Raw genomic sequence first — 278,413 nt, forward strand, 5'->3', positions numbered from 1 at the left:
CACGCACGCACGCACGCACGCACGCACACACACACACACACACACACACACACACACACACACACACACACACACACACACACACACACACACACACACACACACACACACACACACACACACACACACACACACACACACACACACACACACACACAGCTGTATTGGGGTGTGTGGCGCCCCAGGGGACCCGGTTTGTTGAATCTCTCTCTCTCTCTCCACACATCATATGGGGGTTGGATGGTGTCCGCCTATGGCATTGTTTATTTATGAGCGCTTTACATTAAGCGAGAGAGACAGAGAGACGGAGAGAGAGAGAGACAGTGTGAGTGTGTGTGTTATCACTGCACTACTAATAATAGGCGGGCCGTCTCCCTCTTACCCCTCTCGTGTTTCTTACAAGGTCAGAGTCTGTTCATATGAGATTAATCAGTGCAAAAATGTCAAGTCAAAGCGCTCTGCATAATAATTCTTCACATTTTGGGATTTTGAAGAAAAAAATACTTTCTGAATTGATCCAAACTGGACAACCAGACACACACAATGAAAACAATGTGCGCTGTGTTCGTGTTAGGCAGTAAACACTGCCTAACGATCCCCCTCAGTAATTCTTTCCGCGCAGATAGTCGCCAAAAGAGTGGAAAATAGTTAAATTTGAGCAGATAAGATCCATGCAGTTAAAAGGGGTACATGCAGACCTGCCAAATGTTGAAATTATACCACAATAGTGTAACGCTTAGTTCACATGCTTTCGCACTACTTCGCTTAGTTTGCACACGGTCATTATCCCCGCCATATCATCAATTTATTCAACATATAAATAGGCTATGAAGAAAACAATACAATCATGTATTCTTGAGAAGAATTCCATTAAGGTCTTCTACTCTACCCCTCCCTACCACTGCTACCAGACACCAATTTTGTATTTTTTTAGGGGGTAAGATAGTCAACATTAGAACACGGCTCTCTTGAATACTCGATTCTGATTGGTCAATCAACAAGATTCACCGGTCATTATTTCTCGACAACCGACCGCTGCTCTGCCACACCTGGATTAATCAGTTGATAAGAGCCTTTTGTCAGCAACACTACTAATTAGGCCAACCAGTTGCAGCTGTGGTGTCTTGTGTGCCAATTACGAATGAAACCGCTTTGTCGTTGAAAACGCTATTAAAAAATCTATTTGAATAATTATTTTTGTCAGATTATTGAATGATTTAGTTGTAGGCCGTGTTCTAAGCGGGATAATGTATAGTGAGCCGGTGATTACTGGAAATAATGACCTTCAGGTGAATGATTAAGCCCTCCGCTGCGCGTCGGGCTCAATCATTCACCTGTCGGTCATTATTTCGCCAGTAATCACCGGCTCACAATACATTATCCCTTACGTATATCCCACATAGAAGTGGTACACATGATCTGAAAGCTGGGAACCTCAAAGGTTTATTTGAGGTGCAGCTCAGAACTGTGTGTCAAGGTTTTCTAGTCATAAATCTGCAATAAACATTGTGTTGTGATAGGCATATATTCAAATGCTGAATTGAGTATATAAGGGCTTAGAACAGTATGCTGGAAATATGATGGCCATGCCTATGCAATAAATTCCCTGAATGCCTGAGGTCTCTAGTTTGTGGTTGTAGAGTTCATGAGGCTGTGATTATCCTAGGTCACAATAGGTCATTTTTATACAGTGAGGTCAAGTTTCAACTACAATTAAATGGCTACTGTGGGGACTAACATTATCACACATGAATACAATTGGGCTAATTGAATCCATAAGACTTTTAGCTTTCCAGTCATACCCAATTTATGCAATTCGAAGATTGTTTAGGGGCCCCAGTACGGGGAAACATATTTATACAGCAAAAAACTGCATGTTTATTATTATTAATAATAATAATAATAATAATAATAATAATAATAATAATAATAATAATAATAATAAATGCATGGAATTACCATAAAGTGGGCTTGTCTGTAAAGGGAGACTTGTGGGTAGGTGGTGGTACCCCTAGAACTCATTCTCATTCAAAAATCTTGAGGTGAGATGTCAAGAGACCCCTTTGGACATGGACATGCCCGTTTTTCCCTGGCCAAAATTTAGCTCAACTTTGGAGCATTATTTACCTCCCTTCCCGACAAGCTAGCATGTGATGCCTTAGGTCTTCTAGTTTCATATGATATCAGTATCTTTGCTCTAGCTTCAAAAATGAGCCCACGACAGACGACACCCTCTGAAAGACAGTAATATCAGACGTGGACAATAAGGGCACTTGGTCATCAAAGAGCAAATGGGCAGGTGCTTGAGTACCCCAGTGACCCCCCCCCCCCCCCCACACCCGCCTCCTGCACGTCCCTCGCTCTTAGCTACGTTCGTTAGCTACCAGGGGCGGTTTTAGCATCAGCCCACCCAAAGGTCATGGACCACTCAACCCCTAGGGGGGTCCGGGGGCATGCCCCCCGGAAGAAAATTTTGTACAGTTTCAAGTAAAAATGGATCAAACTGGCGCACTTTGAGATCAAAATGAAGAGACTAGATCTATGAAGAACTACACACATCAATATCTTCTCTACCGTTCTGTGGTTTTACAGCGATGAAAAAATAATTGTTTCCCTATATATACTATATATATTCTGCATACAGGTTACTATATGGTAGAATTATGCTTGCATAAATAATACCAAAATCACTTCAGGGGAGTTTCAAGTAAAGTAACATTTTGCTTTGTAGGCAAAACAAAAGTAAAATTACATCAAAAGGGAACTTCCTAACTTATTGGCTGGAATAATATTCCGACAAGATAATAATATACTGTAAGCACTAAAGCAGGAGTTTGCAGTCAACTAGTTGAAATTAATATGTGGCAGTATTTGTGGGGGTCAAAATCTATGTAGGGTGTACCACCACAAATATCAGTGTATGGGAAACACTGACTATTAAATTGTGTGACTAGAAAGACACCAATAAATCTGAGAAAATGTACTTTAATTTTGAACAACAGCACTACAACGGTGGCATTACAAATGGTATTATGAAATTATTGTGGGAAAAAACAAGAATGCCACTTTTTTCATGAACTTTAAGCAGAAAATTAAAAACATAGTTTTAAAGCAAAAATAAATAATAACTAAAGATCATTTTAACATTGGCTCCACCATGGATTTGGAGAGAAAAAAAAAAAAAAAAAAAATTGCCTCTATTTTTTTGGGTGGGCTGAGACTATTTTTGGGTGGGCCCACCCAAAAAAGGCCTAGAACCGCCCCTGTTAGCTACTATTTTCACCAGGCTCAAACACCACTGCATTCAGCCAATTCTGTTCACCAGTTGGAGTCACGCTATAGTGACTCCAACTGGTATATAAATATAAATATATAAATATCATGCACAACTACTAACGTCATCTATATGCTGAAATGTCCATGTGGAAAAGCATATGTGGGTAAAACAACACGACCACTGAAAACACGCATAGCAGAGCATCGTAGCACAATAATAAACTGCAATGAAAAAAGCCCAGTGGCAGTACATTTTAAAAATGCACACCACAACGTTGCTTCACTCAGATATTTAGGCATAGAACAAGTCAATGTTCCAAGACGTGGGGTCACATCAACAACCTCTTATTAAAGAGAGAGCTGTGGTGGATCCACTTTCTGAACACCTGTCTTAGTATACTAAAAAGTATTGACTAACTGAATCACTTTGAAATTTGAACTTGTGTCTTCTGATATATATACATATACATTTTTTGATATACTGTATGTATACCTTTTCGTTATATTTAGAAGTTTTGTTCTTAGAGATAGCACTTCCTCTTTAAAAGTGAGCCTGGGTCTACCTCCAAGCCAGTAGGCGGAGGTATGTACCCATGTACCTGTACCTATTCTGAAATGTATGTGCTTCACATGACACTGACGAAGATCCGTATCGGATCAAAACTGTCTCTATCCATTAAATGTTGTCCACGGGAGCTTAAAGAAACTCTGTGTCGCGAGCCTTTTTCTAGTTTAATTTTCTGTGTTACAGTTTAGCTCAGCACCAAGAAGTGGATGTGCGTAAGTTCCTTATCACTGGATAGATAACATGCCAGACAATCAACAGTGTTGTTGAGATGATAGGAAATTAGGATTTTTAACTGTGATTGTTTTACTTTTAGAAATAAAATATGCTTGGATAAGAGTCGTTGAATATTGGTAGGTCTACCCTCTGTATTTTCTTTGTTGTTGTTTTTTTCTCTGTCTGTTTTTTCTGTTTGTATTGTTTTGTTATGTATGGAAATTGAAAAATTGCCATTCTTGGTTCAATAAAAACATCTTTAAAAAAAAAAAGAATATTGGTAGGTCTGTCATGCAACATAGAAGAACTAAAATATATCACATTTTATAAAATTGCCCTGGAAATGATCCAAAATGCCCCAAAACACGATTTCACAAATGCATAAAATATATATATATATAGGCCTATATTTTCCCCTACGCTGGTTCTTATCAATGTAAGTTATTTGGCGTAGAATCAGATGACGTACACATAAATAAATAAATATATATTAGAATGTTTTCATAGAACACCAACAGTTATACAGGTAGGAAAAGTGACTGGCGGGGGGCTTCAGGGAAAGAGGTTATGGTCTGGGGGTTTGGGTGGGGCTAAGGTAAGACGTTCTGACTCAGGTAAAGCCTAATTTATATTTATTGGAAAGTGTCGCTCATGGTGCTGCATTCTCCTCGCTAACAACAGTCACGTGACACACACAAGAGAGGGAATATGCTGTATTTATTTTTATTTATTTATTTTGGGGGGGGATATGCTGTATGCTGGTTTGTTTATGTCTAGCCTGACATCGCCAGACCAATTCCCAACTGACAAAGCAAATTAAACATGAGCTCACAGATTCGTCAGGTTCCCAGGTAGTAATACAATCTCTACAGTGAAACCACGTCGGACATAAACAGGCAGAGTGCAACATAATGGAAACGGTTAACAAACTAGTAAACCGCGCTAGCTTCAATATTGCTGTCCCTGCAAGATGTAACGTTTGGCTGCAGGATAATGACACACAACCACAGTCTCACAACTCATCTCCTCTCTCTCTGGGAAGTTGGTCACGTTGTTCTTTGTGATTTTCACGAAGTCATACATCCAGAACATGCCAATAAAAATAGCGGGACAGCCTATTGCTCTAAAGACCATCTGGGAGCGGGACCTGGGCCTCTCTTTTAGTGAACAGGAGTGGGAGGGGATTTGTGGAAATTCAAAGAAAATGTCAAGAGATCTTAGAATTAGACTTATCCAATTCAAGATTCTCAACCGATTTTACTGGATACCTTGTCGTCTTCACAGACTAGGCCTTAAGGACTCTGCGGAGTGTTGGAGGTGTCCGGTCCCAGACTCAGAGGGCACTTTATTTCACGTGTTATGGGAGTGCCCAGTGATCCAAGATTTCTGGAGGCGGGTCCATGAATGCATCATGGAAATTTCTGGGGACAGTTTTGAGTTTGAGCCGAGGCTATACTGGGTGATCCTCTACAAGTTGCCCATTGTAGTGCGCCCGACTTGATTTTGACATGCATTATGGTGGGCAGGCAGGTTCTGATGAGGGGGTGGAAGACACCAGGGAGCCCATCTTTTCAAGACTGGTTCACGGAAGTCAGCAAAGTGGCCTCTCATGAACAAATTATCTACAGAAAAATTGACAGGCTTGATAAATATTTAGAAAATGGGGGAAGTATATTATGCAAATAAAATGGTAAAAAGTTTGCACACTGCAAAGGGCTCCAGTTAGGTTTTTTATTGCAACACCGTGTGGTAACGTTTCGGGCAGCACCCTGCCCTTCTTCAGACAGTTAGACAAAGGAGAAACGCCATCTTAAATACCCACCTGATTCAGTCACATGACCTGGTCAGGTGGGACACCTGGGACACCTCAATCAAGTGAACATCAAAAAATATATAAAGTTAAAAATATATACAAATTAATCTACACATAGAGGGCCCCAAATGACACAGACAGAGAACAAAAAAAAGCAGTTAGGATAAAAGTCATGTTGAAATTGATCCTGTACATTAACACACATATTTCACACAAGTGGGCCAGTGTGAACTGGCCTACACTAGACTGCCAGACATAGCAGGTGTGTGGTGAGAGAGGGGGAGAGAAAGAGATACACATGTAATAATAATAAAAAACCTAACTGGAGCCCTTTGCAGTGTGCAAACTTTTTACCATTTTATTTGCATTCATCACTGTAAGTTCTGCACCTGCCCTACTAAGCTGGGATGTGCGTGTCTCCCTTCTACCTTTGGAAGTATATTATGCACCTGGGTCTGGGTAATAGGGACTGACCAATGCTGGGATTAGTTAGCACAACAGATATACTACTTGGAGTACATTAGATGACATGGCATAATATTACGATGAATAGAGGACCCTTCATGGCATTTATTTTATTTTATTTTTATTTATTTTTCCTTGTCCTAGAATTAATATTTGTATTTTATTTTTATTTCTCGTGTAGTTTTTTCTTTCTTTCCTTCTGTCCATGTAAAGAGTTTTGTTGTGTTTGTTACTTAAGTGTTTGTCTGTATTATGTAAAAAAAAACTGAAAACTTGAATAAAATACAAGTCAAAACAGGGACACGTTTTCATATTCATTTCAATACAGCGAAAACCAAAACAAGGAAGTCAACCGCGCGTGCCTTCTATGTAGCCAATCACACTTGTGCGACACTACTGTATGTGACGTAGTCAGCAACATTACAAATTTCACTTGGTAGGACTTCTCGGCGACACTTAAAAGCGTGGACAAATACATCATTTCTGTCGGCGACAGTTTCAAAAGTGTTGAGAGATGAAGTATAAATTGGGTTTAAGCAGGGAGAGATGAGGAGACCAAGGTTTCGGGCCAGGGTTGAATCCAGGACGATCTGCTGTCACCATTTCCATCCACGCATCACTAGCCATCACTAGCCCACTTGACAAGCCGGCTGTATTCGGAACCGCCTACCACATACTACTGACAAAACGCAGTACTGCATACTGCTTTTCAAAGTAGTATGTAGTATGAAACTGTTAAATTGACTTAATTTGCAGTATGCTAGGCCGGGCGTAGCTGGTTTCCGGGTTTGGAAAGCGAAAGTAAACAATAGCTGGCTAATGCATGGCTAATGGCAAACCACCACTACTCACCTACCAGCGCTTTGCATTGTGGGACACAGTAGGTGATTTAGTCTGGTCAGATGCACACTCGAGATTTTTTCAGAATCAGTATGACATTCAGGTATTTTTACTGCAGATTTTGCTTTTGTTTGCATACTACTGCATACTACATGCTACATTTTGGCCAAATCAATACATGCTGCTTGTATAGGCCATTTCCAATACAGCCCATGACTCTGACCACCCCACCCCTGGAGCTAGGCCCTCACCCTACTTATCCCCAGAGACAGTTACATCACTTCCTATAGAGACAGTTGCATCACTTCCTGTGTGCTACTGGATAATGTGTTGCAGTCACCAGCACCAGCTAAGCAGGTTAGCGACCCACCCTGCTGCTTGACTTGTAAACAACACAGTGCTGTCATCAACTGGCAAGCCCTCAGCCATGAGACAACAGTTTCCCATCCAGCAAGCCCTCAGCCATGAGACAACAAGCTGAGACTAACAATGGGACAAATCAATAGGGACAACAACGCGGGATAAACACAACCAAAATACCTGTAACTTGGAAAGAAACCCATCACCATTTCCTCTAAATGCATGCATGTGAATCCCAATTTATAGAAATAATGGAGCTGATATCAAGTCATACGTAACTTCTTTTTACAGTCCCCTAATTACTAACTATTTCCCCAGAAAATATATGGCAAATTATAGTATATTATTGGGTAATGATCACTGTTAAATAGGTAAATACAGATAAACTACAGCTGAAATGCTAATAAAAACCTCCACTAACTCAGTTTGGTTTAGTGCATGGAAAAGGGAATAAGCAGTTACAAGGGATATGATCAGAGCCTGGGAATACCATAGCTAGCTACTTATTTACCAGTGGTAATTACCAAATAATATTTTATAATTCACCATATATTTAAATACTTATATTTAAACCCTTCCTTTTACAGTCCCCCAGACTGTAAAAGGAAGGGTTAGCCAAGTCATATAACAGGTAAAGGAAGGGTTAGCCAAGTCATATAACAGGTAAAGGAAGGGTTAGCCAAGTCATATAACAGGTAAAGGAAGGGTTAGCCAAGTCATATAACAGGTAAAGGAAGGGTTAGCCAAGTCATATAACAGGTTAAGGAAGCAGCCAGAACAGAAACAAGTCCTTGACACACATTTACCTTAAGACATACAAGGTTTCAAACTGTTCAAACACACAAAACCCGCCCCATATAGACAGTGACACACACACACACACACACACACACACACACACACACACACACACACACACACACACACACACGGCAGTCTGGCCTGTTTCTGCATGCAGCAGGCGGACCCTCCTCTCCTGCAGGCCTCCATAACAAAAGCACCGGACCCCCCCACCCCACTCTCTGCAGCAACTCCCCAGGTCTCTCGCCCTTTCTCTCTCTCTCTCTGTCTCCGTCTGTCTCTGCCAGCATTCTGGGTGTTCCCATCACACACACACACACACTTTCAGATGCACGATACAAAACAGCCATACGTACCACATCCTCTCCTTGTTCTAGTCCATCTCCTTCTCTTCTTCTCTTCCTGAGTGTGGAGTGTCAGATGTTGGAGGATGCAGAGAGAGAGAGAGAGAGAGAGAGAGAGAGAGAGAGAGAGAGATGAAGGGAGGTGCCTGGGATGTTATGGCAATCCCCCTGCAGAGAGAGAGATGCTAACAGGAAGGAGGCTAAAGCTAAGCTGCTAGCCACCAGCTCACTTAAGGGGATGGACAGATCAGAAGGATGATGATGCGGCACCTTTCAGTGGAGAGTGTGAGAGAGGATGGGAGGAGAGAGGGCCCTGTTGCCTTAGCGACTAATGATGTGATGGAGCGGGTGGAGCCGAGCTCTGATTGGCTGGCAGGGTGTGGTGGGGGTGGATGACAGAGCAAAAGAAAAAAGGGTGGGGAGGAGGAACCACTGCTGGGAGAGAAGAGAGGAGCGCCGCCATGTGGAGGCCCCTGGGAATGCCGGAGGAGCAGATTGACACTGCTGCTAGTGCTGGCTGTCTCTGGTCTGGTGTCTCTCTCCTGCAGTAAAAGCTCATTCTGCTCTTTCAGAACTAAACTACGGCACCATCTTCTGGAAAACTGTAGCAAGTTGACAACATGGACTAATCTCGTCATGTTGTAGTATGTGTTGTTGTTGTTTTATGTGTTTGTATTCATGAGAAACAGTGTATTGATGCAAGACAGAGCAAAGCAAAGTGAAATAAAATAAAATAAAATAAAATAAAATAAAATAAAATAAAATAAAATAAAATAAAATAAAATAAAATCCTAAAGGAATTCATCCCGTATCAGAAACATGCAGTTTGGTTTGGTCACGGTCATGTGGAGACATGCAGTTATCAGGAACATTTCTGATTCATACTCAAGGGTGAAATATTTTGTCTGAAAATTTCATAATTTGTGTGAACAAATCTTTTAACACGTTTGCGTGATAGTCGATTTAGATTGATAAAAAAGAGACCAAATAGCCTAGTTCATTTTTGTTTATTGCATTGATTTATTAAGTTGAATTACAGCCTTATAGTTGTTTAGTTGAATAGAGATGACAATGGGATTTAATATGAACAGTGCTGGGCAGTAGCTTGCTACAAGTAGCGAAGCTACATAGCTTAACTACATTTCTCAGTAGCTTGGTGGTAGCTTCACTACTTTTGAACCAAGTAGCTTTTTCAGTAGCTAAGCTATTTATAGACCCAAGTAGCTTGTAGCTTCCCGCAAAAGATACAAGCTACTCGCCAGAGAAAATCCATGAGCAAAGCACGCAGTGGAGATTTCTGCTGCGGTTTGGATTAAACAGGGGGAGACATTGCATATGTCAAGTGTCCCTGTGTAGCCAATAAAACACTCTTGCTTTTTAGCATCCTAGCCTCTCTTGCAGCAAGACCCGGCACTACTCTGCCTCTGATTGGGTTGGGTTTAGACAATGAAGACTGACGATTGGTTAAGGGTGTCATATTGTTTACTGGTACAATAATAAACCTAGGAGGCTATCTGGAGACATGACACGGGATGTTCATTCAGTTTACAGTGTAACTCTGTTTATTGGTCCCCCGTGCAACAACACATATACGATGTTTCCTAGCTGACGTATTTGTGAACCCATCACTACATCCCCCTTTCTAAATAATGTTGCTTCTTGTAAACAAAGAGTTATCATTTCAACAACTATAGGGGAACTCTTTTTTTTAGCATGGCTGTACCTTCAACAGTTCAGGCATTCAAATATTGTTTCAGTTATCAACCAAGCATGACATTACTATCAACAAAATAATAACGCTTACAGTATGGCTTTCACTTGCTTATTAGCTTATCCGTAAAACCATTTGCATGAAACATTTTCACAACTTAGCTTCTGTAAACACTGCATCATAGTCAACATCAACACAATCTTTTTTTACAACATTTTTCTCTTTTCTGTTTTTTTTTCTTTGTCTTTTTTTTCTATAGCAGCACCATAGTCTCTCTTTTTTTTGAGAGAGAGTGTGGTATAGGTGGATAAGGGATGGGGTGGACTACCCAAAACATTCATCTGAGTGAGAGGAGTATTCTCCCCCGATGTCATTCACTCAGTGTCTGTGTTCATCTCACAAAGTCCTTAGGGTACACTGGAGTACCCCTGGTTCATGCAGGATAACATCTCTCACACACTGGAGTCTGTTGGCTGGAGTCGTGCTGGACCTCAGGTGTGACAGGTCTACTCACTGCAGCGGGAATGGTGTACAGTTCTGCAGCGATGTCTCAGGGTCTGGGACGTTGGTGGGTGTCTCAGTGGATGTCTCAGGCGCCACAGAGGTTGGTGAGAGGTGGAAACGGTTCCGCCGCAGGGTGCCTCTGGGCGTCTTGATGACATAGGACCTTGGTGTCCCTGCAGTAGACACGACTGTGCCTCTCTGATGCATGTCTTTGACCCACACATGATCGCCGGGTTGCAGGCGTGGCAGGTCATGTGCTCTGTGTCGACGGTTGTAGTTCCGCTGTTGCTTTTGTCTGTACCTTTGCTCTGACCTTTCCAGGCTCTCCGTGTCTGTGCATGCTGGTTTGAGCTGGGAGTGGATGACAGGAACCGTGGTGCGGATCTTTCTCCCCATGAGTAGCTCAGTGGGACTGTGTCCATTAGCCAGAGGAGCAGAGCGGTAGGCCATGAGGGCTAGATAAGGATCACTGGATTTCTTGAGGAGACTCTTGATTGTCCTTACAGCCCGCTCCGCCTCCCCGTTGCTCTGCGGAAAGTGTGGACTTGAAGTCACATGGCTAAAGTCCCAATCATGTGCAAACTCTGTGAAGGATTCAGACGCAAACTGTGGCCCGTTGTCGGATCTGACCACTTCTGGTATCCCGTGACGAGCAAAGATAGACTTGAAGTGCTCAATCACAGCTTCTGATCAGAGCCAGATTAACACCCCCAGGGGCCCCGGGGCACTGAAGCTCCCAGGGGCCCCCCTACCCATCGTCCGGATGTTTGGATGTTTTTTCGCCATATTTAGAGGAATATCTCATTTTAAATTAACATTAGTATTATACTGTTATGTCATTATTCCGTTTCTGAGATTCAGTTTCTCACTCACTCATAGGCGATTCTAGGCTTTGCAAAGAGGTAGCACCAGCAGGATAGAGATAATAGTCTGACTGGGGGGTTTCTCGGGGGGGCTGTGCCCCCCCTGGACAAAGAAATTTTGTACATTTTAAAGTAAAATGCATGAATCTGATGCACTCTGAGAGCAAAAGGAAGAGGCTAATCTTCACATTAATATCCTCTTCACTGTGCTGTGGCTTTACAATGATGAAAAAATAATTGACATTACATTTCCAATACAAAACAGCAGAGGGTGCCGCAGCACCACAAGCACCTCCACTTCCCGTGCCCCTGGTCACCACTTGCCCACAGGCATCCAATGAGACTAAATCATCAGACTTAATCTTCTTGGAAACACATTTTATTTTGTCCTGATTGGTCTTAGATTTGTGTCATAGTTCTGTGGAGCCCAACATGAGCCCTCCAAAAAAAAAAAAAAAAAAAAAAAGGGCCCCTTCACCCCGAGGGCCCCGGGGCACCTGCCCCGGTTGCCCTATGGTTAATCCGGCCTTGCTTCTGATGATGTCGAGGTCAGTTTGGCGACTTCAAAGTATCTGGAGTAATAGTCCACGATGACTAAACACTGTTTGTTGTCTATCTGAAACAGATCTGCTCCTACTGTAGACCACGCCCTTGATGGAAACTCAGTGGGTAGCATCGTTTCTCTGAAGTTTGTTCTCTCTCTTGCACATGTGTCACAGTTCTCTATCATTTTTGTCAGCTGTTTGTTGAGGCCAGGCCACCACACTGATTGTTTTGCTCTCTCCCTGCACTTGGTTATGCCAAGATGACCCTTGTGCAGCTTGTTCAGTATGTCAGCTCTGGGTGATGCTGGAATGACGAGTCTGTAGCCGAAGAGCAGCAAGCCATCATGAACTGTGAGATCCCTTGAGAATGGCAGATAGGGCTGGAACGCTCTTCCAATTGAGAACTTGTCTCGCCATCCTTCTGCATAGTACTGCTTCAGCTATCGCAGTATGTCGTCATTGTCCTGATGTGTTTGTATTTCCCTGAGCCTCTTCTCCGTAGCTGGCAGGCTTGCTATGACAGAGTCAGCATACAGGTTGATCTCCTCCTCTGACAACCCCTCTGCTGTGCTGGTCACAGGTGCTCTGGACAGCACATCCGCCGTCGCAATGTCCTTGCCGGGCACATGAGATATTGTATAGCAGAATCTCATTAGACACATGCGTAGTTCGTTGGATGCGCGGTGGGAGTTAATCGAGGTGCCTTGAACCCAGCAGTGGAACTAGAGGTTTATGGTCTGTCTCAATACGGAAGCTTTTCCCGATGAGGAACTCTGCAAACCTCTCATGTGGAGGCCAGTGCCTCCTTCTCAATCTGGGCGTATCGCTGTTCAGTGTTGCTGAGCGCCCTTGACGCATACGCCACTGGTCTCCACTCTGCATTTTCTTGCCGCTGGAGGAGAACAGCGGCCAACCCATATGAGGACGCATCGGTAGACACTAGCGTCTCAACGTTTGGATCGTATAGAGCCAACCCTGGATGTGTAGTCAGTTCCCGTTTAATTTTGTCGAAGGCTCGCTGTTGTTCCAATGCCCAGGTCCATCTACTTTTTCAGTAGATCTCTGAGTGGGCGTGTCTTTGTGGGTATGTGAGGAAGGAATTTCCTGAGGTGATTTGTCATCCCCAGAAAGCTTCTCACTTCACTGACGTTATCGGGCTCTTTCATGGCTCTCACAGCGATTACCTTGTCAGGGTCTGGGCTGACCCCTGACGCCTCAATGATCTGCCCCAGGAATTTCATCCTGCTTTTTGAGAACTTGCACTTGTCATTGAGGGTCACTCCTGCCTCCTGCAGGCATGTCAGTGCTCTCCGCAGCCTCTCGTCGTGCTCCGTCTGTGTGGCTCCCCAGATGAGCACGTCGTCCATCTGACACAGAACACCTTCTAAGTCCTCCAGCTTCTGCTGCATGCGTTTCTGAAAATGTTCTGGTGCCGATGAGATGCCGAAGCACAGACGGTTGTAGCAATACCGCCCAAACGGAGTGATGAATGTTGTTAGCAGAGAAGACTCCTTGGCGAGTGGTATCTGCCAGAATCCAGCATTGGCGTCTAGCTTTGAAAACACTTTGGCTCCAGCGAGCTGTCCTAGTGTGTTTTCGACTGTGGGGAGTGGATGTGTTTCTCTCTTTACTGATTTATTCAGCTCAGTGAGGTCAGTGCATATTCTCACCCCCTTGCCTGTGCGCTTGGGCACCACCACCATGGGCGCACGCCACTCTGTGGGCTCCTCCACCTTCGAAATAACACCTTGCTGCTCCATGCGGTTCAGCTCCTCTTTAATCCTTGGTAGGAGTGGGAGGGAGACACGCCTGGGCGTTGTTATGGAAAATGGCATAGCTTCCGGCTTCAGTACAATGGTGTACTCACCCTCCATTTTTCCTAGTCCAGAGAACAGCTTTGGAAACTCCTGTTTTATCGCCTCTTTGCAGTCCAGGCTGACATCATCTAGCCTGGCGATCAGCTGCAATGCTGTGGCAGCCGGTCGGCTTAGCAGCGGTGTGCTCAGGCCCTCTACGTCTACGACATAGATGTTCTCTTTCATAGATTTGTCTCTCTTGCTCAGAGTGGCCGTGAACTTGCCTTTGACACTGAGACGGACCTCTTCCAGGCCCCTTCAGGATCTTTGTAGCCTTCTCCAGTCTGCTGAACTGGTTCTGTGCGTACAGCGCTTCCGGGACTGCCGACACCAGCTCAGTGGCCTTGTGGTCTGAGTGTCCGCCCTGAGACTGGGAGGTTGTGAGTTCGATCCCCGGCCGAGTCATACCAAAGACTATAAAAATGGGACCCATTGCCTCCCTGCTTGGCACTCAGCATCAAAGGGTTGGAATTGGGGGGTTAGATCACCATATGATTCCCGAGCGCGGCGCTGCTGCCGCTCACCGCTCCCCCAGGGGATGGGTCAAACGCGGAGAACAAATTTCACACATTGTGTGACAATCAGTGGTACTTTACCTTTACCTTTACACATCTGCTTCTGTGTCAATTTTGAACACTGTTTTGAACACATATACGATGGTTCCTACGATGGTACATGTATGTGAACCCATCACTCCAAAGGGTAGGGCAAAATATGTCATGTGCTGGCAAAGTTACATCAGCAACGAACTTTGAAAGATGGCAGAGCCAGAGGGAGCCACTGGCAGTGATGAAGAAGATGTTCAGGTTTTATTGTCTGTTTTTGAATATTGTGCCAGTGAGAGTTTCAGTGTGTTTTATAATATAATAAACAATCAAAATGAGATTTTTTTTGCCTGCCTATTTGTTTGGTGTAAAATTGTTCTTTGACATGAAGTTGATTAAATGTGAGAAAAAAAGTAGCTTTAATGTAGCAAGCTGCTTTTGCCATGTTGCTCGTAGCTTAGCTTGCTACATTTCTCTGGGGATAGCTTCAATGTAGTTTAGCTATAGCCTATTTAATCGAGAGTAGCCTAGAGTTAACTGATAGCTTAGCTTACTACATTTTCCAGAAATTCCAAGTAGCTTGCCCATCACTGAATATGAAGTCATTATGATTTCATTCAAAACCCACACCCAAACTGCACAGCACCTATCCAGTTATCCATTCACGCATGTAGTCTCACAGATTCTTCATTTTAGCGCTGGAGAAAGTAGGCTACTTTTGCATGTCGCAGGTGGGTGTGCGCTGTTCTCTCATGTGAAATCACGCCAAACTCCAATCAAAAATCTGACTTTTCAATGTTGTATGAGGTGTGGTTTGTCTGTGTGACATACAACAAGACATATCACCCTTTCATAATCAACAGGATTCGCTGTGAAATTCGGCATAAACATAATCGAAACCAGCTCCAATTTCACTAAAATCTGTTTATCAGGCTGTCATCTCTCCTTCCACCAACACACACGCCACGGTGAGTAGCAGCAGCGAGCAGAGCAGCATGGATTTTATTTATTTATTTTTATGTCAAATTAAATAAGAGATGCTTGGCGTGTTATAGGCCTATATTATATGCCGAGTTAACCGCTAGAATCATGACAAGTCGAAAAATATCTTCTGTTTCTGTTTGTTGATGAGCAAGGCCGCATTCAACTGGCAGATTTTTTTAAATAGATGTCGGCGCGACAACGTAAAAGTATTGACAGCACCTTCTGAAAGAGAGAGTTTTCCCCCCTTAATGATAGCCTATAGAAAATGCACTTAGTTTACCTGTGTGCAGGTGTGTCCTCTCTGTAGAAGTGTTTTGAGGACTGAAGTTTCTTTCTGGAAAATGCTATTAAAAATCCCCCCAAACATTTCCTCACTCACGAATGTTCTTCCTACTCGGCCCTTTGTGTTGCAGTTGAATTCATCACCACCAGATGGAGCGTGTCACCTTCCCAGAATGCAGTATGGTCCAAACCACATCCATGGTCCAAACAGGCAAGCCAGAGACATAAACTGTTTTACAACACAAAATACAAATATTACAGCAAACTAAACCCACAGCAAAATATAATAGTATAGAGATTAGCCTACTGTACTATAGGAGATTACAAATACAACTACAATGTGAGCTCACTAACTACTGAGATATATTGTAAGTAGACAGTAGGTCTATGGGATTAATATAATAGGAAATATCACAGTATTATGTAGAAGAGACCGTCTGGCTTGAGAGACTAACAGGAAGTGTAAATACGAGGGATCAGCCGAGCAGCATTTTGGAAAACAAACACTGGGTGGGTGGCAATGGAACCCTATGGAGCCCAAGTGGCTCGAGCCTTGATTGTCTGACTCTAGCCAGCTGTTTACATTTTAAAAAATGCGACAGTTCACACAACTTTAACACGATATGCATATATAGGCTATTATACATCAAACTCTTGAGCTACTTCTGCTCTCACTCAGAATGTCAAAATATAAGCGATGTGATGTATAGTTTTTGAGATATTAACGTTTGTTTGACACAACTCATACTATTAACTGCCGCGGGGTTCCGCATTTCTGGGTGGCAAGTGACGTCACGCTGATGATCCCTCGTTGCATGTCGTGTTAAAGTTGTGTGAACTGTCGCAGTTTTTAAAATGTCAACAGAGTTAACTGGCTAGACTAGAGTCAGAAACACAAGCCTCGCGCCACTTGGGCTCGATCCATGCCGTTGCCACCCAGTGACGCGCCACGACAGACAGATGTGAACAGGTGGAGTGGAGTGGTCTCTGGAGCTCGGTTGGGTGTCTCCTCTGGGTCGCAGGTTTGAATCCCAGCACAGTTCCCCTGATGTCCTCCCTGTTTAGCCCCATTTGTTCCCTCATCCATCACCTCTGGCTCTGGGACTCGGTCACACAAGTTTACTCTCCATGATGTGAGGTACAAAATATTTTCTTTCCCGTTTCCAACATTTTATTGCAGATTTGAAGATAGCCTAAATATTCCTCTTACATCAATAGTTTGTCCAGGGGTCAATGGATTTTGTGTCAATATGTTCTAAATGAGAGAGAAAACACCTTTAAGTCATCCTATGAGGGGTACTGAAAATCCCATAATGGTCCTACCTGTACCAAAACAGACACTAAAGGTGAATAGGCTAAACATTTTTAATTGATATCACCATGAAACTTCCCCAGTTGATTACTTACATTAAGCCATTTGTTTTTTGTATTACACGTTTTCTGAAATTGTATGTTTAATTGTGCAAATGAGGCATTATCTACTTAAATATGCACTAATTTGCATACATTTCCAGAACAGAAATCTGAATCTTTGATAAAGCCAGGTTCAAAATTCTTGCTTAATTTTGTTGACATTAGAGCCAAAGGTTTTTACCTTAAATTTTGGATATCTCTTTATCACTCCATAAATACTCAAAAATCCATTTCCTCATGTTTGTTTGTTTTTTTGAATAGGTTATATAAATCAGGCTATGAATGATATGAATAAACTTGTTACAACCTTCAGAAGCTAGGAATAAAACTGAAAGTGGAGATTTCTGTTCTGGAAAGATGCAGATTACTGCATATTTAAGTAGAGAATGCCTCATTTGCACACAATTTCAGAAAACTTGCAATACAAAACATAATTGTCTTAATGTAAGACAATGTAATGCAAAGTCAAATAAGAATGTGTTTGACTGGTCCAGGACAGAATAAAACATATTTTCAGATTTGAGGCGGAGACAAAATCTCATCAAATGGGCATCTCGTGAACTAAATTAGAAATCACTGATGTGAAAAAATGGTGATTCATCAAACTTCTGTACCTTTGGAGCGTCTACTTTGTTAGCACATATTTTGCTACATATTTTGCTATTTTGCTGGGCCCTGTGCTTTTTGTTGTTTATATAAATGATTTACCATGTGTGATACAATCTGATGTATACCTCTTTGCTGACGATACGAAAATATTCCGAATCATAGCTGGGGACTCAGATATAGACCATCTTCAAGCAGATCTACACAGCATGAGTAAATGGTGTGACACCTGGTTACTAAAATTGAATCCAGACAAATGCAAACAGTTACATATTGGGAAATCAAGTGCAGAGGTTTCAAACTACACTGTTGGGGATCTGGGGATCCAACAAGTGGAGGAGGAGAGGGATATAGGAGTTGTAGTTGACAGCTCACTTGAATTTCAAACACATATATTGGAGAAAATAAAAAAAGCTAACTCTATGTTGGCGATCATTAAAATAACCTTTTTGCATTTAAGTAAGGATTTATTTTTACCCCTGTATAAATCTTTGGTGAGATCTCAGCTGGAATATGCAAGTTCTGTGTGGTCTCCTTATAAAGTGAAATACATAGAAAAAATCGAGAAGGTACAGCGAAGAGCAACCAAATTGATTCCAGGGCTGGATGAGAAATCATACGAAGAGAGGTTAAGATACTTACAATTACCAACTCTAGTATACAGGAGACATAGAGGCGACATGATCGAGGTATACAAACTTGTTCATAAAATATATGATTTCACAGCCGAGCCTATTATCCATTTTTGGAAAAATAAATATGTGTTAAGAGGGAATTCCCTGAAGCTATTTCCAACAAACTGTCGCTCTGAAAGGAGGAAAAACTTTTTTACAGTTCGTGCTGTAAGAGAATGGAATGAACTTCCAGACGAGGTGGTGCAGGCCCCTTCAGTTAACACGTTCAAAAACAGATTAGATAAACATTGGTTAACAAAGGATTTCTTGTATAACTATAGGGCAGGCTGTTGATTCTATTATGAGACCACGTATTTGGCTCTGGTACTTTGTTTTAATGTATGTTATATGTTGTTGTGTTGTATTGTTTTTTAAATGTATATTACAACGTGACTTCTTTTTATTTTTGTACTGAGTGTGAGTCTGGTGTAGAGGACTATAGTCCTGTACCAGAAATTTTCAATAAACTTCAATAAACTTTTTAATGCTGAATTTGAGGTTGAAAAATGCTCCAATTATTAATTGGCAAGAGAAAATAATCTACATTTTAATAGACTGATGTTCATATAATGCTCCAAGAAAGACAGGACTGGAAAATCAATGTTGGTCCTTCTACCGGCTGTGTGTGTGTGTATTAGAGGAATATGACACAGGGTTCCCACACCTTCTTAAACATCAAATTAAAAGATGTTTGAAGGACTTTCCAGGCCCAATTCCTCAAATTCAAGGACCCAACATGGTTTGAGACACGCATCAAGATTAATTATAACGAGAACTAGCAGATTTACAGAAGCTCAGACAAGTATTAAAAATAGAGGCTTGAATCTGTCGGCACTTCTCAACTGTGCCGTTACACCTGTAAGTAAAAAGAAAAAAAATCTAAATGACAAATTTCTATTCTCATGTAAGTTTCACATGTAAGGTTCACTTCGAAAAATTTCAATGCCTTGATTTTTTCCCCTCAAATTCACAAACTTTCAAAGATTTCAAGGACCCTTGGAAACCCTGAGGATGAGAAATTACTTCACACCAGTGTTTTGGAAAAAAAGAAACTTTATTTGGAAACATTATGGAGAAGAAAACAAAACAGAAAAAAAATGTTTTAGAGTTTTTCATTTCTCAAAATCATTTTATTTACTATAATACACAGCGAGCGAATGACCAGTTGGTTTGTACAGCGGAGCGATCTGATGTACAAAATGATAGAAACAGCTGACTGAGTGTTTGATGGAAAACTACAGAAGAACACCTTAACCACTTATCTAGCAGCTGTGACCCCCCCCCCCCCCCCAGGGTTTACAGAAGAGGATGCGATTGGCTCCGTTCCATTCCATCCATTCGCTCCCTTTTAATGTGCCCTTGTCCTCTTTCACGCCAGTCCAGAATGTAGAACGGGCATCTGGTTCCGTTCCATTCCACATACTCACCGCCTTCCATGTGCCCTTGTCCTAAAACCATAACAGTGTAGAACGGCCTTTCGGCTCCCTCCTATTTAATTCTCAATCTAAAAAATGGCTCCGTTCCATTCCAGATAGTCACCCCCTTCCATGTGCCCATGTCCTAAAATGGGAACAGCATAGAAAGAACAGGTCTTTTGGCTCCGTTCCATTCTGCATATTTAGCCCCTTCCCTCTTATTCAAATCTCAATCTAAAAATTTGTCCAGCTCCACTCCATTCCAGATGTTCATCCCCTTCAAAGTGTCCTTGTCCTCTAACGCCACGTCTAGATTTGTGATAATCTAAGGCTTTCTGGCTCCGTTCCATTTCCCTTTGATCCAACTTTGTCCTCTCACTCGAATCTATTATAAAACTGGATTGGGCTGTCGGCTCCATTGCATTCCTGATTTCCGTCTCCTTCACAGTTTTCTCGTCTTCCTCTCACAGTTTTCTTGTCTTCCTCTCACCCCCCCCCCCCCCCCCAAAAAAAGAAAATTAAAGAAAAAAATATAGATCCACGGTAAGGAGAGGCACATTTCTGGAATGGAACACTCTCATATTGGGGATGTTTCTAATGCGCTCTCTATCTACTGTAGCACCCACTCCAGGCACACTTTGACTTTCTGGAACTTTCCCTCAGGGCTAGGAAAGGGTTCACTTTCTCCGTCCACTGGCTGGTAAAACGCAAACAACCGACCACGTTCAACACTTTACCAGCCCACCAGGTTTTTAAGGTCAGAACAGCTTCAAATGTTGATTTCATCATGGAGTTTAGTCAAGAAGATAAAAACTAAATCTGGGACAGTAAGGGTTGAAGAAAGTCGTTCCATTGACCTTTTATTTATTTGTATTAATCGAGGAAAAGTACCGGAACTTCAAAGTAATACTTTGAATACTAGTAATACACTATGTATTTGTGCTTTCCATAGGTTGATGCATTGCAACATACCCATTGAGGACATACAGTAGATTAAAACATTTACAGTATTTACACTGTTTCCCCATAACGAGTTAAGTGTCTTTGTTTTCCCAAGATGTAAATTTATTGATGTCGTGAACGATATTGAAAATAAATTGAATTGTGTGTTGTTTTTTTACACAATATTGCAATTGTCATTTATACTGTGATTGGTATATTTGCAAGTTCTTTCTTGTAATAAATATTTTGGAAATTATGATTTTTTTTTTAAGAAAGGCGATTTTGTTGTCAATGTGCAGGATAAGCTTGAATAAAAGGCTTTGATCCATGGACCAGAGATCACCTGTGCTCTAAAACTCCTTGTTGATGAATCCAGTTCTCTGAAAACGTTAGTTGAAGCTTCTGTGATTTGGAACTGGCAGAAGTTCATATTGTGATTGCGATTGATTTTCAATTAATTGTTAAGCTCTATTATGGATGGATGTCCTCAATGGGTTTCTGTAGGGATAGTGTTGTTGCTTCTTGTGTGAACTCAGACAAAACAGCTGCAGATTGGACAACTTTCAGCACAAAGGAAGCAGCCAGGGATTTGTTTTTCCAGACGGGCCCAGACCAAATCAAACTCTCCACTCTGTTACCCAACACCCCCCCCCCCCCCCCCCCCATCAGAAAAGTAAATTGGTTTCAGTTACACCATCAGAACTACAAAGAAATATGGGTATAGCTTTATGACAGGATTATACAGTCCAGTACCCCGTGGTATTTCGCTAAATCAGCAACTTCAGCTGCTGATAGATTTATATATATATACTTATATACTTCTTTCCTCTATTTAGGGAAACTATTCGACATATAACCAAAAATATGATATTAAGAAGTTGACATCTTGAATGACAGAAAGAAAACAGATGGAGAAACCCCTCCCCCTCCCTCCCGACGTTTTTCTTTGCAAATGTTCCCCTTAACCAAAGTTAGATAAAACAATACCAATCTGAAACGAGGTCGCCCTCGAGCTCGTTAAGTATTTCAAAGTCTTTTGTGTTTTTTTCTTTACAGTTCATTAAGTTCACTAAGTGGCAAAACAGAGACATGCAAATTTTTAGTTCCAACAAACAAATGGAACAGGAAAGAAATAAGAAAAAAGAAACAAAACAAAAAACAATGGGAAGTGTTTTCCGACCACGGCGTCCTCGGACTGAGATGAAAACAAATCCAGAATACGTTGTGACGTAGTGGTTTTACTCCGTCGATTTCCGTACGGCGTCAGTTTTTGCGTTAAAAGTCCAGAGAGAGAGAGACAGACAGTTGGTCCTGGTCGTAATGTCAGATCCGGTCTTGTGGTCGAGTGTTATGGCGGCGGCCATCTTTTTATTTCCTTTTCTCTCTCGAATCGACCACTTCCTCTAAAGAGAAGGTAGGACCAGGGTGTGTAGAGACCACAGATCAGTTCACACATATTACAATCTCACACACACACACACACACACACACACACACCCATGTACACACACATTAACACACACACCCCTGGGAAAAATGTAACCCAAAAGAAAGAAAAAACTAAATATATAAAAAATTAAGTAAGCAAACAGAAAGGAACACAGAAATGAGTTGGCATGTGGGAGGAGCTTAAAGACGGGTCGTGCATGTGCTGTCCTTTAGAATCAGAGGTCAAAGTTCATTTTGACGGGGCAGGTGGGGGGAGAGATGCGGGAGGGGTCAACAGTCATTTCTTATTTAAGACAAGAACGCCCCGCCCCCAAGCCAATGCACTACTATAAATATATTTTCCTTATATTTTTGCAGTCAGGTGTCGAGTCAGCAGATCCGTGACATCAGGAGGTCCAGGCGTCTGGCCCTGCTCACCTCCCAGTGATATCACAGACAGGTCTATCTGGCCCCTCCCACCTCAGTGATGTCACAGATGGCCAGGGGTCAAAGGGCACCGGAGGAGGAAGTGGTTTCCTGTGCTGAAGCGTCAGACAGACAGTCAGTCAGTCAGTCAGTCAGTCAGTCAGTGAGCGAGTCAGTCACACAGTCAATCTGTCAGTCTGTAAACTAATCTGTCTGTCAAACAACTAGTAAGTAGTGAAGCACGGACATATCGGTTGCATAACGGAAACAGACGATTTTTGCATTGTTGACTACAATCGGCACATCGGCTGATAACATTAACTCCACCGATGGCAGTAGCCGATACTCATTGATATAAATTATATTCCATCACTAATCTGTTGTATGTTCTTTAAATCCATGTTCATTTGCTTTCTATTTCTTTAGTTCAATTTCAAAATGGGCATTTTTGGTGATGTGAAAGTTTTTACAATAAAACCTGATCCTTAAATCAATATTCATTGCAAAGTATAATGAAGGGCAGAAATATGGATTATTTTGGCAGGGCATACAGGCTCAATACAGAACATCAATATGAAATATCAGCAGGCTATCGGTATTGTGGCGTTTGAAAAATCGGCTATTGGTACGGTCCAAAATGTCCGGTGCATATATAATATCGGTGCATCCATACTATTAAGTCAGTGGGCTAACTCAGCTAACCTGTCAGTCAGTCAGCCAAGCAGTTGGGGAGGGTTATCTTCCGAGTGAGTTGCAGTCGTGTGGACTCTACTGTGAAACCTTCCTTCTCTCCTGGCCTGGAGGGCGGGGCCTGAGGCGGTGGGTGGGGCCTAAGGCTAGGGGGCAGGGTCTGAGGCTGGGCCTAAGGCTGGGGGGTGGGGCATATGGCTGGGGGATTGGGGGGTGCTCTGGCTGGACTCCAGTGTGCTATTCCATCAGGACAGGAGGGGAGTCCACAGAGCCCGAGAGAGAGACCATGTTGTGTTTAGTGTGTTTGTGTTATGTGCCAGGCCAGATCAGTTGATCCCAGAGAGTCATCTGATCCAAACAGCCGTAACTGAGGCCTCGTCACCAATCGGATCCGCTAAGTCAAATCCAAAACTGGTTGTGAAAGACGACGTCTGATTGTAATTCTCTAATCCGGGATTCATTTTGCACCCATTGATCTCAAACTGACCGACAGGGGATTCTGAGGGGGGAATTCTTTGAAGGAAGGGAGGGAGGGCTGGCGGTGAGAGAGGCCATCCGTCCACACGCCACAGCGGCCAGCAAATCCCCACAAAACTCACCAGCCGAGTTCACTTAAAAAAAAAATCAGCCGACTACCAGCCGTTGTTTTGTAGAATAGAATGAGACCTCCAAGCGATGGTCGGGTTGCTTACTGAAAGTGGCCATTAGCGAAGACAAAAGATTTCACCAGCGCCTGACAACCCCCCCTCTCTATATGAGGGGGTCGGGCTGGAGGGTGTGTTGGATTTGCTGGGGTTGCAGAGGCGGGGGCAGCTGTAGGGGGAGCAGGGCTTCCACCATATTGTGGCAGTGGTGGGGGGGCGGGGTGCCCTCGCTGCTCGTGCTCTCCGCCAGCTCTCCCCCATAGAAGAAGTAGCTGCTCTGCTGGATGAAGGTCTCCATCACCGCCTGGTTGAGCTTGGTGGTGGACAGAGTGTCCTTGTTCTCAAAGTCAGGTCTCATCAGCGTGGGCCAGAAGCAGATAGACAGGTTGTCTGCTGTCATCAGGGTGCTCTTACACTGCTGGCTCACCCTAAGGACCAAAACGGTCAGGAACACGGTCAGATACGGTTCAATTCATTCACCAAACACTGTTAGACTACTGCCTTAAGCTGCGTTCACACCGACCTATTAAAGTTTTTCGCTGGCATTGAGTTTACATACAAAGTCAATGCAAACAAGCGATTGAGCGTATATTCGCCCAGGAGAAAAATCGCTGGGCGTCCGAGCGACAGAGACAGAGCGATAGGGAGAAAATTTGCTCGTCGCCCGAGACAAAATATCCCAACTCGAGCGAAATTACGCTGGCATCAGTCACTCGCTGTTCAACGCTGATTGGCTGCCGTGTGAAAGTGAGTCAAGGATCACACTGGCTTGGAACAACCGCTGGTTTATTGTGTGGCAACAATCCGCATTGACAGCTGATTGACAGGCTGACAGCTGACATGAAGTGAAGTCTGTACTACTGGTATAGAGCTCGCGTTAGGAGCACGCTGATAGGCTTAGGCTTAGCTTATAAACAACTACGGTGGCTCGTAGTGGACAAATATCATGACATTGCATAACGTTATAGCCCCCAGATGTCCGTCAATTCTTGTGCCTGTTGACGAGCGATTTAAACAGAGCGACAGAGCGATTCCAAAGGGTTGAATCGAGCGACAGAGAGAAAAATAAATATCTCGTGTGAACACAGCTTTAGACTGCTCAGCTGACAAGAAGAGATCTCAACAGTCATGTGACATCACCTCGGGTTCCGGTAGATAGAGTATTTCCCCCTTCATTTTTCTCAATCATGCTTAAAAATTCCTGATCTAAAGTTTTAATTCTGGACCCAAGCCAACCGGCCTGAGAGAGACTCATGACCATAAAACATTTGATTCAGAGTTGACATCGAGAAAAGGGGGGCGGGGCATGAGAGTGCTGGGTACAAGTGTGTACATATTAAGAGTGAAGAAACTACTCATCCCATACTCCATTCCGGCATTTAAGGCCAATCAGATTAGCGGATGATTGAGCGACAGAGGTTTCAACCAATGGAAGAGTACTCTGAACAGTAGTGGGTGGGACCAGCGGTCTGAACGGCCACCATTAAGAGTATTAGCTCAATGGCTAACGTTATCATAAATGGTAGACGCATTTCGGTGCATATTAGTGAACGAACCGGGTAATGGATTTCAAACCGATATATAACGTTGAAAGCAGCGTGACTCATAATGGTTAACGTAATATCGTTTCAGTCACTCAGTGGCAGTTTTAGCCCTTTTATTCAGCAAGCTGTGAGCTATGTCTGTATAGCCTAGCCAGAGACAGAACAGTCAGAGAGAGAAATGAGTGCAAGCCACCAATCACAGACGACCATACAGCGAGCTCCACCAATCAAAGACGTTGATATTACATTGTCAAATTGTGGGGGGAGTGTAGTACTTCTCCATGAAATCAAATTAAACATGATTTAAAATAAACAAGGATGATATCTTAGATTTGTGGCTTCTACAGGAACAAGGAACATACATGTATACCATTGTTTCACAATGAGCTCACCCGTGGTAAGTCTACATTGTGTGGTTACCACATTATGGCTAATAATCAAAATCTCATAGAGGAATATGAATGGGGAAGTACTCTTCCGGAACCAAGGTGTCATGTGACTGTTGAGCTCTATCATAAGTGAGTGTCTTTGAAGATCAGAAAGACACTAGAAGACATGAAATATGGACAGACATTACAAACTAATTAAATTAGTTTGTAATTAGGGGTGGGACAAAATATCGATACTCACGGTATCGCGATATTTCCACTTGCGATACGTTATCGATACACTGGCACCAAGTATCGATATGTTTATTTATAAAAAAAAAAAAAAAAAAAAAAATTTTTTTTTTTAATAAACAGGCTAAAATATTATGCTGTGTGTGGTAGTTCAAACATAGTTTCAAGTTGACGTTTATTTATGTTTGTAGTTGAAACAAAAACATAAATACTGTAGGCTACATGAATGGAAATGTTTGATCATTAATATCTACTTTTAGAAATTATATAGGTAGGTAGGTTACATAGGTTTTCTTGTTTTAATAATAATAATAAAAAGACTTAATGTGTAACTTTTCCTCCGTGGTATCGAAAATGGTATGAGTGAGTGAGTGAACTCTGAGAGAGTTCATGTCAATTCTGCTAATAAATACATAATACCTGCTTCTTGCCTTTTAGGGGTATTTTTTTCTCTTCAGTTACACAGGTATCGTGATGTATCGTCTTCCAATATATCGAGTATCGCAGAATCGCTGTATCGTGATAATATCGTTATCGAGGGCCAAGTATCGTGACGATATCGTATCGTGAGCTACTCAGCGATTCCCACCCCTATTTGTAATGGGACATTACAAACAGGGACATTACAAACTAATTAAATTAGTTTGTAATGTCTGTCCATATTTCATGTGATGTTAAAGTCACGATGAAGCACCATTTCGGCGGTGTCTTGCTTCGAGTATTTGACACATTTTTGGTTGAAACGGGATGCTTTCAGCATCATCTTGACTCCACAAATGACACACAGTTCTAAGAGTGAGTAAAGTTAGCATAGTTTGGGGGGAAAGAGCTTAGGTCGCTTTCACATATAAGCTGGTGGACTCGGTGCGATTCGGGGGGGTGAAGTTGCAACATTGTTGTGATTTTAATTTGGTCTGGTTCGCTTTCACACATGCAATTTGTCAAGCGCACCAAACTTTCTGAACAATGTCACGTGGTCGAAACAGTCACTCGTCTATTGGACAGAATAGAGAAGGGAAATCTCTCCTCTCCAGCAGGCTTCTTGCCTGGCTGAGGGCTGACTGAACAACACAAGTGAATCCGCAAAACACAAACCATGGAGCAACACCACCTGCGATATTGGGATTTCTGATTTTACTTTAATGTTACTATCAAATTATTATTATTACAAGAATGTGCCCAATATGAGCAGCAGATAAGGCAGCAAGCTGTTGAACATTTCATTCTGCAGATGAGAGTAGCCTATGTACCGAAGGAGATAGGCAAGCCGGCCAGCTGTTGAGAAATGTGATGTTGTTATGACGACGTATGTCACGACGTGGCACGCAGGTACTGTACACGTGTGCACGCCGCAGTGTTTGTTTTGCTCCCTTCTACCGTCTTCTACTCATGATGCACTGCATGAGTACATGAGATGCACTGGCGCTCTTGACTGCAATGACTGTCCCGGTCATTGCTCCACCCCCTCTGCTGATCTGAGGAGAGTTGTAGACTAGCACATGCTTCCTCCCATACATGTGCAGTCACCAGCCGGGAATTTAACCCGGGTCTCCGCGGTGGTAGGAGAGTGCTTGTTGTGTGTATGGAGCAGCATGTACTCTATCTGATTTGTATCCTTGGTTCAGTGTGTGTGTGTCTCACCTGTTGAGGTGTGTGATGATGTATTTGAAGACCAGGTAGTTGACTGGAGGAAACTTATTGACGATCTCCCTCAGCACCTGCACACGCTCCATGTAGTCCACAATTTCTATGCACACACACACACACACACACACACACACACACACACACACACACACACACACACACACACGGAGAGCACACGGAGAGAACACAGAAGGGTTGTTACACACAAACGCTCACTGTGGAAAACAAAAGCAACTCCACACTGACACACACACACACACACACACACACGGCCTACATCAGCTCTTGCTGAGCACTGAAAACAAAGGGCCGATGTGAAACAGAGGTTAGACTCTGTTTCTTTGGTTTTTAAGAGATTCCTGACTTTCTGTCTGGAATTCAATGATATTCCCTAAATTCCAGGACCAGTGGGACACCTGTTATATATTTAGACACACAAACATAAACCTACATATTCACACTCCCTACACACTCATACATGCTATAAATCATGTTAATGAGGTGGCACCAAGAGGTTTTAACCCTGTAACGGCTGTAAGAGGTCAGAGGGTGTAATCCATACTGTCAACCTACCCCCCACCCCAACATATCACATACAATGGTCTGGGTGAATGCCCCCCCCAACACAGATACACACATATCATATAACACACATACCATGGTCTGGGTGAATGCTCCATTCTGATTGGTTGCAGGGTGTTCCATACTGTCACCCCCCCCCTCCCAGCCACATCACATAACAATACCATGGCCTGGGTGAATGCTCCATTCTGATTGGCTGCCGAGTGTTCCGTACTGAACCCCCCATCACGTAACACATTTCCCATGGTTTGGGTGAATGCTCCATTCTGATTGGCTGCAGGGTGTACCATACTGTCACCCCCCCACATCACATAACACATATACTGTACCATGGCTTGGGTGAATGCTCCATTCTTATTGGCAGTCTGCACCACAGGAGGGCGCTGTAACACACAAGCTGCAAGAAGTTGACTGCCCCTCTGAACTTACTGATACTTTGTATCACATAAGATCAGCTCACATCAACTGGCTGCTTCAGGCTGTGGCGGACAAGAAGTTACACATGACATGGCCTTTCTCAGCTTGTCTACAGCGTACACAATGACTTTGAAGTTAGCATAACCCTTACATATCATGGAGAAACCTTTTATCACCAGACCAATCTAACGCTGTAATCCTGGTTTATTATTATTTATCAGTCTGATGGGAAAACATCTTGTACCCATAATGCCACAGGGTCAAACGCAGCAGTGACACAGTTTCTACACCAAAACCTGATAAGCAGAGGTGCAGGTATGAATCGACGTCTGAAAAGGTCAGTGAGGGCGCTAACGTGCAAAATGGCAGCAGCAGAATGAAATGAAAAGTCACAGAAAATCTGGGGGGGGGGGGGGGGGTGGTTTACTGGGATTATCTGACCACACATTGAACATGCATCTGCATCTCTAAAATCTGTATAATCCCAGTAGAGACAGGACTCTAGTGTGCAAAGGTCACACCCTCTTTCGGGTTCGGCATACGTACCGAATACCAAGGGATTTCATCCGACATTCATTTGTCCATCTACATTTTGTAAAATGCTTTACAAAATAGTTTTACTTGTTCAAACCAAGTGATTCAGCTATATTTAGAATCAGGAGAGACCAGCATGGTTGGGACATCATTGACCGATCAGATTTCTGCACTTCACATAATAATCTCTGGAGCATTTTGGGTTTATTAACAGTCTGTTCTGCTCCTCTCCATCTGATTGGTCCAACCTGTATGTTTTAAGCAGCCACTATCCACTTTTACACAGAGATCCCGCAATATTTCCGTTACGAAGCCTTGCAACGCTTTGCCATAAAAAAATATTTTACACAGCGCAAGGAAGCATTCCGGCACGTTCTATCGTTGCCATGGAGATGTGAACTAGCCTACCTGCTATCGAGAGAAATAAATAATGAGGATGGTCAGAGCCAGAGGGGATATCCTGTTGCCTTACAGAGGGATTTATCAGATGCACACAAAAAAGAAGATAGAAAAAAGAAAAAAAACGTGGGCAAGCTGCTCCGGGATAGAGAGGTCTGACAGATCAGCATATGTCCGAGGAGACGAGCAGCTTTCAATATTCGTCTGACGGAGCTGGTTTCCCCTCAATCCTGTAATTTCTTTTATCAATGAGCTGAGATTTCCATCTTCTTGGGACATAGGATTGTTTTGAGGAGAGACTGACAAGAACAGAGGGAATATCCTCAGACCGACTCGCCACAGACAGATGCACGCTAAAAAGAAAAAAATTGGGAAAATGCTGTGGGTGTATTGCGAGAAAAACAGCGATAGAGACGTCCTCTGACAGGTGGTTATATCCATTAATTTTGCCTACTGATGTCAACATCGTTTGAGCATAAATAGCTTAAAGTCCCTGGAAACCAAAATCCACAAAAACCGAACTATTAAATTTAGGGTCTTATGTGAGTAATTGTGCGCCTCAGAAAGTGGTTTACATTACTTTCAACCCTAACCCCAAAAATCTACACTTTTCTACAAGGTCTGGATTTCCATTTCCTCATTGAAGAGAGCGGAGCGCGCAGTGTTAAAATGCAGGAGCTTATCGAATCACACACACGCATGCACGCGCGCACACACACACTGACACACACAGTAGCGCTGTGCACTCGCAGCAGCGGCAGAGATGTCTTCCTCTCGCCGAGCAAGCACGGAGAGTCTCCGTTTCCCTCTCTCTCTCTCTCTCTCTCTCTCTCTCGGAGACCTGCTGTAGACGGGACACGCCCACACAGTCCGCGGGAGAAAATACTCTAAAATCAAATTGATTCTCATGACTTTTGCCATGACTGTCAAACCTAAATGTATATACTTTGCGACGTTCATCATCGTTCAAATTTGGCTGGTGGCTTGGGTGCCTGTGATGTGATGAACTCAAAATGCTAAATAATAAAACAATATTTCTGGTTTCCAGGGACTTTAACCTACTTACTCATAAACTGTAGGCGCATTCCTCCTGGCGCCCCTGTTGCAGTCATGGGTCGTATAGGCTACTTTTTAACTTTTACTTATGCCTTTCCCCTTTTTATTGCTGTGTGAGGTGGTTTCCCCTGTAATTTTCTAAATGAAGGAGCTGAGCTTCGATCCGTCTCCCCGCGCTTACCCTTTTAGATACTGTAGATAGAGGTTGATTCGGCGCTATGACTACCTCTGCTGGTGGAACGAAAGGCGGAACAAAATGATCCACCACTCCGTATTTGTGACTTTTACACAGGAGGCGAGACGTAATAACGCCGCAACGAACACGGCTTTCACAAACTGTGTAAAAAGGGCTACAGTCTGCTCCCTCCTCCCTGCCACACAGGAAGTCATGCCTTTTATGGAAATGCAGACAATTTGACATTTTCCTTCACAGCACACACACACACACACACACACACACACACACACACACACACACAGTGAATGTATGACAGTGAGCAGGTATCGTGGGACTGCAGAAAGCATCTTAAGACTGTATGATGTGCAGAGCTGTGTGTGTGTGTGTGTGTGTGTGTGTGTGTGTGTGTGTGTGTGTGTGTGTGTGTGTGTGTGTGTGTGTGTGTGTGTGTGTGTGTGTGTGTGTGTGTGTGTGCATGCGTCTGTATGTGTGTATAACATATTTAAAGTTGCTGCATTGAAAAGAAAATGGCAGTTACAACAGGCAAGAGGTTAACAAGACTAGGGGGGAACTAGGGTGTGTGATGTGTTTGTATTCTCTATTATGTGTGTTTGTGCTATTATTTTATACTGTTATACTTCTTTGCACAGCCCAAGACAGCTTTATTCTCAGATTTTTCTCAAAAGTGACACAATCTACGTTTTTACTCTGAAGTTTTTACTCTAAAGTAGATGTAGACCGATTAATCATGTATTTACACATTTTCGTTCTCTCAGATAAATGCTGTAAGCGCATTTTCTTACAAGGTTTAGTTTGTTTGTACTGTACCTGTGGACATTTAATTTATTTAGTTGACTCAGAAAAACAGTCACAACTGAGCGCAATTTAATCCATGAGGTTAAAACGTCCGAAAAAATATTCTGTTTGAAACCGTTAATTCAATATCCACATCGTGTGGGACACTTGTGCTGTTTATTATGAACATTGCACATCAGAAAACATAACAACTCATCCCAGCACCGTGTATTCAGGCTCAATATAGTCCATTTAAGCCTTTGCCTTCAACAAAGTTGAGTGGAAATATCTTGCGCAGTCATTCATTGCCATGAGCTGTGCAAACGTGTTAGCAGTGCTAGCTAGCATCAGGCCCTGCTGTGCTTGCGGGTTAACGTCCACATGCCTGATCATGTGGTTACGTAGTATTGCTATTGTTGCTTCGGTCGAGTGGTTAGATGTCAGTTTTATCTGACAGCCTACAAACCTTATTTTCATTTACTGGGTCAAAATACTGCCAAACTGCGCTGGTTTTACAAGATGTCATCTTCCACTCCTTTGACTACTGACATTACAGCCAATGGCATTAGAGGAGGGGGCAGTGGCTGGTGGCTGCATAAAGATGCAACAGTTCCCAGCATTAGACATTATTAATTCAATTAAAAGTTTAACCGACTAGTATTTTGGTGTTGACTAGTGAGAGCAGTGGACGTTTTAAACGTTTAATTGACTTGTCGCGCACATGATGGCACATCGCTACAATAAAGGATAACTTACCTTAACTTAATTTAAATAAATGTGTGTTTAAGTTTGGCAATTTTGTGTCTCAATTATTATTAAATTGTTGTATTTTATCAGATTAAAAAATATATATATTGGCATTTTGTGTCGCCCTGCTCTCAAAAAGAGCATCGGCCATTTAAAAACCCATATCAGTCAACGGCTACTCTGAAGGCAAACCCGCCCAACTTCCTGTCATGTTGCTTGACGCTGCTATAGCAGGCAGCAGTAAAGCTACTCGGTCCCACATGTCATTTTGCTGTCATGTTCACCGTGTGGTGTAACCTTTCTGTGTGTGTGTGTGTGTGTGTGTGTGTGTGCGCCTTACTTGCTGCCTCCACCAGCTCGGGATGCAGGCTGTAGGGGATGAGCGGGTCCGGCAGGTCAGCGAAGAACGCCTTCAGAGCTCCGGCCACCGCGTTCACTGCTACATCCATCACCACAAAGTCTATATTGTGATCTACAGAGAGACAGAGAGACACACACACACACACACACACACACACACACACACACACACACACACACACACACACACAGACAGAGAGAGGGAACGAGACACAGAGAGAGAGACTGAATTTTGAAGCTCTTTAATGAAGGCAGCGAATCAGAAAGTACACACAGTCTGGTCTCAGAGGACGCACCCGTTATTCTACTTATTTCCAATGGTTTAGTTATGACAGGTTGTTCATCGCCTCTAGTGCTGAAACATCATGACCTGGTTAGTGGTTACTCAAGATAATCCACAGACATTGTTCTGAGCAGTTTCATGTAAGAGCTATTTTCTTTCAACCGAACTACACCTGCTAGCTGCTAGCTAGCTAGCTGAAAGCAAATAGTTCCTACATGAAACTGCTCACAAGGTCTGTGGCCGATACAGTATCTCCAAAACTTCAAATCTCCAAGAAAACTAAAACCAGGTCATGTGACCCGGATGGGCGTGGTTTTGCAGGACAGAGGAGCACAGTATGACTTGCTGGGTGGGGTTTGAGGGAAATCCCTCCCTCTGCTTTTGATGTCCCCTCCTCTGCTCATTTGTTTTGATCTCCAGTGGGGATAGGTTTTATCCTTGCTTCTGGTCAGACTGAATTAAATAAACTCATTGTGGTCTCTAAAATCTAAATAGGCTACAATGTGACAACAGACATTACTGCAAACTACAAGAAAACTGTCGTCTCCGCTCTTTGCATTGTGTTGCATAGTTGATTTCTCTACTATTGACAAAATGTGATATTGTAAGTCACTTTGGATGAAAGCGTCTGACGTAATGACGTAATGTAATGTTTGGTGCGTTCGAGACGCGGACCGTGCTGCTAAGCACCGGCACGCGGAGAGTAGCCAAGCCAGAGCGCGCACAGCAACCAGCACACCTGCCTCTGTTTCAGCTGCCGTTTCAGCTGTTTTTTGTTTTTGCTCCAAGTGAAATGTTTTATGGTCACTCACGATTCAGTAGGTCACAGGTTGGTTTGGTTCCAGCCTTAAAACTCATTATATCAGGATTTTTCAAAATGTCTATGAAGAAAATGAATGGGGAACTCTCTTCCGGGGCAAGAGATGTCACGTGACTGTTCAGGTCTATAGACCAAATCACCATGACATCGCATTAACAACAAAGGTCCCTTCCGGCTATAGGCTGCCTGATTAATTTTCATGAATCCCAGTGGCCAGCCGATCAGACTGCGGTTGCACTAGTCAGCTTTCAGGTGATTCTCTTAGTGAGACTCCCCCTGTATAAATAAAAGTATTAAAAAAAGTTTCAAAAACATCCCCCCCATGTATCTATTTTTATCGCACCCTACGTAGCAGCGCATGCTCCGTGACCGTCTCAGCCCGTGCAAGGTGGAGGAGGTGGTCGGGCTGAGGCAGGGGCTCATTGAGGTTATGGTTAGGGTTAGTTTACAGTCAAAGCTGTTATCAAGTCATGACAAAGTGAAGAGACGACGAGCCAATGCGAGCTGACGAGAACGTGCTGCAGGCACACAACAATCTGTGTGACGCACCTAAGCCATCAAACACAGTGTTTTTAGGGAGTCCCCTGCAATGACTGATGACTGATGCATCATGGGGAAGGAGGAGGAAGAAACTGAAGAGGACAATGAGAGAAGAAATAGATGATAGAGAGAGAAAGAGAGACCTAAGGTAAAGTGACAGCAGCTGTCATACTGGTTAAGAGGCTGCCAACTAGGGGTGTCAAAAATAATCGATTATAAGATGCATCGCGATGCGGACGTGCACGATTCTGCATCGATTCACAAATGTCAAAAATCGATTATTACATTATTTACATTTTCTGGGAAACGGAAGGTCAATTACATTATTTACATTTTCTGGGGGGGAAAAAGGTCAAATCGCGATGCCTATAAAGGACTATATGTATTTTTTCACCCCGAATCTAACGCTGCCACCCACGACAAGAGAGAGACTGCAGACAGAGTAGCGTTAGTGTCGTCGGCTAGCAGCTAGCTTTAGCACTTTCCTTATTAACTCATTGAGTGCCAATGACGTCTAAAGACGTCAATTCAAATAGTAACGTAGAGTGCCAATGACGTCTAAAGACGTCAATTGCGTTTTTTGACAGTGGGACGTGGATCAAAGCCTGATGCATCTCCTGTAAAAGTATGGGGGATTTTGAAGGTGTAGAAGCTATTTTACGGACCCGGATTAGAGAAAGATGAGAAAAAAAGAGTAGAAGAAGCTGTGTGGGGAAACGGAAATGCTGTAACGTTAGCTGTGCCTGTGAACAGCAGCCCACAATTGAGCCCCTCCGTCTCCGCTGCGATAGCCCCTCCACATGATTAGTTACCAGAAAAGGAGCACGACACCAGCGTCTTTCTGAAAAGCCAAATCATTCTCAGCTGGAAGCGCTGGGAGCCGGCGCACAAAAACGGCGGAACGATGTGAAAATAGAGCTGGGTGTAGCGCACTTTGAAACGTGCAGAGCAAACGTGCAGCAGAGAGCCACCAGAGACACTCCCACGGAGGAGTTTGCAGTTGAGGGGGGTGGGGCACGTAGGGCACCATACAACACCGACCCAGACAGCAGGCTCGATGGACAGATTGGCAAACAAGCTAGAATACCTTATGCCCACCAACTGTAAATCAAGACCAGCAAGTAGGTGTAGGGTCTGCGCATGCAGGGGCCAGCGCTGCTGGTTGCAGCTAAAAAATATAATTTTGTCATCAAAATTCCTTTGTTTTCGCTGTTTTATTGAAGGAAATTATTTTTGAGGTGTCACTACATCAGAAAATATTAGCTTCAGAGTCAGTGATGTGCTTGAAATGCTTCATTTCACAAAAGGCTCATTATCTCAGCTTCTAGTTTGAAATGTCTGTTTTTGGTGAAATCAACCTATCTTCTCCGGCTGATAACTAAAGAACGGAAAATGATATCAATAAACTTTTTTTTTGCTGATGATACAAGAGAGTCTCATCGTTCTTTGGGGTGTTCGGTGTTTACATAGTAATATCACACAATATTCTGTGGGTCTTGAGAAATCACTGAAAACGCTCTGAAAGGGCTGGCACTGGGAGCATCCGTTTTCCAAAAGTGGCTGGCACTCAATGAGTTAAGTGTTGAACCCTCCGGTGGAATGGTCACATCATCAAGGTTCTGCTTCTGGCACCATGCATGTTTATATGATGGATGCCGTCAGGTGATGTGTTTTGACTCGTTCTTTATTGCAACTTAACGTGAGTAAAGCTTAACGTCAGTTAAGCTTGTGCTTCTTCTTCTGCACTCTCCGCTTTTAACTCATTGAGTGCCAGCCACTTTTGGAGAACGGACGCTCCCAGTGCCAGAGTTTCAGAGCGTTTTCAGTGATTTCTCGAGGCCCACAGAATATTGTGTGATATTGCTATGTAAACACCGAACACGGCCAAAGAACGATGAGAGTCTATTGTATCATCAGCAAAAAAAAGTTTATTGATATCATTTTCCGTTCTTTAGTTATCAGCCGGAGAAGATAGGTTGATTTCAGCAAAAACAGACGTTTCAGACTAGAAGCTGAGATAATCAGCCTTTTGTGAAATGAAACATTTCAAGCACATCACTGACTCTGAAGCTAATATTTTCTGATGTAGTGACACCTCAAAAATAATTTCCTTCAATAAAAGAGCAAAAACAAAGGAATTTTGTTTGGCAAAATAATATTTTTTAGCTGCAACCAGCAGCGCTGGCCCCTGCTGCGCAGACCCTACACTTTCTTGCTGGTCTTGATTTACTGCTGGTGGGCATCAGATATTCTAGCTTGTGTTTGCCAACCAATCTGTCCATCGAGCCTGCTGTCTGGGTCTGTCTGGGTCGGTGTTGTATGCTGCAAACCCCTCCTCCGTGGGTGTGTCTCTGGTGGCTCTCTGCTGCGGTTTGCTCTGCACTGAAAACCCAGCTTTTTCACAGCGTTCCGCGTGTATTTGTCACCGGCTCCCAGCGCTTCCAACTGAGAATAATAACAACTCCACAACTAATCATGTGGAGGGGCTATCGCAGCGGACACGGAGGGGCTCAATTGTGGCAGCAGATTGGCTGCTGCAGGCACAGCTAACGTTATGCTTCATGCATATCGATGCATACCGATGCGGTTTCCGTGTCCCCACGGCTGCTTCTCTGTTTTTTTCCTCACCTTTCTCCAATCTGGAGAGCACTGTCGCCACCTAATGGGTCCGTAAAATAGCTTTTACACATTCAACATCCACCATACTTTCACAGGAGATGCATCTGGCTTTGATCCACATCCCACCGTCAAAAAACGCATTTGACGCCGATCGACGTCATTGGCACTCAATGAGTTAATGTCGCTTTCCTGCATTCTTGGAACCCTGGCTGCCACCTGGTGGCTAACTCTTGTAACAGAGGGCAGCATTTGTATGAATAAAATATAATGGAAGTACATGCATTTATTTTAATTATGGATCATAATACAATGCAATTCCAAATGCACTTTTATTTTAAAAGTAGCCACACAGTGAGAAAAAACAAAGTGAGAAAAAATAAATCTTGTATTGGGGGAAAAAAGTGATGCATCAATTTAAGATGCATCGAGATGCATCGATAATCGTTTTATAATCGAATCGTAGCCCTCTGAATCGTAATCGAATCGAATCGTGAGGCTAGTGAAGATTCACAGCCCTACTGCCAACTAACACACACACACTGAGTTCACCAGATAGAGAGATCAAGAGGAGAGGAGAGAAGATAGGAGCAAAGAGGAGAGATCATGCAGATCTCCATGGATGAGGATCCAAGGGGGAGGTGCCTATGGCTCTGCAGCCGGGGGGGGGGTTGAGAAAAGAAGAGAGGAGGATAGAAGAGAAGAGAGGAGCAGAGAGGAGAGGAGCAGAGAGAAGGGTGAGGAGGAGAGAGGAGCAGAGAGGAGAATGGTGACAAGGAGAGAAGAGAAGAGAGGAGGAGAGAGGAGCAGAGAGGTGTTAGTCTCTCAGGGGAAACAGAGCGACCTATAATTGAGTTTGTGGAGGAGATGAGGAGCTGCTGTGTGACCTGTCTGACCTGAGTGCTCTCTTTATGATCACGAAAATACTTAATTTACAAATACAATCAATACATTAATTTGATTAGTCCCATCTCTAACAGACAGAGATGCCCCGCTCACATACTGAACCCACTCTCCCTCCGCCTGCCTCGTCTGCTGCTACTAATGTGAGTTACTACATTTCCCAGAATGCCTTTCAGCAAGCCTCAGAGAACAGGCCAGAAGTTGTAGCATCCAGTGTTACAATAAGAAGAGTCAGAGAGTTTATTCAGGTGAGAAAACACAAGTCTCCCTCATCTCTCCAACCAGCATGTCTCTCTGCTGCAGTGCATGCTGCTCTCTCCTCCTCCTGTGGTGGAGACTCACTGGTCTCCCTCCACCTCTCCTCTCCTGCACCTCTCCTCCTCTCTCCTCTTCTTGGAGGAGAGTCTCCTCTCTCCTCTACACGCTCCTCCCCTCTTCCTCTCCCCTGCTCTCTCCACCTCTCATCTCTCCACCCCTCCTCTCCCCTGCTCTCTCCACCTCTCATCTCTCCACCCCTCCTCTCCACCTCTCATCTCTCCTCCCCTCTTCCTCTCCCCTGCTCTCTCCACCTCTCATCTCTCCACCCCTCCTCTCCCCTGCTCTCTCCACCCCTCCTCTCCCCTGCTCTCTCCACCTCTCATCTCTCCTCCCCTCTTCCTCTCCCCTGCTCTCTCCACCCCTCCTCTCCCCGTGGTTACAGTGATTTTAGAACAGCTAAGGGGCGTTGTTAGGCATTTGTGTCATGCCTACAAAACGCCCCTTTATCTGTTGTAAAATCACTGAAACCACGGCCTCTTGGGGCTTATTGCTTTAGTTTACAGCTGATGTTTGACATTGTGAAACATTTTCTCATATCAAACTCCACTGGAGCTGCTGGAAACATCTGGAGGTGACATCACTTCATTAAGTTGAGAGTTTCAGTTAGTTTTCCTTTAAAGTAATAATCTCTAAGATTTCAGTTTTGTTCTCTTGGGTGACACATATGGCGATGAGCAGGAGTTGCAGGTGAGATCCAAATAGTGTTGCATCCATATGTGACATTAGTCAGTTTGTTCGGCCATAGTAACCACCCGTAATGCTCGCAGAGTGAGTCTATTGTGGTAGCTCCGCCCACCCTGTGTCACCACAGACACCAAGTTCATAAATGCAGCAATACTGGAAATGCAAAGGCTTCCATCAATGGGCCATAGGCTCAATCACCATTGTGTTAACTCACGATCAGATAGATAGTGACTTAACATACATTTATTTACATGAAAATCTTTGAGATTAGCATTTTTAAGTTTACTAATACAATTTAAAACAAACCATCATTTGTATTCCTTTGGCATGTGAAACCATTTCATAAGAATAGATATAGTTTTTTCTAGGGATGCACCGATTGCCATTTTCTTGGCCGATTCCGATTTCCGATTTTTGAATAGTCTGACTTGCCGATACCGATTTTTGCCGATTCCGATTTTTTTTTCTAAAAACAACAATTGACAGCTTACACAAACGTTTTTGTAACTTTGTTTAAAAATTAAGATTCATAGAACAATTCTTACATCTAATGGGGATCCAAATAAACAAATAAACAATTCTTATCATTTGCATGAAGTAGGACCTTCTCACTCAAACACATCTCAAAATAAAAGTGTTCCAGGTTAGGCTACTGGACAGAGCTTTTTTGTGCAAATACAATGAATACAAAAATTAAATTAAATCCAATAGCCTATATCCCACAGCTATCATGCATTTACTTTTCCAAAAGAAAACAGGTGCAACAGAACATCAAAATGATCCATGGACAAGGAGTTTATAGCCTGGCTCCAGACCAGTCCTCTTGAGTAGAGGGGAAATGAGTTTATGAGTTACAGTAACGATCTTCAGTCTGAATATCAGGCGGAGTTTACACACAGTCCGAAGTTTGGTATGCGTATTTTTATCTGCCATCCGAAAAAATATCGTCACGCACAGAAAACGTTGCACACTTGTGAGTCCGATGCATTTTTATTATTATGTCCGTTCTCATGTCGTTCTATTTGCAATACGAAACAAATAGTCTCTCCTGTATCCACGTCACGTTACAACATGACTTGACAGGCTGAGGCAGCAGCGCTGATGTGGAATGGAAAAGCAGGTCGGGGAATGGTTATACTGGACAAAATGCTCGCGTTCACCTCGCCAAGCCGGCTGTGCGCGGTGGCGGGTTGCTGGAGCACCGCTTCCCGGGGAGAGAGAGCAGAGAGAGAGGGGCCAGTGATGTGAAGCGAGCCGCTCTGACTTGACTCCAGCCGAGCGGGACACGGCCGCACCTCTGTCTCCACGGCTTATTTTCGACTTGCATGTGTGACAAACTGCGAGCTTTGTCTACTTCACTGACGGTGAAAAAAATCCACAACGAGGAAGGTATGCTGGCGTTTGTGGTGTGGTGGCTGGGTGCCTGTCTCGGTGCTTTGGGGTGCGCGCACGTCATGTGAAAATCGGCTCACAGAATCGGCTATTTAGAGTGACCGGAACAGATCACCGATCGAGGCCGATCACGTGAAAATCGGCCATTTCCGGTCACGTGCCGATCGATCGGTGCATCCCTAGTTTTTTCTAATGGTATCTGATTTTGGAATAAAACTTCACATTGAGGCTAATCTGGAGTTATTGCTATTTAATGAGATTCATGATTCGTTTTGTTTATTTTAACAGCGATAAAACTGATCAAACTCAATAGGATCAATAGGATGTTTTATCAGCGGGGTGTAAAGTTCCCAGCATGCACCGGGCCGAACGCCGCAGTCACTTCGTTTACGCCGACAACCAACAGCTGTCGTCTGAGGGGCTGGCAGCTCCTTCTGGTTACCCCCCACACTGCTGCAGCATGGAAGGCTACAGAAATAAAGTCATATTTATTGCACACGTCACATAAACTCAGTGCTCGATTGGTACCATGTTCTCTGAGGAGACGGAGAGTTCTTAAATGTGAAGATTTAAAAGCACAGGAAAATAATTTAGAATCACGATCTGTGGAAATAATTGAAAACACCGGTCGGTCTCCACTTTGAGTCTCTGGTTACACCTTTTCAAGTTTTATATTTATGATGGCGGTGTTGCTGAAATGTGCCCGTGGAGTGTGTGTGTGTGTGTGTATGTGTTACTGTATAGCTATCTTAGTGAGGACCAATTACTGTAGACTTTTATACCTGGAAAGTGAGGACATTTTAGCAAAGTGAGGACATTTGGAGCGCTCCTCACCTTCTCACACACCTTCAAAGGCCTGTTTGAAGGTTAAGACTTGGTTTTAAAGGTTAGCTTAGAATTGGGTTTAGGTTAGGGTTAGGCATTTAGTTGTGGATGGTTAAGGTTAGGGCTAGGGAATTATGTTAGGGCATTATGTCAATGAATGTCTTCAGTACAATCAAACGTGTGTGTGTGTGTGTGTGTGTGTGTGTGTGTGTGTGTGTGTGTGTGTGTGTGTGTGGTGTGTGTGTTTGTTTGTGTGTGTGTGCGTGCGTGCTACCTTGATCAAACTGTTTCTGGATGTTGTCCTGGTCCGTCTTGTTCCCACTGACTCGGTACAGGCCTTCTGTGGTCAGACCTGCACACACACAAAGACAGACAAAAAACACACATCAGTAATATTAATAATAATGGTTGACTTAATTGACACAGCTTCTAACAGCAGCACTTTACAGAAAGGGATGAAACCATCTCAACTGTTATAGGCTAATATGACCCCTGTGAACAACTTGGGACGTGTGCCAAAATCTTTATCCGGTTTTAAGACAGACAGACAGACAGACAGAGAAAGAAAGAAAGAAAGAAAGAAAGAAAGAAAGAAAGAAAGAAAGAAAGAAAGAAAGAAAGAAAGAAAGGCCTGGTCGCAGATGATGTCTTACAGGAGATGGCTCTGCCTGGTGGCGAGAACAGTATTTTCTTTCTGAAGAGGGGAACGGTCATTTGAAGCAGGATGCTGGCATTTCCCATCTTTCCCAATTGACCTGAAGGCAGCATCACTCTAACCTTTACCTGGCTCCGACCTTTAAACACAGTAACCTCTGACCTTTCAGTGACCCCTCAAAGGTCTCTGTGCATCTCTCTATCTCTTTGAGGACAACTGATCCTGACAGGATGCAACACCCACACACACATACACACACCCCCACACACACACACACAGCTGGCCCTGGGGGAAGGAAGTAACAGTGGAGCGAATGTTTGCATGTAGGGATCTGATATGATTCGTATCCTGCTGCGCGCGCACGCACACACACCCATATTGTCACCCGTCCCTCCGCCCCTCTCTCTCTCTTTGTGTCCAAAGCTGCTTTATTGTCACGACAGTTCACAATCACAAACAAACAATATTGCCAAAGCAAACAAGCGATGAAGCAATTATTAAATTATTAAATAACATAAAATAAAAATAAGTAACAGAAAATTAATTCCATCTCCTCCCGTGTGCATATGTGTGTGTGTGTGTTGCTGTGCCTCCACTGTCTACTGCCTATTGCTTCTGTTTGTTTACCTGTGTTTCTGAGGAAACATAAAAGAAGAAAATATCACATTAGCCAATTACAAAACAGAACCTTTCACATATTCATATTCTTCACATTTCTCATTCAGCCGTGCCCCTCTTCCATTAAAGTGTGATAGCAATCCACACATTTAGTTAAAGCGCCACTTTGCCCATTTTCAATCAGCTTTGTATCATTTTACTGAATCAGTAGTCTGCAAATGAACAATGTTTAACTTCCCTGACCGCGAGCTACCCATTCATTCACAGAACCTCCTGCTCCAAATGATGTCATGATGATGTCATTTGGAGCAGGAAGTTCAGTGAATGAAGGTACAGAGAAAAATAATGATAGCGATAGTGAGAGTAGCGACACCATGGCAAAACTGCTCCAAATTACATCATTATGACATCTCATGCAGTGTTTACCACAGGATTTTGAGAATTTGTGGTGGGGGACCGCAGACCCCCTAGGGGGGTGCGGGGGCATGCCCCCCCTGCGAGATTTTTTTAAACATTTTAAAGTAAAATGCATGAATTTGGTGTACTTTGAGAAAGCTTAAGAGCAAAATTAAAAGGCTAGATCTATGAAGAACATGTCATCATTACTGTGCTGTGGGTTTACAATGACAAACTAAATTTCTCCCTATAGGTCAGGGATACTCAACTTGCTTTGCCACTTTCGTGAAATGATAGAAGGCGAGGGGCCAGTTAATAAACAAACAATATACATTTTTCTGTAGCGGATTGTAGGTTTTTGGGGTGTCAGCCGGAGTTTAGGCTGACAGTGTTGTGCACACCGGATAGTTAGTTAGGTTAAGTTAGTTGGGTTAAAGGATGGCTTTCCCGTGGGGAATATGAATATATATTAAATCTCACGCCCCTAAGGTTTTCGAATCCGTTGACATTTTTGAAATTGCTTCTTCACAGCCAGAGATATCAACAGAAATCCACTCTGTGTGTGTGGGGGGGGGGTGGTGGAGGGGAGGGGCGGGTGCGGGGACTCGAAATCCTACATTTCCCACAATGCACTGGGCTCGCGTGGCCTTAGATTCCACGCCCCCCCCCCCCCTCAGGCATTTGGCTGATATCAAACTCCAGTAGGTGGCGGTAATGCACATATATGTTTGCCAACTGCCATAAAACTCAAAGAAGAAGAAGAAGAAGGCTTCGACAATAAAACATTATGAGAAGAAGAAAAAATCGAAAATAAAATTGCCTCCAAATTGCACCAAATTTAAACCGAAGTATATATGTCGGGAGATGTCTTCATAAATTTTTTTTCATGCATTTTAAGGCATTTTCCAAGGAGTTACACGCATCTGATGTTGTAACTATTTCATGTAAAAATGTGTAAAAATGGGGTACATTGCTCAGCGTTGATTTCGTTACTTCAACGCACCTACTACTAGATGTAAAATTTGACGAGCTTTCCAATGCCACCAGTCCCGTGTCGGTACGTGCTTCCGTTCCCGAGATATGGTCTCTTTGCAAGGAACTATGGAAAGCTAATATTAGCTACCATAGGCTATGCGGTTGAAAAAGATGGCTGCCTTTTGTTTTTGTTCAAGACCTCTGAAGGGGCGTGGAGGACCTCTAGAGGCGGGACCATGGCCAACAACAGTTGTAGTTCATAGGTGCTCGACTTCCGCAAGGCTGGACTTGTCGCTCTGACGCGTTTTGCGTCAGACCGTCATGGAAATAATGTGAGAGATGCTTGATATCTCTGGCTGTAAACAACCAATTTCAAAAATTTCAACGGATTCGAAAACCTTAGGGGCGTGAGATTTAATATATATTCATATTCCCCACGGAAAAGCCGTCCTTTAAGTACATACATAAGTGCCTGGGTAGCGAGCAGATGGCGGTATTTGACAATTTAGCAGCTAAATCATAGATTATTGAAAGATATTCCATATTCCAGACTGAAATGCTATAACAGAAGTATTGGCCAGAATGACATGAACATTTATTGGACACTTATTCAGCGGATATCTTGCATGTTGCGTTCAGGTGCACTGTAAAAAAAAAAAAAAAAAAAAAAAAAAAATTGGTCAACATCTTATTGTGGCGGTCCAAATATTATTGTGGCGGCCCGCCACAAATTCCTTTATGTATGGGAAACACTGTCTCATGATATCTCAGTCTCTGTCCACCTGACACACTCTCAATCTTTCCATCATTCTCTTGTTCCCGCACTGTCTCACTATCATTCCACCTGTCTGTCTGTCTGTCCACCTGACGGTCTTGTCAATCTTTCGATCGTTCTCTCATTCCTCACACATCTGTCTTTATGTCTCTCTCTCTCTCTCTCTGCAGCTCTGCCTGTTGGCCAGTTGCCACAGTTATTTTATCGCCGTGACAACCATCTGCTGTGGGAAGAGACAGGAAGAGACGTTCAATAAGTGAAAGTCAATCACCGGCTATTTTTAACTCTTACTTAACCATGCAGGGACACGCACGCGCACACGCACCCACAGCCTGAGGGGCTGAGCTGTCTGATATGCTGATATCGTGGCTAGGTACCATCATTCTATTTTTAACTTTAACATTTTTAACTGTATAAATCATGTCTCATGGATCTTTAAAACAAGGCTATGAATTCTGTTGCAAAATAAACCTAAGATTCAGCCTCTATGGGAATTCTTGATGTGCTTTGTCTCTCCCCTCATTAACTATGTGCTGTTTGACTAGGGATGCACCGATCCACTTTTTTTCATTTCCGATGCGATTCTGATATCTGAATTTGGATATCTGCCGATATCGATATTATTCCGATATCATCGCTATTTCTTTTGACTATACAGTACAGACAAAAATTCGGCCAATTGAAGGAAAAATGAAAGAAAAATACAAGTTGCAAAAAACAAAATAATATAATATAGCCGCAAGCGGCAATGGCAGGGGTTCAAGCCTTGCGCAAATTGAACACCTAATAGTCCTTGAGGCAAATTTGTATAGCATGTTCGGGTGAACATGTGGAAAAAAGTTGCCTGAAAATTGGAGAAACAGCCTGGGAGTTACAAACGGGTGTGAAGTTACGGCATATTTTGTGTTAGGCCTCGCCCACTTTTTACGTCTGCGGCGCCCCCTTTTGGACAAATTGCGAAATAGCCTGTCATAAATGCCATTCTAGATGAGGCTGAGAAGTTTGCAACCGATTAGGCGAATGGACTTGATCTACCGCTATTACATGCTTACACCATAGACCCCGCCCACTTTCACCAATGATGGAAAAACTTCTGATTTTGACTAGGACATCCTCCTTGATATATCTGCCAAGTTTCACGATCATTGGACAACAGGTGTGGAGTTATGGCCTTTTTTGTGTTAGGCCACGCCCATTTCTAGCGTTTATGGCGCCTCCTTTTGGTCGAATTGCACAAGATTTGACAGACATGGTCGGTGATGATCTCCGAATATCTCCAGCAAGTCCCGTGAAGATTCGTTAATTGGTCATGAAGTTATGACAATTTAGCTGAGAGGCCACGCCCTCTCACAATTTAACGATTAATATCTCCGAAACGAAAGTAGATTTGAAAAGTTTCAAAAAGCCAATTTGTAGAGCTTGCTCCAGAGATGATTCCTGGCGATTTTGGTGGAAATCAGTCAAACGGTCTAGGAGGCGATCTCGAAAATGTGTTTTCCAAACTTTTCAAAATATCTCAAATTCTCCAGACGGACCTTAAGGCTCTTTGAGGCAAATTTGTAGAGCAGGTTCACCTGAACATCTGGAAAAAAAAAGTTTGAAAATCAGATAAACGGCGTGGAAGTTATGGCCTTTAACGTAAAACCTCTAATTATAGCGCCACCTTCAGGCCGGTTCGAAAAATATTTTTTGAGCAGAAACCAGCCACCAATATCAGTCAATGTGCCAAATTTCAGGTCTCTGCCATTTACCAACTCACGGGAATTTGCGTCGGGGCAGATGAACAAGAATAATAATAAACCGGCACAAAAACAATAGGGTTTCAGCCCCTTCGGGGCTTGAACCGGGGTTGAGTCATGCTGCTTTTGGTGCCTGCTCTGTTGAGGTTCCAGCGCTGTGGACCCGGTACCATACGATGACATGAAAACACTGCAGACGACTGATTGTCAGGCAGAATCGTGTTTACTGTATCAATGCTGGATACCAGTTTAGTGGGGCTTACCTTCTCTTCTGTTATTTCCATCAGTCTTTTGTGTTGCTGCCTTCGGCTCTGGTGAAATCAAATCGATCTCCTTACTCAGCTTTAACATGACGGTGGTTTTCAATTGTTTTGAGAGAGAAAAAGTCTGCTCCTCGGGAAGCCCTTTGTAGATGTGTGTAACGGCGGCTCCGCTAGGCCGGAGGCAGGGGTTTAGCGAAGCCGTGGTCTTGCCTGGTGAGTTGCCGCTGGGGTCCAATTTAAGTAACAACAAAGTGATATCCATTCTCCCAGGGCCGATTGTCACATTTGCCCATGTACACTGTAGATCATTAGAGGCACCAGTATTTCATAACCAGTTTAAAAGTTCCGTGTATGGATTTAATTTTAACGTTATACGTTATAGCCTACTTCGGCTATGGGCGGAGGACAGATATGCGGTCGCTATGACGACCAGGTGTGGGCGGAGGCGAGTAGACTTGCTATGGAAACAGAGTCTATATCAAGTACAGACGAGTAAGACCAGGTCGAGTAGAGCTGTACTGTGCTGTTATATGTGGTGGAAATGAGCCAATAGTGTTTTGTAATCAATTCTTTCATAACATTAGTTGTTAGGTACCTGGTTCATAATATCCCACAATAACAATTGGGTCATTAGATATTTCCAAAACAATTTGAATTGATTCGTGAAAAGTAATAAACTTACATTTATTTGCCAAGATATGTCTTGTGTGTCTTTATTTTTACTGAAATGTTTTGTGCAAATGAGTACAACCACGACTGTTCGCTATGTATGTGAGGCTACCATTAACGTTACAATACTGCTATGATCTGATGCTGGCTGACATCAGAGAGGGCACGAGAGAGAGAGAGAGAGAGAGAGAGTGCAAACGCAAACTGCCAGGGTAACACAGACAACTTCACAGTAATCCCTTTAGCCTTCATGTTGTCTGCTGGAAGTTTATTCTACTTCTGGAATGTACTCTCAAAACACCAAAAAGCAAGACAGCAACGTATAATGTTTGCAAAGCTGTTCGTTCCGAGGGGTGGACGCTCCATCGCATTGTCTGAAAGCCAGCAGCCAAAGAGACAGACAACACAAGCCGAAAGGAGACACTCAAGGAGTAGTCTCTTAAAACAGACTGTCTCATCTACATCCGGCGAATGCAGCTATACACAGTCTGTACGTTACACCCCCAGAACATGCACAAGGAAGTTGGGAAAAAAACCTTCAGACAGGAAAAAAGTTTGACGGAATCCGACCAATCACGACACGTGTGTCCACGAAAAATGCGGCATATTGGATTTTGATTGGACTAATGAGCGGAAGACCCGCCTTTCTGAGATTCTGATTGGACTAATGAGCGGAAAACCCGCCTTTCTACTTCCCATTCCGGTTGGTGCATGATTCTCCCCCACGAAGTACAGACGGTATGGCGGAAGCATTTGAAAATTGCGGAAGCCAACTCGTCTGTTTTAAGAGACTACTCAAGGAGTAACTCCAAGATGCAGAGTAAACTTCCAGCAGTCAACACGAAGGCTAAATGGATTAGTGAGAAGTTGTCCGTGTATCTACTATTTCATATCTCCACGCCACGGGCATATTACGTTAGCCAAGTCGGCTCAGCTGAGCTCTGTGTACAGCCAGCCACAGTGCTGTGGCCGGCCTGGCTGCTACTAGCTACAGGCTAGCGATCTGCAAACTGTAGTGGAATGGAATTTCTGGAGACTGGAACGGAGGCGTGCCTCATGTTACTTGGGCTCATTCAGCGCGAGCGTGAGCCATGTAAAAACTGGATCGGCAGCACATGGCACGTAGATCGGCAAAATCCAATCCATGAATTACGTCAGTATCGGCACCCGATACCGATATTGGATCGGTCCCATCCCTAGTTTTGACAAGACCAGACCAGACCAGACCAGACCTAGTCTCAACGCCAGAACCATGAGAGTTCTTACGCTGATACACTACGTTACTGCATGCTTCCGATCCCTCACTGGGTCTGGGACACTTTCCCTCAGTCAGCTGGGGTCGGAAGTGAACCGTTCACTTGGCCAGTGATTGGCCAGTGGTGGATTCAGTCTTCTCCAATCAGTAACGACTTTGCAATCACGGGAGGCCCAGCCCATTTTTTGAACCGCTCTCTCATTGGTGCTACGACCTGTCACTCATTCAGTTTCAACCCCCCTAGACCCGCCCTCAATCCCCAGAAGTGGCTGTGAAGTCGCACAGACTCATTTATGTAGTATGCGGAGCGCAGCGATTCATCCTAATATTTGAGTCTGGGGAGAGACCAGACCAGACCAGACAAGACAAGACAAGACCAGATCATCTGTTGTTGGGATAGATCCACCTTTGGTGCAGTTGATGGTTTGCCTGCAGTGTTTCAATCTTGCTTTAGTATGTTTTTAACTGCTTGATATGGTTGATTTGCTTGGTATGTTACGATTTCATGTATTTATTATTTTTGGTGAAGACCTTTTTACCTCTGACCAGCAGCTCTATAGGTCGCTCTGTCGGTGCATAAAAAGTTCCTCACCCTTTAGCGGCAAATTTTGCCCTATGACGCTGAATTTTTCATGGAGGTCAAGTGTGTTTGTGTGTGTCAGAGAAATAACTGTGTGTGTGTGTATTGGTCTAATGACCTAAGGTGTGCACTGCACTTTCTTTGTCTCGGTCTCTCCCCCCCTCAGACACACACACACACATACGGTCCGGTGGAGTCATCAGTTTTGTTCGTGTGTTAATTTAATGACCTGCTCCAACCCAACCCTGGGTCAATATAAATCAATACACACACCCTCTGGGTGTGTGTGTGTGTGTGTGTGTGTGTGTGCACATTATTTAATATTTGGGCACCTTGGGAAACTAGATCCATACACACACAAACCAGGGTGCTTGCTTGCTTGCTCGAACGTGCACGCACACACATACAGGGCAGTACTTCAGCTAGGCCTAGTTTACACGATAACGCTCCCTGCATAAAACGGGAAGCTTTTGTTGCGTCTGGGCCTTCTGTTTCCATGGCAACGGCATTATTGGGGTCTGAAAACACAAAAAAGTTAAACCAGGTTCCAGAGTGGAAATCTCTGATAACGTCGCCCTTACAGTCACCGTGTAAAAGTAGTAACACATAATGGGCGATAAGTGCCCGCTATTAACATTCACGCATAATAATCGTTTGCAGCCAGATACATTGATTTCCTTTGCCAGGGCCTGCGAAAACAGGTATTTTTGATAGAGCTTTACTGGGTTTTTACTCTTTAATGCAGCCAATCTGCAGCAGTGTATCACTGACTTCTGCACTCTATGGTGTGATCCATTTCCATGAAGCTACATCACTCCCATTAGAAATAAACAAAATACCTTCAAAAATAAAAGCTCTAATTTATTACAGGGCAAAAACAGAACAGTCAACTCACTACGCCGGGTTAACATTTTTTTTTAATTAAAACTTTTTGAAGGCAGCAGACATTCTTCCAATTTGTGTGTTGTGTTCCGTGTATTTCGGATCAAACACACAAACTTTACAACGTGCATCAATAAGGCTATTACTTTATTTATTACGTTATTGTGAAGGGTCTAATCGGAAGTTTCCTTTTATTCTTGCTGCTTTGGTGCTGCTCGGAGTAGGGGCTGACATCTGCGGTTCTAGTCTTTACGTGAATCGTTATCACAAACTAGAGCCCGACCGATACTGGATTTTTGAGGCTGATGCCGATACCGATATTAGGGAGTAAAACAATTCCGATATCGATATATCGGCCGATATTCTTATATTAAATATACACATTATATTACACAATTTTTTACAATGATCCCTCAAATATCAAACACTTGACAAAGATATTACTTGACATGACTTGAGATATGTAAATGTAGGCAGGATATTTTACAGCTTATCAATAAACTTTATTGACAAAATAACATCAATGCAATGAAACAGTAAACTTCACTGGGAATTTAATAATTATAAATAACTAGAAATACAAAACCACAAATAGAACAACTATAAATTATAACTTGAGCTAAGAAAAAAGATCAAATATACACAACATGCTGTCTATAACTTAAAAAATACAAAATAAAAAAATATCACGCACACGGCCAACATATCGGCCGATACAGATATATCTGTTATCGGCCAATATCGGCCGATAATATCGGTGGACCGATATATCGGTCGGGCTCTATCACAAACACTGTGTATAAACGTGGAATCAAAGCCCAGAATGCAACAACAGTTTGCCCTTTTATGCAGCGAGCATTGTCGAGGCATTCACCCCATGTTAAAAGGCCCGACTTTGTAACAGGATTAAACATCTTTCCAGTATGGGGCAAAACACGGTTTTGGTCTATATATCTAATTTCGCCTTTTCATAACACCTGTAGGTGGGTAGTTTTTTTTATATAACTCACCCATTTACATTAAATTAAGGTTTAAAGTTATGCATAAGTAAGGGTGTGGCCTTCATCTAAACGTGGCCTAAAGGGGCTGTACACCGAAAACACTTGAAAGGACTAGCGGCAACGAGAGGCCGACTGATGTGTCACCTCACGTCTCCTGTGTCGGGGATAAAAAGTTGCATTTTGAACACACCGAAAACACGACAGCCAATGGGCATCTAGCATGTACCGGCAGGGGCGGAGCGACCCTATCAGCACAGAGGGGGCGAAGCTCTTAGGGGGGCCCCATCAAAAAAAAAAAAAAAAATTTTTTTTTTTTTGAAGGCCAGGCCAGGCTGCGAAGAAAAATGTGCCTTTTTTGCATGTTTGAATCGGTTTTAGCCATATTTAGTGGAATATCTCATTTTAAACACACCAATGTTATTGTCTATTGATTGAATTCCTCTCAGACTCACACCACTGACTTTATTAAATAAAGTCATTTTAAGTCACAACTGTAAAATAGCTGATAGCCCCTATATCCGAAAACACAATTTGTCACTCATTGAGCCAAGTAATATTATGTCCAAGAAAGACTACAGTGAAGCCACTTTACAGACAAGCTTGTTCTGAAGAAGAAAAATAAAAACACAGGTTGCCAGCCGGGCCCGGTGGCCTGGCCTGCAAAAAAAAAAAAAAAAAAAAAATTTGATGGGCCCCCCTGACGAGTAGGCCCGTGGCGGCCGCACCCTCTGCCCCGGCGTACGCTCCGCTACTGCGTACCGGATTCATGAAACATTCAATAGAAAGCAGTGTTTGCTACCATTTCACTCACTTAAACAGTTTCGTAATATAGCTCCTTCTAATCGAGAATGTCTGATAAAAAGTTGCAAATGACAGTGGTGTATGTCAGCCCTTGACTGGTCATTTGCTGAAAGGAAGAGGCGGAGGTGAAAAATAAGGAGAACCTGCACTAAATGGGTGACATCTTGCAGCAAGAGGCTTGAGGGACTTTCCCAAAGCCACGTCGTCGTGAAAATATCCATGTTTTGGAATTATCAGGTCAGGTGAGATGAAGTTGGAAAATTAGCATTTTATGTGCCCTCTCTCCTGCTTCGCTACCCCTAACCAGCCAATCAGTGATTTCTCTACCCCTAACCAGCCAATTAGAGTGATTTCTCTACTAGTGCTGCACGATTTGGGGGAAAGGTGCGATTAGCGATTATGGTGGACAATTATTGCGATTTGCGATTGTGATTGCGATATAATAAACAAATGGTATCTAGGGATGTGCCGGCATGAGTTTTTGACGGTATGATAACCTTGGACAAAAATACCACGGTTTCACGTATCACAGACTAAAATACATGAAATATGTTACAATTTAAAATATATTAAAAATAAATAAATAAAACAATTTGAAATCAAATTATCTTTACAAAAAAAAAAAAAAAAATTAGACATTTGCCTCTCCCAAACATGTAAAAAAGAAAAACCAGAAAAATAGAAACTGCACTGTTACAGCACATAGAAGATTGCTCAGACTGCAAAGTTAGTTACATGTCTGTCCAGTAATACAATGATACACCCCGTTTATTTCTTTTGTAGCAACAGATGGCCTTAAACGCCACACTCACGTGACGCTTCTTGAGAGAGAGGTGAGGTAACGTGCATCTGCAGACTTTATCGAGGGACCATGAAGGCATCATGTAACAGGCTAGCCTGGAGGTGCTGATGCTGGCAGCTGCGACAGTGTGTTGCTGCTATCAACCTTGTTAATCTCGCTATATTCTTCATCACAGCGGGTCATTACCCACTGTGCACTTAATCGTGCACTAGTTCTGCATAAGCACCTGCAGCTCTCTCCTTATTTTACTGACGTTCTCACTAATCACATGGCTGTTTACATGCGTTTCTGAACGGCTAGCTAGTTATTAGCATAGCTCGCTGTTAGCAATCATGGATGTTCTCTCTCTCCCTCTCGGTAAGATGATATGTAGCCTTGCCTCGCATAACATTACTTATTTGCGGGAGTGCATGGGAGAAGTCTCCCGCTACTGTTGATGCCCAGTGTGTTTGCTGCATCGCGTGTAATGTTAGATTAGAGGAGGCACACACACACACACACACACACTCAAAAAGACGTGGGAAAAAAAATCGCACACTTTTGCGGTTATGTAATCGCACGTGCTGACATCGCGATTGCGATTAGATTAATCGTGCAGCACTATTCTCTACCCCTAACCAGCCAATCAGTGATTTCTCTACCTCTTACACCCCCCCCCCCCCAATCAGAGTGATCTCTCTACCAGCTGACCAGCCAATCAGAGTGATTTCTCTACCAGCTGACCAGCCAATCAGAGTGATTTCTCTCACCAACGACCCGACACTGATTCAACATGTTGAATTGGCCGGAAAAGCTGCCGACAAGCCGCCATCAAAACAGACTAGAGCCAACGGTGCGGGACACAAATGTGCAGGAGTCAAATGCTAATGTTCTAATCTTACCCTTTTCAAGGATTATGAAACAATTTAACGTTATGTTATGTGGACTTACTCTGCTGTTGGATACTTAACGCTACAGGGAGGGGCAAGTTAACACCGTCCGTTGCTGTTCTGTATTCAAGGCAAAGTCAACATAATATTCTGTCAGAAAACAGTCAGGTTCAGCAAAGCACCGTGAAGTTGTTGTTGCAGCGTGAGGCAGTGTTTTCTGTCTGTCTCCTTGATCATCACAGGGCAGCCTCCCAGCTGCAGGCGTCTCTCTGGGCTAAACGCTGCTCCTCTTCCAGACTCTGTTGTGTCATTCAACAGTGCAATATTCTGCCTCGTATCATGAAACTAGTTTTCTTCCAAATACACTACTATATATTTTAAATCTTTTAAACCGCAAGTGTCGTGACAGGACAGGAGTGTAAACGTGCACGTTTTATGGCCCCAGGATGCAAAGCAGCATTAGTTGTCATGGTAACATAATGTAACACAACTCTCAAGAGCAGTAGACCGCGATCGACCAGCACGGTCTGTGTGATCGCAATCAATGCATTGTGCACCCCTGTTCTATGGTCTTTCCTGATTCTAAATATAGCTGAATCACTAAAAGTAAAACAGTTTTTAAAATACAAGTATTTTACGACAAAAATAAATCGGCCAGTTGTGCAGATCGGGGAGTGACAGTGATCAACTAGTAGTGTGAGGAGAGGAGTCTGTGTGTGTTAGTAGGCAGCCCCTCATATCCAGTATGACAGCTGTCACTTTACCTTAGGTCTCTTGCTCTCTCCCTGTATCTCTTTTTTCTCTCCAGTTAGATCATGCTGGTGCTACCTGTGTGTGTGTGTGTGTGTGTGTGTGTGTGTGTGTGTGTGTGTGTGTGTGTGCGCGACGCGTGCTTGCGTGTGTGATGACAGAGGGACAGATGTCCTGCGTTCAGGAAGCAACAGGGTCAGCCGACTGTAAACACACATTCTTTCTCTCTCTCTCTCTCTCTCTCTCTCTCTCTCTCTCTCTCTCTCTCTCTCTCTCTCTCTCTCTCTCTCTCTCTCTCTCTCTCTCTCTCTCTCTCTCTCTCTCTCTCTCTCTCTCTCTCTCTCTCTCTCTCTCTCACACACACAGAGCTCGTCTCTAAGGTAACAGACAGATGGGATGGTTTTATAAATAGAGCCATCAGGCTGGAGCTAATGCTCTATTTACTCACACACTCACTCACTCACACACACTCATTCACATTCAATTTCAATTCAATCTCTCTCTCTCTCACACACACACACACACACGTCTCATTCTCTCTCTAGTTTAGCCTTTCTGAGTGTACTTTTAGCTGTAAGCAGCAGCTCTATAGGTCGCTCTGTCGGTCCACAAAAGGTTCACCACCCTTCAGCGGGCACAGTTTCCACCCTAGGAGGCTGGAATTTGGCATTGAGGTTGGGGGGGTGCAGGAGAGACAGAGTAGGGTGGGCTGCCGCTGCCATCCTGCATTTAGGAAATTTGCATATGTGGTTGCAGGTATTGTAGATTCACTCAGATTTCTCTCTCTCTGAGACTGTCTCTCTCTGCTAGCCTCTCTCTCTCTGAGACAGTCTCTCTCTGCCAGCCTCTCTCTCTCTTAGACAGTCTCTCTCTGCCAGCCTCTCTCTCTCTGAGACCGTCTCTCTCTGCCAGCCTCTCTCTCTCTCTCTGAGACAGTCTCTCTCTGCCAGCCTCTCTCTCTCTCTCTGAGACAGTCTCTCTCTGCCAGCCTCTCTCTCTGAGATTGCGTCTTTCTGCCAGCCTGTCTCTCTCTCTCTCTGAGACCGTCTCTCTCTGCCAGCCTCTCTCTCTCTCTGAGACTGTCTCTCTCTGCCAGCCTCTCTCTCTCTCTCTCTGCCAGCCTCTCTCTCTCTCTCTCTCTCTCTGCCAGCCTCTCTCTTTCTCTGAGAGTGTCTCTCTGCCAGCCTCTCTCTCTCTCTCTCTCTCTCTCTCTGCCAGCCTCTCTCTCTCTGAGACTGCCTCTTTCTGCCAGCCTGGCTCTCTCTCTGAGACTGTCTCTCTCTCTCTCTGAGACTGTCTCTCTCTGCCATCCTCTCTCTCTCTCTGAGACTGTCTCTCTCTGCCAGCCTCTCTCTCTCTGAGACCATCTCTCTCTGCCAGCCTCTCTCTCTCTCTCTCTGAGCAGATAACAGCAGATAACAATGTGGAATATGATGGATGATAATGACGGAGGATAACGAGGGCTGGGGAATAATATTTAAACAGTGTGCACGCACACTCGAGCACGCGCGCACACACACGTCCTCCTCAATATCAAGCAACTAGACAGCTCTTAGAGGGAAAACACACCTTCTGTCTGTCATCTGATTCCCTTGAGTTTCTCTTCTGTCTGAATGCTAGCGTGGTGGCTATCACTGCTCATGCTAAGTTCTTCTACTGTTTATTCCACACACACACACACACACACACACACACACACACACACACACAAGGGGTCGACCGATTATTGGTTTGGCCGATTATTATGGCCGATATTCAGCATTTTGCTGATTATCTGTATAATATTATAATATATATTATCTGTAATTTAATTAAAAAATGCGCTAATTTGCGGCTGCTGCACCTGGAAGAAGCCTCTCCTACAGTAGTTCCCTCTGTGTGATCTGGAGCAATGTTGCGCCCACAGCGCTATCTGATTGGTTACACATCGAGCAATAGCCTATCAGAGGGCTGCTCAGAGATGCGGCCGTCTGAGCTCTGCTGCCTGTGCAGCGGACTCGAGTTGGCTGTTGCGACTGTGACAGTCACAGTGGTAAAGCAGCAGATATTGCCATGCCGAAGTTGTACTAAAGTTAATATACATAATAATTACCTACGCTGACATTGCAAAAACACCACGATCTTATGAGTGATTCGTATGAAGCGCAGCCTCGCACAGTGCAAAGTGTGGAGTGTGGAGATAGGTCTGTCTATGTGAGAGAGATGAAGCAGTATCATTGAAAATGCGCGCATGCACTTTGTTGCAGTGATAACGATAACAAGATAACAGAGATTATTTGTGTACTGATAGCCTAATATATCTTTGAGTAACATTGGTGCCTGCAGTGCTGTGCAAGTGCAACTCAAACTTATCACCACCGCTGTTGAAAAGGGCAATAGCCTAGTAACCTCACAAAGCAGTGTAGGGGGCACTAGTTTTTAATTCCATAGTAGCATGTCCACGGTGTAGCGTCGCTCTTTTTGAATCAAATGGCCATGGTTGTCAGTAGCGAAGCTGTTTTATTGATCCAGTCGCGCTGCGTGTCCGAAAAATACATTGGCAGGCATGTCTGGGCAAGCTGCAGAGCAGACTTTTTTTCTGTTGTCTGCCTCCGTTTGGAACAAGGAACCGAATAAACTAGGACGAGACATTTCGTCAGCGGACTCTCTGTTTGTTTGGAATGAAACAAGGAACCGAATAAACGAGGATGAGACATTATGTCAGCGGATGCACGGATGAACGTGTTTGTTTCAGTATTCTCCTTTGAGAGCCTGGGGGTGAGGTTAGTGTCAGGTGTAAGCAGAGGGAAACCCTCTATTACAGTGGGTTCGGAAAGTATTCAGACCCCCTTAAATTTTTCACTCTTTGTCATATTGCAGCCATTTGCTAAAAGCAATTAATTTCATTTTTTTCCTCGTTCATGCACACACAGCACCCAATATTGTCAGAAAAACACAGACTTGTAGACATTTTTGCAGATTTATTACAAAAAAACACTGAAATATCACATGGCCATAAGTATTCAGACTAGGGATGTCAACGGTTAACCGTTAATCGATTAACCGTCGCTAACGTCGTTGTTCGGTTATTGCTGTCGGTCTATCAGTTAATATTAATTTTTTTTTTTTTTTTTTTTTTTTTTTTTTTTTTTTTTTTTTGGTCTATTTACTCAATGAGCTCATGCCCAAACAAGGCGTGTCTATTTAGATGCTGAAATGTTAATGCTTTTTGTGTTAGAAATTCTAACACAAAAAGAATTTGTGTTGAAATGTTGATGCTTTTTGTTAATGCTTGTTAATGCTTTTTGTGTTAGAAATTCTAACACAAAAAGCATTAACATTTCAGCATCTAAATAGACACGCCTTGTTTGGGCATGAGTTCATTGAGTAAATAGACAAAAAAAAAAAAAAAAAAAAAAAAAAAATTTATATTAAAAAATTATGAATTAACCGATAGGTTAATCGATTATTAGCGTCGGTTAATCGAAAGTGAAATTAACCGAAAATTGACATCCCTAATTCAGACCCTTTGCTGTGACACTTGTATATTTAACTCAGGTGCTGTCCAATTCTTCTGATCATCCTTGAGATGGGCCTACACCTTCATTGTGCTTAATTATATAGATTGGACTTGATTGGGAAAAGCACACACCTGTCAATATAAGACCTTACAGCTCACAGTGTAAAGTCAGAGCAAATGAGAATCATGAGGTCGAAGGAACTGACTGAAGAGCTGAGAGACAGAATTGTGGCAAGGCACAGATCTGGCCAAGGCTACAAAAAAAATTCTGTTGCACTTAAGGTTCCTAAGAGCACAGTGGCCTCCATAATCCTTAAATGGAAGAAGTTTGGGACGACCAGGACTCTTCCTCGAACTGGCCGTCCGGCCAAACTGAGCATCCGGGGGAGAAGAGCCTTGGTGAGAGAGGTAAAGAAGAGCCCAAAGCCCAAAATCACTCTGGCTGAGCTCCAGAGATGCAGCGGGGAGATGGGACAAAGTTCTAGAAAGACAACCATCACTGCAGCCCTCCACCAGTCGGGGCTTTATGGCAGAGTGGCCCGACGGAAGCCTCTCCTCAGTGCAAAACACATGAAAGCCTGCATCGGGTTTGCCAAAAAACACCTGAAGGACTCCCAGACTCTGAGAAATAAAATTCTCTGGTCTGATGAGACCAAAATCGAACTTTTTGGTCTTAATTCTAAGCGGTATGTGTGGAGAACACCTGGCACTGCTCATCACCTGCCTAATACCATCCCTACAGTGAAGCATGGTGGTGGCAGCATCATGCTGTGGGGGTGTTTTTCAGCTGCAGGGACAGGACGACTGGTTGCAATTGAAGGAAAGATGAATGCAGCCAAGTACATTGATATCCTGGACAAAAACCTTTTCCAGAGTGTTCACGACCTCAGAATGGGCCGAAGGTTCACCTTCCAACAAGACAATGATCCCAAGCACACAGCTAAAATAACGAAGGAGTGGTTTCAGAACAACTCTGTGAATGTTCTTGAATGGCCGAGCCAGAGTCCTGACTTAAATCCAATTGAGCATCTCTGGAGAGACCTGAAGATGGCTGTCCACCAACGTTCACCATCCAACCTGACAGAACTGGAGAGGATCTGCAAGGAGGATTGGCAAAAGATCCCCAAATCCAGGTGTGAAAGACTTGTTGGATCATTCCCAAGACGACTCATGGCTGTATTGGCTCAAAAAGGTGCTTCTACTCAATACTGAGCAAAGGGTCTGAATACTTATGGCCATGTGATATTTCAGTGTTTTTTTGTAATAAATCTGCAAAAATGTCTACAAGTCTGTGTTTTTCTGACAATATTGGGTGCTGTGTGTGCATGAACGAGGAAAAAAATGAAATTAATTGCTTTTAGCAAATGGCTGCAATATGACAAAGAGTGAAAAATTTAAGGGGGTCTGAATACTTTCCGAACCCACTGTATTTTGTTACTGTAGTGAGTCGGTGTTAGTTTGTTAAAAGTATAAGTCCACAGCTTTATCTTGATAATATGCCCAAGTCTCCACTAGATTGAACACACACACACACACACACACACACACACACACACACACACACACATACACACACACACACACACACACACACACACACACACACACACACACACACACACACACTCTCACACACACACACACACACACACACACACCACTTTGCTTAATGTTAATAGTGTAACTATTTTCAATTAATATTGCAGTTGGATAAACTGAAGAAAATGCATTTTAACAATGGGTCGTGTTATTCAAAATGTTGACACAATTTTTTCAATTTTACTGCAAATGTATATCGGTTCAAAAATATCGGTTATCGGGCGGCTTGACTCGCGATAATCGGTATCGGCCATGAAAAAAACATATTGGTCGATCCCTAACACACACACACACACACACACACACACACACACACACACACACACACACACACACACACACACACACACACACACACACACACACACACATCTATACACTCACTGAACTTCCTGGCACACTCACAATACGCACTCAAGTTGTCACAATATGTGAGACAAATTTACTCACACAGCCCCGAAGCATTTTAGATATACCTGCACACACACACACACACACAGCATTTTGTCATGCATTTACAAAACTACACAGGTGCAGGAGCGAGAGAGAGAGGATGGAGAGAGTCAAGATGCACGATGATATTAGCACTAATGCTGGTAATCAAACTACCTTTAAGGCAGGGGTTCCCAAACTTTTCAGAGCAAGTAAAATTTGATGATTTAACAATTAGGCATGGGTCGATTTGCGGTTTACGGGTCCGGTCCGGTGTACGAGCTTAAACCGGTTTGATTTCATGCCAACCAGCTCAACCGACATGTATCATTATGCCAGGTTCTGGCAAATTAAAAGGCAGCCTCAGCAATCTATGCTGACGGCGTCACAAGGCTAAATCCAACTTGTACCAGTCGGTACCGACAGACAACCCCGCTGGCTGCTTCTACTAGTGAGAGGAGGGGCTGTGTGTGACGGTTGTTGGAGGTAGAGAATGACTCGATGAACAAATCTTTGGTCAAAATATAAGACACTGACCGACAGCGTTATGTCCCACTTTTTAATTTTGTTAAAAAAGGGGCTATTTTCTAGGGTATTCCAGGACTTGATATCCCCCCCTCACAATTCAAGCACTTCAAGGACCTTGTGCGAACCCTGACACACACACCTACCAACATTAATCTGTGAAAAAATGTAGCCTAACTTTGGAGCATTACCTAGCTTGCTAGTCATACTAGCTTCCGGACAAGCTACTGTAGCATGACATGGTTGGTACCAATCGATGCCTTACAGTAGGTCTTCTAGTTTCATATGATACCAGAAACTTCAGTGTGACATTAAAGCTGAGCCCGCTACAGCCTCTGAAACTACATTTTCAGAGCACATCAAATTTTTTCCAAGTTACCCGTGAACGCAGCATAACAGCGTGAGATTACGTCACCACTGCAGTTGTAAACACAACAGTCAGTGTGGACATGGTCGAAGTGCGCTTAAACTTTTCAAAACTTGACACAGACAACGCTCACTGCAATATTGTCATGTGAAATCCAAAGCTGGCTACACGTCTAACCTGAGGAAACAGCCGGTCAAACACAAAATGTTTCTAAAAGCTGAAGACTGCAGCCTACCATATTTAATAGCCTGGAAGGTCAAGTAGCAGCTAATGTTAGCAGCTACCATGAGCAGCAACAGTTATCTATCCAGCCAGTCCTTGTAACGTTATGTTAGTGGAGAAGATGAATGTGGACGACGAAACTTTAATTGAGGCATTGACAACTCCATTGGCATGTTCAGGTAATTAATTGCGAGTTGGATAACTAACTAACTCTGGCTTTTTCAATGGCTGATGTGAGCTTGGCTTTTTTACTACTAGCTAATGGTACTAACGTTAACTAACTTACTGTCACAGTGAGAGCCACAGAGATTACACCCTGCACCTGGAGCAGAAGACGTTACTCCACCAGAGTCAGTGAGTGCCACAGGGCTGTGACTATGTTCATTGTTACACTGTTAATTTCACTGACTAAAACTAAAACTATGAGGACATTGTAGGACAATGTTAGGGAGGGACAGTCGGTCAACACAATGGTGCCTCTCATAGTCTAGATCTGCCAGTGGGCCATCACCATAAGAGTTGAGATAACAATGTGTTCATTCCACTACAGGAGAGATGTGATGTTCTCTGGCAATCGGCCAAAAGGGTTGGAAAATATCGGCATAATAGCACAAAAGAAATCGATATTGTGCATCCCTAGAAGAGAGATAGAGGACAGAGAGAGGAGAAAGAACTGTTACAAGGAGAAAGGGGGGGAGAAAGGAGAGAGAGGAGGGAGGGAGAGGGGGAGGGAGAATCAGGATCTGTGCCGTACATGGCCCACTAAATGCCCGCTGAGACCTTGATCAAAGCCGCAGAATCATCAGAAACACCTAGGACCGCTGCTGTGTGTGTTTGTGTGTGTGTGCATGCATGTATGTGTGTATGTGTGTGTGCGTGCGTGCATGATGCGTATGTGCATGTGTGTGCCCCTGCCGCAAGGTGCTCTGTGCTGTGGTAAGGCGGCGTATCCGAGCGCAGCAGGATTTGGCTCTGTAATCCTCCTGACATTCTGATTCAGTGTGTGTCCGGACCAGGTTTCTCGCACACACAGACACACACAGACACATGCTCGCGGACACCGCCTCTGCACCTGCACTTCATTCAGACAAACCTATTGACGCCATTAAAAAGACCCTTTTAACGTCTTTCTGTAATGACGGGGTACAGTAGCTGGGTGACATGTTTGAAATCAATATCAGATATCATAATCAATTCCCTGTCAAGCCCTCCACACATGATCTGTGGTAAAACAGCTCTACGCCTGTGCTGTCCCATTGTTTTCCTATGGGGGAGAGCAGCGCTTCTCACCTGCTGTAGGCAGCAGCACTACCCTTGGCATCGCACACAGCTCGATTTTGCCACCTTGCGCTGCGCTCAAAGTTCAAAATATTCTCAACGCTGACCTGGTATCGCTGACCTTTCATGAGCACAACCAATCAGAGGAGAAGAAGATAGCCGCTGTGAGTGACGTAGTGCCAGAGAGAGGCGACACCGACACAGCAGAGCACAGCCGCCGGCCAGGTTGTGAAGCTCTACCTCGAGGTGAGAAAAATGCAGACCTCTTATCATGGGAATGTGCCTTTAGGGTATCCCGGGCGTTGCTCCTCCCCCTCTGCTGATCTGGGGAGAGTTGTAGATTAGCACATGCTTTCTTGGATACATGTGCAGTCACCAGCCACTTCTTTTCACCTGACAGCGAGGCATTTCACCGGCAGGACGTAGCGCGTGGGAGGCTCACGCTCCAGTTCCCCTCCCCCCAAACAGGTGGCCCGACCGACTAGAGCAGAGGTTCTCAAATGTTTTTCAGCCAAGGACCCCTTCCTTACAAGATACAAAATATACCGGGGAACCCCTCATTCTGATTTGTGATTTTGGGCTAAGCTTAATTGTTTCCATGGTAACGTACTTCACTTTTAAATTGATAGTTTTGTTAGATTAGAATGTAATCCATGAACCATTTTAGATTTAAAGCATAAAATATTTTCGTTGAACGATGAAGCTTTTGCAACAAAAAAAAGTTGATATTTTCATTTTCCTGAAAACTTTTCACGGACCTCCTTGCAAAGTGCCACGGACCCCTGGGGGTCCCCGGACCCCCATTTGAGAACCAATGGACTAGAGGAGGTGCTAGTGCAGCGCCCAGGACTCATACCCCACCGGCTTCCCACCCGCAGACATGGCCAATAGTGCTTGTAGGCAGTGTGTTTGTTTCATTGTTTCTTCTTACAGTATGTTACAGTGAAGCAGCTTGTAAGCTGGTTAGGACAGGTGCTATATACGCTACAGACGCACCTGTCGCACACAGGACCTGTTTCTGAATGCTTTTACATGCACACTAATAAACTGATTATTATGGGATTTCTAGAGTTACCCGATTATCAAGTGGTCATGTAAACAGTATTATGCTTTATCAGATGAAGGCTGTTATCGGTTTATGACAAATCCGATAAAAACACCTAGCTTTCTGATGAATCATCAGTTTTATTCAGTGTATGGCCCAATCTCAATGTCCACTCACGCACTTTGAGGTGAGTTCCCGCTATTTACAAAAGTGCATGTAATGCTGAAATCATATTCTCAGTTATTGGATTAATGTGTTCAGACTGTGGATGCTCTGACAGAAAGCCCTGCTCAGACATGCTTTGGCTGCACTCTCTGCAAGAAATCCAATGCATCAAGCTGCCGTTTGAGCACATCTGAGACATGGAAATTGGACAAGCCATTCTGTGTGAAAGGCATAGTTTGGCCTTAGTGTATGTGAGTCCAACTCTTAGTCCAATTTAATTTGGGGGCGACTCCCTGTGTATGGCCATATGAAATCGGTTTTATTTATTTATTTTTCAAATTCAGTTTTTTCCATTTTAATTTTGGGTTTAGGATCGATATATATACATTTTTTATGACTTGTTTAGACAACCTCTTCAACATGTTTCTCAAAGTGAAAACGAAGCTGTGAGGTGAGGCTGTGAGGTCCCATCCGAGACCGACGCGACGGCCCCTCTCAAAACACACCAATCCAAAATGCAATCATTTCTCTAGTCCTATTTTACAATGATGAAAAAATGTAGGTTACTACAATAATTAGGTCCAAGTTTGATAATCAGGTCTACTTTTTTTATCAATTTCAGCTAACTATGGAAAATTCTGCAATATTCCATGTTTTACAGTTGATTCGATTTTTATCACCAAATTCCATGATTCTGGTGGGCTTTTTTTCTTTGGTCAATGTTCAGTATAATGATGCTGATGATGACAGAATGACTCATTAACAACACTATCTTGCAACATAAGGGTGAACAGTGAGACCAACAGTGAGACTTCTCTATCACTACTCAACCACACTACTTTCACATCTCCTTTCAAACCATGTGCACTTTCTGAACTGGTAAGAAAGTGGAAATGATCAAATAAATGTTCCAAACATGTTGAGAGAGAGAGAAGGGGGGGGGGGGGGGGGGGGGGGGGTAAATCAAACAAATACAGGGTAGAAAACATGTAGCCAAATGTTTGTCACCCCTGACAAAGAGACATGGAGGAAAGAAGGACAAAATTAGGGCCATATCATTTCTGCAAAATGGAAGAAACTGACAGAATCATGGAATTTGGTAACAAAAATAGAATCAACTGTAAAACATGAAACATTGCAAAATGTTTATAATTTGGCTTAAATAGATAAAAAGTTGGCATAATTATCAAAATCAAAAGTAGACCTGATTATTGTAGTAACCTAAATGATTTCATCATTGTAAAATAGGCATAGAGAAATTATTCCGTCTTGGATTGGGGTGTTTTGGAATGGGGTCGGTCTTGCGTGGGACCCTTATAACCTCCCAACTTGGTTTTCACTTTGAGAAACATGTCAAAGTGGCTGTCTGAGAGAGCCACGTCATAATATATATATATATATATATATATATATATATATATATATATATATATAAAATTAAAATTAAAATATAAAAAAATTAAACTGAATTTGGGGGGAAATTAAATGGATTTCATATGGTCCTACAAAATGAGGGAGGGAGGGTGATGGTTTCAGCGAGAGAGAGAGAGAGTGAGCAACATAAGGGCTTTTCAAAGCAAACTAATGGCTCAAATACAGCCACAGGACTCTCTCTCTCCCCTCTCTCTCTCCATTAGGCCAGCTGACTGCCTTGGAGCCAGGTGGCATGCCACTAGCCTCTCTCCCTGCACAGCATGACCCCGACACACACACGTCCCAAGGCACTTTGTCTTATCACCACACATACAGCATCTTGAGAGTAGTGTCGCCCACAGCCCAGCTCAACCTGGCCTCATATACCCCGACAGTGTACACACACACACACACACGGGGCTATAACCAATTGCCTTAATCCAATCGGTGCACTGGCCGTATCATTTTAAGCAAGATGGATGGAGAGAGAGACAGAGAGGGAGGGAGAGCGATTACAGTGACACAACTGGGGATTAAACGAGAGAAAAATCCGGAAGGATTTTTTTTTTCAAAAAAGCACTAGGCCTATATAAATGCAGCCCATTTACCATTGATTTACATTACATTATGTGATTTAGCAGACACTTTTATCCAAAGCGACTTACAATATCACATTTTGTCAACAGTACAGAAATCAGCTAAGACTTTTTGAAGGAATAGAGTAGCACTTGCAGAAAGTAGTTTGAGAAGGTATAAGTAACATTAGTTTAATTTCTTTATTATTATTTTAAGAAGAGGGAGAAAGATGTTGGTTCAAGATGGGCCCATGTGGAGCTTGAAAATATGTGTTTTTAGTCTCCGCCGAAAGATGGGCAGTGATTCAGCCGTCCTGACCAAAGGGGAGACCTCGTTCCACCATTGTGGCGCCAGGGACGAGAAGAGTCGCGATTGGGATGAACGGCTTTTGAGCCCACGTAGCGATTGCCTTGCCCCTTCAGGCAATCTTCAAGCATGGAGGAGCAGAGGGAGCAGGGTGAGGTTTGGAACCTGACCATATTGTAGATACGGAGGAGCACTGGAGCAGTCTGGTGTACTGCCCTGTACGGGGCAGTCTGGTGCACTGCCCTCCCTGTAGGCCAGTACCAGTGTCTTCAATTTGATGCGTGCCGAGATGGGAAGCCAGTGGAGGTCGTGGAAGAGGGGAGTTGACATTTTCCCACCGGGTAATAAACACGTGACAACACTGGTGTTACCGGTGACACCGTATAAGGTCAAAAATAAATAAATAAAAAAGGTCCTAAGCTGTCGCCACAGCCCAGTCAGTCAGCCCCTCCCTACTGCTGTTTAATATTTAACTGGCTGCCTCACAATACATGGCTGCATCCACTGGCGTAGTATAAGACTGGAATTTTTTGCAGTTTTAACACGTTAAGTGCCATAGCCGAGATAATTCGTCTTACATAATCCAACGCTTGAGTGCCAGAGCCGAAATAACTCGTCTTACATAAACATTTTTTTTTTTTGACGGTGGGACATCAATCAACAACTTTTACATCTTCGAGATCACTATTGGAGCAAGAGAATGTGTATAATCTATTTTACCGACCCACTAAGTGTTGACAGTGCTCCCCCAGACGAGCGAAATCAAAGAAAAAACTGCCGCGGGGAGCAAGCCATTCAAGGAAATGGCGAGGCGATTTTACAGTAATCCATTCCACACTTGTCTTGCCCGAGAGCGGCCGCGCAGGCAGCCGCACACAGAGAGCGGAGAGCGATTTGCAAAATAGATTATAGGTGAAACACACTTTGAAACACCTCAGAAAGGCCAGAATCAACATCTGCCCATCGCCCACGCATTCCCCGGCCCATCTTGACTCGCACAAGGAGCGTCCGCACGCAGGCAAGGAGGCAGGCAGGCACGCAGACAGGCAGGCAGGCAGCAGCAACGCGCTTCTGACACGCCCGCTGTAGAGCCAGGAGGAAGGAGGAGAAGACACACGGAGGGAGGAGTTTGAATGAGAGGGGTGTTTCCTGTTGTTATGGAGGAAATTACTGTTCAAAACTATTGTTTAGAATGTCTGACGGTCTTACTGATGCCAAAAATGAATGGTTAAAGTGACTGTTCTGTCGAATTTCACAAAAAGCCATTTATCTCTGAATAAATTTCCAGACGCTGAAACCATGCTGTACTCAACGGCTAATATCTACATAACTACTAACTCTGCAAACTAACTCTTTTAGACAGAGAAAGCACACATTCTATTAGTTATTTTTAGATGATTGGTGTTCATGAATTCTTAACAGAAAATAATCCTCTGCTCTTGTAAAATGAGCCAGAATCCTCAAAAAAAACCCTGGCACAACTTACCTACAGGATGAAAAAATGGCTGGCACTCAATGTGTTAAATTATTAACCTATCGTCATTAATATAATATTTTATTCACAATGTACTAATAAAACAAATGGTTTATTTATTTATTTTATTGTATTTTGTCAAAAAAAAGCATCCACCCTCCTCTCCCTTCGATTTTCATAAAATGGTTCAGTCCTGCCTCAAGTCCGCCCCCAAACCACGCAGAACTGCCGGCTTCTATCAGAAATGCGTAGTGAGTGAGATCATGGCAGCAGCAGCATCATCATGTCTAAATAAGGCAAGAGAGCCAATTAAACAAATTAAATTGTCAAAGTTGACATTGACATTAAGGTATTTTAGATAGGCACCCCCTCCCCCGCCCGAGAGTATTTCTAAATAGTTTGATGCGGTTTCCCGGCCGCGTGTAACGTTTGCGCTATATGGAATCACAATCAGAATGATTAGAACAGCTGTTTAGATAATCACTTTTCTACAAAACCATGGAGTGAAGCAGAAATATATGAAAGCCTGAGAATGAAAAATAAGTAGTAATTCAATTAGTTACAAACCAGTTTGCAATCTCTTTTGATCTGACACATGACATCTCCGTTCTCCATCTACTCTCAAAAACTTTCCTGTGCTCCATAAGAGTAATAAACATTATGGATATGAATGAATTTGATTGTGATATTAAAGATAATGTATGTTAAATCGAACATGATGCTGTGATATTGTCCAAATCTGCAAGAAGCCTTTTATTTTTTCCTGTGATGGCTATACTATACTAGTCCTACATAATAATTTCCTACTCACTGGAGTTACAGGGTCTGAGAGTTTATAGTGATACTCTTGTCTTGTCCTAACCATATAACTGTCCTAGTGAATGTTATTCAACTTTTGTATATCCTACTGGAAATTAAGCTGTTAGTCCATAGTGAAATAGGCTGTTACTTCACAGAAATTTCTGAGTGTTTACATTTCTTCTAGCCAATATTTAATCAATGTAGGGATTTTATTTTTTTTGCAAGCCATTCATACTAAATCAGTTGTCCCTGGCCTACAAGAGTATATAATAACAGACTCCTGTTGGACTCCATATGTGTATCAATATTCTTTCTACGTCCTTAGTTTGCTGATAGTATTTCTTTGTTCACTCTGGGGTATTCAGAGCAAAGAGAGAGAGAGACAGAGAGCATGATGATTCAACAGGGCAAGGAGAGCTGGTATAGATGATATGGAGGTGAGTGAGAAGGGCAAATAATGACATTACAATTATAGTCTAATCTGAATATTAATAAAAAATGAGATATTCCTCCAAATCGGGCTTCAAATGGCCTCGGCATCGGTGGGCCCGATATGGTATCCTTTCATGGGGCCCAAAATCCCTGGCCACGGCCCTAAATCTGGAGACTTTTTCTGACATGGCATTAACATTACCAGCAAGCAGCAATAGAGACAGTCGGTCTGTGTGGAAACACCCACAAAATGTCATACGGCTGGCTTGCGAGGGTAAAACTGCCCATATATCTCAATGGGCTGACTCACCAAAGGACGGTGCTGCGGCTCTACACTACAGGGTTGGCGATTCTAGAGCAGAACACAAGACGTCTGTTCTGATGTGTGTTTACTGTGAGGGTTAAATCCCCGATCTTGTCTGCCTGGGCTGGGCTAGCAGCTAAATGTTAATTATGCTGTATGGATAGAACAGGAGGATTTACTCCACCCTAGTCTCACTGGCCAGCCTCCTCTCCCTTCCGTCCAAGGAGTCTGGTGCCGCAGGTCTCCATAGTGGGATTGCGATGGGCGGTGCTTAGCAGCAGTGCCCTTGGAAAATAGTTTCAAACAATCCAACTTGCCGTTTTCAGCGTGTAGCAACGAGCTAGCGTGTAGGTTTCTGCCGTTAGCTTGCTAGCTAGTTAGCGTTGTTTTCACTGAGGCGGCAGGGCACTATTTACAGTGACACACAGGGAGGAGGAAGCGGAAGATTGATTGATTGATTGATTGACATGGTCGGAGCCAATGACAGAGTTTGTAATAAGCCGGGAGCAGACGGGGTCCACCCGCTATGCCGACCACCCGCTATGCCGACCACCCGCAATGCCGACCTTAGGTTTAGGCGTGGGGGTGGGAGAGGTTAGGTTTTGGGTTAGGGTCTGGGGGAGGTTAGGTTTAGGCATGGCATGGGGGGAGGTTAGGTTTGGCGTGGGGGCTGGGAGAGGTTAGGTTTTGGGTTAGGGTCTGGGGGAGGTTAGGTTTAGGCATGGGGGGAGGTTAGGTTTGGCGTGGGGGCTGGGAGAGGTTAGCTCCACCGACACGCTGCACGCCGCCTCGCTCAGCTGGTTCTGCTTGTGGGCTATCGGCATTGCGACCTGTCGGCACTGCGGCCTGTCGGCACATAGACGCGGCACCGAGCAGACATCCGGCTGCCACCGAAACAGTCGCTCCAATGGGAGAGCAGAGTAGAGCAGGGGAGGGTTTATCCCAGTTATGGAGACCTGCGGCGCCAGACTCCTCGGACGGAAGGGAGAAGAGGCTGGCCAGCGAGACTAACCCCACCCTGATCATGCCCCCAGCCAGCTAACCCAGCGTCTATGATCGCCTCAACCTATAAGCAGGCAATGACGATAGCTGGGTAAGTCCCGCTAGCAATGATGCTAAGTTAGCATCAACTTTTAGCTGTGGTAAAAAAAAAACTTTTCCTCCATATTTATACCCTGGGGGCCTGTGGGGGGGGGGGGGGGGGGGGCTCTTTGTCTGTTTGGAGTGTTTTCACTGTAATCATGAGCCCAAAATGTCAATTCAGATTTTTTTTAACCTGCACCATGCTCTTTAAATCTTAAAATGCATTTTTTCCCCAATACAAGATTTATTTTTTCTCACTTTCTTTTTTCTCAATGTGTGGCTACTTTTAAAATAAAAGTGGATTTGGAATTGTATTGTATTATCATCCATAATTAAAATAAATGCATGTACTTCCATTAATCTTCGCAGCCCCACTCAGGCGAGGCGTACAGTCTGGGGGGCGAAACGCTGGTGACCCTGAGATACCTGCTGAGGATGTAGAAGGGTTTCCAACGGTGCTCTGGCCACACTCTCACCAAGGAATACCACCGTGGGGGCGGCATGTCGTGGCTCCTGCGGTTTCTGCTTGTGGCAAGGCATCTTTGATGTGAAGTGAACGTCGGGGGTGCTTTGCTGCGGGCGGGGTCCGCGGGGGCTGCGGTGTGTTGTCCTCGTGGTGGTCCTGCGGTTTCTGTTTGTAGCGGAGCATCTTTTGATGTTTACTTCACCTGTAATTTCGTGACCATGGGGAAAGGCCCATTGGCGGTGGGGGAAGACCCACGGACATCCGTGAAAGAACGGATGACAGCTCGGAAAGACGGCACGCAACAGCGTTAGGGCTGGCACCCCGAGGCACTGCACAAGCTAGCTACAAGTACAAGACCAAGTGCAAAGAGCAGCTACAGCAACGCAAAGCACCTGATACTACCCAGAGATTTATCTCTGAGTTTATTAGTACTGCTTGTTAGTCGGCGGAGGACCGGGGTCAGGAGTCAAACCACAGTGCCCTGGACCTCTTTGCTCAACCTGCTCAGAGCACAAGAAGAGGGGGTGCAAGATGGGTGTGGCTGACTAGAGCTCGCAGTTGGAGCCCTTCTACAGGCGAAGATTAATCTTCGCAGCCCCACTCAGGTGAGGTGTACAGGCTGGGGGGCGAAATGCTGGTGACCCTGAGATACCTGCTGAGGATGTAGAAGGGTTTCCAACGGTGTGAGTGCTCTGGCCACACTCTCACCAAGGAATACCACCATGGGGGCGGCATGTCGTGGCTCCTGCGGTTTCTGCTTGTGGCGAGGCATCTTTGATGTGAAGTGAACGTCGGGGGTGCTTTGCTGCGGGCGGGGTCCGCGGGGGCTGCGGTGTGTTGTCCTCGCGGTGGTCCTGCGGTTTCTGTTCGTAGCGGAGCATCTTTTGATGTTTACTTCACCCATATTTTATTCATACAAATGCTGCCCTCTGTTACTAGAGTTAGCCACCAGGTGGCAGTCAGGGTTCCAAGAATGCAGGAAAGCCACATTAAAAGCGGAGAGTGCAGAAGAAGAAGAAGAAGAAGAAGCACAAGCTTTAACTGACGTTAAGCTTTACTCACGTTAAGTTGCAATAAAGAACGAGTCAAAACATATCACCTGACTGGGCATCGATCATATAAACATGCATGGTGCCAGAAGCAGAACCTTGATGATGTGACAGGACACAAAATAACAGGCTGGACACCATTCCACCGGAGGGTTCAACACATGATAAGGAAAGTGCTAAAGCTAGCTGCTAGCCGATGAACGACTTGACACTAACGCTAATCTGTCTGCAGTCCCTCTCTTGTAGCCCTGCAAGCAGGGCGGACGTATCTCCATAACCGTAACTCGTAGAGACTCGGGGGTGGCAGCGTTAGATTCGGGGTGAAAAAATACTAGTCCTTTATTGGCATCGGGATTTGACCTTTTCTTCTCCCAGAAAATGTAAATAATGTAATTGACCTTCCGTTTGCCAGAAAATGTAAATAATGTAAATAATCGATTTTTGACATTTGTGAATCGATGCAGAATTGTGCACGTCCGCATCGCGATGTATCTTATAATCGGTTATCTTATTTTTTTAATTAATATTTTTTCCCCAATTTTTTATCCCATTTTTATCCCCCATTAGTGCTAATTTTATTTATTTATCCTGGTTGCTACTCCACCCTCTGCCGATCTGGGGAGAGCCGAAACTGGCTCCATGCTTCCTCCGAGACATGGGCAGTTAGCCAGCCACTTCTTTTCACCTGACAGGGGAAGCTTCACCGGTAGGACATAGCACGTGGGAGGTTCACGCTATTCCAACCAGTTCCCCTCCCTCCGAACAGGCGCCCTTAACGACCAGAGGAGGAACCCCATTAGCAACCAGGATATTGCATGTTTTGGTGAAGGGGGTTCCTATATGAAGGAAACCCCCGGGAGGCACGGGGAGAACATGCAAACTCCACACAGAAAGGCCCTTTTTGACGACCCCACCCGGGCGGTGGGCACTCCAGGACATGCGGACGGGCACGCATTCCTTCAGCGTTCACAGCGTCCCAGGTGGGAATCGAACCCAGGACCTTCGAGCTATGAGGCGACACCGCTTACCACTGCACCACCGTTCCCCCCATAATCGATTATTTTTGACACACCCTAGTGGGCATGTTATGTAATAGGTGTATGCCCCACCACTGTGTAACACCGGTAACACAGACTACCGTGGCAAGCCTAGGAGTGACGTGAGAGAATTTAGGTTGGTTGAACACCAGACAGGCTCCTTCAGAAAGTCTTAGCCATCATAGATTGTGTTGCATAGTTGATTTACAACAGCCTAGAGGACTGGGAGTAACGTTGTGTGGGTTGCATGTTGAAATTAAAAACATACAGTACAATAAAGTAAGATAAAATAAAAATAAAATGAAGAACTAAATCAAAGTGACATCCAAGAACCTAAAATCAGGTGGCTTAGCTAGCTGCTAGGAACACACACACGTGTAATCGAATCGAAGACAGATGAATCGTTGAATTGTCTATGTTTAAAATGTATGTTGACATTCAGATTTTAAAGCACTTTATAAATAGAAAAAGGGACGGGAGTTGATATTCTATCTGACTGCTGGGCAGTAATATAGAAAATTTAGGATGTGATACTTGGAGCTGCGATACTTGGAGCTGTATCGAGATGCATCGTGATGCATGAATCGTAATCAAATCGAATCGTGAGGCCAGACAGGATTCACAGCCCCAACACACACAGGCCCATGGTCTCACACACATACACACAGTCACACACACACTTACTGAACAGCGGTATGCATGTGAGCAAGTGCTAATATTTTCTCTACCCAGCAGGAACGACCCAGATCCACCACACACACACACACACACGCACCACAAATAGCTGCCATCATCTCCTCCTCTCTGCTTGTGGTTAAACTCCACTAAAGCAGCAGTCTGGCGTGCCGTGGACACCTCTTAGCTGTTGTAAAATCACTGTAACCCATGGCCTCTTGGGCCTTATTGCTTAATCTGAAATCTATCTTATTTCCTGTCAGCTATTGTATTAGCAAACACTGCAACAGGAAGTAAGATAGGGCCAATTTAAAATGCTTATGTTGTCAAGTTCAAACCGTGTATTGATACATCACTTCAGATTACTGCACTAATTACTTCAGCCACTGAACTGTAGCAGCTTCAATCAGCCGTTGCCAATCTTTTCCGACTCATGGCCCACTTGAAAATCTTGAAAATGTTGGCGGCCCAACGATAATGATAAAAGCAGCTGTCCATCAGCACCACACAGAAAGCAGAAAGTACAAGTGAGGGTCTGTCTGCAATAGGCTAATTAACAAATAATTGGTTACAAATTAAATAACAGTATCATGTAGAAATGCATTCTCATACATCATAATACAAATGTAATTTCCCGCCCCCATGAAGATTGTAATGTTTTGCAAATGATTTGGCGGCCTATTTGCAATACCTTGGCAGGCCACCAGTGGGCCCTGGCCCAGAGGTTGGGGATGGCTGGCCTAAATATGACACTTTTTAAAATATTTTTATCTCTGAGGTCAACAGTACAATAGTCACTTCCTAGATCACTGGTTCCCCAACATTTCTTTGTCTTGACTTGTCTTGAGTCTTGACTTGTGTTGAGTCTTGTCTTGTCTTGTCTTGAGCTGTTCGGCGATGCCAATAGTGCCCCCTCACTCCTGCCTGTGGATGATTCTCCTAAATGTGTCCTATTAAACTCATATACTAAACCTGAGTGACAGCAACTGGATGTTTGAGCCAGTTATCCATGTTTGCTAGCTAGTTGGTTTGCGTGTGCTGACATGCGTGAACGTGACCTCTTCAGAGTAGTGTAACAGTTGACACATGCCTGGAGGGGGACTATAGTTGCGGTGATCGCGTACCATTTTAGCAATGGGCTTATGAAATTACTTTGGATATTTTTTGGGGAAATAAATTCTCATCCTCAATTTTTCCAAGGACCCCCTGCACTGTCCTAGATCACCAAGATTACAAGTAGAGAAATAATCATGATAAGCATAAGGATTTTTTTCTCTCTCACAATTTTGATATACTGGAAATCTTTCACACATCGATTCCTAGGGTGGAGAGTCTGGAGATGATGCACCATGGCTGCAATTATGGAAATCGCCCTCACACGCTACGTAGGCACGCCCCGGGCTCGCATACGCACTCGCTCACTGTGCGGCCTCGCCTGCTCTATTGGCAACCCAAGTGCATTTCGTTGCTCGAGTGACATCACAACTGCCTGAGTGACATCACAGTTCAGCAATTGTGCGCCATCGGCATGAGCCATTGTGCACCATTGGCCGTTCAATCACAGTTGCTCGAGTGACATCACTGATGACATCACAACTGCCCGAGTGACATCACAGTTGGGCAAATGTGCGCCATCGACCCTTCAATCACAGTTTCTCGAGTGACATCACTGATGACATCACAACTGCCCGAGTGACATCACAGTTGAGCAACTGTGCGCCATGAGCAACTGTGTGAGCTCTCCAATTGACATCACAGTTGGGCAACTGTGGCCATCGTGCAACTGTTTTTTTCACCCTTTTTTATTTGTTGTTTTTGCTCCAAGTGAAATGTTTTGTGGTCACTCACGATACAGTAGGTCACGGGTTGGCTTTGTTCCAGCCTTAAAACTCGTTATATCAGGATTTTCTGAAATGTGTATGGAGAAAATGAATGGGGAACTAACTCTCTTCCGGGTCTGGAAACTGTCACAGAAAGTCACATGACTGTTGAGCTTTATAGTATTCAGAGTTGCTCGAGGGACATCACTCATGGCATCACAACTGCCCAAGTGACATCACAGTTGGCAATTCACAGCTGAGCAACTGTGTCCCCGTGCAACTGTGTGCCATTGGCTCATAGTTGCTCGAGTGACATCAAAGATGACATCACAGCTGCCTGAGTGACACCACAGTTGGGCAATTGTGCGCCGCACCAATGTTTGCCCAGGAAGTGATGATGTCACTTCCATTACTTCTGTGTCTGACAGACACCGCCCACCCACTTAGCCAATTTTAACTACGAGATTACGATGACTGAATTAACTCATTCACCGCCAAAGACGTCTTTGACGTGTTATCAGAAATAGCCCTCCCCGCCAATGACGTGTTTGACGTGTTTTTGTTTTTATTAGTACAGCGCGTAGTTCAAAGACTTCCCCAGCCTGTGACATGTTATCAGGTCCCTAGCCTCAAAGACAAGCCGACAACACGTTATCAAACACATACCGCAGCTGTTGTTTTGAAATGGAAGAGGAAGAGAAAACGGAGAAACGCTGCCTGTTGCATAGAGGAGAAACGCCATTGAAACACCCCTCGGCGCGCTGCGCTGGTCGCCTCTGCTGCAGGGCGAACCTGGATTGAGTTGTTCGCGGAAGTCAAACCAACATGATGGATCCGGTTCCAGCGCCTGGTCCCAAAGCCAATCCGACCCCATTCCTGTGTCGCAGCATTCGTCCCAGCCCGAACGAGAGGAGGAAAACGATGCAGAGGCAGAGGAGGCTAGACGCTGATCTCAGACCAGTTTGGTGTCCCTCCTATGCTAATTTGCGGGGCGATCAGTAGTGTTCCCTGGTAAGAGGTGCGATCCAGCAGCAGCTGTGGACAGAACTCTCTCTCTGTGTGTGTGTGTGTGTGTGTGTCTGTGTGTCTGTGTGTCTGTCTGTCTGTCTGTCTGTCTGTCTGTCTGTCTGTGTGTCTGTCTGCACACTCACTCACACTGAGTAAACTGTATTGTTGAATGTAAAAAAAGCACTTCATGTATATATATATATATTTTTTTTTTTTGTCATTTGTGTCATAACGAATAATATTTACATGTCTGATGTCAATACAGTTCAAAATAAAAGAATTGAGAGCGAGTTCTGCCTGAGATTGTGTATTTTACAAAAATGGCCTTTTCTCCTGTTTGTCTTCTCAGAGAGACCTTTTTGGTGAAAACAGGGTGTATATAAATGGCTATAAGTAGAGTACAGAACATGCTAAAAGCTCACTTTTTTTTTCCTGGTGAACCCAGAGACGTACATCTTCAATTTGAGGTATTGCAAATCACTTTGGTGCTAATAGATAATTTACTGTGGGTCTTGAAAGATGACCAACAATTATGAAAATCTTTGGCCTGTGCTAAATATTGGCAGTCCTAAACTGGCCATGAATGAGTTAATTGAATGGTAATGTTACGTGTGATTCAAGCAAAACTGAAATTGTAAAAAACAATATATATATATTTCAATCATGAGAGGCCAGTTGGTAGGATTTGAAAAACTTTATTTAGCAATCGGCGTGCATGGCAAATACTTTGGCACTTGACTCCATTGGCCAGTGGCGCTGCTCTTGAGGCAAGAGGAGGGCACCTGCATAGGCTAGGAGATCCCCCCCCCGTGGGGGATCAGGAGTCAAGACTCGTTGGTGGTGGACTGGGGAGGTGGGTGGGGCAAAACAACGCTTCGGAGGACGGCTTCAAGGGAGATGGACTGCCGTGAAGCTAGCTGCTGCTATGATCGGCCAGAGAGAGAGAGGTGACGTAGAACCCTTGCTATATATATATATGAGGATTAACTGACGTCATATTTGACGTCATAGCAGACGTCATACTAGGACTTTGACTGACCACGTTATGCTAGAACTTGACTGTCGTCAGGGGATGATCGGATTATGCATGAGTGGCCTTCTGCTTGAAATATGGTCTGGAGACCTCACTTCAATCATGAGAGGCCAGTTGGTAGGATTTGACAAACTTTATATAGCAATCGGCGTGCATGGCAAATACTTTGGCGCTTGACTCCATTGGCCAGTGGCGCTGCTCTTGAGGCAAGAGGAGGGCACCTGCATAGGCTAGGAGATCCCCCAAAAGGAAGATCTGATTACCGGAGGTTAATTGAGATCTGCAGGCGCCAGTAGTTGATTGTACTTTTCTGGCCTTCGACCTTTTAGCGACTTACAGCTATTTGCGGCTGGCGCTCCCAACTCGGTCGGGCACCTCGCGATAGCGCTTTCCAGCTTGGCCTACCTGGCCGCCTTGGCGCTTCGCGATTGTACTTTTCCGGCCTTCAACCTTTTTAGCGACTTACAGCTATTTGCGGCTGGCGCTCCCAACTCGGTCGGGCCTTCGATCTTGGTACATGCTTTTCCTGCCTTCGACCTTTTTAGCGACTTACAGCTATTTGCGGCTGCCGCTCCCAACTCGGTCGGGCACCTCGCGATAGCGCTTCCCGGCTTGGCCTACCTGGCCGCCTTGGCGCTTCGATTGTACTTTTCCGGCCTTCGACCTTTTTAGCGACTTACAGCTATTTGCGGCTGGCGCTCCCAACTCGGTCGGGCCTTCGATCCTGGTACATGCTTTTCCTGCCTTCGACCTTTTTAGCGACTTACAGCTATTTGCGGCTGGCGCTCCCAACTCGGTCGGGCACCTCGCGATAGCGCTTCCCGGCTTGGCCTACCTGGCCGCCTTGGCGCTTCGCGATTGTACTTTTCCGGCCTTCGACCTTTTTAGCGACTTACAGCTATTTGCGGCTGGCGCTCCCAACTCGGTCGGGCCTTCGATCTTGGTACATGCTTTTCCTGCCTTCGACATTTTTAGCGACTTACAGCTATTTGCGGCTGGCGCTCCCAACTCGGTCGGGCACCTCGCGATAGCGCTTCCCAGCTTGGCCTACCTGGCCGCCTTGGCGCTTCGCGATTGTACTTTTCCGGCCTTCAACCTTTTTAGCGACTTACAGCTATTTGCGGCTGGCGCTCCCAACTCTGTCGGGCCTTCGATCTTGGTACATTAATGTTTAGCTTGGCGCTTCCCGGCTTGGCCTACTTGGCTGCCTTGGCGCAACTACCCTGACTTTCTCCGACTCTCTCTTTCTCTATCCCCCCCCAGAAATGAACCGGGGAATTTACTGCGCCTTACTGGGCGCCATGCTTTCAGGGAGCCACCACCAACGAGACATTTTTTGGCACGGAAGTCCGGGACACTGTTCGTTGCCATGCTCACCGATTAAGGGAGGAGGGTTCTTTGGGCCGCCAGTATGGCCGCCTGCTCCGGGCGGATGTAGCTGGAGAATGCCAATGAGGACCAGCGGCCCATTTGCTGGAGGGAGGCGGAGGACACTCCTTGCTCGGCGGCCGCTCCGATCCTGAAGGAGTGGCTGGAGTAGTTCTTCGTCGGGAGGTTGCATTGCTGGAGCGTCTGCTTGAGGTGCAGGATGAACCAGGATCTTGTCATGTGGTGGCGAGGTGCGATGAGGAACAGGGGAGCCGAGGGGCCGGTCTGAGGCCTGATCCTGACGTAGTGAGCCATGGACGAGAAGGGGCAGAAGGGGGAATTGTTCCGGGCGATGACTATGGAGCATGCCCCGCCTGCTTTGGCGTGTTTGAGGGCGATGCTGTAGTGGTCGGGGTAAAACTTTAGGTCGGCCAGGGTCACGTCCCGTGCGGGGTCGAACGTTGTGGGGGAAGTGAACTCGCTGACTGAGGAATCCGTAAAAGGCTAGGGAAAATAGGCATTCTAGGAGGGCATTTATCAGTGGTGAGGGGCTGGCCTCTCTCGAGCGGGTCAGCAGCTGCCGCAGCACGGGGAGGGTGATGGGACGCCTGGCATCTGGGGCGGACGGGAAAGCCTTAGCGATCCCTTTTAGCAGGGATTTGATGATGGCGAAAGAGAACAGGCTGGGGAACGCGGGGTCATATCGCCTTGCGTGGAACTGGATCCCCGCCACTAGGCTGCGGATGTAACGGGGGCGCAGGCGTCGGGTGGTTGCGCAAAAAGTAATGAACGCGCATACCGTGGGGAGCAGGACCGGATAAGTGGGAAGGTCCACTGAGACGCAGAATGAGGCGAATGACCGCCAGGCCGAGTCGTAGGCTTTGACCGTGGAACTGGCCAGACCATTCCTGATGAAGAGTTGGGCAGTGTGGAGTAGATTGGTGAGACGGGGATTGTGGTGATAAGGGGGCAGGACGGGGGGGGGGGCTGGCTTACGAGAGGGTGAGGGCGGAGAATGGAGGGATCAGCGTTGGAGATGGGTCGGCCTCGGGGCAGAGTCTGCGGAACGCCTGAAAATTGAAACGGGAGAGATGATCAGCAAGGATATTAGAGTGACCGGGGAGGTGCTGGGCTACTATAAAGAAGTTATGGGCGACTGAGAGCCAGGTCAGGCGCCGCACGAAAGGCATGATATCCGGGGATGCTGAACGCCCCTTATTGACTATGGCAACCACCGCTGCGTTGTCACATTTTACTATCCGTTTCCTTGCCCAGAGACGCCCCCACAGGTGACATGCGACCACTATTGGGTAGATTTCGTACAGCGCGGAGGACTGGTCCAGCCCGGCGAACTGCCGCGGCCATGGGCCGGTGAACCACCGGGCTCCGAAAAGCCCCCCGAAGCCCACGGACGGGGGTCTGTAAAAAATTTCAGGTCGTCAGCCGACGAAACAACGTCCTCGTAGAAGAAGGAAAACCCGTTCCAGTCCGATAACAGGTGAGACCAGAACCGGAGGTCGGACCGGCAGCCCCCGTCGAGGGTGACCGGGTCGAGGAGCCCGGGGACTGAGGACGCCAAGTCGAGCAGCCTAGAAATGAATGAGCGGCCCTGGGGAATGTAAGTGGCCGAGGAGGGACAGGAGCTCCCGTTTGGTGACGTGGGTGGCGGACGTATGAGCCTGGGCGATTTCGCGGATTCGGGTGAGCTTCTCGAGGGGGAGAGAGGCTTGCATGAGCTCGGAGTCGAGGTTGATGCCCAGGAATTCAAGTGATGACGCGGGGCCGGCGGTTTTCTCCTCTGCTAGAGGCACGCCTAGCTTTCGGAACGCCCCCTTCAGTTTAATTAGGGAGACCGAGGGGACCGACGGGGGGTCCACCAGCAGAAAATCGTCCAGCATGTGGAGCACGGCGGGGAGACGCTCGTTATTAAGCAGGATCCAGCATAGCGCTTCTGATAGGGAGTTAAAGATGGCGGGGCTGCTCCTGCAGCCGAACGTGAGCCTGACCGCGAAGTAGAACCTCGACTCCCATTTGATTCCGAACAGCGGCCATTGGGAGGGATGGATGGGCATGACTTTGAAAGCGTCCGAGATGTCGGCCTTAGAGAGCTGGGCGCCTCTCCCCGCGAACTTAATAAGGAGGATGGCGTGGACTACTGTGGCGTAGTGGAGGGAGAAGGGTTCGGGGGGAATTAGACTATTTATGCTGGGGGTGGGGCCGTGCCGGGGTGACGAGAGGTCGATTATCATTCTTTTCTTGTATTTGCGCGTGGTGATGCCTATTGGGCTTGTCCGGAACACCGGGAAGGGGGGGGACTTGAAGGGGCCGATTAGGAATCCCTTAGATAATTCTTTGGCGAGAAGTTGGGAGACTACTTCGGGTTCCTTGAGGGCGGATGTGGGGGGCCAGGGGGGGGAGACTACGCCTATCCTCAACCCCTGGGAGAGGCCGGACAATAAGTAGTCGACGAAAGGGCGGTTGGGGTGATGGGACAGCTCCTGTGTTAGAGCTGGGACGTCGATGGGGGTGGAGGGGTGGAGTTTTAGTATCCCCGGAAGCCCGATCTCTCCCTCTTGGGGGGCAGCTTTGGGGGGCGGTTCCTTCGCGGGCAGGCGGAGCGGGGGTGGGCGTCCCCGCAGAAGCTACATGAGTGCATGAAGTAACAGTTAGGGACCGTGCACACGTTCTCATTGAAATATTTGCAGACCGTGTTGAGGCCATAGCTACGCACCTGATTGCCTGCCTGGGAGGACCCGCTGGCGCCGGACTGAAAGGCTGCCTTTGGGCAGAATTGTGCAGAGTGCCCCGGTTCACCGCACGAGTAGCAGGTGTTCGCCGGCCGCCCGCTAACCAACGACATGAAGATCTGCATGTCCATGATGGACCAGTCAAGCCGCGTATTAGCCTGAGTGATCATCAGGGCGGCTTTAGCGGAGAATGCTTTATGATATTGGTAAAATAGTTTACCGTGGTTGGAGTAGAGGTCCCCTATTAGCGCTAGATATTTGTCTAGCTCATGGCGGCGCTCTGGGTACACGTCGCAAATCACGTCGCGGTAGACGCCAAACGTGTTCAGGAAGTCACATAAGGAAAGGTCTTTGGGCAGGCGGGGGTCGGACGACTTTAAATAGACGGGGCCATCTGGGTCACCCGTAACCTTCCTTTTACACTCGGGGGATGGCAGGAGTATGCTAACTAAATTAATGTCTCTGCCCTTTAAAATCTTGGACCTCAGCCTGGGAGAAACATTAGCACAGGGAGAAACAAAAGGCGTACCGAATGGGATGGCGGGCATGGCGGACGCCAGAGTGTTCATCTGGGCGGGTTGGGTGGTGGTGGGGAGCACGTCGGCTTGCTGCATGGGCGGGGGCAGGATCGGCTGCTGCGCCAGCTGGGCTGCGGCGAACGTGGGGGGAATGGGGGGGGGGGGGTTTCCAGGGCCCTCAGACGAGTTTCTACTGATCTGCTAGCATCTAGCAGGGACAGCAGAATGGCTCTTGACGACCCCTGTCGGCTCGGCGGAGCTACGAATGGGGCCGCTTCCGCTTCCGGGGCTGCGGCCTGGAGGTCAGTGCGACCAGGAAGGACGTGGCGTCTCGCGGCGGCCCCGCGGCCTGCATTTCCCCGGCGGCTCCCAGCTCTCGGGGCAGCTGCCTCTACTGGTCTTCGCCCGCGGCCTCTCGCACGTCCGCGCCGAGCGGCCTCTCCCTCCGGCACGCTCGCACGCGTTCTTGGGCGTCCACGGCGCGGCGCTTCGTCTTCTGCTCTCCTCCCACGGGCCGTCGCAGTGGCGCGCCCCGTGCCACGGGAACGCGCGCTGGGCCTTCTCGTCGGGGCTATGCTGGCAGCCTGTGGTCCGGCCGCTTCGTCAACGTCTTCGTCAGACACCTCGGAAGGCAAGTACGCTCCGTGGCCGATTCCGAACAGGGAACCGATGTCTAAGCTGTCGTCACTGTCCATGGACTGCTCTGGCTCGGAACTCGACATCCCAGGAATGGGGTGGGGAGCGTTGAGATTTGCGGGGAATATCCACGGGTAGAGAAGGCTTGAGGATGCTGATTCGGTCTGCAGATATGGAGCAAAACAACGCTTCGGAGGACGGCTTCAAGGGAGATGGACTGCCGTGAAGCTAGCTGCTGCTATGATCGGCCAGAGAGAGAGGTGACGTAGAACCCTTGCTATATATATGAGGATTAACTGATGTCATATTTGACGTCATAGCAGACGTCATACTAGGACTTTGACTGACCACGTTATGCTAGAACTTGACTGTCGTCAGGGGATGATCGGATTATGCATGAGTGGCCTTCTGCTTGAAATATGGTCTGGAGACCTCACATGTCTGATACCTCATTTTGTTCTGAGTTTTTAAATCAAATGATCTTGTTATCCTCATTTAGACCTAAGATAACCATCATGACAGATGTAGGGACTGGGAGAGAGAAAGGTGTCATTGGCCAGACTGGGCGGGCGGGCGATCGACCAGCAGAGCCAGGCAGTGTTTTCATTTCAGGCGCGCGCGCACACACACACACACACACACACACACACACACACACACACACACACACAGAACAAATGGTAGGTAAACCAGCTGCCAATCAATTTCCAGCTCCAACTCTGGCTCTATTCTACTAGAAGAGAGAGATGGAGAGGGAGAAGAGAGAGATATGGAGAAGAAAGAGAGGGAGAGAGGTGGAGAGATAGAATAAGACAAGTGGCTGAGAGAAAAAGAAAGAGTGATTATAAGACAGGGAATGGACAGGTTAAAATGAGGACAATAACGTTATTTTTACAATCCCATTGACTTTGCCTGCTTCAAAATGCTCTGTTTCCTATGATTCTGTTTATTTCATAATTGTATTTAGTGCTAGGTATCAGACCATCGGTACTCAATAACTTTAAAGTATCACCTGAAATAACCCAGTACTAAGCAGTGTTGGGCGGTAATAAATTACTAAGTAATATGTAATATGTGACTGTAATATATTACATTCACCAGTAACGAGAAGTGTAATGGATTACAATTTCCAAAACAGTAATAAATAGTCCTAGGGACGTCATTAGGACTTGTTACCATGGTAATGCCAAGCCACGCGCGCGCCCTAGCCTTGACCCATCCGTCCGTCCGCCCCTCCCTTCCCTGTTCTGAAATGATTGCTCCAGTACACTGCCGACTTGCCAACCTAACCCTGCGTCACCAGGCTCTCTCCAACCTGGCTGTCTGGGACCTAACACAACAGTAGTCTCATGGAATAACGGATTCCAGACCGCAAAAACAAGGAGATGACTTGGAAGTGAGCCAGGATGTAGGACTTAAGTGGTAAGTTCTGAAAATGTGTCTCATTCCAGCATCGGTTGTGTACCAATGTGCTGCAAGGAAGTGCTAACGTTACTTACCGCTTACCAGCTAAGTAACGTTAGCACTTGCTATATGTTAGCCTAGCAGCACAGCTGCCTTTCATAGACCTAATGAACAACCAATATCGCATTAATAGCTGGAATCACGAAGGCACACATTTTCAGAACTTGTAACGTTAGTCCAACTTGCTGACTTCTCCAAGTCCTCATTTTTGTTTGGTCCGTGTAACCTTTGCTAGGAGAGGCCCACTTATCGTGCATTCCTTTATCGCAAAATAACTGGGATGTGGAGGCTAAATGACGTCACATCCGTTTTGCTAGCATTCCATTTGCAGAAAAGTTGAGCTGGGAAGTTCACTGTTCACTGGTCAGATCCACTAGCTAGCCAGGCTAGCCATTGTAGCAATAAATAACAGTTGATAACAAGGCATTTTGTTGCATTTTTGCGCATACAAACACTGCAGCCTCATGTCCACACAGATAGAAGTAGGCCGTGCTGTGTGTACAGCTGATTTAATGAGACACAAACAAGACAGAAGTGCTAAATAGCATTTATACGATTATAACTACTGTTGTTGCACGGATCAGCCATCTTGGATTTTTTACGTCGGGGCTGCTGAGGCTCCTACGAGTTTGGAATGGGAAATACCAGCTCTAGTGATGTCACGTCCCAGCTCATGAACTTTGAACCGGTAAGATTACCAGTTCCCAGTTATAAAGGAACGCACGATTATAGTCACAAGCATTTGGGAAGTTAGCTAACTAGCTACATTAGCTGTTATTTTGTTCAGTTGTGGCTTGAATGTGACGATGTTGATTAGTGTGAAGCTCCCCGGTAAGAGAATCCCTGCTCGGCCAGCCGCCGAAGGATATGTCCCGGCCCAGCCCGGGCCTAGCGGAGCTGTTGACAGCTAGGGGGACGTTTGTCATCGATGGTCAAATTCATTTGACAATCCCTTGCTCGTTGATATAACGCTAATTGTTTTACAACTACCACATTTAGTAGCCAAAGCAGAGATCGCCTGTCTGTTTCTGATAGATAGATAGATAGATAGACAGACAGATAGAAAGACAGACAGACAGATGATACATATTGTAGTTAGCTTCCTGCTTCAGCACTGTACCAGAGATTTCCATCCGCCATTTATTTCCCCATAGACATTTCGTAAAATGCTTATAAAAGTAGTTTTACTTCAGCTAACGCTATAATCGAGAGAAACCATACAACATTTCACTCGGACCAAAACTTTAAAAAACAACATTGAAAAAATATTTTCTTTAAACCTGCATTTCTTTTTACGTTTTGGTCCTAGTGAAATGTTATGCGATCTCTCCCGTTTCTAAATATATCTGTACCGTTTGGTTTGAACCAGTAAAATTATTTCTATAGGCATTTTACGAAATGTGTATGGGAAAATAAATGGTGGATGAAAATCTCTGCTGCCGCAGCAAAACGCAGCAGAAGACTAAAATTCCCTGCCATAGCAAAACGCCAGAAGAAGACTAAAACAGTGCGTTTCAGACAGAGGGTGAACTGAAAGGGGTCGTGAGAGCCAGTACAAGGATAAACAATGAGTTTTTTTAACTATGAATGATGCAATAAGCTACTCTAGTGGAGGCCAACAATAAAATAATAATACATTATATTAGCAAAATATGGTCCCTTTCAGGGATTCCGTTAGCCGGCAATTGCCGGCTTTTAGCCGGTATTTGTTGCCGTGGGCCGGCAAATTAAAAGGTCACCGGCTCAAGTGGCCGGCTGAAAATACGTCAGATAAATAAATTAATTCTATAAAATAGCCTAATATTGTGTGACCTATAGCCTAAGTGATGTTGCCAATAAGATACGACTTAAATAGAGACTTATTACATCATATTTTTTCCGCCCCCTGTATGTTGAGTGTTGATGAAAAAGAAAAATATAGCAGACGTTTTCGTTAGTGTAGAGCGCCGTTTAAAAGCCACACAAGCAGCATCAGTCCCGCCGGCCAGCGCTGGATCCGCTGTGAGGAAACACACAGGACACCGAAATGTCAAAACACACATCCCTTGCTAGGCTAGTCCTTTTTTTTAATCGAGATCATGCAACGACAAGTAGCCTACTTCAGGCAAGCAAGACGGCAGGAAAGAACCAGAAGCGTGCCTGCCGCCGTCAAAAGCGAAAGCGACCCGACGTAGGCTGTCAATTTAGCAGAGGTAAAAAGCCTTTTTACCTACTCGGGCGAATCAATCAATCAATCAATCAATCAATGGCTCGCGCTTGGTTCGTATGATGAGGAGATGAATCAAAATGCTTACCACAAATAAAGCCACATGGGAGCCGAGAACCAGTGCAGGAGAGCTGCCGTGCAGGTGCCAGGTGAGTGGGAGAGATTAAGGTGCCTATGTAGCCTATTGCTGGGGATTCAAGTTGTGCGCTGTCGCACTTATTACTTTTAGCTAACGCTACGTTGTTTTTTCATCAAGGCAATGTCCAGGGCCCAATAGTTCAAAACTTTTAATCCCTATCTGATCAGATCAGATTTGGATTTTGGGTAGTTCAAAACCAAAAAACAGGATTAGGATCACTTTGATATCCGATCAGATCAGGAAATCAAATGCAAGCTTTAATCTGGATCAAATCTTCAAAACGGGTAGTTCAAAGCGACAACACAGGATTGGGATCAGTTTGATCCAAAAAAACTGGATTATCTTGATCCCACCACAGGGGTGGATTTCCAGTGGATTACCAGAGCAAAATGTACTATACAATTTATTTAAAAATATGTTTCAATATAAATAAGATGGCAAAGTTTGTTAACTGATATAATACACAATTTTTAGCCTTCATGGCAAATGCATTTTATATTTAATTTTTTGGTCACGTTTGTGGTGGCCTATTTTGTTTTCAACCAAATGTTGATGACATAAATGTTTATGCTCATAAAAGTATCACAACAAAGATTGTCAATCACAAATGTAATTTAGATTAAAGAAAAATCGGCGAAATCGGCCTCTTAATGACAACATAAATAAGATCGACTACGACTATAGAGGCTATAAAGAATAGACTATAGAGAAATAAATTGATTCAAAACGTTTATTTAGTAAACATAGTGGCCAGTAAATATTCGATAGGGCCGGAATTTTGGAATGTTACCAGCTGCACTGGCCGTCTGGGAAAATGTCTAGCGGAATCCCTGGTCCCTTTAAAAGATTGTGTCTTGTCAACACTTTGAGCCAGGTGTTCTCTTCATCAAGCAGGTCACTTGTATGGATTCAGAAAGAAAAGATAGTTTGAAGCCTTAGCTGTAGGGCTGGGTTAAGAAAATCGATATATCGATATTGAATCGATATTCATGTGAAGGAACAAGTATCGATACATAAATCCCAGTATCGATCTTTTAAAATGCATTTTACAAACAAAAAAATTATAAACATAGGCTATAATATTATAGGCTGTGTGTGGTAGTTAAAACATAGTTTCAAGTTGACGTTTATTTATGTTTGTAGTTTAAACAAAAACATAAATACTGTAGGATACATGTGCATTGTGCATGCACCATGAGCCAGATGTACAGACCTCAAATCTGTTTGCACTATAATGTTTGTGAACTGGAAATGTTCATGAGCTGTATTTTATTTTATTTTATTTTATTTACAAAGCATTTATACTTTATGAAACACTGTTTACAACATGCTGCTGTTCAATGATTCTGTTGTATAGTGGAAATCTAAATTTGTTTGGCTTCTCACAGAAGACTGTAAAGAAAGAGACAGAAGACTGTAAAGAAAGATAAGATGTTGAATGACTATGTTGGTCATGTTTAAATAAAAAAGAATTACATGATGTAACTGCTTGCTTTATGGTCAATTCTAAATGTAAATATTAATATATTTTAATAATGCACCAGGTTAGAGGATTCCTTGTACAATTTACAGCATTAGTTATTTGAGAATCTCTTCCATTATCAAAGCAAAACTGGTATTGTGACTAAAATATCGATATCGAATCGTATCGGAAATCGTATCGACTTGGGACCTTGTGTATCGGAATCGTATCGGGAAGTCAGTGGCGATACCCAGCCCTACTTAGCTGTGCTTACCGGCAAAGTGATTAGGCCTATATTCATGCGTATGGACATGCAAAGTCTGAATTTTGATGAGAAAGGACGCATTAGCCTACCAATTTTGTGGGGTGTGTTGAGAAGGTCGCCACCGATGAAAGGTCAACGACCTAGGATTACGAGGTCAGCTCACTGGGCACCTGATAAGAGCCGCAGATCACCTGACAAGGATCGCTACAACACTAGTCGGTCTGGCCCTGTGCGCCACGTGATCAAAAGGAAATGAACAATCCCACAAGAACTGCAGTATGGTAACCAAATGCTTGATGCTAGAAGCTAAAATGTAAGCGAATAATTAATGATTAACAAATGTAATAACCTCTTATAACTGAAGTATTAAGTATATCCCAGTGATCAAATGTTGTGGGCGAGGGAATGATCCAGGGAAATGTAATCAACTGTAACCATGAATGAAATTCAGAAAACAAAGTTTTCTGCAGTCCATCGTTTTAAGTACTCTATTGCTATGGGTATTGCTTTAAGGGTACTGGTCAGAATCAGAATCAGATATCATTTATTCACCATTATGTTATGTAACATATAGTAACTTGTTTTGGCGTTAAAGTGCATTAATCTTTTTTCACATAAGAGGGACAAGTGCAAAACAAGACAAATACAGTGGAACAACAGGACAAAGAAAGTGCAATATCTGGTGATGGGCAATGCAACTTGGATTAGAGTTCAGGCCCGAGGCAGCTCCCCTTAGGGGGGGGGGGGAGCAGGGGGATACCTGACTGATTTACGATACATACTGCTGAGGGGAAAAAGCTGAGTCTGTGGTGGTTTTTCAGAGTCACTGGCAGGCGTAGCCGCCTACCGTGGGGAAGCATGGTGAAGAGGTCGTGACCCGGGTGGGATGGGTCAGCCATCATCTTTCTGGCCCTCTTCAAGGCCCTGGTGTCATGTAGGAACTCGAGAGAGGGGAGGGGGCAGCCGATCACCTTCTCCGCTGATCGTATCACCCGCTGCAGCTTGGTCTTGTCCTTGACCGTAGCCGCAGGGAACCAGGTGATGATGGAGAAGGTGAGGATGGACTCAATGATGGAGGTGTAAAACTGAGTCAGCATAGTCCTCGCCAGCCGGAACTTCTTTAGCTGCCGCAGGAAGAACATCCTCTTCCGGGCCTTCTTCATGAGAACGTCGATGTTCAGCTCCCACTTCAGATCCCGGGAGATCGTCATGCCAAGGAAGCGGCAAGACTCAACAGAGGCCACTGGGGTGCCTTCCAAGTTGAGCGGGGGGGGGGAGGGGCTGCCTTCCGCCTGAAATCGACTACCATCTCCACTGTTTTGAGAGCATTAAGGGCCAGGTTGTTGTCATTACACCAGCTCTGTAGCCGCATGATCTCCCTCCTGTAGGCGGACTCATCCCCATTGGAGATGAGGCCTACCAAGGTGGTATCGTCTGCAAACTTCAGGAGCTTGATCGAGTGGAGGGAGATGCAGCTGTTGGTGTACAGGGAGAATAGTAGGGCGGACAGAATGCAGCCTTGCGGGGAGCCAGTGCTGATGAACTTTAGGAGGGAGATGAATTTTCCTAGCTTCACCCGCTGGGACCTGTTGGTTAGAAAGTCAGTGATCCACCTGCGGGTAGAGGCCGGCACCCGCAGCAGGGACAGCTGGCGTTCTAGAATGTGTGGTAAGATCGTGTTGAAGGCCGAGCCAAAGTCCACAAACAGGATCCTGGCGTAGGTGCCTGCAGTGTCCAGGTGTTGCAGGACGAAGTGCAGAGCCATGTTCACGGCGTCGTCCGTGGATATGTTGGCTCGGTATGCGAACTGCAGGGGGTCTAGTAGAGGGTCTGTGATGGACTTCAGGTGGGCCAGGAGCAGGCGCTCAAAGACCTTCATGACTACAGACGTCAAGGCGATAGGTCTGTAGTCATTAAGGCCTGTGACCATGGCCTTTTTGGGGACGGGGATGATGGTCGAGGCCTTGAAGCACGCTGGGACCCGACACAGCTCCAGTGAGGTGTTAAAGATGTTGGTGAACACCGGGGACAGCTGGTCGGCGCAGTGCTTCAAGGTGGCAGGTGTGACGGAGTCTGGTCCGGCCGCCTTCCGGGGGTTTTGGCTCCTAAACAGGCGGTTTACCTCCCTTTCGGTGACGGAGAGGGAGGAGGTGGGGGAGGAAAGAGGGGGAGGGGGGAGTGTGTGTGTGGGGGGGGGGGGGGGGGGGGGAGTGTGTGTGTGTGTGGGGGGGGGAGACAGGGTCACCACTGGGGACTGAGGACTGGGGATGTGGCCGGGAGGCGTGGGGGAAGAGGGCAGGGGGGAGCCTCTCTGTCTCGAACCTACAGTAAAATTTGTTGAGCTCGTTGGCGAGGAGGAGGCTGTCAGTCGTCCGTGGGGACTTCGGTTTGTAGTTGGTCATTGTTTTGAGGCCTTTCCAAACGGAGAAGGGGTTCCCCTCAGAGAACTGCCTCTGAAGTTTCTCCGAGAAGCGTTGTTTCGCCGCCTTCATCGCTCTCGCGAAGATGTATTTGGCCTCCTTAAACCTTTTAGTGTCCCTACTACGCCTGGCCACCTCCTTCTCAGTCCACAGCCTGCGGAGATGGGCTGTGAACCAGGGCTTGTCGTTGTTATAAATCATCCTGGAGCGGAAGGGGACACACGCCTCCTCGCAGAAGCTGATTAATGACGTCACGGTCTCTGTGTAGTCATCCAGGTTATTGCCAGCCTCTGGCCCCGCCCACTCGACAAGACCCCGGTCGCAGCCTGCGCGCTCCAGCCAGGCGCAGAGTTTCTCGCGAGCCTCGGAGGACCACACTTTAAAGCGTCTTGCTACAGGTTTAGTGTTTTAGTGGTGTTGGTGTTGGTATTGGTACAGGTACTGTATTGTCATTTGTTTTAACTATACCCAGGCCTAAGTGTTTTGGTCTGTGAGTGTATCGTTTTTAATTCTCACTTCTAATTCCAGTGAGCACATAACAGAGTATGTGCTTCAAATATAGACTCCAAACTCAAAGGAAATCGATTAAAAAAATCTATTCCATTTGTGAGAAAATCCCTCTATTGCAGTACAAAGTCAGGAGCCGTGATCCCACTTCAAAGCGGGCTGAAAATAGCCAATAATCAGCTTTGTATGAAGGGTGGTTGACAAGACTTGTGGATTAGCCTGTGTGTTTGTGTGTGTGTGTGTGTGTTGTTGTTGTAGTAGTAGTAGTAGTAGTAGTAGTAGAGCTCAGAGCGGAGGTTAGAAGCTGCTCCCCTGTGGTAGAGCCAGGCTGCAGGACTACTCACTCAACACTAGGGATGGGGCCCGGTTCCACAAGGACCCGGTTCCAAATTTCTGGTGCTGCACACATTTAAGCAGTGTTTTCCATAAGTGCCGGCTGCCGGCTAATTAGCCGTTCATTAAACAATTTCGAGCAGAGTACTTTTTGACTGTCGATTTTTGAGCGTCAATTTCTGACGTCACCCTTTTGCACTGTCACTTTAAACCCTAGAGCCTGGAGGAGACAAGCTGCATTGACAGCGATTGACAGCACCCTCCTTTCTGTTTATGTAACGTCACTCAGGTCATCACAGTCAGACACATGGACCAATGTTTTGTTTTGTGCGACCACGCGATACTAACGTTAATGTTGCCTGGATCCATGGCCTGGATACTATCCCTCATTTTTATGGACACAACGAGGTAGGTAGGCTACAGTACGCCAAGGTTTGAAGTACATTTGATTGATATAACCGTGCACGTTTGTGATTAGTAGCACTAATAAGTAACGTTACGTTAAATGGACTTGATTAACGTCAGGTTCTCATCACGTCATCATGCTAGCCGTGTTTGAGTTGTGATGAAAGGCAGTGACGTACGGTGAGGTCAGTGGCTGGGTAGGCAAAAAACTGATTCAGACACATCCACTATTACTGGTGTATTGTATAATATTACAGTAAATAAATAAATAAACAAAGACAAATAAATAAATTACTATGTATTGACTATAGGAATAAAGGGGGGGTGATTTCAAAAGTACACTTTAGCCTTGTTATTATGTGTTAATTTAAAGTTTAGTCATCCATCAAACATTATGTGTTGTTAACACATAATAATAAATAATAATTAGCTAAATGAGCTAAGACATGCCTAATGTAGGGATGCACGGTAATTATCGGACGGATAAATTATCGTCCGATTTTGCGTTATTATTTATTATTCCGATAATGGCCTTTTTCCGATAAATTATCAGCCGATAATCATGCTTTATTTTTGCCTTGGAAGCGGAGCTATTGTTGTCGCACGCTTGTGACATCACAGCTGCGACGCAAACATGGCTGCTGCCAGTTACCAGTATGTTTCTGTTTTTCAGTTTCAGATGATCAGAAAGTTACTGTAATTTGCAATCCATGTCCCACAGGTTCCGAGAGGAGGGGAAACCTCTAAGCTGGCATTACATTAAACCAAAGTTTGTTGTTTTTGTTAGCGAGTGTTAGCTCTAGCATTAGCTTGTAGCGCGGCTACACTTCAGGCTCGTCCGCTTGACAGACAAACTGCTTGTGACATTTACAGACTGTGGCTTGTGATCAAACAGCCCCGCAAAAGCACTTCATACTCACAGAGCTGGCGTACACTTATAGAAACGAAACATCCAGGGATTGTGTATTTAACTCCAAAAAACAACTCGCTAACGTTAAGCTAACCGCGCTAGCCGGGAGTCCCACTATAAGCCAAAGGGACTTTGGAGTAGGGATGTTCATCAGTTATCGAAAATCGATAATTGATCGTTAAGGAATGGAATCGATCATGTGGAATTTTTATCGATTTTGTTATTATTTAAAAAAAAAACATTAAAAAAAAAAAAAAAAAAAATCCGGACTAGGTTTGGGTGGAATTCGTTCCTCCTCGCCCCACACCATTGCACAGCCAACTAACGTGAGGTGGAGCTTCATATCTCTAGTTTTCTGGCTGGGCACGCGCCTTTGTGCCAACAAAACTGTTTTAAACATGGGGAATTCACACCGGCATGCGCCGGGGACAGCAGAGTGTTGGAGAGGAGACACATTGAAATAAATAGTTAATTGAGGAGAACACGTTGTCTTTCGTATTTTCTGCCATAGGCATTCATTTTGTAAAAAATATATATATATATATATATATATATATTAATATGATCGATAATCGATAATTGATCGTTAATTTCCCCCGATTTTCGATTATGGAATTTTTTCAAAATGAACATCCCTACTTTGGAGTTGAGCTAGCTGCTGGACAGAGCCATCTAACAGAGCCAATAATAAGGAAAACAAAGGCAGAGTCACACACATTAGGCTACATAGAAAGCATCAGTCAACATCACATAGTGTCTTTTCTTTAATCTGGTGGCAGCATTTTTCAGTAAAAAGTGAAACGACACAGATGGTTTATAGTGCCTGCCCCAAGTGCAAGTTGGGAGAAAATGGGGTGAAAATCCGAAAAACACTTGGTCAAAAAGAAAAGAAAAAGGACTGTGGGTCCGTTTTCCCAGGCTACAATTCACTGAGAACTGGAACCAATGCAAAATTTGAACAGATCAGTAACATGACAATAAGAGTCTAAATTACTATGCCTTTTGTCATTGTGTTTTATCTGCAGACTAAGCAGTCATTGGCTTTCCGTTCTATATTTTTTAGGGCTGTCAAACGATTAATTTTCTTAATCGTGATTAATCGTGCGATTAATCGCATCTTTGTATCGCATGTTTAAAATGCTATTATTTTGCATTGCAAAGCATTTTTAATTAGATATTAATAATTATTACCAGTGTGTCGTGATTGGGAATCAAATGAATGCAAATAAATGTACTTTGTGATCTTGAATTTTAGATTTATTTTCAATTCAATAGAAGTGCAATGTAGACAGGAGGTCACAAAATGTCTACAAAATGCATCTTGAATAGAAAATAAATGCACAATAATTGTAAACACTCCAGAACGCTCCAGAACCGATACTTCTGGCGGCGGCGCTGTGGAGCAGTCGAAACCCAAAATGACACAGCCGAAGAAGGCTGTATCTGAGCTAAAAACTTTGGCACTTCCATGTGAATAATGGCTCGGTATTGGAAACTGTGTATTGATAACATGTATATCGCGTGAAGCCATTGAAGCTGACCTCCCAGTGGTTAGAGGACCCGCGCATCCGAGACTCTGAAGGAAGAATGAGAGAGGAGTCTCGCGCTAGCTAGCTGGCCGCTAGCTACTTTTAGGTGATAGCTCGCCTCAAACTCGATGTAGTAAATTCCGGACTATAAGGCGCACCGGTGTATAAGCCGCACCTTCAAAGTTGACTATTTTTTTCTTATATAAGCCGCACCGGACTATAAGCCGCGGGTGTTTTAATGGTATTTTTTGTTTTTTTTTACAGTGCACACAGTGTCCGCGGTGTGGTGAAAAGAGGGCAAGAGAGGAAATTAAAACAGAAGTGGATTTATAGTTAGAAAGAGTGCTAAAGAAGAGAGAATTCCGTTTTTTATTTTTTTATTTTAGTTACTCACAGTACTATTGACCAGTCCAACTCAAAAGATATTCGGCAGTTTCACTTTGAGCTCTTGTTCCGCCGCTGTCCATCAATGGTTATGACGAGTCTCGCTGGGTAAAGTACGCCAAAGCGATATCCATTGACTTTAACCTTTTCGATGATGCTGTTGTATGTTGCGCGTTTCTGTTGCACCAACGCGGAGAGGTCCTGCCGGACGAAAAAGCGCGTACCCTCCCAGGTGAGGGGCTTCTTCCCCGCAGCCTGGAGGATGAGTTGACGGTCGGGCCAGCGGAGTAGGCAGATGAAGATGGCCCTCGGTGGCAGGCCGGGGTCTGGACGTGGCCGAGGCGCCCGGTGTGCCCTGTCCACCTCTGGTGGTTTCTCGCCTTCCTTCAGGTCCAGGATGTAACACACGATTTTGCCACGAAAGCGTCCATGTCACCAATCTCAGCTCCCTCTTTTACATTGATCAGGCGAATGTTATTTCTTTTACTCCTGCTGATTAAGTCATCAACCTGCGTGTGCAGGGTTTCGATTTGTTTTTGCATTTTATCCACTTTCGGACTCACTGTGTTGTTTTTGTCCTCCAGTGCGCTGATGCGCTTTTCCGCATTAGAAACTCTGTTCACGGTTGCCATTTCTTTAGTGAGTGAGTGGATGGACTTCTGCACGTTTTCAAACTTGTTTTCAAGCTGCTCAAACCTCTGAGCGATGTCGGACTTAATCGATAGTGTTTCACGGAGTAAAAGTTTAGCCCAAGCCGTGTATCTCCAGCCTCCAGCAGGTGAGTCATTTCCTCATTCATGGCGGTGATTGCTTCGTCTTTTTCTTTCTGCTTACCTGTGTTGTGTTATGTTATGTTATGTTATGTTGTTAAAAGAGGGCAAGAGAGGAAATTAAAACAGAAGTGGATTTATAGTTAGAAAGAGTGCTAAAAAAGAGAGATTTTTTTTTTTTTTTTTTTTTTAATCCATAGATAAGCCGCACCGTTATATAAGCCGCAGGGGCCAAAAAAGGCCAAAAAACGGGAAAAAAGCCGCGGCTTATAGTCCGGAATTTACGGTACTTCGGTGATATTTTAATTCCGTTTTACACAAGGTGCAAACTACGGCTCTTGACTTATCCACTGTGCCATTTGGGAAGTAAAACAAGCCATTTAAAAGTGTATTGCTGTCGTTCTCTTCCATGACTGCCTGCACAAGCAGGAGACAGGAAACCGAACGGCTTGACTACAAGTACGGGTGCGACGAAAGACAAAATAGCGGCATGCGATTAACGCGATTAAAAAAAATAACGCGTTATGATCGGCGCGCATTAACGCTGACAGCCCTAATATTTTTGTAGCCTTTATTTTTGTATTGACTATAATAATCAATAAAACAATCATATTATATCAGAAGTTTTCTTTGTTTTGCGTTCACAGTGATGTCAGTTAGATTTGGTTAGGTCAGAGCTATGCTCACTACATCTGCCTTTTTTTGAACCCCAGGTGTGCATAAAATACAGGTTAAAAACAAAAAACAAAAAATGATATATATATTTTTATTATAATAATTATCGGTTATCGTATCGGTCATCGGCCAGGAGAAGCAGATATTTATCGGTTATCGTATCGGTTGAAAAAATCCATACCGTGCATCCCTAGCCTAATGTGCATGTTATCCTGTGTATTCTACGCAAGAGCGGTGCTGATTGCTTCCTAAAATAAACAGCTACCAAAAGAAAGTCTGTACCAGGCTCCGTTTTGTTGAGATTTCCCCAGCAGAGCATGAGCTGTCAGCTTTCCGAGCCTGGCCGTAGCACCCCGAAGGCAGCACACAGCTCTGTCTGTATGCCTTTGCCTGGCTGATAGAAGTACTTCCTCAAACCCACACATCTCGTTGCAAGCCGACGAGAACGCGCATCAGACACACAAACAACATTAATATTATTTACTGTCGATGATTAAATACCGTGTTTTAGAGTTCCGTTGTTGTTCGCTACGTTTGTGCTGTGTCCTCTGTGTTCCTCTGTCTCTGTGATCTCCATGCTGAAATTAATGTCCAGCGCGATACTGTGTTCGACACGCCCACAAACAGAAACAAAACAATGCGAGCCAGGCCAGGCACACAGCAACTCTGCCGACCCTGTTAAACTGAAAACCGCAATACGCATACGCAGACTGTCAACTCTACTGAATGAAGGCATCTCCAGCAGGGTCGGCATGCAATGAAAGGCAAGGTACAGCATAGATTTTAACACATTCTAATCTCCTTTTAGATATTTGGGTAATTTTGAGAAAAAATAACACCAAGGGGGACCATTAAAAATCAGAGTAGACAAAATACAATAATAATAATAATAATAATAATAATAATAATAATAATAATAATAATAATCATTATTATTATTATTATTATAATTATAAAGATAATGGTAAAAAATATAATACAATTATTATTACCGGTAATAAAGAATATATAGAATAAAAAAAAATCTGCCTACCCACTGCCTACCTTGTCTACCCTGACTGCACAATCACTGATGAAAGGGTTGGGTGGGCTGCAGAAGATGTTCAGATTCCAAAGTGGGCCGTGGCATTCTAAGTTTGGGAACCCCTGATCTACAGTATCTAACTACAGCAGTGGTTCTCAATGTGGGGTCTGGGGACCACCAGGGGTCCTTGAAGAGCGTTCTAGGGGCCCCCAGCAAGCAGAACATTGAGGGTTTGCAACTTCCAATCCATTAGGTGTTCCAGTGCTGGGGCCCTTTACCCACTAACTCATTAGATCCACATTACTGATGATTATTAATCAAAATCTCATTGTGTCAATACATTTTGAGAAAGCACCAATATTGTGGTCGCAATATTGATATTGAGGTATTTGGTGAAAAAATATTGTGATATTTGATTTTGTCCATATCACCCAGCCCTAGTCACACTGTCATGGATTGAATGTGGTTCTGTCTGTTGTTGTTTTTGCTTCAGTATAATACGTACTTTGAATTAAATAAGTCTGAATTAAATAAAACATTCTATAGAGCATCCTTGTTATGCATTAATGTTATGATGACCAAGCACCAGTCAAAGGAATGATTCAGAGATGATGAAATGTAGTGAAAACAGAGGTAGTGGGGGGGTAAAACTTTAAGTTGAAATAATAACGCGACCTAAACCGACACGAAAAGCCGTTTAAAATGCAATTATTCTTCAAGCAAACTTTGCTCTGTCTTTTTTCTCATCAAACAGCCTCGGGAAGTCCTTTTGAAGAGCGGGGAGCAGAACGCGCTCTCACATCAGACAGAGTGCTGGGAAGATAACCGCCAACGGGACTTCCAAATGCATCAACGTCAAAAAGCCATTTAATCATTCTCTCTGCCGCTGCCTCGCTCTCCCTCCTCCAGTGTCTCTCTCTATCCTCCAGTGTCTCTCTCTATCCTCCAGTGTCTCTCTCTCCTCCAGTGTCTCTCTCTATCCTCCAGTGTCTCTCTCTATCCTCCAGTGTCTCTCTCCTCCAGTGTCTCTCTCTCCTCCAGTGTCTCTCTATCCTCCAGTGTCTCTCTCTATCCTCCAGTGTCTCTCTCTATCCTCCAGTATCTCTCTCTCCTCCAGTGTCTCTCTCCTCCAGTGTCTCTCTCTCCTCCAGTGTCTCTCTCTATCCTCCAGTGTCTCTCTATCCTCCAGTGTCTCTCTCTATCCTCCAGTGTCTCTCTCTCCTCCAGTGTCTCTCTCTATACTCCAGTGTCTCTCTCTCCTCCAGTGTCTCTCTCTATACTCCAGTGTCTCTCTCTATCCTCCAGTGTCTCTCTCTATCCTCCAGTGTCTCTCTATCCTCCAGTGTCTCTCTCTATCCTCCAGTGTCTCTCTCTTAGCCTAGGTAAACCCAGCCACCACGTGACCTGCTCTCTCAGTTCCCAGTCACTAGCGTCTAGACTCCGGGCCATTCAGATCGATTTCTGGGGCGATTGAAAGACCCGCGCAGACCCGCAGCCACCCCGCAGCCAATGAGTGACGGCGTGACTGCCAACATCAGTCCTGCCGTGATCGGCCAATCAGAGAGTGCGTCTTTGTCAATGACGTGTAACAGCTGCAGCGGCTTAGCACTACCTAGCCGTTAGCATTTGGCCTCTCTAAAGCATAGCTCCCGAGCTAGCTACTAGCTGGCTAGCTATATGGCTATGCAACTACGTGAGGAAATTCAAGTGAAAACAGCTGTTGAGGTTGAGGTCTGTTGATCAAAATAACACCTAGCGTTATCGAAATCGGATTTTAGCGGACCATACAAGCCAGGGCTTCAGAGCTGATCACCTGGACACATTTTATGGCGAAATTATCTGATAAACTTGTCTGTGCTGCTCTGTGGTGATCAGCTAATGTCTTCATAGCATTGTGATTATGATTTAATGCATTATGGAAGATAAACGCTGGTTTAACATAATTAAAATAATTCCCTACCAAACATGTAAAGTGACGCTTCTGGGCAGTAGACCATTTGGGCATAACATTATGTAATGTGACATGAGATCACCACATTTCAATAAATATAACGTTTTTGCACATTTGAATGCTGCTGGTCGTTTGTTTAATGCTGTATATATATTGGATATTTAAAGCTGATACACTTTACACAATCAAATCTAACTTATTCACAGCAATACACAGTCCAGTAGTACAGTGGGCTAATTGTTTGAATTATATCGAAATATATTTGCATGGTGTAGCATGTAATGCAGATAATGTAGCTAGATACTCTGACACAGAAAGGCAGACAAGCTAGCAGCAGGGATCTTGTATATATCTTGAATATCACCCAAGGAAATACCACGGTTTAATGCCAACAGATAAACCATACAGATTTGTTGTAATTGTGAACACATAAGGGAGCAAAGACATGGTTTTCAAGCATAACACAATGTACAACTTTTATTCAAAGACAGGATTGAAAAATATAGGTCACTTGTATTCACTTCAGTAATGTCAGGTCTCAGTCGCATTCACGCTAACCTCTTAACTTCTAGCTAGGTCAAACACACCTTAACGTTATGAGTGTGGCCGTTTTGGATTAACATTAAGTCCACGATCAAGTCTAGCATTTCGGTATATTCCTACCTCTTAACATCTAGCTAGCTAGGTTGGATCTGGAATATGATATCGGCTTGATACATTTGATTGTAGCTACTCATACAGCCGTGTGGAGCTTATCTAGCTAGGTTGCATCTGGAATATGATATCAAGCCAGTAATGTAGCTAGCTAGCGTTAAATAGGTTTATCTGTAACCACGCTGAAATGTGAGGGCATTAACGTTAATATTTCTAGCTAGGTCAAACACACCTTAACGTTATGAGTGTGGCCGTTTTGGATTAACATTAAGTCCACGATCAAGTCTAGCATTTCGGTATATTCCTACCTCTTAACATCTAGCTAGCTAGGTTGGATCTGGAATATGATATCGGCTTGATACATTTGATTGTAGCTACTCATACAGCCGTGTGGAGCTTATCTAGCTAGGTTGCATCTGGAATATGATATCAAGCCAGTAATGTAGCTAGCTAGCGTTAAATAGGTTTATCTGTAACCACGCTGAAATGTGAGGGCATTAACGTTAATATTTCTAGCTAGGTCAAACACACCTTAACGTTATGAGTGTGGCCGTTTTGGATTAACATTAAGTCCACGATCAAGTCTAGCATTTCGGTATATTCCTACCTCTTAACATCTAGCTAGCTAGGTTGGATCTGGAATATGATATCGGCTTGATACATTTGATTGTAGCTACTCATACAGCCGTGTGGAGCTTATCTAGCTAGGTTGCATCTGGAATATGATATCAAGCCAGTAATGTAGCTAGCTAGCGTTAAATAGGTTTATCTGTAACCACGCTGAAATGTGAGGGCATTAACGTTAATATTTCTAGCTAGGTCAAACACACCTTAACGTTATGAGTGTGGCCGTTTTGGATTCACATTAAGTCCACGATCAAGTCTAGCATTTCGGTATATTCCTACCTCTTAACATCTAGCTAGCTAGGTTGGATCTGGAATATGATATCAAGGCTTGATACATTTGATTGTAGCTACTCATACAGCCGTGTGGAGCTTATCTAGCTAGGTTGCATCTGGAATGATATCAAGCCAGTAATGTCAGGTCTCAGTCGCATTCACGCTAACCTCTTAACGTCTAGCTATAGCTAGGTTACATCTGGATTATGTATAATATACAGTATAATACTACGCTCACTACGTCATGACATTCACATTAACGCCTCCAAAAATCTACTGTAGCTAGCTAGCGTTAAATAGGTTTATCTGTAACCACGCTGAAATGTGAGGGCATTAACGTTAATATTTCAATTAGGTCAAACACACCTTACCGTTATGACTGCGGCCGTTTTTGATTAACATTAGCGTTAAGTCCATGATCAAATCTAGCATTTCGGTATATTCAGTGTGTGTGTGTGAAAAGGATGTTAGCATGCTAGCATTATTAGCACAGAATGTATACAGTCCATGGTACAACGTTAGCCCTTCAAGTCCTGAGGCGAACAGCACTGGAGGATGAAGTCTGCAGTCTGGCATTCAGTGTCCAGCATAACAAGCACGCCTGTTTCCTCATCAGGTTGGCAGCAGCTGTATAGATGATGACTGTTCTTCACAGCCACAAAGACAGTTGTCCTGTTCCTCTTTCATTCCCTGACCACCGTCACGCGATGTTCTCTCTTCTTGTAGCTGGTTGTAACCATTTGCGTGCTAGCAGTACTGAAATGAAAAGTGTTAGCTCGCTTGCTAACAACAAAGGTCGCAGAGCGATGACGCCATCTGCTGCACTGCGCATGTGCTCTGTGCACAAAGCTGGTTGGATGACGGTTGCGTAATGGAGCGGTCTATCGGGGGGGGGCCAACAACCGCAGGAAATCGTTTAACAATGGTGGGAATCCAGACCATAGTGACTGAGAACAGGTCTGAGAGCAGGTCACGTGGGGGATGGGTTTACCCAGGCTATCTCTCTCTATCCTCCAGTGTCTCTCTCATCCAGTGTCTCTCTCTATCCTCCAGTGTCTCTCTCTATCCTCCAGTGTCTCTCTCATCCAGTGTCTCTCTCTATCCTCCAGTGTCTCTCTCTATCCTCCAGTGTCTCTCTCTATCCTCCAGTGTCTCTCTCTCCTCCAGTGTCTCTCTCTATCCTCCAGTGTCTCTCTCTATCCTCCAGTGTCTCTCTCTCCTCCAGTGTCTCTCTCATCCAGTGTCTCTCTCTATCCTCCAGTGTCTCTCTATCCTCCAGTGTCTCTCTATCCTCCAGTGTCTCTCTCTATCCTCCAGTGTCTCTCTCTGTCCTCCAGTGTCTCTCTCTGTCCTCCAGTGTCTCTCTCTATCCTCCAGTGTCTCTCTCTCCTCCAGTGTCTCTCTCTCCTCCAGTGTCTCTCTCTATCCTCCGGTGTCTCTCTCTCTCATCCAGTGTCTCTCTCTCTCATCCAGTGTCTCTCTCTCTCATCCAGTGTCTCTCTCTATCCTCCAGTGTCTCTCTCCTCCAGTGTCTCTCTCTGTCCTCCAGTGTCTCTCTCTATCCTCCAGTGTCTCTCTCTCCTCCAGTGTCTCTCTCTGTCCTCCAGTGTCTCTCTCATCCAGTGTCTCTGTCTCTCTCATCCAATGTCTTTCTCTCTCCTCCAGTCACTCTCTCTCCCTCATCCAGTGTCTCTCTCTATCCACCAGTGTCTCTCTCATCCAGTGTATCTGTCTCTCTCATCCAATGTATCTGTCTCTCTCATCCAGTGTCTCTCTCTCTCTCTCCTCCAGTGTCTGTCTCTCACTCTCATCCAATGTCTGTCTCTCACTCTCATCCAGTGTCTTTCTCTCACTCTCATCCAATGTCTTTCTCTCTCCTCCAGTGTCTCTCTCTCATCCAGTGTCTCTCTCTCTCTCTCCTCCAGTGTCTGTCTCTCATCCAGTGTCTCTCTCTCTCTCTCCTCCAGTGTCTGTCTCTCACTCTCATCCAGTGTCTTTCTCTCACTCTCATCCAATGTCTTTCTCTCTCCTCCAGTGTCTCTCTCTCATCCAGTGTCTCTCTCTCTCTCTCCTCCAGTGTCTGTCTCTCACTCTCATCCAGTGTCTGTCTCTCACTCTCATCCAGTGTCTGTCTCTCACTCTCATCCAATGTCTTTCTCTCTCCTCCAGTGTCTCGCTCTCATCCAGTGTCTCTCTCTCTCTCTCCTCCAGTGTCTGTCTCTCACTCTCATCCAGTGTCTTTCTCTCTCCTCCAGTGTCTGTCTCTCACTCTCATCCAGTGTTTTTCTCTCTCCTCCAGTGTCTCTCTCTCCTCCACTGTCTATGGGGAGCAGCAGGAAGCATTTAATAAAACGTCTCTAACAGATATCTGTGTGGCGGTCTGCTGCCAGAGAGCGCACATCTCTGCTACTGCCTCAGAAGACTTTTACTTTGACTCCTCTTCTTATGGAAACTCATTGGACAAAATTTACCCTATTGTACTTTTTTTTTTTTTTTTTACATTCAAGGATTTCAACCCGAAACAGTTTTGCGGGACTGGGCAGGAAAAAACGAATCATTTTTTTTTTTATGGAGTGAAATGTTCTATGGTCTCTCCTGATTCTAAATAGACGGTTTTCCCCAGCTGCAACCCCACAGCACTTCCTTTTTCTCAGCTTCTTATGTTTTATGGCGGTTGGGATCCTTAAATGTTGCATTACCGCCACCAGAATTGTATCAGTTTCACAGTGCTAACTATTTACAGTGTCCACTTTCTCAGCTGTTCAGGGGGAAACACTGACATAGCCTACTTCTATTTCTATTTAGGGGGGCACGAGGCACGGTGGCTCAGCGGTAGAGCCGTCGCCTCACAGCTAGAAGCTCCTGGGTTCGATTCCCGCCCGGGACGCTGTGGGCGCCGACCCACACCGTGGCATCCCTACCCAGGTGCCCACTGCCCCGCTGGGCCATCTCATCAAAAGGGTCTTTCTGTGTGGGTTTGCATGTTCTCCCCGTGCTCTCCAGGGGTTCCTCCATACAACATCGGTATGGACCCCCCACTAAAAACATGCAGATCGTCATCTGACCAGTGACGACTACAACCGAAGTTGGTCCCCGGGTGCTGTACACAAGAAAGCTGCCCACTGCTCCTGGCCTGCCCACCGGAGGAAGGACAAGCCTGGATGGGATAAATGCAGAGACCATATTTCACCGGCCACTGTCAGCATGAGTGTGTGTGTGGCCACATGTATGTGTTGGGTTGTCGTGTGACAAATAAAGACGGGTTTGTCCGTCTAGTTCTTCTCTTTTTTTTTCGTCTATTTCTGCTATACGTTTGTAAATGTAAAGATAGGCCTATGCGTGTAATAAGTTCGTACTAATAGCTTAATCTGTAACATGTAGCTTTTATTAGCCTCTCAGGCTAGCTCCGGACCAGAACCACAAAGCTTCCTACTACCCAGCGTGTGCATATCTTTCCGACAGGGGTGGTTGTTATGGCAACTATCATCAAGAACAACAACAACTACAAGACATAAAGACCGAAATAGGCTAACTTGTTATTACTGTGTCTGTCGGAGACACGGCCTAACGTTAACATTTAATATGAGCCGAATATCAGCCTGCACTCGGCTATGTATACAGGAAGTAAACCGGATATTCAGGTGGGTTGTGACGGTTGTTATTGTTGTCAAGATAAAACCATCTATAGCTGAAATTTCTCGGTTTGACTTGACCAAGTAAAAAAAAAATTATCCGCATTTTACGAAATTAGGCATCCTAGCGCTCGGTCTCGCCAACCCTGCAGCTCGCCGAGCTGGCCCTGCAGCTCGTATGCAACTTGGCTGCTGCATGGCCTCGTCTGCTCTATTGGCATGCGCAGCGCACAATTGCTCAGCATCACTGATGACATCACTCACCGATGACATCACAATGATGTCACAATGTCTATGACATCATCAGTGATGTCACAATTTGCCAAGTGTAACCAAAAAACACAATTGCTCGAGTGAAATCACTGATGATGTCACAATGCCTATGACATCATCAGTCATGTCATAAGATGGGTTTGGTCAACAATGATGTCACTGATGACATCACTGATGTCGTCATAGACATTGTGACATCATCAGTGGGACAAAAATGGAAACAGTGTCCACTTGCTCCCTTTAAAAAAAAAACACGATTTCAGACGGAAGCCCGTCTTTATTGTCACACGAACACTACAACACATGCATGCGGCCACAACACACACTCATGCTGACGGTGGCCGGTGAAATATGTCCTCTGCATTTGACCCATCCAGGCTTGTCCTTTCCTCCAGGGGGCAGGCCAGGAGCAGTGGTCGCTTTTTCTTTCCAGCGCCCGGGGACCAACTTCAGATGTTGTCGTCACTGGTCGGATGACGATCTTCTGCATGTTTTTAGTGGGGGGTATGTACAGAGAAACCCCCTGGGGGGTACGGGGAGAACATGCAAACTCCACACAGAAAGGCCCTTTCGACGAGATAGCCCACCTGGGCAGTAGGCACTGAAGATATGGGGGGTCACAACTCCAGTGCCCATAGCGTCCCAGGCGAGAATCGAACTCAGGACCTTCTAGCTGTGAGGCGACAGCGCTACCGACTGCGCCACCGTACCCCAGATAGATAGATAGATAGATAGATAGATAGATAGATAGATAGATAGATAGATAGAGAAAATCTATGGAAAAATAAATGACAGATGAAATCCCTTTATGAAAAGAGCCTGAAAACGCAACAGCTTCAACAACAGATTCTGCTTTAAAGACAATACAGCATCAGATTAGTATTTAAGAATAAAAGTAGATCCGGTCTGCCAAACAGGGACTATCTCTCCTAAATGGTATGCCTCCCGTTCTCTTCTATCAGCAAAAATGCTATTAGGCCAGTGTGGGAATTTAGCCAGGGACAACTGCAAAATGCCCCAAGAAATCTCAGAATGCCCCTAAAACCATGATCAAGGGGCAACATTTGCACCCAGATTTTGATAATTTTATTTTCATTCAATTCATTTAATTCCCATTTCCTTCTCTAAAACACACTCAGCACTTGCAAGCTGGTTGCCAGGAGAAGATGACGAAAAACACACACACACAAAGAGCGTTGTTGTTCACACTGCAAATGTATGCACTAAGCCCCCCAAATGTTGTAAATGCCCCCATGCCACGGTGGCGCAAAAGTTGCCCACAAAATATATTTTTTTAATTTCCTACACTGTATTAGGCAACATTCATTTGTAAAGCATTGAGTCAACAGTCAGTCTTCTCACTCAGTCCATTTTCATGGTCTCATTTAAATAAATGGGAATAACAAACACTGCAAACTGGTCCAGCTGCATCTGATCTTTGTGAGGAAATTATATTATGGTTTCCATTGCGGTCAAGAGCCGAATAACCCCCATGTTAAACCTAAGTGGAGCATTGCTTTAAAATGAACTTCAGTAACGTGTTGCTAAAGTATAGAACAAGTAAGAATCTAGCATTTATGTTATAGGATGAAATAACTGTCTCCAAATCCACAGCTAGCCTATGTTTCAAAGAGTTTCTAAGGACTTTCGAGGGGTTTGTTGAGAAATGAGCACCACAGTTTGAAATAACAATCAGGCCTAAAAAAATGTTTTGTTTAGTTCCGGTTTCCGTCTGACCCTGTCAATTTACGTGCGACCCAAATTTATTTTATGAGCTTGTTGATTTGACGGTGGCGCTAAGGGGCGGGTTTGCCACTGCGCGAAGGTGCTTTTCGCTACGGATACTTTAAAATTAAAATGGCAGGGAGCATGACGGACATGTGCTTTGTGTCGCTTCTCTGCCCATGCAGCACTAGCGTGCCAACCAAAATTGTGAGATTGGGGTTAAAATCATTTGAAAACGTGCTTCAGGAAGTTAAACAGTGCCCTTGTATATTCGTATCAGCAGCCGGCAAAGTGGACAGAGCTGACAAATGGACGGATATCGCCAGCGATGTGGTGTCGACCCCCACTCAGCAGCTTGGTTCACTCGTCAGTGGCGTCATGGCTTTATTTCAATTGAGGTATTTAGCACTGAAGTGCACGGCAGAGCTAGAACCTGTGCCCTCGACGGCTCAAAGTACCGCGTCCGCCTTCGAGATACATTTAAAATCAGCACGTTTTAATAACATTGAAGCATTCATATTGACTTAAATATTTTGTTCATATAAAAATGTGTGTAGAGCACAGTGTAGGCGTACATGTAGGCTATGTTATGAAAAAAGTATCCATCGCTGCTGTAATTTTAAGGAAAATAAAAATATATATATATTTCTTATCTATCCCTTGCTGCCACTGGAAAAAATAAATAAATAATAATAATGAAAAATCCCTACCGAGTACCGACCCATCACCTCAACTGACAACCAACAGGAACCAACATTTTTTTTTTTTTAGGCCTCAGCAGTGGTTCTCTATGTGGAAAGACTAAACGCATAACTAACATTTGGCTATGGTAAACAGTTAATTTCATAAGCTATTATGCTTGTAAGAACAACTATTACTATGGTAATGATAGAACAGGGATAATCTGTTGTGTAGGGCTGTTCACACAGAGTTTTGCATGGACACTTTTTATGAGGAGAAATGAGCGACAGACGTGGTAAGGTGATCTGACATTAGCTTAGCAGCTGTTAGCCGACTGTAGCCCAGTAACTCCATTATTCAGCTGGTTAGTTCGAGCAGACAAAATAATGCTTGTGGAACAAGCAAAGGCTTAGCAGATATTTCAATACATGTTCGTATAATCCATACTGCCTTTATGATCATTGTTAGAGTAACGTAAATCCAATCCACTGCTTACAACATCGGCTGTTCTGCCAAAAAGTGATTCATTACAAACAAGTGATTAACGTTGACTGCTAAAAGTGATTGCCAAAGTGATTGTCTGACAAAAAGTGATTTTTTTTTCCTCCATATTTTTTGTTGCTAACTTTATGGGAAACAACAGTGGAGACAAGTGGTAAAGTGCAAAGTTTTGAATGAGTTTTATCGGGCCTGCGTTATGGAGAAGCGCATGCGTCTGTCTCGTTTGCAGAGATTTCCCCGTGCGTTGTTAAAGTGCAAGTACCCAAACGGCAGAAACGTTACTCGAATAGTAACATTTAGTACTAGTACTTACTAAGGAGTACTCCATCCCTAACACACGTGCACCTCAAAGTCTCTCTCTCACAAACTCAAATACACCAACGAGTCATAGGCAGAATCGCGATTTCACTGCACCAGTCTGTCACATTTACAGACACACAGTCTCTCTCACACACATCTCATTCTCTCTCTCTCTCGCACACGCACACGCACGCACGCACGCGCGCACTCGCGCACACACACACACACACACACACACACACACACACACACAGAGTCATATTTTCTTCTCACACACCAAGTTGTGAAACCGCAGGCACCACAAATAGCTGCTAGCACCTCCAGCCTCTGTGCTGGTGGCTCAGCTCATCATGTGGTTCAAACTCAACTAAAGCAGCAGTCTGGCTTCCCAGTACCAACATACGTTTTTAAGTGGTGCAGCCGCAAAAGGTGAAAGTAGACCTTTTTCAAAGTAGAAGAAATGGCCAACCGAGTAACTGCATCTTAAACGCTCAACTCCATTTACTCCTGCAGAAAATGTCTTTTGGAAGAATTCAACGTTTTACTTGGAAAATTCAGCAAAGAGTATATAACAAGCGCAAACCTTTTAGACCACTGTGCCACTTTTCCCTCCCCCCACCCCCAAACACCACCCAGATCCCCCTAGCCACTAATCCTACCCACCCCTGAATCCCAACTCTCGTAGAGCCCGACCGATACTGGATTTTTGAGGCCGATGCCGATACCGATATTAGGGAGTAAAACAATTCCGATAACGATATATCGGCCAATATTCTTATATTAAATATACACATTATATTACACAATGTTTTTGCAATGATCCCTCAAATATCAAACACTTGACAAAGATATGACTTGACATGACTTGAGATACAGTATATAATGTAGGCAGGATATTTTACAGCTTATCAATAAACTTTATTGTCCAGTAGTCATCAGGGAAATTAGTCACCAGGAACCCCTAGTCGTCATCCCTAGGCTTTATTCCTTTTGGATATGAGGGATATTAAAAAAGCACAAAGAGATTCTGGCTGCGTCTGCAGAGAAAAGATATTCCAGAAGAAGGGAAGGGAAAAGCTAGACACACTTAAAATCCCGTCTGGACGCAGAGCGCTTCACAGCACCGGCCGTGAAATCTCACATACACTGCTGTCAGCTGCCAGGCTCGCGCGCACTTATATCACACGCGCGCGCGCGCACGCACGCACATGCACATACACACACACACACACACACACACACACACACACACACACACACACACACACACACACACACACACACACACACACACACACACAATTAAGATTAATCCAAAACTTTGTTGGCACAACTTGGCAGCCATCAAATCACATTGGGAGGGGATTTTGGGGACAGGAATTAACAACAAACGCAGAAGCGCTGCCAAAAGAACATTCACTCAGGACTACAAACACTGCTACAGAAATACAGCACGCACCGCCTTTAGTCTGCAAAATGTACATACATTACACGCATTTGTTGCATGCAAGATTCCCAAACTTTCTTAATTAAACATCAAATTCAAGGACTTTCCAGGCCCAATACCCTCAAATTCAAGGACCCAACACAGCATAGTTTGAGACAGGGATTAATTTGAGACAAGGTTAATTACTGTTACAACACTGAGAATGTTTATAATGAGAACTAGCAGCTTTACAGAAGCTCACAGACAACTAAAGCGAGAGAGAGGCTTGAATGTGTGAACAGTACACTTCTCAACTGTGCTGTGTTGCACCTATTTCCTAACATCAAGTACAAACAAAATTCAATTTCTATTATTGCACAAAATATATAGATTCAAGCACTTTCATTGACCCATGTCTATTTATGTACATTAAAAAAAACTACAGAGACTGTTTAGTGTTTAACAGAGACCCACTTGACAGTTTAACAGAGACCCACTGCTTCTTCAACAATTCATTTACCTGCAATGATAGGGTCCATATATCATTATCTAAACGGAGCCATTCTCTAACACCAACAACTACTGGAACCCATCCTGCAACCAGCACTGAGCCATTCTGGTTGTTGGAGCCAAAATTACCCACTTTATACACACACACACACACACCAACAAAACACTGGGCAGGAAACACTGCGTCATCACATATTTCAAAGAATGCAAGGAGAAAAAATAAACAGTTACAAGGTCTTTCCACGACAGCAGCAACACATTTGTTCCTGAGAGCTCATTAAGAAGCACTAAGCATGGAAATGAATGAGTGTAGTGGAGCGTGTGTAAATGCATTATGCAACGACCATTGATGAAATATAAAATATGCTGAGTTAGGTGGCCAGAACACTGAGCAACACTTTGGCTGGCTGGATTCATCGCTGTTTTCATTTCATTTCAAGCCTTTGTTTCAACTCGGAGCCCACTGGAACCGAGTGCACACACATACAATACAAGACAATTATACAGACAATTATCAAGCAAGATGAGTCAGAGCAGGCAAAAACATATACACCATGGTCTCTAATCATGGCTTTGAACTGGCCAAGAGATGCAGAGAGAGTCTATTTTAAAGGTGCTTTGTAGAATATTTCAGGAATGTGGAGCAGCAAATGAGAAAGCAGTCATACCAAGTTCTGTGCAAATATGGGGGAACAAGCCAGTCAGCTGATCAGAGTATGGTAACTAAGGACCTTCTGGTTTAACAACACAGAGATGTAAGGTGGCAATTTCCCAAGAAGGGCTTTGTAAAAAAAACAAAAATCATATCAAGAGATGGCCAACCTCTGGGTATTATAGACGGTTTTCACCGAATGGTCAGTCCTCAACTTTAATGTGTTTTTTTTCTTTTCTGTCCATAGCAAACACAAACAGGAAGTGAGCTGGGGTTGAATTTAGAATGTTTTTGTTGTCAAGTTAAACCCGTCTATACAGTAACTAGCGCCCGTAATAAATCTAAAGGCAGAGTGATACGCTGAATCAAGACGACGCGGCGTGCCGTGGACAGCTCTTAGCCGTTGTAAAATCACTGTAAAGCATGGTATCTTGGGGCCTATTGCTTAATTTGATTAATTAATTAATTGCTTATTTCCTGTCAGCTATTGTATTAGCAAACACTGCAACTGGAAGTAAGGTAGGGGCAATTTAGAATGTTTGTTGTCAAGTTAAAACTGTCCATTGCAGTCCATGTAAACGTAGTCATTGTCAGGGATGAGGGTTTGATTCTCACTGGTTGACCTGTACAGAAAACACATGCACTTTAAGAACAGGCTTGGATAAAAGCTTCCCCTCAAGGGGAGACATCAGACCTCAGTAAGGAAGTGCTCACACTGTGGGAGAGGCTCGCTGACAGCTGGGCAACGAGCCAGCCACATACCCAGCATGCACTGGGGCCCACATCCCAGTTGGAGCCACACATGTGAAAACAGACCTGCTCTCTCTCTCTCTCTCTCTCTCTCCTTTGCTCATCCAGGGAAAGTCCAGTGAGCAATGTGATGTAATATGATGCATGGTCCTTTTCAGCAACGCCGTGCTTCTCTAAGGCTTTTGTAATACCTCCACTTTGGAAGACAATTCACGTTGCACACTCTCCTCTTTTCTTTTAGTTTGGTAATTTAATCTCACCAAATGGTTCCTGCTACATGGCTCTTGTCAAGATGAGTGACATTGCCCTGACTACAAAGCATACAACGGCAAGAAAAGATGAGTGTGCGAGTTGAATTTTCTTTACAAGGGACTCAAACCAGTGACTCTAACCATTGGATGAACCTGGCCACGGGTTACACCCTTTACAACCAGTCCTCCACTACTAGCTACTGAGCAGCTCCACTGGAGAAGCACACTTCACTGGTAGTTGTTGCGGGTGAGGAAAGTGCTTCTTATTTGCTCCGCCATCCAAACCAGCTTTTCCCAGGATTCGAACCAACAACCTTCTCCAACCTGGAGGCTGGTTGGTTTGACTCAAGCTGCGTTCACACCAACCTATTAAAGTTTTTCGCTGGCATCGAGTTTACATACAAAGTCAATGCAAACTAGCGATTGAGCGTATATTCGCCCGGGAGAAAAATCGCTGGGCGTCTGAGCGACAGAGACAGAGCGATAGGGAGAAAATACGCTCGTCGCCCCAGATGAAATATCCCAACTCGAGCGAAAATACGCTGGCATCAGTCGCTCGCTGTTCAACGCTGATTGGCTGCCGTGTGAGAGCGAGTCAAGGATCACACTGGCTTGGAACAAACCGCTGGTTTATTGTGTGGCAACAAACCGCATTGACAGGCTGACAGCTGACATGAAGTGAAGTCTGTACTACCAGTATGAAGCTCGCGTTAGGAGCACGCTGATAGGCTTAGCTTGTAAACATCTACGGTGGCTTGTAGTGGACAAACATCATGACATTGCGTAACGTTATAGCCCCCACATGTCCGTCAATTCGTGTGCCTGTTGATGAGCGATTTAAACAGAGCGATACCAAAGGGTTGAATCAAGCGACAGAGCGAAAAATAAATATCTCGGTGTGAACACAGCTTTAGCCTGGTAAAACCATCCTGATCCATCCATTCTGTTTGGCTCTGTGTATCAGTCTGAACCTCCAGCCGTCCACAGTGATTTCAGTGTGTGGGACTACTTGCCTTGACAGACAACTTGTTCAGCCAATCAGCATCATCAAATCCAATCCAAGATGGAAGAATGGCGAAAACTTTTCCGCTGAGAAAGTGGGCTGGTGCATACTTTCTCTGGTCTCATTGTTGTTATGGAGTCTATTTCTGCAATAACTTCACTTATGGCTGTGTTTTACTCTACTAACATTAACATTACCGCTCATTGCTTCGGGAGACACCATTACTGTTTTGCCAGCAGTGGTCCTGTTTGGCCCAGTTACATCATCAACTATGATTGGACCAGTTACATCATCAACTATGATTGGACCAGTTACATCATCAACTATGATTGGACCAGTTACATCATCAACTATGATTGGACCAGTTACATCATCAACTATGATTGGACCAGTTACATCATCAACTATGATTGGACCAGTTACATCATCAACTATGATTGGACCAGTTACATCATCAACTATGATTGGACCAGTTACATCATCAACTATGATTGGACCAGTTACATTGTAATTTCAGGAAGTTCAGAATTATACATATAGAGTGAAACAGAGTATAATCAGGCTAGGTTTGACTGACAGACCAGACAAAACATGTGAAGCCGATCACACCAGCGCCAAGGAGTGAACTTATTCAGACTTTGTTCAGCCCTCCTTAAATCATCCCTCGCTCCATCCCTCTCTCTCCATCCCTCCCTCCCTCCCTCGCTCATTTGGAAAGCAGAGAGCGAGGCGTTTTTGCAGCACATCATCACCAAGCATTTGCGTGTCAAAACAAAGTGCCTGTACCTGCCAAAGATACACACTCCAACTGCCAAAGACACTAACTGTACCTGAGCATCCAGGAGGAAGAAAGACACATGAGCAACAATACTAACATAGTAAAAAGAGTGGGCTATAAAGAGAGAGAGGGAGAGAGACAGAGAGAGAGACAGAAACAGAGAGAGAGAGAGAGAGAGAGAGAGAGGGAGACAGAGAGAGAGACAGACAGAAACAGAGAGAGAGAGAGAGAGAGAGACAGAGAGAGCAAGTGGGTGACTCACCGGTGCGCTCGATGTAGTCGACACACTTCTCGATGAAGAGGGGGATGGGTCGCTCGGGGGTCACCAGGTTCTGCAGGGGAACGCCAAAGTAAAGGCTCTCCCACGTCCTGCGTGTGGGGGGGTACAGCGGCTTGGGGGGCTTGGAGGATTTAGCCTGCAGAGGAGGAGGAGGAGGGGAAGGGAAATGCAGACAATAACACATTAAATAAATGTTCATTCAAGTCAGGGTTCATACACATGTTGACCAATGGATTTCCATGACTTTTCCATGACCTTTACATGACTTCAAAACAAATTTCCATGACCAAACATTTTGTGAAGTCTTGGTGTATACATGAAAGAGTTAGGACATTCTACTTTAAAATGTCACTAGCCTACACTTCACTTACTGTAATGCAGCCTTTAAAACAAGGAAAAGACAACATGTATGCCGTATCACCATACCATATCGAAGACATCTATCTATCTATCGTGATCATCATCATCATAACTAAAGGGAACAAGTGGGCTCTGCAATTTTAGTCCCAGAAGTGGTCCCACCCAACTGGAAGTGATGTCATCAGTGATGTCACTTTAGCAATTGTGCATTGTGATGTCATAGGCATATGTGTGATGTCATAAGACTGATGATCTCATCAGTGATGTCATGAGAGCAAATCCTGAGTGAGCAACACATACACACGCTGATGATGTCATAGGAATTTGTGTCATAAGACTGATGATGTCATCAGTGATGTCATAAGAGCATATGACATAGGCTCCGATGTCAACTTAAGGGGGGCACACACACACACACACACCACACACAGCCGCATCATGCATGTAAACTTAAAGGAGAATTCAGTTTTTCTACACCCCGGACCTTATTTCCATCTTAGAATATGATGTTTTACTCACCCAGAGAACTTTGGTTCCATTCTGATCGCCATAGAAGATATTCAGGTCCGAGTAGAGTCCTGGAACTGGCCAAAACGGGGCATACGTAGTACACACTGGAATTAACATTTTCTGCAATGTAGCGGTTCATATCCTCATAATATCTCGTCCATAAATGACAGCGAATCAGTCTAGTCTCCTCCGGGCTGCCTCGGACAGCGTCGGTTTCCTCATCCGGGGTCTGGGAATCCAACAGAGGCATTCCTCCTCTGTTCTCGGCCGTGCAGCACTTGTTCGTCCCTGGCCTGTTGTTCCTCTCTCCTCGTCCGCTCTTCAATTTCGATTAGCTCTTCATCCGTTGTTGTAAACAAGTCGACAGTCGCGGGAAAATGGCCCCAGGTGATTCCTGGTAGACAATAGCCAGGTGGACAAAGGAGTCAAACTCAGACTTCAGCGGGACTTGGGGCGAGAGTTGGATTCACAGACCCCGGATGAGGAAAACAAGGCTGCCCGAAACTGCCCAAGGCAGCCCGGAGGAGACTAGACGGATTCACGTTCATTTATGGATGAGATATTATGAGGATATGAACCGCTACATTGCAGAAAATACAGTACAGTGTGTAATACGTATGCTCCGTTCGCCCGTTTTGGCCAGTTCCAGGACTCTACTCAGACCTGAATATCTTCTATGGCAATCAGAATGAAACCAAAGTTCTCTGGGTGAGTAAAACATCATATTTTAAGATGGAAATAAGGTAGTCTGGGGTGTAAAAAACCGGAATTCTCCTTTAAGGACAATAACATTTTGTGAGCAACACACACGTGGCGCGTGCACGCACCAATAGAGCAGACGAGGCCACGCAGCAGCCGAGCCTAGGAATCGAGCGCGCGTAGTACTCAAGATACCTAGTATTGATATAAAATCTATATATTGCCCACCCCTAATTTTGAGTGCCGGAAACAACCTCCCAATGATGCAATTTGTAGTTTAGATTACCGTAAATTCCGGACTATAAGGCGCACCGGTATATAAGCCGCAGCAGCAAAATTGACTGTTTTTTACATATATAAGCCGCACCGGACTATAAACCGCGGGTGTTTTGATGTTTAATTACCATATGTAAGGGTTCGTGCACAGAGAGGAATGTCGGGAAAGAGATGGCTGTTTGGGGAAGCTCCCATTTATTAACATTTCAACAAAACAAGCATATCCCGCTGGGGATCTTTTCTTTTGGCATTGTGAGACGCTTAAAAATCACCATCGGCGGGAGCTTTACTCCAGATGCTGTGCAGCCAAGAACACAAGTGAAATTCGTTCTCTCGTGACCTGTGGTTCTCAACGTGATGGACGATTCACCTTTCTTGTTAACAGTCCTAGTGAGAGGCAGGTCGAACGTCAAAGGCACTTCATCCATATTTATGATCTGCTCCGGTCCGATGGAATATTCCTTGATCTTTCTTTGTGTGAATTCGCCGAAGTTTGTAATTTTCTCCTGGTAGTCGGGAGGGAGTTGCTGACACACAGTCGTCCGCGCCCTGACGGACAGTCCCTTTCGTCTCATAAATCTGAAACACCAGGATGGTCCACCTCTAAAATGTTAAATTTTCATTTCGGTGGCGACTGTTTTGGCCTTCAGTCGGATCTGAACGGTGGACACACCTCGGCCGTCTGCTCTCTGTGTCAACACCCTGATGCCAAGGTTACGTGCTGCTGCTCGATTTCCTTCTTTCCTTCTTCTTCTCGCCGCCATCGTCGTAACACAGCCAGTTCTCCATCTTTTGAAGCATGATGTTAGATTATATATAAAATAATCGAAAAAACAAGCAGCAAAGCAATGCATATAAAATGTGCTGATGAAGCTGTGTAACCTGTAAAATCCATCGATTTTGGAGGTCACCGAGTGGCCGTTTGCTTACCGTAATTACCATATGTAAGGGGTCACGCACAGAGGGGATTGTCGGGAAAGAGATGGCTGTTTGAGGAAGCTCCCATTTACCGTATTACCGTAACATTTCAACAAAACAACATAACACAACACCACCTTTGTTTATTTTTACAGTGCACACAGTGTCCGCGGTGTGGTGAAAAGAGGGCAAGAGAGGAAATTAAAACAGAAGTGGATTTATAGTTAGAAAGAGTGCTAAAAAAGAGAGATTTTATTTGTATTTTTTTTTATTTTTTTTCTGAAAAAATCCATAGATAAGCCGCACCGTTATATAAGCCGCAGGGCCAAAAAACGGGGGAAAAGCCGCGGCTTATAGTCCGGAATTTACGGTATTAGATTTCTGATGTAAATGCATCTTGTGAAGTGAAACGTGCAGTATGTAATTTTCAGCCGCTAGGGGTCTCAAACTTAAAACAATAACAGAAGATGACGTGTCATGGCGTCATGCAATAGTGTGGAATTATGCGAGCCGTTTTATGAGAATAGGATTCCCTCAGTGTTCATTGTTCACAAGGTTTTTACCGGGATCCGTTCCCCGCAACAGTCTTCTCTCCAAAAACAAACCAACTCTCTAAATACAACAGGTCAAAACGCTGAAAGTAACTTCACGTTAAAATCACTGTTTCCCCAAATGGAATTTGCTGGACGGCTGCAAGCCGCGCTGTTTGCTAACATTAGCTCGACTTGTTTCTATTGTGCTCAGTTTGTTTTAAAGCTTTGGCTTCATCCGTGTTCATCGTTCACATGGCTTCTACCGCATGCCGGATTATACTAGAGTCCCTCCTCTCCAAAACAAATGGACTCTGTAATTAAAACGTGCAAAAAACACCAAATGAACAGTTTGTTAAAACTCACCATTTCTTTCCAATGGAGTTCAGTGGATACAGGACGTCCGTAAGGTGAGCCGTTTACTCTCTTTCTCTAACGTAACTAAGGTTAACTAATAAGATCCAGAACTCCAATGACTAAAATCATTCATCCAGTCAAAAGATATAGTTAAAAACGACCAATATCTAAAAACTGGCAGTGATGTGATTTGAAAAAGTAAGAAAATAGTCTAGAATTGCCCGGAGAATCCAAGTGACAGCTGGCGCTCTGTGGTGACATCATCGACAAAAAGCGAGTCGCTCAAACAATCCGTGTATTGATATAGTATAATAAAACTAGAACGACCGCACTGCGGATTTATGCCTCCGCCATTAGTTCATTCTTGAGTCCAAATCGCCATTTGAGGCAAATTGGAAGAAATTCCGTCAAGGCACTCCTGAGATGTTCCTTTACAGAGCTTGGAAATTGGGTATGTGAGGTCACAGTGACCTTGAACTTTGACCTTTAACCATCAAAATCTAATCAGTTCATCCTTGAGTCCAAGTCGATGTTTGAGGCAAATTTGATTAAATTCCATCAAGGCATTGCTGAGATATCGCGTTAACAAGCTTGAAAATGGTGTTGAGAGGTCACAGTGACCTTGACCACCAAAATCTAATCAGTTCATCCTTGAGGCAAATTTGATAAAATTCCGCCAAGGCATTCCTGAGATATCGCGTTAACAAGCTTGAAAATGGTGTTCGAGAGGTCACAGTGACCTTGACCTTTGACCACCCAAATCTAATCAGATCATCCTTGAGTCTAAGTGGGTTTAAGGCAAATTTGATGAAATTCCGTCAAGGCGTTCCTCGGATATCGCGTTAACGCACATCGGACGGACGGACGGACATACGGACAACCCGGATCCATAATGCCTCCGGCCTGGCTATCGCCATCCATAATTATGGATTTTGAGCACTTTTGAAAACATTTGGGATAATGTAAGTGCATAACTAAAGAATATATATAACATAGGTCTACTCGTTTTCAGACATTTTAATGCTAATAATATAATGATAATGCTAAAGGTTACATTGCATCTTTAAATGAGCCTGAGGTCAGTTGTTTATGAATTTTAATCACTCACTTTCACTCTTTTGCAGGAATTCAGGTCACTTAAATGCTTTGCGGTTGACTCTAAATCAAGGGATCCACTTTCACTTGACCAACCTGTTCCTTCCTGCCCGCTTTTAAAATGGTTTAAATTAGGGATGCACCGATATGAAAATTTTGGCCGATGCCGATAACCGATATTAACATTGCTGTTATGGCCGATAACCGATATTTACCGATGTCGATATGATCTGTATAAAACCACATTTTTATGATCATCACATTTTGTACATACTGAAAAACACATGTTAACACTGAATTTGAAAAAGTTATGCATTTCTTTATTTGCAAAGCCTTTGGAAAAGCCCATAAATCATAGATTTACTGCATTATTTCATATCAATGTGAAGAATTTGGCTGATAATGATAACCGATATTAACATTGCAACATCTGACCGATACCGATATGACCGATATGTTAAAAAATCGGCCGATACTGGCCGATACCGATATGATTGCCGATATATCGTGCATCCCTAGTTTAAATTTCAGTTTTTCATGACTGTACGAACCCTGTCAAATTAATCAATTTTGTGTCTCATTTGTTATTATTAAATTGATTTAAATTGACTTTATCAGATGCAAAAAACAACAACATGATATCGGCATTATATATCGGCCATCGGCTGCCCTGCTCTCTAAATATCGGCATCGGCCATTGAAAAACCCAAATCGATCCGCAATTTCAAGGACCCGTGGGAACCCTGGAGAGAGGGAATAGAAAGACGAGAGAGAGATGTGAGGACAGAGGGTGAGAAGTCGAGGTAGAACATCAGAGCGTGAGGAAAAAGAAGAGAGGAGGGCGAGCGAGCGAGCGAGGCACAGATCACAGAGAAAGTTAGAGAGAGAGGAGATGATGAGAAGAAAGACAACAGACAAAGCCGTCATTCAGAAGTGAGGCGAGAGGAGCGGGCAGGCAAGCGAGGTGCCGCCGAGGTGGGCTTTGATTTCCCACAGTCCTCTCGGCTCTTCAAAGTGTTGTCATGCCGACCGCAGTTCAGGCTGGTCTAATTGGCCGAGGCGGCGGCAGCTAAACACCTTCTATTTTGTAGCGTGTGGTTGCTGCGTCACTTCTTGTCGCTCTGCTCTCTGATGATCACAGTCTCCATGTTCACACAAAGCACCACATTCATCCAGTGCAGCACAGTGCAGTCAGCGCCCAAGGCTGCAACAACGCTCATTTGCACACGCCTATCTGATCATGTGTGTGTGTGTGTGTGTGTGTGTGTGTGTGTGTGTGTGCACGTGCGCACGTGTGTGTGTGCGTTAAAAGTTTGATTGTGGGTGGGCTACACGATATTGACACATAATCATGATTATTGTGCTCCTGAACTCTATGTGACTTGCTGATGTTTAGCTATTCAGTGATTGTGTGTGTGTGTGTGTGTGTGTGTGTGTGTGTGTGTGTGTGTGTGTGTGTGTGTGTGTGTGTGTGTGTGTGTGTGTGTGTGTGTGTGTGTGTGTGTCCTCCGCACGCACTATACACCTGTGAGAGCCATAGAGAGCCCCAGGAACGAGTCCGGAAATCATCGATGCTAACAGCCCTGGTTCTTCACAGTTTTCGCCTATGGGAGTTTTGAATGGGTTTTTGGCGCGATGCTTCTAATAATCTCTCTGGGCAACACTGGCTTAATCAAACGCGAACCAGTGTTTAGTAACATCATCTTCACACATGAAGACCACTTTTATGAGTTTTGAAGCTTTTATGTGCCGTTAAAAGGGTGGCTAGCTAGCAAACGGCTAAATGAGACTACAATGTCGACGCGGATATTATACGTCATCACGAGTGAACGCGGAAATTCTTTCTCTCGCGCCTTCGATCACACACAGTTCTCTTGCTCTTACAAACTATGCGACACTGTGTGTAGTTCTGGATTAGCTTAGCACAAGCTTTTTACCTCTAGGGCTTGCAGTTACGCTTCAAAACTCATAAAAGTGGTCCTCATGTGTGAAGATTATCCCGCTGAACCTTGGTTCGTGTTTGATTAGACTTGCGTTGCCCACAGACATTATTTGAAGCATCGCCCCAAAAACCCATTCAAAAATCCCATAGACAGAAACAGTGAAGAACCAGGAAGTTCGGGACTTCCGCATTCAGCCTACAAAAATACGTCATCCCTGGGGCTCTCTATTGTGAATGATTCTAGTCACAGAAAGAGCCATGTATTGTCTTTAACAGAACCAATTCCAACCAACCAGCCGCCTTTTAGCAGCCACTTTTATTGGTTGTCGGGGGCAGGGAGGCGGGCCGGGTCATAAAACATTTCAGCCTGGGACCAATCACCAATCAAATTAGTTTATCATCACCCTGGGTCTCAGACTTTAAAAAATAACACACACACACACACACACACGTTTGCTTATAATACGCATACACATACCCACAAATCCACTTTCACTCATTGACTCTCCCACACAGTGAGGCAGCTTTGGCCCAGTAGCCCTGTTTGTTTCTTTGGGTGTATTCACACCTGTAGGTAGTTTGCTTTGTTCCGATTCAGGTACCGTACTTAATTGATACAATTGTTGCATTTGGGCCTTGGTTCGTTTGTGTTCACACAGCCACAAATGAAACGGTCCAAATAGTATTGTCAAACTTCCTGGATTGGCCAGCAGACACTCTGATAGGCTAATAGCCTCTCGGGATGGACAAAATAATTCCCAGAGATTTTCCTATATGATTATAAAAATGCGTTTTGTTAGACCTACATTTTAGGCTATGTCGGGCGTCCGCCGTGCGAGGAGAGAGAGAGAGAGAGAGAGAGAGAAAGAAAGAAAGAAAGAAAGAGGGAGGGATCGGGAGAGAGAGAGAGAGGGAGAAAGTTATTTATTAATGTATGCTATGTAGCCTATGTAAGCCTATGTATTTATTTAGCCTATTTATGCTATCGGGAATTTGGAGATAGAAGATCAAAGACCCTCGCAAATTCTGCTATTAGGCTACTATCACGGAGATGAGGATTAGCCGAGACATAGGCTATATCAACACCTGTCCTGTCAGGAATAAAATATTAATAAATAATTTAATAATAACGGACATTTCGAGGAAGACATGCAATCAGTCTGATTGTCTGATTGAACCAGACAATCTTATCACAAAGAAGGCTGGCTCTGATTACCACGATTTGTTTTCATTTATTGAATGGAGACCAGAGAGAGCGAGAGAGAGGGAGAGAGAAGGAGGGAGAGAGGGAGCCAGCAGCACCCGCTGCGCAGCAGCACACCGCACACAATTTACAGGCAAAATCCGTAGAGATTCAACACATTAACGTTGCTTCCCATGGTCCGAGGTAAGTTGATTGAGTTCAAACTGCTGATGTGATGATCCAAAAATCCCCCAAAGTTTATCGATGCAAGTCACAAGTCGCCAAAACAGGATCTGAAAGATGTTGTTTTTAAACGATAAAAATGTTCGTTCTTCAGGCCATTACGCACAGCGCAGCTGACTACGGCAGCTGGTTTATCCAAAAATGCGCACCGTTTACTGCTGTTGTGGCGGATCGAGGTCGGCTCACGTTCTCACCACAAACGAACCGCACCAGAGTTTGTTTAAAGCGGACCGAGACCACCCTTTCTTGGCGATCTCGGTCCGCTTGTTTTGTCCCGCATCCGAGTACGATTGCTGTGTTCACACTCCCCCAAACGAACCGCACCAAGGGGGAAAATGCTCTCTGTTTCGGAACAACTGCTCCAAACGAGATAGGTGTGAATGCACCCTTTGACTGCTCCTCAAAGCTCTTAGGGACTAACCCATACATGGGCAACATGTGGCCTGCGGGCCGTATGCGGCCCGCGGGCGCCCCCTGTGTGGCCCGCGATGGAATTGCAAAAAAAAAAAAAAAATTAAAGTGCACTTGAACGCAACATGCAATATACCTGCTGAATAAGTGTCCAAATGTTCATGTCATTCTGGGCAATACTCTTCTGTTATAGCATTTCAGTCTGGAATATGGAATATCTTTCAATAATATTTATGACTAAAAGGCTAAAAGTAATCTCATGTGTAAGAAATGACTGTTCTACACTGAAGTAGAAATTTAAATAATTAACTTGTTGGTTTTGGATTTATTTAGCTTCAAGAGTGCATTTTTGTTCTTGTGTGACCCTCAACACCAAGGGCGTCGTTTTGGTCTCAAAGTTGGTAGGGTCGAGGATGGCAGGAGAAATTTGAGCTTTTTTTTTTTTTAGCCATATTTAGAGGAATATCTAATTTTAAATGAAAAAAATTAGGTTTCTTTTAACCTTTTTTATCCATATTTATGTGTCCTGTCAGCATAATTGTAACTAACAAACACAAACTGTAGGTTTAGCCATCTAATCATGTTCTTTCACAAACAGCCGGTTTGGAAAGAAAACATTGCCACTGAAACCCACACACCATGCATAAAAGAATGTGCACTGACTTATACTAACTTTCACTTACCAGTAATATTACAGTGATTTGTGTTTTGATTTGAGACGAGAGGATGAGCTGAGCTCACAGCTGCAGTTCTCCTGCCCTCTGAAAACCACATAGGCTACAAGTGGCTTCGTTCCTCCCCTCCCCACCACACACACACAGACACACACACACACACAAATGATACTGCCTCGATTCTGAAGTGAGCCCAAGCGATCTTCAGTTAAAATCATCATTGTATTGTTTATAGCAAATTTAATAAAAGGTAAACTCTATAGGAAGATAGTTGGCAGACAGGCAGCAGCGCGCAGCAGCCACGCTGCCTGTGTGGATGCCACGCAACACGCACACGCCACGCACATGCAAGATGTGTGTCCCGGCCGTAAGAAAAGGCTGCAGCGTCCCTATCTACAGCCTCTAGCCTGTCACAGTTTGACAGCCTGGGGCACAAATGCGACGCGTGATGCGCGTCAGACTTTCAGTAATAAAATTACAACAATGACGTCTCGTTTTGCTACCCTTACCTAACGAGTTACTTACAGTTGCTGCAGGGGGACCGACCCCTCTTTTTCCGAGTGGGAGGAGGAGGAGGAGGCGGCGGCATGTCGGTGTGTTAGTAGTGTGTCAGAGCCATGTGTGTGGGTGGGCGTTTGTTTGGTCATCAGCCAAATGAGCCAATCAAATGGGGGTTTTTGGACTGGCCCATTCAGTTGTGAAAAACAGGTGTACCGTAAATTCCGGACTATAAGACGCACCGGTCTATAAGCCGCACCTTCAAAGGTGACTATTTTTTTCTTCTATAAGCCGCACCGGTCTATAAGCCGCGGGTAAGGCTTCGTGCACAGAGGGGATTGTCGGGAAAGAGATGGCTGTTTGGGGAAGCTCCCATTTATTAACATTTCAACAAAACAAAAGTCAGGTCACTAATCCCCAGACAAAATCACACATTGTGGTATTTTTTGTTTTTTTTACAGTGCACACAGTGTCCGCGGTGTGGTGAAAAGAGGGCAAGAGAGGAAATTAAAACAGAAGTGGATTTATAGTTAGAAAGAGTGCTAAAGAAGAGAGAATTCCGTTTTTTATTTTTTTATTTTAGTTACTCACAGTACTATTGACCAGTCCAACTCAAAAGATATTCGGCAGTTTCACTTTGAGCTCTTGTTCCGCCGCTGTCCATCAATGGTTATGACGAGTCTCGCTGGGTACAGTACGCCAAAGCGATATCCATTGACTCGATGATGCTGTTGTATGTTGCGCGTTTCTGTTGCACCAACGCGGAGAGGTCCTGCCGGACGAAAAAGCGCGTACCCTCCCAGGTGAGGGGCTTCTTCCCCGCAGCCTGGAGGATGAGTTGACGGTCGGGCCAGCGGAGTAGGCAGATGAAGATGGCCCTCGGTGGCAGGCCGGGGTCTGGACGTGGCCGAGGCGCCCGGTGTGCCCTGTCCACCTCTGGTGGTTTCTCGCCTTCCTTCAGGTCCAGGATGTAACACAGGATTTTGCCACGAAAGCGTCCATGTCACCAATCTCAGCTCCCTCTTTTACATTGATCAGGCGAATGTTATTTCTTTTACTCCTGCTGATTAAGTCATCAACCTGCGTGTGCAGGGTTTCGATTTTGCATTTTATCCATTTTCGGACTCACTGTGTTGTTTTTGTCCTCCAGTGCGCGGATGCGCTTTTCCGCATTATAAACTCTGTTCACGGTTGCCTTAGTTTCTTTAGTGAGTGAGTGGATGGACTTCTGCACGTTTTCAAACTTGTTTTCAAGCTGCTCAAAACCTCTGAGCGATGTCGGACTTAATCGATAGTGTTTCACGGAGTAAAAGTTTAGCCCAAGCGGTGTATCTCCAGCCTCCAGCAGGTGAGTCATTTCCTCATTCATGGCGTGATTGCTTCGTCTTTTTCTTTCTGCTTACCTGTGTTGTGTTATGTTATGTTATGTTATGTTGTTAAAAGAGGGCAAGAGAGGAAATTAAAACAGAAGTGGATTTATAGTTAGAAAGAGTGCTAAAAAAGAGAGATTTTTTTTTTTTTTTGGAAAAAATCCATAGATAAGACGCACCGTTATATAAGCCGCAGGGGGCAAAAAAGGCCAAAAAACGGGAAAAAAGCCGCGGCTTATAGTCCGGAATTTACGGTAAATGTAACTTTGAACATATTGCAAACTAATTTCACTCAATAATGGTCGGGTCAATTCTATCCTTGCAAAATATGGGAAGACAATCTAAATGACCTATATAACTGCACTCCAAAGATAATGCAAATAAGGTTGCTTAAAAGTTGGTTGGGACAATTGGACACCCTGAAATGTTGGTAGGGTCCGGACCCTACGGACCCTACACAAAATGACGCGCTTGCTCAACACAGGCTTTGAGAATCCCGGGCCACTTACTGATACTTATGCTTAAATTAACCCACTCATATTCTGGTTTATTTCAAGAAAAACATTTCGGCTAGTGGAAATTCTAATTGGCTGGTAACTTTAAAATCTAGCAGCCATATTCATAGCTTTCAAGGGGCGTTACGTGCTGCCGGGAACGCCCACCTGACGGTCAAAAAAAAACTTGTTCATTCTGCTGCCCGCCGAGTCGACTAGTTTCTCACGCTGTTTGTTTTAGAGCTGCACGCTTTGCATAATAAGGACACGTCAATTGACACGCAGCCGCCCCGTGAAGTACTGTTTGAGCGGACGACAGCCCAGGCATCACTTTTTAGCAATAGTCTCACTAATCCCACAGTGGTTTACCTGCTTTTGAGATCTGCAAAAAATAGTTTGCTTCTGTCTCACCCGTTCTCCCTCTCTCTTCACACGCGACGAGGGCTGGGCTCCACAACATTATAAAAACGAGTCCGCACTCCGCACGCAGTCTCTTGTTGTGAAACAATTTCTCCGAACTGCCATGTGTTGGACAGTAACGTTAACGATAGTTCGGTTTGTTTGAAGTTCCCAAAACGTGTAGTTTGTTTAGATATCGTTCTTTTTCAACGCTTGATAGATGGTCTAAATATTCCTGACTGGAAACTGGTGGAAAAAAGACCGCTTTTTGCTGCAGCTGCGTCTGGAGTGTTCAGCGCCATTGATGTTTTGAGTTTTGACCGCCAGAAGGGGCGTTCCTTGTACTTACGTAACGCCCCTTGAAAGCTATGAATTGGCAGGTGGTGAAAAAAGCCCTGAAGGGTGGTGACATAGGAGTGAGTGAGGAAAAGGATCAAATATTGGTGGTTAAGACTGAATAATGACATCACAATTGTTAATTTAAAATTAGTTATTCCTCTAAACCTGGCTTCAAATGCCCCAAATTTTTCGCGCTGGCGCCGTTCAGCCCTCAGCAAAATCTGGTAGCGACTAGCGAGGACAATTTTTTGTGGCCCTCTCTATCATCAAAGTTGCCCATCCATGGGTTACGGCATGACAATATTTGTTTGGCCCCCTGCAACAATCTGGGTTTCTCATGTGGCCCCCCATGAAAAATAGTTGCCCACCCCTGGACTAACCTGTTTGTTAAAAGCAGCTCATAAATAAAGCTGACCTGACTCTCTTTAAATGTCACATTTATATTTACAACCATGATTATGTATTTTAACATTCTGTCAAACAGAATCAGTCCTTTTTTTTGCAAGTCCAAATCAAGCCTCAACTAAGTTTTTGAGCTCGAGTACAAGTCAAGCATTTTCAGAAAATCACATTAAAAAAAATGCATTTACGCTTCAAAAGTGATAAAAGTGGTCCTTCATTATGAAGTTTATCTTGCTGAATACAAACATTGCTGTTTCATAAACTTTTGTTAACCACAGATCTTACTTCATGCATTTAACCAAAATTCCCATACAAAAATCCCACTGTATTTTCCGCCTACAAACCAGCAGCGCAGGGACTTCTGGGTAAGCCTACAAAAAGATGTCATCCCTACGGTACTCTATTGACACAAGACTCACCTTCTTCTCCTTTGGCGTCTTGGGGGCCTTCTTCTTCTTCCTGGTCTTATCGTCCTGCTCGGGGTCAGAGGTCACGGCTGGGTTGTCTATCCCGCCCTTCCAGGGGTCAGCAGGGGACAGCAGGGGGTCCTCCTCGCTGCCTCTGTGGGCCCGCCCCTTTTTCTTCTTGTGCGTGTGGGGGCCCGAATCCTCGCCGTCGCTGTCCGACTGGAAGCGTCTGTGCTGGTAGGTCTTGCTGAAGAGGATTTTAGAGCGGTGTTTGTATTTCGACGGTCGCCGTCCCGCCTGACATTTCCGCTCAAATCCGTTCTTCTCCTCTCCTCCTCCGACTCCCTGGGGGTAGGGATGTTAATGATTAATCGATAATCCATTAATCGCCCTTAAGAATTTGATTGATCAAACATTATGTTAACCGATTAATTGACAATGTAGGCTTATTTGCTATTTTCTCGTTTTTTGCTGAAATGATTTAACAACAGGGGCGAAATTTACAGAAACTTTCACAAGGTATATAGAGGAAGAAGAAAGCCAAGCAAGCAGGCAAAAAGTCCAGTGTGGGAGAATTAGCACCAAAAAGGCAACAGTGTTCATTGTAAACAGGATACAATGTTGAACTAAATCTACAAGCACAATGACAGCTAATGAAGGAAGTTTGGTTAGTTGATTAACTTGTTGAGTAGGCCTAAAGACAGGTGTTAAAAATGCATTTGTATTTTCAATTTTGTATGTCAAAAGCTGTTTTAAAGATAATGATTAATTGATCATTAACATGACCAATTAATCGATTAAGGAAATTGATAAAAAATGTGCATCCCTACCTGGGGGACATGTAACCCGCCGAAGGAGTTTCTCATTTTGAGCATGCGGCTGTGCGCGTCGTCGGGCACAGCGTATATGTCATCGTTGAAGCCCTTGGAGCGTAGCAGCGTGTCCACTGGGTCTGCGTAGTTATCGGAGGATTCCAGGTCGTCGGCGTGCCCCATGGTGCCGCGCGGCGACCTGCGGTTGCTCCGCATGCCGGCCTCAATGGTTTTGAGCAGGTTGGGGTCTAGCTTTTTGACGTTGGGCTTGGGGAGCACTGGTTTGGGCCGGACAGGCGGAGGCACTTTGTGGTTGCGCTCGTGCTCTCCGACGGGCGTGCTGTGAACCGGGTACTCATTCCCCTCCAGGTCGATACGGTACTTGGCCCGCTCGCTGGGCGTGGGCAGAAGCTGCACGTCGTCACCTATGGGACTGTAAGGAGGGGGGGCCTCCGTGTCATCCTCAGAGTCCGGGTAGTATGGGTTGTAGGCAGGGGAATGGCTGTGGGGCGGGGAGGGGAAGACGTCCTCGCTGGCGCCGGTTGTGCAGTCGTGTGACGAGCTGTCGTACAGGAAGGAGCTCTCGATGCTCTGCTTCTTCTCCAACACCTCGTTGAAGAAGGGCGTGAACACCTCCGTCTGCCGGTGGTACTGCGACAGCGAGTAGAGCGCCGTGAATTTGGCGGCGATCTCCGTGGCGATGTGCTCCCCCTCAGTCATCAGCTCCTTGATGGCGTCATTCTCGAAGAAGTCCGCCTGACTGTCTGTGATCGCCACCATCTGGACAGGGATCACGTCCTGGACCTCAGCCAAGAAGGCCCGCAGGGTGGCCATGGAGGCCTTGCGTTTGGCCGAGTAGACCAGAATGTAGCCGTGCACCAGCTCGTCTTTGCGGATGCCGATGGAGGAGTGGTAGGAGAGCACGGTGACCTGGATCCTCCGCCTGCTGTCCCCGATCATCTTATCGAGGATCAGGGTGTTGCTCTGGCCCGTCTGGCCGGCGCTGCAGCACTGTGAGTCCAGGAATGGCGAGAGGATGAGGTCCACACTGAAGGGGTCCCAGCACATGGCGCACATGACGATCCGGAGGTCCGTCTCCGACATGTCTTTGATAGAGGGCAGAGGGCTCAGGACGTCAAAGTTGTGCTTCAGCCCCTCCAGCACCGCTCTCAGAGCCTGCTTGATTTGGAACTCGTTGAATTTACGTGGAAAGGCTCGCGAGGGGATGTCCACAAAGGTGCACTGCAGCTTGTTGGCCAGCTGCTGGCCCTGGTGCCTCAGGATGGGCATGTTTTTACAAACGCTGTCCAACGCTTGATTGGCAAGGATGAGGATGAAAGGCAGTGATTGAGAAAACCTATCCCTCCTGTTCTGTGCTATCTCCGCTCGGATCCTGCCTATACAATCTCCGATGCAGTTGAGAGACTCTATGGAGTTGAACACGCAGAAGCAGCCGTGCGGCTTGAAAGTGGAGACCCATGTGTGGCTGAAGAGCAGTGTGGAGTTGACATCCACAGGGAGAAGTTCCAGCTCGTAGATTTTCCCGTCCACGGTGTACTCGTCGTCCGTGGACTGAGCTCGGATCTCGTTGGCCAGCTCCTGTGCAAGGCCCTCCCTGCCCAGGAGGCAGAGGTTGATCTTATCCACGTTGGCACTGTTGTAGTAGAGATTCGAGCGCCCGTGGTCAAGCTGCACCAGCCTGTTGGCTAAAACCTGCTCCACTTTCAGATCCACACAGCTCTGCCCGCTCAAGCATGTCTCCTTAGTGGGATGGTAAACAAAACCAATGTGTTTGAGGAGGAGCGACTCTCTATCTGGGGCAAGTTTCTGCAGCGCTCTGTATCTAGGCTCCTCATTCAGCACGCTGTGGATTTCACTCATCTTGTCGCAGCTGGGGGTGGCGTTCAGATCTAAGTCATAGAATAGCTCTGCATGCTCAAAAAGCATTTCCTGAAACTCCTCTTTGGCCCTTTCAACTATTTCCTGCTGGTGCCTGCTGTAAACATCCCTTCTATCTGATTCTGTGATGTACTTGTAGGCCTCGTCCTCCATGACAAAGCACATGACTTCCTCCCACGGCTGCCCTGGACTGATAAAATGAACCCTGTCCAGCGTCTTCTTAAACCTGTCCTTCATCTCCACCCTCCTCTTCTCTGAGAACAGGTGCTTGACATGGTTCTGGTAAATCCTCTCGGCCTCGTGCGTATCCAGGAGGTCAAAGGGCACCCTGCGGTCGTTATTGTCGATGTGGTCCGACTCGTCCCACGGCGTGTGTTCCAGAACCACAAACCAGTACTGGAATTCAGGCCGGCTCCGTATCAGACCCTGCGCCTCGGGCCAGGTGAGGTGCTCGATCTCCTCCAGGTTGTTGAGGAGGTTGTTAAGGGTTTTGGGCAGCGTAGTCAGGTACTCCTCCCTCCTCCTCTTGATGTGCTCCTGTTTCAGCTGTGCAATGTGCTTGTTGAACGTGTTGCGGGCCTTCCTCGAGCCCTCCAAGGTGATGAACTCGTCGTAATCCGGTTGGCCCTTCAGAGCATTGATCACGGCTTTCCATGTGGTGTGGTAATCCCTGACCGTTTGCACGATCAGCTTCTCAAATCTGTCCGTTACAGAGGCAACCAGCTGCCGTTGGACCTTGTAGGCTTCCAGGTATGGCACGGTTTTGGGCTTCCCCCGTGTTTTGTCCAGCTGTTGGATCAGCACGTTGAAGCAGACCTCCACGTTGACGTTGTAGCGCGCTGACGTCTCGATCACTTGCACGTTCTTCTTGCTGGCGATGAAGGCCTGCAGGTCCCTCAGGTGCTGGTCCACACACTCGTCACATTTGGTGGCAGCAACGACGATGGGCCTTTTGGACTTGATGATCTGAGAGTACAGGCTGTTGACAAACTTCATCTGGTCGTCAAACTTCCGGTTACAACCCTTGCTGACGTCAACGCAGAGCACAAAGGCGTCGATGTTCAGCTTCCCGTCGGGCATCTGCTTCTGGTCAAAGTCCTGCTCTAAACCCAGCTGGTCCGTGCAGATGTACATGAGCTTCTCCGCAGACTGGAGCTTGGTTGCCGCTGCCCGTTTGGTGTACGGCTGGAGGTTGGTGCTCCGATGCGGGAGGAACGTCTGGTCGTCGATGAACTCAGTCTGTTCGATGATTTGGATTTTACAATCCAGCCCGTCATCGGCCCGGTGGAGCACATCCCCCCAGTACAGGAAGTGGTCGTTGTTGACCACACGGCCCCCAAAGTCTATCGTGCTCAATACCGAGGTGTGCTCCATGTAGTAGCTGTCCGCATCGGGACGCACATACCGGTTGCACAGGCAGGACTTGCCCACGCCACAGTTTCCTTTCTCCTTCTCCGTCCCCGAGAGGCCAACCACACTGACGGCGAACATAGGGGGGCGAGCATCCTTGTTCTTGGCCATTATATCCCCCCGCTCATCGCTAACTTTGTCACTTCCAGGAGAAAAGGTCAAGATATCATTCCAGTTCCATTGCTCAGTGGTGCCGAGGCAGCTTCATCCTGATTTTCCCTTGGTAGTGGTGAATCCCTCTATTGCGTGAGTGTGCGTCTCTCACGTTCTATCCAAGGTCCTCTTCAAGCTGGGATAGGGCAGCCGGCTTCCTCCTTTATCACCTGCCTGCAAGACAAGGAATTCACAATTAGTAAAAGATACAGGCAAAACAAACAAAAACCATCCACACAGATGTCCTTACAGCCACCTCAGTGACCTCATCAGTCACCTTATCACACACTCACCTTATCAGTGCAATTAAGATTTTGTTGTCTGTGCATTTCCCTCTGAGGCACGCATACAGGTATGCATGGTGTAATGACATAAAACTAGAACTTATAAATGTCAATCCAACATTTTATCTAGTTATCAAAATTAGACAATATTATGGTACCTGTGCGTGAGAAAAATAATCTCTCACAAAAGCTTATTAAAAGGTTTTTGGTTACCATTTCTAGTACTAGTAATACAATGTGCTGTTTTTGTAACACTGACAATGCTAAGCAGTTCTGTAATTCAGTAATACAGAAATGTAAGCAGCCTCCTGAGTTATTATAAAACCAAATGAAAATAATGGTTTTATGTAAATACACAGACAAGATCAAATATGCCTATCAACTGACCCTTTTGAGAGGACAAATATCAGATTGTGACAGTACAAGTTATATAAGGTAAAGTAGAGTAATTCAATCGTGGACCCTGCAATGTCATTTCTCCCCTCCCAGAGAAAAAGAAGTGCTTTCAGCCAATTTGTGCCGAGGCAGGATAAAAATGGCATGCGACTCCAGCCCTTTGACAGCCACTGACCTAGAAATGATCTGCATGGCTGAGAGAACGAAACAGAGAAAATACAACCACTCACAGATCCATCATGGCCACAACCTGCACTGCATGATTACGGCTGAAATCATCATCCTGATTACTTTGCCTGATATTGTGATCATGATTTATGAATCAGGATTAGCAGGCTGGATGGGTTTGTGGAACTAAATTATTTTCCTGCACATTCCGTATCTTCATCGGCATCTTCAACAACAGCGAGCATTTTGAGAGTAAAATGAAATGATTCACAACAGCAAATAATAATAAATAATAGATTCTATAGCGCCTTTGTAGACACTCAAAGCGCTTCACATATCAGGGGAGGGAACTCAACTCATGCACCCAGGGCCTAAAATTCACTTTGCAAACTGCCGGGGAATTCCCCCAATGTTATTCAGATAGGGGGGATTTATAGATTTTGGGGGGGGATTTATATCTGCTTCTCCTGTCCAATAAGCGATAATAATTTCACATTTTTGTAGTTTATGCAACCCTGAGTCAAATTTACTATGGCTAAGCAGACTAAGCAGCCATAGGCTTTCAGTTCTATTAAAGCCTTTTTTTGTATTGATTGATACACGTTACAAAAACACTCATATCATATTATATCAAGTGTTCTTTATTTTGTGTTCACAATAGTGATGTCAGTTAGATTTTGTTAGGTCAGAGGAGCTATGGAATATTAAATCATCCATCTTTGCTCACTACTGTACATCTGTCTTTCTTACTGTCATGTTACTGGCAACTACACCGATTTTACTTTTGCATTGGGGAGAGTTCTATTGAATGGGCAGGCATGGAAAGTCCCACTATAAACCATTAACTGTGTCGTTTCACTTTTTATTGAAAATGCTTCCACCAGATTAAAGAAAAGTCTGTGATGTTGTTGACTGATGTTTTTATGCAAATGTGGGTGTTATGGCTCTGTCTAGCAGCTGCATATAGCTCAACTCAAGCCCCTGTTTGTTCCAAAAATAGAGCTAGATTAGCTAACTAACTGCACCGCCACGATACATGACCGAACAGGGCATCAGTCAATATCACATAATGTTTTCTTTAATCAGGTGGAAGCATTTTTTAATCAAAGGTGAAACGAAATGACACAGATATTATGGTTTATAGAGGGACTTACCCTGCCTGCAATTTAACGTTAGCTCCAGGCTATCACCGTAATGTTAGCCGGTTGTTTTTGGAGGCACCGACCGACACAAAACCTGGACGTTTCATTTTGGGTAAAGCATGTTTTTTTTATATGGATTATGCCAGCTCTGGGAGCAGGGCCCGAAATTAGAGCCCGCCACCCGCCAATGGCGGGCATATTTTAGCTTTGGCGAGTGACATAAAAGGGCTGTCCGCCACGTGGCGGACAGCCATGTGACATGTAAAATAATTAAAACTGCGGTGTGTTTTGGTCTTACGACAGTCGCCTTTATTGCAGCCCCCAATCTCTCCTTGCGTGTCATCTCCGGCCTCATTTTTGGCTTGTTTTGGCCGACGTTACATCCGCTACTCTTCTGTCCTGACTGGCCGTGGCTATCTGCATTCTGCAGCGCCTGCTTGCACTGCAGGCAGCTAAGGTTACGCCGGTCCACCTGCTATAGCTAACGTTAGCTTGATATAACGTTAAATGGCTTACAATGTGGAACCATATCGAGGGAGTAAGCCGGCCGCTAAAAAGAAAACCCACCGCGGCTTTCTCCGACGAAAAGGATGAAGTGGCAGCGAGAGCGGGACCACCTAACAAAAGAAAGTTTCGAGAGGAGTGGAAGTTTGGGGATAGCGGTGTTTCAAGAGACTGGCTACAGTATGATGCTGGGGCTGTAGTGATGAGTTGTTCCGTGTGCCGCAAGTATGCCAAAAAGAAAAATAGAAACAACACGTTTGTCATCGGTAGTAAATCAATGAAGCTGGAAGCCGTTCGTGACCATGAACAGAGCCAGTGTCACATTGGCTGCAAAGAGGAGAAGTAGAGAGAGGGTGAGGAGTCTGAGGAGTTATGTTTACAAAACCTTCAAATTTACTTCTGTTCTTCTGTTAAATCCTGCAAAAAGGGTAGAGAGTGAGGAGTCTGATGATGTTTAACATTAGGTTACAATTTAAGCTCAAGATTGACTTGACATGTATTGATAAGACTGACTTGACATGTATTGATTAATCAATCATCAATCAATATATTAAAATAATTTGCTTAAAATTTTACTCTGGCCTCCTATTTAAGTGTGTATTCTTCAACGTAATACCTTATCTACTTGAAATGTACTGAAAAAAATGTATAGGCTATATATGGATATATGTGACACAAAAATGCGTTTTTCTTTTGGCCGGTAAGAAATATGCTTGGCGGGTAGATTTTTTCCATCTACCCGCCACTGGCCGGTGGGTCAAAAAGTTTATTTCGGGCCCTGTCTGGGAGTATGAAGTCGTTTGAATGCGGGGAGGCTACACCACTGCCTGAGCTAACGTTCACTAGTCACAACAGCTAACAGTCCGCTGTGTAATGTGGCTGACGCCGACCGGTCATCTGTATTCAGCAACGTTCGTTCCGCACCGTCGGCTTAACATATAGACATTGGTGCACAAACAATTGTGGGACTTCTCCCACATTATAAATTCCAAATCTGCGGGGGATTGCCGAATAGATACCCGCAATCCCGCACCGAATTCTAGGTCCTGTCCACCACTGATGTGTAGCAGCCGGTTTACACCAGAAGGCTCAACATGCCAATTCATTAATGAGGAATGATTAGGTGGCCATGATGGAAGGAAGGCCTGTTTGGGAATTTAGCCAGGACACCGGGGTCACACCCCCCAGAGTACCGGGGTCACACACCACAGGGCACCAGGGTCACACCCCCCAGAGCACCCCCCCCCCCCCCAGGCCATAGGGCAGTGATACTCAACTGGCGGCCCGCGGGCCACATGCGAGGGAATTGCAAAAAAAAAAAAAAAAATTACAGTGCACCTGAACGCAACATGCAAGATACCCGCTGAATAAGTGTCTAAATGTTCATGTAATTCTGGCCAATACTCACACTTTTGTTATAGCATTTCAGTCTGGAATAGGGAATATCTTTCAATAATCTATGATCTAGCTGCTAAATTGTCAAATACCGCCATCGGCTCGCTACCCAGGCACTTATGTATGTACTTAACCTAAGTAACTATCCGGTGTGCACAACATTGTCAGACTAAACTCCGTCTGACACCTACAATCCGCTACAGAAAAATGTATATTGTTTGTTTATTAACTGGCCGCTGGCCTTCTATCATTTCACGAAAGTGGCCCCCGGGCAAAGCAAGTTGAGTATCCCTGCCATAGGGGTTACACCCCCCAGGCCAGGGCACAGGGGTTACACCCCCACCTCTTGTGAAGAGTGCCGATGGGATCTTTATTGACCACAGAGAGTCTGGACCTCGGTTTAACGTCTCATCTGAAGGATGGTGCTCACTCACAGGACAGAGTTCCTGTCTCTGGCCTGGGGCATTTGCAACTGGGGAGATTATTAATGAGACCATAGGGAAGAACACCTCCGACTGGTCCTCAACTTCTAGCAGCAGTCTCCCATCTCCCATCCATGAAAGCCATATACTAGGGGTGTCACAATATATCGTCCCACGAAATTTCGCGATAGTAAAACGTCACGATATGTATCGTTGAGATGAAATCTCATATCGTGAAAAAAAAAAAAAAAAAAAAAAAAAAATCCCCCCCCCCCCCCCAAAAGTAGACAAAGAAACGTCTTTGTTTGTTGAAGTTCAATGTGTGGAAAGTAGTTCAGTTGAACAAGTCTCTGAAGAGACACATGAGAAGTTATACAGGAGAGAAACCATTCAATTGAGTGTCTGGCAAAACTGTTTACTTGACAGGAAAAACTGAAGATGCATAAAAAATAGACTAAGAAAAGTCTTGTTGTTTGAGTTTGAAGAAAAACTGAAGATGCATAATGAGAATTTATACTGCTGAGAAACCTTTTAGTTCAAAGTAAATCTAAGTGACGGTGTAACTCATTCTATTTCAAGATAAGCCTTATCTCCAATCTCATGTTTTTTCTAGTTGTTATTGTAATAACAATTTCCCACAACAGCATGTTTTGTATTTGTGCATTTCAAATAAAATACTACTTTTCCAGTCATATATTGTCATTATTCAAGTTTAAAAAAATATTGTTAAAATCGTATCGTATCGTTATCGTGAACCCAGTATCGTGATACGTATCGTATCGTGAACTGAGTGTATCGTGACACCCCTACCATATACAGTACAGTATGATAAATTGTGCAGCCCTACTGACAGTGTCCATCATCACTGTAGTCAGTAAGCCTGATCCCATCCCATAACATAAGTGTAACATTGGGCGGCCTCACAGAGAGTAGCTCAGACTGGTCATGATAACTGCCTGCTGAATTGTAGTCATTGTTGCGTATAAAAGAATGATGGCCATCAGCCAATGAGTTTGCCTGAGGGAGCTGGGAAAGCTAGCTGGGGCAAAACAAACTGCTAGATCTGAAACACGGAAACAAAGCATTAGACGTTCTCCTGGCTTTTTATCAAGGCCAGGGTTTTTCCTCCATAGAGAATTATGAGGCGGCCACCTCCGTCACATTTGGTGCCACCTCCAGCTCTTGACAAAACTCTGACAGGTGTTTTCATGGAGAACACTAGTTTCTAACAAGCGTCGCACTAGGTGGATTTCTCTCATTTGTAATTGCGGCATTATGCCGAATGTGTTGACAATTTGATGTTAAGCCTTCTGAGTACCTTTGTATAGTCATATCAGTGCACGATCCACAGAGAAAATGTGCATGTGTGTGTGTGTGTGTGTGTGTGTGTGTATACCGTCGATATGGTATCAGTCTCAAAAATCCCGTATCGATTCGACGGTCGGGCTCTAGTACCACCTCCGCCTCATTTTGAGCCAGGAAAAACGCTACATGTGTACCTTGCACACACCCAGGACAGGACATGATGTCAGAAAGCAAACAGAGCAGCAAGTCAGTCAAGTTTACAAGCTTCCAACTGCTATCATTACATCCAGCCAGGCAGACAGGCGGGCGGGCAGGCACAGAGGTGTATCTGAGGATACAGGTAACAGGTAGGCAGCAGGCAGCAGCAGTCTCACAGTATACACACTCAGAGGTGGGGCTAAGCCAGAAATGCCTGCTAACATAGGCCTACATTCCTCCCCCGATTTCACATTCCTATCCAAACCACATATTTTTAGATGGTCGGTGAACCAATTCCAAAAATCCAAACATGTATTTGGTCAACCAATAGTGAAATTCGTATTCACTCTCAACTCAACAGATGTGATAAAGTTAAGAATTATCAACTGAAAGTTAACAGCCACGGAGAGGGAGCCAGCAGTGCTGCTAGCCACACTAGCACACTCCTGAACAACACTACCTGAATGTGTGATGGTTAAGGCTAGATATTAGCAAGGACCTCACGGTACGATACATGGGTCACGATTAGAGCTGTAGTCAACCAAAGAAAATCTTGGTCGATTGAAATTCAATCTACGGTACTCATCAACCAATCAATAGATTTTTTTTGCAGTGTACTGAGTGCACTATACCTGATAGCCTAAAAATTAATTATAAACATAAAAAGCTATTTGCAACATTGTAACGTTCCTGACATGATAACAGAGGGATAAATATATATAGACTTTATACCAAAGTCCAAGCATCATAAAGCGGCCTGGTTGTTAAACATTAGGGCCGGGTAAGGCAGTGATACTCAACCCGTAGCTCTTTGAGTCACATGCGGTTCATTTATGGGTAGTTGTGGCTCTTGTAAGTCTTTTTTTTTGATAAACAAATTACAAATCTAAAAATCAAACATTGTTAGCAGAATTAATCAACACTTCCTTCTCATTTTCAAGTCACATCACTCAATTACACCGACCCCTCAACCATCTGAACAACCAATCACAATCAGGTCTGTCAGGTCTGTTTGCTTGTGCGCGAGACAAGTGGAAACTCCGCCACAATGGGAAAACTAAGATGGCTAAAGAACGTAAGAAACAAAAATATGAAGAGGAATATCAAACATTGAAAGAGGACTGGGCAGGGCTCGACTAACTTTTTTCACCATCGTCCCGGGACCGTCCCAAAATCTAAGCCGTCCCGAAATTAAAATCTTTGTTTTTCTACATTATTATTATCAGGTAAAATCATTCAAAGTGACCTTTAACATAAATAAAACATACAAATGATTAGATGTTCAATCTGCAAAAAACATTTTACTATACAGTATAGTATACAGCAGCCTATCCATCTATCTATCTATCCATCTATCTATCTATCTATCTATCTATCTATCCATCTATCTATCTATCTATCTATCTATCTATCTATCTATCATCTATCTAATTATCCCCTTTCGGAACTGTTAGTCCGCATATGATTTCATCAAACATCATCTGCCAGATTACAGTCCCTTCTCCAGCAGTAGACTCTAGCGCTGCTGAAACCTTCTCCAGCAGTAGACTCTAGCGCTGCTGAAACCTTCTCCAGCAGTAGACTCTAGCGCTGCTGAAACCTTCTCCAGCAGTAGACTCTAGCGCTGCTGAAACCTTCTCCAGCAGTAGACTCTAGCGCTGCTGAAACCTTCTCCAGCAGTAGACTCTAGCGCTGCTGAAACCTTCTCCAGCAGTAGACTCTAGCGCTGCTGAAACCTTCTCCAGCAGTAGACTCTAGCGCTGCTGAAACCTTCTCCAGCAGTAGACTCTAGCGCTGCTGAAACCTTCTCCAGCAGTAGACTCTAGTGCTGCTGAAACCCCCAAGCTGTCGAAATAGGAGATGCGCACATATTTACAAGTGTCACAGAAACATTTCAAAGTCACCTACCAAAGCAGAAGGGTTCATTGCCTCTCAGCGGCAGGGTTTGAAAGCTTGATGCTGCTAATAAGCGCCTCTTTTATACAAATTCTGTGCTGGTGGTGATATTATTTTTTCGCAAATGCCAAGATGGCCGTGCCTTCTCTATAGTGTTCTTCCATGTGCTTCCGACCATAGGGATGCTGTGGAGCGCTATGATGGCTGGGCACAATAACACAAGACAGAAGGATTGGTATATTAAAGTTATTTATTAGGAGCATTGAGCTTTCAAACCCCACCGCCAAGAAGCAATGAACCCGTCTGCTTTGGTAGGTGGCTTTGAAATGTTTCTGTGACACTTGTAAATACGTGCACATCTCCTATTTCGTCAGCTTGGGGGTTTCAGCAGCGCTGGAGAAGGGACTGTGGTCCGGCAGATGATGAAATCATATGCGGATTAACAGTTCCGAAAGGGGCCATCTATCTATCCATCCATCTATCCATCTATCTATCCATCCACCTACCTACCTACCCATTTATTATAGTTATACACAGAGATGTCTGTGTTCCAGCTGTTTGTCTGACAGGGCAAAGGCATTTTTTCCCACTTGAAATCTTAATTATACTCAAGTTTGTATACAAAGATAAACAGAGAGTGCACGTGGAGTTGTCAGACAGCGACCTCATTGGGGGAGGGGTGGGTTTCACTTTCACTGAGAAACGTATGTACAGCTGCTAACTGCTGGGCATCCCCCCATACTTTCATGTGGTCACAGAGCCTTCACTGGCTCATTCTGTCCTTAGTGTGTGGACGTGCTAACTGTGTGCTGAAGTTCACAGGGAGGGATGTGACATGTGGGATTCTGATCCGTGCACGGGTCATGGTCATGTGGGCTTCGGAGCATTGCGAGCATGGGCCATATCTCCCATAGAGTGAGATACTGAACGAGATTGAAAAAGAACGTAAGGTTTCTTAACGTAACCCCGGTTCTTTGATATCTCGAGTGAGATATCTCACATCACTGCCATTCTTGCAAGATAGGATACGTGAAAGAAATCCCTTGAGAATGAGGGACAGGGGATCCTACGGCCCCCTTATATAGGGGGATGGTCCGTCCCGGTCATCTGAAAGATGATTGGTCTGCCAATTGGCAGACGTGGTGTTATTGGAGCTTCCACGATTGGTCCCGTCGAGGGCGCTTCCCATAGAGTGAGATACCTCACTCGAGATATCAAAGAACCGGAGTTACTTATGTTAAGTAACCTTATGTTTTTCAACATCTAAACTTGCATAATATGGGACCGGGGGGACAGAAAACACCCCGCCACATTTTTTGTTTTTGCAATTATCAATTCTGGGATTTTAAAAATCACTTAAAAAATCTGCAAATAAAAAATCTTAGAATAGAATAGAAACCTTAAGTGAAAAGGTGACAGACCAGGGCACACAAAATCATTCACTTAAGTGCCCTATTTTGGGGTGTAAAAGGTGACTGTCACCTAAAGGTGACTAGTTTGCATCCCTGCCAGGTGTGCATAAACTACAAGTTAAGAACTAATTATTTTAATACAAAAATGTGAAATGATTATCGTTATCAGAGAGGAGAAGCAGATATTTATCGGTTATCGTTAGGGGTGTCAAAATTAACCGTATAATCGATGCATCGCGATGCGGACGTGTGAATTGAATCGAAGACAGATGAATCGTTGAATCGTTTATGTTTAAATTTCTGTTGACATTCAGATTTTAAAGCACTTCCTAAGTAAAAAAGGGCCTTGATAATTATCTGACTGCTTGTATTAATTGATGAAAAAGTAGCCATGTGCAGTAATAATACAGAAAATTGAGGATTTGATACTTGGAGCTGCAATACTTTGAGCTGTATCGAAATGCATCGTGATGCATCGTGGAATCGAATTGAATCGAAACGTTGACAGATGAATCGTAATCGAATCGAATCGTGAGGCCAGTGAAGATTCACAGCCCTAGTTATCGTATGGGTTGAAAAAATCCCCCCCAAAGTCTATAAATCTCCCCTATCTGAAGAACATAAGGGGGAAACCCCCCCACCCCCACTTTGCAAAATTAATTTTAGGCCCTGTAGCAGCTAACGCAGAACACCGGATGTTGGAATCAATGGATTTACGTTACTGTAACAGTAATCATAAAGCAGTATGGATTATACCGGACGGTATTGAAAATATCTGAGCCTTCGCTTGTTCCACAACACTAATGCCTGTTCGAAGGAAGCGCTAACCAGCCAACCACCAGAGTTACTGAGGTAGGCTAACAGCTGCTAAGCTAACATCAGATCACCTTATCATTAGGGGTGTGCCACCTTAGGCACCTCACGATTCGATTCGATTACGATTAAGGGTGCTACGATTCGATTATTAAACGATTATTACGATTATTACGATTAATCACGATTTTCGATGCATCTTTTTCACCAAACAGGATTTTTTTTAAGCAAGGTATATTTGTCAGTATCCATTAATTAAAGTAAACAAACAAATGTACCTCCATTATCTTCAGTTGCGACTGAAGTCCACGCATCACATGTTACAGCCACCCTGCATGCTTTCTTCAGTGATTCCAGTTTCCAGTACTTCGGTTTTGGTCTCGTTTTACAGTTAAGGAACTGCTTTCCGGGCGAAATACCGTATTTTTTGCAAATAAAGCAAAAAAAAAAATGCAATTTTTTGCAAATCGATAATCGAACATTGTGAATCGATTTTAATCGTCACGTGACTCATCGCAATGCATCTAAAAAACGATTAATCGGCACACCCGACACCCCTACTTATCATGGTCCGTCCGTCCGTTTATCTCTCCTCACAAAAAGTGCTCCAACGTTGTGTGAACATAACCTTGCTTGCAAGATGGATAACCTCGCGAGATCAAAAGAGATTCTCTCGACGTAATCCATCTTGTCATGCACAGGCAGTTAAGATGATTGGCCGAAGCATGCCAGCTCGACGAATCAGCGGCAGCCTTAGGCGGGCTTAGGCTCGTCTGGGCAAGTAGTGGGTACATGGTCTTTGTAGTTCTTTTCACTCGTCAACATGGCTGCCGCCACGGAAGTGACAGGCAGATGTGTATAAGATGTCTTATACTGGTTTCTCATGCAATTTGATCCTTGCTTAGGCACTTTACTGCTGTGCACTTTATGTGTGATTGTGCACTTTGTTCCTGCACTTTAACACGTTCACTGCCAATGACGAGTTGACTCGTCAAACACAATCCAACCGTTCACTGCCAACGACGAGTTGACTCGTCAAAAAAAAAAAAAAAAATTTTTTGACGGTGCTAGTACGTGGATCAATGCCCCCCACGTCTCCTATAAAAATATTGGAAGTATTGAATTAGTATAATCTATTTTACCGACCAACTAAGTGGCGACAGTGCTCTCCCGACAGAGAGAATGCCAACCAAAAACAGCCGCGGGAGAAAGCCATTCTCAAGGAAATGGCTTGGCGATTTTACAGTCATCAGTCACCAGACTCGCCGAGAGCGGCCGCGCCAGCAGAGCAGCACACCGAGAGCGGAGAGCGGTGCTGGCGTGGGGGATTGCAAATTTGCATAATAGATTATGCGTGAAACACACTTTGAAACACCCGCAGAAAGGCCAGAATCGCACGCATTCCGAAAACCCAGAAACGAACGAGCCTCATTCTCATACTGTAGGTGAAAACGCTTTCACGCTGCTGCACACGGGCGCACAAGGGTGGGGGGTTCCAAAAATAGATTGGGTGGGCAGCATAAAGCCTAGAATCGCACAAAGCTTCATCAAAGCTCTCAACCGAAAATCCAAGAAACGATTGAGTCCCATCCACAGTCCACACTCGCCACACTCGCCGACGAGGGGCCGCCAGAGAGGGAGGCTGCTCACTGCTCAGACAGGCAGGAGAAACTGGCTTGTGACAAACGCCACCAGACACGCCCACGGAGGGAGGAGTTTAAGGGAGAGGGTGTTCAGAACTATATTGTTCAGATGTCTGATCTCTCACTGATGCCAAAAATAAATGGTTAAAGTGACTGTTTGATTGAATTTCACAAAACTGCGATTATCTCAGCTTCCTGTCTCAGACACTGAAACCATGCTGTACTCAACGGCTAATATCTACATAACTACTAACTCTACAAACTAACTCTTTTAGACAGAGAAAGCACACATTCTATTAGTACTTTTGTGAACTTCGTGTTCACAAAGTCCAAGCAGAAAATTATCCTCGGCTCTTGTAAAATGAGCCAGAATCCTCAAAAAACGGCTTGGCAGAAGCTACCTACAGAAAAAAAAAAATGGCTGGCAGTGAATGTGTTAATAAGTGAGCGGGATGACTCGGGCCTTTATCCACAGATGTACCTGTCTCATTTTATTGTTTTATTTTATCTTATTTACTTTTTAAACCTTTTTATTGTCTGTCTTTTTATGCTATTTTATGTTGTCATGACTTGTCATATATGTGTCTATGTTTTAAGCTCTTGCACCCCAATTCCAATGTAGTTTCGACTGCAAATGGTAAATAAACTGACTCTGACTCTGAGGCAGTCTGAATGAAATTGAATGTAACGTTCCCAATTCTATGGATTAAATTCTAAAAAACGACCCTCAACATTTGGGAAGGCTAAGCCACACAACTAGTTCGTTATAATCTAACGTCATGCTTCAAAGGCGACTTTACGACGATGAGGACGGTGAGGACTCAATCAATGAATACCACGGAGATCAGGCACCTTCCTCCGGTCGCAAACGTGACGCCAGAGGCATGGCGATCTGATTGGTTGAAGTTAACACACACCAGCGGTGATAGACAGATGGGTCATCCAATCACCTGCCAAGTAGCTTGGAGAAAGTGCCCGCCTCCATCAGCGGGTCGGGTTACTGCATTCCCAGATCGACTGGTTTAGTGAAACACAATGTGGAGCTAAACGGTGGCACGGTGGCTCAGTGGTAGAGTTGTCGCCTCGCAGTCAGAAGGTCCTGAGTTCGATTCTCGCCTGGGACACTGCGGGCGCTGTGGTTGTGTTCCCCCCATATCTTCAGTGCCTACTGCCCAGGTGGGGTATCTCGTCGTAAGGGCCTTTCTGTCTGTGTGGAGTTTGCATGTTCTCCCCGTGCTCCCCCAGGGGGGTTCCTCCGTATATAACCCCCCCCCCCATTATGCAGAAGATCAGATCGTCATCGTCATCCGACCAGTGACGACAACATCCGAAGTCGGTCCCCGGGCGCTGTACGAGAAAGCGACCACTGCTCCTGGCCTGCCCTCCGGAGGAAAGGACAAAGCCAGGATGGGTTAAATGCAGAGGACAAATTTCACCGGCCACCGTCAGCATGTGTGTGTTTGTGGCCCTCCGTGCATGTGTTGATGTGTAACCGTGTGACAATAAAAGACGGGCTTGTCCGTCTGAAATCGTGTTTTTTAAACCGTCCATCTGGCAGCGTCAGGTTAGTGTGAACAGCCCTACACAGATTAACCCTGCTCTGACATTACCATAGTAATAGATATTCTTACAGGCATATGGCTAATGAGAAATTAACTGCTTAACATAGCCAAACTTTGGTTCTGCATGTGTTTCCAGTTTCCACACAGACAAGCACCCCCCCCCCCCACACACACACACACACACACACACACACACAGTTTTTTCCTCCAAGTTCCCAGTTACTCGTTCATAATAGATGGGGAGTACTTGAATATTGAAATTACATAAAATGGCCATCCAGCTACTGCCAAAACACAGCAGCATTTGGCAGCCGGTAATTTCTCACTCAAGACTGGTCAATTATTTGCAGCACTGACCTGCATCTACATTACCTCCAAATATAGCCCATTAAAGAGAGGTTAGGAGAGGAAAACATAGTGATTATTAACTGAGAGTTCTATTAGTTTCTCGTAGGGATGTAGCAAGCAGGCAAAAACTCATGTGGGAGAATTACACCCAAAAAGATCATTGTAAACAATACATTGTAATACAATGTTGAAATACAGCTCGTCTACAAGCACAATGACAGCTAATGCAGGAAGTTTGGTTGGCTGATTAACTTGTTGAGTAGACAGGTGTAAAAGCCCATGTTTTGTAGGGGTGGGAATCACCAGATGCCCACGATACGATACTGAAACGATACTTGAGTCACGATACGATAGTATTGCGATACTGCGATATTTTCGATATTGCGATATATCAATATTGCGATATATTGAATATTGCGATATTTCGATATATTGCGATTTCTTACTTTTTCAACTGCAAATGATGTCCCCAAAGGAAAACTTTGTCAACATCTGGTTTATATAAGAACAATTTTTCAGTCTGTAAATCTGACTTCAACCATTTTATTGCAGCAACATTGTCAAGTAGACAGACCAACAACTTTCATAAAGTCATGTCATGGTTGCATGCACCTGACAAACTGAACTGTTTGTTACAGTCTACTTACAGTCCACCTTAACTGGATGTGTGTGTGGACTACTGTACTTATGTAGTTTTTGCAACTTCACTTCACTTACACAAAACATTTTGTGCAGCCCATTCAGTAACTGGGGAATTTGTAAATGACTGTTATGACAAAACTGTTACTGTTAAAACAAAATGAAAATATGCTACCGTTTGTTTACTGCTGGCCTTGGAACTAAAGTTTATAGTAGCCCGGTGGCCTGGCATGGCCTGCAAAAAAAAATATATATATATATATCGATATTTGGCGTCCAAATATCGATACGATATCGTCAGGCAAAATATCGCGATACTGTGGTGTATCGATTTTTTCCCCCACCCCTAATGTTTTGTATTTTCTATTTGGTATCTCAAAAGCTGTTTTTTACTCGCATGAATGCTAACAGTCTAATAACAAGGCCAGGTCGAAACCTGGCATAGGGCCGGTGTGCTCAGTAAAGTGCAGAACTCTGCCAAGGTGTAGAGTCATTTGTGTCAAGTCTAAAATTTTGGCCCCTTGAAACCAGATTAGAGGACCATTTACATTAAGATTAGACTGTTTTTCAGTCTTAACCATCAATTTGCTGAGTGAGTGGCACTGCTCTTGCCCAGATGTAGCCATATAGGTAAAACACTAATATTTTCTGACTCACCTCCACCACCACCTGCTGATGTCTATATTATTTAACCATCTCATTCTCTTTAACAGTCCAACATTAAATCTATCAAATAAAATTAAAGCAAGAGCTTGTCCTCAAATAAAATGAATATAGTGCAATTCAAAATAAAATAGTAGAATAAATTAAATTCAAGTCACTTTCAGGAGGAATACCAAAAACCTTGTGCAATGTCAACTGAGTTTAGCAGCAGTCCAACATAAAATCATCATCTTACAGTACAATGGTGTGCAATTTACAGTAACAGTGCTCTTAATTTTGGAGAAAGACAAAATGCTCCATGTAAGATGGTCACACACATGGACTGTACACACATCATCCAGACACAAGACTGTTAGTAGCATCCACACCCAACATGGGTCCATGTGAAAGGATGGGAATGCGCACTGGAAGCATGTGTGTGTTTGTGGCCATCCGTGCATGTGTTGATGTGTAATCGTGTGACAATAAAGACGGGCTTGTCCATCTGAAATCGTGGAATGGACTGGAATGAGGCACGCGACATGTTTGGAAGAGTGTGCTGACGTCAAATGACGCTCCGCTGATGGGTAATGTGGCTAATATGTTAGCGGCTAACTGTTACTTGTCGTTACTTTACATGGCAGTAAAACGCCACCGAATGACCAAATTGATTTAACTTTTAACCATCTCGATTTCCACTTTCCATACGGACCGCCAGCATTGGTTAGTTTATAACTAGGGATGGGCATTTTAAGCAATTGAAATACTCGAGTACTCTCCTTCTATTATGAACGAGTACTCGAGTACTCGTGCGCGCGTGGGGGGGGGGGTCTGTGTGATTACTATGGTAATGACGGAGCAGGGGTAATCTGCTGTGTGTGGGGCTGTTCACACATAACGTTTGCATTTTTGCATGGAGAAAGCGTTACCTGGAGCATGTGAGGAGAGGGACTGACTGACTGTGATATTAGGTGAGGTGACGCTAAGCTAACGTCTAAAGCCTACCTCAGACAGCATCTCCGATGGTTGGATGGATGGCATTAGCGCTTCGGAGCGGACAATATTGTTGTGAAACAAGCGAAGGCTCAATTCCAATACATGTCCATTGTCCAGTATCATCCATTTTACTTCATGATCACTGTTACACTAACGTAAATCCACGGATTACAAGGTCCGGTGTTCTGCCAAAAAGTGAAAACTGACCACTGACCAGTGTGATTAACGTTGCAGCTGCAGCTAAATAGTGATCACCATGAAACGATTGTCTCCCAAAAAGCGATTCTTTCTCCACATTTCTTGTGACTAACGTTATGGGAAACGACAGTGTAATCAGTAAACTACTGCAAAGTTTTGAATGAGTTTTATCGGGCGTGCGCTATGAAGAAGCGTGCATCTGTCTCCTTCGGGAGCATATCTTCAGCCACCATTTTCGGGATGAGCTGGAAAACTTCCGGTTAAAACTTTCAAAATAATGTTACTTAAACAAAAGTAAATAGCTTATTTATGCACGTTGGAGGAGAAAAGGGTATTTCAACGAACGAAGCAGCAAACCTTGTATCAAAATACTCGTTGTGATGTTATATGGCGTGAAACTATGGCTGTAACGCATTACTCAAAATAAATAAGGTTACAACTTACCTAATAAGCCTTTTATATTGAAATCAACAAAGAGGATGACGTACTTGTACATTCTGGCTGACTTGACGCCCGTGCAGTTCATGCTGCCAGATCCACATAACGATGCATGCGTAGATTTAGACCATTTTTAAAGGGGTGGGGAGTGGGGCGAGTACCCGGACAGCGGAAACGTTACTCGAGTACTGACGTTATGAACGAGTACTCGAGTACCCGAGTACTCGCGCCCATCCCTATTTATAACGTGACTATATTTTCTAATGTTTATAACGTGCTCCAGCTTCCGGTTTATACTATCAGTCTGAATACAGCCAGGGGTTGGAGCTATTGCGCAACACCGCAAACCAGTCGGAGTACGTTATAAATTGTCACGACGTTAACAACTAACCAATGCTGGCGGTCCGTATGGAAAGTGGAAATCGAAATGGTTAAAAGTTAAATCAATTTGGTCATTCAGTGGCATTATACTGCCATGTAAAGTAACGACAAGTAACAGTTAGCCGCAAACATGAGCTACACTATTTTTATTTTGTGACGATTGGGGCGCGTCGAGGCACGTAGCGTGCGTCGACGTCATCGATTACGTCGACTCGCCGGGACAGCCCTAGTCCGAGGAGCAAACGATTAGTCACATTCACAGCTGCTTTACATTAGGACAAAAAAGACGATACATGTCAACTCCTCAAAAATCGAATCAATAAATTCCTAGTCGGATCGAGAGAGGCACCAGACGGTGAAATGTCCGACGACCGGCTCTTGTGGAACTCTCTGAACGAGCTAGCCACAATATTAGCCAGAGGTGCATTACCGCCACCTACCGGACTGGAAAGCGGAAAGACATTACATCGCCTGAATCCTCCGTGAATCCGTGCTAAAATGGTCTGGGCGACAGTAGGGCTGGGTCGGTTTGAAAATTTTAAAACCGGTTCGATATTGCCGTCTAAACCGGATCGAACCGGTATACCGATTTATTTTGTAATTAATTTTTTTTTTTTTTTTTTTTTCAAGCAGGGCTCCCGAGTGTGGCCCATAACTGTCTGTAGTGCAACTTCAGTCCACCTGATAGCGATAATACACCTCTAAGCTGGTATTGTCAACCAGCAATGATACTGAATAAAAAGAAGCAGGACACCTGTGTAACAAACACCCTGTATTTATTTCTCATAACTATTCAGCTCAACTTTTCTTCTAAACATCAAAATAATAAATGAAATAAGACTTCTGCCTATAGTGCAACTTGAGAAAAAGGCTAATAAAAACACAAGCAGTGCAATCAGAATGGACTGGCTTACAGCTGAGCTGCCTTATAAACTTCAAAACTCACAAATTCACACAATATAGGGCCTAGGCATGGGTCGGTTTGAACATTTTGAAACCGGTTCGATATTCCCCAAAAAAACGTATCAAAGCGGCTGCAGTTGGTGGCGATAATGCACCTCTAAGCTGGTATGCTGCCAACCAGCACGAACACTGAATACAAATAAGCAGAACCTTTTAACTGTAACAACACACTGTTTTTATTTCTCATAACTATTCAGCTTAACTTTTCTTCAAACATCAACATAATAAACAAAATAAGACTTTTGCCTACTAGTGCAACTTGAGAAGAGGCTAATACGAACAATAGTGCAATCAGAATGGACTGGCTTACAGCTGAGCTGCCTTATAAACTTCAAAACTCACAAATTCACACAATATAGGGCCTAGGCATGGGTCGGTTTGAACATTTTGAAACCGGTTCGATATTCCCCAAAAAAACGTATCAAAGCGGCTGCAGTTGGTGGCGATAATGCACCTCTAAGCTGGTATGCTGCCAACCAGCACGAACACTGAATACAAATAAGCAGAACCTTTTAACTGTAACAACACACTGTTTTTATTTCTCATAACTATTCAGCATAACTTTTCTTCAAACATCAACATAATAAACAAAATAAGACTTTTGCCTACTAGTGCAACTTGAGAAGAGGCTAATACGAACAATAGTGCAATCAGAATGGACTGGCAAAAAAAAAAAAAAAAAAAAAAAAAAAAAAATTAGGTTTTTTCGGTTTGCACGTGATCAAACCGGTTTGGGCTCGTATACCGAACCGAACCGGTAAAACCGGAAATCGACCCATGCCTAGGCGACAGAGTGGAATGTAAGGGCCCTGCTGTGCATTCTGCACACCGGCCCCAATAAATACTGCTTGCTTGTAACAATCTCAATAAGGTGTATGAGGGATGGACTGACAAAGCAGGCTGACGTCTTAGAACAATGGTTCTCAACCTGGGGTCCGGAGACCACCAAGGGGTCCATCAGGGGTGGAGTCCCCAGTAAATTAATGATTTGGTAAAGTTGAAGAGAATGTAGAAGAATGGCTATTTTGATCATAGTTTCACTGCTATCTCCATGCCTATAATACAGATAGTATCACTGTTATCTCCCTACCTATAGTACAGATAGCAGGGCTTAAAATTCGGCGCGGGATTGCGAGAATCCCGCACATATCTGTGAATTCCCGCAGATTTGTAATTTATAATGCGGGAGAAGTCGCGCAATTGTTTGCGCGCCGATGTCTATTATGTTAAGCCGATGGTGCGGAACCAACGTTGCTGAATACGGCCGACTGGCGACGGACTGTTTTGCTGAACGTAGCTTCAAGGCGTAGCCTCCCCACTCGGCAAGCAGCAAACCGCTTCTTGTGACCAAATATCCCCGCAGAACTTCATACTCCCAGAGCTGGCGTAATCTATATAAAAAAAACTTGTGTTTTACCCAAAATAAAACGTCCAGGTTTTGTGTCGGTCGGTGGCTCCATAAACAGCCGGCTAACGTTACGGTGGCTAACGGGAGCTAACGTTAAATTGCAGGGTAAGTCAGTCCCTCTATAAACCTTAATATATGTGTCCTTTCACTTTTGATTGAAAAATGCTTCCACCTGATTAAAGAAAACATGTAATATCTGATGCAATACATAGCGCATGTGTGGTAGGGCTGCTCGATTAATCGAATTTTAATCTAGATTACGATTTGGGCTGTCCACGATTATGAAAACAAGATAATTGACATCAAACGATTTTGCGGCTCTTGTCTCTCTCGTTCTGTCTTGTGTTGTAAATCAAGCGCACCCCTTCCTTTGCTCGGCCCCTCCCCCAAAGCCCAAAGCACACGAGCTCGAGTTGTGACTGTCGTGTGAAGAGCCACAGGCACGTTTCTCCTCCCCGCTTATTTCACAGAAAGAGAGCCGCTGGTCGAGAAGAGAGGTGAAACAACGTATGTGGGGTGGAAACACTATGGTTTCGCCGAGTTTAAAGGTCCTTACACTGCGCATATCTTGCACTGTTTGTTCCAAGTCTGTGCCTGTGATTGACAGGTGGGTCAAAACTTGCATCGCAATTCCGTGCTGTATATTCGCATCGCTCTTGATGTGTAACTGATGAGCGATGCGAATATACAGCACGGAATTGCAATGCGAGTTTTGACCCACCTGTCAAGATATGCGCGGTCGTGGCAGCACGCCGCAACACGACCTCTCCCTCTGTTTAATCACTTGAAATCCACTCACAAAGTGGTCTATGACCAAGAAATAACGCTAAATGAACAAAAAGACAAAGCCCCATCTAGTTACTCCTGCCACAACACAGTCATCGATTCAGGACACTCTTTACAATGCGACCGCATTGATATGATGCATGAATATGCATTCAACAGCTAACGATCTCACAGATAAACATTAACAATAGCCTATTATGAACCTAAACGTAAGTCGCTTTGGATAAAACCATCTGCCAAATGAGTAATTTAATGTAGCCTAATGTAAACGAACGTTACTCAATAGCGTTCTCATTTGGTTAGATTTGAGGTTTAAGGACTACTAGTTCAGATGTTTACCAACATATTGAATGTAGATTAATAGTTGCAGTTGGTTGTGGCAGTTCACTGCAACATAGTAGGCCTACATATACTGTATATTTATTTTAGTTTTTATTTTATTTCTAAATCTTTGCACTTTTATTTATTTTCACTTATTTATTTATTTATTTTCAATTATATCTAAAATCCAAAGACATCCAATGTTAAAAAGAAAAGCCAGTGTCAATGTTCAATAAATGCATGATGTTCTCAATGTCAATGATGTCAATAATCGTGTTAAGTAATCGTGATCTCAATATCAATCAAAATAATCGTGATTATGATTTTTGCCATAATCGAGCAGCCCTAATGTGCGGTATGCCGCACATGCTGCTTCCGGGACGCCGGCACAAAAATGCTTAGTGCCAGCAGAGGCCTTTGGAGGGCGGTGTGGGACCAATAGAGGCGACATTCTTCTCCCTCTTAGAATACACTGGACCATCTTCAATGACTAAAAAGCTGTTATATTAAGGTGAAAAAGTTACTGATTGGGGTTTTAAACGCGCCAGTTTGTTTCCTCGGATAGTCCGCTTCGTTTGGGGTGGTGTGAAAGCGCAAATGAACTCTAGTGTGGAACAAACAAGTGAACTCGGGTCCGCTTGAAAATGTAGGTCTCGGTTCGCTTCCAAGTGAACCCTGGCGTGGTTCGTTTGTGGTGTGAAAGCAACCTGGACTAAACACAAGATCAAATAATAGGAAGCGACAGTGCATCATGAGTAGAAGGCGGTAGAACTAGAAGGAAGCAAAACAAAACACTGCGGCAGGCACACGTGTACTGTGCACGTGTGCGCGCCGCGCTGCATGACATACAGCATCATAACAACAATAATACATTGTTGTCTCTCAACAAGGCTCGCCTTCTCCTTCGGTACTACTGCCTCGCTCGTCTCATCTGCAGAATGAAATGTTCAACAGCTTGCTGCCGCATCTGCTGCTCATATTGGGCACATTCTTGTGCAATAATTATTTGATAGTAACACCAAAGTAAAACCAGAAATCCCAATATCGCAGGTGGTGTTGCTCCATGGTTTGTGTTTCACGGATTCACTTGTGTTGTTCAGTCAGCCCCCAGGCAAGAAGCCGGCAGAAGAGGAGAGATTTTCCAATAGATTTGTGACCGTTTCGACCACGTGACAGTGACATTGTTCAGAAAGTTTGGTGCGCTTGACAAATTGCTGTGTGAAAGCGAACCGGACCAAATGAAAAATGCAATAATGTTTCAAATTTACCCTTTGCAAATGCTTCCGCCTACCTGCCTGTAGAAAGTTTGTCAAAACGATGTTAGGCGGAACATCCACTGAAGGCGGGCACATCCACTAATTTCTCCAATCCCCTGCCTGCATCGGTTTTGTTTACATGTGTCGTGTTTGGTCAAAAACCATCAAGCTTCCTCCGGTCTGAAGTGTGTGTTGTTTCTTTTTGAAGATTCCTCAGGCCATATTTTAATGGGCTGAAGTACAGAGTGTTTCTGAAGTATTCCAAGACTGTGGAAGAGATAGACTGGCTTGAGAGACTACTCAGGAGGTAACGTTAGAGCGGGTTGTCCACTAACCACTTTGGATAAAAGAGGTCGGTGGTTCGATCCCCGGCTCCTCCAGTCTGCATGTCGAAGTGTCCTTGGGCAAGATACTGAACCCCAAATTGCTCCCGGTGGCTGTGCCAGCACCCTGCGTGATAGCTTGCGTGAATTAGGGATGGGCATTTTAAGCAATTTAAATACTCAAATACTCTCCTTCTATTATGAACGAGTATCCGAGTACTCGCGTGGGGGGGGGGGGTCTGTGTGATTACTATGGTAATGACGGAGCAGGGGTAATCTGCTGTGTGTGGGGCTGTTCACACATAACGTTTGCATTTTTGCATGGAGAAAGCATTACCTGGAGCATGTGAGGAGAGGGACTGACTGACTGTGATATTAGGTGAGGTGACGGTAAGATAACGTCTAAAGCCTACCTCAGACAGCATCTCCGATGGTTGGATGGATGGCATTAGCGCTTCGGAGTGGACAATAATGTTGTGAAACAAGCGAAGGCTCAATTCCAATACATGTCCATTGTCCAGTATCATCCATTTTACTTTATGATCACTGTTACACTAACGTAAATCCACAGATTACAAGGTCCGGTGTTCTGCCAGCTGCAGAACATCTGTTCAGCTGCAGCTAAATAGTGATCACCATGAAGTGATTGTCTCCCAAAAAGCGATTATTTCTCCACATTTCTTGTGACTAACATTATGGGAAACGACAGTGTAATCAGTAAACTACTCCAAAGTTTTGAATGAGTTTTATCGGGCGAGCACTATGAAGGAGCGTGCATCTGTCTCCTTTGGGAGCATATCTTCAGCCACCATTTTCGGGACGAGCTGGAAAACTTTCAAAATAATGTTACTTAAACAAAAGTAAATAGCTTATTTATGCACGTTGGAGGAGAAAAGGGTATTTCAACGAACAAAGCAGCAAACCTTGTATCAAAATACATGAGGTTACATGGTGTGAAACTATGGCTGTAACGCATTACTCAAAATAAATAAGGTTACAACTTATGTTACAATAAGCCTTTTATTTTTAAAGCAACAAAGCGGATGACGTACTTGTACATTCTGGCTGAATTGACGCCCGTGCAGTTCATGCTGCCAGATCCACATAACGATGCATGCGTAGATTTAGAGCGTTTTTAAAGGGGTGGGGAGTGGGGCGAGTACCCGAACAGCGGAAACGTTACTCGAGTACTGACGTTATGAACGAGTACTCCCGCACATCCCTAGCGTGAATGTATGTGAATGGGTTAGGGATGCACCGATATGAAAATTTTGGCCGATACGATAACCGATATTAACATTGCTGTTATGGCCGATAACCGATATTTACCGATGTCGATATATACACATTTCTATAATACAATTTTGTACATACTGAAAAACACATGTAAACAATAAATTTGAAAACGTAATGCATTTCTTTATTTCAAAAACATTTGTAAAATGTTTCATCTTCATGAAAATTATTTCATCTCAATGTGTAGAATTTGGCTGATAATGATAACCGATATTAACATTGCAACATCGGACCGATACCCATATGCTAAAAAATGACTAATATCGGCCGATACCAATATGATTGCCGATACATCGTGCATCCCTAGAATGGGTGAAAGTAGGCATATTGTAAAACGCCTTGGATAAAACACTAAATAAATGTAGTTCCTTTACCATTAATGGAATTCTGTACAAAATCATATCAAAAACTATTCTCTGATTCGGTTCCGAGAGCCAAAATCTTAAATGGGGGTCTGTAGCCTATGTGGCTCTAATGTGGACTAAATTAGGGGTCCTTGATATGAAAATGGTTGTCTATAAAACAGCTGAACTGTCCCAGCTTTTGTGAAAGGGCAAGGGGACAGAGATGCAGTAGTGGATGAGAAAGGGCAAGGGGACAGAGATGCAGTAGTAGTGGATGTGAAAGGGCAAGGGGACAGAGATGCAGTAGTGGATGAGAAAGGGCAAGGGGACAGAGATGCAGTAGTAGTGGATGTGAAAGGGCAAGGGGACAGAGATGCAGTAGTAGTGGATGTGAAAGGGCAAGGGGACAGAGATGCAGTAGTGGATGTGAAAGGGCAAGGGGACAGAGATGCAGTAGTGGGCGTTAAAGGGCAAGGGGACAGAGATGCAGTAGTGGGCGTGAAAGGGCAAGGGGACAGAGAGCTGCAGTAGTGGATGTGAAAGGGCAAGGGGACAGAGAGCTGCAGTAGTGGATGCAGATGGCATCCTGCAGCAGGAGACTCAAAGTTAACAGAGAGCAGCTTAATGTCAAGATGTTCACCGCTTCACAGCTCAGATGTTCCGCCTGTTTGTTTCTAAAGAGCTTAGCTAATGTTGGAAAAACTCCATAATGTGCACCGTGACTGTTGGATCTGATCCTCCTCTCACTCCCCATGCTAACGACAGCTATTATCATGAGCTAGCTGTTAGCAGGACATTAACGTTACAAAACTGGCAACCCAGCAACTCTACCTAATAGACTTAACGATCTATTTCAGTCATCAAATTATCGGAAAAAGGCTAAAGGCTTTGAACACGTTATGCGACTAACGTTAACGTTATCTATCATGTCCAAATAAAATAGCTAACGTTAATGTTTAAACTAATGGAGGAATTGGCATTTGGGCTGAACGCAGTGCTGAAATCTTTTGAAAACGGTGGAAATCACGATTTGGGGGACATGAAACTCCAAAATAAAAGCAATTGCCAATGAGTGAGTTTCTGTAAGACGTTAAGCTCATGTTAATAAATTAAGCTTTGATTAAACACAACACACACAATGTTAATGCGTCAATGCACCATGCTGCCATTAGAGCACAGGATTTAGCACGCTAGTTATAATTTCTCCTGGGAAAAGGAGAGGAAACCCGGTTCGGCTCGGCCTGGCCTGGCCCTGATACTCCTGCAAAAAAATAAGGAAAAAGCCTTTGACGTTCACACTGCGATTAGCTAGCATTAGCCGGGGTAACCTAGCATTAGCCGGGCTAAGCTAGCATGCCAGGAGAGAGGGAGAGAGAGGTAGCTAACGTTAGCCAACACCTAACAATACCATTTCCAATCCCAGCTCCAGCTCACAGCCCGAGCTAATATCACACATCACTCACACCTACACACACTGCTCTGCTTTATCCCGGGATAGCGTTATCCTACGGCCTGTTTGACCCGGGTAAAGAGTGCTAAATGAAGTCCCAAGGCATTCCCAGTCCAGAGCAGAGACATTCCCCTGGTCTACCCACCTAACATGGAGCTCCCAGTCAGATCCACAGACCACGGAGAAGAGGAGGAAGCAGTTCCATTCCCACACAAATAAATCCCTTTTAAAATCCACAGTGTGGTGATACAGTCCGGTCCAGTGATCCGGGCTCAGGTGAGGTGTGCTGGCTCGGTTCGGCTCGGCTCGTCTCGGCTGTGTGTTTGGTGCTGTTGAGACAGAGAGGTATGCAGCGATGTAACCCGAATCCTCCTCCCCTCCCCTCTCTCTCATCCAGGCAGTAATGGCGACTCTCTCACACTCTTCTCAAACCCCCCCCCCCCCCCCCCCCCCCTCTCTCTCTCTCTCTCTCTCTCTCTCTCTCTCTCTCTTCTCACTTCTCACTCTCAATTCAATTCAATTCAAATTCAAAAGGGCTTTATTGGCATGATAAGGTGCATCTTAGATTGCCAAAGCATACATTAGCAACACTTAGCAATTACAAATAATCCAAAACAGAAAACAAGGCATTTTGTTACTCAGTCACATAAATCACAAAATCTTAAGATATTCAAAGACAGATATTCTCTCTCTCTCTCTCTCTCTCTCTCTCTCTCTCTCTCTCTCTCTCTCTCTCTCGCTCTCTCGCTCTCTCTTTCTCTCTCTCTGTCTCACTTAAAATGGGAAACTTCAATTAACATGGGAAACTACGTTTACATTGCCAAAGCAAGTGTAAAATAAAAACAATGTGCGTATAAAGACATAGAAGATTAACGATTCAAGTGTGTAAACAGCTATGCAACATTGCAATCAAATATAATAGCTCAAATAAAAAAAATGCTTTTGCTGTAGACGAAAATCTCTCTCTCTCTCTCTCTCTCTCTCTCTCTCTCTCTCTCTCTCTCTCTCTCTCTCTCGCTCGCTCGCTCTCTCTGTGCCTGTGTGTCCTCTGTGTGGCTGTATTTGAGCAGTCCACTCTTCCATTAGTTTGCTTTGAAAAGCCCGTGTTGCGCTCTCGCTCGCTCGCTCTCTCTCTCTCTCTCTCTCTCTCTCGCTCGCTCTCTCTCTCTCTCTCTCTCTCTCTCTCTCTCTCTCTCTCTCCCACTCTCTCTCTCTCTCTCTCTCTCAATTAAATCCAAATGGCTGTATTGGCAAATGGCATGAAGTAACACTGTAAACATTGAAAAGCTAAAATGTACTATATCAAACATAAGACTGATCTGTTGTCAGATATAGCAGCAACATCTCTCTCTCACACATCTTTTGTATTCCTTTGTTTAGTGTCCAACATACAGGTTATACAAGACATTGATCAGACATTTCATTTTAGGACAGTTTTTACATTATATGGCTCCCTACCCACCCTATATCTCCATACATAAATAAATTATTAACAAAACAAACAGACAGAAAAAAACATAAACAAATTTGAGAGTGGGCGTTATCAGTCGACAGTCATCTGTGATGTGCAATCAGTCCTTTAACATTTTCTGTTGGCAATATAGTCCAGAAATGGGCTCCATATTTGTAGGAACAGATCTTGAGAGTCTGAATGTGACTGGTTCGTAGCTTGTGATGTTAGATTAGCTGGATCCACTGTTCAAACTATGAGGATGTGACCACTTTCCACTGTCTTGTAATTCTGCAGCCTGTTAACATGGCCAGTCCACACCACAATTTACAGAAACAGTGTATCTGCAGATTTGTAGGCATAATGCCCAACATAAGGCTGGACTCTTCGTCATGGAGACATTGAACAGTTAATTTATGATATATATTATTTTCCCCCATAGATCTTTAACCATCTCACAGTTATGTATTGCTCCAATATCATTATGACAGTGCCAACATAGATCATCATCCCTAAGTTTATGTTTAGCCATTCTGCTTGGTGTCCAGTAGCATCGGTTAAGGATTTTATAGTTGATCAATTGATTCTGGACTTCTCGGGCAGGGATGTGCCAGCTTGATATGATTTCGTTCCACTGTTGTTGTTCAATATGTATCCCAACATCTCTCTCCCAAACCTGTTTAAGACCATCAAGTTTGGGTGCATCATGGCATCTCTGATAAGGTTATATAAAGTTCATGCTCCACCTTTTTTAAAGCCAAAATATTGTAGTAGGCTTTGGATTTCAGTGTTGGGGTAATTATAATTATTTTGTATGAAAATACATTTCTCCATTGTTGAATGAAATCGTTATTTAATTTGTCAAGTATTTGTTAATTAGCCTAGACAGCCCCTCACTTTTAGTTTGATGTGTGGTGCTGATGGACAGCTCCTTTTATCGGTAATGCATTATTTGGCCTCCGTATTGTTTACGGTCAGATGTGGGCCGTGAGATTTTCAAGTGGGCCATGAGTTGGAATATGTACAGTATTGACAAAGCTCATTGCACATTGTACAAGGTAACAGGTAAATGCAGTTTTTAACATACAAACTATAAAACATACAGTACTGTAACATTATAGTTAGAAAACATCAAATAATCTTTCTCTACTTTTTTTTTTAGGAAAAACACACAATGTGTGGACCAAAACAGCTCAGCAGGCACAGTAGAATATCAAAAATTGAAGAAAGGAGCTGTTAGGAATTTAAATGACAAAATTTAATTGGAAGTAATTGTGCCTGTGTACTACAAAGAGTTTAACAAACAGAGTACATCTTCATGAAGGTGAACTCTGTTTGTTAAACTCTTTGTAGTACACAGGTACAATTACTTCCAATTCAATTTAGTCATTTAAATTCCTAACAGCTCCTTTCTATTTTTTTTATGAACTACAGTTGTGTAGATTCTTAGCATCTTGTATCCTTGGCATCAAGATGGAGTGTGTCATCTTTCCATGTGATTGTCTCTATTGTAGCTGACCCTATACGAGGGATCAGCCGAGCAGCATTTTTGTAAACAAACCGCGTCACTGGGTGGCAACGGCAATGGAACCCTATGGAGCCCGAGTGGCGCGAGGCTTGAGTGTCAGACTCTAGCCGGCCAACTCTGTTTACATTTTAAAAACTGCGACAGTTCACATAACTTTAACACGACATGCATATATTATACATCAAACTCTTGAGCTACTTCTGCTCTCACTCAGAATGTCAAAATATAAGCGATGTCATGTATAGTTTTTGAGATATTAACGTTTGTTTGGCACAACTCATACTAATAACTGCCGCGGGGTTCTGCATTTCTGGGTGGCATCAGGCTGATTCGTCCTATAGATGCATGCCGTGCATGCAGCATGATGTCTATGGTTCCATCTTGTCATCTTGGGTCCCGAATTCAAAACACATCACACACTCTAAGCCGGCTCCATACTCCCATTATAAAGATTGAAAAAATATAGAACTTAAACTGCAATTTCTCAAAAAGCTCTCTCTCTCTCTCTCTCTCTCTCTCTCTCTCTCTCTCTCTCTCTCTCTCTCTCTCTCTCTCTCTCTTCACACTCTGTCCATCTCTCTCTCTCTCTCTCTCTCTGCCACAGCATTGTAATGTATTTATGACATTGAACTTTTGAAAATGGTTTAATTATGTGTAATATGCTTGGCTGGCCCACTAATGTGGGGACAACAAGGGACATTTGCTCAACGGGGAATGCGGTTTGAGAGAGAGCGGGCGTGCCACTTCCAAATTAATATCACCTTCATCATCACTATCATCATCACCATCATCAAGTATCCTCAGATACAGATGTTTGTCTGCATGTAAAATTCTTACAGACTCATTTTTAGAATTGGTTAATTCTTCTGACTGTAGCATACACTTTGCATGTCTTACAAACGATTAGTCACCTATTTTACATCATGTAATGGTTAAAGAAAAGGTTACAAATGTTTAATTAGTCAATAAATGTCATTGTCTTGGGGCGTCTGGGTAATGCAGAGGTAAAATAACTCATCTACCACCGCAGGACCAGAGCCCCGGGTTCAATTCCCGGCAGCATGCTCAGATGTTCCTACAGACACAATTGGCTGTGTCTGCAGATGGGAAGCCGGTGGGGTATGAGTCCTGGTCGCTGCACTAGTGCCTCCTCTGGTCGGTCAGGGCGCCTGTTCGGGGGGAGAGGAACTGGGGGGAATAGCATGATATAGCATGGAATAGCATAACCACAGACCTCATTTCAGGCATATCTAACCAAAATCCCCAATCAATCAGTCACGGATGACCATGCCATCAGTGACATCTCACATGTGACATGCCCCCCCCCCCATATAATCCATAGGCTAATGGATCTTTACCCCAATGTCCGATCCAGTCATTTTGGCCCGATACTGAGTATCAGATCGGCACATCCCTTATACGTACGTGTGTGTGTGTGTGTGTGTGTGTGTGTGTGTGTGTGTGTGTGTAAGCTACTTTCAGCTGCTTTATTAGCCAGTCCTGTGTTAACGCAGTGGCTGAGCGTGTCGCTGCCTCCTGCAGGCTGTGCACCATCAGCACCTCTCTGTGTGGAATCTGCACTTTTTTCTCTTCCTGTCAGCTTTCATGTTTCAGACCTTTCTGTTTGTAAAGTCCTGACAGAGCGTTTTCCCTCTCTAACCAGTCTGGAACCAGCAGCTCTGTCGGGGCTCAAACCTGCGGCGCGCCCCGTGACACTCTACAGCCAGACTCAGCATGAGGGATGAGAAACGAGTGGAGCCCGGAGGGGGGAGGGAGAGAGAGAGATTCTGATTGGCTGGGAGAAAGAGGAGGAGTAATGAGGCTTCCTTCAACAGCTACTGTTGAGGTGCCACTGAGCAAGGCGTTGAACCCCCAGATAGATAGATATATAGATAGATAGATAGATAGATAGATAGATAGATAGATAGATAGATAGATAGATAGATACATACCGTAGATAGATAGATAGATAGATAGATAGATAGATAGATAGATAGATAGATAGATAGATAGATAGATAGATAGATAGATAGATAGATAGATAGATAGACACTTTACACACTTTACACATCACATTATTTTATCTATAAACAAGATCCTACAGGACCAGCGCTCACAAAGAGACACGTCCTGGCTGACACATGTCAACATGCTCAGAGCAAGACAGGACGTCCTGTCGTCCTCTCTCAGACGGTGTGATGTCTCCTTCAAAGCTCTTTGAAGGAGACATCACAGGGCTTTACTTTACAGCACTCAGAGTGGGTTTTAAGGAGATTTAAGAAGAAAGTTTCTTAAGCCCCTGAGTGTTAGACTACTTTTGAATTAGAGAGGGAGAGAGAGAGAGAGAAAGCAGGTTTCCATCCACCTGTTTTTATGAAAATGTAATAAAATAAACTAGAACGACCGCACCGTGGATGTACAGTATGCCTCCGCTAACAAGTGAGCACTCGACATCCATGTCTGTCCAGACTGTGACGTTTGAGCCAAATGTGAAGAAATTCCGTCAAGGCTAACCCTACTGAGATATGGCGTTACCAAGCTTGAAAATGGGGTTCGCGAGGTCACAGTGACCTTGACCTTTGACCACCAATATGGAATCAGTTCATCCTTGAGTCCAAGTGGACGTTTGAGTGAATGTGCCGAAATTCCGTCAAGGCGTTCCTGAGATATCGCGTTAACGAGCTAGTAAATGGCGTTTGTGAGGTCACAGTGACCTTGAACTTTGACCACCAACATAACATATAATGAGTTCATCCTGGAGTCCCAGTGGACGTTTGAGCCAAATGTGACAAAATTCACTCAAGGCGTTCCTGAGATATCGCATTAAGAGCTAGGAAATGGCGTTTGTGAGGTCACAGTGACCTTGAACTTTGACCTTTGACCATCAAAATCAAAATGTTTTTTTTGTCACGTGGTCCCGAATTATCATGGGTAGGTAAAATTAATCTGATATATTTCATGTGCTATTGATATGCTGGATATGTATAACCAGGTCTCCTTCTTGGGTCACCGTTGTCATAGAGAACGGGATGCTGTTGTACTAATGCTAAGCATGTGCATAGCCACGGGTGCGCTAGGATGTGCAAATGCCACCCAGACAGGCCGCTGGCGCACCCAAAAAAATGGGGTAAAAAAAGTGTTTTGTTTTGTCTGCAAAACACATGTCAACGCTGTCATGCACTGTGTCCAACTGTCCGCTGACCTATGTGCCCCGGAGTATCATGGGAAACTAGTTAAGCTGTCGTCCACGTAAAGTAAACAAATGCAGGCACGCACAGCAGCAGCAGCAGCAGCACCAAATCAAGAAGACATGAAACAAAGCTCGCTTTTAAGCTTTTTCGGCAAAGGCAAGAAACGACGAGGAAGAAGATGACTCGTCGTCACCCTCCCCCTCAACAAGTGCAGATTGTAGTGCACCCGTTCCCGCACCTGTATTGGTGGTGTACAGTGGAGAAGATGATGCAGCTGAAACAATGACGTTAACAGCGGGGAACGCAGCCAAAAACACACCAGAGGTTTGTGCAGAGCCAGAGGACACTGGCGCTACAGATCTCTCTGCAGTAGACGAACCTGCATGCCAAACAAATTTGCGTTCTTTCCCGACTAGAACACTCATTGGAAAAAGTAGGTGAGACTTTTTTGAGATACTAAACAAAGTGGTTTTACATGTTGCCAAAAAATACAATTTAATTGACTGCTTCTACCTGCTAATAATGAGTGCGAAAAGGAGCAAACAACACACAAATATTCCTCTAAATCTGGTTTGAAAAGACCCAAAAAAAAATTGGTCCGCCCCCTGGCACACCCTGGCTTTCTGTGGCACACCCAATGAGCCGAGTCTGGCTACGCTACTGACGCTAAGTGGATTAACTTTTCATTGTCCATCTTGCGTCTTCGGTCGCTATTCTCTCTCCTGAAGATTTGTTTACCGACGGGGAGAAAGCCCCACGTGATAGCCTCTCTCTCTCTCTCTCTCTCTCTCTCTCTCTCTCTCTCTCTCTCTCTCTCTCTCTGCTCAACACTGTTGTAGTAACACCATTTTATTTTGAAATTCTGTTGACTTTGCTATTTCCCACGGATATTGTCGCGTTTTTCCTTCATGGCTTGACAGAAAAAGTCTGCCTTCACGTGCCTAGTCGGCTTGAAAATAGAACCCATGCCTAAACGATAAAATCGGCGCAGCTCAGGCGAGGCGTGGGTACACACAACGTTCACATTCAGGCGCCCTGTGTACACAGCCTCATTGACTAAAAAGGACGCCTATTTAAAAGTGTGGGTAAAGGCAAGGCGTAGGCAAGGCTTGGGTGCTGTGTGTGAACGAAGCCTGTTCACACAAGAGACAAGACGCCTACTCTCGTGCTTTGAACCTGCCCACAACTCCCATTGACTTCATGCTTCACAGCTTCAGTGTCACGCTTGGAAATTCGGCGTCAATCCTGAGTGATCGCTTCGGCATGGTGTGAGCGTGGCTTCGGCAAGGCGTCAGCATGGCACGCGAGCGGGTGGTGTGAACGGCTCCGCCTGTTAACAAGGATGCCTAAATGAAACTTGTGGGTACAGCGTAGGTACAGCTTCGGTTGAGCGTTGCTTCGGCGTCCTGTGTGAACGGGGGCTCAGATATCGTGTTAACGAACATCGGATGGACGGACGGACGGACGGATGGACGGACAACCCAAATCCATAATGCCTCCGGCCTAGCTTCCGCTAATCTCTCGAGTCAGACTTTCGACTTGCAACGAAAATCTGTCTGCAGGGTCCATCAAAAGGTGTGCAATAGCACTCACACGCATGCTGCGCTTCACCCGATGAAAATGAAGTGAACGTGACCGGTGTGTAGTCAAAATTTACCATTTTCAGCGTATAGCAAGTTGTTACTTGCTACTAGCAACGAGCTAGAGTTGTTGGCGGATTTGAGAGCGACACGCAGGGAGCGGAAAAGAAATCCATTAATAGGCAGAGCCGGTCGGTTGGAGCCAATGGCAGAGCTTGCAGGGAGCGGAAAGGGATTTTCTTCCACTGCCGACCACGCCTCTTGAGTTCCTGTTGCACCACATTGAAACGGGGCTGCCCCCAGAGGTAAGAGGGGGAAAAAAATTGTTTAACCGATGGGTTCCCAGATAGACCCTTCTCACGGTGGCCATTTTGTCTTGAAAAGGCAGGATAAACACAGGTGCAAGCAAAACACTAATGAGGGTTTCCATCTTCCATGATTGGAAGTTGGAAACCTTCATTAGTGTTTTGCTTGCACCTGTGTTTATCCTGCATTACATTACATTTACATTACGTCATTTGGCAGACGCTTTTATCCAAAGCGACTTACAGTAACACACTTTTTGTCAGCAATAGAGCAATCAACTATGGAGCACAGTCTATGACAACTACAAATCCTGAAGGAACAGTGGTACGAGTTTTAGTTTAGGTTTTTTTTTTTTTTTTTTTTTATAATATTAAATAAAGAGAGAGAAAGAAGAGAGAGAAAGAAGTTAGATCAAGAAGGGCCCAGGTGGAGCCTGAAAAGGTGAGTCTTTAGTCTTTTCCGAAAGATCCTGCCTTTTCGACACAAAATGGCCCCCGTGAAAAGGGTCTATTGGGCTATCGCTGGCAGAGGCATAAAAGCCTGAGTGGAAACACTGCAAAATTCGGAAAATACAAAACGTTTTTTACGCTTGGGGGAGCTGGAAAAGTTGGCGTAGGCCTATCGATAAAAGGTAAATGCGATAAATGCAGTGGAAACAGATTCAGCAAATCTTCTGTTGTCTCTCCATTCAAAAACCATGCAGTTTCATGTTGTCTTGCTCGCTGCAAAAAATTACATACCAACATGTCATGTCATGTAGCCTATAGCCTACAGTCATGAACTTCAAATGTAGCCTGGCATCGCCAAACCAAGTCACATTGCACTGCATTTCATTTTCAAATGAGCTAGCTGGTAGGTAGCTTCAGGTTCCCAGGATAACAGAAGTCGAAACCATATACGACAGGGGTTTTCAAAGTCTGAGACTGTGGGCCTCCCCTCAAGCCCCCTCCCCTCCAAATTACTGTGGGAAAAACAGTAAAATTTCCCAAATCTCTTTAACCAAATCACACACATTTTGGCTATTCTATGTGACCTCCTTTTAATAACTTATGTAATAACTAATGTAATATTTTTTCACTTCCATTCACTGAGCCTCCCCTGAAACTGTTTGGAGCCTCCCACTTTGAAAACCCCCGGACCAGTTGGTCGTCACACAGTAAAGAAATAGCAGTCCACTTCAGTGTTTTGGTAAACTTGTGTTCACACTAGATGCCTTCCATGCCCGGGCACGCCTGAAGCGTTTCCGAGACCACCTTTTCAAGTGGACCTGGGCACGGTTCGCTGTTCCGTGCTCGGACACAGATCGCAAAGTTCATACTGATCAAACGAACCGGACCAGGGGTCAGTTTGGGGACAAGTGTGAAACGGTCCCGGGTCCCTAATGTGAAACCACCCTAAGTCAAAGTTAATTATTATTTAATGTATTATTTTGTGAAGTGCCTGTATGTAAATTCTGTATTTAATCTATTGTAAATTGACTATTGTGAAAGTTGCTTTGCAGCTAGCCTACTTGCAATAGGCTATTCACCTTCACCTGCTATCACCTGCCCGTTGTTGTGATGAGTTATGCTCCCCCGCAAGTAATTGCATCCCCACCATATTTTGGGGATGTTTTAATTTAAAAACAGGGAGGTCACGCCTACCCAAACAATGATATAATTTTTAAACAGTTATGTTTCTGTATAAATCATTACAATATCCTCCCATGATGTGGGGATATGTTTAGCTGCTGCCGGGCGGGGGTGCAAAATTCGGCATAACACCTGGACACTAGTGCAAGGCGGACTGCTATCTTGCCTGCCTTAAGGCATGCGCAAACAGGTGCGCAAGCACAAATAGGGGATATCGCCTGTACCAAGATAGGGCCCAGTCTTTTACAGGACCATCACACTTGACACCACCAAGGGGCAATCTCCGGGGCTGAAAAATGAAGCCAATGTGGAAGTGAGTTAAACCTGCATTCTATCTAATGACTAGCAGGGGGCGACTCCACTGACTGCAAAGAGAAGTCTGATTGTATCAAAGTCAATGGGAAAATGACCCTACTTCTCACTTGATTTATGATCCCAGTAAACACTTTCTTAATGAGTTTATGCCTCAATCACTAGTTTCAAGTCTTCCTCAATACAGCATGATGTTCATTTAGTAAATTATGGTCCCATTTAGAGTCAATTAGACGATAAAGCAGACTATGCTTTGGGGCGTGATTGACAGGTCACCTTTCCAGTGATCACGCACCTCGCTGATCAGGTGACCAATAGCAAGTGGCGCTGCAGCTCTGTGGAAAACTCCTGGTCATGCTAGCTGCTTCTGGTTCCAAATAACCAAGATGGCGACAGTCAAAATGTCAAACTGAAGGCTTCAAATTGGGAGTCCACAAACCGATGGGTGACGTCACTACATCCATATTTTTATACTGTCCATGGACAACACCGAGCTGAGAGTAAAGTGGGGCCGGACTTCACGTTGACCCAGTCCACACCACAGCAAGGCTTCCTCTGAATTAACACTTGCTGCTGTTCGTTTCTCCTTTTCATTTTCATTTGAAACACTTTGTAACCTTGAAAATGTTACCTTGAAAAGTGCTGCTCAATTAAAGCTTTCACTCAATTCATTCATCTTCATTTAATTTGGTGGTGATGGTGGTGGTGGGTGGGGGTGGGGGGCAGCAGCTGGACAGGAGACGCCTGTGTCTCGTTCACTTCCCCTGCCCAGGACTTCCTCATGTACAGTCAACTATAATACAGTTTTTCTTTTTCACAACAACGATCCCCAATCTCATCCAAATGACAGCCACAGACCCCATCTGATGAGATTTTGTCTCTCAGACCCAAATCTGAGAATGTTTTTAATAGTCAGATAGGATTCTGTTTCCATCACTGTCTGTATTGCAGGTAGAGAGATAACTGTGAAAATATGATCAGAACAGTCATTCTCAGAAAGTCATTCTGATAAGAACAGTCATTCTATGATCAGAACAGTCATTCTATTATCAGAAAAGTCATTCTAGATTCTCTAGTTGTGTTAATGTCTTGTATGAAAAAATGCTGAAGTTTAACAATTCATCCAATCGGCAGGTGTCTACCCGGAAACAGCGACTTTTGTTGTTAACTCATTCACCGCCAAAGACGTCTTTGACGTGTTATCAGAAATAGCCATCCACGCCAAAGACGTGTTTGACGTGTTTTTGTTTTTATTAGTGCAGCGCGTAGTTCAAACACTTCCCCAGCCTGTGACATAGTATCAGGTCCCTGCCTCAAAGGCAAGCCGACAACACGCGATCAAACACATACCGCAGCTGTTGTTTTGAAATTAGCAGGAGGAAAAACAGAGAAACGCGCTTCCTTGTAGAGAGGAGAAACGCCATTGAAACGCCCCTCGGCGCGCTGCACTGCTCGCCTTGCTGCAGGGCGAACCTGGATTGATTTGTTCGCAGTAGTCAAACCTGTGACGAACATGATCGATCCGGTTCCAGCGCCTGGTCCCAAAGCCAAGCCCGACCCGTTCCTGTGTCGCAGCATTCGTCCCAGCCCGAATGAGAGGAGGAAAACGATGCGAGGCAGAGGAGGCTAGACGCTGATCTCAGACCAGATGGGTGTTCCCCTCCTATGCTAATTTGCGGGGCGATCAATAGTGTTCCCTTGGAAGGAGGTGTGATGGACAGAACTCTCTCTCTCTCTCTGTGTGTGTGTGTGTGTGTGTGTGTGTGTGTGTGTGTGTGTGTGTGTGTGTGTGTGTGTGTGTGTGTGTGTGTCTGTCTGTCTGTCTGTCTGTCTGTCTGTCTGTCTGTCTGTCTGTCTGTCTGTCTGTCTGTCTGTGTGTCTGTGTGTCTGTCTGCACACTCACTCACACTGAGTAAACTGTATTGTTGAATGTAAAGCACTTCATGTATATATATATATATATATATATATATATATATATATATTTATTTTTTTTGTCATTTGTGTCATAACGAATAATATTTACATGTCTGATGTCAATACAGTTCAAAATAAAAGAATTGAGAGCGAGTTCTGCCTGAGATTGTGTGCTGTACAAAAATGCCATTTTCTGCAATTTATTTTCTCAGAGAGACCTTTTTGGTGAAAACAGGGTGTATATAAATGGCTATAAGTAGAGTACAGAACATGCTAAAAGCTCACTTTTTTTTTCCTGGTGAACCCAGAGACGTACATCTTCATTTTGAGGTATTGCAAATCACTCTGGTGCTAATAGATAATTTACTGTGGGTCTTGAAAGATGACCAACAATTATGAAAATCTTTGGCCTGTGCTAAATATTGGCAGTCCTAAACTGGCCATGAATGAGTTAATGAAGTGATTCGGTCTATTCTAGCATTGGCAATTTGTCCTCAGGATTGTGAGTCAGTCAGTCAGTGAGTCAGCTTCAGACAGATTTACGGCACGTTCACACCATACGCCAAAGCAACACTCAACCTATGCTGAACCCACAAGTTTCATTTCCGGTGTCCTTGTTAACAGCCGCAGCCGTTCACACCAGCCGCGCGCGTGCCTTGCTCAAGCCACGCTCAAGCGATCATTCAGGATTCAGTCCTATTTTCCAAGCGTGAAGCTCCCATGCATGAAGTAAATGGAAGTTGGCTCAGCGCACCGAGCGAGGCAGTGAAGAAAAGAGACTGCTTCTGGTGTGACCGGTTAAGCGTGAGCTCAACTTCAGCGTGAGCTCAACTTCAGTTCTGCTTATGTTAAACACCAGGTGTGAACAAAGGCTTAGGCCAGCTGCATGGCAAAAAATGATGCTAAACTTGCCACAAAAAGTTTGGAAACTTGTGTTTGGATGATCATATTTCTGCTATTACTGTATCCTCAGCATTGTATCTGATCTTATATGAAAGCCTGTTCATTTCCCTTCACAATGCTGTCTCAGTTGTAAGGATCCTGCATTTGTGAGATGAGCAGCACAGCTGATTATGTGAGTAGCACCGACGTCAAAAGATTCTAAAGAAAAGTATTGACTCTATTGTTTTGAGTTGTTTGGGGGATTGGATGATTGAACTCTCTATCAGTAACAATGAACAAACAAGACATATTGGCAATTTTCCACTTTATTCACTGAACCCAGTCAGGAGCCTCAGTAGCAAGTGGAAGAACCATACGCAGCCTCAACAGCCTAGCACCTCCTCCTCATGCTGATCGCCAGCCTGGTCCAGCCTTCTTCGTTCTGTAAGGGGGTCCGGTTCTCAAGATAGGATCAGGCTCGTGTCTAACTGAACCAGACCCGCTACAACAACAACAGAATGACTTTGCACAAGAATTATCATACCAGAAGTCAACAAATGGGAGTAGCTTACCTGGGACAGGTCGGGGCGATGACAGATAGCGTCAAGTTCAAGCCTGGGTGTGGACGCTAGCTACAGGCAGCCTCCGCTCATAAGATGCTATTTGAAAATAAGTATCACACACACACTCGCACCCATACGTGAAAACAGAGAGAAGAGTCTCTAGAGAATAGCAGTGACAGATAATCCGTGGCTTCCTTAATCTAGCACTGGGAGAGAGCCCATGGCAGCGGAAATGCCACGTCATATAAACTACCATAAGCCACTCCCACTTCCCATCTGATAACCTTGTGCAAATACCATAAATGATATGACAGTCCTAACCAAGGGGTATCTAACACACAACTCGACCTGTGACATACCCCCACCCCTATAAAAAAAAAAAGAGAAAAGATACAAAAAAACAGCGTCACAAAAATTATTATCCATCACCTTTATAATTACATTAGTTTCCGAGTTTACACCAAAATATTTTTTTTCCTTTTTCTCTTTACCGCTTCCAAACTCGTACCTATTTCCATTTTACACCAATATTTTACACATATTTATACGGGTTATTTTTCGGTGATTCTAAGTTCGAAAACAATATTTCGTAACTTTTAAAACCAGGACTCCTTCTCCCGTCCTAAATAAAGAAGAAGAGTCATACAATTCTCACTAGAGCAAGATCAAAGTAATTTTTCTTCTGTGAATCAGACATTTCCTAGTCTCTAGACAGGGCATCTGCAATTTTATTTTCCTTGCCCGAGATGTGTTTAACGTGGAGATTATACGGCTGCAGCACTAAACTCCACCGAAACACTCTCGCGTTAGCTGTGCGGAATCTCGCAAGAAAAGCTAGAGGATTATGATCAGAGTAAACTAGAACAGTATCACTGCTAGCAACGTAGACTTCAAAGTGTTGGACAGCCAAGACCAACGCCAAGGCCTCCTTCTCGATAGTCGAGTATGCTTTCTGATGTTTCTTTAGCTTCTTAGAAAAATATGCTACTGGTTTTTCCTCTCCGTCTTCCTCCTGCAGCAACACTCCACCAACTCCTACCTCCGAAGCATCAACAGCCAGCTTAAACGGCTGGGTGAAATCTGGAGCCTTAAGCTCCGGAGAACTAGCCAGGATCCCCTTCACCTGCTCCACCGCTTCCTGAGACGCCGGGCCCCCAAGTCCACCTCACCTTCTCGCTCAACAGGTTGGTCAGAGGCGTGGTAATATGGGTATATTTGTTCACAAACCTGTTGTAAAACCCACACATTCCCAGGAAACGCCGCAGCTGTGACCTGGTCTGCGGGACAGGATATTCTAGAATAGCCTTCACTTTTGCCTCCCAAGGCAACACCGAACCGCACCCAACCTGATACCCTAGGTAGGTAACCCTACCTCTGCCAAACTCACACTTTTTCAGATTTATCACCAGACCAGCATCTGCCAAGCGCTCAAAGAGCTCGTTCACTTGCTGCACATGTTCCTCCCACGTCATACTATACGTCACCACGTCGTCAATATACGTCACTGTGTTCTTCAACCCCCTTGTGACCGTGTTCATAAGACGTTGGAATGTCGCGGGAGCATTTTTCATCCCGAATGGCATCACTAGAAAACGATACAAACCATCATGCGTAGCAAAAGTGGAAATTTCGCTAGCTCGTTTGGTCAAAGGAACCTGAAAATAGCCTTTAAGAAGGTCTATTTTCGTCACAAACTTCGCCTGCCCAACCTGGTCAATGCAGTCGTCTAGCAACGGGATAGGGTAAGCGTCAGCTTTCGTCACCTGATTAGGTTTACGGTAATCGACGCAAAACCGATCTGCTTTAGGCTACCCTCCTGCGCCACGAGCACCACCAGTGAACTCCATGCTCCGTCAGCGGCCTCTATCACGCCAATGTCCAGCATATACTCTACCTCCTCCTGTATCACTTTCTTTTTCCACTGGGGGTAACGATATGGATGCTGTTTGATGGGGCACGACTCACTAACATCCACATCGTGCACCGCCAGAGGTGTTCTCCCCGGGACGTCCCTACACAGAGAAAGGTGCGAGTCTAACAACTGCAAAACATCGTCTCGCTGTTCTCCCGTGAGGTGACCCAAACTGGCTTCCAGCTCCACTCGAGCTCGAGCATTATAAAGACGAGCACTAACTACCTCCGGTGGAGGCCCAGACAGCTCCAGACCCTCCCCGCTTGCCTCAATCCCTGCACAACCCACAAACGCCTCACGCTCCTCGTAGGCTTTCAACAGGTTCACGTGGCAAAGTCTTGTTTTTCTTCGTCTGTCAGGAGTACTCAGAAGGTAACACACCTCCCCAACCTTCCTCACTATCTGATACAGTCCCATGAACCCAGGCCCCAGGGCGTCCCTCGACTCTGAGACAGCTAGCAGCACCCTATCCCCTGGATCGAAAGATCGCCTTACCGCCTTCTTATCATACCGAGCTTTCATCTTAGCTTTAGCTCCAGCCATGTTACGTCCTGCTACTTCACACGCTAACTTCAGTCTCGTGCGGAAAATGGACACATATTGCTCAGTCTCACCAGGCTGTTTCCGTTCGACCACCATCTCCTTAAACATACTCAGTGGGTGGGCCCCTCACTTGATGACCAAAAATATACTCAAAAGGGCTAAACCCCAAAGACTCAGATGGAGCCCCACGAATCGCAAACAAAAGAAAGGGGATGGCCTCATCCCACTCCTTTGGCTGTGCCGCCACAAACGTTTGATTCATGCCCTTTAAGGTACTGTGAAACCTCTCTATGGCTCCCTGCGACTGAGGATGATACGCTGAGGAATATTTGGTAGTAATATTCCACCCAGCCATCGCCTGTCTGAACAAACCTGAGGTAAAGTTTGTCCCCCGATCCGACTGAATCATACGTGGAACACCAGCCCAGGTAAAGAACTTTTGGAGGTGCTCCACGATCACCTTTGCCCGTATACTCCGCAAAGGAATTGCCTCTGGGTACCGGGTGGCTGCATCTAAAATCGTGAGCAAATATTCATTCCCCCGCTTGGACTTCGGCAGCGGTCCCACACAATCAATTATTAAGTGGGCGAACGGCTCTGTCTCCACCGCTAAAGGCTGCAACGGCGCAACAGGTGGGAGCCTTCCCAGCTTCCCCACTACCTGACAGGTCGGACATGCTCGACAATACCTCTTCACATCTTTCCATATACGAGGCCAGTAAAAGTGACGCACAATCTTCTCTCGGGTTTTCTGAGCAGCCAGATGCCCACCGAGCGGTGAATCATGAGCCAAGCGCATTACCTCCCGTCGGTAATGTTCGGGCAACACCACCTGCTCTACTAAACCACCCTCGACATCTGCCGGCCATGCCGGTGGCCTCCACTTCCGGAAAAGCATGCCATCCCTCATGAAATAACCGACTGCGACCTGCTCTGCCTCTCGAGCGCTAGTCGCCTCCGCAATTGCCTGACCCAGGGACGGATCCCTCTGCTGCTCCTCCGCCAAGGTCTCACGATTTAGGAGTACAGACTCAGGCCCAACCAGAACAGAGGGCTCTCCACTCACTTCAGCCTCAACCCCCTCTTCACTCACCAGCCCCGGTGCCTCCGTGAACAGTTCCTCCAAACCTAGAACTGACCCCTCAGCAAAACCATCCCCCTCGGACACTGTCTGCGTTATGGAAACCTCCTCGCTTTCCACTATCGCAGGCGTCGGTTCCTCACCATGCTCATTGGCCACTGCCTTTGCCTGAGCGCGAGTAACCACACCAGGCGCGTAGCCACGGGTGTGCTAGGGTGTGCCAATGCCACCCAGACAGGCCGCTGGCACACCCAAAAAAAGTGGGGTAAAAAAGTTTTTTTGTTTTGTCTGCAAAACACATCAACGCTGTCATGCACTGTGTCCAACTTATCCTATGTGCGAATAGAAATCGCGCTCCGCTGACCTATGTGCCCCGGAGCATCATGGGAATAGTTAAGCTGTCGTCCACGTAAAGTAAACAAATGCACGCACAGCTGTAGCAGCAGCAGCAGCCCAAATCAAGAAGACATGAAACAAAGCTCGCTTTTAAGCTTTTTCGGCAAAGGCAAGAAACGTCGCTTTGACGACGAGGAAGAAGATGACTCGTTGTCACCCTCCCCCTCAACAAGTGCGGATTGTAGTGCACCCTTCCCGCACCTGTATTGGTGGTGTACAGTGGAGAAGAGAGACGATTATGAAGAAGATGATGCAGCCGAAACAATGACGTTAACAGCGGGGAACGCAGCCAACACTGGAGGTTTGTGCAGAGCCAGAGGACACTGAGAACGCTACAGATCTCTCTGCAGTAGACGAACCTTCATGCCAACCAAATTTGCGTTCTTTCCCGACTAGAACACTCATTGGAAAAAGTAGGTGAGACTTTTTTGAGATACTAAACAAAGTGGTTTTACATGTTGCCAAAAAATACAATTTAATTGACTGCTTCTACCTGCTAATAATGAGTGTGAAAAGGAGCAAACAACACACAAATATTCCTCTAAATCTGGTTTGAAAAGACCCCCAAAAAAATTGGCGGCGGCCGCCAAATGGTCCGCCCCCTGGCATACCCTGGCTTTCTGTGGCACACCCAATGAGCCAAGTCTGGCTACGCTACTGAACCACACCCACCGACACTAGCTCAGGGTATTCTGCTCCAGGAGCTCCCTCTCAGGAGACCCCACCGGCGGCGGTTCACAGGCCTCTGGGAAAACCCTCATGCCAGCTGCGTCATTCCCCAGGACTAGATATACTGTCCCCCAGGGAAGAGTCTGCATCACTGCCACGGTGATGTAACCGTGCATGAGGTCAGAGTCCAAGTAGACACAATGGAGAGGCACCCGTTCAGTGCCCCCACATACACCTCAGACTACCGCGAACTGGCCTGTGAACGTGTCCCCTGACAGTTCCACCATGCCTTTACGCAGCAGTGTTTGCATTGCTCCCATGTCTTTGAGTATAATTACCGGTGCCTCTGGGCCACCCCTCACATGGCACTCCTCTGTGTCTGCCACTGTACCATGGGAGATGAACCCCTCCACACAACTGGGTAGGTTACTCACCCCATCCTGCCTCAGTGCCACTAACCCCACAGGCTTCCCACTCGGACAGTGCTCCTTTTTGTGTCCCAGCTTGTTACAACGGTAACACCGGATCTCACTGACATCTGCAGGACACCGTCCAAAAGGTAGGAATGGACCACCCAGCCTGGCCTGCGGAGGTCCCCTGGGAGGCCCAAATGATTGGAAAGGACCACTGCCCCCTCGCGGGGGTGGGGGACGCCACACTCCAGTATCAGGCGGCCTTCCTACCTGCAGCCTGACATCCTGCGGCTCATTAAAGGGACGCTTCCTCCCTATGAACCCACCTGACCGTTCACCATGAGCCACCTCATATAGCCGTCCACCAGCTCTGCTGCACGCCACGAACTCACCAGCTCTCGCTCATTGAGATAAATCTCCAGCTCCCTGGGGACACTAAGCTTAAACTGCTCCAAAAGCAACAAATCCCTGAGCGCCGCGAAATCATTAGCCTTACATGCATTAATCCAGCGGTCAAACTGGATTTCCTGTCTACGCCATAAATCCAGATAAAACTCATCTCTGTGACGTTTTAACTCACAGAACTGGCGACGATACGCCTCCGGCACGCTACCATATGCCTCCAGCACAGCTTTCTTCAATTGTTCATAATTCAAGCCGGTGCGCATCTCAAGAGCAGCTACCGCTCTCTGAGCTTTGCCCTCGAGGACACTCTGCACTAACAAAGGCCACTTCTCCGACGGCCAGTTTGATTCTGCTGCCACCACCTCAAACATCTCAAAGAATACATCTACCGCATTCTCATCTATCTATCTATGGTGGGCGCCAGGAGAGAGAGGCGACCAGCTGAGCGAGCTCCGTGAACTTCGTAGAGAAATAGGTATTTTTTTAGAGTAATTTCGTTTTGTTTATAATTTAGTTGCTTCTATTCGCTTTGTAAATATCTTTACTTTGTAATATGTCTTTTATACAGTGTACATAGTAGCGTATGTGCACTTTTTGGCAAAAGAAAGAGCGCAGCAGCGTGGAATACTTTGGGATTACCGCCGGCCTATTGTTCCCACTCCGTCCCCCGTCCCCCCAAATGGACAAGGCCAGCAAGATGGAGGACAACAACGGTGGCGCCAGCAGTATCACCGTACGTAGGTACAACAGGGACGCGCAGTTAAACATCAGAAATGCGCGAAATCACCCCAAACAAAACTGGTCGGCTCCCGACCTCTCTGAATTCCCTGAACTTAAACGGAAAAAGAGAGGAAGACGAGGGGGTCTGCTTGCCCGGCAGAGAAGGCGAGCGAATAAACCACCACTGCCCAGCATTCTCCTGGCTAATGTGCAATCATTGGAAAATAAAATGTGTGAACTGAGAGCAAGGGCACAATTCCAAACGGACATAGCGAGATGTAACGTCCTGTGTTTGACTGAAACCTGGCTTTCACCCGACACTACGGACCACGCCATCACAATCCCCGGGTTCAGCATACACAGAGCAGACAGAGACGTGGAGCGATCCAGGAAAGCGAGGGGCGGCGGGGTCTGTCTGATGATAAATAAGAACTGGTGTGCGAATATCACTAACATCGGAACGCACTGCACAGCGGACTTGGAATACGTAATGCTTCAATGTGTACCGTATTACAGCCCGAGAGAATTTACGTCAGTCACCCTTGCTGCAGTGTATATCCCCCCCCAGGCCAACGCCACAAACGCTCTCAAAGAACTGCACCGCGCGATCAGCGCACAGGAGCTTAAACAACCTGAAACAGCACTGATACTAGCAGGCGACTTCAACAGAGTCAACCTGAGGAAGAGATTGCCTACACTCCACCAGCACATCAATTTCCACACACGGGGAAAACGTACACTGGACCAGTGCTACTCGAACATCCGATACTGTTACAAAGCTACACCCTGCCCCCCCTTCGGCAGATCGGACGACGCCTCCATCCTGCTCGTTCCCAGGTACCATCAAAAGCTCAAGCAACACCCCCCGGCCTTCCGAACCGCCCACTGCTGGTCAGACCAATCAGAGGACATCCTGAGGGACTGCTTCGACCAAACAGCATGGGAAGAGTTCAGGGCTGCAGGAGACCTGGATGAATATACAGAAACGGTAACAGGCTTCATAAAAAATATATATATATATAATCCCCCAAAAATAATCAAACTAATGCCAAACCAGAAACCCTGGATCAACAGTGATGTCCGGGCTGCCCTCCACGCCAGGACCACCGCCTTCAACTCTGGAACACCAGAGGAATACAAGCAGACAAGATATGCCCTCCGAACCACTATAAAAAGAGCACAGAGAGAATATGGCAATATGCTAGAGTCCAAACTGGACTCTAATAACCCCAGGCATCTATGGAGAGGACTCCATGCTGCCACTGACTTCAAGGGGGAGAAACAGCAATCCCCCCACACATCACCCTCCCTGCCGGACGAACTCAACGCATTCTACGCTAGGTTTGACCCCTCTGCCAGAGTGCCCCCCCTCCTCCCCTCCTACCCCTCTACCCCCCACCCCCCCCACCTCACCCCCCCTCCAACACCTCTCCTCCCCATCACCCCCCCTCCACCTCCCCCCCTCCTCTCCTCCCCCCCTCCGCCACCTCTCCCCCCCATCACCCCTCCTCCTCTCCTCCCCTCCATCACCCCCCCTCCTCTCCTCCCCACCATCACCCCCCCTTCTCTCCTCCCCCCCACCACCCCCACTCCCCCCCTCCTCTCCTCCCCCCCGCCACCTCTCCCCCCCATCACCCCTCCTCCTCTCCGTCCCCCCACCACCCCTCCTCCTCTCCAACCACTGCCCTCCTCCCCCCGACCACCTACCCGCCACCTCTCCCCCCCACCACCCCTCCTCCTCTCCTCCCCCCCACCCCTCAGCACCCCCACCCCCTCCCATTCCCACCTAACCACCAACCCCCCCCACCTCCCACCCCCAACAGATCCAGACCGCCCTCTCACCATCACTGAGGATGAGGTGCGCCGGTCGTTCTTGCGTATCAACCCACGCAAGGCGGCTGGCCTGGACGGCATCCCCGGGCGTGTCCTCAAGGCCTGCGCCCACCAGCTGGCAGGCGTATTCACAGACATTTTCAACCAGTCCCTCACCCTCTGACAAGTTCCCTCCTGCTTCAAAGCAGCGACAATCATCCCCATTCGCAAGCAGCAGAAAGTGACCAGCCTCAACGACTGGTGCCCAATAGCCCTCACGCCCATAGCCAGCAAGTGCTTTGAAAAGCTGGTTATATCACAGATCCGCCCCACACTCCCCCCGGACCACTACCCGCTACAATTTGCATACCGCCCCAACAGGAGCACAGCGGATGCAGTAGCACACATGCTCCACACCGCCCTCTCTCACCTGGAGGGGAAGGACACCTATGTGAGAATGCTGTTCGTGGACTACAGCTCAGCATTCAACACCATAGTACCCTCCAGGCTGGTACGCAAGCTCAAGGATCTGGGACTAAACACAGCAATGTGTGACTGGATCCTGGATTTCCTGACAGATCGCCGCCAGGTGGTGAGAGTGGGCAACCTCACCTCCTCCCCACTGACCATCAGCATAGGAGCGCCCCAGGGGTGCGTCTCCAGCCCCTTCTGGTACAACCTCTACACCCACGACTGTGTGGCGACTCAATCTTCGAACACCATCGTGAAGTTTGCAGACGACACAGCAGTCGTGGGGCTGATCTCCAAGAGCGACGAGACGGCCTACAGAGAGGAGGTGGGGGCCCTGGAACAATGGTGCCAGGACAACCACCTCTCTCTGAACGTCTCCAAGACCAAGGAGATCATTGTAGACTACAGGAGGGGGGGGGGGGGGGGGGCGCACACCCCCCAATCACCATCAACGGCACAGTGTTGGAAAGGGTGGACAGCTTCAAGTACCTGGGAGTCAACATCCACCAGGACCTGACATGGGCCGGTCATACCGCCACTGTTGTCAAAAAGGCCCAACAGCGACTACACGGACTCAGGCGCCTGAAGAAATTTGGGCTAAGGCCAGAAATCCTTAGGGACTTCTACAGAGGCACCATTGAAAGCCTGCTGACTGGCTGCTACGGGAACTATACCACCATGGACCGCAGGTCGCTACGAAGAGTGAGACGCGCGGCCCAGCATGTAACAGGATGTGAGCTGCCAGAACTGCAGGAACTGTATAACCAGCGGTGCCTCAGGAGGTCCCTGAAGATCATCAAAGACACAAACCATCCCCACAACAGCCTATTCTCCCTGTTACCCTCAGGGAGGAGATACAGGGTCCCAAAAGCACGCACAAATCGCTTGACGGACAGTTTCTTCCCGCAGGCCACGAGACTCCCTGCTAACCCGCTAACCCTTAACCGTCTGCTGGTCCATGTACATGGACCTTGATATTAATTCTTATTTTTGATAGTCTTAATTAATTATTTTTTTATTTTTTATTGATTCTTATCCATTGGTAACTTCATCTCTCATACCTCATATCAACATTTCATGCTTACTGAATTTTAACCCCTCAAATGCCAGTTTACTGTATTTACTGTACAATAAAATTTTCAGTAGAAAACACAAAATATTATTTTTTTCCCTTCCCATGAATGCCACCTGGTGGCGGGGTGGTGGGATTATCATAGCTATGGATTGGTCACATTTTTCACGGAAGAATTACTTTATTCCATCTTCCATCTTTTGAGAATTGCAAATTTGCATTTTTTTAACTTTCATGGATCTTGATATTAGTACTTGTTTTTTATATTTATAAGTAAGTATTTTCTTATTTTTTATCGATCCATATCCGTTCCTGATTCCATTCCTCCCACCTCATATGCGTAGTTGAACATCCGGCTCAAAACACACGCTTGAACGACACCATTTAGGCCATGAGCGAGGGAGCACAGAACTGGCCTCCATGGATGACGCTCTGACCAGCCCCCACGCCAAACCTAACCTCCCCCCATGCCTAAACCTAACCTCCCCCAGACCCTAACCCAAAACCTAACCTCTCCCAGCCCCCACGCCAAACCTAACCTCCCCCATGCCATGCCTAAACCTAACCTCCCCCAGACCCTAACCCAAAACCTAACCTCTCCCACCCCCACGCCTAAACCTAAGGTCGGCATTGCGGGTGGTCGGCATAGCGGGTGGTCGGCATAGCGGGTGGACACCTGGGAGAGAGCCCATGGCAGTGGAAATGCCACGTCATATAAACTACCATAAGCCACTCCCACTTCCCATCTGATAACCTTGTGCAAATACCATAAATTATATGACAGTCCTAACCAAGGGGTATCTAACACACAGCTCGACCTGTGACAGTTCCTTGTTACTGATAGAGTTCAATCATCCAATCACCCAAACAACTCAAAACAATAGTCAATACCAACAGGAGGATACACTGTTTGACATTGGAAGAGCAAGTTGGGAGCTACTTGCATATTGAGCTGTGCTGCTCATCTCATAAATGCAGGATCCTTACAACTGAGACAGCATTGTGAAAGGAAATGAACAGGCTTTCATATAAATGGGAGCTGAGGCTCTGTGTCTCTTGTGTCTCTGTCTGTCCCACTGTCTTCAGTCTGCTGTGGAGTTTAATATGTCGGTTGGTAGCTATGCTAGCAATGATAAAGCTATCTGAAGGTTTTCAGTCTGCTGTGGAGTTTAATATATCGGCTGGTAGCTATGCTAACAATGATGAAGCTATCTTCATTTCTAATACAGTGTGCCTCAGGTTTCTTTCAGGGTAATTTAACTTTTCAAAACACACACACATGTACGCGTATGCACACACACACACACACACACACACACACACACACACACACACACACACACAGGTTTAGCAGACCTCCACAGGCGGTCTGTGCTGCAGCAGAGAGCAGCTGGCTGGCTCTGATACTATTAACAGTGTGTGTGTGTGTGTGTGTGTGTGTGTGTGTGTGTGTGTGTGTGTGTGTGTGTGTGTGCGCGCGACTGTGCGTGTGTGTGTGCGCGTGCGTGTGTGTGTGTGTGCGTGCGTGTGTGTGAACAGACTCCCCCTCTGCTGGTGTGGTGTCGACTGTGAGACTGTTAAGGCATTCTCAGTCATTCTCTTTTTCATATCAATACAATACAACACATACAATAAAGTACCGCAGGGATGACATATTTTTGTAGGCTTATACCCAGAAGTCCCTGCACTTCCTGGTTCTTATGTGTAAAATCCAATGGGATTTTGTATGGAAATTTCAGTTCAATTCATGAAATAAGGTCTGTGATTAACGAAAGTTTAAAAATCCCATTGACTTTTACATGTAAGAGCTGGAAGTGCTAATGTCCACGTCTTCCGGACTCATTCTTTTTTTCCCTCCAATATTTTATTTTCAACTTTTTTGAACAACACACAGAACAAAACAAATAGGATAAACAAACAGGCTCAGACACAGGAAAACAAATGTAAAGGGGGAAAAAACATACATTATCGACATTCAGTATTACGTCGTGCTACCAGCTGCATAGAGACAGTCGGCATGTGTGGGAATGCCCACAAAATGTTATACGGCTGGCAGTGGGGTAAAACCGCCCATATATCTCAATAGGCTGACTCACCAAAGGAAGGTGCTGCGGCTCTAACTACAGTTTTGGGGATTCTAGAGCCGAACACAAGACGTCTGTTCAGATGTGCGTTTACTGCGGTGGTCAAATCCCCGATTGGGTCTGCCTGGGCTGGGCTAGCAGCTAAATTCTAACTTTGCTGAATGGATAGAACGGGAGATTTACCCCACCCTGACCACGCTCCCAGCCAGGCTGAGCCAGCTAAAACTGCGTCTATGACGAGAAATCACCTCAACCTATAAGGTGCTTATATGCTTGTAAGAGATATTGTCCCCGGGATCCCACGCAAGGGGTCCATGAGAAACCAGCCGGGCGAGTCACCTGTCGCGCCCCCAACGAGGTAGGCTAGAAACGGGTCCCAAATAGCAGAACATGTCTTAAGTGAGTTGATCCTCAGAAACCTAAGTCTCTCCATTTGTATAACAGTGGTCATATCCGTCAGCCACAATTGAAAAGAGGGTGAAGAGGGGGACTTCCATTCCTTCAGGATGAGTTTCTTGGCAACAGTTGTCCCCTGTGTCACAGACTGTTGCACAGCTGTAGGGAAGTTCAGAGAAGACTCTGAGCAGCCGAAGATGGCGAGTTCTGCCTCTGGCTGAAGGGTTATTCTGTAGGCCTTAGAGTAGCCTACCAGTCAAATATTTTGGCCCAGAATCCTGTTAGTGAAGTGCAGAACCAAAAGGCATGAGATATAGTGTGCCCTCTGACACTCGACACCTGTCACACAGTGGTGGGACACGAGGGAAGATCTTGTGTAATTTCTGCTTGGAGTAGTGGAGACGGTTTAAATTGGATCTATGCCGGATTCATTCTTGCAGTACTCTATATACTTTATACCATGGTCTGGGTGAATGTTCGCTTCTGATTAGGCGGCAGGTGTGCTTTAAAATCATTTAATGCACACATAGTCCAGCTCAAGTTTAATCACGTTGTAAATTCACCGGTATACCCAACCTGCACAGCTCTTTAATTAAACAGCACAGCTAACGTATTCAACTGCTGCCTCAGCTTTATGAGCTGAGCGGACTATAGCTTCCCTGCACCATACCGGCTCATATCCAACGTTCATCTTATTTACTGGAACAGTGAACGTTTCCATTGTATGAGAAGCTGACGGGATGGTAATGATTGTTCCAGGTATTAGTCGGTTTCCCAAGTGGTGGTAGGTAAATAGCAGTCGGACCCACTGGAAGCCGGCTGCAGTATAAGCTCTGCCATTGGCTCCGACCATTTCAGTCGGAGCGAAGGGAAATCCCTTTCCGCTCCCTGCATGTCGCTCTCAAATGCCTCTGCCGCTGTGAAACAACGACAGCTAGCGAGTTAGCAACATACACGCTGAAAATGGCAAGTTTTGACGAAGATTTAGATTGTGCAATAAAACGGTGGATGGTTGTAAAGATAATGGAGCATTTTTTCTGCTATACCAGAAAGAGAGTGAGTTGAGCCAGACTCTCTCCTGTGCTTGTACAGCGCGAAACAAAGTGTGGAAATAGTCTGGCAAGTGAGACAAGGTAAACAGTGTAATGGTGGTTCGTGAAAAACAACTAAAAATTTGAAAATTGTTGGCAAATGACCATCGTATAAGCGGAATAATCAACGTAGGTGTGTGTTAAAGTGGTACGTGGTTCTTCTCCTCCACGTCGTTAAAATGGTTTAATGCACACGTAGGAGTTGACTGTCCCGTATGCTCTTACAAACACACACATGCACACGCATCCCCTCTTCCAGTAGGACAGATTCAGTATGACAGGAACGCATCACCTCTCTGCCAAGTTTCAAAACACATATGGGCTACGGGAAGACTCTGACTCTCTGTGTGTGTGTGTGTGTGTGTGTGTGTGTGTGTGTGTGTGTGTGTGTGTGTGTGTGTGTGTGTGTGTGTGTGTGTGTGTGTGTGTGTGTGTGTGTGTGTGTGCGTGCGTGCGTGCGTGCGTGCGTGCGTGCGTGCGTGCGTGCGTGCGTGCGTGCGTGCGTGCGTGCGTGCGTGCGTGTTCAGCAGTGTGTCCAGAGAAGGAAACAGCCTCACAATAGAAAGAAAAGCAGTGATGAATCAGCTCTCTGGGAAGAGGAGGTCAGCTGATGAGCAGGAGGAACCTTCTTAAGTTAAGATAGATCTTAAGAGATAAAAGATTACATTTTAGGGAGTTCTTAAAGGGACTACATCTACATATTTTTAGGAGTATTTGTGCCAATTTTGGTGCTACTTTCTGGGAGTGAACGATTTTATATTAAAAGTGTGTTTAATCTGCCCCACTATGTGTAAAGATATCAAATAATATGATGAATACTATTCTATAATGGGGTTTATCTTTGTATTTCCTTTGCATGAATATTTTACACCTCTTTCAATAAGTGGATGTCTGTGTTCCCATTGAAACACTCCTGAAGACTCAGCTTTTTAAAATTGAATTTAATATTTAATGTGTGAATTACTTCTGCTGAGATTGTCTTTTAATTTGGTCCACTCTCCCTCAGCCTCAGACAGTTAGTGGAAAATGTCTTTGACTTGAGTCTCTTTAAAAGTGTTGCTGCTGCTGATAATAATAATGATTATTAGTAGATTACCTCTAGTTCAATTCAAACTAAGCTGTAAGCATTGCTTTGCTAAAAGCATCAGTACTGTATAAGAAACATTATAAATATTGTACAAATCAAGAAGTATTGGAAATACAAAAGAACACTGAAGTGAAAGCAGAACCATTGAAGAGGAAAAGAAGAAGGGGTTAAAAGGAAAGAATAGATAAACTCGGGAGAGAGCATCATCTGCATAAACAACAGGCTTAAAAAAACAAATCTCTCTCTCTCTCTCTCCCACGCACACAGTGGCGTGCCTGACCAAGTTGGTGCCCTAGGCAAGATTTTTGCTGGTGCCCCCCCCCCCCCCCCCCCCCCCTCCCCCAAAGAAAATATAATCGCCCTTCCCCAGTGGCGCTGTAAGTACTTTTAGGTAGGGGGTGCTGTAAGGAAGGGAATCTCGGTACTGCCCGCGAGGGCAGCGCCAAAGAAAATTTGACGTTTTTTGGACTTTCATCCATATTTAGAAGAATATTTAATTTTAAATTAACATTAGGATTATACTGTTGTGATGTCATTATTCAGTATCTTCTCCTTTTCTCACTCACTTTCATGTAAGCACCTGCTCTCCCTTTAGTCGTTTTACACTACAACAGACAGCAACACAGGTATAAACACTGAACTTATTATTATTATTATGGAAAACCAGATTATGATGAAAATCAAACACTTTTGAAGAGAGAGCGTATGAAATAAGATTAGAGCTGGGAAGCACAAACTGTTTTTTGGTGTTTGTTGGTGGTATAAACACAAGACAGCCAAATCCAACAATTTCGAAAATCCCATTTCTTGCCACCAGGGGGTGCTGCAGCACCCTCAGCACCCACCTTCCAGCTCCCTTCCCCCACTCTGGGAAAAAGCTCCGAGCAGGTAGAAGGGGGCGCGGCCACGCAGGGGGTGGGGTGGTATGGATTAGGGACCATGGTGAAAGTGCTGCAGCCCAGGCAGCCAGAAAGCCAGAATTAGAAAAATGATTTCACAATTATTTAAAGACTTAAGACGTTGTTCTGCTTATTTTTTGTCTACTATTGTAAAATAATAGTAGGCCTATTATCATGAAAAAGTATTTGTAAAAAAAAAAAAAAAAAAAAATTACCCTCTCTGGCGCCCCTAACGGCTCAAGCGCCCTTAGCATTTGCCTAGTTCGCCTAATGGACGGCACGCCACTGCACGCACACACACACATACACAGAGAGAGAGAGAGAGAGAGAGAGAGAGAGAGAGAGAGAGAGAGAGAGAGAGAGAGAGAGAGAGAGAGAGAGAGAGAGAGAGAGAGAGAGATAAACAGAATAAGATAGTAAAATTTGAAAAAAAACTGTAATGAACTAACAGAAACCCCATACGTCCTATTACAGTTAAAGTGCTGTAGGTGCATTTCAGAAGAGGCAGGAGCCTATTTGAATAAGTAGAAGGAGTGGAATAGAATTAGAAGTAGAAGAGATATAGCATGGGGGGGGAGAAATACAGATAGAGCAGTTTTTGAGCTGCTGTTGAAAAGATGAATGGAGCCCATGGTGAAGATTTGATTTGGTTTTCTGTCGTTTAATTCAATGCTTTTAAAAACTCAGCAGAGCAACTGCATGTTTCATTCAGCAGACATAAACCATGGGCTCTATTCTCCCCCTGGCCGTAGGCGCTAAACTGGCGTTAAACGCAAAAAAACACGATTTGCGCCTGCCTACCCGTGACTCTGGAAGATAGCATCATGTTTTACGCCCCGAAATGCGCTTTACGCTGAAGAGGCATGGCGCAGTGCCAGAATAGGCCAGAATGGGCGTTTCGGCCTTAAATACCAGCCTAAAGCGATCTTCCCAAAGGGCGTTAATTTTGCGGTTAACAATTTTCAAAACCAGGCCTTATTCAGTGCGCCGGGGATGTAGCCAATAACCTAGGCCTAGCTACTGCAAAAGTAAACTGTTGAAAATTCGATGTCTGGTTTTGTCACGAGTAGCCTACAGCTGAAGTCCCTCTCGCCATCAAGCAGACAGTGACAGAAGCATGTTTCTTTATGTGCGCCAAGGGGAAAATGACGGACTAAATTGGTGGGAAATGCGGGGCTATACTGCGTGCGTAATTAAGTTAAGTTATCCTTTATTTATTAGGCAGCGGAGATGCAGGAGAGCTGCAGGAGAGAGAGCCCAAAAAGGGATATAATAAGCATACGTCCATATAACAGCATGAAAGCTGAAAAACATTTATGGCAGTAACACATACATACCGTTCCCATTATTTGAGCCGCGGCAGCATTAATTGCACCGTTGAGAAAGGAGGACAGCACTCCAAGTTCAATACTTTTATTGCCACACAGACATGTGTGCAGCAACCCTTCTTCAGCGTGTGTGGGAGAGGTGTTTAGGCTATGATCTGTCTTCTTCAGCGTGTGTGTGGGAGAGGTGTTTAGGCTATGATCTGTGATGCGCTGAGATCTCCAAATTGGTATGGATAGATGACAGCATGCAGCCGCAACCGGACTGGATCTCCGGAGCTTGGAAGGGAAGAATGTGATTGGTTTACTGCAGTTCACCAATGGCCACAGTTGTGAATAATTATACGCTTAAAAAGGCGTGGTTAAATAGTTAGCGCCGCGCAATCTGTCAGGAAAAATTTGGGAATGCACTAATAGCGCCGCACCGCGCAAATTTAAGGCCAGGGGCAGAATAGAGCCCCATGTCTCTATGTTTCTCTCTCTCTCTCTCTCTCTCTCTCTCTCTCTCTCTCTCTCTCTCTCTCTCTCTCTCTCTCTCTCTCACTCTCTCTCTCTCTCTCTCTCTCTCACTCTCTCTCTGTCTCTCTCACTCTCACGCTCTCTCACTCTTGTGTTTCCTAGATAGATTGGAATTCTGGTCTCTCCACATGTTCACTTTAGAAAAGGTTATCAAATAAGTCTGCAGACGTAATTGATTTTAAGGCGAATTTGTTGCAATCAATTTATCTGGTTACACTACTTTTTGTTTTACATCTAGGCTACAGTTCTGTCTGTTTCTCTCTCAGTTGAGTTTAACAGCAGTTGCAATACTGTCTAGTGAAGTATTGTACCCAGAGAGAGAGGTGACCCCTCCCACCCTGGCCACAAACTCTTTAAGACACTCCCCCACGGCAAGAGACTGAGGTCTGCCAAGACCTAGTCTGGGCACCTTCCACCCCGCTTTTTGTCATGGGGGCGTAAACCCCGGACCCAGAATTAACACCGGATGGCAATGCGCCTAACAACGTCTTTGTTGCCGTTAGCTTGACGCGGTGATGTTACCTAAACTAGAGTCTGATCAAAACAAAGCTAGCGTTACATAAAACAAAACGTTTATGCAATATGGCATCTCCGCCACCACCGCCTGACACACCGGTCAAAACGGTGAAAGAGGATTCTGATACTTGGGTCAAATTGTCAAGTTAACGTGAAAGTTGACGAGCTAGAAACGCTGCCATCCGGTCTAGGGCGGGCTCTAGGCGGGAACCAGTAGGGTGACAAAATCAATTGTGGGCGGGAGCCAGGCTCTTTCTCGCCGAGAAGAGCCTGGTGATGCGAGGTTAGCCAAGACCAGAACCACCCGCCACAAGACCAGCTTCTTCCCAACCGCCATCAGCCTCACCAACAAGGCCCGGAAACCCCTTCCGCCAAGGGCCTCACAAACAACCCCCCTCCCCCCCCCCACACACACACACACACAAACTCACTACCTCCTCCTAAACTCAACTGAACTCCCCCCCATAAAACTGGAACTCATACTGTATCTAATTTAATGCCTGTCTAACTGGGACTGGTAAATTGATGTAAATTCCCTGCACATTAATGCCTATTTAACTTAGCCTGTAAATTTCATGTACATTCAATGTAAAGTCTTATCTAACTCTGACTGTAAATTCATGTAAATCCACTGCCTATTTAACATATATTTAACTCAGTCTGTAAATATCATGTAAATCCAACGTAAATTAATATTTATCATCCACAGAACACTTCACCACTCATGTACATATTGTATATATTGACTCGATTTGATTGCACTTGCAACCTTGCGATTGTCTTTAGTTATCTTCATACTTCTTATCTCTGTATATTGATGTAACCGCTACGCTGCATACAGACACTAAGACAAATTCCTCGTATGTAACTTGCATACTGTGGCAATAAAAGTGATTCTGATTCTGATTCTGATTCTGGTCTGATCCAGCTTGTTGTATCTGTGTGTAGATGTGTGGAGGAGCTTCCAGAACTCCAGTTTGGTGCTGGAGGGAAGAAGCTGTAAACCAGCCGTTCAGTCAGGCAGTCAAACAGTCAACCAGCCAGCTAGTTAGTCATAGATGTAAAGCCAATAAGTAGCCAACCAGTCAGTCAACTGTTTGGCTATTTTGTCAAATAGTCAGTCAATATGTCATTCAACCCATCAACCAGTCTGTTAGTTAGACACAGACACAGTCAGTCAGCTTAGTCTCCCCGCAGACTCAAATATTACGTTGAATTGCTGCACTCGGCATAGGCTACTACATAAATGAGTCTGTGCCACTTCACAGCCACAGCTTGTTATTTGAGGGCGGGTGTAGGGGTTTGGAATTGAATGAGTGACAGGTCGTAGCACCAATGAGAGAGTGGTTCGAAATGCTCTATATGGTGCAGGAGCCAGTTAGATGGGCAGTCTCAGGGTGGGTGTAGTGTCATTCTAGAGAGAGAGTGGCATCAGCGGAGGACCAAAATGCGTGACTCATTAGTCAATGAACACCCAGGAAGGGGTCTCGTGCTACTTTTGAATGGTAAAATAAAGCTGATAATGTACAATTTGATTCTAAAACAAAACAAAAAAACTTTCAACGTGCAACACAAACTGTCCATTCTGCTGCAACTCGACAGTGCTGCTTAATCCAGGACCTTACTTCCTGGAACTCTTGAGAGTAAAAAAACGGGTCCATTGGAGTGAATGGAGCTGTCGCGACTCTTCTATATACATCGCTCTGGGTGGGTGGGCCTCCTTGATCACAAAGTTGTTACTGATTGGTGAAGGGTGAATCCAGCACTCGCCAATCACCGGCCAAGATTCTGTTCCCAGTTTGGTGAGAGTCCCAGACCCAGAGAGAGATCTGCAGCATGCAGTAACGTAGTGTATCAGACCCAGAGAGAGATCTGCAGCATGCAGTAACGTAGTGTATCAGACCCAGAGAGAGATCTGCAGCATGCAGTAACGTAGTGTATCAGACCCAGAGAGAGATCTGCAGCATGCAGTAACGTAGTGTATCAGACCCAGAGAGAGCTCTGCAGCATGCAGTAACGTAGTGTATCAGACCCAGAGAGAGATCTGCAGCATGCAGTAACGTAGTGTATCAGACCCAGAGAGAGATCTGCAGCATGCAGTAACGTAGTGTATCAGACCCAGAGAGAGATCTGCAGCATGCAGTAACGTAGTGTATCAGACCCAGAGAGAGATCTGCAGCATGCAGTAACGTAGTGTATCAGACCCAGAGAGAGATCTGCAGCATGCAGTAACGTAGTGTATCAGACCCAGAGAGAGATCTGCAGCATGCAGTAACGTAGTGTATCAGACCCGGCGAGAGATCTGCAGCATGCAGTAACGTAGTGTATCAGCGTAAGAACTCTCATGGGTCTGGCGTTGAGACTACAGTCAGCTTAAAGCAGCTACGAGCAACTTTTTCGATTGTTATTAAACAGTATAATTACAATATTGATGCATCACATCTTACCTATAATAGTAGCTGAGACCAAAGCCGTGTGAATCGGAGATTGCTCCCTTAGATGATTATTAAGTCTGTGTCTGTCTAAACTCGCGTCAACAGGGGTCTCTCTCTCTCTCTCTCTCCTTACCGCCAGACCGGCTAAACCCGGAAGTGAAACCCGGAAGTGAAACGCAGCTGCCTGCCTTCACCCGTTCGCGCTGCCTAGCAACATAGCATAAACAATGTGAACGCCACGCATACTCTCGCGAACATCTCTCGTTATATTCTAACAGGTTTTTGGAAGTTATTTTGTGGTTATGGCCGAAGTGGCTGCTGCAAACAGTTTCATTTCACTTCCTGATCTTCCCTGGCCACAGACAGACTAACACTGGCCGATTCACTCTGGCTTCAAGCGAGACTACTCTGCGTTGGTCTCGTCTACTATTAGAGGTAAGATGTGATGCATTGATATTAAATTTATACTGTTTAATAACAATCGAAAAAGTTGCTCGTAGCTGCTTTAAAGGAGAATTTCGGTTTTTTACACCACGGTCCTCATTTCCAGCTTAAAATATGATGTTTTACTCACCGAAATATGTTTGGCTTCATTCGGATGCCCACGGAAGATTTTGAGCTCTGAGTAGTCTCCTCAAACAGGCTATAACGAGAGCCTGCGGCGAGTGCGGGGCATGCTGCACACGCTCTCTAAATGACACTTTTTCTGTCAGATCACGGTTCATTATGGTTGTAAATATAATTATTTAGCTAATAGCTAGAAGCTAAGCTAACAACAACACAACAGTCAACGTTGATCTGCCCCGGATGGGGTTACAGTGCGTATCTTCCCCCTTCTGTGGTTCCTCTGAAGAAGTGTGGTTTCACAGAGGGGGAAGATGGGCACTGTGACCCCATCCGGGGCAGATCAACGTTGACTGTTGTGTTGTTGTTAGCTTAGCTTCTAGCTATTAGCTAAATAATTATATTTACAACCATAATGAACCGTGATCTGACAGAAAAAGTGTCATTTAGAGAGCGTGTGCAGCATGCCCCGCACTCGCCGCAGGCTCTCGTTATAGCCTGTTTGAGGAGACTACTCAGAGCTCAAAATCTTCCGTGGGCATCCGAATGAAGCCAAACATATTTCGGTGAGTAAAACATCATATTTTAAGCTGGAAATGAGGACCGTGGTGTAAAAAACCGAAATTCTCCTTTAACAAAGTCATTCAGCCAGTCAGCCTGACAACCATTTGGATGTAGATCAAATAGTCAGCAAGCAAGTCAGTCAGAGTTAAACAGCCAATGACATGCCTTGCTAGCTCAATCTTTTGTAAACTAAGTGAGTGCCGATATTTCGGAGTGGCAGAACGTCAGAGTGGCAGCACGTCGGAGTGGCAGCATGTAACCGGTAAGTCCTCCCTCCCGCTAGCATTGATGCTAAGTTCGCATCGACTTTTCGCTGTGGAAAAAAAGGCACATTTCCAGAGATGGTTCCGCAGTGACAACAGTATGCACACGCAGGCTTATCTAAGGGTCTTACCTACATGTGTATGAGGAGGGCATCATTTGTGTTCATAAGATGTATAGCGTTAACTAACGTTAGTTGCTGGTCTAACCAGAACAGCAGAGCCACACTGCAGCCCAGAGGGAGCGCTTGTAATTTACACAGGCGCACGCTGAAACTGCGGAGTTTTCCTTTCAATTCTACCTCCATAAAAACAAAAGGTGTTACCGGTGGGCAGGTTATGTAATCGGTGTATGTCTCGCCACCGGGTAACCCCGGTAACACCGAATACCGCGACAAGCCTACCATGACCACTATTTAGCAGACGACTTTAGAGCGATGTGCAAACAGGCTCTCACTTTTTGGCACATCACAAGCGCACGTTTTCTAACCCTATCGCCAGAATAATGCGTTGAAGGTTTTTTCATGGAGTGGGGAATTGCTTTCTGAAATATCTCTCTGATGTAGTCTACATTGAAACACGTAATTAAAAGTCTGTCTTGCATAAACACTGCGATTCCTGCAGGACTACATCACCCCCCCCCCAACACACACACACACACTCTCTCTCTCTCTCTCACCACTGGAGGATTTCCTCATGTGTGAAAACAACAATGTCTCTTGAAAGGGGAACTGTCCAGACCTTAATCACAACGGACATACAGTAGTCCAGAGTTCATGTCTGAATGGAGCTAAAGGTGGTTCTTCGGCTGCACGTCGTGCATTAAAAACCGTTAAGGCACACTCGTTGATTATCCCTTACTAATGGTCAACGGACCATTTGTATTGGGAACTAGGGATAATAACGAGAGACGAGTAAGACCCGGTCGAGTAGAGCTGTACTGTGCTGTTATATGTGGTGGAAATGAGCCAATAGAGTGGCGGGTAGAGAGGATTTATTTGAAGAGGTTTGGGGCCTATTCCTCACTGAAATCAAAGGATCTAATCGTGCATTCCTTTATAACTGGGAACTGGTAATCTTACGACTTCAAAGGTCATGAGTTGGGACGGTGACGTCACCAGAGCTGGTATTTCCCATTCCAAACTCGTAGGAGCCTCAGCAGCCCTGACCTCAAAAATCCAAGATGGCTGCGCCGTGCAACAACAGTAGTTATAATTGTAGTAATGTTGTTTAGCACTTCTGTTTTGTTTGTGTCTCAAATCAGCTGTACACACAGCACTGCATAACATCTATCTGTGTGGACATGAGGCTGCAGTGTTTGTATGCGCAAAATGCCGCGAAATGCCATGTTATCAACTGTTATTGCTAACAATGGCTAGCCTGGCTAGCGACTGGATCGGACCAATGAACAGCTCAAGTTTTCTGCAAATGGAATGCTAACAAAACGGATGTGACGTCATTTAGCCTCAACATCCCAGTTATTTTGCGATAAAGGAATGCGCCATTAAGCTTATCCTGTCACTTTAATTCTGAAGCAGGACAAAGCTCTGCCCCTTAATGTGCTTCACCTGAGACATACCAGGGAACAAAGGTTATTTTCCACTCCTCGCTGATAAGATACACAGTCACACATATACACACACACAGTGGCGGCTGGTGAGCTTGGCAATAGGGGAGGACGTTTTTTTTCTTTCTCTTTTGCAGTTTGAAGACAGATTTTAACAACATACAAACAAAACAAAACAAACAAGCTCAGACACAGCTGGAAAACAAAGCAAAGCATACTATTGATTGACAATTATAATATGGTGCTACCACCCATATAAGGGTGCTTACATGCTTATAAAAGCATATGGGTTCCCATACAAGGGGCCAAGACAAACCAGCTGAGCAAGTCACCCACCGCCCCTAACCTCATCAAGGTAGGCCAGAAACGGGTCCCAAATATGTCACTCCTATACCCTAATGTAATCTCAATAGCAGCACCAGTCTCCTTCAAGGAAACAAGATCAATAGAAATCATTAGGCTACAGACCGCTTTATAGATCCACACTGTTTTAGCCTGTCAGGTCTTCATTTCCTCCATTTCCAATGTAGCGGATTCAACAAGATTTTCAGACGTATTCAGCATTGGACAATACAGAATGTCAATCTTAGCAAGCACAAGAATTTCACACGTGATACTTGTACCATGGAGTGACAATAAAAATCTTGAATCTTGAATCTTGAATCTATCCAACAACAACCAATTAGGTTTCACCTGGTTTCACCAGGCTAAGGGCGTGTTCCGCTCCAGCTCAATCTGATTGGTTGGAAAACACATCACTCTGTGAATTGCAAGTGTTTTTCAACCAATCATATTTTTTCATTAGATAAATTACCAAATAAATAAACGCCCACAGGGCGAATGTTTTTTTACCCTCCTACCCCAGGCTGGGACCAGGGCCAGAGTGACTCGTCTGCATGGAGCTCTCCTTTCCATCAGTGCCCTACAGGTCACTGTTGTTGAAGCATTTTAAGAATATAATGAATGAAAAAATGAGCATCTGCACATAATAAAAAACACATTTGATTGATATTTTATTATAAAAAAAATATATGAAAAATGAAAAATGAAAAATGAAAAATGAAAAAAAAAAAAAAAAAAAAAAAATGATAATAATTTTTTTTATATAAAATCCCCAATCTAATAGAGGAGGACCATCCTCCTATGCCTCACTGGAAAAACCTACACACACACACACACACACACAGACCGAGAGACGATAATATTCACCTTCAGACCTAGCCTGGGTAAACCCAGCCCCCAGTGACCTGCTCTCAGGCTCACCCTGCTTACAGTCACAAGGGTCTGGTTCCCCACCTATGGTAATCGATTTCTAGCGGGTGTTGGGCCCCCCTCGATAGACCACTCCACCAGCCAACCGTCATCCAATCAGCTTGGTGCACAGAGCACATGCGCAGTGCAACAGATGGCGTCATCACTCTGCGACCTTTGTTGTTAGCACTCGAGCTAACACCTTCATTCACTAGGCTACTGCTAGCAACCACAACAGGAGCGCGATGGCTACCACCAATGTGAACGATTTTTGCAGGTTGTGTAAGAGAAAGCTTCGTTCTAAAGGCAAGTTGGACAGCTGCAAACCACTCGAGAAGGGGGTATTTCTACGCCTGGAGAGGGTTGGTGTAAAGGGGACTGCCCCCTAGTCCGATACCTCACGAGTCCGATACCTCACGAGTCCGACACCTCATGGTTTTGTGTTAGGGTCTGGGGGAGGTTAGGTTTAGGCGTGGGGGTGGGAGAGGTTAGGTTTTGGGTTAGGGTCTGGGGGAGGTTAGGTTTAGGCGTGGGGGTGGGAGAGGTTAGGTTTTGGGTTAGGGTCTGGGGGAAGTTAGCCTCTTTTTTCGGACTCGTGAGGTGTCGGACTCGTGAGGTATCGGACTCGTGCCATGGCACCGGTGTAAAACTACACCAACAGGATAGTAAATCATGTTGGATTTGCCAGTCTGACTGAGGTATGTACTTGTAACCTAATGTACTAGTGCTGCACGATTAATCTACACTTTCCCCGTGCACTCCCGCAAATAAGTAATGTTATGCGCAGCCAGTTTATCTTCCATAATGCATTAAATCATAATCACATTAACATTAACAGCTGTTTTCACTTGAATTTCCTCAACGTAGTTGCATAGCCATATAGCTAGCCATATATATTACCGTTAACGTTACAGCATTTAATAACGTTAATTTTCGTGTAGCCGATGCCAGCATATTTCGCCACTTTTTCCTTCACCAAGGCCTCTGGACTTGCATACACAAGCTCGCAGCGTCCATGTATTAAGTCCTCGTCTTTATCATTCACCCCACCGATCTGCAACGCCTTGATTCCCAGATTAGAAGCCTCGCGTATCTGGTCCTCCATTAGCGCATTTAACGGCGACACAACAATACGTAGCTGTAGCCATCTATGGCTGTAGCTGTTCATAGCCATAGCTAGTAGCTAGCTCGGGAGCTATGCTTTGGAAAGACCAAAAGCTAATGGCTAGCCGCTGCAGCTGTTATACGTCATTGACAAAGACGCACTCTCTGATTGGCTGCGGGTCTGCGCGGGTCTTTCAATCGCCCCAGAAATCGATTTGAATGGCTTGTTCTCTAGACGCTAGTGACTGGGAACTGAGAGAGCAGGTCACGTGGGGGCTGGGTTTACCTAGGCTACTTCAGACCATGACTTCCACTGAGGTAGGACTGCTACTGGAGGGAATACTGGGAATACTGGATGTGACGGCTGCACCCAATCGCCGCACATTGTGTCAGTAAACATCTTTAAAAACACCTCTTTCCCTTCATTTAAGTTAGTTTGTATCAGCATTTACGTTTACATATCATCATCACCACCACCACATAACAAATCGACACACAGCCTTAGTTTCAAAACACCATCAAACTTTATTTGCATTATTGATACCACATGTTTCTAATTTGAGTGCACGCATTTTGGTTACCATGTTTTATCATTTTGCTATGCTTATATACAACCTCCTTCTTTCTCCTCCTCCATGCTGGGGATCCATGCGTGTGTCTCGTCGGGAGTCGTCCGCCACCTCTTCCGGATACGATCAGCAAAGACTGAACAAACGTTCCGGACCCTGCTAAATACCAGAGGTGGGGGTGGTGGACTGCACCATCTCCCGGGAGACTATGGGGGGGGGGGGGGAATTAGCTGTAGTCTAGTAGTTATGTTAATTTTGTAATGATACAAACGTAATGCTAAACAATTCCAATGCTAATGTGTTTATATTATCTACCTGTTATTTGTGTTGGATTGTTTTGAACATAGTAATTTATTTTTGTATAGCTTAATTAATTTATCCCCCTGCTTAATTTTGTGTGTCTGGCCAGGCCTATATATACCCCTGAGTTCCTCATTTGCTTTTAGGCTCCTCTTCTGTTCAGTTGTTTTTTCTGTTTAATTATTAGCTATATTTTGGGCCCACAAATTATGTTTTTCATTATTTTTTTGTAATTCACATTTGGTTTTGTTACCCTTTGTATTCATTTTTGGGTAAATAAAACCCCTAATTTTGCACCTTCTCCCTGTGTCCTCGTGCCGACTTGCTTGGTCCATCACAATTGGTGTCAGAAGTGGGATATGCAAGTAGAGGACACAGGTAATTCTATTTTTTACATTTTTACCACCTGCCTCATCCTCTGGAAATGAGACGTGGAGGCAGAGCAAATAGAGGGGGCGCTGGCCAGGAGCAAGTGGTGGCCCAAGTGGTAGCAGATCTTCCTGAGGGGGAAGAGGAGCAAGAAAATGAAAATGGAGGTGCCACATGGCCTGATGGCAACCAGGGGGCTGATGGTGAGGATGACGTCGCCTCATCAAGGGAACCAACCCTTGGAGACCTGACTGGCATACTCCGGGCACACATGGCGCAGCAGCAAAGCCGGGACAATCGATGGGAAGCCGAGACAATACGGCAAGAGCAGAGGTTTAAGGCACTACAGCACCACTTTAGTCTCCTCCAGCTGGAGGTTCAAGCACGGACTTCCCCAGTTCCGTTACCACCCAGTAGGGGGCAGAGTCCTCTAAGGGTGGCATCCACAGACCAGGTATATGATTCTGCACAGGACGGTTGGGTCCCGGGAGTCAGCCAACAAGGTGGCAGCCAGTCTGGTCAGTATCGGTTCAGTAAAGAACCCAAACTTGAAAAATTGACTGATTCAGATGACATTGAACATTTTCTAATAACTTTTGAGCGCATTGCTGTGGCATGTCGGTGGCAGAGAGCAGACTGGGCCTTTCGACTCATACCTTTACTTACCGGTAAAGCCAGAAGCGCATATGTACATATGGATGTTGACGACTCACTTGATTATGATAATGTCAAAATGGCAATTCTGCAGAAGTATGATATTAATCCTGAGACATACAGACAAAGGTTTCGATCGTTGGAGGTGCAGGCCAATGAAACCCCTAAAGAGCTTTATGTAAGGCTTAAAGAGCTGTATGGGAAATGGGTCCAGCCTAAAGGCAAAACTATGAGTGACATTGGGGAAATCTTAATATGTGAACAATTCTTGAGAATGTTGTCCCCTGAGCTACAGGTGTGGATCAAAGAGCATGATCCTGCTACTGCTGCGGAGGCTGCTGGCCTTGCCGATGTCTTTGTGGCTGCCCGTCGGAAAAATCAACCGTGGGGCCATGTTGCTTGGAGGGGGCACAGGGACACACGGAGACCAACCTCCTCTCAGTATGCTAACTTCCGAACATCCACAGATGTGGGTAAGCCTCCTCAAAGGGAGAACCAACCAGTGACTTTCAATAGCTCAAAATCAAGAATACCTATTTGCTATCTGTGTGGACAGGAGGGGCATACTAAGCCTATGTGCCCTAAAAATTCTGCCAAGTTAACACAGATGTGTTATGTTCCACGGTGCAGGACTGAGCCAGAGTTTAAGCTGGTGGAGCCGGTAAGGGAAACTACAGTGGAGATCAATGGCCAGGAGCTCAAGGCCCTGATCGACACTGGGAGTTCTCAAACCCTTGTCCATCAGCAATATGTACCACCCCGGTTTGTGCGCACCACTGAAACTGTATCCATCTGCTGTGTGCATGGTGATGAAAAGCCTTACCCCACTGCTGAGTTGTATATCAAAATACAGGGACAAACATACCTGCTCAGTGTTGGTGTTGCTCATAATCTGCCCTTCCCTGTCGTACTAGGACATGACCTACCTGTTCTGCTTGATCTACTGCAGCCCCCAGCGGTGGTTGGGCTTGATCTGCTGCAGGCCCGCCAGACCTGCAATGTTGCCCTCACCCGAACTCAGGCTAAGCAGGCAAAGGAACCTGACCAGATCCTCGCTGCCTTACCCTTCTATGACGTGGAGGTAGAGGGTGAGCCAGGTAAAACACGCAAGTCTCACAGGCAAAGGAGAAGAGAGAAGTTTCACCGTACAGTTGTGCATCCACAAGCCGAGCAGGCACCAGAGCTTCCCCTAGGCTTCCAACTTCCCATTAACATTGTGGAAATGCAGCAAGCAGACTCCAGCCTGACTGACTGTTTGGAGAAAGCCAGAGGGAAAGGGGAAAATGAGGCTAAGTTTGAGGGTGGCTCTGAAAATTACTTTCTACAGCAAGGTATCCTGTATCGCCAGTATAAGGCCGCTAAGCAGATGGTGGTTCCAGAAGAAACCCGGGGAGTAATACTCTCCTTGGGACATTCTATCCCCTGGGCTGGCCACCTAGGGAAGCACAGAACCACTGCTCGCATACAACGGCATTTTTTCTGGCCTGGCATGCGTAAAGATGTTGCAGAATACTGTAGAAGTTGTCCTCAATGCCAGTTGACCTCAGGTAGAGGCTTTACCAGAGCTCCCCTTCAGCCATTGCCTATTATAGGAACCCCATTTGAACGGATTGGAATGGATGTTGTTGGTCCCCTGGAGAAGAGCAAATCTGGTAACCGGTTCATGTTGGTGATAACAGATTACGCCACAAAATATCCTGAAGTGTTCCCTCTCAGAACTGTCAAAGCAAAGTGTGTTGCATTCTGTCTCGTGCAGTTTTTCTCCAGGATGGGCTTTCCTCGTGAAATACTCACTGACCAGGGCACTAACTTCATGTCCCAGCTCCTGAAGGATGTCTACCGGCTGGTGGGCATCAGGGGTCTTCGAACAACACCTTACCATCCTCAAACTGACGGTCTGACTGAACGCTTCAACCAAACTTTGAAACACATGCTCCGTAAGTTTGTCAGTGACACTGGTTCTGACTGGGACCAGTGGCTCCCGTACCTGCTTTTTGCTTATCGGGAGGTACCACAAGCATCCACAGGCTACTCACCATTTGAGCTCCTTTATGGACATGAGGTAAGGGGGCCTCTGACACTCCTGAAGGAGATCTGGGAGGGAGACAAGGAGGTGAAAGAACCAAATAATGTTGTCTCTTATGTTATCCAGATGAGAGAGAAACTGGAGAAAATGTCTGCTCTGGCACAGGAGAACATGGCAGCTGCCCAGCAACACCAGAAAAAGTGGTATGATCGGTCCGCCCGGGAGAAGAGCTTCAAACCAGGCCAGAAAGTCTTGGTGATGCTGCCTACAGATGAAAGCAAGCTACTGGCAAAATGGCAAGGTCCCTTTGAGGTAACTAAAAAACTTGGTCCCACCACTTACCAAATCTCCACTCCAGGCCGCTCCCGCTCTACCAAGAACCTGCACATCAACCTATTAAAGGAGTGGGTGCCCAGATCGGCGCAGCACTCAGCAGTGTTGATGATCAGGAGGGTCCAGGATGAGGAAGTTGGTGAAAAGTATCTACCTGGGCGTACCTCTCCTGACATTGATTTACATCATCTATCACCAGAACAGCAGGCTCAGGTGAGGGCTCTTTGTGAACCTGAAGTGGTCCAGGAAAATCCTGGCCGCACCAATGTGGTGGAACATGTAGTTGTGTTGAATAAAGAGGCCTCCATCAGACGTATGAGTTACAGGATCCCTGAAAGCCTGTTGGTGTCCCTGAAGGAGGAGATTGATCTCATGCTGTCCCTGGGCATCATCGAGGCTTCAAAAAGTGAATGGTGTAACCCCATCGTTCTGGTACCAAAGAAGGATGGAACAATCAGGTTCTGTATTGATTTCCGCTATTTAAACTCAATCTCAAAGTCTGGGGATTTACATCATCTATCACCAGAACAGCAGGCTCAGGTGAGGGCTCTTTGTGAACCTGAAGTGGTCCAGGAAAATCCTGGCCGCACCAATGTGGTGGAACATGTAGTTGTGTTGAATAAAGAGGCCTCCATCAGACGTATGAGTTACAGGATCCCTGAAAGCCTGTTGGTGTCCCTGAAGGAGGAGATTGATCTCATGCTGTCCCTGGGCATCATCGAGGCTTCAAAAAGTGAATGGTGTAACCCCATCGTTCTGGTACCAAAGAAGGATGGAACAATCAGGTTCTGTATTGATTTCCGCTATTTAAACTCAATCTCAAAGTTTGACTCGTATCCAACGCCACGCATTGATGATCTGATTGAACGTCTGGGCCAAGCTAAATATCTGACTACAATTGACCTTTGTAAAGGCTACTGGCAGGTTCCCCTTTCCCAGCAGTCCCGTGAGCTGACAGCATTCCGGACTCGGTGGGGGCTGTTCCATTTCACAGTTATGCCCTTCGGGTTGCATGGAGCACCAGCTACTTTCCAGCGGCTTATGGACCAGGTACTGTGGGGGCTGTCAGAGTTTGCCTCTGCTTATCTTGATGACATTGTTGTTTACAGCACCACCTGGGAAGAGCACCTAGAACACCTGGGGATGATCTTCCAGTGTCTCAAGAAAGCCGGCCTCACCATCAACCCCTCCAAGTGTGCTTTTGCCAGAGTCGAGACTGAGTACCTGGGCTACATCATTGGGCACGGTGTCATCAGGCCTCGAATCCAGAAGGTCCAGGCTATTCAACAGTGTCCACTGCCTCAAACTAGAAGGCAGTTGAAATCATTTTTGGGCATGTCAGGTTGGTACCACAGGTTTGTACCCAACTTCTCTGGCAGAGCTGCCCTCCTAACTGACATGACCAGTAAAAAACATTCCAGTCGGCTGAGGTGGACAGAGGAGGCCCTCTTAGCCTTTAAAGAGCATGGGGCAGGTTAGAGACCCCAATCAGTCAATGTGTAGGTGAATTATGGAGGAACTCGATTTTCACATTAAGACACTTACATATACACTACAGTGACTTCTGGGGTCGTTTTACTTTTTTAACTTTTATTTTGACATCTTGGATCCCAAAACTCCGACGTCACAGTGGGGAGTCGCCAGGCATGACCGTCTGTCCCTCTGTCTGTCCCTCTGTCTGTCGTCACTTAGGTCAGGGCTGTCAGTCACACACTATGGATGCTAACGCCGGTTTTCAGGAGGAAGAGGAGGTAGCAAATGTTTATGTACATGAATACGATGGCCTCAGCCTAATTTTGACAGTGAAAGAGAGCAGGAACAGCCCAGCTACGAAACAACGGACCGCGGAGAGAGTTGAGAAAGCAAGCGAGGCGAGCGGAGGCGGGCTGAGGTGCGGACTGTAATTCGATACACACACACGCACGCACGCACGCACACACACACACACACACACACACACGCGCAAAAGTGACGTATGTGTCCAGCCATCTGGCCGAGTTAGAGCCGAAGTCCCGAACACAGTGAGAAAACCTCCCGAAGCTGCTGCTGCAGCGGGGTGCATATTGTCCGGCCAGCCGACCGAGAGGCATGCGAGCCGGGCACAGTTGGGGTGTGTGAGGTGGCTGGCTGTGGAGGTGGCGGTTTCTCCTCCTCCTTCTTTCTCCCGCACAGCAGAGCAGACCCCAGGCTGCACACAGCCCGGCGCGGCGCAGAGCAGAGCAGAGCAGAGCAGAGCAGAGCAGAGCAGAGCAGAGCAGCGGTGCTGTGCTGTGCTGTGCGGGGAGGAAGGAGCCGCAGCCTCCCCCTCCCTCGAGTGAAGAGAGAGCGTGTCACACAGCGTAGACACACACACACACACACACACACACACACACACACACACACACACACACACACACACACACACACACACCCACACACACACCGAGTGAGAGAGAGAGAGAGAGAGAGAGGGGGACTGACGGAGGGCCCCTCCACTCGCTCTTTCCCCTCCCTCCCTCCCGGAGCGAGTGAGAGAGACGAAAAAGAGAGAGATAGAGAGCGTGTCACCGCGCAGACAGCAGGTACACACACACACACACACACACACACACACACACACACACACACACACACACACCGAGTGAGAGAGAGAGAGAGAGCGAGTGAGAGAGAGAGAGAGATAGAAAGAGTGTCACGCAGACAGGCAGCAGCAGCAGAGTGGAGCTGACTTATCTGCATGCAGGAACCTGGCGACACCCGACCCAAAACTCACTGACAACGACTTACTACAGGCAGCTACTGACTAAATGACTAACTACCGTAAATTCCGGACTATAAGCCGCGGCTTTTTTCCCGTTTTTTGGCCCCTGCGGCTTATATAACGGTGCGTCTTATCTATGGATTTTTTCAGAAAAAAAAAAAAAAAAAAAAAAAATCTCTCTTTTTTAGCACTCTTTCTAACTATAAATCCACTTCTGTTTTAATTTCCTCTCTTGCCCTCTTTTCACCACACCGCGGACACTGTGTGCACTGTAAAAATAAACAACGGTGGTGTTGTGTTATGTTGTTTTGTTGAAATGTTACGGTAATACGGTAAATGGGAGCTTCCTCAAACAGCCATCTCTTTCCCGACAATCCCCTCTGTGCGTGACCACTTACATATGGTAATTACGGTAAGCAAACGGCCACAAGCCCATCAACTCCCTCCCCCGACTACCAGGAGAAAATCACAAACTTCGGCGAATTCACACAAAGGAAGATCAAGGAATATTCCATCGAACCGGAGCAGATCATAAATATGGATGAAGTGCCTTTGACGTTCGACCTGCCACTCACTCGGACTGTTAACAAGAAGCGCCCTGGAGGATTCTTTCACCAAAAAAAAGCTTTGCTCGTTCTCGACAGCATGAGAACGAGCAGTAGATGATCATGAGGTGGTTTTTCAGACGTGTCGATATAGCAGTTTATCGCAAAAGTGTAATGGAAACACATTTTTCGCATTTGCACGTCATGTGACCCATATTATCCCTTGGAAAAGGAGCGGAAAATAAGTTTGGTAAGTAAGGTTCGATAGCCGTGTCAAAACCTCCGCAGCAAGTGGAAAACTTTGAAGCAACGCTACCTAGCAGAAAGACGAGTGTTGTGCAAAAGCGTAGCCGGGCAAATTAGATAATGTTTAATGGCAGAAATCGGTCCATGGTGACAGCAGGCTGCCTGTGTGCGCGCATTTGGCACAGCGGCGAGATGAGAGGATGAAAAGCACACACTGGTGCGGTGGTGCTGTCTGAAGTGAATACAGTGACTGTGAGTAGGCTAATACATTGCACACGTTTCAGGTGCAATTATAGAACCAAATCAGCCTTTTCCCCCCTCCATCTCTAAATCGGACCAGTTGTAGGCTATTAGGCTACCTTTTTTCCTCTGCCTGTCGCGCTGACTGCATTCACGCAGCCAGCAACATTTTGCGACTCATTTTCTTTTGAATTGATAATCAGGCTCGTTTATATGCATTGTAACTTCATGTTGGGATTTCCATTGACCATTGGTTGGATTTGAGCATGCAGGGGACGGGATATGGGGCAGATCCCCGTGCGTAATCACTGTGGCAGCTGCTGCAACGGGGAATCACTCAAACGCAACTTCAATGGAAACGCCTACAAGTCGCAATTGTACATTGTCGAAGTTGTAGAAATATCGCAATTCTTTTGCGAAAAACTGTAATGGAAACACAGCTATAGATGAAGAGGAGTTCGTTGGTTTTGAGTGACAATGAAGGAGAGAGGAGAGTGGTTGACGAAGCCACCCTGAACCTGTTCGTTTCCGACACTGAAGATGAGGACTTTGGTGGTTTCAGTACGCAGTAAGAAGAGGAAGACGAGCATTAGTGACTTGACTTCTCTGGTTACAGGTTTGCTGCACATATAGCCTATTGTTGTGTGATTTTGTCTGGGGATTAGTGACCTGACTTTTGTTTTGTTTTGTTGAAATGTTAATAAATGGGAGCTTCCCCAAACAGCCATCGCTTTCCCGACATTCCTCTCTGTGCACGAACCCTTTCATATGGTAATTAAACATCAAAACACCCGCGGCTTATAGACCGGTGCGGCTTATAGAAGAAAAAAATAGTCAATTTTGGTCCCGCGGCTTATACACCGGTGCGTCTTATAGTCCGGAATTTACGGTATATACTAAAAACTAACTAGTGATTAACCTACCAACTAACCGACCGACTAACTGGCTGACTGATTGACTTTGACTAGCGTAGTACCTGACCTGACTATCTGTCCTGAATATGCGACTGATTTGACCATGCAGTGGGAGGGGAGAGGGAGACACGCACGCGGGAGCCACTTCCCACTGTGACGTAGCAGGCTTTTTCTTGTCAGAATAAAAGTATGTTATTTCCTTCTGAAAAAGGAAGGTGTTTTTCTCCATATTTTTTTTCAAACTTTTTTTTTTTTTTTTTTAATGATGCATTAACTTTTCAAATATACATAGGGACAAGGTTAAGTATACATTTAGCAAAGGAATTACCCTGCTCCATGCTCTTTAAAGACATTCAGCAAGCTCTTAGTAAGGATCCAGTATTGCGCTGCCCAGATTTTGCTAAACATTTTATTCTACAGACTGATGCCTCAGATCGGGGTCTAGGTGCTGTCCTTCTGCAGGGGCCACCTGAGGACCGACACCCCGTGGCCTTCATCAGCCGAAAGCTGTTCCCCAGAGAGACGCGTTACTCAACTATTGAGAAAGAATGTCTGGCGGTGAAGTGGGCCATCGAGTCTCTGAAATATTATCTTCTTGGACGGGAATTCACCCTTGAAACCGACCACAAGGCGCTGAAGTGGATGAATAGAATGAAAGACTCCAATGGAAGGATCACTCGCTGGTACCTCGACCTGCAGCCCTACAGATTCAAGGTACACTACATCCCAGGCAAGGAGAACGTGATTGCCGACTACCTGTCCCGCTGTTCCAGCGAGGTGCCAGAGGAGGGGGAGTGTGTGACGGCTGCACCCAATCGCCGCACATCGTGTCAGTAAACATCTTTAAAAACACCTCTTTCCCTTCATTTAAGTTAGTTTGTATCAGCATTTACATTTACATATCATCATCACCACCACCACATAACAAATCAACACACAGCCTTAGTTTCAAAACACCATCAAACTTTATTTGCATTATTGATACCACATGTTTCTAATTTGAGTGCACGCATTTTGGTTACCATGTTTTATCATTTTGCTATGCTTATATACAACCTCCTTCTTTCTCCTCCTCCATGCTGGGGATCCATGCGTGTGTCTCGTCGGGAGTCGTCCGCCACCTCTTCCGGATACGATCGGCAAAGAGTGAACAAACGTTCCGGACCCTGCTAAATACCAGAGGTGGGGGTGGTGGACTGCACCATCTCCCGGGAGACTATGGGGGGGGGGGGGGGGGGGGATTAGCTGTAGTCTAGTAGTTATGTTAATTTATGTAATGATACAAACGTAATGCTAAACAATTCCAATGCTAATGTGTTTATATTATCTACCTGTTATTTGTGTTGGATTGTTTTGAACATAGTAATTTATTTTTGTATAGCTTAATTAATTTATCCCCCTGCTTAATTTTGTGTGTCTGGCCAGGCCTATATATACCCCTGAGTTCCTCATTTGCTTTTAGGCTCCTCTTCTGTTCAGTTGTTTTTTCTGTTTAATTATTAGCTATATTTTGGGCCCACAAATTATGTTTTTCATTATTTTTTTGTAATTCACATTTGGTTTTGTTACCCTTTGTATTCATTTTTGGGTAAATAAAACCCCAAATTTTGCACCTTCTCCCTGTGTCCTCGTGCCGACTTGCTTGGTCCATCACACTGGAAAACGTCCACTTCAACCTGCTGCTGACATCACAAACTGAATGTGAGTTTTAGAGGAACCACGACTGGAGGTGAAAGTACAGTAACTTTCTAGAGGAGGGAGTGGTGCCAAAATTGTCTGACTCACTTCCTGTTTGAGCTGTCTGTCTGTTTTTGAGCTTCACTGAGAGATAAAATGGCTTCCAGATCAGAGGATCTCTCCTGTTCTGTCTGCCATGACATCAGATCCTGTCCTCCTCTCATGTAGCCACACCTTCTGTAAAGCCTGTCTGCAGAAATGGTGGGCAGGGAAACAAATACGTGAGTGTCCAATTTGTAAGAGAAGATGTTCAAAGAATAGACAACCACCTCGTAACTTGGTGTTGAAGAACCTGTGTGAGGCTTTCTTACTGGAGAGGGATCACAGACCTTCAGCAGGATCTGAGCTTCTCTGCAGTGTGCACTCTGAGAAACTCAAGCTCTTCTGTCTGGACCATCAGCAGCCAGTGTGTCTCATCTGTCGAGATTCAGAAACACACACTGACCACAGATTCAGACCCATTGATGAAGCTGCACGGCATCACAAGGAGGAACTCCAGAAATCGCTGAAGCCCTAACAGGAGAAACTGGAGCTCTTTAATGAAGTCAAAAGAAACTGTGATCAAACAGCAGAACACATTAAGGTCCAGGCCCGACGCACAGAGATGCAGATTAAGGAGGAGTTTAAGAAGCTTCACCAGTTTCTCCAAAAGGAAGAGGAAGCCAGGATCGCTGCACTGAGGGAGGAAGAGGAGCAGAAGAGTCAGACAATGAAGGAGAAGATTGAGGGTCTGAGCAGGGAGATAGCAGCTCTTTCTGACATAGTCAGAGTCATAGAGAAGGAGCTGATAGCTGAAGACATCTCATTCCTGCAGAACTACAAGGCTACAGTGGACAGAGTCCAGCACCCCCTGCTGGAGGATCCACAGCTGGTCTCAGGAGCTCTGATAGACGAGGCTAAACACCTGGGCAACCTCAGCTTCACAGTCTGTGACAAGATGAAGGAGATGGTCTCCTACACTCCTGTGATTCTGGACCCAAAACACTGCCAATCCAAAACTCATCCTGTCTGAAGATCTGACCAGTGTGAGACGTGAAGTGAGACAGCAGCTTCCTGAAAACGCAGAGAGAATTGACTACTGCTCTTCTGCCGTCATCTTTAACTCCTACTCCCGTGTCCTGGGCTGTGAGGGCTTTAACTCAGGAACTCACAGCTGGGATGTTGAGGTTGGAGACAATACAGTCTGGTTACTGGGTGTAGCAGCAGAGGCTGTCCAGATGATAGACGGATACTTACAGTCTAGATTATGGGGAATAGAGTTCTATGATAATAAATACAAAGCACGTTGCCAACCAGAGCCATACCTTGTTTTCCGAATGAAGAAGAAGCCGCAGAGGGTCAGAGTGAGTCTGGACTGGCACAGAGGAAAGCTGTCATTCCATGATGCTGATAGTGACACACACATGCACACCTTCACAGACACCTTCACTGACAGGCTGTTTCCTGTTTCCCGTTCTTGCGTATCAATCCACGCAAGGCGGCCGGCCCGGACGGCATCCCTGGGCGTGTCCTCAAGGCCTGCGGACACCAGCTGGCAGGCGTATTCACAGACATTTTTAACCAGTCCCTCTCCCTCCGGCAAGTTCCCTCCTGCTTCAAAACAGCAACAATTATCCCCATTCCCAAACAGCAGAAAGTGACCAGCCTCAATGACTGGCGCCCAATAGCCCTTACGCCGATAGCCAGCAAATGCTTCGAAAAGCTGGTCATATCACAGATCCGCCCCACACTCCCCCCGGACCACGACCCGCTACAATTCGCATACCGCCCCAACAGGAGCACAGCGGATGCAGTAGCACACGTGCTCCACACCGCCCTCTCCCACCTGGAGGGGAAGGACACCTATGTGAGAATGCTGTTCGTGGACTACAGCTCAGCATTCAACACCATAGTACCCTCCAGGCTGGTAAGCAAACTCAAGGATCTGGGACTAAGCACAGCAATGTGTGACTGGATCCTGGACTTTCTAACAGACCGCCGCCAGGTGGTGAGAGTGGGCAACCTCACCTCCTCCCCACTGACCATCAGCATAGGAGCGCCACAGGGGTGTGTCTCCAGCCCCTTCTGGTATGACCTCTACACCCACAACTGCGTGGCGACTCAAACTTCGAACACCATCGTGAAGTTTGCAGACGACACAGTGGTCGTGGGGCGGATCTCCAGGAGCGACGAGACAGCCTACAGAAAGGAGGTGGAGGCCCTGGAACAATGGTGCCAGGACAACCACCGCTCTCTGAACGTCTCCAAGACAAAGGAGATCATTGTAGACTACAGAAGGGGGGGGGGGGAACACCCCCCCCCAATCACCATCAACGGCACAGTGGTGGAAAGGGTGGACAGCTTCAAGTACCTGGGAATCAATATCCACCAGGACCTGACATGGGCCAACCACACCGCCACTGTTGTCAAAAAGGCCCAACAGCGACTACACGGACTCAGGCGCCTGAAGAAATTCGGGCTAAGGCCAAAAATCCTCAGGGACTTCTACAGAGGCACCATTGAAAGCCTGCTGACTGGCTGCTTCACCACCTGGTACGGGAACTGCACCACCATGGACCGCAGGGCGCTAAGAAGGGTGAGGTGCGCGGCCCAGCACGTAACAGGATGTGAGCTGCCAGAACTGCAAGATCTGTACAACCAGCGGTGCCTCAGGAGGTCCCTGAAGATCATCAAAGACACAAACCACCCCCACAACAGTCTGTTCTCCCTGCTACCCTCAGGGAGGAGATACAGGGTCCCAAGAGCACGCACAAATCGCTTGAGGGACAGTTTCTTCTCACAGGCCACGAGACTCCTTAACATACAAATAGTGTAGTAGCCGTACTGTACCGCACTGCAGCTGCTACCATCACTAATGTTCAATAGTATGTTTAATTAGGTATATGCTATTTGCACCTAACAGAATGTTATTATGTTTAATTATGTTTAAAGTATGTTCATGCCATTTGCACATATGGGCAGTGAATACGCCACTGTCTGTGGCGTGTCTTACTGCTTTATTGCTTGTTGCCTCTTGTTTTTATTTATTTATCTTTTATTTTTTGCACTATGTTGTAACAGAGCCTACAGCACAAGAATTTCACACGTGATACTTGTACTACGGAGTGACAATAAAAATCTTGAATCTTGAATCCATACTTCAACACTGAGGAAGAACTCTCTCTGAAGATTTTACCAGTGAAGGTTTTTGTAACAGTGGACCAGCACAGAGATGATGATGTTGATGATGATGATGATGATGATGATGATGATGATGATGATGATGATGATGATTACGACGATGATGACCATTACCGTACTACCAGTACTGAATTGCAATGCAGATTTAGGTGCCTCTTTATATAACTTTGCAAGGCAGATGGATTTGCAGGAGATCATGAGATCAGATCATGATTTGTGAAATAAACCATTTGAAAGTGTCAGGTTACCTCATCACCACCATGTTCCATGCCCAAGCTGCTGAGTGGAATATCGCCCTCCGGTACTCCGAAACCGGCACCACACGCACCTTCACTAACATCGTTTGGAGCGTGTCACTTGAAATCCTCTTTAAAAAATCCACTTTATATTCACTTAAAAAAGTATGATGTGTGAGAGGTACTGTAGTAAAAGGTAAAAAGGCTTTATTATAGCAGCTACATTATAATAACAGCGACTAACGCGCATCGACCAAGAACCAGTCTTCATCAGAGTCAAAGTAATGATGGAGAAATTATTATAGGAGACATTTTTTCAGAATAATCCAGAAAGTCTTGAGCTTTATCAAAGATATGAGAAAATAATACAATACAATACAATACAATACAATACAATACAATACAATACTTATTAAAGCTGCAGAAATGTCTGTTATATCAGAATAAATGTGAATCTCTGTGTGTTGCATAATCAGGTTGATTTGCTTATGATTTCTGTCTCCATTATTTAGGTAAGCTTTGGAAACACAGTAGCAGCCTATAATTGTCATGCTAATAAAACTGATTGAAAAGGAAATTGAATAAAGATATAGATCTGACCATCCATCCTAATATAAGAATGCAAAGTCTCTGCAGTGTGTGAGTGAGCAGAATTGTGTTCGGCCACTGCTATGCCATTCTACGTGCGATCGCGCTGAATCTTTCAAGAAGTGTAAAGAGCACCCCTGCCAGTGATCTAATGGAGCCAGATTTTTGATTATAGGTAATTAGGGCCAACTAAATGGGCAAAAATGGATCATTAGTGGCTAAAATGCCTCAACACAGTTTCAGCGCCATAATTATTTTATTATACATAAACTATATGTATATTTTATTAAGCCATTTTTCCATGACAATGAGTTCATTTAATGTTATTTTCTGCAGATATTGAGTTATTTTGTCATTATCGCCAGATAACACCTGTTGTTTTCCAGACTACAGCAGTCAGTTTTGTAGGCCAACCCAGAAGTTATCGCTGGGTTCCCTCGTCTGGAAGTCAATGTTTTTTTTTGTATGGGGATTTTAGTTAGATGCCTGAAATAAGGTCTGGTTAACCGTTTTGGAAACTGAGACCTTTGTGTTCAGCAACATAATATCCACAAATGAACACCACTTATATGATTTTTTTTAAGTGGAAATGCGATCGTCAAAATTGGGGAGTTTCAGAAAATGCTTCAAAAATAATTAAAGTGGTGTTCATTTGTGAAGATTATCTTGCTGACACAAAGGTAGCATAAACGTTTGTTAACCACAGAACTTATTTCAGGCATCTAACCAAAATCCCCATACAAAAAAGAAAAAGCCCATAGACTTCCAGACGAGAGAACGAGGCGATGCTAACTTCCGGGTTTTACGACCAATTCCTGTGGCACTCTATATTTCATAAAGTACTGCAGTTCAACTATATCTCCATAGCAACCTCAGCCTGTTTTTAATTGAAGCCTGAGGCCAGTCTGCATCCCTTTCATCCCCCCCCCACACACACACACACATGGGTTAGATTACACACATAAAGACACCCACACTGGCTTCTGAACAAGTAGAAACACACACAGGGCTTGCACCGACACCTATGATGTGCACATGCACATGCACATGCACATGCACACACACACACACACACACACACACACACACACACACACGTGCGCACGTGTACGCACACACACAGTGCTCCAAGGCGTACTGGTACTTCAAACTGAAGCGTCTCCCTGGGGGAGGAAGCACCATGGCGTCTGTCATGTGCTCCTGATGCTGCAGGTTCAAATCAGGTTCATCACCCACATCTATTCTGTGTGTGTGTGTGTGTGTGTGTGTGTGTGTGTGTGTGTGTATGTGTGCGCGCGCGTGCGTGTGCGTGTGTGTGTGTGTGTGTGTGTGTGTGTATGTCTGTCTCTATGAGAGTCTCTCTCTCTCTCTCTCTTTGTCTCTGTTTTGATTGAGTGGTGTTCTTCTCCTACACACCTGTCACTGATACTCAGGTGTGCAGCATCTCGTTTTGATCACTTTGTTCTTTTGGTACCGGTCGAGGAACGCTCTGCTGAAAGATTACAGTAAATAATGTTGCATTGCTATCTGGAATTCATCACTTCTTTCCAAAAACATGATTTTGTCATTGAAAACAGAGCTGTTTCCTTATAAGTCTCAAAGTTTTAAGTAAAAGTTTGGATATTGATGCTACTTTAGCGTAGGCTACACAATTTTTTAGTGATAGTAGCTCGCTCCATGCTGACACTTTAGCATAATTTTCAGTGATACTAGCTCCATGCTAACACTTTAATCTACATGATTAGCAGGTGACTAGCATTATCTAAAGCACACATGGGCAAAATGCGGCCCCAGGTCCAGACCCGGCCCCTGGACCATCTCAATCCGGCCCCCAACCAAAGAAAAACAAAACAACTCCCAAAAACGCAACAAAAGGCAGAGTTATGTTAGTAAATCTCATCTGCTACAGCCATTGGATTTGTATCATGTCACATAGTGTGTAGGCTAAAGAGTTAGTTATGATTATCACGCCACATAGTGTAGGCTAAAGAGTTAGTTATGATTATCACGCCACATAGTGTAGGCTAAAGAGTTAGTTATGATTATCACTCCACATAGTGTATGCTAAAGAGTTAGTTATGATTATCACGCCACCTGTGTAGGCTAAAGAGTTAGTTATGATTATCACACCACATAGTGTAGGCTAGTCTAGGCTAAAGAGTTAGTTATGATTATCACACCACATAGTGTAGGCTAGTCTAGGCTAAAGAGTTAGTTATGATTATCACACCACAGTGTAGGCTAAAGAGTTAGTTATGATTATCACACCACATAGTGTAGGCTAGTTTAGACTACTTAGTAATGATTATCACGCCACATAGTGTAGGCTAGTCTAGGCTAAAGAGTTAGTTATGATTATCACACCACATAGTGTAGGCTAGTCTAGGCTAAAGAGTTAGTTATGATTATCACACCACAGTGTAGGCTAAAGAGTTAGTTATGATTATCACACCACATAGTGTAGACTAGTTTAGACTACTTAGTAATGATTATCACGCCACATAGTGTAGGCTAGTCTAGGCTAAAGAGTTAGTTATGATTATCACACCACATAGTGTAGGCTAGTTTAGACTACTTAGTAATGATTATCACGCCACATAGTGTAGGCTAGTTTAGACTACTTAGTTATGATTATCACGCCACATAGTGTAGGCTAGTCTAGGCTAAAGAGTTAGTTATCATTATCACACCACATAGTGTAGGCTAGTTTAGACTACTTAGTAATGATTATCACGCCACATAGTGTAGGCTAGTTTAGACTACTTAGTAATGATTATCACGCCACATAGTGTAGGCTAGTTTAGACTACTTAGTTATGATTATCACGCCACATAGTGTAGGCTAGTCTAGGCTAAAGAGTTAGTTATGATTATCACGCCACATAGTGTAGGCTAGTCTAGGCCAAAGAGTTAGTTATCATTATCACACCACATAGTGTAGGCTAGTTTAGACTACTTAGTAATGATTATCACGCCACATAGTGTAGGCTAGTTTAGACTACTTAGTTATGATTATCACGCCACATAGTGTAGGCTAGTCTAGGCTAAAGAGTTAGTTATGATTATCACGCCACATAGTGTAGGCTAGTCTAGGCCAAAGAGTTAGTTATCATTATCACACCACATAGTGTAGGCTAGTTTAGACTACTTAGTAATGATTATCACGCCACATAGTGTAGGCTAGTTTAGACTACTTAGTTATGATTATCACGCCACATAGTGTAGGCTAGTCTAGGCTAAAGAGTTAGGGTAACGCTTTAGAATACAGCCCGCAAATAAGCATGTAGTTATAGTATAACTACGGGGTACAAGGAGTGTAGTTATAGTATAACTACGGGGTACAAGGAGTGAATTTAGACTTTAATTAGAGGGTAACACGATCGGTAGTTATAGTATAACTACGGGGTACAAGGAGTGTAGTTATAGTATAACTACGGGGTACAAGGAGTGAATGTAGACTTTAACTAGAGGGTAACAAGATCTGTAGTTATAGTATAACTACGGGGTACAAGGAGTGTAGTTATAGTATAACTACGGGGTACAAGGAGTGAATTTAGACTTTAACTAGAGGGTAACAAGAGCTGTAGTTATAGTATAACTACGGGGTACAATGAGTGTAGTTATAGTATAACTACGGGGTACAAGGAGTGTAGTTATAGTATAACTACGGGGTACAAGGAGTGAATTTAGACTTTAACTAGAGGGTAACAAGATCTGTAGTTATAGTATAACTACGGGGTACCACTGTAGTTATAGTATAACTACGGGGTACAAGGAGTGAATTTAGACTGTAACTAGAGGGTAACAAGATCTGTACTTATAGTATAACTACGGGGTACCACACTGTACTTACAGGGTAACTATGGGGTCGCGGGCTGTATTCTGAAGCAGGGGACCAATTCTGTACTTATAGGATAATTACGGGGTACCACACTGTACTTACAGGGTAACTACGGGGTCGCGGGCTGTATTCTAAAGCAGGGGACCAATTCTGTACTTATAGGCTAATTACGGGGTACCACACTGTACTTATAGTGTAACTACGGGGTACAATAAGTGAATTTAGACTGTAACTACAGGGTAACAAGATCTGTAGTTATAGTATAACTACGGGGTATAAGACTGTAGTTATAGTATAACTACGGGGTATAAGATAGATAGATAGATAGATAGATACATTTTTATTTCTGTGTCATGCACCATATTCAAGGTGCCCAGCCCGTCTGGGCTTACAAGACTCAAATCATTCAAGTTCAACAATACAAACAAATCAACAAACAAGCTACAAAATGCTCAAACATAAACAAGACAGAGTTATATATTCAGATGAACAGCTTCTCCATTCTGAGTTTCCAAGCCCTCCCAATAAACCTGGCCAAACTGAAGACTTCATCTCTGAACAACCATTCCAACTTCGCATCATCTCCTGACCAAAATAGTTCCGGTTTCTTATTTTGCATTAACTGAAATAGAGATAATCTTGGTTCCTCATATAGCGTACAATGAAACAAAAAATGAAATTCATCTTCCACAACACCTAATTCACATACAGTACAAAGTCTCTCCTCCTCAGCAATAGAATTGAACCTGCCAACCTCAATAGCCAAAGGGAGGGTACCCGTTCTCAACTGGGCACATAAAGATCTTCTGGATCTATCCAGGGGTAAAGTAACATAGGGTTCTGGAGTGAACATATTTTTAATTTGAACATACATTATAAGACTGTAGTTATAGTATAACTACAGGGTATAAGACTGTAATTATAGTATAACTACGGGGTATAAGACTGTACTTATAGTATAACTACGGGGTATAAGACTGTAGTTATGAATGTTTGAATGTTTGAATGTTATGAAGAATGTTTAATCATGTTTTTAAGGTGTCTACGCTAGAAAAGAAAAGGAAAGGTTTACTGTTATTGCTTGTTGTTCTCTTGTTTTACTGCATCTATATGCCCTGTTTTTGCACTGTTATACTGTTATTTGCACTATGTTGTAACGGAGCCTACAGCACAAGAATTTCACACGTGATACTTGTACTACGGAGTGACAATAAAAATCTTGAATCTTGAATGTTATAGTATAACTACGGGGTATAAGACTGTAGTTATACTATAACTACACTCCTTGTACCAGATTTTGTTACCCTCTAGTTAAAGTCTAAATTAATTCCTTGTACCCCGTAGTTATACTATAACTACACTCCTTGTACCCCGTAGTTATACTATAACTACAGACCTTGTTACCCTCTAGTTAAAGTCTAAATTCACTCCTTGTACCCCGTAGTTATACTATAACTACACTCCTTGTACCCCGTAGTTATACTATAAGTACAGATCTTGTTACCCTCTAGTTAAAGTCTAAATTCACTCCTTGTACCCCGTAGTTATACTATAACTACAGTGTGGTACCCCGTAGTTATACTATAAGTACAGATCTTGTTACCCTCTAGTTAGAGTCTAAATTCACTCCTTGTACCCTGTAGTTATACTATAACTACACTCCTTGTACCCCGTAGTTATACTATAACTACATGCTTATTTGCGGGCTGTATTCTAAAGCGTTACCAGAGTTAGTTATGATTATCATGCCACAGTGTGGGCTAAAGAGTTAGTTATGATTATCACGCCACAGTAGGCTAAAGAGTTAGTTATGATTTATGGATGAGTCTGGTGTCTGTGTTCTCAACACTTAACAGGAAGTTGACCAGAATCTATTAAAAACTTAATGGTATATAACTTTAACATGAGAAACCAGTAAGGGATCTGTTTCATTGAGGCCAAAACATTAAAACCACAGACATGGTTTTGATACTACTAGTATTTTGGCCTCAATCAACAAAATGGAAACAATAATGTTGAAAATATTTAACTCGTAGAGAGGATCATTGGCTTCTTTAAACTCATAAATTATTCACACAGAGACACATTAATACATTAACACACGCACGCATGCACACGCGCGCGCGTGCACACACACAGCACAACCCCTCTGGTGTGTGTCAGGTCCCAGTGAGGCCGTCTGTCCCAAGGTTCAGAGAGGGACTCAGGTGAACCACAGTGAACACTGAACACACACACACACCCACCAACGCACATGCACGCACGCGCGCGCGCACACACACACACACACACACACACATACACACACACTCACTCACACTCACACTCACACTCACACACTCACTCTCTCGCTCTCTCTCTCTCTCTCTCTCTCTCTCTCTCACACACAGACACACACACACACCCTTTCGACAAGACAAAGGAAGGCTCCAGTGAGACAGAACAGAAGTGAACAGGGCGTTGCCCGCCATCTTGGAACAAATGGCGAAACCAATTGAGCAAAGAGGAAAATGGAAATATGATCTTTCCATTTTCCTCTTTGCTCCAAAATATGAAAGAGAGAAAGAGAGAGGCAGAGAGACAGAGAGAGAGAGAGAGAGAGAGAGAGAGAGAGCTTTCATGTCATCTTAATTCAATAAATTAGTCAGTTTAGCAATTAGCCATCAACTCTGTCATACAATTAGCAAGAGGAGAGGATGCATAGACACTCCAAACCTTATGACCTGTTCGAATATCTCTAGCTACTCAGCCTACTTCGCCTGCTGACTGCTGTGTATCTGTGAGGCAGTCGTTTCTTGCTAAATCCTCCCAAGTCAAATGACAGATAAAAAATAGGCTATGTAGCGTTACAAAATATGCGGTTTCTATCCCGAGTTTAGCCGCCCATTTCTGACAGGAGTTGGAGTTGCAGCAATGATCAAAGGAAGGGGGAGTCGCTACATGAACAATATGGTGCAACTCTATAGGCAACAGTCAAACGTGTGCAGCCTGGGCACACGTTTGACTGTAATGCCTAGAGTGTCTCCCATCATATTACAGTAGGCTACTTGCCCAGATAGTTTTCACAAGCCATTAATATTGCCAATCATAATATGATTGTGTTTATTCAGGGCCGTTTCTGGGCCTTTTGGGGCCCTATGCAACAAGTTACAGTGGGGCCCCCAAACCACTGTCATAATGGTAATGGAATATCTTAGTTTCAACTGTATCGAGCTAACAAGGCGCAGCTTTGTGTTTATATGTGTGGTTTATGTGGAGTTTGGGAACTATCACGATCTCTATTTCAAGTTAGCTTGCTAGGGCAGCACTTAACCCCGCCTGCTTGAAGAAGAAAACAAGTGGGGGCGGGGGGAAGTAACGAGACGTAGCGGAGGCAACATGATTCCATCAATAAATCGATTTCCCACCCGTGCTTGTATACTGGGACAAGGACAGTAGTCCGAGTAATAGCCTAATCAAGCTATAACCATAGCTCGACTTAACTGTGCATGTAAACGTACTGACTACGTAGGCTACTAGTCAGTGCACATGCACTTAAAAAATCAAATTATTGCATTAGCCCGCCTAAAACTGGACTTTTGAAATGCATGTAAACATGTTAGTTCAACTAAAATCGAAGTTATAAAAGTCTGACTAACACACCCAGATAATGCGATTGGGAGTCGATTTACTCCTGCATGTATACAGCAGAGCAATACAGGCCAGTGTTTATTCAGGGCCGTTTCTGGGCCTTTTGGGGCCCTATGCAACAAGTTACAGTGGGGCCCCCAAACCACTGTCATAATAATATCCCTAAATGAACATGAAGAATGACAAGGCATACTTCATTGTCAGTAAATATTTTGGTAATGGAATATCTTAGTTTCAACTGTATCGAGCTAACAAGGCGCAGCTTTGTGTTTATATGTGTGGTTTATGTGGAGTTTGGGAACTATCACGATCTCTATTTCAAGTTAGCTTGCTAGGGCAGCACTTAACCCCGCCTGCTTGAAGAAGAAAACAAGTGGGGGCGGGGGGAAGTAACGAGACGTAGCGGAGGCAACATGATTCCATCAATAAATCGATTTCCCACCCGTGCTTGTATACTGGGACAAGGACAGTAGTCCGAGTAATAGCCTAATCAAGCTATAACCATAGCTCGACTTAACTGTGCATGTAAACGTACTGACTACGTAGGCTACTAGTCAGTGCACATGCACTTAAAAAATCAAATTATTGCATTAGCCCGCCTAAAACTGGACTTTTGAAATGCATGTAAACATGTTAGTTCAACTAAAATCGAAGTTATAAAAGTCTGACTAACACACCCAGATAATGCGATTGGGAGTCGATTTACTCCTGCATGTATACAGCAGAGCAATACAGGCCAGTCGGACTGGAACTGGATGAGGCGATCAGCACATGCGCTAAAGTCCCCGTGCCAGGCTTTGATCCGGAAGTCGAATGCACAAAACGTAAACAGAGGGTGCATCTCAAAAGACAATGTATCTCAAAAGTAGAGCGTACTACACGAAAAAGACAATGGGATTTCAAACAAGACTGCCTTTTCTGAACATTCGGACACTGCATTTTTCAGACAGAAAGAAATTAAACTTGTTCAAGACCCGTCTCTGTATCAGCAACACACTCGCGAGATTTGGCAACAGGAACTTATGTTAGCGATTAGCTAAAGCTAAATGTGAACTTCAATGAAGTAGCTAAATTGTGTTTTTTTATGGAATATCTTAGTTTCAACTGTATTGAGCTAACAAGGGGCCGCTTTGTGTATATATGTGTGGTTTATGTGGAGTTTGGGAACTATCACGATTTCTATTTCAAGTTAGCTTGTGATGGAACAAACACCCTGAAGCAGCCACTTGCTAGGTCAGCACTAAACCCGCTTAAAGCCTGCTTGAAGATGAAAACAAGTAGGGCGGGAGGGAGTAACGAGACTTGGGGAGAATCGATTTCCCACCCGTGTTTGTTTACTAGGACATGGACAGTAGTTGAGTAAATAGCCTAATCAAGCTATACGTAGGGACACTCTGGAGTTACTTCCGGTCTGTTGCTGCGCAATGAATGGTAGCATGGGGGGTAGCGCTCATTGTTTTGAATGGGGAGTTTTCCCCGCTTCCAGGTCCCCGTGCTGCCCGTGACACGTGAGTGTCCCTATATAACCATAGCTCGACATACTGAGTGATGGTTAGCTGACCAGATACTAGCCTATTATTGTAGTTAGCTAGCTAGCAAGATCTGACACCAATCAGCTTAGGCCATGATGAGTGTGTGTATGTCCAATTGTGATGGACTTGTGTCTGTGTTGGTTCCTCCATACTGGCCTTCTCTCTCTCCCCTCCTCAGGCGACCTTCATCTGCCATCATGAGCTGGTCTTTCGTCACCGCTGGCCCTGCTCGTCCAGTCATTTGTCGTCGCCCCGGCGGTTCGTCGACAAGTCTGACCCCCTCTTTGTTTCCTTCCCTTTCTTGCATGGTGCCACCGAATGCGCCCCCGCAGAACTTTCATATCACCTACTTCTTGGCTATTTTATCTTGTTCCCCTGAATTCTCGTATCACTCACAGACTCTTTTCCTGTTTTTGCAATATTCTTTCGTTCCTCTGAAATTAGGAACATTTAAAGACTCAACTTTTTGAACTTTTTATTGTCCATAACTCTGTATAGTGTTTGTAACTGTAAATGTTTAGCTGGGAATCTATTGCATCTCAGCTTCAGGTATCACTTCGGGGGGTTCCTTCCAAGAAATTAACATGAAATTAGCATGAGGTGCTAGCTTCAACAGCACTGACTCTGGAGTTAGAAAGTGAGAGCTGAGAGAGAGGAAGAAGACCGCCAATCACTGACTCTTCTTCTGCTCTCTAATTTAGGAATGTGGTTCAGGATGTGGTTTTCATAACAATGCAGATTGTACTTCATTTCCCTGCTGACAGTGGCACAAGCAGAGACCAACACACACACACACACACACACACACACAAACACACACACACAAACACACAGAGCTACTGACTCGAATGCACACACACACACACACACACACACACACATTATGCCAGCCAATGTGGACACCAGGGCTGTAATATTCGAGTCTGGACTCGGATTCAAGTTTTGACGGTCTCAGACTCGTATGGGGGGAAGGTCGAGACACACACACACACAAATACATGCATGATAATTGTGCTGCCCTGCCCCTGATCACAACTTGCATTGACTTCATGCCTAGCTGCCCGCGTACTGCACGCTGCACACATGCCCGTAACTACCATTGAGGACACCGAGGTCATGACCTCTGTATTTTTTATTTTTTTAATAGCCCGGCCCCCAGATCTATTCATCTGTCATTGATGTTTTAAAGCCCTCATAAATAACATGATATATGACATAGTTGATCAGAAATGCAACAATTTGCTTCCTCTCTGTGTGAAGGAAGAGACAACTCACCACAACGTTCACATTTTGCATTGGGGCTAGATTGGGGCTTGACTTTGGAGACAGTTCTATTGAAGTGAATGGGTAACTCCCCTCTTATGGCTCATTTCCACCACATATAACAGCACAGTACAGCTCTACTCGACCTGGTCTTACTCGTCTCTACTTGATATAGACTCTGTTTCCATAGAAGTTTACTTGCCTCCGCCCACACCTGGTCGTCATAGCGACCGCATAGCTGAAGTAGGCTATAATGTATAACGTTAAAATTAAATCCATACACAGAACTTTTAAACTGGTTATGAAATACTGGTGCCTGTAAATGACCTACAGTGTACATGGGCAAATGTGAGAATCGGCCAGGAGAATGGATATCAGTTTGTTGTTACTCAAACTCACATCAGTCACATGCATGCACTGCGCGGGGGACGGGAGTTGCGCTACGGGCAGAAGGGAAGCCTCTACCCCGGCGGCAACTCACCAGGCAAGACCGTGGCTTCGCTAAACCCCCGCCTCCGGCCTAGCGGAGCCGACGTTACGCAACTACAAAGGGCTTCCCGAGGAGTGGACTTTTTCTCTCTCAAAACAATTGAAAACCACCGTCATGTTAAAGCTGAGCAAGGAGATCAATTTTATTTCACCAGAGCCGAAGGCAGCAACACAAAAGACTGATAGAAATAACAGAAGAGAGGGTAAGCCCCACTAACCTGGTATCCAGCATTGACAGTAGACAGTAAACACGATTCTGCCTGACCAATCAGTCGTCTGCAGTGTTTTCACGTCACGGTATGGTACCGGGTTCACAGCGCTGGAACCTCAACAAAGCAGGGACCAAAACTAGCACGACTCAACCCCAACTCAACCCGGGCTGTCCACGTTTTTGATCGGTGGAATGAGACAAAAAAGCGAGACGAGCTGGGCGGGGCCGCGCTGATACCAGCGGTGGAAATGGGCCATAAGTGATGTTTGTGTAGATGGGCCATTGTATTTAATTGAGCAGTATTCTGCCATATGTGACCTGTAGCCAGGGGCGGAGCGACCCTATCAGCCCAGAGGGGGCGAAGCTCTTAGGGAAGCCCCATCAATTTTTTTTATATTTTTTTTTAAGGCCAGGCCAGGCCGCAAAGAAAAATTTGCCTTTTTTGCATGTTTGAATCGGTTTTAGCCATATTTAGTGGAATATCTCATTTTAAACACACCAATGTTATTGTCTATTGATTGAATTCCTCTCACACTCACACCACTGACTTTATTAAATAGTCATTTTAAGTCACAACTGTAAAATAGCTGATAGCCCCTATATCCGAAAACACAATTTGTCACTCATTGAGTAGTCTCTTAAAACAGACTGTATCATCTACATCCGGCGAATGCAGCTATACAGTCTGTACGTTACACCCCCAGAACATGCACAAGGAAGTTGGGAAAAAAACCTTCAGACTGGAAGGAAGTTCTACGGAATCCGACCAATCACGACACGCGAATGCGGCATATTGGATTCTGATTGGACTAATGAGCGAAAGACCCGCCTTTCTGCCGGCATATTGGATTCTGATTGGACTAATGAGCGGAAGACCCGCCTTTCTGCTTCCCATTCCGGTTGGTGCATGATTCTCCCCCACGAAGTACAGACGGTATGGCGGAAGCATTTGAAAATTGCGGAAGCCAACTCGTCTGTTCTAAGAGACTACTCATTGAGCCAAGTAATATTATGTCCAAGAAAGCCTACAGTGAAGCCACTTTACAGACAAGCTTGTTCTGAAGAAGAAAAAGAAAAACACAGGTTGCCAGCCGGGCCCGGTGGCCTGGCCTGGCCTGCAATTTTTTTTTTTTTTTTGATGGGCCCCCCTGACGAGTGGGCCCCGGGGCGGGCGCACCCTCTGCCCCAGTGTATGCTCCGCTACTGCCTGTAGCCTATGCAGAATATATATTATGTGGGGACACATTTATTTTTTGTATCATTGTAAAGCAACAGCACAGTAAAGAGGATATGGAATATATAATAATCTAATATGTCTTTATAGATCTAGCCTCTTAATTTTGCTCTCAAAGTGTACCAGATTGAAGCATTTTACTTTAAAATGGACAACATTTTCTAACCCCCCCATGCCGTGCTAAAATTACCTCGGGATTTGTCAAACCCTGGCTATGGCCACAGCGCACGCATGAAAAATAGACCAGACGCCGAAACTATCGCTGCAGCACGCGTGACGCTTTGCTTCAGCATGGCTTGGCGAGGCAACACACTGCGGCCGGTGTAATCAGTCTCCCCTGTTAACAAGGATGCTGAAATGAAACTGCCTCGTTGCTTCAGCGCAGGATTGATGTTTGGATCACTGTTTTGATCTTGAGAGCAAAGTAGACTTGTTTGTGCCCGTTTTCGAGTGTGTTTGGGGGGAGCAGAAATACTGCTGGGCACACATGTACCCAGCAGTCTGCTGGGTACAGTGTGACATCAGTGTGTGTGTGTGCCCCCCATGACATCACTGATCAGTCTTGTCACAATGCCTCCTTGTGTGTGTGTGTGTGTGTCCGTGCACCCTTATGACATCACTTTTGACATCATCACTGATGACATCACATCATTAGCTAATTAGCCTAATTAAAAAACCCGCACTGGTGCCCTTTTTTGTATGTTTCATCCCGATCGCACTTGAAACGGCATAGCTGTGGACGGACACAGTAATGAATTAATGTCACCGCTGATCTTCTAAAGTAATTGTGTCTGATACAGTATCCCCATTGCATTTGTGTTTATAGTCTATATACTTAAAGCATATGCTACAAATGAAAATGCCAGTGTTTTACTATAAACTTAGCACATCAGTGTGCAGCTGGCATGTGGAAAGGTCCGTTTAGTTAGTGTTTGTTTGTAAAGGTTTCTGACAGACACACAGACAAGTACACAGGCTACAAAAACAGTCACTCACTTTGAACCTAACCAAAATGCCACCATTTCACACAGGAGGCGAATAGCAGTCAGAACTGAATACTGATATTATAGCATGATTGTTTTATTCAACATGCAGGCAGTGCCCTCTGCTGATTATTTATGGAACTGCACAGCAGCTCTAAAATGAGGGGACTCATCCGTCAAACTCCTGAAGTTTGCAGATGACACAACAGCCATCGGCTTCATCCGAGACGGCGACGAGTCTGCATACAGACAGTAGGTTGAACAGCTGGCCCTTTGGTGCAGTCATAACAACCTTGAGCTGAACAAGCTCAAAACTCTAGAGATGATCGTGGACTTCAGAAAGAGCCCCCCTCAACATATCCAACAGTAGGCTATGTGTCTACGGTGGAATCCTACAGTACGTTCCTGGGATCTATTATCTCCCAGGACCTAAAGTGGGAGGCCAACATAGGCACCGCCAACCAGTGCGTCACACCCTTCCCCCCAGCAGCTCACACTTCATGACTGTTCAGATGCGAGTAGTAGCGAAGATGAGAGGAGTGACTGTGGAGAATTCTACTTCAAAAAACTTTATTAATACCACAAGGGGCAACTGAATTTAGAGCAGCTTGTATACAAAACACAGAAACATCATACATACAAACAAGTGAATATGCCATGGAGTTAGAATGTGAAGTTACACCATAAGACGAAGAATGCACAGTAAAAAAAAAGTAATTAGTAAATAGTAATAAAGGACATTCCCACCCATACAATCTATTTAGCATTTAAAAGTCTGATTGCAGATGGAATAAATGATTTAGAATGGCGGTTAGTTTTGCAAGCAGGCAACGACGACCCGATGGCAACAGAGAAAATTCACCTGCAAGAACATGTCCAAAAGAAGCTCAAATACTCGCTGCTTTCCGGAGGATTTGGTTGCAGAAAGAGTTGAGGTCTCTTTGTTTCAACAGATTGAATCAACAGATTTAGATGAAGAGTAGCAGCCCTAATCAATGTAAAGTTGCAAATTCAGTGTAAATCCTATGTTAAATTCCTTGTTACTTTGTTAAATACCTATACTGCCATAAAGTGGATATTGATGTACAAATGTATGCCTGTGTATTCCAATAAACACCTTAATTCAATAATACATTGTGAATTAATTCAGAAATCTCTGACCTGCGAAATTACTGACCATAGCGAGCGAAGGTTTGTTTCTCATGAACCACAAATGTTGAACTTTTTGACCTCTGAGATTGACCCTTTGTACTTAAATGTTGTTTTACTGTTTATTATAACCCAACTCAATGAGCAGAGCTTTCATTAGAGCCTAATATGAAGGCTCTACAATTTTGAAAAAATCAACCTTTTTGAGCTGAAAATTGGCAGCCATCTTGGATTTGAAGGTAAAAAATAGTCCAAATCATCGAAATGACATAAATTATGAATCCCTCGACCCAAAAAGTCTCCGAAATCATGTCATTTGCAGCATTGTAGGCCAAAACATTGAAAAGTTAATTTCCAACGTAGCCGGTGGCAGCCATTTTGGATTTAGGGCTCTAAAAAAGTTGCCCGCATTTTCGCGAAAGCTGCAGGAGTTAAATTTGTTTTATAACCTTCATGACAAATCCACTTAGAAACGAACCTCCGCGGTCACGGAATCACACGCAATGACCCAACTATTGGCTCCGACTTGCCTGATTGCCCCCCCGGCGCACCATTCATAATGGGGGTAGTGCAGTAGGCTATATGAGAATATGGATCAGTGGCAGATAAGCTCACAAAATTAAACATCACAAAACTACGTGAGTCACATTTTAATTCATCAACACTGCAGTAATAATATACAGTGTGCTGCTGTTAGTCGATTAACTTGTGCGTCAGACAGCGAGGGGAAATGTTTGTGCGTTTAAAATAAATGAGTGTCAGTCTATTTGTTGTATTGTATATATTATTTCTATGCGAGTGTGTTTATATGTATGCATGTGTGTGTATTAGGGGTTTCACAAACTAGTCGGTTATCAAAACCACTAGTCGACACTGTGCATGATAGTAGACTAATCTGTGGTTTTAGGAATAAACAATATAAATAAATCAATACATTGGACATAGATTTGTTTGAACAATCATTTTCTACATGATTCCATGTTAAATAAACAGAATTGAAGGTTTCAGAGAGGGAAAGACTCCCGTCTATGATGTTACTGTCGTCAGTCGGTAGGTATCTTCAGCTCAGACAAGTTGCTGGGGTTTAGCGGCTCATTTATAAACTGTTAATCAAGGCCTCTGCTATTTCACATGCCCTCAGGTTGGTCCCGCCTACATTAGTTAACCCTTTACTAGTCTCTCCCCAGACTCAAATATTACGTTGAATCGCTGCGCTCCGCATACTACATAAGTGAGTCCCTACCAGTTAACAGCCACTGCTGGTTTTGAAGGCGGGTTGAAATTGAATGGTCGTAGCCAGTGGCGGCCGGCCACTAGAGGGCACCAGGGCGCCGCCCCACCTACTGTATCCACATCATTGACAGTAAATATCCACATGAAGAAGAGAGAAATAAAACATTCTATATATTTTTTTATGAGCGAGGTGAATATTAGATACTGAGTATATAATCTGCAATAAATATGTAGATTCATAATTATCTACATGTGTACTGTTTTTGGGTCAATATTTTCTTGCACCGAATAGCCACGGACGCCGTCCGGGGACTTCCGGTTTCCACCAGTGCAGATCATTAGAGTATCAGGATCTGTGTAGTTGCACAAAGGGATTTGGGTGGGCTGGGACCAGATCACCCTGAGCTCGCCATTAAACAACAGGCTACAGACAGAGGAAGAAAATACACTCGGGTCTTTTTCAGACGTTTCTAGTAGCTAGTAACGTCTGTTACTAGTTGCTTGATTTAGGGCTGGAGTGGACGATAATTCAATAGCCTATTATTGTTGTCTTTCAGTGGAATCATCGTGATCATATGAAGTTATTTTAATAGTGACATTTTTGCTGTCTAAATTGATGATGACAAGCAAATGTTACTTAAAAACTGATCAAATGAGGTATGGCAGGAATATTATTTGAAAATATAAGGTTTTACTTCGTTTCGAACTCGAGCTCTCACTCTAGTGCCTTATCCGCTGCGTACGCAGCCCACTGGAAGACTGTTATTTTTGCTCCAAAAATGACTTTTATCATTAAAACCGACCACCCACCAGTACTGTAGGTGGCGTGGTACCCCCTGGGGCTGAGGCGGCCACCCGCGTGACTACGTCACGTCCGCTCAGTCCAGGGACAGCCACTCACCGTTTCTTCCAGCCACGACTGAGGACGTGTTATCTCAAAGCTCCGTGTTAGCTCAAATTAGCGCTCTCAGAAGCTAAAGAAATAAGGGCTCGTTCCGTCTCACTTTGCCCACCTCGAGAGGTTTTGCGTGGATGAGATTCTTCAGGCTTCGGAACAAGTCATCTAAAAGCTAAGAATGTCTTCTTTACAGTTAACACCTGCAGGGGTTTCAGCTCGCCAAAGTCTGGGCTCAGTGCCAGCCTTTGGCTTATAGCTCTAAGGACAAGCCCACCGCCCTTGGTGCCCAGGGTGGTTGGGAGCTCTCCGTGGGTCGCATTCCCCTTGTTGGGGCGTCCCCTGCAAGCGCAAGGAGCCTGACAGGGGGCCCAGCGCACCTTGGTCCATGGGCACGGCCTGGCCTCGGTTGGCAGCGCTCAGGTCAAGCTCACCGGTTGGCTCACCAAGGCTGGGCTCAGTGCCAGCCTGCGGCTTGTAGCTTTAGGGACAAGCCCACCGTCCTCGGTGCCCAAGGCCCGAGTTCGGTCGGGAGCTCTCCCAGGGTCTCATACCCGTCATCAAGGCTCGCCTTGGTCCATGGCTACGGCCTGGCCTCGGCTAGAGGCTCCTAGGACGAGCCCACCATCAATGGCGCCGCGGGCCCATTGCTGGTCGGGAGCTCTCCTGGGGACCGCACTGCCGGACAAGTCCGCGTGCGGCCGGACTCGAAAGAGAACGTTACCTCCGCAGTCCCCCCAGCCTGCGAAAGTCGCACGGCAGTGGGGGGGGGGGATTACTTCGATACAACGCACCCACGGGGCGCGTCAGTAGGCGGAGCTTGCGTAAGAAATTCTCCCCCAGCATGCACAGCTTCTACGGAACTGACCATGCGGCAGGGGGGCGTAGCCTCTCACGTCCTGCCCCCCCATCAGGGTACCGGATCAGGTCCCGGTGCCCAACAATATACTCATGACGGGTTCCGCTCCTTTGGCCACAAGAGACCATCTTTGTCCAACAGGCTCGATGCCTGGGAGTGTCTATGTTCCCCGTCCCCATTACGGCGCACCCTCCAGAAGGGATACGCTCTACAGTTTGCCAGGCCCCCACCCACGTTCGACGGGACCCCCGATCCGGCCGTGGAGGGGGAGTCCATGGACATACTCCACAAGGAGGTTATTTCGCTCCTCGCCAAAGGGGCGATTCGCTCGGTTCCCAAGGCAGAGGTGCGCTTGGGTTTCTACCACAGGTACTTTGTCGTGCCCAAAAAGGACGGCTCCATGCGTCAAAAATTGGACCTTCGGCGTCTCAACAAGACGCTGAGGAAGTTCCCGTTCCGAATGATCTCTTTTCCCCGCCTGTTCAACGCGTTGAGACAGGGGGATTTCTTTACTTCCGTGGATCTGAAAGATGCGTTCTTCCATGTCCACGTGGTCAAGTGACACAGGAAATACCTGAGGTTCTCCTTCCTGGGGAAGGCTTACGAGTTCTGTGTCTTGCCATTTGGCATGTCTTTGTGCCCGCGAACCTTCACGGTGTGCGTGGAGACAGCCTTGGCTCCCCTCCGCGCAAGGGGAATCCGCGTCTTCCTATATCTCGACGACGCTCTCATAGTGGCCGACTCAAGGGTCCGTGCCACGGAACATACCAAGGTGGTGACCGATCACCGGCAAACCTTAGGGTTTTTGGTGAACTGGCAAAAGAGTTGCCTCGACCTTCCTGGGGCTCGAGCTAGACTCCCTGCGAGCCTTTCGCCAGAGCGACAGGCTCGCACGGTGCGGACAGCAAGGACGTTAGGTCTGTGCCCTCGGTGTCAGTGCATCAGTGCACAGTCATGTTGGGCCTGAGGGCCTCAGCACTGCATGTGCTCCCACTGGGAAGGCTACACATGCGCCCGTTCCAAATCTGGTTCCTCTGGCCATATGGGCGGACCCCCGTTACCTCTCGAGAGGTACTCGGTTGGGCCCTGTCCCGCTCAGGTTGGTGATTCGCACCGACGCCTCCCTCTGGGGATGGGGTGCGGTTTGCGGGCATTTTTCGGCGAACGGCCGGTGGGAGGCTCAGGAGCTTCGCAACATAAACGTGCTAGAGCTGGAGGCGATTCGCCTGGCTCTGCTTCAGGACAAGCCCACCATCAATGGCGCCGTGGGCCCATTGTTGGTCGGGAGCTCTCCTGGGGGCCGGACTCGAAAGAGAACGTTGCCTCGGCAGTCCCCCCAGCCTGCGAAAGTAACACTTCCAGCGGCTCATACATGGGCACCATGTTCTGATTCGCTCTGACAATATGGCAGCGATCGCCCACCTGAACAAACAGGGCGGTGTGTGGTCGGGGGCGCTGAACCAGTTAACGACGGGGATTCACCTGTGGGCGTATCCCCGTCTCCTTTCAGTGTCAGCGGTCTATCTGCCGGGACAGCTGAATTACGGGGGCCGACCTGCTGTCTCGAGGCAATCCCCGTCATACGGAGTGGTGCCTCCACCCTCAGGTGATGGAACAGGTTTGGGCCAGGTTTGGTCGCGCCCGCGTCGATCTCTTCGCATCGCGGCGCGCGACACACTGCCCACTGTGGTTCTCGATCCAGGAGGACAGCCCCCCGTTAGGTCACGACGCGCTAGCGCACGCGTGGCCGCTAGAGCAGGGCTACCCGGCCCGTCGGACTCGGAACCCGAACCCGGCCCGGGTTCGGACAGAAACATTGAAGTCGCATTCGGGTTCGGGCCGGGCTCGGTCACGTAATCAGTCACTTGTTTTTGCCTTCAAATAATATCTATCATCAGCCCCTGAGCTAATTTACTACGTTAATGAAAGCACCTGAAGGCATCGAATGAAACACGCCCAGATCGACAATGCACTCTGCTGCTCTGCCCGGAGTCAGCTGCGTGTCGGCTCAGCGCTGGTGTCGCCGACACCGTGCAGTGTGGGAGCGATGTGGGATTGTGTGTGGGCAGTGCACGGCACGCACGAATTAGGCTGTTTGGTGCTTTGCTTTGTACATTACGTATTAATCATTGACTGCTTTGAATTACGAGGACTGATTTTGGTTTGGGATTATATAGGGCTGTTAGGCTGGTCGCTATTTGCTGTTGTTGCTGTTGTTGCTGCGCTCCGGGGGGAAAAAAAATCAGGGAGGGGGTTCGGGCCGGGCTCGGACAGATTATCAATTGACACCTGTCGGGCCGGGCCGGGCTCGGCTAATAATGTGACGGGCTCGGTCGGGTTCGGCAAGGAAAATTCAGCCCGAGCCCAGCTCTAGTGGCCGCGGGAGGGGCTCTATGCGTTTCCCCTGATCCCCCTGATCCGCCATGTGTTGGACAGGGTGAGGGACCAGCGCCTCCGGCTCGTTCTAGTGGCCCCGTTTTGGCCCAGGCAGACATGGTTTGCGGACCTGGTCTGGCTCGTTCTAGTGGTCCCGTTTTGGCCCAGGCAGACATGGTTTGCGGACCTGGTCTCCTTGGCGCAAGGTCCGCCCTGGGCGCTGCTGGTAAGGGCGGATCTCCTATCCCAGGCGGAGGGGGAGGTGTTCCACCCCTCCCAAAGCAGGTGGAAGCTAGCAGTTGGTCTCCTGAACGGGACCATTTGCTAGCCCAGGGCTTGCCCGATAATGTGGCGACCCGCTCTCAGTACACGTACAAGTGGCAGGTCTTTTCGCGATGGTGCACGAATAAGGGCGTGGATCCAGTGAACTGCAGTGTGCGACCAGTTCTGTTTCCTTCAGAGCCTGCTTGACGCGGGTCAGTCCCCGCAGTCGCTTAAGGTGTACGTAGCCGCGATTTCTGCTTGCCACATAGGAATTGAAGGGAGCCCTGTGGGGGCGTGCCCTTTGGTCTCGTGCTTCATGAAGGAGCGCGTAGGCTGCGCCCGCAGTCGCGGTGCGTCTTTCCCAAATGGGACCTGGTTACGGTGCTGGACGAGCTAACGGGTCATCCGTTTGAGCCCTTGGACTCCGCCGATTTGAAATTCTGTCTTTGAAGACTGCGCTGCTGCTGGCCTTGTCGTCAGAAAAGAGAGTTGGTGACCTGATTGCCCTCTCGGTGCAGCAGGCCTGTATGGTTTTTGGGGATGATGGGCGCAGGGTTACGTTGCGACCTAACCCGGCTTATCAACCTGGGAATATTAATGCCAGCTTTAGGTCTATGGTCATAGACTTGTCAGCATTCTGTCCCCCGCCGTTCAGTTCGGGCGAGGAGAGGCGCTTGCACATGCTGTGCCCCGTAAGGGCGCTCTCGGCCTATGTGGCCAGGACGCGTTCGTTACGCACTACAAACCAGTTGTTGGTCTGCTTTGGGCAGAAGGCCCAGGGTGGGTCCCTTTCCAAGGATCGCTTATCACACTGAATAGTGGAGGCGATTGCTTTGGCATACTCTGCCATGGGTAAGATACCCCCAGAGGGTATCAAGGCGCATTATACGCAAGGCGTTGCGACATCCTCCGCGTTGTTGCGTGGTGTTTCGGTGGAGGACATGTGCGCTGCGGCCTCATGGTCCTCTCATCACACGTTTGTTAGGTACTACAGCCTCGACATGTCCGGTTCGCGTTTCGCGCATGCGGTACTGTCAGTGGCAAGAAAGTAGTATCGTTGCCGCTCTAAAATGTCATACGGTCGGGCATGAACGTTATGCCATGCGGCCGTGGTTCACCGATGCCTCTCGGGTCGCTCTGTGGGGTGCTCCCGGCACAAGGGCGGTTGAATTTGGCACTAGAGTGAGAGCTTGAGATTGAAACGAAGTAAAACGTTAGGGTTGTACTACAACCCGGGTTTTACGAGTGAGAAGGAGAGCTCTCACTACCCAGCCTTGCTGCGTCGATGCATCGTTGGTTGCGTCGATTCTCAGCGGGCTGGAAGAAACAATGAATGGCTGTCCCTGGACTGAGCAGACGTGACGTAGTCACACGGGTGGCCGCCTCAGCCCCAGGGGGTACCACGCCACCTACTGGTGGGTGGTCGGTTTTAATGATAAAAGTCATTTTTGGAGCAAAAATAACAGTCTTCCAGTGGGCTGCGTAGGCAGCGGATAAGGCACTAGAGTGAGAGCTCTCCTTCTCACTCGTAAAACCCGGGTTGTAGTACAACCCTAACGTTTGTTTGACATCACCATTCAGTTCAATGAGATGAACACTGATTTTGCATACGTGAAACATATGATATTGATATTGAGAAGAATCCTTATGATTATATTGATTTCAACCCCATCGTCCAGGCCTATATATAGCCCTCCCTGGACAAAAATGCACAAGCCGCTACTGGTCGTAGCACCGATGAGAGAGCGGTTCGAAAAATGGGCTGCGCCTCCCGTGTGGTCTGATCGCAAAGTCATTACTGATTGGAGAGGACTGAAGCCATCACTGGCATATGACTGGCCAAGTGAACGGTTCCCTCCCATAACCAGCACTCTGAGCGAGTGTCCCAGACCCAGAGAGAGATCTGCAGCATGCAGTAACGTAGTGTATCAGTGTAAGAACTCTCATGGGTCTGCCGTTGAGACTAACCCTTTACTGGCTGTTTTTGAGACCTTTTCGACGATAATTTTTATTTGGTGAAAAAAATTAACCTTTTGGGAGTAGTCGATGACTACTAAAATTAGTAGTCGTGAATGCCCTAGTGTGTGTATGTATAATGTGTCTGTATATAAGTTAATGTGTTAAGGCTGCTCAATATATTGTTCTATCAATATGGTGATATGAATAGATCTGGTCTTATATGTTGGATATGGTAAGATGGTGATATTGCACAAGTGTTGTCTTCCTCGTTTGAAAGGCTGCATTACCTTTACCCATTTAGTCATTATGTCCACATTACTGATTATAAAAAAATCTCAGTGTAAATATTTTGTGAAAGCAACAATAGTCATCCCTACAATATTGTCACAATATCGATAGGAGGTATTTGGTCAAAAATATAATTTTTGATTTTATTTATATTGGCCAGCCTGAGCATGTGTGTGTATGTATGTGTGTATTTCCTCTTCTTCTGGATGGAGACCGACTGTCCATTTGATGTCAATCAAGCGCTGACCTCCTCTAATCTCCGCACCACAGCAGACGCCACCTTCCTGTACGCCTCGGCCTAGACAACACACACACAATATGTATTTAAGTACAGTGTAATATATCTATAGGTTTGAGAATAGTTTGCTAGTTAGATTTAAGATAGATTTTATGTTTTATTTCTATTTAAAGCAGGCTTTCTCACCCTTGGGGTCAGGGACCCCGAGAGGCCTTTTTCACAGCAGCCATTTTGTGTCTAAAAAGCAGGAAGTAACACAGGTGCACCAAAACATTAATTAGGTTTTCCAACTTCCAGTCCATTTAGGTGTTCTAGTGCTGGGGTCCTAATTAATGAGTTGGTTTCACCTGTGTTTTTACCCTGCCTTTTAGACACAAAATGGCATCTGTGAAAAAGGCCCAGTGGGGTCACACAGAATTCCAATGGGTCGCCTGAAATTTCTAGTAATTGATGAATACAAATAATAATAATTATAAGTAGAAATCTTGCGCGCTGCATGCGCTCGATTTCTAGGGTGGAGACTCTGGAGACGATGTGCCATGGCCACACTTTTTGGGGGGGTTGGGACCAAACTCATGCCACGTCATCCACATCATCAGTGGGTATGAAATCACTTGACGATTGTGGGGCATGATGACATGACATCTTCCTTAACACCTCAGTGTTTTCCAGTTGACCCTTGCTCCGCTGACCTCATCTCTGTCAGGGATTGGCTGTTCAGAGCGTAGCCCTCCTGGTCATACCAGGCCCTCAGTTAAAAGGCCTCAGGTATGTCTGGGTTGACCATGACTGTTGAACTGAACAAAGCAGAGAGAGATCTGCCCCCAAAATCAGACAGACGAGCTCCTTTGATGGCGACCACAGGCATCACCTGCAGTGACATCCTCTGTGACATCATCAGTGATGTCGCAATGTCCAACAGTGACATCATCAGTGACAACATCAGTGGGAAGCGGAAGGATTTATGACATCACTGATGACATTTTAATGTCTATGATGATGTCATAGGAATGTGGATGTTGATTGTGTTCGATCACCAGATGATGTCACAATGTTTATGACATCAGTGATGACGTCACAATGTCTATGACATCACTGATGATGTCATAGGATTGTTTCTCAATTGTTTCTCAATAGAGAGCCAAAGTGAAACGTCACTTCCTGCTTTCGCCCTGTACCAGCGCTGTGAAAAATATGAATGGCGGTGGACAGAGAATAAGGTTACTTTTTTGATCCCGTTTGAATTGTTCCACGGGGTGCCAACGCAAATTTTGTCAACTTAAAACGTAACTTTGCATGTCAAGAAAGTCGCAGTTTGTCGCCAAACTGTTGCGCTAGAAGTTATAAATCAGAAAGACTACATGCACTGTCGCCTAAGTGACGTCACTTTCTCTACCGGCAAAGCTGAAGACCGGCGACATGCCACGAGCTTCCACGAGCTATGTAGTTTTTATACAAAACTAACCCCTACGTTTCAGTTTGACGACAAACTGTGACTTTCTTGACATGCAAAGTTATGTTTTAAATGGACAAAATTAGCGTTGGCACCCCGTGGCACAATTCAAACGGGATCAAAAAAGTAACCTTATTCTCCGTCCACCGCCATTCATATTTTTCGCAGCGCTGGTACAGGGAGAAAGCAGGAAGTGACGTTTCACTTTGGCTCTCTATAGAGAACCACAGGAATGAGTCCGGAAGTATACTTCCGGGTTATACTTCCGGGTTCGTCAGTGAAAAGTGAATGGGTTTTAGAATGGGGATTTCACTTAAATGCATAAAATAAGGTCTGTGGTTAACAAACATTTATGGGAACGCGAATTTGGGTTCAGCAGGATAGTCTTCACAAACGTTATAACTTTTATGACTGCGTTTTTTATGCGATTTTTAGAAAACGCTTCAAAAGGCATAAAAGTTATCAACATTTGTGAAAATTATCCTGCTGAACCCAAATTTGCGTTCCCATAAATTTTTGTTAACCACAGACCTTATTTTATGCATTTAAGTGAAATCCACATTCTAAAACCCCATAGACTTTTTCCCTGACGAACCAAAATGGTGGCGATTTCTGGTTAGCCTACAAAAATACGTCATCCCTGTGGTACTCTAACGTCCACTAAAACATGCGATAAATCCAGAAGGAGGCGGTAATGCAACATAAAGGATGCCAACTGCCATAAAACACCACAGAAGAAGAAGAATGCAGAAGATCATCGTTTGACCACCAGCGGCGGTTGGACGTGGGCAGCTTCAAGCTCCCCACTGCTCTTGGCCTGGAGGACTAGCCAGGATGGGTTAAATGTGGAGGACACATTTCATGGCGCCTTTGAAGCATGTATGTGGTGTACTAGCCACCGTGCACATTATGTGCATGCATTGATGTGTGTCTGTGACATAGACGGGGTTGTCCGTCCGGTTAATTATTAATTAATTATTGTCGATCTTTCATGTGTGTCGGACGTCACAATCCTTGAGTTACATCACTGATGACATCATGATGATGTCACAATGGCTATGTGAGTGTGAAGCCCTAACATAATATTGCCCGGTTCACAATTGCTTGAGTTGCACAAGGGACATCACTGATGACACCATGGAGTGCTGATGAGGAGGTGGCATGTTCAGTGATGTTGCAGGAACTGAGCTGTAGGCCTATTAGTGGGCTCTGTGTTAACCAGATAGCCTATTTGTACCCTACTTAGCTCTTTTTACATTGTCATTATTCATTGTTTAATTGGGGTCATTGTTCTGCATTAATTTGCAGCCTTAAATACAAGCTCACCTGTACATATCCTGACCTGGGGAAATAAAATCATCACATTTTGCACTAATCTGTGGTTCGTCCTGGCTATTCTGCCTCTGCCTGCCGTCCAGAAGGATCTACGTGAAATAACGTGAGCCCAAATGTGGTCTAAATTTTACATTTACTTGCAACATAGTATTACAAACTATTACATGATTGAAAACAAGTTAATTTAGCAAAAAAAACTAGTCTGTTTTGAATGTCTGGGATCACAAGAGTTTTGTGAAGGTTGGGAATCACTTATTTCTAACGACCTCAGCACTGTCAGGAGAGGAGACGACCACGGGCTGTCCTCTGTCTGACATCTCTCTGATGTTGAGATGGAGAGGAACATCGCCTAGAGAGAGAGAGGGAGAGAGAGGGAGGGAGATAGAGGGAGAGACAGAGAGAGGGAGGGAGAGAGAGACAGACAGAGAGAGCGGGGAAAGAGAGGGAGGGAGAGACAGAGAGAGGGAGAGAGGAGGGTAATCAGACAGACTTACAGTATTCACCAGCCTGATGAAGGGATTTTAATAAAAAAAAAACCCATCAGATTTGTAGTGTTTTGAATCAACACCAATGCCTCACTGAGCATGTTTACGTGGACTGCAATATTTTTTTATCTTGACCCAGTTAAGACAATACTCTGAATAAGACACTGCCATGTAAACAGAATTAAGACCTTACTTAGATCTTAGTCTCAATATTGAAGTGCATCATAGACATGTAAACACCTTACCGTAATCATACTATGACATCCTATTGGAGTTTTTGCAGCATTTTGCGACACGGCAGTCAAACTGTTTGACGACACATGCTCTAGCTTCCAGCGAGCGTTGCGTAACTTGTTTACAGAAGAAAAGATGGCTGCCAGCGGTAAAAATAAGTCCCAACATGTTGTTTACAGTACATACAGTACGTTATTTAGCAGACGCTTTTATCCAAAGCGCCTTACAATATCACATGTTGTCAACAGTACAGAAATCAACTATGCAACAGTCTATGACGACAGCTAAGACCTTTTGAATGAATACAGTAGCACTTTGAGAAGGAATAAGTAACATTAGTTGGATTTTTTTTATAAGAGGGAGAGAGATGTTAGTTCAAGAAGGGCCCAATTGTAGCCTGAAAAGGTATGTTTTTAGTCTCCGCCAAAAGATGGGCAGTGATTCGGCCGTCCTGACCGAAGGGGGGAGCTCGTTCCACCATTGTGGCCCCAGGGACGAGAAGAATCGCGATCGGGATGAGAGACTCTTTTTCACCAATATTTTTTTTTTACTTTTTTTTTTTTTTTTTTACTTTTTACAAAAAAACGAAATCTAACAAACTTAGACACAGGAAAATATAATAAAAGAAAAAGAAAAGAAAAGGCATACATAAATATATTATATTACAACGTGGTGCTACCAGCCGCGTGAAGTGCTTGTAAGAGATGTTTTGCATGGGATCCCACGCAAGGGGTCCTTGAGAAGTCAGCTGGGCGAGACGGCAAGTCACCCATCGCCCATTGAGCCCACGTTGCGATGGAGGGTAAAGGCGATCTGCAACTGTGGAGGAGTGGAGGGAGAGGTGCGATGTTTGGAACCTGACCATAGATTGCAGATACAGATGCGCTGTCTGGTGTACTGCCCTGTAGGGCAGTACCAGTGTCTTGAATTTGATGGGTGCCGAGATGGGAAGCCAGTGAAGGTCCCGGAAGAGGGGAGGGACATCAGAGAATTTAGGTTGGTTGAACACCAGACGGGCTGCAGCGTTCTGAATGAGCTGTGCCGGATGGCAGAGGCAGGTAGCCCAGCCAGAAGAACGTTGCAGTAGTCCAGGCGAGAGATGACAAGTCCCTGGACCAGGAGTTGTGTCCCTAACACGGTAGAAACATGACAGAAGAAAATATGTCTGCCAGCTATAAAAATAAGTCCCAACATGTTGTCCCTAACACGGTAGAAACATGACAGAAAAGATGGCTGCCAGCTGTAAAAAGAAGTCCCAACATGGTGTCCCTAACACGGTAGAATAGAGAGATAGAGAGAGGCGCCGGGAGAGGGCGACCCACTGAGAGCTCCGTTAACTCCATAGACAAATAGGCTTTTCTTTTAGTGTAATCGCGTTTTGTTTTTAATTTCGTTGCTTCAATTCGCTTTGTAAATACCTATTGTATATAACAGTGTTTTTTATATAGTGTATATAGTAGCGTCTTTGCACTTTTTGCAAGAAAGAACACAGAGGACTAAACTGCGGGACCATTGTTTTCGCTGCAGCCCCCCTCCCTACAATGGAGGACAACAAAGACGGGGACAACAGCGACAGACACAAATACAACAGAGACGCGCTAATCAAGATCAGGAATGCACGGAATTACCCCAACCGAAACTGGCAAGCTCCCGACCTCACTGAATTTCCTGAACTTATAAAACATCAACGGAAAAGAGGAAGAAGAGGAGGAATACTCGCCCGCCTAAGGAGACGCGCTAACAAGCCACCGTTACCCAGCGTCCTCCTAGCGAATGTACAATCTCTAGAGAATAAAATGTGCGAGCTGAGAGTGCGAGCACAATTCCAAAAAGACATAGCGTGCTGTAACGTTCTGTGTCTGACTGAAACCTGGCTCACACCTGAAACAGCAGACCATGCCATCACTATACCAGGTTTCAGCGTCCACAGAGGAGACAGAGACGCAGAACGATCCAGTAAGAAAAAAGGGGGAGGCGTTTGTCTAATGATAAATGAAAACTGGTGTGTGCCGCACTACAGCCCGAGGGAGTTTACATCAGTCACCGTCATTGGTGTGTACATACCTCCCCAGGTGAATGTCACTATCGCACTGAAGGAGTTGCAACGTGCGATTAGCGCACAAGAGACAAAACAACCAGAAATGGCGCTGGTAGTGGCTGGGGACTTTAACAGGGCAAACCTGAGAGGGAGAATGCCCACGCTTCACCAGCACATCCACTTCCACACCCGAGGCAAAAACACACTGGATCGATGTTACACAAACATCCGCCATGGTTACAAGGCCATACCCCGCCCCCCCTTCAGCAAATCGGACCACGCCTCCATCCTACTCATACCCAGGTCCAACAAAAACTCAAAAAACAGCCCCCAGCATTCCGAACCGCCCACTGCTGGTCAGACCAATCAGACGACATCCTGAGGGATTGCTTTGACCAAGTAGTATGGGAGGAGTTCAAGGCTGCAGGAGACCTGGGCGAATATGCAGAGACGGTGTCATGCTTGATAAGGAAGTGCACCGAGGATATAGTCCCAACAAAGAGAATCAAAATAATGCCAAATCAGAAGCCCTGGGTCAACAGTGATGTCCGGGCTGCCCTTCACGCCCGGACCACCGCCTTCAGTTCTGGTACACCAGAACAATACAAGCAGGCACAATATGCCCTCCGAACCGCAATAAAACAAGCACGGAGAGATTATGGAAAGCAGCTGGAGTCAAAATTGGACACTAACAAACCCAGACACCTGTGGAGTGGACTCCATGCTGCCACAGACTTCAAAGGGGTGAAACGACAGAACCCCAGCACGTCACCCACCCTGCCGGACGAACTCAACACATTCTACGCTAGGTTCGACCCCTCTGCCAGGACAACCACCTCTCTCTGAACGTCTCCAAGACAAAGGAGGTCATTGTAGACTACAGAAGGGGGGGGGGGGGGCGCACACACCCCAATCACCATCAACGGCACAGTGGTGGAAAGGGTGGACAGCTTCAAGTACCTGGGAGTCAATATCCACCAGGACCTGACATGGGCCAACCACACCGCCACTGTTGTCAAAAAGGCCCAACAGCGACTACACGGACTCAGGCGCCTGAAGAAATTCGGGCTAAGGCCAAAAGTCCTCAGGGACTTCTACAGACGCACCATTGAAAGCCTGCTGACTGGCTGCTTCACCACCTGGTACGGGAACTGCACCACCATGGACCGCAGGGCGCTAAGAAGGGTGAGGCGCGCGGCCCAGCACATAACAGGATGTGAGCTGCCAGAACTGCAAGATCTGTACAACCAGAGGTGCCTCAGGAGGTCCCTGAAGATCATCAAAGACACAAACCACCCCCACAACAGTCTGTTCTCCCTGCTACCCTCAGGGAGGAGATACAGGGTCCCAAGAGCACGCACAAATCGCTTGAGGGACAGTTTCTTCTCACAGGCCACGAGACTCCTTAACATATACAAATAGTGTAGTAGCTGTACTGTACCGCACTGTAGATGCTACCATTATATATGACTAAGGTTCAATAGTATGTTTAATTAGGTAGACGCTATTTGCACCTAACAGAAGGTTATTATGTTTAATTAGGTTTAAAGTATGTTCATGCCATTTGCACTATGGGCAGTGAATACGCCACTGTCTGTGGTGTGTCCTACTGCTTTATTGCTTGTTGCCTCTTGTTTTTTATTTATATATCTTTATATTTTTATATATTATATATTATATATTTTTTGCACTATGTTGTAACGGAGCCTACAGCACAAGAATTTCACACGTGATACTTGTACTACGGAGTGACAATAAAAATCTTGAATCTTGAATCTTGAAACATGACAGAAGAAAAGATGGCTGCCAGCTGTAAAAAAAAGTCCCAACATGGTGTCCCTAACATGGTAGAAACATGACAGAAGAAAAGATGGCTGCCAGCTGTAAAAAGAAGTCCCAACATGGTGTCCCTAACACGGTAGAAACATGACAGAAAGGCTTTCAGGTTCAATTCAGGAGGGAAACTGATGCAGGATGTAGGGGTCATGTGGGCATGTCTTCAGTCATTAATGGGATTCTGCTCTGTAGCATGTAAACAGGAATATGAATGGAATAATCTATATGCAACTCATGTAAACACCTTAATCTAAATATTGTCTGATTTAGAATAAGGTCAATAGTCGGAATATTGCAGTCCATGTAAAGATAGTAATTGATTACTTCTCAACATGTCAAAAATCATGCTGTATAGACCCCTTATACAGCTGTCAACATTGGAGCTGCGCGCGCATCGTGTAGGCAAAAAGCCGTGAGCCCAGCATTGACAGACACAGATAACTGTGTAAAAGCCCCGCTGTCAGGACTGCTCTGTGCCCATCTGCGACACACAGTTAGATTTTAGTTTTAAAATGCAGTTCTCGGTTTACTACAACAGCTTATCGCCTAGTGATAAGCAATGTTATGGATCGAAATTAACGTTGGTTAATGGGATATGTCTTAAAGACCCATACGCACTGGCACTGTCAATTGGCCAAGCCTAGTGGCCAGCAATACATATCGTGCATTCTTTATAACTGGGGATAGCGTAGATAATTATTCTGTAACTTGCAAAGATATATTGTTATGTTGATAATGCACACAACTCAATAATGACATTATGTAACGTTACTTGGTTGTTAACTAACCGAGCGATGTGGCTGTTACTAGCAGTCTACAGCTACAGCTTACCTGATATGAAATGAGCGAGCACTGAAAAGTCGGGCATTTTTAACGATTTCCTCTTTCGGCTTGCAACCAAAGACACCTACGGTTAGCATTAAAAGCAGTATGAGTTGACGGGATTCGGTAAAACTTTAGTCCTTGCTTTGTTGATAGTGTAACAGACTGTTCAGTGTTGTGTTGTGTTCTATTGCGTGTGTGCGAGGCTGTGTATGTTCCCTCGAGTTGCCGTAGAACAGGATATGTTCTACGGTTCTACGGCAACATTATAACATATGCTTGTTATAACGTTACAGCCTGGCTCTATCGTTTATTATTTTATTAACCAAGTGTGAATAGGCGGACCCGAATACTCTGCTACAATAGCTTTCCGATTCTGGCATCCCACTGCAGAACACGAAGACATGTCTAGCTCGAATAGTTTTTCAGCAACTGGAAAACTACTTGCCAGGGCTGCACGGAGTCTGTCTTTCTGCCTCCGTCTTGCGCATCGACGCTGCGTGATGTCAGTGTGACGTAGTCGTATAAGGGGTCTATAACCACTGATATTGATACTGGTGGTGGTAACACTTACCGAGGATCTGCACTCCCAGGCTGTCAGCCAGCCGCCGGGCTCCGTCCGAGCCGAAGATGTGAGTGTGCTGGTTACAGTGTGGACACTGGAAGACACTCATGTTCTGAACCAGACCCAACACCTGCAGCACAAAACTAGGTGAGAATTCAGCGGAGCCACTCTTTGTTTTAATTTTGTACTACTGTATCAAGCAGTGACAAAATATCTCATTTTGGACCTAAACCATTACAAACATGAAACCTTTGTGATGTCATGCCACAGCACAGTGTTGTAGCACTCAAGTCCAGGAGTTGGACTCGAGTCTGAGTCCTGGACTCGGTTGGAGACTTGTAGCCTGGTAAACCATCCGGTCAAGTGAACTCACATTTGTGTTTCGTTCTGCAAGATCATCTGGCATCTGCCCCGGGGTGGGCGTTTTCAGGATCCACAACACAGACGGGCCAATCAGTGAACTGCCTCGTAGTTGACATCATAACCGGCCAATCAGGAACGCCGCTGGCAAAACAGTAATGGCTACATCCATGGCTCTCCGGCTCGAGCAGTAACATTCGTCGAGTCAAACAGCCTTAAGTGCAGTTATTGCAGAAATAGACTCAATGACAACTGAGTGGATTTGACTGAATCCGACGCTGATTGGCTGAAAGACTGGCCACTGAAATGAAATGTGCACAGCCAGGGCCCGAAATTAGTCGCCAAGCGACAATGGCAACTAGATTTTACATTATGGTGAGTGGGGTCTGTCTGCCACGTGGCGAGTCCCAAAATAGTCATCATGTAAAATTAAGACTGTGTTTTGATGCACAGCCGGCTAACAAGAGGTGTAGCTTCGTGAGACTCTAGTCTTCTGGCTGGGTGGGGTCTTGTTTTATCTGACTTTAAGCTAAGCTGGAAGCTTGAGCGCTGAGTTTACCGGGACGTTGACCTTCCTGAACATCTCGGCTCCTCTGCGTGCGTCCAGCAGGGCGATGTCCTGCGGCGTCGACACAATGACCGCACCTGAGAGAGGAGACACCACAGAGGAGAGAGGAGACCCCAGGCAGGAGAGAGGAGACACCAAGGGGGAGAGAAGAGACAGGAGACATCAGAGAGGAGATGCCAGAGAGCAGAGAGGAAACACCAGAGAGGAGACAGGAGAGAGGAGATACGAGACACAAGAGAGGAGACAGGAGATAGGAGACAGGAGAGAGGAGACACCAAGAGGAGAGAGGAGACACCAGAGAGGGGACACCAGAGAGGAGACAGGGGAGAGGAGACACGAGACAGGAGAGAGGAGTCAGGAGAGAGGAGACACCAGAGAGGGAACACCAGAGAGAAGACAGGAGAGAGGAGACAGGAGACATGAGAGAGGACACACAGCGTTAGACCAGCAGGACCCACCTGACAGTAAAAGAGACGTTTCATATACCGTAAATTCCGGACTATAAGCCGCGGCTTTTTTCCCGTTTTTTGGCCTTTTTTGGCCCCTGCGGCTTATATAACGGTGCGGCTTATCTATGGATTTAAAAAAAAAAAAAAAAAAAAAAAAAAATCTCTCTTTTTTAGCACTCTTTCTAACTATAAATCCACTTCTGTTTTAATTTCCTCTCTTGCCCTCTTTTCACCACACCGCGGACACTGTGTGCACTGTAAAAAACAACACAGGTGGTGTTGTGTTATGTTGTTTTGTTGAAATGTTAATAAATGGGAGCTTCCTCAAACAGCCATCTCTTTCCCGACAATCCCCTCTGTGCATGAACCCTTACATATGGTAATTAAACATTAAAACACAATAAAAAAAAAAAAAAAAAAACATTAAAACACCCGCGGCTTATAGTCCGGTGCGGCTTATATATGTAAAAAAACAGTCAACTTTGCAGGTGCGGCTTATACTCCGGTGCGGCTTATAGTGCGGAATTTACGGTAGTTTTGATTTGATTAGACATATGATAGTTTTTAAATCAAATGTTTTTCCATCAGAAATCTGGTTTTCTTCCATCGGATTGCCCGAAAATCACATGGGTAGTTCAATACTATGCCCTTCACAAATAAAATGAATTTGAACTAATTTCATTGAATTTTGGGTATTTTATTCAAAATAGTTCCTGCTGTTGTCCTCCCAGGTCAAATTGACTGGTTAAGGTTTGACTGTTTATAGAAGCACCATGAAGTATACATTTTCACCCAATTCTGTGTTGTACCTTGTTAGCAACTCCATTCCAAACCATTACCACCATTTTTATGCTTTCTATTAGAATGTATGGTCAATAGAGCTCACTTACATGAAATTATACCTTTTTCAATGATATACCAATGGAAACATGGAACTGATGCCAAACATGGAAATGATGCCATCAAAATGATGTCAGTTTTGTAATGACCCGTAAAATCTTAAAATTGGAAGCCTTACCTACAAAACACCCAGAGAAAGTAATAAAACGCATGCTTTTTGTAAAAAAAAAAAAGTAGATGGAGGCCCAAAAATAGCACTTTTTGGGTGGCTTTATAATGAGGATTTTTGTCTTTAAATTTGACACTGCACAAAAAAATCACAATCTATCAAAACTCAATGTTGGTGCTAATCTTTTGCATATACCACACTGTGAGAAAAAAAATCACTTTGCATGGCATGTGATTTTGAGGACAATACGAGGGTTAATGCTGCATTCGTGTATAACTGGGAAGTGGCAAATTGCCAGTTGCTACTAACAAAAATCAAACTAGAACGACCGCAACGCGGACTTATGCCTCCGCCATTAGTTGATTCTGGAGTCCAAATCGCCATTTGAGGCAAATTGGAAGAGATTCCGTCAAGGCGCTCCTGTGATGTTGCGTTACAGAGCTTAGAAATTGGGTGTGTGAGAGGTCACAGTGACCTTGAACTTTGACCACCAAAATGTAATCAGTTCATCCTTGAGTCCAAGTCGATATTTGAGAAAAGTTTGATTAAATTCCGTCAAGGCATTCCTGAGATATCGCGTTAACAAGCTTGAAAATGGCGTTCGAGAGCTCACCTTGACCTTTGACCTTTGACCACCAAAATCTAATCAGATCATCCTTGAGTCCAAGTCGATGTTTGAGACAAGTTTGATTAAATTCCGTCAAGGCATTCCTGAGATATCACGTTAACAAGCTTTAAAATAGCGTTTGAGAGGTCACAGTGACCTTGACCTTTGACTTTTGACCACCAAAATCGAATCAGTTCATCCTTGAGTCTAAGTAGATGTTTGAGGCAAATTTGATGAAATTCCGTCAAGGTATTCATGAGATATCGCGTTAACAAGCTGGAAAATGGCGTTTGAGAGGTCACAGTGACCTTGACCTTTGACCACCAAAATGTAATCAGTTCATCCTTGAGTCCAAGTCGATGTTTGAGACAAGTTTGATTAAATTCCGTCAAGGCATTCCTGAGATATCGCATTAACAAGCTTGAAAATGGCGTTCGAGAGGTCACAGTGACCTTGACCTTTGACCTTTGACCACCAAAATCTAATCAGTTCATCCTTGAGTCCAAGTCGATGTTTGAGACAAGTTTGATTAAATTCCGTCAAGGCATTCCTGAGATATCGCGTTAACAAGCGTGAAAATGGCGTTCGAGAGGTCACAGTGACCTTGAGCTTTGACCTTTGACCACCAAAATCTAATCAGATCATCCTTGAGTCTAAGTCGATGTTTGAGGCAAATTTAATGAAATTCCATCCAGGCGTTCCTCAGATATCGCGTTAACAAGCTTGAAAATGGCGTTCGAGAGGTCACAGTGACCTTGACCTTTGACCTTTGCCCACCAAAATCTAATCAGTTCATCCTTGAGTCCAAGTCGATGTTTGAGACAAGTTTGATTAAATTCCGTCAAGGCATTCCTGAGATATCGCGTTAACAAGCGTGAAAATGGCGTTCGAGAGGTCACAGTGACCTTGACCTTTGACCTTTGACCACCAAAATCTAATCAGATCATCCTTGAGCCTAAGTGAATGTTTAAGGCGAATCTGATGAAATTCCGTACAAGCGTTCCTCAGATATCGCGTTAACAAGCTTGAAAATGGCGTTTCGAGAGGTCACAGTGACCTTGACCTTTGACCTTTGACCACCAAAATCTAATCAGATCATCCTTGAGCCTAAGTGAATGTTTAAGGCGAATCTGATGAAATTCCGTACAAGCGTTCCTCAGATATCGCGTTAACAAGCTTGAAAATGGCGTTCGAGAGGTCACAGTGACCTTGACCTTTGACCTTTGACCACCAAAATCTAATCAGATCATCCTTGAGCCTAATGCCTACCCCACACTACAGGATTTTCAAATCCTTGAAGATTATAAAAATCTTGAGAGCCCACACACTACAGGACAGAGAGAGCCGATTTTTTAACATTTCAATCTTGGGACACACACACAATCGCGTCTGTTCAAACGCAACCCCACACACTAGAAGATTATGCCGAAGATTCACCTTGAAGCAGGGCTCGACGTTAACTTTTAAAATGCCTATTCAGTGTGCGCACCGGGTGTAGTAGTGTCATTTCGTTTTCGATTTTTTTTTTTTTATAATGCATTTGCACTGAAAGGATTTGTTTAACTAATATTTGCGCGGACAGCCGCGTCCATTCGGGGTGTAGGCCTACTGTGCACGGCCAGGCGAAAACCGTCTGCACAGGTGTCTTGTGGAGGGGCGCGTCTGCTGATTTGACTCACTTTTCCGTGCGGACACTCGCGATGCGGGAAGCTGAGACCTAAGCCAAGCGCTTGTTGTAGGCTACATGCTTTGCAGTATAGCATTAGTTTTCCGTCCCGTTCAAAGACGCACGGGTATTTCACCTCGATGACAATTTCCTCGTTCTTTGTTTCTGTGCGGGGCTGCGGGTGGACGCGGACCAGTTTATTTTGCGAAAAACTAATGGAAACGCAGCTACTACTGGCTCTCTGCTCAAGATGCAATCGCCTGTCGGGTTGTAAATATCTAACATGTTAGATATGGCCGATTCACAATCGGGAAGAGGCAGTCTTCCCGATTGTGAATCTTTGAACCCCACACACTACAGGATCATTTGGGAAGATTATCTGCCCGACGCGCTTCAAATCGGGAGCACCCCCGAGAAAATCGGGAGGGGGGAATCTTGGCCATAATCTTGCAAATTATCCTGTAGTGTGGGGTAGGCATAAGTGAATGTTTAAGGCGAATCTGATGAAATTCCGTCCAGGCGTTCCTCAGATATCGCGTTAACAAACATCGTACGGACGGACGGACAGCCGTACGTATGTACGGACGGACAACCCGGATCCATAATGCCTCCGGCCTGGCTATCGCCGGCGGAGGCATAATAAAACGCCACATTAGCTGGGAGTTCCTACTGGCAAACTTGGGTATGATTTCTCAACCCCCAGTTGCTCCCAGCGCATCATTTGACATAATTTCAACATGGCGCCCATGATTGTAAGAATTTAAAACATATTTTTTGACACATTTAATTTTCTTTTCAACAATAGCAAGCCTTCAGAGCAATCAGCATACCAATACAATAGTTGGTTAAACCCATACAACTAAACGTTAATGTTATTAGCTGTTATCTTAGACAGCTAACGGCCATTAGCATCCATGGTTTTGCGACTTGAAGCCTGAACCTGCACGTACGGACGGACGGACAGCCGTACGTATGTACGGACGGACAACCCGGATCCATAATGCCTCCGGCCTGGCTATCGCCGGCGGAGGCATAATAAAACGCCACATTAGCTGGGAGTTCCTACTGGCAAACTTGGGTATGATTTCTCAACCCCCAGTTGCTCCCAGCGCATCATTTGACATAATTTCAACATGGCGCCCATGATTGTAAGAATTTAAAACATATTTTTTGACACATTTAATTTTCTTTTCAACAATAGCAAGCCTTCAGAGCAATCAGCATACCAATACAATAGTTGGTTAAACCCATACAACTAAACGTTAATGTTATTAGCTGTTATCTTAGACAGCTAACGGCCATTAGCATCCATGGTTTTGCGACTTGAAGCCTGAACCTGCACGTAGGTCGGAGATGACGCGTCTGCCATTTGCCACTGGTCAGCTCCTACCATAAATGAATGCAGCATAAGGAAATATGGGACATCTTTATGCAGTTCCTGGAAAGTGATCAGTCTGAGATTAATGAATGAACCTGACAATTAAAATGACAGCACCTTTAGAAAGAAATATACCTCTATCACTATTATTATTATTATTATTATTATTACTATGTATATTTTTATTCTATTTTCCCCCCTTTTTTGTGTGTTTGTATTTGTAATTGTCTACACATATATGTCTCTATGCAACAAAAAAAAGTAAATATATTGTTGAAAAAAGTATTTTTGGGGGGGATTTTTCTCTATTTTTCTCCCCAATTATACTTGGCCAATTCCCCCTGCTGTCTCGGTCGGTGCTCCACCCCCTCTGCCGATCTAGGGAGAGTTGTAGACTAGCACATGCTTCCGCCGATACATGTGCAGTCACCAGCCACTTCACCTAACAGCGAGGAATTTCACTGGCACGATGTAGCGCTAGTGTGTGGGAGGATCACGCTATTCACGCCCAGTTCCCCTCCCCTCGACCCGAGGAGGTGCTAGTGCAGGACTCATACCCCACTGGCATCTCCCACCCGCAGACACAACCATTTGTGTCTGTAGGAACGTCTGACCAAGCCGGAAGTACCGCTGCCGGGAATTGAACCCATGGTGGTAGGAGAGTGCTTTTACCTCTACACTACGATGCCTCCTTGATTCATGGCTTTTGAAGTGTAAAGATCAAACTGTAGCTCTGACCTGCTACAGGGATGTTCTGGCTGATTGACAGCTGCACGTCTCCGGTACCAGGTGGCATGTCAACCACCAGGTAGTCCAACGAGCCCCAGCTCACCTGCACGCACGCACACGCACGCACGCGCGCGCACGCACACACACACACACACACACACACACACACACACACACACACACACACACACACACACACACACACACACACACACACACAACACAACACTGTGTGGCTAATCTTTATATCTAACCTCATCTACTAAAATAGAATAGAAATGTACTGTCCAACCTAAGCTGGACATGTGTCTCATCTCTAAAAGTCTACTGAATCTCTAGTTCTCACCTGTCTGAGCAGCTTCTCCAATGCTGACATCACCATCAAACCCCTCCACACTATAGGAGCTGCATCATCCACCAGGAAACCCATAGACATACTGAGAGAGAGGGGGAGAGAGATAATTGACTTAGTTGTTTTTGGTTGGTTCAGGTTCAAATGGACCAATCATGAGCCAACCAGGACTTGCAAAGTCACATGACTCAGAAGCAGCTTGTTTTGGTTGGGATTAGACTTCCTGTAACTTTATCTAATATGATGGACGTGTCTGTCCCTTCTTCTGTGGTGTTCAGACCAGTTCAGAACACACGAAGAAGAAACAACTGAATATGAGCATCAGTCCAGATGCCATTGTATACTGCTAGGCCAGGGATGGTTAACTCTGATGATAGTGAGGGCCACTACCAGAGGGCCAGATTATGACCGTGTACTTCCATCAGTAGGATACTGTAACCCCATTACTCAATTACCCAATTATAGCTACTAATCTGACATATCTTGAGGTGTGAGGTCAAGGGACCCCTTTCAAAATTCCTATGCCACTGCCCGGAGATACTTTCCTTCTGGAAGGGGGTAAAGGGGGAGATGGATAGGATTCTGGGAATAGAGTTACCACTCAGCCCAAGTGTGTACTGGTGACCAATTATATTTGTTGCATGTACTCCTAATGACTGCAAGAAAAATGATAACACTGAAATGGAGACAACCACAACCACCTACAGTGGGTCAATGGAAGCTAAAACTCAAGGAGGTTTATGTAATGGAATCTTTAACTGCTAAATTACAATTAAAGTCTGACATCTTTCTAAGAAGGTGGTTACCTGTAGTAGGGTACTTCTCAATTTGAGAGGGATCCCAGACCTTGTCCTGTAATTTTTTCTTTCTTTTTTCACTAATTAAGTCTGTAAGGTCAAAAATGCTGATATTCATACTGTCATGTTTTGCTGGATTGTATTCTGTGTCTGTCTTGTGTATCCGTCTACAGTATCTTGTAAAAAAACATAATAAAAACCTAAAGGAAAAAAAATCATACACCAGTTTTTCCCTAGCCAAAATTTTGCCTAACTTTGGAGCGTTATTAGCCCCCTTCCCGACAAGCTAGCATGTTGGTACCAATGGATTCCTTGGGTCTTCTAGTTTCAGATGATGCCAGAAACTCTGGCTTTAAAGTCGAGCTGAACCCAAAAATGACTTTTCAAATACCTGGGTATGCAGTGCACCTATTTAATAATGTATGCAAAAAAAATCACAAAAATCTAATTTCTTTAGTTTTTCACACTTTTTCACAGCAAAAGTTCATTTTTCAAGATTTCATTGATAACAGTAATTTACAGTTTGCTGACGTCACCTAGTACTATCAAATTTCTACCCCATTTCAACCAATCATATCACGACATGCAGCTGTCAATCAAATCTTCATTTCAGGATAATTTTCTCTTCCAAATGGCGCCTAGTGCCTGTCATCTGGCAGAATTCCTATCCCATAAAAGAACTACTAATTTGGCCAATTGTATGAAACATGAAAAAATATATATAATCTCTAAGAATGCAAAGAAATGTAACTGGCTCGTTAAGACGCGCATTCCAGGAATATCGTATTTACAGAAATAGCGTAAATGGCGCGCGCTTGAGTGCGTGGTTGTCACGGTACGGCCACATCTATCTATCTTGACGCGGGCTGACGCTGCTGCCCATCCACTTTGTATTGAACATGCTGGGAGACGCCTCGCGAAGCATGCTGGGAGACCAGACGACGCGTAGCAGGCTTGTGAAGCGACAGTGGGCAACAGAGGGGGCGGGGTGGAGTTTGACAAAGTACAAAGCTAGCCAATTGAGCTCGTCCTAGGACCTATCCTACCCTTCCTGTCCTCTTCCACTTCCTCTCTAACACCAATTTTCAAAGAAGCAAAGTAAATCTAGCAGCAGCTAGCTTGGGAGCTAGCTGCTGCTAGCTGCTGCTAGCTTGGGAGCTAGCTGCTGCTTCCGGATTTCCACGCCCACCCAGCGTCGAGCGTCAATACTGCCAAGCGTCAGCCCGCGTCAAACGACGCGTAGATGTGGCTGCACCGTCAGGGGTCGCCCGTCGGAGATTCCATGCATCGGATTGTCCGCTCGCTCCGCAGGAAGCAGGTGGCTGCCTGGTACTCCGCGGATCCCACTTGCGTAGCACGACAACACGCTGAATCCCACTCGATTTGGGGGTGGAACACGCCATGATTGACCAATGCCAAAGCCAGTCGACAGAATTGTCAAATCAAATCATCGACACGTATATGGTCCGCCTCCCAATTTGTTTTCAGTCTCCGACGCTCACGATAGTGCATTCCGTTCCGGTTCACCTCGACTTTAAGTCCGCTACAGCCATTTGATTTGTATTACCAATCAAAAAAACAGCGGGAGAAATGGTTAAAAATAGCGATCTCCATGAAAATCGGGAATATTAGCAGGTATGCTACCTGGTTGCTTTGCGTTTCCCCGACCCCTCTAAAAAAACAAATTTTACTCGAGGGCCGCACTGAGTGAGGACAGGGGCCGCATGCCCATCCCTGTGTTAGGCTTTCCAATTCTCTGCATTACCCAGAATCCCCTGTGTTTGAGGGTGGTTTCCTGTAGTTGGTTGGATTGCGTTTTTCGCTGCTATTTAACTCCTATCTAACAAACAAAATGTGCCTTTCCAGAATTCCTGTGACCATAAGATGATCATGGAAGAGTAATGTGGTGGGAAAAGAAATAACTCAAGCAATAAATTAAGATGATTGTTTTTTTGGTAGATGCGATGACATGATAGGATAGCCTCGCGAGGCAGCTGGATTCACGCTCCAGTCTATTGGTTTAAATATGAACCACCAGTGTTTCACACCAATCAGCCTCCTATGAGGCAGCTACGGGTGGGCTTTGGTGTGACGCCAGCGAGAGCGAGCACATGATAGACATGATTCATCCAATCACCTGCCAGGTATTTTTTGAAAGTGCCTGTCTTTTGAAACGGTTTCCCGAGTGATTTGTTCCCAGATGCTTATGTGAAAGCAAACCATCTGGCAGCGTTGGTTTAACGAACAGAGGGACTCACCAGGGAATCCCGTAGTTGGTGAGCGGTATCATCAGATTGTCTGGAAGAAAAACAACAAGGCTCAGGTCAGACTGAAGATCATTCATCCAAAATAGTTGAAAATGTGTAAAAAAAAAAAAAAAAAAAATCCAGCCATGTGATGATAGGGCTGTTCAATTTGGCCTGAAAATAAAATCTAGATTTTTGATTTCGATTTGATTTTTTAAAATACTATTATACTTCTCTAACCATTTGTTCCCCTGCACAGCTCAAAAAAAAAAAAAAATCTCATAAGTGACACAATTTATGCTTTTACTCTGAAGGCATAACAACCCAACTTCCTGTCTCAGCTTGGCGCAGCTATGCCTAACTTCCTGTTTGTGGCTTGCTAATAACCTGCAGTCTCTTGACACGGGTATGCGGGTAACTGATAGCAGTAACGCTAGGAGGAAATTCAGACAGACACGGTGAGTCAGGCTGCTAACATTACAACCAGAAGCTGTACAGCTACTCGGTGGTCCCATGTGTTGTTTTGTTACAACGTATCCTAAAGGCAACGTTTCACCATCCGGTAATAACGTGCTTTTTTGGTGTTGTTGAAATAAGTTTGTCGCGCTGCTGTCTTTAGTAGCCACGACCTTCAGAGAGACTTCACAGCGGGGAGGAGGGACGGAGAAGCAGCACGCAGCCCGGAGAGCCGTACAGTAATTACCCTGTTAAAGTGAAAATTGATTTGACGATTTTCATTTTTTTAACATCGTCTTAACTAATTAATTCGATTCCGATTCAAAATCGATTAATCGTGCAGCCCTACCATGTGAAAATAAATTCTCTACTGTCTGTGCAGTTCTGTAACACTGAGGAAGACACACACCGGAGACTAGCAGACTTATTTCATCCTGTGCTTTCGTCGAAAAACAGGATTCCATGACATAGACAATGTTCCTCCTCCCTGGTTTGTTAAAGGATAAGACACTTCATCAACCCACTTTGAATGCCATTTGTGTGACATTTCCAAGTAGTAAATGTATTTTTACGATACTGACAGCATCTGAACGCAAGATACTTTTCCAAATCTTTCCAGGCAGTATAGACGGTTTTCACTTAATTGTGTTGCTGGGGAACAGTTTGGAACCTAGCTTATGTCCTGTCAGTTATTGTACTAGCAAACACTGCAACAGGAAGTAAGATGGGTGAAATTTGGAATGTTTCTGTTGTCGAGTTGAAACCACAAACCCATGATTGTTTAATCCACATTATAGCCACAGACCCCATTTGATGAGATTTTGTCTCGCAGACCCAAATCTGAAAATATATTTATTGTTGGATATGATTTAGTCCAACAATAAATCTGACTATCTGTATTGTAGGTAGAATGATAAACATTGAAAATATGATCAGAACAGTCATTCTCCTACATTCTCTAGTTATGTTAACTTCTTGTCAATTAAAGCCTCATTATGTAACCTTTTTACCTTAATATAACAGCTTTTTAATCATTTTGATGGTACAGTGACTTCTAATAGGGAGAATATCTGTTATTTCCATATTGCGCCCTCTTGAAGGCCTGTACCTGCACTATGCAATTTTGTTGTGGCTTCAGCATCAGGTTGCCTGGAACTTTTAAGTCCATTTCCTGCGCAGCGCCTTCAAATGAAAGGTTTTCCGCTGACAAACTAACGGGATGCTTTAATTGTGAAGTACGTTTAGGAAGTGAAACGTGTTTTGCTTGCTAGATTCAAGATTCAAGATTCAAGATTTTTATTCTCACTCCGTAGTACAAGTACACAAGTGTGAAATTCTTATGCTGTAGGCTCCATTACAGACAAGGTGCAGTTTTAAATAGGTGCAAAATCACAGCAAACACAATCAATGCAGCAACAATAGGGCAATATAGTTAACTAGTAAGGCAGTTGTTGCAACACTAAAATAAGAAAGGTAATAAATAGGTAGTAAGGGTATTAAATATTAAATAGAATGAGATGGAATGTATATTAAAGAAAAGTGTCCAGGTGTGCAGGGAGCAGGGTAGGAAATTAACCTTTTTTAACCAGGGCTTTTTTGCCCCTGTGAAATATGTTTCGGGGGCATTTTAGTAGACGAATATGACCAAATTAAAATCAGGGATGCACCGATTGCAAAATTTTGGGTCGATACCAATTTGTTGTTGTTGTTACTTATTCCCCCTTTTGTGACAGGGAAACAAAAAAAATCTTCATTATAAACAAATAGGCCTAACTGATATCGTCTTTCAGCCCATCACACTATCTTTGGTTGAGCACAAATGCAATCATACAAATTTAATTATTACATTACATTACATTACGTCATTTGGCAGACGCTTTTATCCAAAGCGACTTACAATAACACATTTTTGTCAGCAATAGAGCAATCAACTATGGCGCACAGTCTATGACAACTACAACTTCTGAAGGAACAGTGGTACAAGTTTAGATTAGGTTAGTTTTTTTTTTTTTTTTTTAGAAAGAGAGAGAAAGAAGTTAGATCAAGAAGGGCCCAGATGGAGCCTTAACAGGTGTGTTTTTAGTCTTTTCCGAAAGATCGGCAGTGATTCAGCTGTCCTGACCGAAGGTGGAAGCTTGTTCCACCATTGAGGTGCCAGGGACGAGAAGAGTCGAGATCAGGATGAGCGACTTTTGAAATAAAATACCTTTAATATAAAAATGTTCCACATGGCAAAGATTCTTGTTTGAAAAATAACTTTCAAAGCCTTTTTAGCCTGCTATACAACTACCTACTCAACGTTAAATGTCTCAGATTACCAACAGCGCTTAGCAATGGTGGGTTTTTATTTTGAAAATCCAGACCGGAGGTGTTGTCGTATAGTGCTTGGTTTTCTCTTTTTACAGTCACACAGTGTTTTATTTTGAAAGTAACGTTGTGTAGTTGTCGTCGCGAGTTTGACGCTGCAGCATGGGCGAGCCGAAGGCAGCCAGAATGCAGAATTAAATGGAAGAAACTGTCTATGTCTTCCTCCATCACGGACCAACTCCTGTTCTGTGTTTATTGATGTGCGTGGATTGTGTTGTTGATATGGAAATGGACAATTTAACACGCACATTCATCATTATCCCGTCATGGAAACCTGTGCATGCATGCTGGATTGATTGACAAATGCCAGCGGCCACGGTGTGAAAGAGAACTGCAGAGAGGGTGGTTCGGTTTTAACGTCTGTCTGTGTTCGCCACCCTGTCCGTCAGGGGGAATGGCATACAGAGTGCCCGGGTGATTGTAGGCTACTACTGGTGCGAGGACACGCTTTGCAAACAGTAATTTTAACATACAGAAAGTTAACTAATTATTTTACAAGGGCAAAAGAAGCCCCCGTCATCCCAATTCCAAGGGCAATTTCAGATTTTTTTACGGGCAAAATGACCCGAGCCCCCGCTAATTTCCGACCCTGGCAGGGAGGTGTGCAAATGTCAATAATCCTGGTTTATTGAGGGTTTATTTATTGGGGAGTCTCATGGCCTGCGGAAAGAAACTGTCCCGCAAGCGGCTTGTGCGTGCTTTTGGGACCCTGTATCTTCTCCCTGAGGGCAACAGGGCTGTTATGCGGGTGGTTGATGATCTTCCGGGACCTCCTGAGGCAACCCTGATTATACAGTTCCTGCAGTTTTGGCAGCTCATATCCTGTCACGTGCTGGGCCGCGCGCCTCACCCTTCTCATCGCCTTGCGGTCCACGGTGGTACAGTTCCTGTACCAGGTGGTGAAACAGTCGGTCAGCAGGCTCTCGATGGTGCCTCTGTAGAAGTCCCTGAGGATTTGGGTCCTCAGGCCAAATTTCTTTAGGCGTCTGAGTCCGTGTAGTCGCTGTTGGGCCTTTTTGACGACGGTGGCGGTGTGGCTGGCCCACATCAGGTCCTGGTGGATGTTGACTCCTAGGTACTTGAAGCTTTCCACCCTTTCCACCACTGTGCCGCTGATGGTGACTGGGGGATGAGTCTCCCTCCCCTTCCTGTAATCCACAATGACCTCCTTGGTCTTGGAGACGTTCAAGGAGAGGCGGTTGTCCTGGCACCACTGTTCCAGGGCATCCACCTCCTTCCTGTAGGCCATCTCATCGCCATTGAAGATCAGCCCCACAACTGCTGTGTCATCTGCAAACTTCACAATGGTGTTTGAGGTCTGTGTCGCCATGCAGTCGTGGGTGTAGAGGTCGTACCAGAAGGGGCTGGAGACACAGCCCTGATGGTCAGTGGGGAGGAGATATGGTTGTCCACTTTCACCACCTGGTGGCGGTCTGTCAGAACGTCCAGGATCCAGTCACACAGTGCTGTGTTCAGGCTTAGATCCTTGAGCTTGCTGACCAACCTGGAGGGTACTATGGTGTTGAATGCTGAGCTGTAGTCCACAAACAGCATTCTCACATTAGCGATTAGTGGCATGATTAGCTACTTCTCTCGCTGAAACAAGTCGAGACAACAACTTTTGTGGAAATTTGGATTTTTTTTCAGCTAACCAGTTAGACTTCAGAAAGCAAAGTAGAGACTAGAGAGTACAAATTGAAACAGTAAAATAAGGCTGATAGCTGAATGTACAAAGAGGGGCGCAGTTTCCCCAAATAGTAAAACTACAGAATGAGGCTTTAAATAATGGTGAAGGTTAACAATTCATGACTTTACTGGGGACCCCCTGGAAGTCCCCGGACCCCACCTTGACAACCACTGTCAATCCTGTTCATTATAGGATTATGCAAACTTGCTGCTAACGTTATTCACCTGAACTTTGCACTTGTTGCTTCACCGTCTCCCCCAATGCCCTCTCACTGATTATCCCTATATTCATCTTTATCAATGCAATCTTAATTATTAAACAGTAACAAATGTCAAACTGATATAAAGAGTTACAAATGTCTTCCCAAACTGATATAACAACAACTATAATAATCATAACAATCATAACAATAATAATTATTATAATAATAATAACAACAATCATACTCATAATCATAATCATAATCATATAAAGTTATAGAATGAGGCATACTGTCAGTGAGCTCCGGGTTTCCCTTCAGGTTCATCAGCTTGGGAATCGACGGACCGTAGATATCAGCATCTAACACACCCACTGACTTAGACTGAGAGAGACAGAGAGAGAGAGAGGGACAGACACAGAGAGAGACAGACACAGAGAGAGAGGGGGAGGGAGGGAGGGAGACAGAAAGGGAGAGAGAGAGGGGGACCGAGAGAGAGACAGAGAGAGGGGCAGACACAGAGAGAGGGAGGGAGGGAGGGAGGTAGACAGAGAAAGGGAGAGAGAGAGGGACAGAGAGAGAGACAGACACAGAGAGAGGGGGGGAGGGAGGGAGACAGAGAAAGGGAGAGCGACAGACACAGAGAGAGACAGACAGAGAGAGGGGGGAGGGAGGGAGGGAGACAGAAAGGGAGAGAGAGAGGGGGACCGAGAGAGAGACAGAGAGAGGGGCAGACACAGAGAGAGAGAGGGAGGGAGGAGGGAGGGAGACAGAAAGGGAGAGAGAGAGTTACTGTTGCGGAGATACGTCCACCCTAGCCTAGGTAAACCCAGCCCCCACGTGACCTGCTCTCTCAGTTCCCAGTCACTAGCCTTTGTGACTGTAAGCAGGGTGAGCCTGAGAGCAGGTCACTGGGGGCTGGGTTTACGCAGGCTACGTCCACCCTGCATGCAGGGCTACAAGAGAGAGACTGCAGACAGAGTAGTGTCAAGCCTTAGCACTTTTGCTTATCAAGTGTTGAACTTAGCTCCGGTGGAATCAATGGTGTCCAGCCTGTTATTTTGTGTCCTGTCGCATCATCAAGGTTCTGCTTGTGGTACATGATAGATTCCCAGTCAGGTGATGTGTTTTGACTCGTTCTTTATTACAACTTAATGTCAGTAAAGCTTGTGCTTCTTCTTCTTAATAACCTTGTGTCACCAGGCTCTTAACGTCAGTACAGCTTGTGCTTCTTCTTCTGCGCTCTCCGCTTTTACTGTGGCTTTCCTGCATGCTTGGAACCCTAACTCTTGTAACGTAGGGCAGCATTTGTATTAATAAAAGATAATGGAAGTAAATGCATTTGTTTATTTTAATTATGGATCATAATACAATGCACTTTATTTTAAAAGTAGCCACACAGTAAGAAAAAAGAAAGTGAGAAAAAATAAATCATGTATTGGGGAAAAAAGTGATGCATCGATTCAATTCGATAATCGTTTTATAATCGAATCGTAGCCCTCTGAATCGTAATCTAATTGAATCGTGAGGCCAGCGAAGATTCACAGCCCTAGAGTGAAGTATGATATTCACAATTTCACATAATAACGTACATTACAGCAGTGGTTCCCAACCACCGGGCCCCAGACCGGTGTTGGTCCGCAAAGCATTTTGCTGCCGGCCACTACAAAGCTATATGATTCTGCAGGGACAGAGAGAGAGAGAAAAAGAGAGATAGACAGAGAGCGAGCGAGAGAGAGCTCTCTTGCTCACTCTCTCCACACACACACACACACACACACACACACACACACACACACACACACACACACAACACACACACACACACACACACACACACACAGACCTATAGCATGCATTAAAGAGAGGGAGCGGCAGCGTCAAAGTGAAAGTAAAAAGACAGGAGCAAGGAGAGGATCATTAAACATTGTGCTTTTTTCCAGCACGCATTAAAAAGACCCCACGCTGGATCGGTTAATTTGCACATCGGGTTATAAAGTGCACACCTCTTTTCTGTAGTAAAAAAGACGACTAAGTGAAATCATAAAGTGTTGCAAACACATTTCTATCTTGTGGCCATCCACAATGAAATGTAGGCTATCGATCTGATCTGAAGAAACATAACGTCTCACAGACATGAGAGAGAAAGAGAAAAAAATAAACGCTGTGGGAGACACATCGGTGAGTTAATGTTTTCATATTATCTTCATGCGAGGAAAATACGCAGTGTGTATTTGATACTGTATCCAAACTAACTATGCAGTGCACTATGCGTTTCATATCCAATCCAAGGGAACCCCTGCATTACAGTACAGTATGCAGTCACAGTAAATAGCTGGCATTTAGCCTCTGGCGTTAGCTAGCTGTTAGCCCATCAGCTACCTTTGCTAAGTGTTCACAAGGCTCAAAACGCTGCAATAGTCACTTTTAACCACTTCGAGTTAGGCTTCCATAAAGCCCATAAGCGTTGATATCTGTTGGCCAATTTGTTGACAATAAGCAATATTTTGGCTTCTAAAATAACGTTTTTTACAGATATGACCGGAGACAGTATGGCCACCCACTTCCGTTGTATTGAAGACAAAGAGTTTACTGAAGACAAGATGCTGTTCAGCTTCTTTTACAACAGCGCCTGCAGTCATTATGTTGGAGTGGAACAAACTATTAGGCTTCGGTTCTTATCAATGTAAACTCTTTGGCACAAATGGTGACGTGTGTTGAGACAGCGCGTGTGCATGTACATTTTCATAGAAGACCAACGGTGAAACAGGTAGGAAAAACTGACTGGAGGGAGGCTTTTAAGGACTGGCTGGTGTTTTTCATGTTTTTATTTTATTTATTATCAATCAAATCCTATGAAAACAACAACATAGGAACTGATCTATAACCTGCTAAGATGAAGAGGAAGTGTGTGTCAGCCATGTAGGTGAAAAATCTGTGGTGCAAGTTGGCGCCGCTGCTTCCTGATGTAAACTGATCCAAACTGACTGAAAGACAGGAAATGACACAAGCAAGAGAGGAGAAACTGCTGAACCTTACCGGATCATTGGCTGTCAGTCCAAGAGCCAAATTAACTGCAGAAAGAGAGAGAGAGAGAGAGAGAGAGAGAGAGAGAGAGAGAGAGAGAGAGAGAGAGATCAAATGCGTTGAACTGCAACTCACAATACATGTAGTTAAAATGAAATGGTTAACACGAAAAACCCTTCCTGAACTTTAGTCTTCTTCATCCTGAATCCCACATATAGTCGATATGAACGCCCCCTCATGTGGTATTCACATGTTTGGTGGAACTTTTCTGAGCGCTTCGAGTTCACGACTTGTGACGTGTCTTGTGACATTTCCCGATAATGGCAAAAGCCATAGACGTGGATGGAAAGTAAATATATTGTCATTTTAGCTGTATAGAGCTTTTCATAGTCATTTTATAATATGTCTGAAGAACTTGTTTGATATTCTCAACAGTCTTATCTTTTTTCCTCTGTCATTATGCCTTTGCATTTCCTGAATTAATGTAGTTAGCCACTCGCTAGCTAGCGTTAGCTAATTTGTTAGCCTCCGTGGCTTCTAGTCAACTGCACATGCTCACGTGCGCGTGAAAGCTCCCGAATGAGACCTTCCATTGCTTTTGTTTCAACTATCTGTGTTTGCTAACGGTAGCTGCCCGGCTGGGTTGGCTAGCCTTAGCCTGCAGCTAGGCGAACTATTGGAGTAGCACACGGATCGAGTGGACTTTTTCAGCACAAGAGCCAGGAACTCTCTGAGGACAACCAGAGCCTGGAAAGCCTGCAGTGCCTGCAGTGGGGCTCGCCTTTAGCCCGGATCTGCAGCACGGAGACGGGTAAAGAGCCGAACACTCTAATTATAGAGCGGAACCCTCCATTGAGCCGAGTCCGACTACTGCTAGCAACTGCTAACTGCTAGCACATAGCAGTAGCAGCACTCGGACAAGCTAGCTACTAGCCTGTAGCCCATAGAGCCGAACTCTCTGATACAGAGCGGAATTCTCTGCCACCCACGATGGTGGGTGGCCTGGGGGTTTCACTTGCCCTGCTCACCTACGTGTTTATTTATTTATTGTACCTTTCCCGTTTTCTACGATTGCTCCGATGATAAACAAGTGAAACACTTTGGCCTTGGCAAAGCTGTACTAGCCAGCACGTTAGCATCTCTCCACAACAACGGTAATCCCAACCGGGACAAACGCAAATCAAAACTACCCACCAGATCCGTTAAGGCATGCCAGCTGATTATAACTCTCTGCCTCCTGCTATCCGGGGACATACACCAGTGCCCCGGGCCGATCAACAGCAGGATAGAGGCATCGCAAATAAACAACACTGCAGAACTTCATGATAGCGTTGGCGCTAACAGGCCGTTAGCAATCAACCACCATCAGTTAGCATGGCTCCCACCCCAGCTAACACAACAAACCGGCAGCAACAGGTGGCTGGACCTTCTTCACCTGCCTCCTCCGGTGTTCCGGTGGATTTTCGGTCTCCATGGGCCCGTACCGGACCCGCTCCAGGCTAGAACTGCAGAGGGTCCCATCGTGCCGTCCATCATCACGCCGCCCGGCGTCCTGGCTAGGATCAGCCCAGCGGCTGCGGAGGTCCTTGGTCCAGCCTTGCGCTCCCGGCGTTCGGAGACCGGCGGTCACCAGCGGATCCCCTGCGAGTCCGTGCCAACAGAGCCCGGCCCACCAGCTCCGGAGGCCCCTGGTCCAGCTCAGCGTCCCCGGCGTTTGGAGACCAGTGGTCAGCAGCGGATCCCCAGCGTGCCAAAGCCGGTGGAGTCCGGCCCACCAGCTCCGGTGGCCCCCGGCACAGCTCATCGTTCACGGCGTTCGGAGAGCAACGGTCAACAGCGGATTCTCAGTGAACCCGTTCCAACAGGGACCGGCCCGAATTCTGCTGTGGACACCATGGACAAACTGTTCTCTTCGAGAGGACTGCACGTCACACATCTCAACGTAAGAAGCCTTATAAATAAAATGGACGAAATAAGGTTATTATTTGCATCAAAAAAAGTTGGAGTAATAACCTTCTCGGAAACCTGGCTAGACAGTTCCATTAGCGACAGTGAAAGTGAAATTGAGGGCTACTCTGTAATAAGGAAGGACAGGAACCGTCACGGTGGCGGAGTCTGTATTTTTATTAACTCCAACCTGTGTTTTAATGTTAGACCCGACCTTGACCACGCCCTTATTGAGGCTGTTTGGGTGGATATTTTATTGCCCAAAACCAAACCCCTGCTAATTGGTGCACTCTACAGACCACCAGAGACACAGCCTGGAACCAATTCCAGAGCAGCTTCCTCCAGGCACTAGATAATGTAGCCCCCAGCAAAGAGGTTAGAATAAAGCAAAGGTCTCAGCCCTGGATGAGCTCCGAAATCCTGGACACCATCAAACTCAGAGATCAAACACTGAGTGATTTTAAAAGAGGCAACGCTTCCGACATTTTCACGGAATCAACCCTGAAGCCCCTCGGGATGAAGGAAAAGGCTAAAAATAAGGGAAATAAGATCGGCCTAAGTATAAATGGAGCTATTAGCTGTGACGAAGCTATGGTGGCTGACAGCTTTAATGAGTTCTTCACCACCATAGCCAACAACTTGGTCCAACAACTCCCCACTGGTACAGGGGAGTTTGGGGAACCACACGTGGTTAACTACTATGAGTCTAGGGGAATAGTTGAGGGGCAGTTCTCCTTTACTTATATAACGGATGAGACCACTTTTAAACTTCTTAAGGACCTAGATCCGAACAAAGCTACTGGTTTAGATGCCATTCCAGCGAAGTTCTTAAAGGATGCGGCAGAAGTGATTACACCATACACACATTATTAACCTGTCAATATCCCAATCTGTAATCCCAAATGAGACCAAAAAAGCCAAGGTAACTGCTCTTTACAAAAAGGGCAGCAAGGTAGACCAAAGCAATTACAGGCCTGTGTCTATTCTATGTATACTTAGCAAAATCCTGGAGAAGGTATTGTATGAACAGATCTTGACCTATGTAAATCGATGTAACATTCTTTTTTACTTTCAATCTGGTTTTCGGCAGTCCTATTCTACAGAGACGTGCCTGGTTTACTTAACCGACTTCATTAAAAGGGAAATAGATTGTGGAAAATACTGTGGTATGGCAATGCTCGATCTGCAAAAAGCATTTGACACGGTAAACCACTGCATACTGCTGTATAAATTAAATGCTATGGGATTTAGCAAAGAGGCCCTGGTGCTTATAAAGGCATACCTCACGGGTAGAACACAAGTGGTGGCAGTAGGGGGCACTCTATCAGAACCCATGGTCCTTACTTGCGGCGTACCCCAGGGCAGCATAATCGGCCCTTTATTATTTTTACTGTATATAAATGATATGGAGGCTGCATGTACATGTCCTTTATTTCTGTACGCGGATGATTCCGCTCTGCTGGTAACTGGAGACTCCCTGGAAGCAGTTAGAACATCTCTGGGTGATCAGCTACAAAAAGTAAGCAGCTGGCTGTGTGACAACAAACTGTCCCTGCATCTTGGAAAGTCTGAATGTATTGTTTTTGGTTCAAAGTTTAAACTAAGGAACAAACCCAGTCTCTCGGCAGAATGTAATGGTGTCATCTTACAGGATAAGGATTGTGTAACGTATCTAGGAAGCCAACTTGATCAGTGTATGACGAGTGAAGCCATGGCCTTCTCCGTCACGGGTAAAATTCATGCAAAGACTAAATATTTAGCAAGAATATCCAAGTTCCTGGACAGGAAGACAATGAGGACTTTAGCTACGTCCTTAATTCAATGCCACTATGACTACCGTAAATTCCGGACTATAAGCCGCACCTTTTTTCCCATTTTTTGGCCTTTTTTGGCCCCTGCGGTTTATATAACGGTGCGGCTTATCTATGGATTTTTTCCAAAAAAAAAAAAAAAAAAAAAAAAAATCTCTCTTTTTTAGCACTCTTTCTAACTATAAATCCACTTCTGTTTTAATTTCCTCTCTTGCCCTCTTTTCACCACACTGTATGACACTGTATGACACTGTGTGCACTGTAAAAAAGAAACACAGGTGGTGTTGTGTTATGTTGTTTTGTTGAAATGTTAATAAATGGGAGCTTCCTCAAACAGCCATCTCTTTCCCGACAATCCCCTCTGTGCATGAACCCTTACATATGGTAATTAAACATTAAAACACAATAAAAAAAATAAAAAAAAATACCATTAAAACACCCGCGGCTTATAGTCCGGTGCGGCTTATATATGTAAAAAACAGTCAACTTTGCAGGTGCGGCTTATACACCGGTGCGCCTTATAGTCCGGAATTTACGGTACACCTGTTTATACTGGTACAGTGGCATAACAAAAAAATCTAAAGACAAACTCCAAAAAGCGCAAAACAAACTCATGAGGGTCATCCTTGGTCTCAGCACAAGAACGCACATTGGCCCATCCCACTTCAAAGAGTTGAATTGGCTCCCAGTTGAAAACAGAGTCCAACAGCTGAAACTTGTCATGGTTTATAAAATATTACATGACGGTTGCCCCAACTATTTCAACAAGTACTTCCAATATGTCCGGGACATCCATAGCCGGAACACAATAGCCAGTGTAGCAGATCTGAAATTGCCTAATTTGAAGAGCAAAGTAGGAAGAAGCACGTTCCTCTATTCTGGGGGGGAAGAGTGGAACAAAATCCCCAACGAAATCAGGCTGGCAAAGTCCCTGAATGGTTTTAAAAACCTTTAAAACATTTTTTTGATGAGTAAACTAGGATAAAATACGAGTAGAGTCCCCCGTCGTTTTATGGTATGTTTGTTTTAATTTCTAGTTCCTTTTATTGTTTTTATCTTTGTTTTATGGTATGTTTGTTTTAATCTCAAGTTCCGTTTATCCTTTGTCTGATTTGTATTGTTTTATCTGATGCTTTTATATTACTGTATGTCATGTTCTTAACACATTGAGTGCCAGCCACTTTTGGAGAACGGAAGCTCCCAGTGCCAGAGTTTCAGAGCGTTTTCAGTGATTTCTCGAGGCCCACAGAATATTGTGTGATATTACTATGTAAACACCGAACACACACAAAGAACGAGGAGACCCTGTTCTATCATCTGCAAAAAAAAGTTTATTGATACCATTTTCCGTTCTTTAGTTATGAGCCGGAGAAGATAGGCTGTTTTGAGCAAAAAGACAGTTTTCAAATTATAAGCTGAGATATTCAGCTTTTTGTGAAATGCAGCATTTCAAGCACATTCACTGACTCTAGCTAATATTTTCTGATGTAGTGACGTGGTGTAGTTCTGTGCAGCCTGCGTGCCCCACCCCCCTCTCCCCCCCTCTCCCCCCCTGAGCTGCAAACTCCTCCCCACACGCACCCAGTCTATTTTCGGAGCCTCCGTTTTTGCGCCGGGCGGCTGACGGCGGCTCCCGGGCGGATCCCAGCGCGACAAGGAAATGCCAAACGGGACTGCAGGAAAAGGTTTGGCCGTTCGGCGTCGGGTGCTGCCTTTCTGGCGGGTAATCGTGTGGAGAAACTATATGCAGACAGATAGACAGAGGCAGAGGAGCTCAGTTGTGGGCGCGGATCGCAGCCAACTGTCAGCTGCAGACAGAGCAATCTATATGGCTCTGGCTGCAGCATGCATCGGTTTCTCTTTGATCACGGCTTTCTCCTGCACAAAGGAAAGGATCTGAGCGCCAAGGTTTTAAGGTGGCGCAGCTGCCGTGTAGATTTTTAAGGTGGCGCCGTGTGATCCCTTGAAGGGATTCATGCTCACTGGCTGGGTACGACCTTAAACAGCAGAATTATGGAATAATATGAATTATGATATTGGGACGTCCACAGACGTCCCTGGCACTTCTCGTTACTTATTTTTAGGACTTCCACAGACGTCCTTGGCACTCAATGTGTTAAGATCAGGGACCATGATGGAAATAAGTGTAACACTTTTCATGTTATCCCTTGGATGTTTGTCTGCATTATCCATAATAAAATTCATTCATTCATTCATTCACTCACATCGTGACCACTTGAATGCCAAGCATGTCGTGTAGACGACTTCCAGTGTCGTCAACACGAGTTCACGACTTTCAAGTGATGGCCGCAAAGGTTTACCTGCAGTGGTGGATTTGCCGACGCCTCCTTTCCCCGACGCCACGACGATGACCTGCTTGATCCCAGAGATGGGTTTCTGTTTGGGCAAACCTCTGGCCATCTGCTGCCTCTGTCTCTCCTGCAAAGCTTTGCTGTCCACCGACCGCTGACATCACAACAACAACAATGCAGAAAGTAAACAACAACAACCTGCAGGTTTGGAAGAGACTGGGAGGTTGCTGTTCCAATTTGGGCTAGGCGATAAAAAGTTATATATTATCATTTATTGTCTTTCAGTGGAATCGTATGGTGATGGTATGCTGATTTGTGGATATCACATGACGTACTTCAGCTGTCTAAACCAATGATAATGAGGGCATTTAATTTAAATGTTGAAAATGACAAAACACCTACAATAGGACCGGGCGATAAAACAATATTAGGCTATTGTTTATTGGCGTTCAGTGGGATCATATCGTGATGATATGAAAATATTTTAATATCGCGACACACATTCCTGGAGCAAACTCTGATAAAATGAGGTATGATAAGAATATTATTTGAGAATTTCTGTTTAGTTTGACAATGTCAAACTAATCACACCTAACAACATTACTAATGAAATTAACGTTAATTTGATTATTTAAAGTGATTTTGCATAAATGAACCATATTAGTTTAGTACAGGGAACATCGATATATTGATAGAGAAGAATCATTATGCTTATCATGATATTGATTTCAACTATTTTGTCCAGCCCTATAGCCTAACATCACCATTCAGTTCAATGGGATGAACGTTACATCACATTATTTGGGTGATGTAACCTGCTTTTATAACCACCAGTTTGCCTTTTATTCCTCCATCATCTTCTACAGATATGAGTAAAAAAATAAGCTAAATTTACAACTCAAAATAAAGAAACACAGCTGGCAAAATCAACCTGTTTATTATTGAAAGTTGTAAAACTAAGTCAGATTTTTAGATTTAAATTGGTTTCTAATTCTCTGTTGTGTAGAAATGTGTATGAACTGTCTGTTTTTTAAGGAACTTACTAAATAACCGATATTAACATTACAAGCTATATAGACTGCTCTCTGATATTCTGATATTCTGTGCTTCAATAGCACTGTAAACATGTAAGTGTCAAGCCAGCAATAATGGCAGAACAGTCAGTACTTTCAAACTAAAACGCTGATCGCATTAAAACGGTTTTTGTGGATGGGGAACAGCTGGAAGGAGTGACCATGAATCTACAGTATTTAATTCCCCCCCCCCCTTCCCCCGAAAAAATAAGTTATGAACACCGCAATACTTTTAGATCTTGGTCCACTTTGTTTTAAGGCTAAATCACCTTAACATTAAATCACCTAAACGTTACTTCCGGTCGCATTCTGTCTTTCTCTGGTTAGCTTGACAAATTGTAGCAAAACAAAGCGGCTATACTGATACAGATAACTTATGCTAAAATAAGTCTATTGAGAGAGAGAGAGAGACACGTTGTCTCACCTGACAGCGTATGAAATGTGCGCAGCTCACCAGACCATGTTGTCTCTCTGCCCCTGTTCGTAAAACAGAAGGTTTATAGATGGATTGTCTTAATAAATGTGACAGCTTGCTGTAGGTGCAGAGCGCCATGTTTAACTGCTCTACGTAACAAACTAGCTTGGTGCGCGTCAACATTGCGCACAGCAATTGCGCATTGCACCTCCCCCCCCCAACACACGCGCGCGCGCACACTCACTCACACACACACACACACACACACACACACACACACACACACACACACACACACACACACACACGCACGCACGCACACACACACACTCTCTCTCTCTCTCTCTCTCTCTCTCTCTCTCTCTCTCTCTCTCTCACAAACTGACCATTGACTAACCATTAACTAATGAGTAATTACTCTACTAAGGAACTAACAACTAATCATGAACTAATGATTCATTACTATACTCACAATGTGACCTTAACTAATGATTAACTAATATATTTGCACTGACATTTATTAATCATTAACGAACGATTAACTACTCTACTCATGGAACTGACCGACTAATCAGTAACTAATGATTAACTACTATATTCACAAGCTGACATTTAGTAATCATTAAGTATTGATTAACTACTCTACTCAGGAACTTAGATACTAATCATTAACTAATGACTACCTACTCATTAACTATGATTAACTAGTGATTGACTAATGGCAAATTATTGCTTAGCTACTCATTATCTAACTATTAGCTAGTTAATGCTTCGTTTACTAGTACCTAACTACTACAGTATTTGTGTACGTTATTGTAAAGTGTTACCTAATTTACTTTTGCTTTCCTACCAAGCCGATTGGCCTCGTTTCTCAGTTTTTTATACTTGCAGTAAGAGTGACTTGAGTGATGTCTTTTCCTTCTTAATAGGTTCCTTGGATGTAATACGGAAGTAATTAGCATGAGCTTTCCACTGCCCAGTTGATTTGGACCACTTCTCTCTCTTTGCAGTGTTTTTTGAATCCAACTTCGCATCCACATTTGTCTCTAATGACAGAGAATACAGCCGGAAGTGTAGCAGGAACTACAGCGCGCGTCGTGCTGCAGCAGTGTGTGCACGCGAGACTACAGGTGAAGCCTCCTGATGAGCAGTCTGAGGCTCAGTGGGTTCAGGTACCGCACGCGCACGCACACACACACACACACACACACACACACACACACACACACACACACACACACACACACACACACACACACACATAGTTGTGATTGATTGATTTTTATTTGACAGCTGTTAAAATACAAATAGATCCAGGCCTCATTGGCCACACCATCAGTATCACATTGTCAGAGGAATTAAACACTCATCCAGAACTCATCCAGAACGCTGCAGCCCGTTTGGTGTTCAACCAACCAAAATTATCTCATGTCACTCCCCTCTTCCGTGACCTTCACTGGCTTCCCATCTCGCCTCGCATCAAATTCAAGACACTGGTACTGGCCTACAGGGCAGTCCACATGTCAGCCCCTTCCTACCTGCAGTCCATGGTCAAGTTCCAAACTTCTCATCGCTCCCTCCGCTCCTCCACCCGTCCAGATCGCCTCGCTCCTCCACCGCTACGTGGGCTCAAAAGTCGCTCGTCCCGATTGCGACTCTTCTCGTCCCTGGCCCCTCAATGGTGGAATGAGCTCCCCCCTTCGGTCAGAACGGCCGAATCACTGCCAATCTTTCGGCGGAGACTAAAAACTCACCTTTTCAGGCTACACCTGGGCCCTTCTTGAACTAACATCTATAAAAAAAAAACTACTTTTTTTTTTACTTATTCCTTCTCAAACTACTTCCTACATGGTGCTAGTCAGTGGCGCCGGAACGAGTTTGCTATAGACCAAATCACCGTGACGTCACCATGTAAACAAATTTACTTCCGGGTACCACTTGGGGAAGGCGGCAGGTTTAAATGTGCGTGTTGTCAAATAAATGCTGTCAAACCCTCTCTTGTTTTCGGCCGACTACTTTCAATTTAAATGGTTAAACGGTTGGTAAACATGCTTGTCCGACGTATCTAGCCTTTCTTCTGTGTTTGTTTTATGTAGTGTTAGCTAGCTAATAATGTTTGTTTGTCTGTCAAACTCGCTGTTTTTTTGCAGACTCGTAACCTCGCGTCACCAGGCTCTTCTCGGCGAGAGCAGACTCGTTAACGTTACAGACAGAGCTACCGACGCCACGTTAATTTAATTTAGCGTCAAGTCTACTCTGGTCTGGTCCAACAGGTAAATAAGCTAGTCTGGTCTCCACTAACGTTAGTGAAAGTGTTGTTATGAATGATATTAAACAACAACACAACACGGACTAACCATTTTTGTCTTCTTTGTCTGTTTTTGTCTTCAACACGTCAGTTTGTGCCGTTCACCGCCATTATAATGTGTGGACCCAGGGGTACCCGGAAGTAAATGTAAACATCCCGCTGATTTGGTCTATAAGGGGGACACAACATTTTTTTTTTTCCTCTTTCGTGGCGCCCAGAGGGTGCCACCTTTTTGGCGCCCGTCAGGGCGGCGACGAAAAATTGACGTTTTTATGGACGTTTGGATGATTTTTAGCCATATTTAGATGAATATCTAATTTTAAATTAACATTAGGATTATACTGTAGTGATGTAATTATTCAGTATTTTTCCTTTTCTCACTCACTTGGTGACCTGCTCTCCCTTTAGGTCATATTACACTACAACAGACAGCAACACAGGCAGAAACACTGAACTTATTATTATTATTATTATCACTTCGAAACACAGTGCAAAACTTGTCATCTCAACACAAAAATAAAATAACAATAACCGTATACGATTATAGCAGCAGCCAATGACAGTGAGTGCAGTACAGAGTCCAGGTCTATCTGTCTCTCAGGTGTAATAATCCCACAATGATCACTGCTTTAACAAGTGTCACAGGCTGTGTAAACAGTGTAAAGTGGGCTCTCTGTAACTTGATCCCTGGGTCTGTCTGTCTCAGGTGTAATAATCCCACAACGATCACGGCTTTAACAAGCATCACAGGCTGTGTAAACAGTGTAAAGTGGGCTCTAAGCGTCAGGGGCAGTTGCCCCCTCAGATAAAAAAAAAAAAAAAAAAAAATTAGGGGGACCAAATTTTAAGGGGGACAAAATGTCCCCATGTCCCCCTTGTTCCGGCGCCAGTGGTGCTAGTCTATCAAAGTATCTTAGCTGTCATTGATTGTGTTGCATAGTGGTTTTCTGTACTGTTGACAAATTGTGATATTGTAAGTCGCTTTGGACAAAAGCGTCTGCTAAATGACGTAATGTAATGTAAACACAATAAAGTCCAGGACTTATTTCCATTGTGGTCCTCTGATTTGGTAGATTCCTTTATCAGCAGTCTCAGACTGGAGCGTGAACCTGTCTTCTGTCCCTCAGATCCACAGAGGGATGGTGATTTACATCTGCTTCTTCAAAGGAGCCACAGAGGACATCCTGCCAAAGATGGGTCCGTGACCTTTGACCTTTCCTGTCTCTGTATCCCATCTGCCTGGCTGTCTCCTCTGTCTGTCTGCTTGCCTGTCTGTCTGCCTGCCTACGTGACTGTCTGTCTACCTGTCTTCTGCTCGGTTAGGCAGTGGGTCACAATAGTTAATAGTTAATCTTGCTCTCTTTACTCACATTTCTAAGCGTTTAATTTGGAAAATGTTACAGTTCTCTTCTCCTCTCCTCTCCTCTCCTCTGCAGTGTCATCCCTGTTGAACCTGCGGCTGTGTGAGTCTGACTCGGGAAGGCTGGTGTCTGTGTCGGAACTTCCGGGCAGCTTGCTGGTGGTGCCCCAGGCCACGCTGGGCGGCCGGGCCAAAGGCAAGGCTATTGGTTGAGGCGATGCTTGTCATAGACGCTGGGTTAGCTGGCTCAGCCTGGCTGGGGGCGTGGTCAGGGTGGGGTAAATCCCCCATTCTATCCATTCAGTAGCCCCGAGTCGGGACTCGTTCTGTTAGCTTCCGCTACCGCTCGCTGACAGAACGAGTCCCGACTCGGGGCTATCCATTCAGCAAAGTTAGAATTTAGCGGATAGCCCAGCCCAGGCAGACACAATCAGGGATTTAACCACCGCAGTAAACACACATCTGAGCAGACGTCTTGTGTTCTGCTCTAGAATCCCCAAACCTGTAGTTTAGAGCCGCAGCACCGTCCTTTGGTGAGTCAGCTCATTGAGATATATCGGCGGTTTTACCCCACTCGCACGCCAGCCGTATAACATTTTGTGGGCGTTCCCACACATGCCGACTGTCTCTATGGCTGGGCAATATATCAATATTATATCGACATCGTCTTAGATTTTGGATATGGTAATATCGTACCACACTGTTCTATTATTTGCTTTTACCACTTAGTCATTATATCCACATTACCGATGATTATTTATATATATTTTTAAAAAAATCTGATTGTGTAAATATTTTGTGAAAGCGTCAGGAAAGGAAACCCTCTCTTTGCATTTATTTTGATCACAGTTTTGTTTTAATAAAAGTGCTTGTGACATATCTTATGATCTCACATGTGGCTTAATTACAACTGAACATTTAGCCCTCTTTGTTGAAAATAGCGAGATATGTCGCCAATCATCTTAAAAATACTGACATATGTGATGTTTGGCCCATATCGCCCAGCCCTAGTTGTGTAGTAACTTGCAAAACAGTCTTTAAGCACCATGAAAAATAATGGTGATAAGATTGTGGATCGGGATCCTGCCTGAAAAAATGGTGATATATTTTTGTTCAAGGGTTCAAGGGTACTTTATTTGTCACATACAATGTCATACAAGGTAAAACATGCAGTGATGCATGTCATATCCTCCCCACCCCCAGGCAAGGCCATGCAGTACCACAGCAACATCGGCAAGGAGGAGGGAATGCGGCTGTACGGCTGCTTCACAGCGCTGTGCGAGAAGGAACTGCTGGCCCAGACTGGGAGCGGAGCCGGAGTGACGGTGAAATGCGGGACATATGGGAACAGACAAGTGCTGAAGCTGGACACCAACGGACCCTACACGCATGTGATGGAGTTCTGACCCCAGCTGGGAAAATAAAGTTTGGACACAAATGTTCTAGCAACTTCTGGCTCCTCCATCATGGAGGAACATTGGAGAATTGTCTGTTAAAAAAGTCAGGTTGTAGCCGAAACCAGCTATTGTACTTACAGTATACACAGTACAGTATAGTACAGTACAGCATTCATATATGACACGTAAATTGTGTTTGTGTGGTTTGTAGAGCTGCCACGATTAATCGATTAGTCGATCGACAGAGAATTAATCAACAACTATTTTGATAATCGATTAATCGTTTTGAGTACAAATTTAATAGAAAAGGTCTAAATTCTCTGATTCCACTTTTTTTAAAATATATATATATATTTTATTTTGCAATTTTCAAGACGTAAAACAGAAACAACAACAAAAGGCTCAGACAGAGAAAGAAAAAACAAACATAATTCACATTCCAGTATTACAGCTTGGCACTACCAGCCACGTAAGGTCCCCATGTGCCTGCAAGGGATGTGTGTGGGAACCCACGCAAAGGGTCCATGAGAAGTACCGGTAATTTATGCGAGTCACGTATTGCTATTAACCTCATCCAAATAGGCCAGAAACGGGTCCCAGATAACCAAGAACTTCCCAAGAGAATTTGTCCACAAAAACCGGAGCCTCTCCATACGTATAACCGAGATCATGTCCGTCAGCCACAGCTGAAAAGAAGGTGTAGAGGGAGACTTCCACTCCCTCAGAATGAGTCTCTTGGCGACAGTCATTCCCTGCGTCAGAGACTGTTGCACAGCCGTAGGGAGGAGCAGAGAGGATTCCGAGCAGCCAAAGATGGCGAGTTCCACCTCCGGCTGAAGGGAACCAGATAATGAAGCACAAAACCAAAAAGCATGGGACAATGTACCCTCTAACACCTGACACCTATCACATAGTGGTGAGACAGAAGGGTAGATCTTGTGCAATCTAGACTTGGAATAGTGGAGACGGTGAATGACTTTAAATTGGATCAGCTGGTGTCTGCTATTAATTGAGCAGAGTTGCACCACAGATAGACTCCTGTCCCAAATAACTTCAGACAATTCAACACCAAGTTCCTCCTGCCATGCCTCTTTAATCCTCTCAGTGGGGGCTCTGATGCAGCCATCAAATAAACACACAAATCTAGAAATAAGATGCCTGGAGTGGGGGGGACTCGATAAAACATCAAAAAAAGCATTTTCGTTTGGGAGAACTTCAAAGTCACGAATCTTGGATCTAACATAATTTATAACTTGTAGGTGTCTAAACCAGTGTGTGTTGGGCAACTCAAATTTCCTCTTCAGAAGATCAAAGGATGCGAAATTACCATCTATGTATAGGTCTCTGATGGAAACCAGACCCTTCTCACTCCAGGCATGGTAGTTGTTGTCTGACCATGGAGCTAAAAAATAATGATTAAAACAAATTGGTGTGAGGACAGAAACAACCGGTAGATTCAGAAAACCCCTAACTTGGTTTAGAATTCTGACAGAGTTTTTCACAACAAAACTTAAAGTCCCAGGCTGCTCTTGCTTAGAAAATAACATAGCTGGCAGAGAGGAGTTGGCAATAGAATTGGCCTCCATTTTCAGCCATTCCAGCTCCTTAAATGTGAATATTTTCTGGTTTCTTTACTCCTGTATGACAGTAAACTGATATTATCTTTGAGTTGTGGACAAAACAAGACATTTGAGGGCATCACCTTGGACTTTGGGAAACACTGATCGTCATTTGCTACCATTTTCTGACATTTTATAGACCAAACAACTAATCGATTAATCGAGAAAATAATCGACAGATGAATCGATTATGAAAATAATCGTTAGTGGCAGCCCTAGTGGTTTGGTCATACTGTACACTGCTCTAAAAAATTAAGGGAACACTTAATCGCTTAATCGTCACAGTATAACACCAAGTCAGTCAAACTTCAGGGATATCAATCCTTCCATTTAGGAAGCACAAGTGATTTGATGCAAATTAAAGGTACATTCAGCAATGTTTTTGTGTTAAAATAAGTGTTGTTAAATGGCTCTATATTCTGACAGCAATCACTGAAATAGTGTTTGGTCAGTGACTTGAAACCCCCAACCCCCCACTGTCCTCTATCTCTCCTGTAGTCCTGCATGCAGGGCGGACGTATCTCTGCAACCGTAACTCGTAGAGACTCGCGGATGGCGACGTTGGATTCGGGGTGAAAAAATACATGTAGTTACCGTAAATTCCGGACTATAAGACGCACCGGTCTATAAGCCGCACCTTCAAAGGTGACTATTTTTTTCTTCTATAAGCCGCACCGGACTATAAGCCGCGGGTGTTTTGATGTTTAATTACCATATGTAAGGCTTCGTGCACAGAGGGGATTGTCGGGAATGGATGGCTGTTTGGGGAAGCTCCCATTTATTAACATTTCAACAAAACAAAAGTCAGGTCACTAATCCCCAGACAAAATCACACATTGTGGTATTTTTTGTTTTTTTTACAGTGCACACAGTGTCCGCGGTGTGGTGAAAAGAGGGCAAGAGAGGAAATTAAAACAGAAGTGGATTTATAGTTAGAAAGAGTGCTAAAGAAGAGAGAATTCCGTTTTTTATTTTTTTATTTTAGTTACCCACAGTACTATTGACCAGTCCAACTCAAAAGATATTCGGCAGTTTCACTTTGAGCTCTTGTTCCGCCGCTGTCCATCAATGGTTATGACGAGTCTCGCTGGGTACAGTACGCCAAAGCGATATCCATTGACTCGATGATGCTGTTGTATGTTGCGCGTTTCTGTTGCACCAACGCGGAGGTCCTGCCGGGACGAAAAAGCGCGTACCCTCCCAGGTGAGGGGCTTCTTCCCCGCAGCCTGGAGGATGAGTTGACGGTCGGGCCAGCGGAGTAGGCAGATGAAGATGGCCCTCGGTGGCAGGCCGGAAAGAAAGAAGAAAGGAGGAGGAGGAGAAACCGCCACCTCCACAGCCAGCCACCTCACACACCCCAACTGTTTAATAGTGCCCGGCTCGCATGCCTCTCGGTCGGCTGGCCGGACAAGAATATGCACCCCGCTGCAGCAGCACCTTCGGGAGGTTTTCTCACTGTGTTCGGGACTTCGGCTCTAACTCGGCCAGATGGCTGGACACGAGTGAAACTCTTCACGGTTGCATTATTTTCTTTAGTGAGTGAGTGGATGGACTTCTGCACGTTTTCAAACTTGTTTTCAAGCTGCTCAAAACCTCTGAGTGATGTCGGACTTAATCGATAGTGTTTCACGGAGTAAAAGTTTAGCCCAAGCGGTGTATCTCCAGCCTCCAGCAGGTGAGTCATTTCCTCATTCATGGCGTGATTGCTTCGTCTTTTTCTTTCTGCTTACCTGTGTTGTGTTATGTTATGTTATGTTATGTTATGTTGTTAAAAGAGGGCAAGAGAGGAAATTAAAACAGAAGTGGATTTATAGTTAGAAAGAGTGCTAAAAAAGAGAGATTTTTTTTTTTTTTTGGAAAAAATCCATAGATAAGACGCACCGTTATATAAGCCGCAGGGGGCAAAAAAGGCCAAAAAACGGGAAAAAAGCCGCGGCTTATAGTCCGGAATTTACGGTACTTATAAAGATCGCGATCTGACCTTCCGTTTCCCAGAAAATGTCAACTTCTCTCTGATTGGATAGTTTGAGGTCGGCAACAATTTTTATCCAATTTACACAAAAACATAGCTGAATGTACCTTTAAAGTGACAACAGGTGCAATGGAGAGGTCAAAGCAAGACAACCCCCACAAAGGAAATGGTTTTGCATGTGGTGGCCACAGACAATTGCTCTCTCCTTATCCTGGGGTCAGCTCGCCATTCCGAAGTGTCGGCATTCCGATCATTGACTTCTATGCTTTCGGAGAGGCGGCCCTTTTTTATCTCCAAAAAATGTTTCGCCGAGAGGTTAGGTTCTGGGGGAGGTTAGGCTTAGGCATGGGGGGTGGGAGAGGTTAGGTTTAGGGTTAGGGTCTGGGGGAGGGTTCTTTCGCAATGGCGAGACAGATCTCAATTTTGTCGGAATGCCGGTATTTCGGAGTGCCGACATTTCGGAATGCCGAGGTGTCCCCCCTTATCCTTCCTGACCATTTCTGCTCTAGTTTTGTGTTCTGCTAGTGTCCTTCTACTACTACTGCTAGCATGAGGGACTACCTGCATCCCAATCAGGTTGCAAAGGTAGTCGAGTTGCTTCATGGGACTACCTGCAGTGAGTGATCAGATCAGAGATTGGTAAATGGTAAATGGCCTGCATTTATATAGCGCTTTTATCCAAAGCGCTTTACAATCAGTAGGTAGTCTACATTCACCCATTCATACACCGATGGCGGCAGGCTGCCACACACACCATCGGGAGCAAGGAGGGTTAAGTGCCTTGCCCAAGGACACAACGACAGCAGCTGGGAGGGAGCGGGGATCGAACCGCCAACCCTTGCGTCATTGGCCGACCCGCTCTACCTCCTGAGCTAAAGCAGATTTCAGTCTCTACTGCAAAACCACAGCAATGAAGAAAGGATGCATTTGGATTCCCTTGAATATTTGCCGGAAAGAGAAAGAGTGACACATGATGTGCCTAAGCTATCATCAACCATGTGTTGAAACATTACTCAAATTACAAATTAGGGGAAACTGTAAATGTTAATTGTGTTGTTAATTACTACACAAAATCACTTTATCTTGACTAGGGCTCCGCAAATGATATCTATCATGATAGGAGACTATAGATAGTCTGGCCATATCTTGCGCCCAGTGCTAGTGCAAGGTCAAAACCTTTGCTAGTTTCTAGTGCTCAGAATATTGCTTTTTTCTTTTAATTACCACTGGGTCAGTACATCAAAGGACATGTTTCAGTGACCCAGTGGGAATTAAAAGAAAAAAGGGAGATTTTGAGTTCTATAAACTAGCAAAGATTCTGCACTTGCACTGGACGTAAGATCTGGCCCATAGATTTTGGATATTGTAATATCGTGATATGCACAAATTATGTATTTTTCTGGTTTTAAAGGCTGCATTACTATAAAGGTGTTGTAATTGTCTGAAGTAATCAGACTGTTGTGTAACTGTTCTATTTATTTACCCACTATCATTATCATCATTACTGATGATTATCGAAAATCTCATTGTGTAAATATGTGAAAGCACCAATAGTTAGGGAAGGAAGCACCGTCTTTGATCGCAGTCTTGTTTTAATAAAAGTGTTTGTGACATCTCACATGTGGCTTTGACTTAGAACTGATTTAGCCCACTTCATAGAAAATAGCAAGATATACTGTGTATCGCCATTCAGCCTAAAAATATCAATATGAACCCCCCCCCCACCCCCCCCTAATGTTCTGGCTTTGAGCCAATTTGTAGACTGGGAAGACAGCCCAGAGGAAAGACTTATGGGCAGTGGCTGCCTGGTGGAATGGAAGCTTTGAAGAACCGTCATTGGCTGTGGGGCATATGGACCAGAAATTGAAATGGAGAGGGATTTGATTAGTCAACAACAGGAAAACTCATTTGAGATGAACGAAGCCCAGGTAATGAAGAAAACAAATACAGATTGTGAGACTGGAGCCATCAGTATGCAAGACAAAGGCACAAAAGACTGATGAAGAGAGACATGTTAGAGAGGCATGTACTCTAGACAGTCGGACAGAGGACCTGCCTCTGAGCACGAGTTACAATATTAAAGTATCAATATCAGAAGAGAATGAGGCAGAAGACGTACGACAGCCAATGTCATCACAGAGTGTAGTTCAAGTAGATGAAGCAGTCACAGATGAAGACTCACACAAGAATGAAGCAGAAGATGTACAACAGACTGTCATTGCAGGGAGGAGTTCCAGTTCCAAATTAAAAAAATATCACTAATGGGGGATACAAATTTGATAAAAGAATCGGGAGAAGGGGAAAAAAATAGAAAGGGAGGAGTTCCAGTAGAGGAAGAAGTATCAGATGAGGATAGAGAACTGAATGAAGACAGGCAACAGAATGTCATTGCGGAGAAGAGTTGTAGTAGAGGAACAAGTCAGATCAGAGTGAGGCAGACATACAACAGAAGATGTCATTGCAGATAGGAGCCCAACATGAACATGCAAAGACATGGAACAAAAAACAATGAAGAAAGTTGCCAGTGGTATCAAAGAGGTTCACAATTACAGTGAATATAAGCAATGGCAAACAATTGTTCCACTGCCCGGTTCAACAAAACTAAGGGCAACCATGGACCAACAGTATAGGCAAGAAAAATCCATGTTGTACCCTTGCCTTCAAGAGCCAGCACACCAAAAGTCCTCACAGTGGGAAAAGAAATAGCCCATATTTAAACATTAGTGCAGTTTGTACATTCTGCAGGAAGCTGCTAACTTTGCAAGCCAGCTGGATTCTCTGGCGAGATCGTCAGGTTGACACGCCTGTTTTATCAAATGATGTTCTCTATTTGTATTTGTATCAGCATCACTTTAAGGGTAGTGGTAAGGTAATGTTTTGAATGATACCCAGCCCCACAAGTTAACACACTGATCATGTTTCCTTGACTGCGATGGAGAAAACATTTCTCCCACATAATGGAAACATCATTTAAAGAGATAATAGGAGAGTTTTCAACAAGTGATGGAGGCAAATTTGTAAAAAGAACACTGAACATGTCTACAGCTGTTAACATTTAGTAAATTCCCCAAAACGTGCAGCATGGTCAATACAATGTTACTTTTCTGCAGATTTTGTTCAGTTGATCAGTTTTCAATTTCAGTCGTAAGAGGTTCTACGGTCATAAAAAACATCAACAATTCAAACCTTTTCAAGTGTAATTAAATAAAAAATAAAAATGAAATAATACAAAAATACACTTTCACGTTCTCTATACAATCTTCTAGCATGACCTGGCAGTGCAAGCTGTCTCTACGCTAGAGAAAAGACATGAATCAGATAAAATACATGACATTAGGGCTGGGCAATAATTGAATATTATCGATTATCGTTTTTCTTTGGAATCATATCATGATGATATGATCTTGGGATATCGTGACACAATTCTGATGTCTAAATTGATAAGGACATTTTCCTCAAAATACAAATTGTTTTACACAAAATGAAGTATGAAACATTTTTAAGGAAAATTGTTTTATTTCTATTTCGTTTGACATCACACCTAACATTACTATTCAGTTCAACTGGATTCAATGAGATTTTGCATACGTGAGCCATATCGTGAATTAGTGTAGTCTTGGACTGAATTTCAATCATGGAAGACTAAAAGGCATAGTTAGAGCACCCCATGCTGTCATACCCCTCAGCCCAAATGACGTCACTAAATGATGTCACCATCTATGACGTCACCTTTACAAAGTGACGTCAGTTGCCCAAATGGCGTCAGTTATGACATCATAAATACCCTTCTCCTGGTACTATATAAAGCCCCCTTCACCACAGCTTAAATCACACTTGTGCAGTCATCACTCACCTTGTGCCAGCATCCTGCAATCATCCAGCATCTCCAGAGCAAAAGCTTCACGCAGTCTATCATCATGTCTGAGTCTGAAAACGAGCAGATGCAGCTTCAAAGCGGAAGAATCAACGCCGCCGTGGACACCTTCCTCCAGAGCGCGATCAGCGTCCCGGCCATCCCAGGGCAAACCTCCGATCCCCAGGCTTCAACTTCGGGTTTCATGGAGGACGCTCCTCACACCAGGGGCCGCAGCCGCAAGAGGCAATCCATCCCCGCGGAGGCCCAAGACGTCTCGCCCGGATCAAAAGTCCACTCAGCACTCCGGAGGCCGTGGCCGCGGGAAAAGAGCCAAGAAATCCGTCTCCAAGAAAGCCCCAGCAAAGCGCACCAAAACCGCCGGCTCCTCGGCGGACGCCCAGGCATGTGTCCCCCCTTTCAACCAGCAACTGTGGCGGCTGTGGCTCAGGAGGTAGAGCGGGTTGTCCACTAATTAGAAGGTTGGTGGTTCGATCCCCGGCTCCTCCAGTCCGCACGTCGAAGTGTCCTTGGGCAAGACACTGAACCCCAAATTGCTCCTGATGGCTGTGCCAGCACCCTGCATGGCAGCTGG

At 45.0% G+C, this 278,413-nt stretch overlaps 3 protein-coding genes and 1 pseudogene across 4 annotated transcripts; 2 read left to right on the forward strand and 2 right to left on the reverse strand.

Annotated features, from left to right (window-relative positions):
• Positions 1 to 21,964: 21,964 nt before the first annotated feature.
• arhgap5 (Rho GTPase activating protein 5) lies at positions 21,965 to 155,667 on the reverse strand. The gene is made up of 8 exons (XM_083633855.1): positions 155,592 to 155,667; positions 127,074 to 130,691; positions 126,256 to 126,588; positions 113,119 to 113,272; positions 41,743 to 41,820; positions 33,068 to 33,199; positions 28,014 to 28,119; positions 21,965 to 24,636 (listed from the first exon to the last, which is right to left on the reverse strand). Exons 2-8 carry the CDS (start codon positions 130,473 to 130,475, stop codon positions 24,315 to 24,317), a joined length of 4,527 nt encoding a protein of 1,508 aa, XP_083489981.1. The 5' UTR covers positions 130,476 to 130,691; positions 155,592 to 155,667; the 3' UTR covers positions 21,965 to 24,314.
• A 49,067-nt stretch (positions 155,668 to 204,734) lies between these two features.
• Positions 204,735 to 208,535, forward strand: LOC310773121 (E3 ubiquitin-protein ligase TRIM39-like; annotated as a pseudogene). The gene is made up of 2 exons: positions 204,735 to 206,030; positions 208,531 to 208,535. The product of its transcript is annotated as an E3 ubiquitin-protein ligase TRIM39-like (transcript).
• A 22,472-nt stretch (positions 208,536 to 231,007) lies between these two features.
• On the reverse strand, positions 231,008 to 265,446 carry nubpl (nucleotide binding protein-like; the record flags this gene model as incomplete). Its single annotated transcript, XM_083633641.1, has 11 exons — positions 231,008 to 231,145; positions 234,140 to 234,222; positions 239,863 to 239,983; positions 240,773 to 240,858; positions 246,629 to 246,722; positions 246,966 to 247,056; positions 250,027 to 250,066; positions 255,017 to 255,107; positions 257,763 to 257,797; positions 263,830 to 263,974; positions 265,318 to 265,446. 11 exons carry the CDS (start codon positions 265,444 to 265,446, stop codon positions 231,083 to 231,085), a joined length of 978 nt encoding a protein of 325 aa, XP_083489767.1. The 3' UTR covers positions 231,008 to 231,082.
• A 911-nt stretch (positions 265,447 to 266,357) lies between these two features.
• On the forward strand, positions 266,358 to 270,382 carry dtd2 (D-aminoacyl-tRNA deacylase 2; the record flags this gene model as incomplete). The annotated part of the gene is made up of 4 exons (XM_083634430.1): positions 266,358 to 266,480; positions 268,744 to 268,813; positions 269,053 to 269,172; positions 270,180 to 270,382. 4 exons carry the CDS (start codon positions 266,358 to 266,360, stop codon positions 270,380 to 270,382), a joined length of 516 nt encoding a protein of 171 aa, XP_083490556.1.
• Positions 270,383 to 278,413: the final 8,031 nt, after the last annotated feature.

Source organism: Poromitra crassiceps (assembly GCF_964638095.1).
Source record: "Poromitra crassiceps genome assembly, chromosome: 3".
Taxonomy (NCBI): domain Eukaryota; kingdom Metazoa; phylum Chordata; class Actinopteri; order Beryciformes; family Melamphaidae; genus Poromitra; species Poromitra crassiceps.

What these genes read in the sequence shown, in the direction of transcription:
- arhgap5 (XM_083633855.1), bottom strand. Translation starts at nt 130,475, where the DNA reads ATGGCCAAGAACAAGGATGCTCGCCCCCCTATGTTCGCCGTCAGTGTG. An exon ending in AGACGCCAAAGGAGAAGAAG is followed by an intron (nt 113,273 to 126,255) that starts GTGAGTCTTGTG and finishes CCTCCTCTGCAG; the next exon opens with GCTAAATCCTCCAAGCCCCC. An exon ending in CCAGAAACAGTTTGATCAAG is followed by an intron (nt 33,200 to 41,742) that starts GTAGCACGCACG and finishes GTCTCTCTGTAG; the next exon opens with ATCACAATATAGACTTTGTG.